Source organism: Mixophyes fleayi, chromosome 12 (genome assembly GCF_038048845.1).
Source record: "Mixophyes fleayi isolate aMixFle1 chromosome 12, aMixFle1.hap1, whole genome shotgun sequence".
Classification (NCBI taxonomy): domain Eukaryota; kingdom Metazoa; phylum Chordata; class Amphibia; order Anura; family Limnodynastidae; genus Mixophyes; species Mixophyes fleayi.
The window spans coordinates 3,688,769-3,977,126 of record NC_134413.1 but is presented as its reverse complement, the minus strand read 5'-3'; the positions used below and the strand labels follow the sequence as shown (position 1 = coordinate 3,977,126).

Sequence of the window (288,358 nt, the reverse complement as noted above, 5' to 3'; positions counted from 1 at the left end):
AATTCAAACACGCCCCACAATGGACCAGCTGATTTCTACTGATTTACTGTCAGCCCCTGGGTGATCTCACTGGCTGGGATCTCACCCCCTAATGTCCTCTACTAATTATAGCTGCAGAAAACATTAAAAAAAAAGGATCAAATCTATTTTTAAATTCTGTTTGTGAATTTGCAATGACCAATTATTAGTAAGGTGTTCTCTAGTAAATAATTATGCAGCTGTTTCCTAAGTACTGGTTCAACCCACAAACTGCCTCCACTCTATGACAAATGAAATGTAATAAATGTAAATATTCCCCCCAAATATCTCAACAAAGGAGCCTAATCATTGCAGATTATAATTACCGATTATATTCTCTCTGGATTAACCTGTTTGTAGGTTAATCCATTATACGTGAAATTGCTCCACGCTTACGGGACATACACCAGTGAACGCAATCGCATACAATATATAGTTGCACGCTAATGACAGTAGCGACTGCCTATGTAAGGGCGTGCCAAGAGAGAGCGTTCAATCATGCGGCCAATTCAAGTTCAGGGCATCTCTCTGGTGCGTGTTTTTAGCCGTATCAATTTCCCTAGCTACAAGTCAGGTGTAAGTGCCGACTGATAGTGGTGACTACACGTATGTATGACAGAACATGTGTGTGCAAGTAATAGACACTGTAAAAATGCATTTTATTTACAGTCTGTCTTAAGATGAAAATAAAAACAAAACATAATTTTTTTTTCAACTATATTTGTATTAATGATTATAGTATTAATAGTTTTACATTTTTTTTTCTACATTTTTATTTTGTTTTTACATACGTTGTGCTGGGACTTACACATATCCACCTGGGCGTCTGCTGTATTGTGTTGTGTCTACATACGGCGAGAACAGGAGTGTGGGCTGCCGATAGGAGGCGCAGTTATGGCTTAATCTGTGGTTGAACATGTCTTGTGGCTTCTTCTCCTTGAACATGGGACAACTGGGGAACACAAAAGGGATAGCAAGTATCTTAATCACAGTCCATTTAACGGGGCAAGTAAGGAGTTTTTCTTACGCTTTTGAGGTTTGTAAATGACCCTCAGTTAAAATTCAGTCTTCAGAAAACCGCTGTTTTGCTTGTACGCTGCCATTTATTAAGGTATCATTTTATAAGTCCTCCTTTAAACAAATGAAACACAATGACACACTCCTGCAAGAAATGTCTAACGTAATATATTGGTTGATATTCCTTAAACTCTGCTCAGTCCAAAAAACAGTCACCTCTTGCCAAATGTAGTAACACTGGGATGGGGACAAATTATATCTCTCCAGGTGAACAGAGAGCCGAAGTTCTAAGAAAAATAAGGATTCTGACCAAGAGGTTTTCAACGGCAAAAACCAGGATTGTTCTGGGGGAATTTGGGATATGCCCCTAAGTGAGAGACCTCCCTGACTACCAAGTACTACCACAAAAGAAAGTGCTGCCATGTTAATAATTAACAACGTGCTTTACACTGCAGCAACATTAATTATTTATCTTGTAACATTTTGTATATATATATATATATATATATATATATATATATATATATATATATATATATATATGTACACATCTCAACATTTTTGTTACATAGAAGTAAAATAACGTGTTCTGTACAAAATGGGTCATGACATAAGGTCTAAAAATCAGGGCACGGATGCAGGTAAACACCTCATGTAAGGCAGGCCCTCCAGAAATGAAGTGGAACAGACTACCCTGCAACACTATTAACGAGACAGAGCATGTCCCAATAATCGATATGAAATGGAAAATACTATATATTTAAAATTAGTCCTATTCATTTAACATTTACAATAAACTTATTTTAACAATGTGTATGTTACATGTACTGCAAGGTAACAACGTAGATGTTACATGTACCGCAAGGTAGCAACGTAGATGTTATATGTACTGCAAGGTAACAACGTAGATGTTACATGTACCGCAAGGTAGCAAAGTAGATGTTACATGCGCTGCAAGGTAACAACGTAGATGTTACATGTACCGCAAGGTAGCAACGTAGATGTTATATGTACTGCAAGGTAACAACGTAGATGTTATATGTACTGCAAGGTAACAATGTAGATGTTACATGTACTGCAAGGTAACAATGTAGATGTTATATGTACTGCAAGGTAACAACGTAGATGTTACATGTACTGCAAGGTAACAATGTAGATGTTACATGTACTGCAAGGTAACAATGTAGATGTTATATGTACTGCAAGGTAACAACGTAGATGTTACATGTACTGCAAGGTAACAATGTAGATGTTATATGTACTGCAAGGTAACAATGTAGATGTTACATGTACCGCAAGGTAGCAACGTAGATGTTATATGTACTGCAAGGTAACAATGTAGATGTTACATGTACTGCAAGATAACAATGTAGATGTTACATGTACTGCAAGGTAACAATGTAGATGTTACATGTACTGCAAGGTAACAACGTAGATGTTACATGTACTGCAAGGTAACAATGTAGATGTTACATGTACTGCAAGGTAACAATGTAGATGTTATATGTACTGCAAGGTAACAACGTAGATGTTATATGTACTGCAAGGTAACAATGTAGATGTTATATGTACTGCAAGGTAACAATGTGTATGTTATTGATACATGTACTGCAGGGTTTTGTCCAATGTAACTTCTCTATGACAGACCTATACGATTAACATTATGAGTTGCTAGTTAATTTAGAGACACAGAACAAAAGGCTTGAATTAGGCTTGAATGGACCATGCTCTGTCTTGTTAATAGTGTGACAGGATAGTCTCTTTCATTTACATGTTGGGATACGTGGCTTACAGTGGGTAATATCCTACATCTACTATGATTAATCAGGAGTCTCTCAATCAAATCAGTATAGCTCCTTTTTTTTTATCATTCTCCATCTCCTGTTTGTCCATATGCACCCAGATTTGAATTGGTCCTGGAACACAACAACCTGTAGCCCACCAGGTTATTCATTAGATAAGTCTGCTGATCTTGTAAGAACGAGTCTATGTAAGCCAGCCACCCCCCACCTGTGCACTTCAAATGTCAAAATGTTACACCAAAAATGTTTAACCCTTCAAAACCTACAGCTAATTATTCACATTTGTAGAAGTGGTTTCTGTACCCCTGTTCTAATGCCGCAAACCTTGCTGGTATGACTAAATACAAGAAGGTTTTTATGTACAGGACGCCCTAACCATCCTAGTGGCTCTACATTTTGAAATCAGCTATCCAACTTAATCTAATCATTGAAAATGAAGTTTAAAATAAGAATGTGGCGCACAAATATGAAAACAAGATAATAAGACCATTGAGGGCGTAATATAAAAAGCCCCTAATTCAAGTCATAAATACTCAGATTGTCAGGCACTTCACATAATTTACTCTCAGTAATGGAATTACATTTTATTTGTCAGAAAAGGTGGGAATCCTGCATACAAAATGTTTTCTACCTTATACAGACTCTATAGAGAAAGGTGTTTAACACATATTATTATATCTGTTATTTTAATGGTAAAACATATTTTCCACTCCAGGTAGAAGTTCCATCTGTGTATTTACTGTTGATATTCCTAATAAAAGGTCTAGTATGGCACTAGTGGAAGTTACCATGACTACAGACTACATTTCCCAGTAATGCAGTGCGGCACAGTGTCGCTCATCACAGCCGCGATGCTCGTTGGGAGATGTAGTCTCGGGGAAGACCTGTATGACGCGTTTTGTGCGCGACGCGACAGTTGACAGTGATACAAACATGGCTCTGTTTCCAGCCTTTGCAGAGACCACCAGTGCCAGCCCGACCCCTGGGCATACAGGTAATCACCAGAGACCCTGACATCTCTCTACCTTCACCCGGGCGCCCAAATTCATCCAGGAGTCCTCAACTCTCCTCCCCCCCTCTGTCAGAGACCTGCACATCCTTTCATCCCTGTTACTATACCTGCCAGAGACCTCCTAAATCTCTCTAGTTGTGGCAGAAACCCCTTACAGCTGCCATAGTCCCCCTGCGACTGCCATAGTCCCCCTGCGACTGCCAAAGATCCCCTATGCTTGTAAGAGTACCCCTACACCCCTCTACCTGTACCAGTGCATTCCAATGCCACTCTACTACTGCCAGCCTCCCCCTACACCTGCCAGAGACACCCTACATTCCTCGACCGTGCCAGAGACACCCTACATTCCTCGACCGTGCCAGAGACACCCTACATTCCTCGACCGTGCCAGAGAGTCCCGACAGCCCCCGACCGGTGCCAGAGAGTCCCGACAGCCCCCGACCGGTGCCAGAGAGACCCGACAGCCCCCGACCGGTGCCAGAGAGACCCGACAGCCCCCGACCGGTGCCAGAGAGACCCGACAGCCCCCGACCGGTGCCAGAGACCTCTACACATCTCTTTACTGTGCAAAAGACTCTTTACAACCCTCTTCTGATGCCAGAGACCTCCTTCACCCCTCTATACCTCTCAGTGACCTCTACACCTTCCAGGGCTCCTCTGCATGGCTGTGCGAGTGCCTCAGGTGGCCTACGTGGCTGTGCGGGTGCCTCAGGTGGCCTGCGTGGCTGTACGGGTGCCTCAGGTGGCCTGCGTGGCTGTACGGGTGCCTCAGGTGGCCTGCGTGGCTGTACGGGTGCCTCAGGTGGCCTACGTGGCTGTGCGGGTGCCTCAGGTGGCCTGCGTGGCTGTACGGGTGCCTCAGGTGGCCTACGTGGCTGTGCGGGTATTTCAGGTCTCCTTTGTGGCTCTTCTGTAGCCTGACATCTCCTACATATCACTACCTTGGTAATCCTCTCCACCTCGGCACTGTGATGCTGTGAATGTCATATTATGAATAGAAAATGGTTTTGGTTCATGGCAGCCTCATAGATCAGAAATGTCCCTCTTTTGTATCCCCCACCCTCCTTCTGTCCTGGCAATAGTTTGGCTCTTGAATTAAAAATAACATTGTCCACCCTGTGTATAGATTGTATTGTGGTGTTTGTAGCTTTGTGAGCTTGAGGTGTGAATGAACACACACAAGATATACATCTTGAGTGTCCCTCACTGACCGCTAGCTGTGTTTGGGGGTCCGGATACAACATGACACAAGTTGGATGGTGCAGACACATCTGGTGCTGCTTTGTCTTTCCTGTTATGTTCCAGGATTGACCTTTTGTAGGTCCAGGTGTAAAGTGATCTAAGGATCCATAAAAATGAATTTATAAGTGTTATTATTTCTGATGCAGTCACCGATCTTTAGGGCTGTATCACAAGGGAGCTTTTCATTATCCAGACATCATCGGTGTCCGCTAGCTAAAGATAGGAATCATTGATTGATTTTACAGCTGACGCATAGGCTTGGCACAGACTGTGCGTGACACTGCATAAAATGCTGCAGGGTCTATGATTCTGGCAGACAGATTCTATTTTATACTTTTATATTTTTCTTTTTTATTGTGATAGATGGTGCTAATAGATGTAGTTATGGTCTTTTAGGGCATGTGTGATAACATTTATAGCTCATAATATAATCATAGCACATGACTTTGTAATCTAGTCAAATAGCTGTCGCTGAACTGAATTTTCTGTCTAAATGGAACACAGATTTTTTTTTGAAAGAACTTCATGAAAAAAGTTACTTGGGTCAGATACTGAGTGTGTCTCATATTGGTTTAGGAGAAACTCTGCCTCCTGCAATCTCATGATCCTTCCATACATTGGAATTGTAATGTAATCTGCCATAGATTTATGTTCCAAGTCAGCAGCATTGCATCCATCCGCAGCAGTCTGCATGTATGATAAAAGCCTGCTTTGACGAGTGCTTTGCTGCAACGTAACAGACATTGAGGGGTACGGGGTCTGCAGAACCAAATTAAGGAATTTAGCCCAGTTTTGGGTTCAATTCGCCTTTAATAACCAATGAGGAAATTTCTCAGGGTTGTTACTATACATTGTATATTCTTTATCTCATATGACAGATTTACATGAATATTTTTGTGCCCATTATTCAATAAACATGACGGATCTTTGTAATTAGAAGTCACTGTCTGTATTCTTTAGCTGGTACATTATGCATTAGCACAGTGTATCCAATGCCTCTTGTGTTCAGTTGTCACAGTGGATCATAGTAATGCTTGAAAATGTAAATTATTGAAGACCTGTGACTCTGTTGGCAGTAAGAAAATAAAGCCATAATCATTACCAATTCTTAGAGAATTTGATGGAATCAGGAGCATAGTTACTGTGGGTCACAGTTATGCTGAAAGTTGTAGTCCTTTAAACACATAACTTCTATAAATCATATGTTGGATCACTGGTATACACTAATATTCACACTAGTAGACTATATTTCCGTTTGCTGTGGTATTAAGGATGAAACATTGATGGTAGATGCGGGTATTAGTCTGACAGTGATTTTGATTCACATACGGCTTCATTGACGTGAGTGGAGTGTATTACATGATACACGCGCGATACGAGGTGTCAAGCTGACTGTGACCGCAGGGATGACGTTTGGAGTATTGTCCCGGGTGTGATGATATTACAGTGATTTCTCCATTCTCTCTCCCACCTGCAGAGTTGGACTGGCTGAGCAATAAGAGTTTCCGTACGAAAGATGCCCTCTCTCTGCACCAGATGTCGCAGCCGGCTGCGCCGTCCCCGCACCCTGATTCTCCACTTTCCAGGTACTCGCATCTATCGGCAGACAGTCAGCCATTGCTTCATGCACTTGTGGGCAACCTGTGTCTCTCCTGCTGTTGTGCAACTGCATCTCCCAGCGTGCCCAAGGCTCAGGACATGCTAGAAATTGTAGTTCTACAGCATCCGGAGAGCCGCATGTTGCTTAAGAATGGGTTAAAAAAATGCTGGCTGTATATAAAGAAGGTTTATTTGCTATGTTATCAATTCAAAATTAGTTACAAATATATAATGAGGAAATGGAGGGTAGAAAACAAAGTAATTTGGAGAACCAGCCTTCTCTCTCGAGTTTAAAATTTAATTGCTAATACCATGGGGGCCATATTTGGCCACACACTCCGCTATATTGGGCAGTTGGCCCCATAACTCAGCACGTGTGGTCCCAAAATGACCCCCATGTCAGCTAAGTGTTATCAATAACAAACTTTATTATTACCGGACATGCGAACAGGCCGTAGTGACATCAGAAAAGATTCCTGCGCTAAGGCTAATGCCGAAAGGTTCGATCTTGTCCATTTGGCCACTTAAGAGCCAGTGTCCATCCCTAACAGTAGGGTATTGGTCTACACAGACAGTATAGTGGTCGATAGGTTAGAGGAGGGGTCACAGTACCTAGATTTTGCAGAATTGTCCTTAAATGTCAAACTGCGCGTCCGGCACAAAATGTTTTTGTTGAGTAATTGTTCCCAGGGGAATTTCGGTTATCTGACCTGTGTAACAGAGACCATCATAGCGTAGACCCAGTACTAAGGCTTGGATTACAGATCTACCTCCTGGCTAGAGGTGAGGCTGAGGCACACGTGATTATCAATATCTTACTGTATTTATATTGTGCCAACATATTTTATAGCGCTCTCCAATAGTTTTATTCTGCACGAAGATATAAATAAAACTATTTTTCTAGAAACATTTTTGAATCACATCCTGTTTAAAGCGCATCGGTTCCATCACTGACAGAAATCGTTATAATGATGTTTTCATGTAATCTCTAATTGTGTCTAATGACCCTCTGATCATTCATGATATCCGGTTATAGCATAAGTAGCTCTTTTAGGAGTAGCCCTATTAGTTTAATGATCCCTCGTCATACAGCCAGTTTGTGGCCAAAATTGTCACGGACAGTGTGAGATCACTGAATTAAAGGAAAATTCCACCTTTTATAGTGAAAAGTGATTCATGAGGAGGCTGCAAGCGGAGCTCCGCCTCCTACTCCGGTCATTGTGCCGTTTCATGACTGCCGGAGTAGTGGTTACAGAGTGATAGCGATTGGCGCTGGGACCTCTACCGCCAGCCTGTTTATCTTCTTACTGGGTTTTTTCAGTCAGGGCTTTATATCATCCAGCCAGTTGTTTATTGCTGCTGTCTGGATTATTTCCAACGGTTGGAGCAGTCCTGTGTTTTATCCAAAGCTAACGGAGATTAATACATTTACCTGGGTAATATAAAGGAAAAGAAAAGAAAGACGCTAAAAAGAAAAAGCAAATCTGTCATGTGTCTGCCCCCCCCCCCCCCCTCCCTTTTGACCCTCCCTTATCTCCCATCCTGATTTTATTGGAAAGAAAAAGCAATGTAATGGGTGAAGGTTGTAGGTGGACTGGTATAAACCATTAAATTAAAGGGCTCTGACGGCATAAAATCCCTTTAAGCGGTTGGAGCTGTCTGTAAGGAGCGACGTTGGTAGACAAAGCGCTGCTGGTTTTTTACCAGGAGACTTTTGGATCTGTGGCTTTAAAGAGCGTCGGATTAGAACATTCCCTGAATCACTATCCAGGCGCCTGAATTTCGGGTGCCCGGATAGTGTCAACTTCGGCCAGTCTCTAGCGTCTGTCTGCGTTGTTTTGGGCAACAATGTTCATATTACAATTGACTGGCAATAGTCAGATTTTTCTGTAACGGTAACACAATCAGGTATTCAAGGTAAAAAATAAAAATGCTTTTCTTTTAGAGGTTGATGACGTGACCCGGGCAACGTGAAATCATTTTATTAACGCTGAAATTTGGAAACGTTTGATGTGTACTTGTCAAAGCTGTGTAACCTGTAACCACGACAGAATAAGAGTATATCACTATACACTGCGTCTGAGCACGTGATGTCATCTTACGTCCTGTGTATTCTAATTGCTTTCTTAGAAGAAACCCCACATAAGATTGTACATAAGATTGTGCAGCCAGAAGTCCCTGAGCCTGTGGAAACCCAGATCTTGCACAGTTATTTTGTTTTTTATTATCCTGTGTTTATAGAGTGCCTGCATATTACGTAGCACTTTAAAGAAAATGTTTAATCGCTCACTCCGTGGATCTCACAGACTAAAGTATCAACAACAAACATGCTGCAGGGTCCATTTAGCCAGGGGCCAATTAACCTACCAGTATGTTTCTGGGAGGAAACCGGAGCACCTGCAGGTAACACACGCAAACACGGAGAGAACATACAAGCTCCACGTAGACAGATATACAGCCATGGTCCCAGCACTGCGAGGCTGCATTAGTAATCACTGTTCCCCTAAGATCACTAGATCTTGCAAGTTAATCCAGGCTTAGGTAACCTGTGGCTCTCACTGGTGTTGTGCAACTACAAATCCCAGCATGCTTCATCATCTGATAGCTGGCAGGGTATGCTGGGACTTGTAGTTTCACAACACCTGTATAGCCACAGGTTGTCCAGGCATAATCTAAGGGGATGAATTTGTTGATCCCCTCTGCCAGTCGACCAGCTCTTCTTCAACAGGAGATTTCTCCAGACCTCGTCCAGTTTCTGATTTATTTATCACTTGTTCCTGTCTCTCAAACCATCACCTGCAGTCCCTCCTCTACCAGTTTAACCTCTTTGCACCTTAAGTCTATGATCCTCTCTTTACCTGCAGAAATCTCATCTCTGTTAAACTTTCCACTTTTCTATAACAACTTCTCTCCCCAGTTCCTCCATTCTCCCACCCTGATCTGACAATAATGTATCTTATGGGGCTAACGGAATTCTGTGTGTATTCACACATAAGATGAGGTTTCACACATCAGATACTGACGTTGGAATTAAATTTGCTTCTTTATATTTGGAGAGAGTCGGAGACGTTTGGGGCCATTTGTCCCGGTCCAGAAACGCTGTTTAATAATATATGATTTGATTCACAGAAGTGATCTTTCTCCGGGACATCGTTCCACTAATAGCGAAGCTGACTCAGGGGCCGAAAGGAAAAAAAAGAAAGAAAAGAAGAAAAAGAAGGAAAAAAAGAAGAAGAAAAAGAGGAAGAAGAAAGACCATAAATACAGCGACTCTGACTCAGACGTCACAGAATCCAGGAAGCGTCAAGCGGAGAGCACAGCGAGGTACGCCGAGCGCTGCGTTAGATTACCAGCACATTTTAGTGGGTTTATAGCTGTGTGACCAGCAGAGCTTCCAAGAATAATAATAATCCTTTAAAATATTAATTGTCAGAGCTGCCTGCTGGTGGCCTGAGGGCCATAAACCCACCTAGGAGGCTCTTTGTGAAAAATGACGCTCATTATATAATTAAATATGAGATAATGCAATCAGCCAATTAAACAGGAAACATCTGAGTCTGGGTTCTTACAGAGACACAATGTATCACTGCAAGCTGGGATTGTAGATCAGTGATAAAAAACAAAAACTACAATAAGCCATTCTTTATATCTATATAACAAAAACTGTAGCTAAATATATATATATATATATATATATAAATTCCTGTAAATAATATGTGTATAAATGGTGAGTACTGATATCATTTTCAGTGTTTTATTAGGAAAATGTGTGTATTATAAAGTACAACTTGTCCCATGCTGTAAATCATGGCGGATATTAGAAGTCACCTTAGTGACCTGTATGTGCACACTGGGCTTATCTGTGTCTTTATAGCATCCTTAGAATTTACAACAGGGAGTACATTATTTCATATATAATGTATATTGCTTATTTGTTAATTGATCTTTAATCTCTGCTTGTAGTAAAACGTCTAGGGGCTGATTCATAAGTAAGTTCCTTTACGTGCCGTATATTGCGTGAAATAACTTTGCGCATGCTCCAAAATGGACCTTGTGCCAGTGGACGCAAATGTCACGGCTGCCTACATCTTCAATGGCGGAACGGGGTGGCGGGAGGGGCAGATGAACATGGGCGTTGTCTAGTTAGGGCGTTCTGTCACAGATGTGGCCGATTCAAGTTCTGGGTGTCTTATGTGTACACTTTTTCTTTTAGCCATATTGTTTGCATCACCTGCAGGCCTTGTACAAGAGCGACTGCACGGCATAGTCTTTGTATTATATAAACTACACCTATTTGTGCCACTATGCAAGTAATATCAATTGTAAAAACGCATTAAGAACATCCTCAGTTATGTAACACATTTTTATTAATGACTGTAGTATTATGAGTTGTTAATTTCTTTTATACATTTTTTTTTTTTTTTGGTGCATGCGTTCTGCGGTGACTTGATATTGTACATCTGCATGTGTGTATCCTACAAGTAATGTATAGTCACAGTGTGCTTATACCCAGATTCAAATGAAAACGTTTCTTGAGATCCACGTGTATTTGAATACGGGCGCACGTTCCTTGCTCGTTTTAAAAGCGTAACTTGCATTTGACGATGAATCCGGCCCTGTGTCTCTATAAGAACTCCAGTTTAGATGTTTTTAATTGTTTTTTTGTGCATATTATGGCCATAAAGATACATAGACAACAGTGTTCCTACTGCTACCAGCATGTCATGTCATAATCGCCTCTTGTTTGTGCACAAAGTAAAGTGGCCTTAATAATGAAGGTTTCAGGGAATTGAGAATTGCAGTAACACTGGATTCCAGAATTGTCAAGCTCCCGTCGCTGTAGAACCACAAGTCCCAGCATTCCCTGCCAGCCTATCTCCACAGCAGCAGGAGAGTCACAGGTTGTCCAAATTGATTCTAAATAAAGACATTTATCACAAACATTAAGCAATAAACAGAATATCTCTGATGAGCTTCCAGCAGAAAATGACACAAATGGGACCCAGTATTGTGCAATTGTTTTTATTTGTGTTTACATAGATACAAGGACCTGCCAGGTCGTTGCAGTATAATGGGAGCGCTACGGGCAGACGTATGCCAGGAGTAACCTCTAATCTCTGCACTTCTCTGTCTGCAGGGGGGGCACCCAGATGTCAGCCCCCGGTCGCGCTCTCTGGCTGGATGAAGCCCCAGCGGAGGAGACCTTCAGAATCGATAAGAAAGCCGACCTAACAAACTGGACATACAAGTCGCTGTACCGAAAAGACATTGCCAGGTAAAGGGGTCACTGGGGGGGCGCTGAAGCCTGAAGGTCTCTTCATTCTGGGTCACGAGGAAAGTTTCTTTGTCATTAGTTTTCTGTAAGGAAATTTCTATTCCATGGTTATTCATCTTGAATAAAACGATGGTAACACTGTGTCTGAGAGGGGCTCTGTCATAAGGTTATTTCTTACAGCTACACGTTGGTTTATACTTTATAACGACACAAAACATAGATGAAGCCAACTTGTAAATAGGATATTTAAAGAGTCTTTCTCCGTCTCTCTTTAAAGAATATCCTGGGTGAGTTCCGGTGCCCCCCACGCTCAGTGCCCCGCGCTCGGTGCCCCATTCAGACTTTCCTGCGGATTTGATTAACATTGGGCAGAGCTACGACACTGGTGGGAATTAACTTTACTTTTTCGTTAATCCATCTCACAGGCAACAACCCCTCTGCTCTTTCATCTTGTTCCTCTCACCATTAAACAGCTCACATGTAAAAGTGACAAAACACTAACTCATTTAATAAGACACATGGATGCCAGCAGCTGCGCTTTTGATCATGGTGGGCTGTAATTAATACGCAGATCTTCTTTGATGAATGATTTTATTAGGACCGTCCTGCTTCCTCTCTGGGTGATTGTGTCGTTAGTTTGCCAGTCTCTTAAAGGGCCAAACAATCTGAAGTACAGGTTATAGCGATATTCAAAGGTTCTTGTGGTGGTCACAAATACATCTGTGTAAATGTCTGTGTATTGCAGACATAGATATTTGCATGTGAACGTACAAGATGATATCTTATTTAATCAGGCATGAATTTACTGTATTATTTAGGCTGTATATTTTGGAATTTTAGCATCGATTTCTTATTGTGACCGTTTTTTTAGGCTGTAGGTGAGCGTCTCTCAGAATTTACGTTGTTCCATATTGTGTAAATAATTGGCGCAGACACTCAGTGAAATGAGAATTGCTTATTTTTTTATTCTTTATTTTCCACTAGACAACAATACATTGTTAATATTAAACAGAGTTACATTTCTCCAGTCTTTTCCTGCATAAAAGCACAGAATTTAGAGCTGTCTCGTAGTGACACACGAGAGCGCTATGAGTGAGTTACGTCTCTCCGAGGAGTCGGTACAGGAGCAGCTCAGTTAATGAAAGGTTTCAGAGCCCGGACCAGGTCACTAATGTTCTCTGTGACCCTATCCCTGCTGGAAAACACTAGATGGGTCAGTGTGGCCTGGATTTAGCTGTGGTTTTAAAGCTGAAAAACCGAAGTTGTATGTTCTATTTACTGAATGAAAATCCAGCATGTGATTTCATAGGCAGTGACGGCGCCGGTTAGTAAACCCCTCTCAATGTGTCTTATACACAGGTATAAGCGGAAGGGTCGTTCCTGCCTGGGGCTAGACCCTAAGAAGCAGCAGATCAGCTGGGAGGTCGCGCATGACAAGAAGCCGCCTAAGAAGAAACCTGAGCGTTATTTCTGTAAGAACGCGGCGCGGGCGCTCTGGAGTAAGGCCGACTCTGTGTCCCGCAGCAAGGACAATGCAGAATCTGGTGCAGCTGGCTTTATTCCAGTGATGGGCTGTGACCCAGGTGCCTCCTCCGTTCCCACCAGCTGGGTGAATCCTCTGGGGGTTTATGATGCCTCTACCGCCATGTGGCTGCAAGGGAAAGGAGGTCCCGAGAACAAGCCCCCGGTCATAGCGCCCAGAGACACCGACGTTCTGGGGAGAGTGGAGAATTATAACCGGAGGATCCGAGAGAACCCGGCGGACATCGCAACGTGGATGGAGTTCGTCTCGTTTCAGGTACTGTATTAACTTGTCCTCCGTTTTTTTATATATTGCGCTATTGTTCTGTAATCTGGGGCTAGAAGTTTTATGCACCCGAATTAAGTTACAGCAGATATCATGCATTCTCATCTGAAACCCAAAATAATATCGGTTGTATGACCCACGGTTCAGCTTTTGCTGAATAACGTACATCCTTCTAATTACCAAACTGTCAACAAATTATTGTTAGTTGATCTTGTAAAATTAACTTACAAATAGATCATGTTATAAGTCTAATGTAAAGAGCCGCTGTACCCAAAATAAGGGAACGCAGACGGTGAATGGCTTCAGGTGAGGTTGTTGCTGTCACCAGCTGCTACGGAGTTAAAGCTCTCCACATAGGTGGTTGTAGAACCACAAGTCTCAGCGTTACCCTGTGGGGAATCATGGTGGGAAATATATTTCAGTAATAGCTGGGTAGAGGGAGGTGGCTTCATTTGGGGAAAGTCTTTCCGGAGTTCTAGAAACCCAAACAGCTGACGAGTAATCCGTTTTGTTTCCTATATCGTGTATAAGATATGTGATATTTTAAATGAAGGAAGTTCTATGATCATATAAATGAACTATATAATATTGTTTCTAGTCCTAAATGGTGAAGTGATGATGTCGCAGCGAATGAAATAGAGGAAGATATCTGATTATAAGTGTATAATTTACAGTAGATAATCAAACTGTGAAAATGCCTCCTAGATCAGTGTTGGATAACCTGTGACACTCCAGGTGTTGTGAAACTACAAGTCCCAGCATACCCTTCCAGCAATAAGCTGCTATAGATTGGCAAAGCATGCTGGGACTTGTAGTTTCACAACACCTGGAGTGTCACAGGTTAGCCAACACTGTCCTAGATTATATTGGTATATAAGAGGAGATGGGCTTTGATGACCGGTCAGGTTTATTGTATCTCTGAAGGACGAGCTGACCAATCAGCCCAGCATGTATTCCACCAGCGAGGGGGAGGCTGACAGCCATCGCTGGGCGCTCAAGCTGGTCCTGGAGAAGAAGTTATCTATCCTGGAGAGAGCCATCGAGAGTAACCCGACCAGCACGGAGCTGAAGCTGGCCCGCCTGCAGCTGTGCGCGGAGTTCTGGGAGAGCGCCGCCCTGCTGAAGGAGTGGCAGAAGATGATCTTCTTACACCCCAATGACCCGCGGCTCTGGCAGAAATACCTGCAGTTCTCACAGGGCCAGTTCAGCACCTTCTCCGTGTCCAAAGTGAACGGCATCTACGGGAAGTGCCTCAGTACACTGTCGGCGGTACAGGATGGCAGTATGCTCTCCCATCCGGCTGTGCCGGGCACCGAGCGCTGCATGTATGGTGAGTGTCGCCTCTTTCACTGATAGATGAGATATATATATATATATATATATATATATATATATATATATATATATATATATATATATATATATATATATATATATATATATATATATATATATAATGATGGAACACTCGGGCGTAGGAGTATCTGCAACATACTTATTTGGGGTAGGAAATGGAATGTACTTGAATAAAGTGTTCCAGAAGCTGGACAAAAGTGTCTACAAATTTAAATTTGCTGACATAATAAATCCATTTTACTGCTATAATAGATTTGTCTCCAAAGATAGCCAGACACTGCCATCTGCAGTCACAATGGGGGAACTGCAGCCTATTTCTGTATATTAAATCACAATTCACATTTTATTTGGGTGAAAAGGTAGAATTCACTGTAATAAAACACAGCAACTCTGTGACCTGTGCCAGATTATTTTTCATTATTCTAATTTGGAGATTGTTCATTTCAGTGATCTGTCTTCTATATCTTCAACATTATGACTTTTGTTAATGTGTTATCTCATGGTCTTTAATAATTAAGACTTTTATAGTGCTAAATGTAAATATTTAATACAACTTGTTACATAACTGTTTTGATATTAATGAAAGGAGTTGTTTTAATGGAAGAAACTGTTTAAATAAGTGCACAGGTGTAATCATTACTGACTGATACAATGTAACAGATCCACAGGTGTAATCATTACTGACTGATACAATGTAACAGATCCACAGGTGTAATCATTACTGACTGATACAATGTAACAGATCCACAGGTGGTAGCATTATCTCACTGGTCACCTGGAGGGGCCCTGAGGACTGGAGAGAATGATGATAATTTGTGTTATTTATATGTAAATCTTTGATACCTCACAGTGTAATCATAGAACACAAATTACGTGTGTAGTAATATGGATGAATGACCTGATAAGATTTCTCACATCTGCTATTGTTGACATTATAGATATAACATCACATTAATTACATGTATTGTTTTATAAAGTGGTACAGTAGATATTTTGTAACTTTTTCTATAGTCGCACATTTCATAATGAAATATTTTACATGTCAAATATTCCTTTGTTCCTGAACCTTTTATGTATACAGTGTTTCTTAGGGTCTGTTTAATTGTATATTGTTCCTGATGATTCCTATTTGTAGCTGTTTCTTGGTCCGTTATTGGATTTCCTGCACTCGCTCTTCCTGAACTTTTCAATTGTATAACGATGCAGAGTACGCTGGCGCTATATAGATACATTTTAATAGGTGAATAGAGCTTTGCGGCTGCAGGTCACAGCTGGTCAGTGGGTAGCCTGGCGCGCCAAACCATACATATTATATGTTGTAAACCCCCAATAGACACAGTTAGGGATACACTGTAATACAGCCTGTACCACACTGGATCGCTGCAGGAAAACTGCCTGTTTGGAAGTTAACTTGGGTCACTTTGTGCCACTAATTTCAACGTGTGTGTAACGATGGTAGTTGCTAAAAGTAATGTCACCATTTGTGATGACTAATTTAGGTTGGTAAACTTATAGTTATGTCCACTTTGGGCTACCATAGTTGTATCATCTACTGTTTGAATACTAAGAACTAAAACCTGCAGAGAAGGTAACACAAAATAGACTCTGAGGTGGGTACCAGAAAACACTTGTTTGAATCCTGCGTTACTCTTTAAAATTGTTATATATAGGAGAGGGATACATTCTGGCTCTATCGCTAATTAGTAGGACGCTTGGATGTCCTGATGCATTATATGGACTCTTGGGATACTGGAACGTGCAACGTGTTGGTTGTGTGTAACATCAGTAACTGGGAATCTGGGATTAGCCAGTAGCCGGTGTATTTACACATAACAGTGGGCAGCACTTCTGCCTCCCAGCACTGGGGTCATGAGTTCAATTCCCGACCATGGCCTTATCTGTGTGGAGTTTGTATGTTCTCCCCGTGTTTGCGTGGGTTTCCTCCGGGTGCTCCGGTTTCCTCCCACACTCCAAAAACGTACTAGTAGGTTGATTGGCTGCTATTAAATGTGACCCTAATGTGTGTGTGTGTGTGTGTGTGTGTGTGTGTCTGTCTGTGTGTGTGTGTATATGTTAGGGAATTTAGACTGTAAGCCCCAATGGGGCAGGGACTGATGTGAGTGAGTTCTCTGTACAGCGCTGCGGAATTAGTGGCGCTATATAAATAACTGATGATAACAGCGCAGCCAATGAAAACCCATCTTCTTTCCCTCCAACAGACGTGTTCCTCCAGCAGTGTCACTTCCTGCGCCAGGCCGGACACTGCGAGAAATCCGTGTCCTTATTCCAGGCGCTGATGGACTTTACTTTCTACAAGCCGGACAGCGTCAAGGATCTGACCACCAGGGAGCAGGTAAGTTCACGCTGTAGCGAGCGCTGAATGATCACAATCACTGACCTCCCTCTTATTGACCTCATGTATTTATATCACATTTAACGTCACCAAGCTGGAGCAAAATAACGTTCCTTATGTACAGACCCCTACTGAGGCCGACATGAAGCCCCTGACATTGAGAGGTTTGCAGCGTTGGCAATAATCGTAGCGCACAACATTGTAACTTCTCCCTCGGTACCGCTAGTGAAGTGTTAATGAACCTGTTGCAGTTCCTGGCGGCACGAGCCGTTAAACTCCATCTCGGCTGGGACATAATTGACATCCAGAGATAATTGTCGATGTCGGCTTCAGCCCAGTTGTCCTTTCAATTAATGTTAATATTAAATAAAGGATCTAGCAGGATTTAGTGACAGCTTGGAAGGAGCAGTTTCTGCGGCCGACGACTCTCTTCAGCCATTTAATTAGAGATGTTACACTGAGAGCCGCGTCTCTGCCAGGACAGGCCCAGAGGGTTTGGAATTGGTAACTCTGTGCAGAGCTGAGTGACGCGGATCTATACTTTGTCTCGTATAGAATAGAATTTGTTTTGTATAATTATAATAATTAGCCTAATGTGGTGTTTGTGAGTATTGGTATCACTATACTCCTGTCCATGCTTTGGGGCAGTTGTTAGGATGAATTATAGACCAGCGAGCAGGGAGATATTCAGCATTAACCTCCCACCTTCGGTATAAGATGTTGATGGACGTTGCCCATACAAGCAGCTGGATAATGTCAGAGAATTATGTGATGATGATGTTGGTATTAGATTCCGCTGCATGTCTCACGCTGTGGGTCCGAGCGCCCCATGATTTTCATGTTCAGGTTACTGTATAGGAGAGAGGCTGTAACTCCGATCAGTTAGACATTTGCTTTTGTTTTGTAACCAGTACTCGAAAGATGACCGAGTCTGATTGGCTGCTCGAGGTTACAGCCTTCCCCAGTTACCTGTGCACCACTTTTCACAAAAGTTTCCTTTCTTTTCAGAATGTTCACCAGTGAACCGGGAAACAATTGTATCTTTTCAGTTATTTTATGGCGTTTTTGATTTTTACACTAAATATTATGCAAAGAGTCAAAATCAATTTAAGCTCGATATTGGTTATTTACATTGAGTCCAGCAGGGACTGTTTAGATGGAACTTTTTGTAAAATTATTCACTATAATGCCCCGTACTGGTCCTATGAATTCCCAGTCGTACAGGAGGAGTTCTCCCATCTCAGTGTCTTTAATAACCATTAACGTCGGCGTCTCTTATATTATTATTATACATAGCAGTAGAAGTGCAGTAACACAGCGAGACTGATATGAGATCACTTTACAATGTATAATATAAAGGATGTAAAAATAACTGTGTTTTATTGTAGGTGGAATTTTTCGAGCCGTTCTGGGACAGTGGGGAACCTCGATTCGGCGAGAAGGGGGCAAAGGGCTGGAGATCGTGGATGGTGCAGCAGGAGCGAGGAGGCTGGATCGTCATCAGTAACTTGGGTACTATAACTATAGTCCAGTAGTAGTAGGGATCAGAGGGGGTAATTATCTACGGGATGTTCTAGAGCATTCATCCGCACATCGCTGTACCCAGCTCTAGGCTGATTCCTCCACTCCAGGTTACAATATAAATACATTAACCTGATCTGCAAAGAGTGCAGGTCCTGTGATCCCGGTGTCTGTGTTAAGTCACTTGTGAGACCGTCCTAAAAGTCGATCGCACCCCAGCAATAAAATATTATAACAAAACTGCGTGTAGAAAACCCTCCAGTTCTCCGAGTGTAAACTTGTCCTCACTGCAGTGCAGACAGGTGGCTGATAACAGCGAGCATTAGCTGGCACTCGGTTGCATGACAAATGTAAATGCAATGGCAAATATCTCACTTAGGAACTCTGACATATATATTTGGTAACCTTACCACTAGCTCTTTTATATCAGTCTTCCTGTGTTTGCGGTTTAGTGGTCCTTTAAGTATCTCGCTGTAATTGTCTTCTCTCTCCTCTGATCTCCGTCTTGGTCAGCTAGTAAGTGCCGGATTCTGTGTTTACAGGGGAGGAGGAAGAAGATGAAGCAGACGAGGAGTTGGATATAAAGGACAGAACCTGTCCCAGGTATAAGATCTGGTTGGACTTGGAGTGTTCACGGGAGGCTAGACAATGGTTACCGTGGAGACCAGACCCTGCCAAAAAACAGACAGAGGACGACTGTGACGATACTGAGAGACAGGTAGGTGAACAGGGATGTGGGAACAGCATGGTTGTGTCCTGTCTAGGGCATCACTTGTAATTAAGAATATAAGGTTACCTCTGTCTACCGGCTCCTCACAACCACTTCCCGCTTCAGGTCCTGTTTGATGATCTCGGAGTTTCCATGTTCAAGATCTCCAGCCCCGAGTTGAAGTTCCAGCTCGTCCTGTCCTTCCTGCAGTTTCTGGGGGTCCCCTGCGGCCCTCGGCTCCTCCCCACCTATATGTACTCCTCCCTGGACGAGACCTCCATCTTTGAATACGTCCGACCCTACGAGAAGGTGCTGATGTCTTACGATCTTCCCGTGTCCGGGGTCAGTGCCGTCGGCCACCTCGATACAATGAGCAGAGGCAGAGAGCAGATAGGTCAATGTAAGGAGGGCGAGAGCTTCATCCAAAACGTCTTCCAGGCTGCCATGTCCTGCTTCCATGGAGAGGAGAAAAGGAAACTGTCTGTCTGTTGGCTTCAGTATGAAGTATCCAAGGTATCGGGGCTCGTTGTGATTATCAGACCTCGCTGGTCCTTTATTACAAACTCGCAGACTTGTAAAACTACAAAACATGTGTTAACTTGGGCTGCACGGTGGTTAGCACTTCTGCCTCACAACACTGGGGTCATGAGTTCTATTCCCGACCATGGCCTTATCTGTGTGGAGTTTGTATGTTCTCCCTGTGTTTGCGTGGGTTTCCTCCGGGTGCTCCGGTTTCCTCCCACACTCCAAAAACATACTGATAGGTTAATTGGCTGCTATCAAAATTGACCCTAGTCTGTGTCTGTCTGTCTGTCTCCCTTCTCTGTCTGTCTGTCTCCCTTCTCTGTCTGTCTGTCTGTCTCCCTTCTCTGTCTGTCTGTCTGTCTCCCTTCTCTGTCTGTCTGTCTGTCTCCCTTCTCTGTCTGTCTGTCTGTCTCCCTTCTCTGTCTGTCTGTCTGTCTCCCTTCTCTGTCTGTCTGTCTGTCTCCCTTCTCTGTCTGTCTGTCTGTCTCCCTTCTCTGTCTGTCTGTCTGTCTCCCTTCTCTGTCTGTCTGTCTGTCTCCCTTCTCTGTCTGTCTGTCTGTCTCCCTTCTCTGTCTGTCTGTCTGTCTCCCTTCTCTGTCTGTCTGTCTGTCTCCCTTCTCTGTCTGTCTGTCTGTCTCCCTTCTCTGTCTGTCTGTCTGTCTCCCTTCTCTGTCTGTCTGTCTGTCTCCCTTCTCTGTCTGTCTGTCTGTCTCCCTTCTCTGTCTGTCTGTCTGTCTCCCTTCTCTGTCTGTCTCTCTGTGTGTCTACATTAGGGAATTTAGACTGTAAGCTCCAACGGGGCAGGGACTGATGTGAATGAGTTCTCTGTACAGCGCTGCGGAATTAGTGGCGCTATATAAATAAATGATGATGATGATTGTGTCAAAATAGCTGACATGGCTCTAATCTGGTAGAAGGCGGGTGAGCGGCCTCTTCTGGTCATTAATTCAGTTTATTGCTACTTCTTGACAGTTGTTGAAAAAATGAAAGTTTTAAAGAAATAAGTCGTACTAGATAGATAACAAAAGTGCGGGAATTGTAGCTGGTGATATGTACGTTCTAGATATAAGGCCGCTTAGATCTCTGTTCTTACCCATCAAGTTTTGCCTGTAATTCAGATGATTGCTGTTTGACAAGTAGTAATTGTGCGTTGTTGATGTCTGATGACAGGTGGTTCGGTGCCTTCAAACCAGAAAGAAGCTGAAATCTCAGGGAAAGAGGAGCAAGCGGCTGGCCAAGGGTCTTCTGAAAGAGACGTTCAACAGGAACAGCCTGGCGCTCTGGAAGGAGTACGCCCTCCTCGAGTGGCTTCTGGGAAATACAGAGGAGGCCAGGAAAGTATTTGATGCCGCTATCGGCCTCGCAGGCGGCCGAGGGTTAAAGGACCTGGAATTGTGCAGCCTCTGCTTTCTGTACGCGGAGTTGGAAGCGGAGGTGCCGGAACGTGTACAGGGAGTTGCCGGGTCACGGTCAGTCCACATACTCGCCAGCCTTGCCGACAATTCTCCATACACAACCCACAAAGGACCAGTGGAAGCTATTAGTATTCTGAAAGCACGTAAATCATACCAGCGGGCACTGGAAGACTGTTTGAATCTCCCGCCATCCGCCGCGTTGGTCAGTTTAACCGGCTGCTTTGCACTTTTTCAGTATCTCACCGTAGGGGTGGAGGCTGCGATCGCTGTGTTTAGACAAGTTGTTAGCTCGCAGCCACCCCCTGCTGCATCATGCGAGGAATCGCAAGGCTCCTACAGTCCTCTGCAGGCTGTGACAGTGATGCACACAAACTTGCTTAGGTACCATATGAGGGCCGGTGTGTACCCCCGGGCCCCTCTCAGACACGCATTAATGGCTGCTCTGCGTTCGTATCCCTGTAACGTCGCTCTCTGGAAATCTTACCTCAAGTCTGAGAGCGGATACCACAACGCCAGCAACGCCAGGAGGTTCATAGACAGTGTCAGGAGGACGACGAACGCTCTGGAACCGTATCTGTTCGCCATCCGAGCGGAAGAAGACCGGAAAAAGCTGCTTGAGTCTGTGCAGAGGTAACGGGGTCACTCCGGGAAACGCAGGTTAGGTGTATGGAATTACTATGGGAGCCATGTTTATATAGCCCTTATTAATACTGCAGTACTATGTGAGCAGAGGAATGGGTAATAAAATAGAATCATTTCTGAAAACTGCTGCTCTGGAATTGGTGCTGTGACCCAAAGAAACCATTCAAATGTTTGTTATTGGTTTGGGTTACAGAACCTTTTCCCTTTGCACCGGTTCTGATGAATCCCCACCCAATAACTTTTACCATATGTCAGTCACATTTGAGATACACTGTGTAGAACAATGGCTTTGAGTAATGGGAGTACTTTGGTTTTATATTTAGTTGTAAAGTTAGCTACTCGTACGTCTTTACACCCTTCTCCTAGGATTTTTTTTTTTTTTTTTTTTCCGCTTTGATATAAATAAATTATAAGAAACCGCCCACATTAATTTGCAAAGCGTCTGCTCGGTAAGTGAAATGCATTGTGGGATTTTGCTGCCCATGTGACTGGTGCTGCTTCTCTTACAGGGCGGATATGAGGGCGATACACACGGTTATGCCTGAAACCGGCCTGTCCTACCGCATCAAGGCTCTGTTTGAGCGCGGCCTCGGCACAGAGCAGGGTTCCCGGTGTTTGCTGCTCTGGAGGATGTACCTGCGCTTCACGGTGAGTCGTGATGTCAGAGAATGGGACTCTTGTCTTAGGATAGTTTTGGACATTTTTCTAAGGATTCTTTTGTGGTCCAATACATTTCCAACACCGAACCACCTCCGAAGTGAGTGGTGACGTCGCACAGGAGGGAGGGACATTGCACAGGAGGGAGGGACATTGCACAGGAGGGAGGGACATTGCACAGGAGGGAGGGACATCGCACAGGAGGGAGGGACATCGCACAGGAGGGAGGGACATCGCACAGGAGGGAGGGACATCGCACAGGAGGGAGGGACATCGCACATGTGATCCCATAGACACGTTGTGTGTCCGGGTGTGCTGGGAGTGTGTTTTGTTTTTTTTTATTATTATTTTTCCAATTTTCTTGCACCGAAGTATTATTATTATTATTATTTTATGATAGATTTGTAATGCGCCACATTGCTCCGCAACACCGTACAATAGGGACATACATAAATCAGGGACATACAAGGCAGACAAAATAAATACAGACATGAAAACAAATGGAGGACCCTGCTCATTAGAGAACTTACATTCTAAGGGGAAGAGGGCACAGCTGAAACAAGAGGAGCGAGTGTGACTCAGAGGAGATTGGGATAGTTGTAAGGGGGTATTAGTGTGAATAGTGTTATCGGGGATAAGAGATGAGTTTTCAAAGAGCATCTAAAGATTTGAAGGCTGTGGGAAAGTCTGATTGGACGTGGTAGGGAATTCCATAAGTGGGGAGCAGCACGGGAGAAGTCTTGTAGGCGGGAGTGACAGGTGGTTACCAGAGACCAGAAGGAGCAGGTCAGAGGTAGATCTAAGGGCGGGAGGGAGAGTATTTTGATATGAGATTTGAGATGTATGAAGGGGTGGTGTTGAGGACTTTGTAGGTAAAGGTGAGTAAAACTATGAACAGTCAGTTAAAGGAATGACATCGGGACGTCTACTTTACTTTGTGAAATAACGTTGACAAACACGTATGGGGACAAATGTGGCAACATTTAGTTCATAGAGATCACACACAACTTCTAATGTCGCCTTATTGTTTTGTTGAATAAATAATAGTCAAATATGTTCTAGGTAATTATCACACATGGTTAGATTTACTGAGCTTAAGGATTTGTTGGGAACTAGATGATTGTTGATTAATTATCATTACTTATATTGTGTCCCTATATTACACAGCGCTGTACAGAGAATATGTAACCATTCACATCAGAGAGAGACACGCACACGCACACGCACACACACACACAAGCACACACGCACACACAAGCACACACGCACACACGCGCACACGCACACGCACACACACAAACAAGCACACACCTGTATATTATAAGAGTGATTGCGATATAAGGAACCAGGAGAGGACCATTCAGATTTCAGGCTGACCCCTTACTGTATTACAGGTATCTCTGGGACACCGCGATAGAAGTCGAGGACTTTTCTACAAAGCGATCCAGAACTGTCCGTGGGCCAAGGTGAGAATCTGTCCGGTCAATCCCTTATCATGTTGTGTTGTGTTAGTATGGAGAGGGGCGGGGGGCAGTTGTGTCTGGTCTGTTGTGTAACATCTCGGAGACAGTAGCAGCTCTACCTTCTGTAATGGTCTCTGTCACCCAAGATCAGTCCTTGTACGGTCTTACAAATACAAGAATAATACATTGGACTTGTAGCAATATTTCAGAATAAATTAGCTGCTTTGGATTGTTATGTGTAGTATTGAGCATGATGAACTTTATAGGTTTAAGCATATTGCTGTGTTTGGTGGACCATAAGACACAATATAAGACTTCTGGTTCATGTCATGCATTGGATACTTCTTGTCATGCATTGGATACTTCTTGTCATAAGAAATATAGTAATTGTGGTTACATTTAATTGTTGTATTAGTATAGCATGCAGATATAGTATAGAATACTTGCCGATTAGGTAACAGTAACTCTGCCTGGGATTTCACGGACTGATGAGTGACGCGTGATGCTGTGTGTTTAGGATTTGTAGGTCTCTGCCAGTTGTGATTCTTCATTAGTAGGTGCCTCCCTAGTTACACTCTGGTCCTCTTTGCCCCCCGGCAGGTTCTGTATTTGGATGCGGCTGAATATTTCCCCGACCAGCTTCAGGAGATCGTCGATTTGATGACGGAGAAGGAGCTGAGAGTCCGGGTCCCCCTGGAGGAGCTGGAGCTGTTGTTGGAGGATTAATCTATAATGTGTCTATCGTGCAATATCAGGAAGAACCGCTGTACATACGTTTTTATTTTTGTGGATAAACAAAGTAATTTTTTAGGAAAATACTGAATAAAATAAATACTTCTGGTTTGCTCGGACTCAGCGACTCGCGGAACTTGTAAATCTTTTCCATTATTTATTTATATGTTCCGGCCAAAGACTTTGTTATATGGTTAAATGTCTATACATTTATGGTTTTAAGAAAGGTTGAATTGTTAGAAAACGGCAAAAGAACTCTAATGTTTCTTAAAATAAAACTCCCAAAACAATATTATTTATCTTTATATTCCGTTACCGCTATTAGAGCCAATAAGACACGATGCCAAATTCAGTGTAAGCTGTATAAAACGTTTCTAAATGAGGTATTGAAATGAAGTGTTGCCACACGGGGGCGCCAGAGTCAGTGTGTGGTGAATGCAGCAATAACAGAACTGCGCATAGGGAGCATTAATCCCTACCCAACACTGGGCTCGTATGTAATCTAACTTTATAACCAAATGGTTGGTGGGTCATGGATGATTAAAGTAGTGCATGCTGGGTGTGTGGGTCAGCTCTCTGTAACACGCGTGTGCATTTAAGATCTGCTTATTATTATCTGTGATCCCTATGCTGGGTTACACGTGTGATTGTGCAGCTCTGAATGTGGGAGCCCTCTAAGTTTGGGTCACTTTTTTCCCTGACTGATTGAAACTAATGATTTATTAAGAACTGACCATTACTTATAAAAAGATATTTAAAGTGGCTCAGTCATCACAGATTAACTTATAAAGGTTACTGTTACATAATGTTTGTCAATGTTCCAGAAATACTGCCCCCCCCCCCCTCCCTCTCGGGTTCTTGGCAGCCCCTCCCTAATGCCGGCAAGGTTCTACGTAAATGAGAATGTGGAACTTTAATCTGAATTTTATTCACCTCATAATGGGAGATGATTGGTGCGACATAGGTATGTAGTGGGTTTCCCAGCTGGGATCCTGTATGGAGTTTGTATGTTTTGCCCATGGGTCTCCTTCCACAGTCCAAAGACGTATGTCAGTGTAATTAGATTGTAAGCTCTCTGTACACACTGTTGCTATTGTATAAATGTAATGGTATATAGGCATGAAGATATCCTGGTCTATTGTAACTTATAACATCTAATTATATATATATATATATATATATATATATATATATAATCCCTCCCTCTGTACACATTAATATGTGAGAATTCTAAGGACATCTGCGTGCGGGAGATCCAGTACTTTTCAGTTTGCTAAATTGTAACGTGGACATAAAAATATGATCAAACAGTTTTTCCTGAGATACTTGTCAGTGAATAAAATCTAAGTTTTCAAATATTCCCGATACAACCACAGCGGCATCTAAACCTTTAAATCCCCATGGAAATGGGGATTATCGATTAATTTATGCCCCCTAATTACTGCTTTCCTGACCTTTTCATCTGTAGGCTGTGATATAATATTCAGACGATGTGAACGTGTTCATGATTTCCTGTCCCAGATATTTCAATGTCATTAGTGCCCCCTCCTCGCTATAAGATATGTACCCTCACAGACTGTGCCTGGGGGGGAGTAATGCCTAAACCTGTCTCAATCCAAGCGGAACCCTCTCCGGGTCAGACCTTTCCAGGAGAGAGACAGACAGAGGACAACTTAGAGTTACTGTTTCTCCATTTCCTGGGATTTAAATCCATCCACATGGACACAAAGCATTTTCCAGGGATCTTCCTTCCTCTGCTGCTCCTGGGGTCTCTGTCGGGGGTCTCGCCTGTGCCAGGTACGTAGATTGTGGGCGCTGTGTGTGGTAGAGGGGACGACATCTGGAGGTGAGTTTATAGGACAGACACAAACGTCTAAAATAGTTTTATATATTTTCCAGAATGTTACAAATATTTGCAACTATGTAGTTTGAGAACTTTAATTTCATCAAGTCACACTCTGGGATGCCTTTGCTAAGGATAGATATCTTACTAACTCGTGTAACATACAACCGTTAGCAAAAATATATACCATCCACACTGTAAATAATTCCTAAATCCATAGTCTGTGTTTGAAAATTTCTAATTCAATTATGTGAAAAGTTTGTCACGGTGGAAATAATAACATATTTACAGAGAAGACCGGATGCCCATTCAATGCTTTCTAATCACATTTTCAATTTATTTCATATAACTCGCAATAAATGTAATATTTTGCTGGATTTAAAAAGGCTGTGGATGATTTTACAGATGCATAATAATATTTTTTTTTAGATAAGTAAAAATAAAGATAACATTATTGTTACTATACATCCTAAGGGGGTTTCGGACAATAATCATAGAGGGCAGTTTTTTCATGTTTGGGCAAACAGCCTTCAGAGACAAACACACTGAGGTGCAGGGAGAACTTCCTGACCATACGGCCTTGACACTATCATCATCATCATCACCATTTATTTATATAGCGCCACTAATTCCGCAGTGCTGTACAGAGAACTCATTCACATCAGTCTCTGCTCCATTGGAGCTTACAGTCTAAATTCCCTAATGTAGACACACACTCACACACAGAGAAGGGAGACAGACACTATCTGCAACAATGTATCGCATATGAAGGGGTAGCTGAGTACAAATGTGCGGTAACCCGTAGCAACTAATTAGTGATTAGCTTTCATTGTTCTACAATGGGATACATGATGAAACATTTGGTGAGATATTAAATGTTCCCACTCTGTCATTGGACACATATTCTGCACACAGATTAGTTGATATTGATACAGCTGAGCAGACAGTGTGAATATATCATCGCCCCCCTGCAGCTATGTTCATAGTGATCCCTTTATCCTGATGTCTGACTGTCCTGCTCCCGCTACAGATGACGAATGCCCGGACGCCCTTCCTGCTCACGAGAACTGCGACTACGACGAGGTCTGTGAGGATTCTTTGTGTCAGTACAATGAATTTGTCACCTGTCATCTGAACCGCTGCGGGACGTGTGAGGCCGTGTACAGCGGATATGACAACATGACTGTCAACTGCAACCAATGTGAGTACTGAATAAAATACAATTCCTGCCCTTCTCTGTCCAGATAGTCCTGTAATAAGGCCACCAAAATGAAACCTATCTGGTGAGAATAATCAGGTTCAGTTTGAAGGCTTAAATTCACCACTGCAACAAGTTTCTTTTCAAATGGACCTATTACCTGCACTCTCGGTGATGTCACTGGTTCCTAGTGACTGGATAGGCTGCACTCTCAGTGATGTCACTGGTTCCTAGTGACTGGATAGGCTGCACTCTCGGTGATGTCACTGGTTCCTAGTGACTGGATAGGCTGCACTCTCAGTGATGTCACTGGTTCCTAGTGACTGGATAGGCTGCACTCTCTGTGATGTCACTGGTTCCTAGTGACTGGATAGGCTGCACTCTCAGTGATGTCACTGGTTCCTAGTGACTGGATAGGCTGCATTCTCAGTGATGTCACTGGCTCCTAGTGACTGGATAGGCTGCATTCTCAGTGATGTCACTGGCTCCTAGTGACTGGATAGGCTGCACTCTCGGTGATGTCACTGGTTCCTAGTGACTGGATAGGCTGCACTCTCTGTGATGTCACTGGTTCCTAGTGACTGGATAGGAAGCATTCTCAGTGATGTTACTGGTTCCTACTGAATGGATAGGCTGCGTTCTCAGTGATGTTACTGGTTCCTAGTGAATGGATAGGCTGCATTCTCAGTGATGTTACTGGTTCCTAGTGACTGGATAGGCTTCATTCTCAGTGATGTTACTGGTTCCTAGTGACTGGATAGGCTGCATTCTCAGTGATGTCACTGGCTCCTAGTGACTGGATAGGCTGCATTCTCAGTGATGTTACTGGTTCCTAGTGACTGGATAGGCTGCATTCTCAGTGATGTTACTGGTTCCTAGTGACTGGATAGGCTGCACTCTCAGTGATGTCACTGGCTCCTAGTGACTGGATAGGCTACATTCTCAGTGATGTTACTGGTTACTAGTGACAGGATAGGCTGCACTCTCAGTGATGTCACTGGCTCCTAGTGACTGGATAGGCTGCGTTCTCAGTGATGTCACTGGTTCCTAGTGACTGGATAGGCCGCACTCTCAGTGATGTCACTGGTTCCTAGTGACTGGATAGGCTGCACTCTCAGTGATGTCACTGGTCCCTAGTGACTGGATAGGCTGCATTCTCAGTGATGTAACTGGTCCCTAGTGACTGGATAGGCTGCATTCTCAGTGATGTTACTGGTTCCTAGTGACTGGATAGGCTACATTCTCAGTGATGTTACTGGTTCCTAGTGACTGGATAGGCTGCACTCTCAGTGATGTTACTGGTTACTAGTGACAGGATAGGCTGCACTCTTAGTGATGTCACTGGCTCCTAGTGACTGGATAGGCTGCATTCTCAGTGATGTTACTGGTTCCTAGTGACTGGATAGGCTACATTCTCAGTGATGTTACTGGTTCCTAGTGACTGGATAGGCTGCACTCTCAGTGATGTTACTGGTTCCTAGTGACTGGATAGGCTACATTCTCAGTGATGTTACTGGTTCCTAGTGACTGGATAGGCTGCACTCTCAGTGATGTTACTGGTTACTAGTGACTGGATAGGCTGCACTCTCAGTGATGTTACTGGTTCCTAGTGACTGGATAGGCTACATTCTCAGTGATGTTACTGGTTCCTAGTGACTGGATAGGCTGCACTCTCAGTGATGTTACTGGTTCCTAGTGACTGGATAGGCTACATTCTCAGTGATGTTACTGGTTCCTAGTGACTGGATAGGCTGCACTCTCAGTGATGTTACTGGTTCCTAGTGACTGGATAGGCTACATTCTCAGTGATGTTACTGGTTCCTAGTGACTGGATAGGCTGCACTCTCAGTGATGTTACTGGTTCCTAGTGACTGGATAGGCTACATTCTCAGTGATGTTACTGGTTCCTAGTGACTGGATAGGCTGCACTCTTAGTGATGTCACTGGCTCCTAGTGACTGGATAGGCTGCATTCTCAGTGATGTTACTGGTTCCTAGTGACTGGATAGGCTACATTCTCAGTGATGTTACTGGTTCCTAGTGACTGGATAGGCTGCACTCTCAGTGATGTTACTGGTTCCTAGTGACTGCATAGGCTGCATTCTCAGTGATGTTACTGGTTCCTAGTGACTGGATAGGCTACATTCTCAGTGATGTTACTGGTTCCTAGTGACTGGATAGGCTGCACTCTCAGTGATGTTACTGGTTACTAGTGACAGGATAGGCTGCACTCTTAGTGATGTCACTGGCTCCTAGTGACTGGATAGGCTGCATTCTCAGTGATGTTACTGGTTCCTAGTGACTGGATAGGCTACATTCTCAGTGATGTTACTGGTTCCTAGTGACTGGATAGGCTGCACTCTCAGTGATGTTACTGGTTCCTAGTGACTGGATAGGCTGCACTCTCAGTGATGTCACTGGTTCCTAGTGACTGGATAGGCTGCGTTCTCAGTGATGTCACTGGTTCCTAGTGACTGGAGAAATCTCTACGGTGGGGGCACACCTGCACTTTCTGCGCTCAGTGTGTAATTGGCACAGGAACTGACTGTTCATTCTCTCTTTATACCAACACAGCACCAGCTGTGCAGCTTAAAATTGATGCCCAGAAATTTCCGATATCTATAAAAACTGCACTGACTGTTCCTATAAATGTCCCACACATGCTCCATGTGCTTCTCCTGCTCCAGGTCAGACTCGAGGTGACACAGAAGTTACCTGTATGAGAGAGTCCTGGACATTCGGGGTGTTTGTTATCCCCCAGCCGTCGTTACTGTTGTTTCTGTAGATGTCACATTTCCTCCCCTGTGAACTCACCGTGTGGTTATTTGTTTCCTCACTTTAGTGACGCCTAAGTGCCGTCTGATGCATCTCGAAATGTTGCACAAGAGTCGCAGAGGGCGGAGTCACCCAGGGCGGGGCAGGGTGGAGGTGGACAACGTGTACGATCCAGATTGCGAGGAGAACGGAGCTTTCAAGGCTAAGCAATGCGATGAGGACACCAACCTGTGCTGGTGCGTGGACAGTGCGGGGGCCAGAGTGACCGACAAGACCAGCGATGACCCCAAGTGTGACAGACTCGTCAGTGTGCAGTGAGTATTATCTCATTAAATATTGTCATGCTTTACCCTCGTATTGTAGACAGTGTCACACATCCCATTTCTTTGGGTCTTTGCTAAAGGGTGAAAGGCAGCCACTGTGTTTGTCAGGTCAGTCTGTCTATTCTTATGTACTCAATAAGCAAACCCTGCCCATAAGCTGTGTGACTCTGTATTGGAAAGACTGCAGTGCAAATGTTTTTAAATAAACATTACTGCTAGAATTATTCACACAATCTACAGTCAGTTGCAAATGTTTGTGCACCCTAATCACATGACGTGAATCCTCTGCATGGTGCAGACTTTTCTAGCTCAGAAATATTCTGCTCCAGAACCCCAATATATAATAAATCCACCCCTGGCTATATGTATATTATATCTCCTATATATATATTAATGTAAATTGTTGCAGTCTTCTCTGTACATTGTTCTGTATTTGTGCCTCATTCACTTTTACATGGATATCTCCCAATCTGCTTAATCCTACACATAACCGTTATCTACGATATCCCAGAACTTGGCCCCATGAAGAGTATTATGCAGACGATGTGGGAAACACCATCTGTTACATAACTTTTATTTATTTTCATATTTTTTGTATGAAACCAGACTTCTACATTCATAACAGATTCCTGTCACCAGCGTCTTCTGCATTTAATCCAATTTATAGTATTTATCTGTATGGTGTCAACCTATTCTGAAGGGCCACATGTAGTCTGTGGTCATTTGCTGCACAATCAGAGGAAGGTCGGTAATTAGAATCATGAGTCAGGACCTTTGTACAGCGAGATTTTTGCAATTTGTTTTGTTTGCAGAGCAGTCTCATCTACTTATATAAGTGTACTTATCATGGTGCAAATTAATTAATTAAGCCGACCAATATCTCATTTTAAAGTGCACATTCAATATTATCTGCATTACAGAATTTAGGACCCAAACCTTTGAGATTTCTAGCTACTTGTCAGTTGCCATCTTCATAATTTTTCAGAAGTTCTGTTTGATTACTTTATATCTACATCACAAGACTGACATTTCTGAAGAACTAACATATAAGTCAAATCTATGCTGTTATTTAGGTTTTAAATTTAATTGGGAATTATGATATAGTTAGTACACTTTTGATACTCTGAATTTTAGGAATCAAAGACCATTTGACTTTTGGATTATAAGTTTTTTTTAAAATTTTAGGATTAATACTGAAGTGTTACAATATGTTTAATAACAATGTTTTAAGAAAAGTTTTACTATATGTTTTTTTTTATGTCTCTAATGTGAAACTACTGTGTATAACCTTATTTATTTTAAAACATACTAGTAGGTTAATTGACTGCTATCAAAATGTACCCTAGTCTACCTGTCTGTCTCCCTCTCTGTCTGTCTGTATGAGTCTGTGTGTTAGTGTGTGTCTATATTAGGGAATTTAGACTGTAAGCTCCAATGGGGCAGGGACAGATGTGAATGAGTTCTCTGTACAGCACTGCGGAATCAGTGGCACTATATAAATAAAAAGATGATGATGATGATTGTTGGCCTCCTTTTCAGCTGCTTGTATACCGTATACACATATATCTATCATGTTGTGATATATATTTATATTTCATTCACACTTTTGTTGTGTAGTAATCTACTCATTTGAATTAGAAAACCATATCTTTCACTTTTCAGGTCTTTACATAATAACCCAACTCTCAGGAATAAAATATTTATTTTTATTAATAGGTGAATTTTGGTCTATGCAGAACATACATTGTTCCATTAAAAAAAACAACCTGTTTATTGCTGTGTTTCCTACTTATTACACAAGGGGGCGCCAGTAACAATTACAGTATTCCATAATATGTTGTAGTACCGCTTACAACCTGTAGGGGGTGCTGATGCTACACCAATCAATGGCTAAATGTTTGCATAGACGAGTTTACAGCTACAAATGACATTTCAACAAAGATTATCACGAGTGGAAGCTACTTCCATTGTCAGCAGCTGTTTTTTTGTGTTACGGATATGTTTATTACCCTGATATAAGTACCTGACAGGCAGGTGCATAAACCCAGGAATCCCAAACATTCTGCTACTCACATCCTCCAGCTCCACCTCTGTGTATAGACTATTGATTTACTGTCATTGTCTTTCAGTCTCATTCAGATTGATTTCATCTTCAGAACAGAGTTTGCGCTTGTGAAAGGCAGCGAGGAGGAATTGCGCAGGTCAGTGACCTATGTACATTGTTCCATATTTGTCCCTGTAGTCCAGCTATGTGCATGGAACCGCTGGTCTTAGGTAATATACTTTGTATCTATATTTACAGGAAACTGACCAGTAAAGTATCTCGATTTATTCTCAAAGCTCCGCAGATCCTACAGGTGACTGTGAGTATTACAGGGGAAGTCATTTTTTTAACGTTCAGTGCTTTTAAATTTAGGGTAATGTCCTATAATCAGCATTAATTATAAAGTCAATGTTTTTTCCTCTGTGTTTTATTCAGAATCACTGTGTATAATGCGTCTCTACAAGAGCCTTGCACAGCGGTCAGGTCCTGCCTGGTGATATCACTACTTGTATATGGGATTAGACAGCCTTGAAAGCTATTCACAAACCTTGAATCTGGTCTGATCAGGGCCTTCAAACATAATACCAGCAGTTTAAGCAGAAATCAGATGTGCTACAAGTCCTATGCCCTAGAAGCCATCTTTAATATCTTGCACTGATGAGATTCAAAAAGAGCCAAACAGCCTTCTGCAGTTGGCAATCTAACTGTATCTAGCTTCTAAAAGGACCCCGGGCTTGTTCCCAAAACCAATCACATTTTTCTAAGGATATTTACTCTCTCAGTAGCTCTTCCTATCAGTCCCTGAATCCTGGATCTGGCTGTAGCGCAGGAGGCGGAGTCTGTCCTGTAAGCTCCTATAGAGCTGCTGTATTCAGTTATGTACAGAGGATGGACCCCCAATAGGAATTCCCCTAAATCTATTCGGAAATAACATGGGGCGATCCTATGACCATTGTACTGACGGTTGTTTCATGCAGATACACGAACTGTTACACGGAGTTACCATGAAATTATTTTCCACCAATGGAACAAAGGATCCAGTGGACATTGCTACAGTGGCTTATTACATAGAGCGGGACGTAAGTCGTTACTAAGTTCCTCTTACTTTCTGTCTGCGGCTTTTTAGTAGATTATTCATATTGAACCTTTCAAGTCAAAAGTAAACTCTGTAAGCAGAGCCAGTGTGCCATCTGCAGGTCAGCAGGAGGTACTGCGCCCACTGGCAACAAAAGAAACAAAATTGTTCCAATCCTATACAACGCTAATTACTAAGGTATTCTTGTTACATATTATTTACTTCTCGTCTTTTCACAGCTAAAGCAAAGTAAATTCACTCTTCCTGTGGATGGACAGAACCTGGAGGTTGATCCGGATTCTATCCGTGTCTTGTTCTTTGACAACGAACCTCCGCGGATTAACATGAAGTCCATCTCTCCTGGGTTTTCAGCCATAATAATTATCATCGCCCTGGCTATTCTCACCGGTATCGCCGTGACTGTGAGTATATCGTGGCCGGACTTGCCACTCATGTTTGTGTGGGGGATGGGGGTAATACAGCGGTACAACTGCAATTAGTATTTATATAGCATCACCATATTACGCAGCCCTTATTTAATCATTCACATCCTGATAGCATGTATGTGGACTATGGGAGGAAATCCACGGGAACACAGAGAACATACAAACTACATAAGTAGTGCTGTGATTGGAATAGATACCCATAGCCCAACTGCTACTATTTTGATAGGGGGAAGCCTGCGCTGGAGAGAACCCCTTTCTTATCTTGGGGAAAAGCACCAACACGCCCTACGAGTGGTTCCACCGCTCTCGGAGCTCTATACCCTTTGCTATATCTGAGCCTTAGAAAAGTACAGAGCACAGGAACCTCTTAGTCACTTCAGGTTAGACAGAGTGTGGATTTGCATTTCTGTTTCATGTAAATATTACGCTCCAGCTTTTATGGATTTTGTATTTAATAATCTTTTCCAGGTGGTGGTACAGAGGCGAGCACAGCAGGAGCGTACTCAGTTTGAAGTAATTGAGGTGAGACATTAATACTGCGGTATGGGCAGGACGGTGACTTAGTGGTTAGCACTTCTGCCTCACAGCACTGGGGGTCACGACCATGGCCTTATCTGTGATAAGTTTGTCTGTTCTCTCCGTGTTTGCGTGGGTTTCCTCCGGGTGCTCCGGTTTCCTCCCACACTCCAAAAACATACTATTAGGTTAATTTTTTTCAATTTGAATATTCCTGATGCAGTGTTTAACTCCAGACCTCATGCACCTCCAACCGCTCGTGTTTTCAGGGTCTCTATAATCATGCACAGGTGACTTACTCTACGTGGTGGGGTCAGTAATTATCCCACAGACAGAAATCCTGAAAACATGATCTGACCCAGAATATTGCATCACTTATTAGCGAATCTGCAATTAGTTCTGGATATTAGGCTGTTACTGAACCTAAAGATTCGGAACTAATCTGCTCCCCCCGGCTATAGCTCCCATACAACACTTATTTCTCCACCACTATAAAAAACAGCAGGGCTGGTACATATCATGGAATGGCTACATTGTAACGGAGGGAACACTGTGATACACACTGCATTAGTATTGTATAAATGAATAGCCGTTAAACTGGTGAAACGTCTGAATATTCTGCGTTTGTTCTGCAGGGTCACGAGCTGGAAGATCACCACTTGGCGCAGAGGGATGGGCTGCGCTATTACGATTAAAAACTAGAAAAAGATATTGTGTGTTATGGTCTGAATTCAGCGGAGTCATAGTCACAGGATCCACACATTAAACTGCCGCAAGTTCTACTGACCTGTCGTACAGAATGTTGTACCCAGAAGCCCCTGATGAAGCCACTGCCGGAGACAGCTGTAGCTCCAGATAATTATATATACTGTGCTCAGTTCTATAATGTAAGGTCCGTGTCCTCCCCTGACTAGGACACATTTACCTAATCACAATAAAACACCATCAATCTGCCTTTTTTTTTTTTTTTCCTTTTTTTTCCCCCGTTTGGAGAAAAATGAAAATGACCATAGAAGGTTTGACCAGTGGGGAAATTCAGCCGGTTCGCCAGAAAGGATACCTAATTTTAGGCTCGGTTTGGCGAACCGGTGACTGCAGACTGAGTCCACCCCACCCTCTTCATTGGTGGGGGGAGCAGGCCCTTTAAAATAAATAAATAAAAATACTCACCTGTCTGCGGCAGCGGCACTCCTCCTCCTCCTCCTCCTCCTCCGTCCGCAGCCGACGTTCAGTGATGAGCAGAGAAGAGTCAGCACAAGTAAGAAGACGCCGATAGAAAAGGTAAGTGAAGGAACGGAAGCAAGGGAGAGCAAAGGCAGCATGGCAGAGAGTGATGAAGAGGAGCATTACTGTGGCATAACATGACTCATTACAATCATCTCAATATTAGCAGCATAAAAGAAATATTTTACACACACACCTGGGTTTGACTGGATAACTGCGTCTTAATATTGATATATTATTGTATACTTAAAAACGGTCCTTAGGGCAGAGAACCGGTTGTTAATTTATTTGAATCCCACCACTGTGTCTGACCCAGCAGTTATTACCAGGAGAGGTTCAGCTTATTCTATCCTATTTAAGGAATGCCCCTATAGAGATTGGGGTGTCACGTGGTGGGTGGGATAAATCCTGGTATGCGGAGGATGCCGTGGTATGTGTGGGGCAGTCAGGTCTTGCCGACCTCTTCCTTCTGCATTTGGGGCTTTTCGTGCCTGCGGTTGGGTAAGACTTATTTCTATGGGTGTTATGTACAGGGGCTGACTGCTCATGTTATGCTGGGAAAACATTCAGGTTGTTTAAGGTTCTCTGGAACTAAAAGAGGAATGAAAATATATATATTATGGTTCATGTTATGTATACAGCAGTGTTTGCATTATAGGTAGTGTACTGTGATAGGCAGCTGTCTTTTTAGCTGCTTTAGGCCATGGACACACATAGTAGAAATCAGGTAACACTTTAGGGGCTAGATTTACTAAACGGCGGGTTTGAAAAAGTGGAGATGTTGCCTATAGCAACCAATCAGATTCTAGCTCAATTTGTAGGATGCACTAAATGAATGAAAGCTGGAATCTGATTGGTTGCTATAGGCAACATCTCCACTTTTCCAAACCTGCCGTTTAGTAAATATACCCTTATACCCTTAAGTGACTGAATAATGCATGGGTGATAGAAGTGCCACAGACTGGGGGTTGTGATCGCCCTCAGCGTAGCCAGAGAAGATAAAGGAAGTCAAGACCCTGTTAAGGAATAATTACCAGAGGGACAGGTCTGAGGACAGCAGGATTACTGGGCCTGTGGAGATCCAGCTTCTGCCATCTAAGCTGGTCTGTGAATCCTGAGTCAACAACGTAGAGATACAGCGACTGAGCTGTTATTTCCTGGATAAGAGAAGCAGCTGAAAACATTTCAGAGAACTCCCAACAAGTTGTCCTCAAATAGAAGAATGAAATCTCAAACAAGTCTGGACCAGAGGTCCAGGATCACTCGCTACCTACTGACGTCTTACAAGATCTGTCTCTTTCTAACGCAGAGGAATATATGAAAGACGCACATCTTGCTGCATGTAGTAGAGCAGTAAGGAAAGGTCTAGAATTACCCAAGAAAAACAAAATTTCATTATCTCAAGTTGAAGGAAAATATAAAGGAAGCTTTTCCTTGGTTGGATATTAAAGAAACCTTTAACAAAAAGAGAGGGGGGAAAAAGAAACAGGTTTAAAATGTCAAAACTTTACCCCATATTGTGTGCAGAGGTTATTTAGCAGGATAATATTCCTGTTGTAGATGCACCTACTACCCCACTAGAAAGATAGACAATATCTCCACCTTCAAGGACCTCATAGATGGATTAACCAGACTAGAGGATGTATCTGTACCAGCTTCATAGTGATGGTCACTCGCAGTTGAACAATGAATGAACAGCACTGGATAAGATGTTTATACCTCCACGTAAGCTAAAATATATTGCAGATTTTGGAGCATGATCTTGTAGAATTATCTGAGATAATGATGGGGATGATTTTTGACAGTTACACTCTGAAGGGCATTGCAGTTAAGACCATGGTTGGAAGATCCATAATCCAAGCAAAACATTTGTAAAATGCACTTAAAATGTATGGTAAAAAAGGTGCAATTTCAAGAGTAACCTTGAAGATAACAGTCAGACATTCAAGAGAGTTAAAGAACCAGGATTTATAAATATCAAAAATAATATTTTTCAGACATAATGGATCAGCACTGAAAGAACTATTCCCATGAGCTGGAAGACAACAGGCTCCAGGAAAGGTCCTTCTTACAGTCTGACCATCCTGATGAGCAAGTTGGGGACAGAAGAGATTCAGGATAACCTGGGGGAGTTCAGTAGTTCTGTCTGTGTAACACATCATAAAGCTGATGATGCTCGGACTCTATGTGGTCTCATCCTTATTCAGAAGGAACCACAACAAGCAAATTATCCTTCAGAATTTCATCCCACTGCTAGAACAGAAGAAAGGTGTCTCCTTTGTCTTTCTAATGAGAAAACCTGCAGGAGGTTCAAGCCAGTGACAGAGGTAAAAACATTGTTCATACAGAAATTCTAATTGGGAGTCAATATCGAGAGTCAGGCCATGGGCTTTGACGTTGCCACTTGACAATTTTAAGATACGAGTATATCTACATGCCCCAGTGGCATCTTATCTGGGGTTTCTAAAATTTGCAGTACAGGGGCGACACGTGGTGGCAGAGGCTCAAACATCTTTTGGCAAAAGAAATTCTGAAGTTCCTTTCATAAAATAAAAACAACTGTATACAGACCCTCCTTTGTTATTGCGAGTTAGACCCTATCGGTACGGTCATGATTATGAAGACCTTAAAAACTGCTGACCATCATTTGCTTCTCCAGGAGTCTGTTCATCACAGCAATCTCTGCCCTTTAGACTAGAAATGCAGAATGAAGTTAGAATAAAACACAGCATTAACCTACTAACTGGAAGGTGTCTGTCCTGTTGTAGGAGGAGCTGTAATATATGAGGTACACAGCAGACAATTCTCCGTAATATATCACCACCGCCTGTGTGACCTAAACACCGATACATCAACACAAACTGCAATAATCTGAGATTTACTTGATTTTATTTAACGCAACCTCCAGCAGACACAATAGGCCAACTGTCTGTCGGGAAACGGACTTGAGATACAGGATGGTCAATCTATGAACGTCCCACAACAAGACGGCAGATTCATGGATGAACATTTGTGTTTGTAGCACAGAAACTCCATCATGTCTGGGGATGGTGGGAGTAACAGTCCAACTGTTGGAGGGTACAGACTAAGGGCAACTGTTCCCCTCTACACATACAATAATATTCTCCCCCATCCAGTGAAAAAATAACCAAAGAAAATGAAAATATATAGAGCAAAAGCTTAAAGATAGAGCCCCTCTGGGGTGCCTTCTTGCTTCTTGTACAGGACGTTCTCTTTTGATTTCTTAAAGTCTTCGTTGGTAACTTTCATCCTACGCTCCCGGAGAGCCATCAGCCCAGCCTCTGTGCATATAGCCTGCGGAGAGAAACAGTGATGAGAATCAGCCCAGCCTCTGTGCATATAGCCTGCGGAGAGAAACAGTGATGAGAATCAGCCCAGCCTCTGTGCATATAGCCTGCGGAGAGAAACAGGAATCAGAGCAGCCTCTGTGCATATAGCCTGCGGAGAGAAACAGTGATGAGAATCAGCCCAGCCTCTGTGCATATAGCCTGCGGAGAGAAACAGGAACGGGATTCCACTATCACCACATTTCTTGCAGGAACTGTAAATCTCACACAGGAGTCCGTTAACTAAACATAAAATATGCAGCTTTCTAATGAATTCAGCATAATAGTAATATCTGAAATATAACAAGTTTCATACTTTGATATCTGCTCCGGAGAGGTCGTCTTTAGACATGATTAAATCATCCAGCGTGACGTCGGTGGACAGAGTCATACGGCTCGTGTGGATCTGGAAGATTCGTCTCTTCGTCTTCTCATCCGGCAGAGGGAACTCAATCTTTCTGTCAATACGGCCTGGATGGAAAAAGGTGATAGTTACAGTCACAAATATAAAGTGTTTCAGCAGCCAGCAAATAATATACAACCATCTAGTGACAGCCTGATGCCACCACCTTTATTTCTTTTATATAAATACCACATTCATTACAGGTCACATAATATTCTTCCAAATAAACTCCCATCAACCTTAGTTTTTACGTAAGAGTTACTAAATACCTTGTACCCCTATGTCTAACTTTGTGGGTGTCTGATAAATATGTTTCAGCATTAGGGGCTACTTGCTAAGGACAGGGTGGGGGACCCTGTAGGAGTCCTGGGCATCTCATGTTATTACTGAACTACATCCTACATCAGCCGCTGTTTAACAAAAGTGGAAGAACCGTCCTTACTGTACATTTTTATGAAGGTGGTGCACACTTCTGCCACATGTAACACCCTCCTGGATCCACACCGTAACCAGACACACAGATAATTGAGGGATGGGGTGCAGGATAAAAGTGGACAACTCCTACCAGCTTATAGCAGTCTGCAGTATATACAGAGCGCTGGTATGATCAGTGTAGATAAACGGTGGGCGGTATTGGTGACAGCACCATTAATAAACACAGGATACGGTGATAGCTCAAGAGGTCACTGAATGGACAGGAACCAATTGAAGCCCTTAATATGTGTTGTGTTCAAAATGCTGAAGAGTCTGAGCATTCCCCTTCATTTTTGGGGTGATGTGTACATTGTATCCAGCTAGTGACAGCGCAGCGTGAGGGTAGCAAACTAACAGCGTCAGACCTTGTACAAAGTACGGATCTGGTGTCTCTATGCTCTGTGAATTAGGTCATTGCATCTTGGGATATATTTGGGGTAGCACAGTGTATATTACTGGACATCGCTCAGTCTCTGGGGACCATCAGGATTGTACCACTACGTACAAGGGAAGGAACGAGTTCATTCATACCTGGTCTAATTAATGCTGGGTCTAGTGTTTCTATCCTGTTTGTGGCCATTATGACTTTAACATCACCCCGAGAATCGAATCCATCCAGCTGGTTGAGCAGCTCCAACATTGTTCTCTGAATCTCTCTCTCCCCGCCGGAGTTGGAGTCATATCTGTGGGATGAACAGGAGACGTGTATAATGCTGGAACCTCAGCTGACGTCAGGATCATGTCATTAACATACACACGTTACGCTCCTGATACAAGGGCGATGACGGAGGATGCAAACAGAAAACATAACAATTGCTGAAGAATTCTACAGAAGTGTGCGTGTGTGAGAAGCCAGGAGATTGGCTGATACTGACACCAGGCAACCAATCATAAAGAAGAACCCAGACCCCATCTGTAGATTCACAAGAGATCACAGATGTGTCAAAGGGTCAGAAATTAAAAACTCTCCAGCCACAAAAGTTGCAGTTGATATATAAGGTGTCAGGCACGGTTTTACTCCAGGAGCCCAAATACTCCCAATATCATTATAACATTTATCAGCCAGATTCATTTCTCAATCTATTTCTTTTAAATTACCTTTCTGTGGTCTACAAATGTATAAAGTATATCAGAAAATAATATAACCAACAACTAGGAACATGTATAAAATATGGGTTATTAAGATTATTCGCTGGTGGTACACAATAGTTTTCAAAAAAAATGAGAATTATGAGGACACAGGGAACCACAGGGTAAGAGACTTAATTTAAAAGTAAAATATACTCTGTATACTTGTAGAGAAATATTAATACAACACGTGAGGAGATCCATAGTTATCTGCATACTTTATATGCTTTATATTTTTGTATGTCCGATTTTAAAAATCCAAAATACATATTAAAGACAGGGAACGGTTAGTGGTGGTTGTACCGGGGGGACAGAAGTCCAGCTCTTACCTCTTTGTGCCAATGGCGTCAATCTCATCAATAAATACTATAGACGGCGCGTGCTCCTCTGCCACTCTAAACAGCTCCCGCACCAGCTTGGGGCCATCACCCAGGTATTTCTGGATCAGCTCCGAGCCCACCACCCTCAGGAAGGTGGCTGAGGTCTGGTTGGCCACAGCTTTGGCCAAAAGAGTTTTACCTGAGAAGATAAACAGGTCAGCTGAGCAATACGGGGATCAATAGAAGAATAAACAGACGACCAACTCGGGCCATGATGACTGTACCTGTGCCCGGGGCCCCGTAGAGAATGACTCCTTTGGGTGGTTTAATACCCATCTCTTCGTAGTACTCTGGGTGGGTGAGAGGAAGCTCCACAGACTCCTATAGGACACAGATCACACACTCAGTGCGGCAGTAAGATAATAGGAGAGATTCGATTGGCTGCACAGTGTCGGCCATTATGCTAAGGAATCTCCGCTCGGGGTGTGAGGGAAAGTGAGCAGGGATTCCGTCCTCAACATCAGTCATCTCCATGGACTTTTCCAGAGATACATTGAATCTCCCCAAATATTTTTGTAGCAAATCAAAAACACATCTTACAGTAAATATTCTGTATTTCTAGTGATGATGATGTGTATTGTCTTATTTTTGAAACTCTCTGTTCTCTCCTAATATTTTCTATATTTTTTTATTTATTTTTTTAAACTCTTTATTTTTGCAAGAACATGAGCTCCAAACAGCAGACAGTGACAATATTGAAACAGAAAATCCATAACATGTCAGTAGTTATATTTTTTATTTTGATTGATATTTATGTTTATGAAGTGATGTCTTACACAAATGCAATGTCGATTTGCTTCAAGAGGAGAAAATAAAATAAATATTTTTTATATTGTACAATTGAAAATTGCAATTTACTTCATTAGATAAATATGGATAATGTTGATATTAAGTGTCTGCTACTCATGAACTTCACACCAATGTGTAAAAAAATAAATAAAATATATATATATAGTGATTATAGTTTGGCCTCTACACTTTGTATCAGTCTGATCAGGATGGAATCACTGATAGTAATCAGCAGATATTTACCGTTATAGTATATGGGAAAGACACAAACATTATCCTTCAGGTCATGAGGCGCTGACAGTGAATACTGGGGTACTGGGGGCTGCTGTATTATCTGTATTATCATAACTATGTTTATAGAATCCTTAGTACATTAGTGCCGGTATCGGTGGGGAACGGACAGAAATACCTTGATCTCCTGAATCTGATTATCCAGCCCCCCGATATCTGCATACGTTTCCTGAGGGGCTTTCTCCACCTTCATCACAGTCACCAAGGGATCCGTGTCATCCATGAGTACCCCGATCACAGCATGAACCTGTGTACAGAACATACGTAGAGATACGTGAGGTCTAATGATCACACACAGATATGTGACCGTCTCTGAAAAGGAAACGGCTCATCGTCATCATCACCAAGTCCAACAAATCAATACTCCGAATGTCCATGATAGATGGAAAATAAAACCCCCTGCTATTATTAGAGTAATAGACCCACGGTTACTGTAGATAAGAGGTAGGAGAACCATGCTCTCCAGTCCCTGCATGCTGGCTCCTGTAGTTCCACAAAAGCCACGTCTTGCCTAATGTAAAAGAGATAATAACTGAGCAGCCCCCACGGGATGACCCTGTTCTGCAATGTACAGTTACCCCCCCCCTTGAGAATAATGAAATGATGCAGATACTGTAAAAACTCCAGCTGTTATCTTGCACCGAATGTATCCCGCATCTGACTGGGCCTTACTGTACACACAGCGCATGGGAGCAGCTTATAGACCGGTCAGTGACAAATTCTCTCTCCCTTAGCATTCAGTACAGGAGCAATTTGTATTGTAAGAGGTTTTACAGCGCAGATATCTAATACATCTAGTAGAGAACAAACACACAATTTATATACTGGTGATTATGGAACCGAAACGAATTTGTGCCATAAAATGACATAGGAGGGGTCCAGATGATGTAATATTATTTAGTAATAATGATGTGTACTGTGAACTTAAGTCACAGAGAAACCAGGATTTGGTCCATTAGGTGAAACCGAGTGATTTGTCCAAACCAGAATATTGCTGAAAGGCGTTTAAGATTCATCTAAATCCAATTTCAGAAACGGTACATTAATAATCAGCATCTGACATGTCGGGAACACTCGACTAGCTCACTCCCAGCACCAGGCCACTGATCCATTGTGACACACTACCCACTCCCAGCACCAGCCCACTGATCCATCGTAACACTATACTAACTTACTCACTCCCAGCACCAGCCCACTGATCCATCGCAACACTCTACTCACTCCCAGCACCAGCCCACTGATCCATCGCAACACTCTACTCACTCCCAGCACCAGGCCACTGATCCATCGTAACACTATACTACTAACTTACTCACTCCCAGCACCAGCCCACTGATTCATCGTAACACTATACTAACTTACTCACTCCCAACACCAGCCCACTGATCCATCGTAACACTCTACTCACTCCCAGCACCAGGCCACTGATCCATCGTAACACTATACTACTAACTTACTCACTCCCAGCACCAGGCCACTGATCCATCGTAACACTATACTACTAACTTACTCACTCCCAGCACCAGCCCACTGATCCATCGTAACACTATACTACTAACTTACTCACTCCCAGCACCAGCCCACTGATCCATCGTAACACTCTACTCACTCCCAGCACCAGGCCACTGATCCATCGTAACACTATACTAACTTACTCACTCCCAGCACCAGGCCACTGATCCATCGTAACACTATACTAACTTACTCACTCCCAGCACCAGCCCACTGATCCATCGTAACACTCTACTCACTCCCAGCACCAGGCCACTGATCCATTGTGACACACTACCCACTCCCAGCACCAGCCCACTGATCCAGCGCAACACTCTACTCACTCCCAGCACCAGCCCACTGATCCATCGTAACACTCTACTCACTCCCAGCACCAGGCCACTGATCCATTGTGACACTATACTACTAACTTACTCACTCCCAGCACCAGTCCACTGATCCATTGTGACACACTACCCACTCCCAGCACCAGTCCACTGATCCGTTGTAACACTATACTACTAACTTACTCACTCCCAGCACCAGCCCACTGATCCAGCGCAACTCTACTCACTCCCAGCACCAGCCCACTGATCCATCGTCACACTGTACTAACTCACTCCCAGCACCAGCCCACTGATCCATAGTGACTCACTTTGTGGTTCAGCAAGACAGAGCAGCCTGGTTCCAGCAGGTCTTTGTCCACAAAGGAGAGGATACTGACGTAGTGCTCGGATCCCACTGATGTGGAGACAATTGCGTGGTTATCATCAATGATCTCCTCTAAGGTGCCAACTGACATTGGGGTTCCTCGGAGGTCATCCACCTTGGACCTTTCCTCCTACAAATATAAATGAAGAGAATTTATTTCCAATAAACACAGGTACAATACCATCACATTACAGCTATCAGGTCTCTCCTCTACTGTATATTGTCTATGACCACAACGAGCCATTGACATGAAACGACGAAAACACAACTCCTCTCCTTTACCTCCTGCTTCTCCTCCAGCGGCTTCATCTGCTCCTGATTCCTGATGAACTCTTCCTCCATCAGGAGATAGTCTTTGATCCTCTCCAGCTTCAACAGCTTCAGCCTACACTGGGTATGTGGAGTTACTGCAGGATGTACAAGGAACTGAAATTAATGGATGATGGATTTCATGCACCGTCACAAACTATCCATTAACTGGAGATACGGAATAGCGGACAGAGGCCAAACAATGGCCCAGCTGTTAAATATTCGTTCATATAAACTGAATAACATACAACACTCACTATCTTTTATCACGCTGCTTATTAAAAATTGTTATTTTTTTCACCTATCTCCCCAAAGTAATGCTCATAATTACACTGAGACACATTAACCAGAGAATCAAGTAGCGTAAAAAGACGAAACATTGTGTAACAGGAGGTTTTCCACAATGGGGAGATCCAGAAAAGTAAATCAATTTATACAACAGTAACGGAACAATTAATCCAGAATAAAAGTTGGCTTATATAACACATATAGAGAATATATATATAAATTGTTTTGTTGGGGAGGTGTAATGTGATACTTTATACTTATCTGCACCACAAATGTCAATATAATATGAAACAGCTCAAACTCGTACAAGGTACGAGAACTAGGAATATGATTTAGTGGCTTCTCTATGTAAGGAGACTTGTGTATTAGGTTTATTGACCCGCAGCCACGTCTGCCACACTGTGGGGTACTTGTGTGATGATGAATGATGAAGAAAAACTAATCATCTTCTGGTGAAAGGTTTATAGGCCACAGAACAATGTTATTATCTCCACAATAGGATAGAACATATCCATGGAGATAGACAGCACTTCTCACGGTATAACAAGATCACCATTACAGTTTTAATGGCAGGTAAGTGTAGCTGTATGTTTACAATTGTGTGTGGTGTAAATGTATCAGTATTGTAAGGCCAATTTACAGCTACTTTCTGCAATTCTTGGACAATTTTACTTTTACTTAGTAGCAGCAATAACTAGAAGTGAGACCTATACTGCAGGGTAGAAGCAGAGGACCAGAGACTGATATCTGGTATTTGTAATGTGTGGATGAAATAAATAGATAACGGACCCCAGGTCCTGACTTTATTTTCTGGGAGGATCCTGTCCCAGCGTGGCCCTGGGGGGGGGCAACGATGCATCTATCAATAAATGCCCCCTTGGCACAACCATTAAGATAATTTGGCCTATTGAGTTTTAAGCCTTAAGAAGCCCCCCCTCCCCCCCCCCCCCCCCGCTGTGTGACACTGAGGGATCGCTGTGATAAAGTATTATCAGATCACGATAAATCAGAGCTTACCGAGGGGAAGTTTACTGGCGGCATCCGGCCCCTTTGTCTTCTTCTTCTTCTTCCCGACCCTGGTGGGTACTGGCGGCTCGTACTTCTTCTTCTTATCCTTACATTATACATGTAAATAGCAGGGTTATTACTGGAGCAATATGCATGTGCAGAGACAATGAACCCACCCACCTATCACAACAGACGGGAGCAGTATTATTGTGAAATTATTATAATACGAGGAAAAGTTATTGTGTCTCCATCACTGTTGGAGGCATCTATGGTGATCGGACCTTTACATCTATCAACTGATAACAGAGGGAGCTTCTCTGCTACCTTATGGTTGGAGAATATTTAAAGCTGCGCTACAAGCCAGGAAATTATTTCTCTGGTGTCTCCGAGCCGCTGCCCTGGGAAGGAAACCGTGATAGAGAACAAGCAAATTAATTTTGTTAACCAACGTTAAAAGCAGCAGGGGGGGGGGGGTTACTATATTTGAAAACTCAATGCATACATGAAGGCCCATATCTCTACAAGAAGGTGAATGGCAAACAATGATGTACTTATTTTATGCTACTATAGTAAACTGCAAATGGCAATTGGAATATATGGTTATGTTGTCCCACTATAGAAAGCCTCTATGGAGTAGAGAGCACGTTTTCGCAGACCCCCTCTGTACTCACCTTGTCGTCCTTCTTTCCTCCCCCTGGTCCATGGCTCCCACTCTGACTCTGACCCTGGAATAACACAGAATTAAATGAGCAGTGAATGGGGCTTCACACAGGTGTGTACACAGGGTTCATCGTCAAAATTCTATATAACATTTCTATGTATAGTAACAATACAGGGAAATATACAATTGACCCGTGTGCAAGCTATTTACATCTTTACGCTAATCACAACTTATGCTATGTGGGAATCACAACTTATGCTATGTGGGTGACACTGGAAACACCACGTAATACAGCGTTGTGCCAACACACCAGTCCAGCCAATACGCGCCGTGGTATGGAGTCTTCCAATGTCTGTAATTGCGCATGTGGGATGAAGCAACATTTGTCTACAACAATAAGTCACTCAACTGACGCCTGTTTGACTGTTGTAGAAAACCTGATCTCTGTCGTTGTTCCAGAATATCCCACATGTGCTTGGTCGGGTCCAGATTGCGCAATTGAGAAAGCCGTGTCATATGGATGACATCAATGTCATGCTCATCAAACCACCGGGAGACCACACGTGCTCTATGGAGGTCATCCTAGAAGACACCCCTCCCAAAATGAAAGAAAAGCTGTATCATGGGGTGAAGATGGTCACTGAATACCTGTCACGAGTTGCCTCTGGCTGCAGTTCAGCATCTCCTCCCTAGATACTGTTGTGCCTTCATCTGTTCCTGCCAGCAAGGGGTTAGATCTCCATCATGTGTTCTGATCCTAATCACACGTTTCTGGCCTTTAACAGATGGCATCTCCCAGCAGTCGGGGCCAGTTCATCAATTTGCTGCTGGTTTCTTCATGTAACTCCTGTGATCTGATCCTGACCTGCTCCCTGGTATATGACGCCTGCCAAGTGATCATTTCTCTGCAAGTATCCCACGTTTCCAAAGTGCATATCTTTATGCAAATACCCTGCTCTAGTGGCTAAACCGGGGAATTCAGTCTCCTTGTTCCTGCATTTCAACAATTATGCCTGGACACCAGTATTTCCTGCTCCAGTGGCTAAACCAGGGTCCTTGAACCTGTACCCGCAGGCATAATGTTGTGCATGGTCTCCAGCTTCCTAGCTAAACCTGGCTATCCTGACAAACCAGTACCTTCAGTTAACCCATCATGCCCGATATCCAATATCTCCAGCTTCCTCAGCAAACCTGGTAATCCTGGAATCCTGTTTCAACGACTTCTATGGACTTGTACCAACAACCTTATCATTTCCTGCATTTCCTTTTTTACCCTTGTGACCTGTGTTAAAATAAAACCACTTTGTTTCACTCACGCTTCTCTAAGTAGTCTTCATATTTGGGAATCCTGACAATAATATTAAGCAGTATTGTCCTCTCCCTCTTAGGGAATGACCGTCCAAACCATGCCAGGAAAAGGTGCCCACAACATGACGGAACCACCAGAACCCGTCACTGCAGGAAACAAGCACAGGACTGTAGTGTTCTATAGGTTGGTGTCACAGATGCACTCGTCCGGTTATCTAGAACACGATGGAGGATGACTTATATGACCATATCGTCTTTTCCGTTGCTCGGCAGACCGCTAGCTGTGCTCTTTGTCCCGCTGAGCTCACATATGTGCATTGCCAGGTGTGATGAGCGGTTTATGTACTACAACCAGACTATGATACCCTGCTCTGTGGCACGCTTGTTTTTGAAGAAACTGACTGCTCGCTGGTTTCATCTCGCACACTGTTAAAATAATTCCTCCCAAGATGTCTCCATGTATACAATATAAATATCCAGTAATCAACATTTAGCAGTGTAGATTCTGTCTGTGTTGCCATATAGTTTAAAAATCTAAACTTCATAATTAACCATTCTTTCCCTCCACCCAATGAAATAATTATCACACATGCTGCTAGACTACCTATCTTCAACTAATGTTCCCTGTCAGAGTATTATCAGACTAAATAAATGCAAACCACTGATTTGGTCCCAACACTGCCCCCCACCATATTGTCTTCTCTCCTATACCACTCTGCCTAATGCTGCTGTATAGAAGTTGTCTTCACCTCCTAACACCCAGACACTAAGGAAGTGGATTCAATAAACCGCAAAGTGCTGCTAGTCTTGCACAATGTGATCCTGCACAGTTAAGACAATAGAGGAATCTCCCCTCATTATTGATCGCACCCCTGAGGTGGAAGCAAAATTGTGCGAATATTTCACACCAGACCTCGCCGCTTTCTCCTTGCACGTTGCTTCGGAAGATCTCTTAGAACTGAATCTGCCCCTATGGCTGCTACTACTTATCCTGTGCCAAAAACTTTCAGCTGGAATAACATTTGAGTGAATGAAGAAAGAGGATGGGAGCAGTGGGTGTTGGGGTATACAAGAAACAAGAGGAACATGGAAGGGAGTCATGGGTACAGGAGAGACCAGCAGCAGTGGGCGACAGTACATCGGTGGGGTCACCTCTGACACAGGAGGACTGGGCAGAGCCTGTGACTGGAGAAAGCAGGTGGTAGGGAAGTACGGTGGCTCAGTGGTTAGCACTTCAGCCTCACAGCACTGGAGTCATGAGTTCAATTCCCGACCATGGCCTTATCTGTAAGGAGTTTGTATGTTCTCCCCGTGTTTGCGTGGGTTTCCTCCGGGTGCTCCGGTTTCCTCCCACACTCCAAAAACATACTGGTAGCTTAATTGGCTGCTACCAAAATTGACCCAAGTCTGTCTCTCTCTGTCTGTCTGTGTGTTAGGGAATTTAGACTGTAAGCTCCAATGGGGCAGGGACTAATGTGAGTGAGCTCTCTGTACAGCGCTGCAGAATTAGTGGCGCTATATAAATAAATGCTGATGATCGTAGGGAGAAGGGCAGAAGGGAAAGAGTGAGGGGGGAGCTGAGCTAATCATGAGCTTTACAGCTGTAATATGCAGGACAACAGGAATTTACCCTCCATCATATATATATATATATATATATATAGCACACAGAGAATACATTTTTCCACAGTATAATGGACTCACTACCGTCATCTATTTGGATAACTAACAGTATGAGGGGGGAGGTAATTACACACTTTCCTAATTAACGCTGAAATGACGACATTATATAATCTCTTGTACATAATACACATATTACATATAGTCACCTGTGTATTATACAGAGATCTATCACTATGTACAGCGCACAGTACACCGGGGGCTCTGGCAGCGGTATACAGAGGTATAACTCTATAACCCTATATACGGGGGTACATACAGACAGCGGGGGCTGGTATAACACACGGAGATGGAGATATATATTATATAACGTGCAGCCCCCGGTACCGCCGGTTCCGGGAGGAAAAGATGCCCACTCACCATGTCTGCCGCTCTGTTCCCGGAAATACGTCACCGGACGGAGCATCAGAGGGGCCAAACCTGGCAGGAGGAGGGAACGCGAAGCGGAACTTGTCATCTGTTACCATGGCAACCAGGAGGTGTCATGGCGGCTGTGATGCCATATATATATATATATATATATATATATATATATATATATATATATATATATATATATATATATATATATATATATATATATATATATATATATATATTATACAGTGTATGTACATAATAATATATATCTCCAGTGTCTGTACATAATAATATATATCTCCAGTGTCTGCACATAATAATATATATATCTCCAGTGTCTGTACATAATAATATATATATATCCAGTGTCTGTACATAATAATATATATATCCAGTGTCTGTACATAATAATATATATCTCCAGTGTCTGCACATAATAATATATATATCTCCAGTGTCTGTACATAATAATATATATATATCCAGTGTCTGTACATAATAATATATATCTCCAGTGTCTGTACATAATAATATATATATATCCAGTGTCTGTACATAATAATATATATCTCCAGTGTCTGTACATAATAATATATATCTCCAGTGTCTGCACATAATAATATATATCTCCAGTGTCTGTACATAATAATATATATCTCCAGTGTCTGTACATAATAACATATATATCCAGTGTCTGTACATAATAATATATATCTCCAGTGTCTGCACATAATAATATATATCTCCAGTGTCTGTACATAATAATATATATCTCCAGTGTCTGTACATAATAACATATATCTCCAGTGTCTGCACATAATAATATATATATCTCCAGTGTCTGTACATAATAATATATATATATCCAGTGTCTGTACATAATAATATATATCTCCAGTGTCTGTACATAATAATATATATATATCCAGTGTCTGTACATAATAATATATATCTCCAGTGTCTGTACATAATAATATATATCTCCAGTGTCTGCACATAATAATATATATCTCCAGTGTCTGTACATAATAATATATATCTCCAGTGTCTGTACATAATAACATATATATCCAGTGTCTGTACATAATAATATATATCTCCAGTGTCTGTACATAATAATATATATATCCAGTGTCTGTACATAATAATATATATATCTCCAGTGTCTGTACATAATAATATATATCTCCAGTGTCTGTACATAATAATATATATCTCCAGTGTCTGTACAGGAGCAACCGTAAAAATACATTTTATTTTCAGTAGGCATTAATAACATTGTGATACATGTATTTAATGGGGGAAAAAAGAATAAAAAACTTTTTTTATATTGGGTTTCTTTTAATTAGTGACTATACTATTAACAAGTGACTGTAATTACATTTTGTTTGTGCATATATGCTGGGAATATATATTGCACATATGTATTGTACATATCCCGCAGTGTGTTGGGTCTGGCTCAATATGACAAGTGCCTTATAAGCACAGCATACCTACACCCGTATTAAACAAAAGAGATTTCTTCAGATCCGCTTTTAGCTGATAACGGATGTGCCTATACCCGAATTACGTTTTTAAAAAATAGCTCAATACGTTAGTTTTGCGCGTCTTACTGAATCAGGCCCTTCGTTTCTATTGTGAAATGATACAACAGTGCCCTCTGCAGGAATATACTTGCCAAGTGATCAAAATCAATTGCTGTCAGAATTAAGTTGACCTTTTCTCCTTTATAAATGTTAAAAGAATTGGTACCTACCATCATCATCATCACCATTTATTTATATAGCGCCACTAATTCCGCAGCGCTTTACAGAAAACTCACTCACATCAGTCCCTGCCCCATTGGGGCTTACAGTCTAAATTCCCTAACATACATACACAGCCAGACACACAGACTATGGTCAATTTGTAAGGAGCCAATTAACCTACCAGTATGCTTTTGGAGTGTGGGAGGAAACTGGAGCACCCGGAGGAAACCCATGCAAACACAGGGAGAACATACAAACTCCACACAGATAAGGCCATGGTTGGGAATTGAGCTCATGACCCCAGAGCTGTAAGGCAGAAGTGCTAACCACTGAGCCACCGTGCTGCCCCCAACCAGCCTGTCATTATGGGCACTTAGTACATCCAATTATTAATATTGATCACCTGCCAGCAACAATGTGTCGTCCTGATAGCAAGAGGAATTTATAATATAATTTATCCCTTGTATGGCACATTATGAGAGGATCCAGATGATGTGTCCCAAAGACATGTGGAGAGTGTCACTTCCATTGCATGGTTTTGTAAAATTTTAGTTCATTTTTTTTGGTACATCTTTGAAGTTAGACTACAACAAGATGGCACAACACAACCAGCAAAAAGGAGATAGCTTACCTCTAAATAACTCAAGAAGTTATTTGCTCATAGGCAATAAAATGAAGACACATGCAGGGTATTATGACACAGGGATCTTGTTGCAATACAATATTTCAGACAACACATTGTTATTTATCTATATTATTAGAAACGTTTAGATGTAGCTTTACCGACATCCTCAAGGAAGCAAAACTATTGCCGCTGTGGTTGGCTGAGATCTGCATTTATTTACATGATTTGATTTACATCATACTTGCCCTCTCTCCCAGATTGTCTAGGAGGAAAGCTTCCAGACTCCTGTCAGGGTAGCCCACCCTCCAGGATCTCCCTTCACTTTAGACTGATGTAGGCGGGTTCTTGATGTCATGATTCAATGTCAATCAAGTCATCGCACTTGTCCCTTGGACTTCCCGTCTGGGAGATCTAAGAAGGCAAGCATGATTCACATTATATTTTACCACCTTAATAAAGCATATTATATGTGGTCCCTCCAGAGAAGCATCACAGAGCAGTAAGTAGGTGGGGCTTGGTTAGAGGGGTCATATGTTTTTAAAACAAGATCCCCATTTGTGACATGAATTTTGATGAGCTTATAAAAGCTTTCTCTTTGGTGAAAAATGCTGTAAAATTGCAACATTATCTTTTTACTAGTCCTGCTAATCTATATGCACCAAGGGGCCTATTTATCAAAGCTATCCCCCCTGTTAAACCCCAGAAAACTGTTTTTTTTTGGGTATTTACCGCTAAATTACTATGTATCATTCTCAAATATCTGCATCTTTGAATGTATTATCGTTTTTCTGAGCACTCCCCATAACAGTCTATGGGGAGTGCTCATTACCGCTATGTATCAAAGTCTACCCTGTGAAATCTTTCTCTTTTTCTACAGAGCAGAGCTGGACAGCGCATGTGTGGAGGGATCATATGATCCCTCCCTGTCACATGACTCACCTTCTTGCCGTCCAGGATGTTAGTGCGCATGCCTGAGGTTTTCGGTTGGTGCATGCGCACTACCAAAAAAAAGAGAAGTTCAACGCAGCTTTCTTCGGATGAGAAGAGACTGCGATGAAGAGGTGAGTCACTTCTCAGGGACAGCAGGTTATCGCATACTTGCCTACTTTCGCAAAGTTATTTCCGGGAGAGGGGCGTGACTGGAGGGTGGGAGGGGGCGGGGCACGGCCACACGCATCATTTTGGCCCTGCCCCCGCAACATAATGTCGGTTTGTCGTGGGGGCGGGGCCAAAATGATGCGATTCACTGCGCCTCGCTGCATTTTTGGAAGCCAGTAGTGGGATGCGGGAGACTTGCCAGCTCTCCCTGGAGTCCGTGAGACGGACCAGAATTTCGGGAGTCTCCCAGACATTCCGGGGGAGTTGGCAAGTATGGGTTATCGGCACTGCTGTCCCTGAGATCTTTCTTGATACATTTCCGGAAACTTTCAATCCTTATCAAGGAGATAAAGATTGAAAAGTTTCAACAAACAAAACCGAAGGATGATAAATAGACCCCCAAATGTGTAGGACCTAGGCTAGACATGGTCAAGTCAGTATTAGGTTATAACAGCTTTTAGAGCACATATTTCTCTCTTTTCTACCATGTTAGGTATTATCAGCATCCATGCAGGAATAGAGCGGATGCTTGTTGTGTCTTCAGCAGATTGAGCAGATGACGTCACAGTTACACTGATGATGCATTGTGAGATCAGTGTGGATTGTGACATCACCTCGTGCAGGATGTAGGTCATGTGACAAGCCATGCAGTCACCTGACCTAACAGACTGTGTACTGTATAGTGCTGTCAGTTTAAATATTAGACAGTGCTATATAGTACACTCTCCTTCATTTAGGAATATCAGTCAAATCAGGGATGTAGAAGTTTTCTGGGTATGTAAGCAATTTCAAATTTAAGAAGTAACTTTTTCAAAACATCTTTTATAGGATATGAGATAAATGTATGTTTTTCTTTTTCAATATGGCAGCATGGTGGCTCAGTGGTTAGCACTTCTGCCTCACAGCACTAAGGTCATGAGTTCAATTCCCGACTATGGCCTTATCTGAGTGGAGTTTGTATGTTCTGCCCGTGTTTGCATGGGTTTCCTCTGGGTGCTCTGGTTTCCTCCCACACCCCAAAAACATACTGGTAGGTTAATTGGCTGCTATCAAAATTGACCCTAATCTGTCTCTGTGTGTGTGTATGTTAGGGAATTTAGACTGTAAGCTCCAATGGGACTGATGTGAGTGAGTTCTCTGTACAGCGCTGTGGAATCAGTGGTGCTATATAAATAAATGGTGATGATGATGATCAATATTCCTTATTTTCTTTCTGGAATCTGTATTACACACTCCTCACACACTTGCAAATTTGTGACTATCAAAATATCTCTAACTCCTTTCGAGGTGGCTGACATAGCAAAACAAGTCTGCCAGGGTGCCACCATAAATTCTCCAATGAAGAATGCATGGCTCGTTGATTTTCTACCATGACTATGTAAAATAAAATCTTGCAATAAAAGTTGCAGTATGAATTTGGAACACTAGGGGGCTCCTTAGTGATACTGTTACATATGTGTCAGGATTTTGCTGTGAAAATGAAAGAAAAACATATGTCCAGCCTCCTGCACAAATTGGTGAATCTCAAAAGCTATCTGAGAGTGAGATCTGACCCAAGACAAAGCCAGAGGTTCAGGAGCTTATACTGATAGCAGGATAAGCTGCATTTGCAGACAGCACAGCTAGTTTCCTGCAAGGTTTATTATAGAGGCCACAGGGACCGTGGTATCTGTAGAAACACACAACAGGGCATCATTAGTGGGAAAGTAATATGTGGAAAGGCAGCGCCTATTTGTCAGCAAGGTGCAAACACAGTTTTATGCCACCCACTCAGCCTTTAGAAGTGCCTCTGTGTAGACACTTAATTTACAGGATCATCATAACAATGTGGGGGCTGGCCAAAGAATCAAAAGCATCATTTATGTTTGAAAAAGTTAAAATAGAATTCCCGGTTAATCGTTACAATTCCACTGACTGCTCCTTCCTCCTAGTGGAGAACTGGGGAACTGCACGCTGAAACAAGTTTTCCCTGTTTCTGTAGTTCAGCAAAGGCAAAAGTTGCTCATTCAAAAATGGCCTCTGAGATGGGTGTGAGCAGGAGCGCCAGGAGGAAAGCGATAGGCTCTACATATTGGTCCACGCAGTCACACGTATGCGCAGCACTGGTTATGTTCTACAGGAACGGAGGAACTGCAGCAAAATCTATTTCAGCGTGCAGTCCCCAAGGCCCCAATGAACGGAGCAGCTCTGGGACAATGTAACAATTGTCCAGGAGTGCTGCATTAAGGGAACATCGGGATTATCTTTCATGTGTTACATGTCTACATTTTAATGTTTTCATTAAATTGGTTTGTTTGTAGATGTAGTTGCCAAAGGGTCCAAGTGAACGTGGCGTGACGACACGATTCGCGCAATCTAGTCCTCACCCTCTTTACAAGTAGGTTAGGCGGGATGAGGGAGGGTGGCCTAGTCTCCTGGGAGTCAAGGGCCAATCCCTGAAATTCCAGAGTCTCCCGGATGGTCCGGGAGAGTAGGCAAATATGCCCATTTTAAATAATGGCAAATCCCTGAGTATTGAGTCATTGTGTTTCCTCCCCTTGAAATTGAATATAATATCTTAAAAATGTCATTTCTTAATTTGGGTGCTGAATCAGATACACTACTAGCCCACATTCAGAAAATAAACCATAAAGCTAAAATTTTTCACCCCTTATAATCATCACCATCTTCAGGGCCTGAGATCTTACCGTAGACCTGAGCAAAAAAGGCAAATCTATGACAGAAGAAGGAACGGTGTTTGGGCTGCATTATGTAAATGCCTCACAGATTGTCCAGAATCATCTGTAACAACAGTCGTTTGATATGAATATTTCTCGCAGCAACAGTTTATCCTAGAACGCCGTCACCGCCACTGAAATACTAACAGGGCTTCCAAATGTCTTGGAGAAATATGCAAATCATATGACCTTCAATGTGGCATTAAACCTGAAAAACACATTCCATTGAATGTTAGGATAGTTCTGTTGAAAATAATTTAGTAGTTGCTCAATAATCACTGCCATATCTACGTTTGCATGCACCTCACATCATTGATTTCAATAGAATAAAACTGTTCGGTTAGCAGTATTGACTTTATTATTTGTTTCATTTGTTTATGTCACACAAAAAATCAGAGCAGATCGGTAAAAAACACAATTCTTTTCTCTTAGTATATGCTCTATGGCGGAGAGCGTTTATGTCAAATGAGTGTTTTCATGTGACTAGAGTCACGTCTTGTGATCATTCTTCATCTCCTGTGACCGTCAGAGGCTAGTAGGAAGACATTAAATAATAGATGTTTTTGGCAATAGTTCCAGTTACCATGACAGAGATTGTGGTGATTGGCACCAGCATGACTTCGCTGTCTATCCCACTGATAATGGTTTAATTATCTTTTTCAGCCAACTCCTGTTAAGTATAACTCCGGTATAATAACATTGCTACTGTGTATATACACAAATCAGACACAACATTAAAACCACTGACAAGTGAAGTGAGTAACATTGATTATCTGGTTACAATGACACCTGTCAAGGGGTGGGATATATTAGGCAGCAAGTGAGCAGTCAGTTCTTGAAGTTGATGAGATGGAAGCAGGAAAAATGGGCAAGCGTAACGATCTGAGCAACTTTGACAAGGGCCAAATTCTGACGGCTAGACGACTAGGTCAGAGCATCTCCAAAACGGCCGGTCTTGTGGGGTGTTCACGGTATGCAGTGGTTAGTACCTACCAAAAGTGGTACTCAGCACTCACCATTCCTATCTCTTCTCCACTCGCTATTCTTATAAGAAATTATTATCATTTACAACTTACAAATATATGACAATTTATATGTCACTTACCATTGTTCCTGGGCCTCCTCATATTTTCATTTCTGTTGCTCAATATTGTATACATGCCAGGGGCAAACGCAGGATTTGTAGAGGGGGGTTTCCACACCACGCCACCAGTGGGCGTGACCAGCATGCATGGGGGTGTGGCTATAATGTTAGACAGTGTTTGGCTGTTCTCCAACTCTTCCTATCCCCATAATATACATGGGCAATGCTGTGTGCACTACTGTTTCAAGCAGAGCTGTGTGAAGCGGGAGCAGGGTCCAGCCACCTCAATTATACAGTGCCACAGGCTTGGAGGGGGGTTTCCAGGCATTTGGAACCCCTCCCCCCCCTTGGTTTGCCTATAAATGCATATTTATCACAGTGCCTGTGTTTTCACAATTGAAGCATCGTTGAAGGATAGATTGTTCAGTATTACAGCTTCAGTTTAGTATTTATTTAACCCCTCAATCACAAACAGCTCTATTCACCTCCACAGTTTAGGACTCTACCTAGTGATGTAGATATAGCACAATAGTACAGCATATCATGTCCCCACCGATGGCAGAGATACTACTTGCAATGCCTTGTGTAGGAATACACCAATCTCCAGTCTGTACAGAGGATTTTTGTTACCCGGGAGACTGCAAGCCAATCACACAAGCTCTGGCTTTACACTGCTTCAGGTTTATTGTTTTATAATGCTGATATTTTATTTAGGGCTTTGGTTAACCATCGTGGGTGTTTTTAAGTTAAAACTGATTTTAGATTTAATTATGAATTAACCCTTCAAATGACAATATCAGAGGAGGTCATACTGCAACATTATGTAGGACAATCTGGAAAAGTAAAAATAGAGTTGCTTTAATAGAGTTCAAACTCACATTATACATCCAGTATTACACCTTTATCACTGCATGCTATCATGTAGTTCTACTTCACTTGCTTCAAGCTGAGCTCATTTGGCCAAAATTGTTTATTTTCAACAGTCAATAAAAACCTCAATAACTCAATCAAGTTGTTTCATTTGCAGTTAACATGGTCAATCACCCCTGCACAGCTAGTGATTGCACGCTGGAGCTTGTTTTCAATTTACGGAGTGTATTTTCATACAATAAAACCATCCCCCTGGGATCAGTGTAATCTGCAGTAAGCGGGTTGTCAGTGTACAGGAACTGACTCATTAGGGTGGATACTTTGCACGGAACAAAAGTAACCAATCCGAGATGAGCTTAGACAATGAAAAGAAATGTCTGATTGCTTGTATTAGTGCAAAGTTTGCACGTAGATGTAGTGAGAGAGATCTGGGTGGGGCCATCGCATTACCAATCCCCGCCCACTACCATACCCTGGTTGTTTAGTGGTGTGCGGGGGGTGTGACGATGAAGCTCACATTATGTGCCCGCCTGCTCGTCTTACGGCAGTGCTTCCAGAAGAGTTACCCCCCCTCCAATCTGTCCCTGCAAAAATGGCTTTCTTAAACAACCTGGAGACAAGATGAAAGTTTGAAAAAAGTGCCTCCCTCCCCCTACACATCGCTTGGCAATGAGAGTCCATCAGCTCCGGAGTCCCCTCCTCTGCCCCACTGTGCAGGAACTGCATGTTGTATTTTTCTCCCCAATTTTCAGTACTTGTTCACTCTCCCGGAATATCCTGGAGACTCACAAATTTCAGGGAGGCCTCCCAGACTCCCAGAAGACCAGGCACCCTGCTAGATCCCGCCCAGTTGCCCAGTGATGAGGCCGTTCGGGGCTTGGTGATGCAATGATTCATCACGGCTCCGCTCCCCATTACACAATGCCACAAATCACGCCATTGTGGAGCAGGGCCGCAATGACGCGGATCATGTGTCCAAGCCCCCAAACATCCCCAAAGTTGGCAAGAATGCTCTGGCAGCACTACTTCTTTGTGTTTCATGGGTGATGTTTCAGTTACAAAACTAAAAAAAATATACAGAGAATAAGTCTTTTGTTAGATTTCCATCATTAGGCCCTCTCTAGGCCCGCCCCCTCTGCTAGCCACACCTCTTTTACACCTCTAGGTTTGCTGGCCTCTCCCCTAAATACACTTGTGACTTACACCAATTAATGACCATTTCCGGGCCATTGGGACAGCTGGCAGGGATGTGGTAGCAGTATCCCCTCCTTGTCTCCCCACTTCTGCCCCCCTAGGCACAGGCCTACTGAGGCTAATGCTAGATCTGGCATTGCTGTCTGTGCAGAATGATTTTCCTCTATGACATTTATAACACAATACACTGTGCAACCTTCTCATAATGTTTGATGTGTTTTCATATGTATGAGTCATATCGGTGATGCTGTTTGATCCAGACACAGGTATGTGTTGCTCATGACATCTAATGATATTACCGTATTTATGAGGCTTGTTTGGAGCTGAGGACCACAGTGACCTGCGCCGGATAAAACGTTGTACATACTGTGCATCTTATTTTAATGGTTTCAGTTTTTGCATTGATAGTTCTGGGAATCTCATTATTATAGAAAGTTTGTTTCTAGACTTGTGGATTCATTTGCATTAATGTATCACGGAGAAGGCTGTGTCTGTGCGGGGACAGAATACAGTTCTAAGGGTTTTATATTCCATGTTTCCCATATTGGATGATGAATATGTATCAGAGGTAAAGGCCACGATGCGCTGACATAAACACTGGACTCCGTAAGCTCCCTACAGTGCTTAAGGCTGACAGCTATGATAAACTAATTGGAGGATATTCCATTTGAAGACAATCCACTGCTTATTAGTAAAGCTGAAAGACGGAGTCTGGTTTATGTCCCTAAGGAGGAAGAGAGGGGACAAAGTGCTGATGCCTGGAGAGTGCTCTAGAACCGGGATACAACAATTTACTCTAAGACCCCATAATCACATCAAGTCACCACGAGACGTCTAAGTATCGGAAAACAGCGACGGAGATGTCATTCTGTCGTGAATGCTCTGATAACTTTGACAGAAGTGTTGTATTAAACAGCTATTCCTGTGACAGTCTTATACACCCATGGTGACTAATCCTGTAATTATTTCTCCATGTGAAGATGCGGAGATCCATCAAACTATCTCTTCTCATCTGCGCACCGCAGAACGCCGGCACAAATACGACTGGATGTTCCGTCGGCGCACATCAAGGTGCAAACTTATTCCGCACTCTAGAGAGACGCCTCCGGGAAGTAGAAGTGCGCACAGGTGTACGCAGAGGCGCAAACGATTCCAGAGACGCATTGTGTAAAAAAGTGTAAACATCACAGCAACGTTCACCCTCCTACCACTTTAGCCTCATGTTTGTTTTAAATTAATCAAAAAAAATAGAGGGGACATCAAGGCTGCCTCGTGTATGTGGGTGAATTTTGCCCAGCTGTAAATTCTCTGAACTACAACATGAACACGTAAATTAAGTTGAAATAGAAGTGTAGGATGAGATCCAGAGACCACCATCTAGTGCCAACATCATGTCCTTGTGGAAATGGCTCTGCACCCCTCTGCATGGCATGAAACACCCTGAAAAATTTGACCCCTCCACCCGCCCCCACTTTATCTAATTTCATTCATTAAGTCCCAGCAAATGTTCTTCATCTTTATGCTTTCACCTTTGCACATTTGTCCCAAAAAACATATACCCATTTGTATACTTTGACCAATGTATTAGTACATGACTCAGCTTACAAAATACCTGTATCAACTGGAGGTAACTGACAAAGTGCAAAAAATCGCTGCTGCGCTGAACATATGTAGCTTTGGATGCCGTGCGAGTTAATATGCACAAGGGCACCTAGATATCCATTGGGTGCATAGATTTAGGAAGAGGAGGCAGGCGGGGTACACCAATGCAAACCAAAAGTCGCCGTACCGTGTGCCCGGCAGGGCTGGCGTAAGCCCAGGACGTACTCTAGGCGCCGACACCAATCCCTCTGCTTCTTACCTTGGCAGGCGGGAGTTGGGGGCAGCATCCTCGACTCCCCAGATCAGGAGTGTGGCGCGTGGCAGTGACATCATAACTAATTGCCACACTCCCTGTTGGCGCTTTGTGTGGTTGCACCAGGGGGCATTACAAGCACCGGATGAGTGACATTATCACAGAGAAGAAAAATTCAGCGGTGGATTTTTTATTTAGTAAAATGAAAGGATGAAAAAACGGAGAGAAATGCTCAGGGGGGTGTATACTTTGCAAGACACTGTATCTTCCACTGCGCTATTGACGGAGATAATAACATTTATTTGGAAATTTTTGTACCCGTCTATAGCGAAATTACCATGTTTGGTGGCTGTGAGATTTTCTGCTCCTCGCAGAGCCCATTACATGCTTGAATTTCATCTCCCTGTAGCACGGAACACTTCAGTTGTAAAAATTAAAGATAATCACCTCTTCACAGCACGGAAGCTCTCTTTACGTCAAAGCTCCGACACTTAATCAACAAGACAGCAAGTTTTGTGGCCTGGGTTACCCTGCTACAAACTCTACAGTATATATACCATACTTGCCAACTCTCCCGCATTGTCCGGGAGACTCCCGCATTTTGCGAGAGTCTCCCGGACGAGTGTGGCAATCTCCCTGATAGGAAGGGGGAAAAATTTAGTTTAAACGCCGCGATTCACCCGGAATCGCGGCGTTTAGCCCCGCCCCCACTGTAAAATGACGCGATTTGCGTCATTCCGTCACGGGGGCGGGGCCAAAATGACGCGATTTCGCAGCCCCGCCCCCTGCACGCCCACGTCCCAGCCGGCATCTCCCGGAAGAAAAAAAAAAAATGTTGGTAAGTATGATATATACCCAGTATCTACAAAATCAATAAGCTGCATCATGAAAGCGGGAGGGGGCGATGATAGAAATGCTAAGACTATTAACTGTGTACTATAGAAACACTTATTTTATCTGATTTTTGCCTTATTTCTGAGAATCTTAATCCACTTTGTGACACTATACATAACAATTATATACATCTATGATGTGCAAAGTCAATTATATTGATCCTACTGTCATATGAATAGTTTTCAAGTGTTCTGTCCTTATATGAAGTTCCCGAAACCTTTGTGCCAGCTTTGCAGTATGTTCTATGCATCTATGGGGTGGAACTGATGTCATCATGAAAGTGGGCGAGATGATTTAAGATAATAGAAGAAATTCGATAGATGGTTGGGTCAAGAGATTCAGACACTCCTAAAGTAACATAAAACAGCTCCCAGATATCCAGACAAAATGGGACTTACCTAACTCCGAAGTTTGGCGATACCTGCAAATAAAACGATAAATAAAAAAGTAAATTCTTGCGCTCCTCAGGGATGCGCGGACTGGTAACGAGAAAACTCACTTTGTTTGAATCTCTGTGCACTGCGAACCAATACCCCAGACATACACTGTCCTCAATATACAAAATTTTGATTGAACGCACCTTTACAGCTCTGCCAAATTTCACCAAATATTGGGAACGAGACGTAAGAACTGTCATTTGCGATCAAGAATTGACTGACATTTTCCAACATACACATGTCAGCTCCGTCAGTGTTCGGGTGATCGAAACTCAATAAGAGGTTCTGATCCGGTTGTACCGGTGTCCCGGCCTCTTGGCCAAAATGTACCCTGGTCTGCCAGACCTCTGTTGCAGATGCCAAACAGCATCTGGTACCCCACTACACATTTGGTGGGAATCGTCTGCTCTAATTCTGCAGTGCTGTACAGAGAACTCACTCACATCAGTCCCTGCCCCATTGGAGCTTACAGTCTAAATTCCCTAATATACACACACACAGACACACACACAGAGGGAGAGACTAGGGTCAATTTTTGATAGCAGCCAATTAACCTACTAGTATGTTTTTGGAGTGTGGGAGGAAACCAGAGCACCCAGAGGAAACCCACGCAAACACGGGGAGAACATACAAACTCCACACAGATAAGGCTATGGTCGGGAATTGAACTCATGACCCCAGCGCTGTGAGGCAGAAGTGCTAACTACTGAGCCACCGTGCTGTCTACTGTAGATCCCTTACACCGCCATCCATTGAAGAATGGTTTGAGCGATTGGACTTTTATACGTCCATAGATGACCTGATATTATCATCAGCGGACAAATTCCGTGAGTATTATATGTTGTGGTTCGAATGGCTACAATTCAAGGAAACTCCAAAGTGCGCCGTCTGGAACAGGTGAGATCTCCATGATCCCTCCACAGTGCTAAACCCACTTTCCCTTGCATCAAATGCTGAATTCATAATATCCATTTTTTCCCAGGCTACCCTCCAATCACCCTCCTTCCCCACTTTGCCGTTCCCCCTTTTTCCCCATTCCTCCCCTACCTATCCTTTATCTCAGCGAAAGTATCATATTGTGTCTAATCTGTACTAAAGTGCTTACAATAAGCCTCTTTCAAGTATTATTCATGACTTCATTTGTTAATCTGAAGGCATACCGTATTTCCGTGAACGTAAAATTAGTGATATCTTGTTATGTCATCTACATCCTATGCTTCTGTTCTATACTGTTCATAATGTCATTTGCATAAACTGTGCTCTTTTTTTACATCCAATAAAAATTGATTGTATAAAAAAAAAGAAAAAAACAACTTTTATCAGATTGTTTGAACTATTTATTAAAAAATAACTTTGATCCACATTGTAGGACACATTTGCTCTTTAGGGTAGTTGTTACAGTAACATGATAGTTATTATGTGACGGGGGGAATCACTTCTAAAACATGATTTCTGAATTATAACAATGTAACATTTAGTATTGCTGAAGTGTTGCCTAAAGCTCACAGATAGTGAAACGGGCGTAGAGTTATCAAACCTTCTGTCTCAGATACAGCAATCTGAACAGCTGGCCGAGACTGGCGTTACCTTAGTCACTTACCAATGAATACAAATTTTCTGCCACCATGAAGGATTTACTATGTAGTCCTTATGTTCACCAAAACCACTTATTAATGTTTCACACTTAAATCACACCTGTAGCATGAGCCTCAGTTGGCTTCGTAAATTCACAAAGAATCACGGAGAATATGCTAAAATAAACGTATTTGATTTGAAAAATGTTTCCAAGGCTTAGTTGCAAAACAGTTAATAACAAGAGATACAAAATAAGTTGCACAAATATGTTTCAGAAATAAAATAGTAAATAAAGCCAGAGTCACTAACTTACTAGTTTAAGACTTGGCGTGAGAGGAGTACACTTTGGGAAAGATGGCACATTCCAACCTAGATAGGTCTCCTCATAGAAATGAACAACATTACTGAGTAAGGCAGATGATTTAAATCTTCCTCACACTGTTTTCACCCCCACTTTTGGAAATTAATATTCCCAATGTCAGAGCAGACTGGTTGTTATGGAGCCTGAGTTTGGGGTAGACCTCGAAGCCCCTCTCTAGATAGACTTACCCCCCGAGAGGTGTTTAATGGTAGAGAGGTATTCACCAGGGATCCCTGGAAGGGAATATGGAATTAGCTGCTCTCTAGCCGCAGTTCGCGGTCCTCTAAGGGGGATTAGAGCAGGGTGAGATGGAACCGTGGAGTGGAGCAGGACTGCTGGATGATAAATGTAGAGGTTCAGGTGAACGGCAGTGAACCAAAGCGCTGAGGTCTTTGGCAAGTGAATAGCTGCGAACAGGACTGATTATGAGGCACGAGGTTCCTGCAACAATACCGCAGGTCTTGATCGTAGAACAGGTAACACAGGATACCAACTGAGAGGTGGTGAACTGCAAAGAACTGATGCACTGAGATCCCTTGATAGCGAATAGCTTGAGGACGGGACCAATGATGAGGCACAAGGTTCTTGCAATAATACCACAGGTCTTGATTGCAGATGTACAGACAGGAGCCACAGAGGAGAACAATGTCCTAACAGATAAGGAGACCTGAAGATCTGGCACCTTAGTAGAGAAGCAGGTGCTTTAAATAGACAGAGCTGACAGGCAATTAGCCAATCAACAGAATGCAGGAAGGTTTGAAAAAAAAAAAACAGGTTTGCACATGCTCAGTTCAGACCAGCAAGTGACTGCAGGGAGTGAGAACCAAGGGGGACAGGTAAGAACAGTGACCAGAATGAAAGGTATCTGGTGCAATGTGTGACACTGGTTCTCAGAATGACACAGGGCTTTCAAAATGAGTTATCTAATTCCTGAGATATTAGTCTGGTATGAGTAGTATCAGGCAGCCAGGAGTGGTCCTCAGTGGTTCAATCTGCCCCCCACCCCTCGCAACCAATTTCTTAAAAAACAATGGGGTTGGAATGTCTTTATAGCAATACCTCTCCTTTATGTTGATCAGCTCGGAAATAATGCATAAAATGCAAATGAATGTTTGTGCTACAAGACAGCAGGGATCACGATGACCGGACACATATATTAATGTCCTGCTGTGTGATAGAGGGTGAACAGCCCTCTCACCCGAAAGGAATCACAACCAGTCGGACATACTGAGATCTGTAAACCCACCCAGTATAGGACTGAGATATGTTGACTTCTCTACTACCTGGCTGCACAGAGGACTTATCAACCTGGTGGCAATGATAAGAAGTAAAAGAAAATCCAGTTTACTTCCCATTTAATCTCATCATTATAGAGAAGATAAAACCAATTCTTCACTTGATGTTATCTCTTCATAAAAGCTAATAAAAAAAAATATAAAAGCTTCAGCATTAACAGTTCTTGGCTATAAATACGACTTGAGCGTGGCATCAAATGACAGCAGACTCGTTAATGTATCCAGCTTCTCTCCTGTTGTTAAGACAAGAAAATGAAGCTGGGAATTTCACACATTCAGAAAGAACATCGTCCTTACATAATCCGTGATAATAATAATCACTTGCTTTAAAAGTCCCAAGATAACACACTAACATCTCATTAGAGAAATCACCCAAGGTTTACTCACAATCATTTGTGGCTCCGTGGGGCCACATGCAGTTAAATTTCCAGTGCATCCTCTAAATTCTAACTAAATGGGTAAGAAAATTGTGATATAAGTAGGTGGTGAATGATTGCTTATCAGCAATTTACGTCATTCAGATCAGCCAAGAGAGTAGTTGTATTTAATTATTTGCATCAAAATGTTTAATTGACATAAAGCAGCTGAGATTCTTCTCTTTCTGGATGGATGAAAGTTCCAGCAATCATTGGTGATTTGCCTGTTTGTTCAGTGTTACACTCTTGGTGGAGAACGGGCAGGCAGAGAACATTGCACTCAGGGGCCACAAAAGATGGATTTAAACAGACATTTTTTTTTCTGTTGTGATTTTGGGAATTACCAACTCTCCGTTCCTAAACTAATAAAAGTAATCATTAATTGTGTCTCTTGTGCAGTTACTAAGAAGTATGTGAGACCTCATTTCACCTACTGGAAAGTTCTCCGTAACCCAAATAAAAATTCTTCTTTTCCATTTACGCCTGGGTGGAGAAGACAGTCTGAGGCGCACTTTGTGCAATGTGATGGAATGCTTCACGCACACACAAACGTGTCTCATTTACTAATGGCAGTTCCGTCGTCCCTTCACTCTCATTATTATTATTATTGTTTTTTAAACTCTTTTATTACATTTTATTGTATATAATTTAAAGAGAAGAAACAGAAACAAAAAAATAACAATGAAACATACAGCAAGTATAACATACAGTCAGAGAAAATCCTCTAAAGCTGTACAAAGTATAAATTGATGGGGAACAGGAAGCGCAAACAAATTAAATGAAAGTAAATAAGTACGAAAAATAAACAGACAGAACAAACTTTAACAAACAATTATAGGTGATTAAAGTGTCCACAAGCTGTATATTTTCAGCATGCGTTATGAGAGCGACATAATCGTAAAGGAACAGAGGAGGGTGAGAGGGTGTAGAAAAGGAGAAGTGAATAAGTGGCTCCACTAACAAACAATAGAGTAACAAAAAGTATTAAGAGCAGGGTGCAGGGATAAGTGCTGCAGTATTAGGGCTCCCTGAGGACTGGATTTGAGTAACCCTGACTTAAAGTATTTTTGAGACTGATGGGATATGGGGACTGACTTTGTTTCTTTAAATTTTGTGTGTGTGAAGCTTTTTATTGCATTATTCGGAGCGCGCCTAAAAATGCTGATATAGTAGAAGAGCATCTCTGAGAGTGTAAACATTTTAAGTGCTTCTGTGGAATGTAAGTGGCCATGGGCAGCTCGGAGCACAATACATCCCTTTATCTCATTTCAATAATCTCTCTCCGCAAAAAAGAAAATCCTTTTCCGCGACTGCTCCACAAAACTAGGGGAACTTATGCGTCTGCTCTGCACTAAGGAAAGTCCCCGCTCTGCACTAAGGAAAGTCCCCACTCAGCAAAACTCCACCCTAATCTAGCTTTTGCTCCTCCCCATACGCCGCCATCTCGCTTTGACGGAAATGTAGGAGGACATGCACTAATAAAGCTTCTTAAATGAGGGGGTAGATTTATTAAACATTCTAAAAGGGAAAAGTGGAGGTGTTGCCCATAGCAACCAATCAGATTCTAGCTATCATTTATCGAGTACACTCTAGAACACGATAGCTAGAATCTGATTGGTTGATATGGGCAATACCTGCATTGTTCCTGTTTAGAAGCATTAATAAATCTATTCCTAGAAGTGTGAAGATTTCTTCAAATACTTTTAATTAAAAAAAATATATTTTCCACTGAACACCTACACAAAGATAGACATGTACTCTCTTATCCAGTGGAATCGCTTGAACACCACAAGCACATTAGCTAATGTCTCTCACTGTAGATTCCTTGCAAACATTTATCTAAACTCCAATTGAGCAAAAGTCAAATATTGTACAAATCAATTGGCGTGTAATGCTCAGCGGGATGTGGAGCTAAAACTGACGGGTCCGAGGACTCCAGCTCATTAGAGAGTCTGCTAAAAAAAAAAAAAAGATATTTCAATCTACAATGATTATAATATTTTATACCATATCTCTAATTCAAATGAGTTTTCTGGTCCTTGGAGAACTGGAGTCAGGGCTGTACTAATGTGTGCAAGATTTCTCTGCAGAACAAAATTCCCTAGGATAAAATTGGATCTGCAGATGTCTCCTTGATTAATAGGCTGTTGGAGTGTAAGATATAACCCCCACTTATGATGGTAAATGTTAACCATGTACCCCACAATGCATGTTTGCTCACTACTCCTTAATGTGTACACCTTTATACAAAGCACCCCCTAATCCTGATTAATTTGGATTTGTCTGTTGCTGACTTATTTGTGGTTCACAGTTAACGTTTTTAAAACAAGCGATAACATGTTTCCTATTCCAGTTTAAATGACTACATTTTACAGTATTTTTGGGGCATTTTTTTCATTGCCCAAGATCAAAGTTTGCATGCAATACCTTTCAAAATAATATATAATGCAGCCATTTAAGCGTGAACCTGTCTGCTTTTAGCTTGAAAGCTTGAATTTAAATTTGATTCACTTAACTGCTTTGGAGATGCACTTTATTTTTTTTTGAACTTTGTATTTATTGAAGAAACATGTGCATATATAATAAGAGTAATCATGTTTCAACAACAAACAATACTGTTTCTCTTTTGTTCTTTTGTATTAAACTGGAGGGGTGGGGGGGGGGGGGGTGGCGAGGGGAGAGATGATCCAGGTTCAGTAAGAGGCAGCATTTCAAAATTGTATCCTAACTCGAGAACCACTTTAAATCAAATTCAAGCATGTCTAATTTTCAGTTTTATTCTAATGAAGTTGGGGAAATACAAAATACAGAGTGAAGCTTGGTGCATATATGAAAACACTCGTGGTGAAAGGGTTTTCTAATAAAATTGTAAAGACAAAAAATTTCTGTAAGGAATATTATAGAATTATGAATGTTAGTGAGTAATCAGACGTGCAAAATATATTTACCCTGGAAGCACATGGCTAGAGCCCAGCGCCCATTCATTGGATAGACATTGTTATCAAAATTGTGTATAAATAATATTGATATGGAGCCCAAGAAAATGAGAAAGGAGGGGGGAGTAGGATAGTACTATTTATTCAAATTGATAAAGAATGGATTATAAAAATGAACATTAATTCATGGAAACAGTGACATATGTGAGTAGTTATTCTTTAAAGGGACGTAGGATGTCCCTTCATGCTTATAGACTTACCGGTAGTCTCTCGGTGAAACTTCGGGATTCAATGAGCAAGTAGGAAGCCAGACTGTAGCCAAGTCCAACGCGTTTCATCCTGAGTCAGACTTCATCAGGGGAATCAATAATGAATTAATAAAGGAATGATACATATTATTTAAACATTTAATCAGAAGGTTCTCTATAGACAAAACTTGGCACAGAATGCCCCATTTTTAGGATTTCTCACATTTCACTATATGGAAGACAACAGGTTGCTGTAATTATGAATGAAGTGTCAGGTTACATCCAAATGACCTTTTTTTTGGAATGTATCTGAAATGATTTGAAAACTCTCATTTTCCACACTCCAGGATGAAGCACGAGGGTTATAAAAGGCTCATGGGCTTTTTTTTTTTCTAAAAGAAAGAATCTCCGTGATAAAGACCATATAGTCGAAACGCGTTGGTGGCGGTATCTGTGGTGCAGGCAAGCTCTTATCAAGAAAATAATATAACACAAATGTTAGGCAATTAGGAGAGCTCCTGTAAGTCCCTGCCTAAAAAAACAGAATACAAGTTTCACCAAACTCAAACAAAGATATAGAAATAATTAGGAGTCCCGTGGAGGACTGTTATAGTTGTATTTTCATTACGTCTAGTTTTTGGCATAAGGAGCCTTTCACAAAGGGACCTCTCTGTGTGTAGGTATTTTATTGTTTTCACTTCCTCCCATGTTGGTTTATTACATTAATGTTATCATATTAAACTAAAACCTTCTCCACTAAACTGTGATTTTGTTTTGTTACAAATACATCTGGTACTCACCCCCTGAGGAACAAGTATATTTCCATCTATGGAGATTCCAGTATTAACAGAGACACATTTGTATATTTATTACGGATATTTTTGAACTTCATGATGATTATAATCTATAAACATTTGCTGTTATCCATATTATAAGGATCATTTATTTTGGTTGTTTTCAGCCAGCACTAGAAACGCAGAACATTCATTGATTTCCATAAGCTCTTATTAAGACACAAAGGGAACGTTAGTGTGGAAACAAAAATATTCATCCCGTGAATTCCATCTAACATTGTGTTTCAGGGTCTATATTCGGCTGTGTCGGGTAGGAGGACCTGTATCACCCCAGAGGTTTTTTTTATATATACATATGTTTTTTAATTTTAATATGAATTTTAATATTCAAAAAAACTAAATAATATGTAATAATATAATAGCTCCCAATCATCTTACTCACATGAGTGCAACCACAGAGGGCAAATGTCCGTCATCTGTTTTTCTATAAGGAGTTTTCATCGGTCGCTGGGTTGTGCAGTCTTAGACTGGCTCGGCAAAGCGGTAAAATAGCCATTACCACGAGGGCCGGTAGAGCACCGAAAGCTGAGTATCGCTGCGAGGTCTCTGCAAGATTTCACTGATAAGTTGTAGTAGGTCATTTTTATTCGCCATATATTAATATACTGACCTATATAGAAAAGAAACGATGGGAAGAATTGTGGAAAACTGTATTTTTGCGATCGTTGGCTTGTTTGCTGTTAAAAAAAAAAAGGCCAAAACATTTTTTTAATATGCTACCAAACAAATCTAGAGATGCTCATGCTCGGTTCCCCGAGAACCGAACATACCCGAACTTAGCAGATCCAAGTACCGAGCCAAGCCGTATCGGTACTTTCACGCGTCCTTGGATTTATATACGAGGAAAAACGTCATCGTTACCTCGTCGGATCTCGGATCTCCCGAGTTTTCGAATCCTTTTTAAGATCCAACATAATGGTGGGTGGGAGGGAGGGCGGTCCCATGGACAATCCGATCTTGCACCATCTTTCTGCCACTGCTGTGTGCCAATGTTTCCTAGATGTGCTAGGAACTGCCGTGTGTTTCAGTCATTGCTCTGTCGCTTAGCAACCAGCCAGGTCGCTGTAGTCTTTGTTTGAAAGTGTATCAAAATTGAAAGTGTAGGGGTCAAAATTGACTGCAAATGACTTGAAATTAGTGTTACTGAGGTTGATAATAATGTTGGAACAAAAAAATAGCAAAATTATGTGATTTTAGCATATTTTAGGATTTTTTCTAAAAAATACAAAACCAAAACACACGAGGGCGTTTTTGCCAAAATCAAAAGCAAAAGACAAAGCTAATCCAGATCCAAAACCAAAACCAGTTCATGGGGGTCAGTGAGCATCTCTAAACAAAACCCTTTATGTCTTGTAAAAACATATTACATTTTCGTAGGTAGATTAACAAATGAAAATGTTATTCCCGATGCAGGCCAAAACCGGATAAAAGTCTGTAAACCATCTGCGGACTTGAAGAGGTTAATTACATGTCTGATAACATTTTGCAATTACCTGGTTTCTTGAAAGAGATTAAGGGCTCGTCCCATCTATCTGCATTGAAAATATGATGGATGGTTTATTATGGATTTGTTCTCAACAAGGAATTCTAGCATTTTAACGCTGCATTCAAATTTTAGAGCACAACCTATTTCTTGTACGGTATCGCAATTTACCTGTACAGTAGACTGTATAGGTGAAAGTGCAATGCATGAAATACGCATTGAAAACACACAACTAGAATGTATGATGCAGGTGTTGGTTTTCATGCGTTTTGCCAAATGTCCCAGCATATATGTGTGAAGGAGCTCTGAGAGGTCCCAATCTCGGGATACATTGTAATATGGACTTATTGTAGCAATCATCACAGTTTGTAGCAAGTAAAACATTGACTGGAGTGAAGATTTATTGCTTACACGGCTCCCTGTGACTCCACCACTGCAGTTTAATACACATTAAAGATGGATGTTACAAGCTCTGTCTATGTGTAAAGTAGAGCATCGGTGAAATTGTACATGTGCTGATTTTAGCAGCTCCTGGTACAACTGGTGATACCCCGGAGCGTGTTCCTGTAACACGGAGATGTCTGACTAATGCTGACATGCCTTCCAACACGGGCTGCACTGTATTTATCTGTATGAATCACTGTCATTTCTAAATTGTCACCTCACTGTGTAATGCAAAACAGTGGTGATACCGTAATTTAATCCTGCAATTTGCATATAAAATCTACAAAACAAATCAAAATTTGACACCAAGCACAAACTGCAACATGTTCCGTTCCTGCAAAAAATAATTGCCCTATGTAACAAAAAACAGACTCTGTTATACTTTGCAGCAAGATGAGAAACATAGGTGTTAAAGATTTCATCTTTGCATAGAGCAACTGTGGGAAGTATCCACTTTTTTAGCTGAAGCCATATTTTTCAGGATGTAGCCAATCACCTCAAGAGGAGCCAGTGACATCATGAATGGATTTGGCTGCATTCTCATGAAAATTGGTTCAGCCTATGAAATGCGTTGCTGTATACATTGTGTATGAGCAATGAGAGCTCTTTATAGAGTTATAAACATCACCTAAATTTCGCTATGACCAGCCATCAATGCATCCTTCTTCCGCTAATTTAAAAAAAAAATTGTGTGTTTGTTATGCACGTTTTGTCGCTATCCAATAACAATTGTCGAATCCCGATTTGTGGTTCCAAAGCACAAAGTAATTTAATATCCAAAAGTAGCAGAATAACAATGCTAAATAATACAAGTACAGCCGTTACTTATCGCAGGCGCTCTGGAGCCAGTGAATAGTCATTCAGGTCTGAAGGCTGTGGTCAAAGAAGACTGGTCACTAGCTCCAGAGCCCCTGCCTATATGCAGTCAGTGAATACAGTAAAATAATGCAGATGATGTGACTTGCTTCTATTAGTCCAGGCTTCAGGAAGGTCCAGTGTACTGCAGGTCATAGGACAGTTCAAACCAAAATATCCAAAGGTGGGGGTCAACTCTCTGGGGATGTGCTCCAACTTTCCTGCCAAGAATCCAGTTTCAACTAGTCTATTTGCATTTTACAGTCTGTATCACTTTAAACATTTATTCCCTAACATCACTAACTAGAGTATGCAATGTGCGATTCCCTCGGCGAATGAACCGGACAACTGCTGATGAAAAGGGGATTAAAATGATACTAAACATGACACAGTTCCTGCAACCTGAATCTTTGATTTCACTAATATGCATATAACTTATAATACTAAACATAAATACTGCTATATTTTGACACAAATAACTATGTGTTGCAACTACAATTAATGTGTACTAATTACAAATGTATGTGTTCGTGTGAATGTATGTAAAAGTGTAAAACCTGTTATTGCCACGTGTTGCGGCTGGACACTTCCACGCCGTGGCGTGCTCTATGCATAATTTCAGACAAAGACAACCAAGTTTGCTCGATATGAATTGATATGACTTTATCCAATTTGCTGACTTCGACATGTTTTACCCCATGATAATACAATTAAACTTGATTGGATTATTATTGTACGTGCTAATAAATGCAATCAGTAGGTGGATGCCCTGTCCCCGATTCAATTAAAAAGTACCCACTTTTAGGAAAAACTCAAAATTCCGTATAAGCCACACCCATTTCCAGGCCTGCCATTTCGGACTGTCTCTCCAAAATCAAATAATTTAGGAGGTACTCAGCCAAACTGGGCAGCTATCCTGTCGCTTGGCTGCCCCCCCCCCCCTCCACACTCAGTATAGACCAGCTGAGTATACAGATGTAACATGCTTTCTAAACGTCCATTTTAAAGCTTTTATATATTTTGTAAAAGAGATGTAAGTTTTTTTTGGGCTTTTTTATTTGCGTTTCATTTATTTCATAATTTAAATCGAGCTCTGTGGATTAAATCAGCGGCTCATTTTCCCTAAAGCTTTCAGCATAAATTGAAATTAACCTTGAAAATCAATGAGTGAGTGATACACGCTGGAGTGAAGTGAGTCCGGCCACTTTCTAACATGCAGCCGTCTTACCACCGTAATTGGAAAAATTAGATCAAGGGGCCGCTATGGCGAGACACATCAAATCTTGTTTAGTCCTGATAAGAGCGGAACTGTCGGAGCCTAATCATGTCCTGAAATGCAAATTGCTGCAGGAGCCAGTGGTCTGGGAGGTTGTTTTCATCTCAGAACTCAAATGCACCCTGACAAAATATACAACAGTTATTATTATTATTTACATTTATTTATACATTTACAGATTATTTAACCCCTTAGTAATTGAAGATAATTTGCACCTTAAACACTAGTATAGCCAGCAAAAGACCTGCAATTTCTACTGTAGATAAAAATGCAAAAGTCTTAGTTGCACACATTTGTAAATGTATGTTAAGCCACCTGCCACTCCATGGTGGGTGGCTCCAACGCGGCAGCCAAACACTTCAAAAGCGCTAGGCATGCCCCCAGTAGTGTGGCCATACCCCAGATACACAAGGGTGGAAGACATACTTTCATCTGTGGTTGTATGGATCTATGGCTCCTACCTCTGACCTTGCAGAGGCTTCTGGGAAGCGGCGGGGAGGGGCGGGGGCATGCAGAAGGTTTAGCCCTTGGATGGCCCCAGAACACTGTTTTTTCTGAATTGAGTGGATTAATTGCATGCACCACAGGCTCGCAATTAAAAAAAATAGCTTTGTAAATGACTCTTGAATAATATACGATATAACCGCCTCAATTGAGTAATCTAAGTAATTGAGAAGTGTTGTACAGCAGGTCCCTCTAGTTGTGGGAGAGTTCCTGCCATTATAATGGTTTTTTTTGAGTAAAGCAAAGCTGATACAACCACTGCCATAATAATAACTTTCTTATGTTAGTGATTTGTGTGACTTCTGGGAGTAGGGTCTCAGCATTTCCTAATCATGTAGAATAATTGACAGCCCCCAGGTGCTCCGCAAACTGACATACCCTACAGGGGATTGGCTGACGTCACAGACCTTCATGTTGATAAAACATGCATTGTTAGCAGCCAGCCCCGGGGAGGAATATCTGTCCTATCCACACTCTGGGGCTTTGCCGTGCCACTTTAAATTTGCTAATTTGCATCAGTCCCCCAAATAAACATGCAACTCGCTGTTCCATGTCAAATGATGCATTCTTTTTATCTTGCATATACTCACTGTAGCTATCTCGTATCTCTTCATTTCTGCAGATTTATATCATTTATAGTTTATTCAACTAAAGTCGGAGCGATACTAAGGTGAGAACATTTAAATAAAGGAGTGCCATCAGATTTTTCTAAGTGCATCAGCTCTGCAAATTCCGGGCAGGATAAGTCTCCAGTTTGTACACCCACCCCCAACTAACTGTCTAAAATCTCTCCTCCAACTAAGCTTATTGGGTAAAGGACAAGCACATGAATCTAGGATCATCATGCAGAAGAGGAAAACAAAAACGAAATGGGTAACTGGTCAGAAATGGGTCAATACCAGAAGTCAATGAAGACTTAGACACAACAGAAGACTGAGACATGACCAACACAAGTATAGGAAATGAAAGGACTTAACACCCCAGTTGCTCCCTGACTTATACCAAAAAAGCAAATACAACCTAATTAAATCCAACACTCTAAGCCAAGCTATTCCCTTCATAAATGTGACCTAGCTGGCATATGTTTAAGAACTCAAATACAGAACATTATTAAATGGGATTTAATATGACAAAAGGGTCACAATTGCTTATTGAATTAAAATGGCGATAACAAATTGACATACATATCTATACATGCAAAACAGTTTCTTAAAATAAAACCAAAATAAGACACAAAAATGTCAGAATTAAATTCACATATTATCTATCTTCTGGGGACAAGCTAGAAGGCTTGTACAGTTTTGAGTGGGGTCTTCAACAACCCCCCCGTCCCCCTTGGTGATCACTAAAAGAAATGTTCTGGTACCCAAATGTTTATTGTCCGTGCATATACATATGAAGTAAGATTACATTATATGGATTCCTAGGAGAGATCGATTATTCCTATGTGTTCCTTACTGGGTCTGTATATATCATGGACACTGTGAGGAAACGACGTCTTACTCTGACCTTAACCAGCCTGCTCCTCGTTTCTCATAAAGCGTGGACTATAACAACCATATACTCTCTAGCCCTTTGATTGTCCATCATGTTTTTAGACCATATGTTTATTATGGTCATGTTTAAAATTGTATATTCTGTATTTTAAAGTTGTAACATGCTTGAAAGCGCATGGTTGGTTAGCTGCTATTCCATTGTCTGCATGTTTACCTGTGAAAAGGTAAGTACAGATAATGACCAACCGGACAGGTCCTGGATCACCTCAGGATGCTATCTCCAAACAGCAAGAGAGGCCATCACAACCCAATGACAGCTGAAGTCAGATTGGTGCTCATATTTTGGTTTCTGCCAGGTAATAGGGAAGGGACAACTGGTCGCTAGAACAATGCTTTTGTCTTGATCTCTCTCCAGGGGGCAAATGTATCAAGCTGAGAGTTTTCCAGCGGGTGTGAAAAGTGGAGATGTTGCCTATAGCAACCAATCAGATTCTAGCTGTCATTTTGTAGAATGTACTAAATAAATGATAGCTAGAATCTGATTGGTTTTTCAAACACGCCAGAGAACTCTCAGCTTGATACATTTACCCCCAGGTCTTGGGGAGCTGTAGTGATGGAGACTCGGGCTGTCTTGCTGATAGCCTCAAAGGAGAGAACATGTCCATCCAGGAGAAGTTTGGATAGACAGCACCCCTTAAGGGGGCTAGGATACTAGTGAGATGTTTTTGTTGTACCCTGTATAAAGTCTTTGTCAGACTGTAGTGTGATTTATTGGGGTTTATTATCGCTCTCTGATGCTACGTTTTTTTAAAAGAACCAATTTATCTTTAGTTCGGATATTTGCCTGCGTGATTTTGAACCATAGACGGGTACAGGGGAGGTCAGCTGTGCAGAACAGAGTGATACAATAAGCCCGGTACCATCACAGACTCGTTATGTTGTTACATTCAGTGTTTACATATTTGTACAGGTATCAGACCTGGATTATGGAAAGTATTACTTTCATCCATTATGTTTTCCACAAAGATTATTCAGAGAACTGGGAGTGACCCAAATAGACATTTTAGCCAATATTTTCCTTGGAACTCTTAACTAGGCAATAAAAAATATTGATTGCTCTTCAGTGATAACAGGACATCTCTAAGTAAATAATCAAGGTGAAGTGACAGAAAGCAGGCGCTGAATCATGTCTCCTTCCGCGATAGAAATACATTAACCCCTGGTGTGCTGACACACAGTGATTTGCAGGAAAATATTCTGACTAATGTCCATTCAGTTAGAGCTGGGGGCCATGACTTCAAGACGGACACTCGTTGCTGTCGACAAAGACCGACTTGTACCTGCACTGGCCCAGCTCCTGGTGGATGTATGATTGGGCTGAGTCAGGATGGTGGGGGGGCCTCTGAGAGGTCAAACTAGAGGTCGTGGAGCTGTGACGGACAGTGTGAACTCCCACTCCCTGTTCCTGCGATCCACTTCTCACTATAGCAGTTTTTCTTTTAATGCATTTTATTGCCCATTTTTCCAAACAATTTTTTATTTTAATGGGAGAGAAGGGGCACAGAATAAAGTGGTGAAGCTGAGGATTAGACAGAGGGTACACTTTTGTAATACAGTACAAAACATTTTTTTTTTTTCTCTCTTCCTTTTTTTAAAAAAAGCTTTTCAAACTGACACAGTTATTTATGTTATAGAATGAAATAACATTTATTATTGAATGTAAAACGTAATGCCACCCTTAGGCCTATATTGGCTTCATCGTCTCACTTATCTAGTGGTCCTGTATACATATACCTGCCAACTTTTATAACCTCAGAGCGTATCCAGAAATAGAATAAGAAGATAACGTGTGCAATTATGGCTTAAATACAGGTCTTAACACTTCCCCTGCAGGAAATTCCTTAAGGGAGGTCAGAGGGCCAGGTCAGGAATGGGCGTCGTCTTGGCTCTGCCCTCAGCTACCTAATGGCAAGATTCACGGCATCATTTAGCAGGGGGCGGGACCTGATAACAAAATTCGGCGGGTGCCTAATCTTCCGGTAGTCTGGAAGGATTCCCTGAAATTCACGAGCCTCCTGGAGATTCCGGGAGAATAGGCAAGTATGTCTAAAAGTTCTTAAAATTCTCCAAATAATACAGAGGAGAAGTTTTAATCAGTGGCATCCTAGTAGTTGAGCCAGTGGGACCATGTAGCGTGGAATTTGTCAGAGCGGATAGGGCCATATCCTGATAATCACTGCAGGTAAACCACGTGGGTCAGTTTGCTTCCAGTTAGCAGCAAATCACATTTTGTAGCATTAAGAATATGTCCCACCAAAGCTGCTAAAATACATTTAGTTTTCCCTACAACTAAACAGTAAGAGTCACACTCCCTGCCTGCCTCATTATACACAGAGTTAGAAGTTTGTAGTCTCAATCATCGCGGCATTAAATGCCCCCCAGATATTAAACTGTAGCGAGAGGTATCTATTGATGTATCGCTGCTCCAAAGCTCCAATATGTAGGTGTAGCTATTGTAACAGATGCCTTTCACTGCTACCTACACATATTGTGGGGGAAGCAAACTCATTTCAGAGTATAGAAACTCCAATAAAAAGTTCTGCAGGATCCCCGCCTCCCCATAGATTGAGTTCTGTAGCTGAGTTGCAGTATGAATATTGCTATTCCTCTATTACCTCTATAGCAGTTGCCAAGATAAAAGCCCATTTCTGTAATCAGCCGGCAGAATACATGGTAGAGGAGACCTCTTCTTTTCTCTATGACTCATCACTGTGATATTTATTTACGGGGTCTTCAATTAACAAACACTCAGGTGAAGGAAGAATCTCATCATTTAAGTTTCATGATACATAATAAAGAGCTTCATAAAGAATGAAGGGAAATATCCTTGGGCAGAGGCCATGTGATAAATACCTCTGTTTTTTTTTTGGGGGGGGGGGGGGGGGGGGTGGAGGGGAACAAGCATTAACTCCTTAAATACCTGTTCCTGTGGTGTCTCTCCTACAGACATCCACTGCACCTAACAGACTGCAATCCCTCAGTAAGTCAGTAATGTACCTGCTCTGGGGGGTTCTGTGACCATTTCTTGAGCAGTCATTGAGTAATTGGGTAGCTGGCCGTGTTATCTAATAGAGCAGAACATGTTTTCTAGGTACAGGCGAGGAGAGGACAACATTTCTCTTCAGTGTCATTATCCTGCGTACATGTCTGTGTTACATGTGATCACTCAAAAATGATTAACTATCGTGGATCACTACGAAAAGGAAAGAGAACTGCACAGGAGCCCACAGGATCATAGATCTGAGATATTTGGTTTGCAGTCTAAGTACCAGAAATGTGGTGCACTGATTGATGGATTCAAATTCAGGGACTGGCCACAATAAGTATGCAGGTAAATAACTGGCATGCTTTGATTTGATGTTTCAGCTTTTTTTTAGCCCATAACATTCTTTGGCTGTAGACAGTGGGCTATGTGTGTTTTGTGGATTTGCTTTGGTGATGGTAGGAAATTTTCTCAACTTTTCACTGCGGCTTCATATTTCGTAGTGCTAAAACTACAGCGGATTCTACCCTCGCGTGTCATATATATATATATATAAAAAAAATCACTGTAAGGGTTATGTTGTCCTCTTTAAATGTTGTCTGTTCCATTTATAATAGACTAACAAAACTTTGGTCGCAAACTGCTTTCACTTACTTTTAAATATTTAAAGGGGTCTAGCAGCAGCTTTTCAAAAACAAGAGGACAATATATAGAAATATGCCCATTGTGTCTTTATGAGTTTAACTCACGGTTTGACTTGTCTCAGGTCACTTTGCATTATAATGTATTATATACTATTATAATGAGCAGAACTTACCTCAAAACATTCCCAGCAATTGGCCCCCTTGGAGCTTACAGTCTAAATTTTGATAGCAGCCAATTAACCTACCAGTATGTTTTTGGAGTGTGGGAGGAAACCGGAGCACCCGGAGGAAACCCACACAAACACAAGGAGAACATACAAACTCTTCACAGATAAGACCATGGTCGGGAATTGAACTCATGACCCCAGTGCTGTAAGGCAGAAGTGCTAACCACTGAGCCACCGTGCATTCAAAGACTTGCAGTTCAACAAAAGCTGGAATGCCACAAGTTTCCTAAGCCTGGTTTATATAGAAGTGTGTTCAATAATCAAAGTATCTGCTGACAGCTGTGATACCCATCTTATTCATAATAGTTTTAGCTACTGGGATGGAAGAAGCTATTTTGTTGTCTGGATGGATAGTTTGTTCTGGAGAAAAATCCTCCAACACATCGCTATGAAGCTGTAAAAGAGCTGCTATCCTACTAAAAACGCAGAATTCTCAGTTACACATATTTGCAAATGTATGGTAAGCCACCCGCCCCGTCAAGGGGCTTCTGCTAATAGGGTGGTCGTAACTCTAAACAAGTCCATACATGTATTTTGCCTTTTTGGAAACACTCTAGAAGACACCTTTAAATAAACATCTATTAAGTACATATTTAACTCTACATCACTTGCTAAAGTAGTAACAGCCCGGAGGTGGCTGGCTGAACCTCCCATGGTACAACATTGAGTAAATTTTGATTAACGATACTTGAATCATGAGAGATTTGTGTATACTAGTAGGACAGCCAGCAAGGAGTATCATACAATATGGTGACATTGATATAATACTACATTTTCTAAACGCTATCTGGGCCAAATAGATAACTAAATGATATAGAGGAGGATTGTTCTGTCCAGCAGTGTTATATATTTGGTTTTCAGGCCTGCGCGGTGGAGTATTGAGCTCAGATAAAAGGCAGCTACTATGTAACAAGTAATATGTAAAATTTAATATTGAATTATACAATACAATTTAATTTGTAACATTTTTTTTTGCTGATTTTTTTTAGGAGTTATTTCCAGCTGTAATGTACAATTTTCTTTTTTTTTTAATCATCAATAAAGTTTTCATTGAGAAATTTTGCAAGGGTATGGGGTACAGAACATAAAAAAGGGGATTAAACAATGAAGAGGGGAAAGGGGAGGAGAGGTAGAGGGGAAACACACAGAGTCCTCCCACCAGGTGGGAGGGGAAATAGTGGCCAATAATAATAAACAATCGAAAAGAAGAAACATTGTTCAACTTGTGTAGTAAGAATAAACATAACATTGCCAAATGGAAAATTATAGACCTTCCGAGAAGAGAAAGTGTAAATATTAACCTACTAATCGACCTGGGGGGAATCGAGTAGAGCTTGTGCGAATGGATAGTAAAGGGGGAAGGGGGTCTACGAGGAGCTCCGGCTCCCCCTGTAACATATACGTGCCACTTCACGATGGGGGCCGAAGCAGAGGTAGAATTAAACATATCGATCGTCTCCATCTCGAAACTATGCTGGATTTTAGAGATGATTCTAGGTAGCGTAGGGGGAGTAGCAACCTTACAGGTTTGGGTTATCGCTGCTCTGGTCGCTATCAGGATATGACCCAGAAGATATCTGTCATGTTTAGGAACAGAGGTGGGATACAGATGGAGTAGTGCCAGGCTTGGATCCACGTCAATGGGGCCTTTAATAATGGAAGAGCAAAAATCAAAAACCTCTCGCCAGAGGGGACGTATGATGGGCATGACCAAAAGACATGAAATATATCAGCTGTTTGGTCGCATTGACGCCAGCATGATATCGTCTCGGAGGGTCACATAACGTGGAGCATGGCCGGGTGAGGTATAATTTGTTAACCAATTTAACGTGCATCTCTGTGTGGTTTGTGCACTTAGATATGTGGTGTGAAGTAGAGTAAATAGTTACCCACTGTTGGTGGCAAAGGTTCCCAATTGGTTTGGGATGGGGACTAAGTGGGGACTGTGAGAGACTGGAGTATTGATACCAAAAGGTTATTCCTCCCTTGTTAGGGCTTTTCGTCAGTCTGTCAACCATAGATGAGGGAGGTAGAGATAGAGAGTGAGGAGTCTTGGAGGTCGAGATTATCTGAATTTGAGCAGGGATATTAAAACACTCCTGGATAAGAGACAAAGGAAGGAAAAGGTCCTGAGCATAAAGATCTTTAAGAGAGATCACACCCCTAGAGCACCAGGTGGTGAGGTTAATACCCGGGATAAGTTTAGAGATGGCCTGAAGGGAAATATTGCGAGTTAGTAGTGATAGTTCAGGATGTTGGTTCATTAATCTATCCCAAATAAGCAGAGCATCCGAAATAGAGAGGAGACGACAGGGGGAAGAGAGGCGCAATGTACAATTTTCTGCTTAACCTAATTATGTTTTGTTATACTTAGTTTGTTGTTAATTGTGTTTTTGAGGGGATTAATAATAAAAATATACGATTAAACTTCTCTTTTTTTTTAAAAAAATAAGAAATCCCTCAGATTTTTGAATGTATTGTATTTTTTGCTAACCATAGAAAATCATTTTGATTTAATATAGAAATCAATAAATAAATAAAAATGAAAATTAACACCCGTTCCATACCAGTTACACCTTTTTAATTTTTTGCCACGTGTGGCTGCCGTGGCTCGCCCAATCAGCTGTAGCGATATTGCAAGTACAACATCTGCCTTTAACGATCTTCTCCAGGTTTGTATGCTGGGAAAAACAACCAATACCAGCATCAGCAACGGCAGGATCCCAAACTGCAGGAGTACTGAGCATCGGACCCCTGGATGTATTTGGGGGGATCATGCGTAATTATTTTCATTGTCTGGAGTTCACATTTAAATTGAAGTGTTTGACGCACGCCACCGGTCTGTGTGAGTGCGCCCAAGGCATCTACGTAATCCAGGTTGTGTACAGAGTGGTCTAATTCCTTGTCGGATGGTTTGTGCTGCACAGAGAACAGAACCTGCTCATATTTCCTGCACCTAAACAAGATTTACAGCTATAATAACAATGGGAATATAAAAGAAAAGCGGACAGAAATAAGTGCAGAAAGTCCTGGGGTCAGAATGCAAATTAGACCAACAATTTTATCTCTCAGATGACCGATCTATCAAAGTCTTCGTCCGGGGCCATCACAAATGGATTTCGGCGTCACTCTGAAGCCTGAACAAAATGTTCTGACCTCCAAGATCATTTCAGGAAGGCGAAGAATTGTCGCCAACAGAGTACAATTTCCAGGGTAATTTGTGGTAGCTGTATTGATGCACAGGAGTCCGTGCACTGTAGGTGAATAAAGGGCACTACTACCCCCAACGTGATATAATAACACCGCTCTATCGAATAGTATTTATTCTTCATCAACAGCATATAAAAAATAGGATACATACCAAGAATTTCATTTAGCCTTAAGAACAAAACATTATGGGGACATGTAAGATGGATTCAAGCCCATTTTTTTAGCACAAAATACGTGATTTCGTACTGCACAAAAATACGTATCCCTGCCTGATATTAATATTTTTGTGTGTCCCAGATTTGCGCCCCTTGCGTCTGGAGAGGCCGAACTGGCAGGAGGGAAGAGACGTGTAAGAGTAGACCAAACAAAGGCATGCTCATGTAATTCCTCTATAGCTGACGGTGGACACAGTTACAGATCTGTTTCAGGTTGCTCGACCCTGCAGTTAAGATCGTCGCTGACGATGAACATCGGCCTTTGCAGTGTTAATTTTTACGCCAATTGCTGGGTGAAGAACATCGTGGAATCTTACCCTGCAAAACCTACTGCTAGCGCCAGAACACTGTTCATCCACAATATAATGTAAGGAGGTGTCCTATACACAAGAGAGAATACTGACAGTAACAGTTGTTAACAAACAGGAAAGTTGTATTTTCTATATGACGTCTGTCATTTATCGCTTTATAAATCCAATGGGAATCGTCTTTCCTCTAGTAGTCCAAATGGAACTAAGAAATCCAAGTAGATGGACATAATGTGCCTGAGTCATTAAGGAGAACAAGGCAAAATAAGGAGTATATATTCTCCGGGACAAACCATGTTACAATGCAAAGGGTGCAAATTAGTTTATTATTTTGCACATAAGTTAAATACTGGCTGTTTTTTCATGTAGCACAGAAATGCTTGATAGCTTTAATTTTACACTGAAATTTAAAATTGATCTAGGACATGCCCTACCCTAACTATAAATATGTCCCCACATTTTAAATTTACCACCCCCTCTAATACAGCATGGTTTTGCCAAGGTGCAAAGTTACTTCTTTTTTTATGCTCTCCTTAATGACTCAGGCCTAATATATCTATATTGATAATACATGGAGGGCTATCAGCTGGAGGGGGCAATACGCAAACAGCCAATCCGCAGAGGCTAGATGGTGCTACTCATGTCGTCATCAGTACGTATGTCTACACCCGGCTATCGGTACAGACAGAAGATCCACCTCCTGGGAGACGTATCTGGGGATGTGCCCAAGTCCAATCAGCCTGCACCTCCGTGGGCAAGCTACACTTACAGGCCCGGCGCTCCCATTAGGCAAGGTTAGGCACTTGCCTAGAGCGCCGGGCTCTGGAGGGCGCCACAGAATGAACATTACTTTAAAACTGTGCGGCGACTGCTGACCATACCTGTCACGGCCGCCGCACAGCATTCAGATACATCCACAGGGAGGGGGGAAGAGGTTATTGCTCACCACTGCCGCCTCTTTGCTCTGTCTCCTCCCCTCCACTCACTGACTGTCGGGCCCTGACATCATCATCACAGCCCGACAGTGTCAGTGAGGGGAGGAGACAGAGCAGAGAGGCGGCGGTGGTGATTCAAGGTAAGGAAAGACGGGGTGAGGGGGGAGGAGGGCGCCGATTGCAGGGGTGGGGGGGGGGGGGCGCCGATTTTACAAAATTCCTAGGGGCGCCATGCACCCTAGCACTGGCACTGTACACTTACATTATTAAATGTACACACTCTGACTGTGCTCAACTTACGTTTGCCGACATTATTAAATGTACACACTCTGACTGTGCTCAACTTACGTTTGCCGGGCCCCATCCCAACTCCCAAGGCATAAGGGGCCACAAGTCTGGGCTCTAAATTAAGACAGGTTCTTGGATGCATGCCCAGTACGGGAATGTGTATTTTTATGTTTGAGAGGTAGACTATTGACCAACTCTATATGAAGCCCCCAATGTCCCCCCATACCTTGCCCATTTTGATGTGAGAACAGGTCGTGACTTTTACTGTCACTAAAAAAAAAGAGGACTCTCGCGAGAGTGGATTTGTGAACCAAGACGGTTGCGGGAGGTGCAAAAGTAAGCGCCAGTGAGAAGAGATGGGAAGATAGGAGGCGTTGCTGGTCAGGTATGGATAAGAAACATGAGTTTGCTTACTTCAGAACCCACAAGTGAACACAAGAATTTGTGGGGTGCGAATATTTAAATTAGGTAAAAAAAAAAAATACGGTTCATAAATGACTCTTGGGAGTAAATGTATCAAGCTGTGAGTTTCCTGTGGGTTTAAAAAGTAGATGTGTTGCCTATAGCAACCAATCAGATTCTAGCTGTCATTTTATAGAATGTACTAAATAAAAGATAACTAGAATCTGATTGGATGCTATAGGCAACACCTCTACTTTTTAAACCCACAGGAAACTCGCAGCTTGATACACTTACCCCTTAATGTCTTAATGCAAAGCTGTCATCAGCCCTTCTTTCGAGAACTAATGGCCCTAATTATAATAATATTATTCTATTAGAGGCATCTAATTACCTCTGAAATGTCTATCCTATGGGATAACGTAATCAAATGAGTGGTAAATAAAATAATTTGGAACCTTCTGTCCCCACAAACAATCAGACCGCCTAAGGATTTGCCTGACTTCTTGTGATGCCTGCCAAATCGTTTGTCACAGGCTATAAAGTATAATGTTCTCCAAAAACCCTCTAGGGTCTTTTCATTAATTCAGAATAATACATGTAGAGTACAGTACAGTCCGTGCGAGGAACAATAGTGCTTAGGAAAATCAGCAAAAATTGATATATTAATATCCTAGCAACAGTTGAAATGAACAATTAACTTTATTTTTATTATTAAATACATGATCCTCCTATTTAAACGGCAGAAAGTGAAATCTAGACTAATCAAATACAGTTAAATAGATATTAAATGATTGCATATACAATTTTATAATAATTGAAGCAGGATAATATTACAGTGCATTGGTATTATGTAAGGTATATTAGCATAAAATCTCAAAGTATCGGCTGTGGATAGTCCGTGAACTTGATGTCCATTAAGAATAAAGGTTTAATGTTACAGTTGGCCTTTTGAAGTCATTCTGTGAGGTTTTTCTATAGTAGGTTGTCTGTAGATATAACGTCTCCTCACAAGAATATACACAGACAAGTATTGTGTTGAGAAAACATTTTAATAGATTTAAATTAGTAACTTGCATCCGTTTTAAAAGGATTCGCTCAAAAGAGTCCCAGAATGCAGTAGAGTCAGTCTGGTCCTATTCAATATTGTGGGTCACGCTGGAATGCATTTGAGCTTTCTTGTATGGAAGCCTGAAAGTGTCAAAAGTACTGTGTGTTTTTCCCCAACGCATTTCATTGCTTGTTTTCTAAGGGAACCCCACTTCTATAGTGACAGAAAACTATATAGCGTCTTGGTGATCATGATTGTTAACAAATTTGTTACTTACATTAATTAAAAGTAGTCCACATATTATGAGCATACATCGTGTTAAAGTATTAAGCACATAAAGGTGTCAAAATCAATGAATAAAAATAGCACATAATTGAGAACCATCAATGTCAAAATACATTGTAAAGTCACATAAATAGTTGTTAATAAAACTTAAATAATCTATTAAAAACAGAATAATTTTTGAGCGCACAAAAAAAAATCTAATTGTATGGAAGAGATTTTTTTTTCTTAGCCTGCAAAATATCTAAGTTTTTTGTTTTTTTTATTTGCCGGGTGGGAAATCTCCCTACGTTGTAGAGCTGTGATTATCTGTTCTGCACTATACTCACCCACTTTTCACTGTATTAGCTATATTGGGCCTGATTCATTAAGGAAAGTTAAGTAAAAAAAAATTGAGTAAGTAGTCTCCTGGACAAAACCATGTTACAATGCAAGGGGTGCAATTTAGTATTCTGTTTTGCACATAAGTTAAATAGTGACTGTTTTTTCATGTAGCTCAAAAATACTTGATAGCTTATTTGTACACTGAAATTTAAAGTTGATATGTGTGTGTTACATGAAAAAACAGTCAGTATTTAACTTATGTGCAAAATAGAAAACTAATTTGCACCCCTTGCAGTGTAACATGGTTTTGTCCAGGAGACTGCTTACTCAATTTTTTTACTTAACTTTCCTTAATGAATCAGGCCCATTATTACCAATTAGCTGATATGGTTGGGCCTTATTCATCAAGGCGGGCATACTGAGCGCAACATGCGTTTGCTTTAAAATGCGCGTAAGTCTGCTTTACGTACTCCCGAATTCAACAAGGAAGGGATCTGAAGATAAATGCTCTGACGACTTCAGATGTAGGTCCGCTCTGCTCTGCTACACAAGATACTGCAGGATACGTCCAATACCGATGTGGATTCTACATTCGCACAACAGCGCACAGAAAAAAATATATAGGATTAATGTCACCTGTCAATCATGAAGGCATTAAATAAATACATTTATTAGTATGTTGTTAATGTCTACTGTACATAACATACATGTATACAGTTGCTCCTGATTGCAAACACATGTTATAGCATGTATACAAGACTGTCATCACTACTGATCAGGACTTAGACTAACCCTGTAGCTGGAGCTAGAGATACGGCATAGAAACAAGTAAATAGAATAGACAGCTGGTAACTTTAAAACTGACGCTCCTCAGACCCTCTTGTTCTTGTTCAATCGAGTTCCGCTGTCCCTCTTTCTTTCCGTACTGTCCCTCTTTTAGGTCTGATGTACAGATAATATTAATATTGTAATCCTATAATATTAATGTGTGGTTTGATACTTTTGTAGTTTGTACACAATAAGCTTTATAAACATTATCATCCAAGAGTGCACTGGATGTGTTCACCTTTCATTAACATCAAGAGAGACGTGTCCTCTGTATAACAGATCTTCAGTGTGATACCAAGAATGTATATAAAACATACATCTACTTTATTAAGGACTGAATAGAAAAACCTATGAAAGGACATTGAAATTTCTGAGTTATTACAGATCCACCAGCTGAATTGTGCCACAATTATATTACACTTCACTGTTAGTAATAGCTTGTTTCCTTGGTAACAAAACATTTGATCAATTTCTCCTCTGACAATATAAATTTATTTGTTCCATCTGTGCTCCCTGATATTTCTTCATAAAGCCTCTCTTGATTTGTCTAACAACTAATATATTATATAGCACAAATAACCACATATAATAATGCCATCCTTGCACAGCGTACATTACAGTATCCTGTATATTACACCCACCGTTGTCCAGCAAATCATATATTATTGTATATATTTTGCTTAGTAACAGTTCTATATTTATTACAGTACAACCACCAATGTCCAGCTTTCTGTATATTACAGCCACTGTCGTCCAGCTTAAGATATATCGTTGTCCAGTTGTATATTTATATTGAGCAGCATATGATATATGGAAAGCAATGTTTTCCAGCATTCTACAGATTACAGCAACTATTGTCCAGCATATGATATATTACAGCCACCACTGTCCAGCATCCTGTATGCTACAACCATTGGGCAACAAGCTATGTATTACATGGATTATTTTCTCTATAGAGCATTTATCACCTGTAATATCGTCGTTCTGCCTCAGGCTGCTGCTCGTTGTAACTAAGGACCGGAGTAGTTGAAGTTCAGGCTTTTCTGATTGACGCTCGTTGTCTATACGGCTCCTTCTCTTCCTGTGAACTCAGCCAATCAGACAACACATAAGGGAAATTACCTGTAGTGTATTAGCACACTGGTCTGACACTCAGCTGTACAACCAGTATTGGCTCAGTGGTCCCAGGGAACAGAAGGGAATAGAGGAATGACTAAGATGATGCAAAAACATTTGGTGGCTTCATAGGTTTATACAGGGGCAGGCTGGGCTGGGGGGCAGGGGGGCATCTGCACACAGTGGTAGCCATTGTGTGGCATGAACCAATATTCATTAAAAAAACGTTTATGAGTTGGCACGACTAGTTCCCAGTGGAATTTGTAATAGAACCAACTGAGAGAGATCAGGAAACTGTTTATTAAATTTTGGGGCCCCTCATGGTTAGAACCTTTTAAAGCAACAGATTTTTAAGGAACGATAATATTTGAATGCACAGCTGCAATTGTCCGCGTCACAATGGGGGCATAGATACACCCCTGGGAGAGAGCACTAGGCTGCCGTTTAACCTCCTCCCCTTACCACAAAATACCCTTTCATTGCCGCACACACCAGTGTCAGGTGCGCCGCACGCGTTCTCCGCTGCTCTGCTATGGATTTACCTCCCAATATTCTGCCCCTAGTGGGAAAATAGGGCATAGCCCACAAATAGAGACAAAGGATTTTTAAGGGGGGGTTTCCAAATAGTTGAATTCGGAACAAAGCAAAAATACAACTTAAAAAATAAAGCGCCACAATAAGATAATAGCATTGATAACACACATTAAAACTAACAATGAAACCGCACATCAAAATAGCATTCATAACACACTTTAAAACTAGCAATGATACTCCACATTAAGGGGCATATTCAATTGTTAGCGAGTTCGCTGAAATACTCGCGCTCCAAAAATATTACCGTTAATACGGTAATATTGCGCGTAAATACCGTTAATACGGTAATTTACTCGCTGGATTTCAGCTTGCAGCTCGGGGAGCCGCGAGCTGAAATTCAGCGAGATATTACCGTAATTCAGCAAGATATTACCGTATTAACTTTTTTAATCCTATAATACAATATTTATATACAATAACACAGCTCTGCATACCCTGCAGGCTGCCCAGAAATGGAGTATATGGTCTTTTAATAAATAAACTACATCAGAATAATTGTGGCCAGTATCTAAAGCGCTATTTTTATTTAATGTTTGCAGGGACACTTGCAAGAGCCCTACCGTGCCCCAGGGAAGCCAGCCAGTGATGCTGGGTATTCAAGGGAGGAGCTGCTGCGCTCGCGCCTGCGCTGCAGCTCCTTCTCGCCGAACAGGAGATATACAGCAGCCGCGGCGCTGTGACAGAAGCGTTGTGGCGTTGCTGTAAGTGAAAAACTATTTGGCTGCTTTTAAAAGATCCTTTTGCCCGACCGATCCGCGGAGGGGGGTTTCTGGAGACTCAGAAACCCCCCCTGCGTGCATCCCTGAGAGAGTATCCCGCTTAAATCGGGACAGCGGAGAGGTACGTCTAATCTAAATGTTCTTAATGAATCCTTATTTAAGTTAGATGTTTAAGATGCTTTTTCACCATTCGCTTCTGACAAGTTCCTTCAGCTCCCAGATTTCTGATCCCTTCTCTTCCTGTCTTTGTATCAACTTGTAACACTATTTAATAAATCTCACAATAAAAAACAAAACAACATATACCTTGTGGTTCAGTAGCTCAAAATTCTGCCTTTACTGTTTGTAGGTGCTGGGAACTTAAATTTTTCTACTTTATGTGTCTGTTATAGTGTGTAACACTTGTATAACATACCTGCTGATATGTTATTATAGATAGGGGGTCTCTATCTATGATTACCTGTATTGTTTGATCTTATTACTGAGATTAAACGTAATGTGCGGCTCTTCTGCAGGATAGAGGGCTGCAACATGTACCCCCTTAAGTGTATCAGCTACGTATCATGGTCCCACAATGTATACACCTCATAAAGTGTCTGTCCCTGGCAGTGGGACAGGGGGTGTGGTCAAGACACAATGGGTGTGTGGCCACAACGCACCAGGGGCGTAAACACTCCCCAAAGGGCTGCCTAGCGCTGTAAAGCCGCGGGACAAACCCTGGGCAGGACAGCAGGACAGAACCCTAAAATTGGGACTAAGTCACAAAAAACATGTCCATTTTGAATGAAGCCAAGCCCATTTTATTAATTGAAAATCAGGACAGCCCATAGAAAATTGGGACCGTTGGCAGGTATGGGTACAGGCGTGAATGATAATTAGAATTACTTACACTCCCACTTTTTGTTCAAGTCTAGGCAAACTTTGCACTTAAATTTATTTAAATGTTATTAATTTGTATCATATTGTATCTTTTCTCTTGATCCTCTCAAGTTTATTAATATCCTTTTAGAAGATGAGGTCTGAATTACCGCTAATTTGTAATACGTGGTACTCCAGAAACAATGCCATGAATACACACTGTACTATTAAAGTGTTTTGGAGTTGGCAGAAGTGTATATAGTTTTTTTTTTGTTTTTTTTTTACAGCTTATGAGAACTGAGTCTGAAATTGACTAAACCATTTGGATACAATGAGTCAGTTTCTTAAATTGAAGCTGGTGCATCAATAACTGGATTCGTACAGTAACGGCTGAGGAACTGTCTCATCCCATTGTTAAATTCATGTTCTCCCTTTTCTTCTATGGAGATGGAAACTCTCTATACAAGGTAAAAATCGGGAGGGAGGTTTATATATTGCTGTCAAGTACATCAACCTTTTAATTTCAGAACAGACAATTGCATTTCTGTATATTCCCATCAATATACATTTAGAGTACACACTTTACAATCATATATCAATTTCAGTGATTGCTCATAAAATTGCAAGTGATTACTTAACACATATTATTAATGTAGATTTGTAAGACGCCACAGTGCTCCGCAGGACCGTACAGTAGGGAAAACAGTACATAAAACAATGACAGACAAGGTAGATTAAATAATTGCAGACATGAAAACAAAGGGTAAGGAGGACCCTGCTCGTTACAGAGCTTATATACTAAGTGGAAGAGGGCACAGCTGAAACAAGAGGTGTGAGTGTGTCTCAGAGTGGAGATTGGGACAGGTGTGAGGGTGCATTAATTTGAGGCTGGACTGTGAAATGGTTTCTTTAGAATTGGTGAAATGAGCACATGTTTAAAATGGGTGGTATTGTGCCAGTGGAGAGAGACAGGCAGAAGAGGTGACACAGAGGTGGGCATTACAATTTTGATCTGACAGGCAAAAAGTATTTTGCTCCAGTAATTTAGTGCAAATGTCTAAGATGCAGGAGCTAAGTAAAATGAAATGTAGGACTGCTATAGAAATAAAAATAGCATAAAATGCAGACTACCAGATTTCTCCATAAACAGGGTATAAAATAAATAATAGATGTGCAGTCCTTTGATGTACTCTCATAATGTCTCATAAAGTTCCCCACCACACTGGACCACCACCACCATCACCACCAGCAATAAGCGCTTCAAAGCAAACAAAACAAGAGGGGAACCACATGTTAAAATGAACACTTATGGCACTTATTTTAACAAGCATAATAGCTAATCCACAATGAAAATCAATGCAATACTCTTCTCCTTATCGGCCTCCCCCTCTCTCATCTCGCTCCCCTTAGATCTGTACTTAACGCCGCTGCTAGGCTTATTTTCCTCTCTCGCCGTTCCACCTCTGTCTCCCCACTCTACCAAGCCCTTCACTGGCTCCCCTTCCCCTACAGAATCCTTTTCAAGCTCCTCACTCTGACTTACAAGGCCCTCGCCAACTCCACTGCTCCCTACATCTCTAACCTTATCTCTATTCATACTCCATCCCGCCCTCTGCGATCATCCAACGATCGTCGCCTCTCTTCCCCTCTGATTACCTCCTCTCACGCACGTATCCAAGACTTCTCCCGCGCCGCTCCCCTCCATTGGAACAAGCTCCCCCGCTCCATCAGAACTTCCCCTAATCTGTCCTCTTTCAAACGGATACTTTGTGGCGCCCTATAAATAAAAATTAATAATAATAATAATAATATTACTCACTGTAGACACCATTGGCAAGTACGCTGACATCATCTTGGAAAGCGGAAGTTCCTTGTGCGATCCACCTGCGCTCCAAGACTAGGCTAACGCGTTTCACATTGGAGCTTCCTCCATTGCATGTCCTGGATATGCTTCAGGAATCTTATATACCCAATCCAATTGAATTCTTCAATACATGAGGCACTGAGAGTTATATAAGTGTTACCTTATTCCTAAGGATGAGCATTGACAGCTCAGATAACACCATGCTCTTATTTTATGGTCTGCACACATACTTGTGTAGGGTGTGCTGATGATTGCATCTTCTGATGGGAGGAGGGGGACTTATTAAGGCAATCTTTGGTAGATGCGAAATGTAAATTCTAGGTGAGGTTATTGAAATGCGATTGAAGGGTTAGATATGGAGCATTTATGTGGTAGAGCAATTCTCTCTCACAGCAATTGGTCTAGTTTTTCACACTTCTTGGCAGAGCTGATGCCGTTTTTCAACTTCCGACCACACTTTACACGTGAGAGCATTTTCAGGAACTTATACCATAGTGACACATGTAATATAATCAAGATGTTCCCAAAAAGTAAAGTTTGTGCACCTATGTATGGGCAGCACGGTGGCTCAGTGGTTAGCACTTCTGCCTCACAGTACTGGGGTCATGAGTTTGATTCCCGACCATGGCTGTGTGGAGTTTGTATGTTCTCCCCGTGTTTGCGTGGGTTTCCTCTGGGTGCTCCAGTTTTCTCCCACACTCCAAAAACATACTGGTATGTTAATTGGCTGCTATCAAATTGACCCTAATCTGTGTGTGTGTGTGTTAGGGAATTTAGACTGTAAGCCCCAATGGGGCAGGCACTGATGTGAGCAAATTCTCTGTACAGGGCTGCAGAATTAGTGGCGCTATATAAGTAAATGATGATGATGTGTGTGAAAGGCAGATAAATTTGCGCAAAATGAAATTCACTGAGTGTAAAGCCATTGGTTGGAAGGTGACACGGGTTTTATCAAGATTCACGGTCACATTAGTCACAGGTCCAGTAAAAGAACAATCTGGCGACAGGATAACCACAAGCCGTGTGTAGCTCGCTCCTATTTGTTTCTAGGTAAACCTTAATGAAGCTTGATAAATACTGCCATAAATCTAATCTTTTTTCCCTACATGTATCCACTTAACTCGGGTTGTTACTTCTCATTACTTGTTGGTAACAATTGTTGCAGCTGATATATTCTGTTTTCTTTTTCTTTTCTTTTTTTTTTTTTTTAGCAGAAGTTTGAATTATTCATCTCGGCTTTCAAACATTTTACAATAAATCAGCACATTGGCTTAATCAGCATGAACAAAGTCACCATTAGCAGAAGACGTATGCAACTCATTTTCTACCGTTTAACTAAATCAAAGAGAGACCATTTATAGCCTTCCAAGTATTCCGCTGCCAGAGAATAAATGTGCTTCAGGCTGTAAACAAACTTCTCTAGTGCTGCTGTGTCTCTTATAACAGGAAAGCAGGGCTCCAGGTACTATTACAGGTCTCTGAATATGTACCATAGGGATTCAGTAATTTTGAGTTTTTTCAGGAAAGTTTCCTATGGATCTCAATCACCTGTATCCCTTCAGTGGTGGTCACTCACAGAGGGCTATTCAATCCCAGTTCATGTTGGCCTTTCCGCCTTATCATTGTGCTTTGTGGCCAGCAACTAAAGTTCAATTTTATGTTTGTGGGGTTGCAAGTGTAAAATTAGTCACAGCCCAGCACTGCCTAACTGTACGTTAATTTAAACAATTGCAGATTTCTCTCGATATATTGTCCTTATCACACAACAGAATCACTCCTATTAATGAAATATCATGATATCATTGGGAAATTAGAGGCCAATCAAGTTCAATCTGTTCTTAAAGTATAATTGTGTTGACCTGGATGAAGGTAAAACAAAGTTGCCCAGTATGACAGCTGCCAATTGTGTCACACAGAGGAAAGAGTAATTCCTTCCTGCCACAAAAATGGCAACTGGATAAGTTCCCTGGGTCAGTCGTCCCCATATTGGGCCTGATTCATTAAGGATCTTAACTTAAGATGGAAACTTAAGACATGAAAAAACAGTCAGTATTTAACTTATGTGCAAAACCGAAAACGAATTTGCACCCCTTGCATCGTAACATGGTTTTGTCCAGGAGACTGAAATAAGAAGTTTCTTAAGTTAAGATACTTAATGAATCAGGCCCATTGTTCTCTTTTGGTTGGTTCTGCCATGGTGCAACTTGAGGTGCCTGTAAGGGGAGAGAAGTGGGTATTGGGGAGGGGGAGAAGAAAAAGTGGGAATATACAGGAGCATCGGTACAGACAATATACTTGGTATGCTGGATTTCAGCAGATGATTATAGCTTTTTGCGTTTTTTAATGTTATAATGGCTATTTGGACTTACCCGGGATGATAAATGGTAGCTATAAATACCGGAGAGTGCAGGGGTGAATTATGAGGGGGTATATTGAGAAATTGGGCATAAGTGGGTTATGTGAGCGGGATACGGTAAAACCACAGAGCTGCAAATCAGAGCATAAAATCGGAGCTACAATTAAGGTGATTTATACAAACATCAGGAACAGAACACCGAGCTATAAATATTGAGCTATATACAAATAGTTTCCACCATCAATACACTCAATATACATTGCATTACAGCTATAAACAGATAAAGCAAAGGAGCTATAACATTGCGGTTTTTAATGATTTGCAGCTCTAAACAAACCTAGATTTTCTAACCTCTTTATAATTTACCCCTCTTCCCACTGTCTTAATGAGGTTACCTATCTCTTAGCCCTTTCATGTTCCCCTATGTCTTTCGTACAGTGAGGTGCCCCAAAATGTACCCCAAATTCAAGGTGGGATGTAGCTAGTGACTTATACGATAGTAATTCTATGCGCATCACAGACATTGTTCCTTGTGTTTAGACCTCCCAGGATTATTTTCACCTTTGCAGCCACTGACGGACGCTGGGCTGTTACTCTGATTTCTTAAATTGATATTAATAGTCTGTGACCGCTGCTGCCGGTGGTGCGCCCGTTCGATTTTGCTTTACTTAATTTTTTTTTTTCTTTTGCACAGTTTAAGTGCTAGTCATCCTCATCAGGTTGATAATTGGCACATCTACTATGCAGGTCTAAACATGGGCATGCCCAGCAGAAGCTCCGTTATGCTCTTCTGAGAACAAATCGGGGTGACAGGAGGGTGGATCAGCATCAATGGCACATTCATCATATTTTGATATTTCTGAAGACGTTGTCTTGTTAACAGGGTAAAACAAGTCTGAGGACCTGATTCATTAAGGAAAGTAAGTAAAAAAATGAGTTTTCTCCTGGACAAAACCATGTTATTATTATTGTCCTTTATTTGTTAGGCGCCACAAGAGTTCCGCAGCGCTGTACACAGCACAAACAGTAGACCATACAGGTTGACACATTACAAACGGTAAACAAAAACTTCAGAAACTCCAGGCAGGATAATGCAGTAAAGACGGAGCAGAAGAACAAGTAGGGAGACAGGAGGGAAGAGGGCCCTGCTCAAATGAGCTTACATCCTAAGGGAGGGCAGAACAAAGGGAGCGGGTGAAGTATGGAGGCGAGAACAGGGGGCCGGGGGGGGGGGGGAGAGGGGAGAACAGGCAGAGGAGATGAAGGGGTTAGGTTGGTAGGCTTTGAGGAACAGGTGAGTTTTAAGTGCCCGCTTGAAGGAGCACAGATTGGGAGAATGACGGATGGAGCGAGGAAGGTCATTCCAGAGAAGGGGGGCCGCACGGGAGAAGTCTTGGATTCTGGAGTGGGAAGAGGTGACCAGAGTGGAGAAGAGGCGACGGTCATTGGCCGAGCGCAGGGAGCAGGCAGGAGTGTGAATGGAGAGGAGGTTAGAGATATAAAGGGCAGTAGACTGGCTTTGTAAGCGGTGGTCAGGAGTTTGAAAAGGATTCTGTAATGGATGGGGAGCCAGTGTAGGGGTGCATATTAGTTTATTATTTTGCACATAAGGAAATTAATGGATGTTTTTTCATGTAGCGCACAAATACTTGATATCTTTATGTTTACACTGAAATTTAAAGCTGATTTAGGACATGCCCTACCCCAACTATAAATCTGTCCCCACATTTTAAATTTATATCCCCCTCCAGTGAAACATGGTTTTGCAAAGTTACTCATTTCATTGGCTATACTTTCCTTAATGAATCAAGCCCTGACTTTGCCTACTCAATTGCATTAAGTTACCACACAGGAAAAATTACTTTTAAATCAATTAAAGTGTACTTCACATGCAGGCAGTTATTTTGAGCAGTCTATGACTTCACTAAGATTTAGTGACATCACTATATAGGCGGAGGCTGAATTTTGAGAACATTCCACACAAGGGGACTGATTGAGAGGACTTTGTTCTACTGAGAGAACACATCTGTTCTTTATGTCTAAGACTATATGACATTGGATTATCGATTATATACAGATATATGTGTACTACCCTATTACCTCTTTGAATGGGGATTTACACTTTTCAATAACCCAGCATTACGATAGAAGTTTATGTTTGCGATTTAATATGGTCTACCTCAGTGGCGCAAGCAGGGGGGGTTTCTGAGTCTCCAGAAACCCCCCCTCCGCTAACTATGTGCCAACCATAGCGGCTGTATAGTACAGTGCTTGCTGCCGAAACGGAGTTGCCGAATCGCAGGGGTTTTTTTTTTTGGCCCCCTGAGAATCCTGCGTGCGCCCCTGTACCTATTGCTTCTTTGTTGCTGTACACAAAGTATTTACAGGTTGTAGTCCTTGCTATAATCATTATCACCATTTATTTATATAGCACCACTAATTCCGCAGCGCTGTACAGAGAACTCACTAACATCAGTCCCTGCCCCATTGGAGCTTACAATCTAAATCCCCTAACATACACACACACACAGAGAAGAAGGTCAATTTAATAGCAGCCAATTATTCTACCAGTATGTTTTTGGAGTGTGGGAGGAAACCGGAGCACCTGGAGGTAACCCACTCAAACACGGGGCGAACATACAAACTCCACACAGATAAGGCCATGGTCGGGAATTGAACTCATGACCCCAGTGCTGTGAGGCAGAAGTGCTAACCACTGAGCCACTATGCTGCCCATAAATCTGGTTTATTTATGAATGCATGCATTAAGTTGCAAATGGTTATCATCCATTTGTACAGTACTGTACCCTCCATTTGAATACAGTACCACAGCTGCTATTAACAGACCTATTCATTAACTGCACTTCCTTGCACCCAGGGGAAATTACCTCTCTTTATACTTCTTAAGGCCTGAAACTTACCTTTTCTACCCACTTCCCCAGAGGCAGCAAATTTGTTATTCACTACCCAAATAGGGAGCGCTGATCCCCGCCCCCAGTTTCGGGAGGCTGAATATTGGCTCAGCCCACAAAGTGGCTGCTTCTACTGTGTATTGGTGACGGACAGGTGCAATCTAACACTGATAGAACTGTTTTTGTTTGCTACAGTTTAACGGTATTCCAGTAATGATGATGAAAACAATGAAAGACATCTTATCCTCCCCAAGATATATATTGATTTATTTGTGTGATCAATGCTAAGTGGAATATCTGAATTTACAAATTGTCCAAATGAGAGAAATATATGCTCTGGCAGGGAAATGATATCCCTTGAATAAGCATATACTGTAGATATAATGATGTATTAGAACAACAATTTCCATAAGAAGAGGTTGTGTGTGGACAGGAATACCAATGAGTAATTTTATAAGACTGGGAATTACTTGATATTTTAAAGTCTTCTTTTGTAATTATTGAAGTCGCCCTGCTCGGCCAGATTCACAGAGATCTTTTGTGTCCTTTTCTCATCCTGGGCTTCGTCGCTGGAAAAATATTCGAAATGACCACTTGAGTGAGATGAGATAGCCAAGGATTGTTCTGAAGAGGCGCCTCTCTTGCAGAGGCTCTGCATTAAATTGCAAGTTGGACGGATAGTCCTGGCATACCGTTGAGTGCATATTAACCAGTTTGGAGGTTATGTACAGAATGAAATGTAGACTGTCTAACTGTGTGCATTCTGCAAATGCAGGACTACAGATTGTCAATGCATGTACCCCCTGTTGACTGAAATCAACCTGTTGAGGATCCTCATCCCTTGAAAAATAAACTCAAAACAAGAGGGCCATGCCCAAATCAAGTACCTCCTGATGTTACATCCAAATGGTTAACAAAGGGGTTAATGCCTCACCAGAAGGAGAGCTCCTCAGTACTGTCACAGATCTAGGACTTAAGGATCTTCCCCAATACTTATTTGACACAGTTCCTATTATGACTTGTTGACATTATGTAATTAAAGACTCCACCACAGCCATATTGTCAGAGCACAAGAAGAATGTTATGCAAATTCAGAAATTCACTGCTCCGCTGCAACTAATACGGCGAACAGCTCCAAAAACCAAACCGGAACTGACCCAGGCTGTCCCTTATACACCACCAGGTCCCAGAGAAAAACACATTGACACCTACACTCCCTGCATCTGGAAAATGCTGCTGTTCAGGATGACAAACAGGATCTTTGAGCCAGTATTTTTGGACAATGTTTATCTCCAGACAATGTAACCATACCCAAACCACCCTTGAGATGTCTACCCTATGCAAACAACTAGAAGTCCCATGCGTCTGCCTCCCAGACTTCCCAAACATAGCAAATTGCAGCAGCAGGACCTAGGGCAAGGTTCCCCTCTGTACCCATGTCCTTCCCATTCTCACAGGTTGTATTTGGACCTAGTCTATTTTAGCCAAAACTCACCCCATTCAGAGCAGCACCCCCTGAACAATAACTACATAAAGCAGTGATGGGAAATAAAATGGCCACAGTCTTTAATCGGAAACATTGTAAGGGGTGGGTGGTGTACCAGGTAAATCCTTGGATGATTTGCCCAAAAACTACCCATCATCAAGCCCATAGGTCAACAGAGGCTTAACACTCTACCCTAAGAGGAATCCAACACCAGGTCCTAGTGGTCAACAGAGGGTTAATACCCCACCATACGAGGAACCCATCACCAAGTCCCAGTGGTCAACAGAGGCTTAATACTCTACCATAAGAGAAACCCATCCCCAAGTCCCATAGGTCAACAGAGGGTTAATACCCTACCATACGAGGAACCCATCACCAAGTCCCAGTGGTCAACAGAGGGTTAATACTCTACCATAAGAGAAACCCATCACCAAGTCCCATAGGTCAACAGGGTTAATACCCTACCATAAGAGAAACCCATCACCAAGTCCCATAGGTCAACAGAGGGTTAATACCCTACCATAAGAGGAATCCATCACCAGATCCCAGTAGTCAAAAGAGGGTTAAAACTCCACCATAAGAGGAACCCTTCACAAAGTCCCATAGGTCAACAGAAGGTTAATACCATACCAGAAGAAGAGCCCATCATCAAGTCCCAATGGGCAACAGAGGGTAAATACCTCACAAGAAGAAGAACAACCCTTAAGGGCCATCCTCTGGTCAGCTTCCTGAGATCTCCACCAATCATTACTTGGCACAGTCCCCATGGTCAGTTGCTGACCTCCTGTATGCAAATTACGACCATCAAACCCCCTCCCCTAAACTGCCATCCAAAGAAGATGTTTCACACCTCTTCTCCGTAACAAAACAAGACCCTCTCCACTACCTCTGCTAGATGCATGTTTAATATATCAACAGCTATTTTCGACAGTTCCGCCCTGATATAAACCAGAGGTGAGATTCATGTGCCTGAGATATTCCACAACTCTTCTTAACCTTCCTTAGTCTCCTGTCGATAGCCCTAGAGTTATAGCGTATGGGTTTTATATGGAAATATTTAGAAGTCCCTCACGAGCTTTGCTTAATCTTCCTAGAGTGAACTTCAGCCAATCAGAATTTACTATGGGTTCCTCTGAGCTCTTATTCGTTGAAGTCCACTATAGGTAGCTGAGACACAATGCTGTGACCAATCACAGTCCTCGGGTGTCTTTCTGCGAAGCCTGAGAGTGCAGGAGCAGTACTGGAGTGAGGATAGGTCTGTACGGGAGGGTATGGTGGTATGATGGTGCTATTGGTGCAAGGTGGGATGTATTATAGTGTTATGGAGCTGTAATGTATGTGTTGGGCACTGACTGACACAAGTCGCACAGCCTGGCACAGAATTGCACAGTAAAAAAAAAAAATTTCTTTGGGTCACCGGAAACAAAAATTAGTAACAGGAGCGACTCTGGAACTTTTGGTGTTTTGATGACTGCATAAGTTCTATTTTATACTGAATTTTGTTCACTAGAAAGGACAGTGTTTAGCACAGTGATAGACTGCAGCTGAACATCTAATAATACATTGCAAAATATGTTATTTATTTTTTTTCAATGGAGTTAAAAAAGTGTTGACACCTTTAAATTTGCTTAAAAGAAAATGTGTAACATATCTGTTAGTCAGTGAATGGACTGAGCCCTCACTTACTTTACCACGGACCATAGCCCCCCCCCCCCACCCCCCAAGCCCGCTGTTATAACTTATACTTCCGGAAAAGAGAAGCAATATTCCTCAATGTCCTTGACGTTGCCAAGAGCCAAGAGCTCGGTCTGTCATCACGGACCCTCTGGCCGATAACCCCTCATCTCATGACTTACAGCAATCAGGGACCAGAGAGACCTGTAATAATCTCCGTTTCAATCAACCACTTTCATCTTCACACGCGCCAAGAGCCCAAATGAGCCCTTTCCGCTTTTCATCATTGTTTAAAGGCGTCCTGGATGCAGCCGGCTCCATCTATACTCATAGAGAATCTGCTACGCTGAAGGTTTAATGAGAGTTCAATCCATGGACATTTATCACCTTCCTGAGATCGTTTGCAGCGGATCGTCGCTAATAACCACTGAACTCAACCATCTTTATCATCAGCAATGAGCAGGTCTCACTCGTCACCACTCATGTGCAGATGTGATTACAGATTGCTCAACGGCGCCAATCATCCACTGGACATGTCATCGTGAAAGAGAAATACAAAGAGAACAATATGGAAAATTTAGAGCCAGAAACACTATCTATGTGTCGTCTTAAAGTCCACCGGTTGCCTACTGTGGGCTGAGCCAGTTTTCAGCCTGTCTATTCAGTAGGAACTGGTACTGAGGCATGAGGCATGAGGCACTATGAAAGAACATAAGATATTTTACAGTGTACTCATTACCTAAACAATGGTGGGGAGGGCGCAGCTGTTTTGTGAGCTGGACTAATATTCATGAGAATACCTCCTATCTATTCACTGCAGGGATTTGTAGAGGGGGGTTTCCACACCAGTGGGCGTGACCATCATGCATGGGGGCGTGGCTATAATTTTAGACAGTGCTTGGCTGCTCTCCAACTCTTCCTATCCCCATAATATAATACATGGGCAATGCTGCGTTCACTACTGTTAGGTGCACCCTTTTCAAGCAGAGCCATGTGAAGCAGGAGCAGGGTCCAGCCACCTCAATTATATAGTGCAGCATGCTTGGAGGGGGGTTTCTATTCACTAGGAAACTCCCTCGGTTTGCCTATGCACTGGGGACTAGTAACATCAGTGTGCCTCTTGCCTTACTGGTTTTGTTGGTTCTAGTGAATTGATCTGCACATGAACAATCGTTCAGGGATTAGCTGCTTCCTCAGTGACTAGTCAACAGATACAATGTATCCTGATGGGCACAAGCTATTGTAACTATAAAATAACACATTATGGGGCATATTCAATTGACAGCGGGATCGCCGAAAATCCAGCGAGTAAATTACCGTATTAACGGTTTTCCCGTGCAGGATTACCGTAATAACGGTAATATTTTTGGAGCGCGGGATTTTCGGCGATCCCGCCGTCAATTGAATATACCCCTAAGTGTTCAGTGGTTCCCTGTACTGATCTGGAACAGTTTTTCATTGGAAATATTTGGTTATATAATACAATCCCAATGTATTCCGAATCTTAAATACCCAGTTCTGAAAAGTTCCTAAAATTGTTGCCTAAAAGAGAAATTTGCAATAGAACCATCATAAAATAATATCATTCCTATTTACAGAGCTGGATTAGCATAGGGTCTGATAATAAAAGGTCTTTTTTGTTCCCAAATATTAATCATGGTAGAATTTTGCAGTGTCTTCCTGTATGCAGAACCATGGAATCTGAAATATAATTAGTACTACAACAACAGGACCAAATAAGCTTAGACCCAAATACATGCAAGTCATACACATACAATGGGGGGGGGGGGGGGGGGGAGAGTGAGGTACTCATACAAAACTGTGGAGGTAGAGAAGCAAACACAAACATTATCGATTCCTGACAATATTATGCTGGGCAGTGAAGCTTACCATTATTCAAGGACAGAACCTTCAATTGCTGAGACCATTTAACCTAGCATAGCGTTGTTAAGACAAGTTCCTTAGTACTAAATGCATATTCACTTTTTTTTTTTTTGCAGTCATTCATATTTATTTAGTTTTATCAACCGTAGTGGTAAAAATCCACCTTATGCTTCTACTGTAGAAGCAATTACCTTGTTTTTGCTTTCTTTGTTCAGGATCCAATATGGTTCTTATAGTCTTAGTTACTTAAATAATGATAATAGTGCCCGTATGCTACACTAGACGGGAAGATTGCACAATGATTGTGTGCAGGTGAAAGGCTATCATTGGTGGGCCTAGTCGCACCCAGGTACAGCTATCAAGTCTGGGCTTCCAGGCCCATTGAGCAAGCATCAACCCTGGCTTACAAAGAGGTAAGTTCTGCCCTTAGACACTTAGCTGCTCTGGTGAAATTATAACGGTTAATTGTCACAAGAGAAGATTTGCTATCACTGCAATGAGTCGCCATAGAAGATGTTTGATATTGCTGGGTAATGATACATAGACCTCATAATCACCAAAACCTTCTCCCGTTGACAGATCCTCTAGCCTGTAACACTAGTAGACTGGTACACAGATCATTCCCAGCTGTGCCGCCTGAACTCATCCAATACAGGCAAACCCTGGCTCTCTGCCCGTCTGTTCGGTAGCTATACTGGAGAAGGTACACCACGATGGATTAGGAGAAGTAATATCTGCCAGAGGATCACTGAACGTCATTCTATACACTTATCCTTTTACATTTTATTCATGGGAATGGGAGTTTGGATTCAAAGTTTACTACACTTAGGTACAATCATTTTCTTTTGTGTGCTGATAGAAATGCTCTAGGACTTCCAGTCTGAAGACGCCTGTACACTCATCTGATCTAGTTTCTAAAGTTGTCATTGAGTGGTGAACAGAATGAGCATTTTCAGGATTTCCAAACCCTCATCCCCTCTTTGCTGGGTGCATCTGCAAGCTAAGAGCACAGCAACTGGATCAGAGGGCCACAGGACTCCAGAAGAACCCAAAGAGACACCAGTAGCTCGTTCACATAAGACCGATTGCATTATAAGAATATTAGCCCTTACAGTGGGTGGAGCCAGAGGAGGAACTAGCAAGTTGTGGGCCCCGGTGCAGGGAAACGGGGAGAAGGGAATCGGGGCCCAAAGCTCGCTTGTTCTGACTCAATGCATCTGCTGTGCAGCGGGCCCCGTTATCTCCATGGGCCCCATTGTACTGTACCTGCAACACCAATGGTATTTCCACCCATGTCTTTCCATTGATAGATCAGTCATGAATCTGATAAATACTATTATATGCTCTTTCCAATGACTAGATTTGGCATTTTGGTAAATGAATATATTTAACAATGACCTAGTGCAGCAAAGGTGCAATTCCCTTATGAATACCTTGCAATATCTTTCAAATTCTGTACTGTACCTTTGAATACGAAAAACATTAACAGCAAATGTAGTTTCGGTGACTCATGATTATTGGTTAAGTGTCTCAGTGATGTCATTAGCACCTGGCCTGCTGGTATGTAGGTGGCAGATTGATTTTAATTAGTTTTGTCAATGCATCATAGTGCTGTAGAGAACCTAGCTTGGGAATATGCGGCTTTTTAACATAGCCGACGGACATGTAACACACTGTTCCAAAGCATTGTGTGGCAGCAAATCATGATTTCTGTGTTGTCATGAGGTTAAAAACAACCCACATAATGCACTTACTTTTTTTTTTTTTTATAACAGTCTTTTAATGTATAGAAAAATAGCATTGATATCTTTCATTTTTTTGTTTCATTTACAAATCATATGCAGTGGTGAAAATGGACAGGATGCAGCCCGACAATCTCACTGACGTGCTCCTGACGACCAGACAACAAGCGGAAGGATGTCTCACAATCACTCGCTCGCACCTGCACCTCACCGATCAATCACTGATACTTTTGATTATTCATGAACTGCTGGAGGGCCAGTGCCAAGACAGCGCCAGTTCTATAAAGTGATCAAATGCTACAGGCGTATTTTGGACACTGGTTGCCATGGCAATGTGAGAGGCTCATGAAGATGACACTTAACCAGATGCCAACTTCTGGCAACAAACTCATTTGCTTCGTAACATTGTAAAGTTACCCCAGGTGCACTAATATAGTTTTATCACAACATGGGGGTGTTTGGGGGATATTGCCTGAGAGCTTAAAGGGCAAAAAAAAATTCTATTGGTTTCCAATCAGTTTATGGGTAAAAATTCAGTTGTAATTCAATAGAGTAAAGGGGGTAAATTTATCAAGCTGCGGGTTTGAAAAAGTGGAGATGATGCCTATAGCAACCAATCAGATTCTAGCTGTCATTTTGTATCATGCATTAAATAAATAACTAGAATCTGATTGGTTGCTATGGGCAACACCTCCACTTTTTCAAACCCGCAGTTTAGTAAATATACTCCAAGGTTTTTTCTTTGCATCTATTAGAGAACGTGACTATATCACGTTATCTGAGATATCAGCGTCAGTGGAATCCTCTTAATGGTGGCACAATTTTGGCACGTAAATTGAAAGTTGGCAAAATGTTCCCCACCCATGCTTGTGGTCCTCACCACTATTCCCAGTATTACTCTTCAGACATGGTACCCTAAAGGCTAACCTCCAAAGTAATCCCACATATTATAGCAGAACAGTGTCCTTCCCCACACAAATCTCATTCCTGTGGCTAGTGTACAAAACAGAACCCATTCTTTGGTAGCTAGTGTACATAACAGAGCCCATTGCTTGGTGGCTACTATAAGATGCAGACCCCATTCTCGGGTAGCTAATGAACAATACAGAACCCATTCTCTGGTAGCTTAATGTACAGTAGACAGCCAACTGCCTGGTGGCTAGTGTATAATACAGAGTCAGTCTACAATACAAAGGCCAGTCAGTGGTGGGTGGTGTGTAATATAGAGCCCATTCAGTGGTGAATAATGCAGAGTCAATATGGTAGGGACTGACGTGAATGATCGAATATTCTCTGTGAAGATCTGTGTATTGTGTAGGTGCTATATAAATAAAGGATAATAAATTAAATAATAATATATTATAAAGTACCTGATGGCCAGTGCCCATTAGAGATGCCAGTCCCTGGTAGCAAGTACCTAGTATGGGCCTAGACATCCTGTGTCTCTTCAGGTGTTGTGAAACTACAAGCCCCAGCATGCTTTGCCAGCCGATAGCTGGAGAGCTACAGGTTGTCCGTGCCTGACTTAGCAGATAGCTCAGTCTCTGGTGAACAACACCTAGTATAGAGCCCTGGTGGAATACCTTCCTGGTCCTACTTCACCAGCTCATTTCTCAGTTATCAGCCTTTGAGATTATTGGGCAATAGTAGCTCCAGCAGCATTCAGTGGTTGACTGGAACACTAATTTTCATTGGAAATGAGACCCAGCTGTGCTTGTGTGTGTGGCTTCCAGTCTCCTGAGTAGTGTAATATACCCTTTGGGTTGATTGGGAGTGAGCAGGGAGGGGTAAAAATGATTTCTGTGATTTAGTGCTAACCCCACTTTCCCAAGTTTAACTGAGTGTGTGTGAGTGTCTAAGGCAGTTGTTGGAGAAACTGAAATGGAGAAATTGGCCTAATATCAAAATATATGTGGCCTGAGAATGACCTGCATGCCCAATAATAATCAAATTGCTCATTGTCTGGTATGTTGGTAAACGCTGACGATGACCGCAGATGACGGCTATTGGCCTATGGGGCATCGATCATCTTCTGACCAAATTAAATGACCGGGTTGAGCTAAATGATCGGGCTGATTGGCCGGTTCTTGTCCTAGTTGACCAAATACATGTGTGGCCATGTTGGCCTTTGGTTTTGCTCTCAGCAGCAGGATTGGCCTGTGTGTGATTGCATTAGGAAGAAACACAAGTAGCTGCAGGACCCCATCGCTGTGCCCTGGTAACCACGGTAGTTCCGCCACTGGGCCTAGCGGTCAACAGCTCCATAAATATAGAAATATCAATCACTAACAGATTTGTGGTTTGGTTTTGCATCTGAACAGAACACCACCCTTTATAGGAATATATTGACCATTATTATCTGAACACTTTCCAGGTAAAAACCCCATTGTGCCTACGTGCTAGTGATATATTTTCTATTAAACTAAGAATCTTTTTTTCAATGCTGTGTAATCATACCGTTCAACAGCAATGGGTTCCTTATGGATATCACAAAGATCAATGGCGCTCCCTGATATTAAAGACAAAGGGCTAGAGTTACTAAACGGCAGGTTTGAAAAAGTGGAGATGTTGCCTATAGCAACCAATCAGATTCTAGTTATTATTTTGTAGAATGTTCTGTATAAAGGACAGCTAGAATCTGATTGGTTGCTATAGGCAACATCTCCACTTTTTCAAACCCGCAGTTTAGTAAATCTAGCCCAAAGTGTAAATGGCAGGTAACGTGATGATATCTGAATTAGGAGACCTCACTTTGGGGTGGATGTCCTTGAGGCTGTCGGGGGCATACCCATCTAGCAGCAGAGTGTACTGCAAGACCACCCCGCAACTAAAGGGGCTTTAACCTTCAGATAACCCAAATTAATTATTTTATACATTCCCTCCTGCAACTTTTGGGAAAGAAATTGTTTTGTTTTGTTTTTTGCTTACTTCTGTGTTTTTCATTAAAGCTTTTATAACATCTAGGCAGAGTTGTTTGTTTTTACTGCCCTTGGATACAAAGCAACACTGCTTTGTGGATACACTTTTAGCCACCATCAGATCAATGCAAAGGTAAAAGTGAAGGATAAACTATATTATCTCATTAGCAAACCGAATAAATATATATATATATATACATATACATATATACATATACATATATATACATATACACACATATACATATACACATACATATACACACACACACACACATATACACACACCGGTGTGTGTGTGTGTATATATATATATATATATATATATATATATATATATATATATATATATATATATTTTCTCTTAAATGTTGGTTTGTTGATCTGAGTGCAATCTAACAAAAATTCATCACATTCAGAAACAACATGGACACAATGTATCACACGCACCCGCAACAAATGAATGACGGAACATTCTTAGATGATGGCAAAAAAAAATACCCAAAATGTTCATTCTCTCCACCTAGAACATTCACCTGTCCACACTAGTCTCTGCAAGTCTGTTATTCATAATCGCTAATGCCCCCACACCGCCTGAGAAGCCATTGTGCCTGGAACTGGTGCCAATTTGCCTCGGGCAACCGTTGGCCGTTTCCGAGAGCTGCTTCTGCATGATGGCCAATGAAACCTTGTTAGAGGCCAAGAAGTCTTTCATAGAGATCATCTCTCCGGACATCCTCCTCCCGTCCGTCTCGCTCTCATAAACCCCGTCGGTTTCAATAGAGATGTTTCGTCTAGTTCGAACATTTCCCGGCATAACCACATTCCTCTTGGGCCGAAATATTTTTCTTTGGCATCTGTAACATCTAGGGCAGTCTAATTTCTTTAATATCCAGTTCACGCATTGTTTAATGACTATAGAAATGACATTGAATAAAGAATAAATACAACATACCCCCATAAATATAAAGATAAAATTTCCGCATCTGTAAAGTCCTTGGTTTTCATATTTGGCTTTTTGACTACTGACCATATCTCCAAAACCTATCGTGCTGAAGGCAACGAAGCAGAAGTATAGGGAATCAAAATATCCCCATCCTTCGATGGGCGAGTACATGGCCGAGGCACAGCAAGATATAATTATGGACGCCACACACAAGATGAACATCACGTGATATACAGACGGCTTCCAGCCGGCTAGACTGTCCGCTTCCGAGTTACCAGACCCACGACGCGTTTCAGGGGGCAGGCCGTCTTTCCTCCTTAGCTGTCTCTCATGGCAGGATTTCATAATGTAAGCAATAACGGTAATCAGGCGTTCCAGGAACAGATTAAAAAACAATATGGTGGCTGCACATCCAATAAGACCGTAGAAAATTAGGAAAATCTTTCCGGCGATGGTGGCGGGAGTCGTCATTCCAAACCCTGCAAGACAAACACAAGACGTCACTCAATAATAATCCCGGTAATAATACAACACACAGAATTATTTCATTTGTTAACGTAAGATAAAAAGAACTTGCTAAAACTCCGAACAGGCGCCGATGACCTTCAAACAATAATCGTGTCAATATTTTATTCAGATACGTTCCTCCCCAATCAAAATGTCTAATCAATTCATTTGTAACTATTAATTAGAGAGTCATTCAGCGTCTGCTAATTATACCTCCGTGATGGTTTTATAATCGGACTCTGAACGTTAGGACAGTTGGAAAATAAGAGCTGTTAAATGTCATTTTCTGCAACATTTAAAAAAGTCACAACATACAATGAGGAAACAAGCTGCTAATAGCAGAATTTCACTTCCCCTTCTGAATGGCTGTGAAAACACAAATCAGTTTCAGTCTGACATAATGTACATGGCTTTCCTGATCCCATATACAGCATTATCCACACCAGAAAGAGATAATATGTGACACATGTTCAGGGCTCGATTTACAACACAGAAGCCTGTAGACAGACTCATTTAGAGGTGGAAGTATGGCTTTATTTTGGATAAGATAGGGGTGGACAGACGTAAGCCGAGTTCCGTAACGGTTTGGTCATGAAAGTGCGACACAATAAGAGTTCGCACCTCTTGCTGGTGATGAAGGCTGGTTTAATGGTTACAATTTACACAATAATGTTGGTGATTATCAGCAGGGCTAGCTAGCCGCTTCTGATTGGATGATTGCGTATTGTCCCTTTCAGTTGATGGTACTTCAATGATTAGCATCACAGCTACATTGTATCAAGTCACATTGCTCCCATTACTTAATTGACATATCCATATGGGCAGCACGCTGGCTCAGTGGTTAACATTTCTGCCTCACAGCAATGGGGTCATGAGTTCGATTCCCAACCATGACCTTATCTGTGTGGAGTTTGTATGTTCTCCCCGTGTTTGCATGGGTTTCCTCCAGGTGCTCTGGTTCTCACACTCCTAAAACAGGTTAATTAGCTGCTATTAAAATGTCCTTAGTCTCTTTCGGTGTGTATATATATATGTATATATATATATATATATATATATATATATATATATATATATATATATATATATATATATATATATATATATATATATATATATATATATATATATGTGTGTGTGTGTGTGTTAGGGAATTTAGACTGTAAGCTCCAATGGGGCAGGGACTAATGTTAGTGAGTTATCTGTACAGCGCTGCGGAATTAGTGGCGCTATATAAATAAATGGTGATTATAACTACTGCATTATTAATAACTGTCCAGACAATATTCTCTCGAGCATATAACATTGCATTATTACATTGTGTACAAATGTCGTCGGACATAAGCATACACACTTGTCTGCCTGACGTAGTCTAGCCCAGATCCTGCGGCTATTGAGATATGCATAAATACGCTTTATTTTTGCATGTGTCCCTTTTCTTACATACGTTCAGGATGCAAATATGTCCACTTCTTAATCATCCCCATCTGACACCCCAACATCTGCCCCATCCGCTGCTGCCTTACACAGACCATACTTATGAAGAAGACTAATGACCCTACTGCCAAATTTATCCTGTACTAGGAAAAAATAACGTTACTGATAAATCCTTACAGCCTGCAGGACGTATCCAACTAACCATCAGTTTGTTTTTATTTTCTAATCAAAGGATTTAACAAATGAGAAAGATCACTTGTCAGCCCCATCTGCCCAGAGCCACAGACCGACGTCCTCTAATAATGAGTCCGATCGTTATGTCAATTGTTATTTAACGAGAGGTCATCTATGGGTCAGAGCTCACTGCTCCACATAATCATATTAGATGTATTTCCTTTATATTACCAACAAGACCCTCACCACAGCCCCCAAATATTACAGATAAATGTGGAAAAATTTGTAAGAAAAATAAAAAAGCACAATTAGTTCACTATTAAAACTGAATCTGAAATACTTGGTAAAATCTATATTAAAGTTTTCTGATCATTGCGACCGAACTTCTGCGACGTTCCACCAGTTATTGTTGAGTTTTAACTGGTGGAAGACACATAAAAGGCCAAGTTTATCATTTCACAGCTTTCAATAACCGTTTTACAGGGGGCAGCAGCTAAGTCACTTTTGCTGTTTTCTTAATAAAACCGGATTCAGAGTTGCGGAGGATAAATCAGCTGATTTACTGTGAACATGACCTGCGGAGATTGGCAATCCCACCATTCAGCTGGCGTTAGCCTCATGTGCTACTGCTTAATATAGATCTAATCGTAGCTGGGAAATTCTGACATGACCGTGAGCTCTGAGATTCCCAGAGCTCTGCACTTTACAGTAACTTCAGGGCAAGTTCATCATGGTACACTCACCGATTGGTGGATTAATTCTCCACGTGTGTCCACTCGTGGCCTTTGGCCCCAACAATCGGGTAACCCGGGGTATTTATAGATCAGCTAGTGTACCACATAATACACTGGATACATGGAGAGAAGGGCAGCTGCTGTTTGCCATAAGCTATGAACAGATTTATATTCTGTATTTACTAGTGCAACCCTCACAAGACTTCACCGACTGAATGCAGATTGCCCTGAACCCAAATTACCTTAACTAGTACATTTTATTTCTATAGTGACCATATGTTCCATAGCATCATACAATCAGGGAGAAATTAAATCTTAGTATCTAACAAAACATAAGGGAGATTTCTTGCAAGAGCTTACAAAGATGGATCGATTCTTATTTCTGTATATTACATTTGTGCACATCGAAGAAAAAGAAAATATTATAAGATCCCTTTTTAAAAAAATAAATAAATGCTTGTTAAAAAGGAATGGCGTTTCATTCGTGCTGACTATAATGGAATTTTACTTGTTAATCTTAATCAAATTGATTTGCACAAAATGATTTGCAGAACACAAAGTTGCTCCCTGCAGACCAATAAACAAAATATATGTAATAGTAGATATAACTGAGTTTTCATGCTATTCTGAGATACAATTTGTCTGTGCTATTTAATAAATAGGCAAAATTAGCAAAATATATTTTCTTCATAAAATAGCTTAGGTTTGTACAAAATAATATTGTGTGTTTTACTGGACATATAGAAAAATAACATGTTGACCTATATTGTTGCTGGGGGTTCTTGCCAAACGTCCACCTCAGGACAGTGATTCCAAACCCAGCCCATAGGGATCAACAGTGCCAGTGTTCCAGGTTACAGGTGAGATAATTCTACCACCTGTGGATCTGTTACAATGTATCAGTCAGTAATGACTGCACCTGTGCTCCAGGAAGAATATATGTAAAACATGCAGTGTTAGGGGTACCTGAGGACTGGGCTTAGGAAACACAGCCCCAAGTTATCACAACAATGAGTTGGATGTAAGTTCCAACATTTTAAAAATAATTTGCAGCATAGAAGCTCTTCCAACAAACCCATTAAGTGGCTGCCCAGTGTTGTTTTTATATTAAATGTTATCCAAATCCTTCCAGTGGAAAGCTCAGAACAGGCTCCCAGAGTTAAAGTTCTGCCCAGCGTACACCAATGGGAGGTCTGACCTGGACCCGAAACCTCCTAAAACCTGGCCAGGATCAAACTGGACCACCTTGCATTGGTTTCAACCAAATCAGAACAGGGGTGTCCGAATGCATAACCGGACAGACAAACAAACCAAAACCATCCAGTGGAAGGCCCAGAACAGGCTCCCCACGTCACAATTTTGGCCAGTGTACACTAATGGGAGGTCTGAATGGAACCTCAACCCCCTCGTATGTCTTCTGGGATCCAATGTTACCAGTCTGTGCAGTTTTCGTCCAAATCCATCCAGTAGAAGGCTCAGAACAGGCTGCCCGAGTCAAAGTTCTGCCCAGCGTACACCAACGGGAGGTCTGACAGGGACCCTAACCCCCTTAAAACCTGTCCAGGATCCAACTGGACCACCTCACATTGGTTTCATCACAATCGGTGCAGGGGTGTCCGAATGCAAATAAACCAAATCCATCCAGTGCAGGGCCCAGAACAGACTCCCCAGGTCAAAGTTATGGCCAGCGTACACTAACGGGAGGTCCGGCTGAGACCTACACCCCCTAATATGTCTTCTGGGATCTAATGTTAAAAGTCTTTTGAAATTTTCGCCCAAATCCATCCAGTGAAAAGCTCAGAACAGACTCTGTGGGTCAAATTGCCAGTGTACACCAACGGAAGGTCCGACTGGGTCCCTAAACCCCTTAATATCTGCCCGGGATCCAAATGGACCATCTCGCATTTGTTTCATCCATTTCATGCAGAGGTGTGGAAGACGTTCGCCTACAAGCAAACAGACAGATAAACTTCTTCATAATATAATTATATATATATATATATATATATATATATATATATATATATATATATATAAAAAATTTTTGGCACTGATAGGCATTTCCTTTGGGAATTTAAAATTATTTATATATGGCCCTTTTTGGCTGGTTTTCATGGGCAGTTGGACTAGTCAGTGAAAGCAATGCCAGGCAACGTATCGGGGGTGACTCTAACCATTTGTATCTACATAGACTCTCTAGAAACTTATACCTGCTTAATTAAGCTTACTATTTTTTTTTAAATTCATTATCATCTTAAATTATTTTTATGGCGCCACAGAATCCACAGACAAATATTTTAACAGATTAGACAAATATATTGTTTGCAGAGTGAATAACGAACTTATTTAAAGAAGTAAATTGCAACACCGATCCAATTCCCACTTAATGAGGTGGATTTAATTTAAATGACATACACTTCAACTATGCAAAACTCTCCCCAGATAATTTACTAACCACGACTCTAACATTTATACATTGAGGGCCCCTTATAGACCCCATTAAATACTGTACTCTTATTCCCAAAAGACACATCCAGGCTCCAGGACGCCACAGATGAGCAGCTACCGCTGGCGTAATTAGGAGCAGGACGCATTTCACTTTCTGCCTGTTGAGCTGAAGGCTGCTGGATTAAAGCACAAAATTTTCCTGACATAATTAAGCATCGCCCTGGTCCCCAGTGACTCCAGCACATTAAGACACGCGCATAGAGCCCACGGACATCTTGCCTTTTATACGATGCCGCCGGGAGCCAGGAAGATGCCAACAGCTGTTTATACGGGGTATTCCTACAGGACTACTGACAGATGTAGCCTCTAGTAAACATATTGTCAGCAGAGAACGTCAGACAGTTTTGTTCCGTGTCACTCAGAGGCTGTGGCTGCAATTAAATCATAATACAAATCACTGGCAAGAAAATGGTTTATATCATGGCAAGGCATGGATGTATAGATACAGCAGCAAGAAAAAGTATGTGAACCCTTTTGTAATTACCTGGATGTCTGCATAAAATTGGTCATTAAATGTGATCTGTTCTCCATCACAAGAATAGCTTAAACTAATAACACACAAATTACTTTCCTTGTCCATATTGGATACATCGTTTTAACATTGAAAGTATGGGTTGGAAAAAGTATGTGAATCCCGTAAGCTAATGACTTCTAAAAAGCTAATTGGTGTCAGGAGTTAGATAAACTGGAGTCCAATCAATGAGACAAGATTGGAGGTATTGGTTAGAGTTGAACATCCAAAACCACTCACAAATTTGGAGTTTGCTATTCACAATAAGCATTGCCTGATGTGACTTGTGCCTCCAATCTCAGGAGATTTAAGATTAACAATGGTTGACTTGCTGGAAAGGGTTACAAATGTATCTCTAAAAGCTTTCATATTCCAATGGTCTATAAATGGAGAAAGTTCACCATTGTTGCCTCTCTCTCTAGAAGTGACCGTCCTGGAAAGATGACTGCAAGAGCACAGCGCAGAATGCTGAAAGACGTTAAGAATAGTCCTAGCGTGTTAGCTAAAAACTTACAGCAATCTCTGCAACTTGCTAACGTATCTGTTCACGAGTCTACAATAGGTAAAACGCAGAACAAGAATGGTGTTCATTGGAGGACTCCACGGAAGAAGCCACTGCTGTCCAAAATAAATATAAATATTTATTTATGGGCTAGATTTATTAAGAATCGAGTTTGGTGGCGGTTTGAAACCGCCACCCGTCGCTGGTGGTTCAGTGGTCCAAACCGACGCATTTACTATAGGGCGGCTTGAGGCTTCAATTTAAAATGACTGGTGATGTATGGTGGATTGAAAAAGCTAAACCACCGGCGGTTTGGACAAAACCGCTGGCGGTTAGGATGAAACCGCCATCAAAACCGCCATCCAAAAAACAGGACAGGACAGTTTTAATACCTGCTTCAGAATGGCTGGATAGCTTAAATATGCTGTTTGAACTATTTTGCCATTCAGAACATAGGTTGGCAATCATTATTTATTGATTAAGGGGCAATATTAAATAATAATTTACGAGGGGAAAAAAAAAATCTGTATATTAAGTAAAAAAATATAAAAATAAATAAATTCCCCCATAAGTTATTAAATTAATTTTGTCCCTTTATCAATAAATAATGATTTTCCAAATATTTTAAATGTCAATGGTGCTTTCTTTTATGTTCTGAATGACAAAATAGATCAAACAGCAGCAGTTTGAGCAGAGCACTCTCGCCATTCACAACCACCTCTTTTATTTTGGCCGTCTGGATGGCTGTTTTGTGGCGGTTTTGAAAACCCAGCTTAGTAAATCCGGCTGTTTGTATGTTCATCATTGTTAAAATTGGGATGGTGGTTTGTAAGGTGATGGGTTTGAAAATTGTCATTTCTGGCCATTTTGACGGCGGTTTGGGCTTTAGTAAATCAGGAGGTTTCAAAACCGCCGGAAAAATAGCTGAAAAGCTACCGCCTCTTTAGTAAATCTAGCCCTATGTGTGGAGAAAAATAGGCACAACACACCAACATCAAAAGCTCATCCCAACTGGAGAATGTAAGGCTAGCTGTCCATCATTTGAAGCTCAACAGAAGTTGGCTGAACAGGACAATGACCCAAAACACAGAAGAAAATCAACAACTGAATGGCTTCCAGAGATCAAAATTAGTCTCCTGCAGTGGTCCAGTCAGATTATTGTACTCAACCCGACTGAGATGTGGTTTGCACGACAATCGGGAAAGCGGCTCACATCAGACATCCAAAACTATTACTGATCTGAAACAGTTTTTTTAAGGAGGAATGGTCCACAATTCCGCCTGTCCGTTGTGCAGTTCTGATCTGCAGCTACAGGAAAATTTTGTTTGAGGCTATTGCTGCCAAAGGAGGGTCAACCAGTTATTAAATCCAAGGGTTCTCATATGTTTTGCATCCTGCACTGTGAATTAAGACGTACAATTGTTTGTGTGTTCTTAGGTTAAGCAGGCTGTTCTTGTCTATTCTTGTGAAGATCAGATCACATTGTACAACCAATTTATGCAGAAATCCAGGTAAATCCAAGTATTCACCTACTTTTTCTTGCAACATTACAGACAGAGGTGGTGGTACCGTAACTGGTGTAGCGGAAGGGGTCCTAGAACGTACCCCTGTTGTTCTGCAAGTGGGGGACAAGTAACTTTACTCTATAATTCGGTCTTCCATACCCTGGACCTGCACTATGCAGTAGTATTCTTGCACAGTATGTTAACTCTTTGTCCCTGGCATTGAAGAGGTTAACAAGGAAAGACTTAATGCGTTATGTCTTTATGTCTTGATCTGGTGGCTGCTGATTGATATCACATACCTGGAAGAGAATGTGCATATTGTACAGCAAAGCATTATTTTCCGAGGGGAACACAATTCTGAATATCACAAAGAATGAAAAGAATAGGAACATTATCAAGAAGGATAATTTTCTTCTGATCACTTACAGCGTGGAACAAAGATTAAGGGAAGATCTGATAATAGAGCTGCAATTTGGGCTGAGATGAGCAATCAGGACGATTTCCCTTGATAGCGCTTTAAACATCTGAAAAACGTACTGACACTTAGAGGAAGAGGAATAACTTTAAATGTCCTGAATATATGAATATATAAACTGCACACTTGGACTTTGCCTTAAACAGAGGAGCAGGATATGTGGATTGTCAGGGATACGGGGATATAGTATTGCAGTATTTCTAATCCGAGTACTCAGATGCCTCAGGGAAGCAGAATACAGTCTTAATACACGGCATTTCTCTCTGAAAAAATACTTCCCCTTTCATTATCATCTTACAGAGAAACCAATGGAGGACTAAACCAGAGATAGGAGCGTGTGGCTTTCAGCCAGAAGATTGATCCACAACTCTAAAATTCCAATTCAAGCCTAGACGAGGTGACATAGACATAGACAGTTTTCCATTCCTTGAGGAGTTTGACTGAAGTGCCTTCAAAGAGAGGTGAAATTGCAATCCACCGACCCCTACTCACTTATAACTCCAAACTTTACAGATAACAGACTATACCTGTGTCTGACTAAGGGTGCAGCACTCCCGAGACCAATTATACCCAGACACAAATCCACTTGGGATATAAATCCTTTGCTTAAACATCTTGGCACCCTAAGGCCCCTGGTATTTCTAGCTTCTGCAGCCAGGGGATCGGATTTGTTGCTGTCGGTAACACCTGAGGGATTGTACATTATTCTTAAAAGGTAGAACTAAGATGTTCTCTCTAAATAAATTAGTCATGGGGGTAAATTTATCAAGCTACAGGTCTGAAAAAGGGGCGATGTTGCCTATAGCAGCCAATCAGATTCTAGATATAACTTATTTAGTACATTCTACAAAATGACAGCTGCCTTGTAAAGGTAAACTTCCCTTTACAAGGCAGCACCGGTTTAAATTTAAGCGCCGAAGACGCCGAACTCGCGGGAGTTGAAGAAACCGGAGGTTAATACATTTACCCCCTAGAATCTGATTGGTTGCTATAGGCAACATCTCCACTTTTACAAACCTGCAGCTTGGTAAATTTAACCCATGGTCAAAGATGCTCAGGATGCATAGTCATGCCTAGTCTTCTATCTTTTCTCTGTGTTTCATCCAGGTAGTAATCAACGTAACAAGTCTCTCTGGCCATTTATCTCAGTCCCCAATGACTCTCTCTGTAAGAGATACAAGAATGAGCTTTACTCATAATCCAGGTGTTTAGAGTTAGACTGCTGGAATCTGTGCGTCCTCCTATCGCTTGGTCCTGCTCCTCTCGGCATTCATCGAGTTTCAGAGCCTCTCTCTCGGGAACACACATGTACTAGCCTGGCAATGCTGTACAGCCGTGGCTGGTTTGTCCACTCTATTGCAATTAAGAGGTTCCGGAGATACCTCTTGGTAAGTTAGCTCCAAATGTAAAAACACATGAATGTATGACCCAATATAGGGACTCTCATTGTCCAGAGTTGGGATCACACTAGAAGCACCTTGACGGGGCATGAGGCTTATCATATATTTGCACGTGTGTAACTGAGACTCCTGCATTTTATGCAAGTAGAATTTTATGACATTTACTCCCATCAGTACTGCAACTGGCAACTACTGGGAGATGTAGTTTTCCCAGCAGCCAATCACTGACCTGACCGTTTATTCCTGTTGCTGATGGTACTCAGTAGACAGTGGGGGTTACAATAATAATGACTGTAGTTTGAATAGTCAATGGGAGTGTGAGTGCTGAAAAGAGGTATGTTTTAAAGATTTGGGTTATCGTGTGGGTGTGGCAATCACAACAAGCCCCACCCAGTTCCATAAATGCTCACATAATTGTGAATATAAATACTGTAGTGATGTCCCAGTGCATTTTGTTGGAGTTATCCAACTTCCTCAAGGATTTACATTAATGTTAATGTGTGTGGTAGTTATACGTATAGGTTGGTATAATTGATAATTAGCATACACAAGTGTTTTATATAATTTCAAATATTACATTATAATTCAGAACTATGATAACAGTTGGGTGACTAAGTTCATTGGACAGAAGTGTTTTTATCAAAACACAGAAAAATCACACAAACAATAAACAATTACAGCCTAAATGACAGAACAGCTAATGTGTAATCAGCTGAAAATAATTAGCAGGATCGAGTGAATGCAAAGCAATATGATATACACCAATCAGCATTAAACATAAAATCCACCTGCCTAATATTGTGTATGTTCCTCTCATGCTGCCAAAACAGCTCTGACCCATGGAGGTATGGACTCCACAAGACCTCTGTAGGTGTCCTGTGGTATCTGGCACCAAGACGTTAGCAGCAGATCCTTTAAATCCTGTAAGTTGCGATGTGGGGCCTCCATGGCTCGGACTTGTTTTTCCAGCACATCCCACAGATGATCGATCAGATTGAGATGTGTGGAATTTAGAGACCAAGTCAATACCTTGAACTCTTGTTCCTAGACTTCAATCCCCATGCGCATCAATGAACCTTGGGCGAGTGACCCTGTCACTGGGTCACAGGTTGTCCTTCCTTGGAACACCCACAAGACCTTTTTTGACGCTTTAGAGATGCTCTGACCCAGTCGTCCAGCCATCACAATTTGGCCCTTGTCAAAGTCGCTCAGATCCTTACGCTCGCCCATTTTTCCTGCTTCCAAAACTTCAACTTCAAGAACTGACGGTTCACTTGCTGCCTAATATATCCCTCCACCTTACAGGTGCCATTGTAACCAGATAATCAATGTCATTGCCTTCACTTGTCAGTGGATTTAACTTTGTGGTTGAACGGTATATATCTGACATTGTAATCAAAGAGTGAGCAGGAATGTGTTATTTTTTACATATAATTAAGAAATTTAACCAGTAAAATATTAACAATAAACATTAGCAGTTTATAACTATCCATTTCATTTATTTTGCAAACTAGAAATGTCATTTAATGAGTGCAATATAGACATAATGGGGGGAAAACTAGAATTGTCATTTAGTGAGTGCAATATAGAAATAGGTAATTGATACATTAAAGCAGCAGGGAAGATTGTTATATATTATGTGTCTGGCATATATTAAGGGGGGATTGTTAGATATGGGTATGAACAGGAGTGTTTGCTGCGGGATGTGTTAGTCTATGTAGAGGTCTCTTATGGTTTTTGCTCATAGAAGAGCTTGTCAGAGGTATCAGCTCTCAAAACAAATCCGCCAGGCAGACCGATTTTATGAGGTGTTGGAAATTGGAACGTATTAAATTTTTCACCGAGCTTTATTTCACAGAGGCATAGTATAACCGGCAATTCAATCAGCATGAAGTCATCATAGTTGGTTGATGAAAATAACAGTAATCATAACAGTTTCTACTAATGTCTTATACTTAAAGACACAAAATTTGACTTGTGAGAAAGTAATTTATTGGTAGGGTAGCGCTTAGAGTCCAAATCCATATAAATGAATAATTCATTAAATATATATATTCAATATATTGCTAAAGTTACTTTAATAAAACTGCGCACAATAAATAGCTACTAAGTTTGTATTATTCTCTGTAGAAGTAAAGTGAATGTATGTGATTTCCTCTGGGAAATTATTTAACAGAATATCTGTAGGAGCTGCAATGTCCAATTTACTCAATCAATACATTTAGAAATAACAATAAGTACTCGAAAAGGAGGGGTTATCTTGAAAAGAAAAACACAGAATTCCCCTTCCCCTTCGCACGCTGCTTTAGTAAAAAGAAATAATAATTAAAAAGGCCTCCTACTTATAAATAAAATGCCGAAGTCTTAGTTTCGCACATTTGCAATATATGATAAGACACCCGCCGTGACGTAAGAAAGGTGGACAGACTGACTGATGATTAGTACAGAATAGCAAACTAGGAAGGTTATTTATGAAGTGGATAGCGGCACTCACATACAGAGTTTTGGACCGTTTGGGCCCTTTGCTTTATGCGCTTAGATTTCTGTCAGGTTTGCAAAGTTTTTCATCGCCGGGATGGAAATGCAACCCCCCTTCCTTACAGAGACCTCAGCTCTGCGCTGACCTGCTTGTAGCTAGTTTTCATTATGGCGAGGAGCGCTCGCTATCCCAAATTACAAGCTTCACATTCTGGGAAACGTAGCTCCCATTTGTCCCAATTATGGCCATCTAAAAGCTGTAAGGTAAGTTTGCCTCTGCCTGGTGCAAATTGCTCCTCTAAAAATGTGGCCATTTCTCTCCGCACACCTATGCACTACACAGGACTTCTGCGCAGCTTTGTGCAAATTGGGGAACGCAGTTGGTCCAAACCTGTATTTCCTTTGCGGTGGGATAGTTTTGCTCTTCATAAAAGACTTCCAGAGTCAGTAATAAAAATACTGAATTCCACATAACAGGCTCCTGGTACATTAGTTTATATTAAGTTAGAGTCTAGGAATATTATTTCTTCACCGCAGGGAAATAAAAGCAATAGAAATAAAAAAAATTCTCATTACTATAATCACGTCTGAGCACACGGATACAGCATCAGACAAATACTCTTTTGTTACAGAACAAACCTGCTCTATATAATAACGGAAGAGTACAGGGGCGCATGCAGGACGTAACCATCACATGACCAGCCTCAATCAAACACTGAAACAATGGGGATAGCTAGCGAATGATGAAAGGACTGGGACACAATAAACGCACTTCATGTACAAGAATTGCTTAGTAACATTGCAGTAAATAGAATACATTTACATTTAAAAACAAACAAACAAACGTTTAATTGTGTAAGGAGCGTTTTCTATCCCTGTCCAGTTTCTGCGTATTATGATGATCCAAAGGCGGCGCGGCCTATTGGAGTGAACCGCGAGAGTGGTATTAAGGTGTTTAATTAAAATGCATTACAATGAACTCTGAAGAGGCGTCGCTGATTTCAATACTTTGGAAGGTCTTCCTTTATAAATCAGTTTGATTGCTGTCATGTACTACATAGCAGTTGTCGGACAGAATAAACATAGTGGGGATAATGTTGGGCTTAAGTCACACTTAAAAAAAAGCAGCCCATGCAAATATCGCATTTTTTGGCCTCAGCGCAAGACGCCGCCGGCTCCGCACCTGTAACATATGCGCCAGGATTACGTCAAACATACAAACACTGACATACACACTACAAGCTCAGAAGCACAAGAAATATTTGCTTTGATAGCAAAATACACATTAGTTATTAAGTTTGATCTAATACAGCAGATATATTTCTTCTTGTGTTCGAAAGAAAGTAGCAAAAAAAATATTTTTAAAATAGAGCCCCAAAGTCCTATAATTTATGCACGATCAAAGCAGAAATCACCAATCAGCTTTAGAGGTGAATTCGCAATTAGCCAATCAGAAATGGCTAGCTAGCAGTGTCGGACTGGCCTGGCAAGGTCCCGGAGAAATACTCAGCAGGCCCCACTGTCCGATGGCCCCGCCCCTTTTGCTAGGGGTGGGCGGGGCCAGAATGTGATCACCAGGACCCCCACAGAGAGGTAAGCATAGTTGCCAATTCCGCTTATAACAAGCGGAATTGGGCTTGTTTTTTTTCAGAGTTGCAGGGTTTTTCTGGTGGTCGCGGGTTGCGTGTTTTTGGGCTTCACATTTTTTATTTTTTTTTCAAAAAAACTTTATTGCCTTGTGTATAATAACGCTTTAGTCGGTGTAAGGACGCTGCTGGTCTCTTACGTGGGCGTGATCTCAGGTGCTGGTAGGTAAACTTCAGCGTTGGCTCCTCTTGGGGAGCCGGTCTGTGTTGTATGCAGTAGATATGGAGAGTATATATGCGACCAGACAGAACATGATGTGTGTAATTATAGTGTAAAGCTGGGGATATATTGTAATGTACAGAGAAAACAAACCCCTAAAGTGCAGCTATAACTCCCGAGTCTTCATCTTTAGTTACTGTAACTGCAGAAACTGCTGCAGATCCCATTACTATTAACATTATCTTGATATTTGTATCATAAATAAAAAATAATACATTTTTGGCTTTTTTTGGGCTCTTTTTAGGATTGTTTGGGCTTGTTTTTCATTTCAGAGTTGGCAACCCTGGAGGTCAGTGTAAGAGCAGCCTGTGGTGCTGGTAAAGCAGAGGAGATTCCTGCTCAGGCAGGAACTCCTCACTGTCTCCCAGCACCCCCTCTGCTATGTTCTGATTGGCTGACACAGTCACTCAGCCAATCAGAGCAGACACGCCCCCTACCCACACTGCCATGGAGGAAGCAAAGCAGGAAAGGTGTGTGTGTGTGTGTGTGTGTGTGTGTGTGTGTGTGTGTGTGTGTGTGTGTGTGTGTGTGTGTGTGTGTGTGTGTGTGTGTGTGTGTGTGTGTGTGTGTGTGTGTGTGTGTTAGAGAATGTGTGTCAGTGTGTGTGTGTGTGTTTAATGTATTAGTGTGTGTGTGTGTGTGTGTAATGTATTAGTGTGTGTGTGTAATGTATTAGTGTGTGTGTGTGTGTGTGTGATAGAGAATGTGTCAGTGTGTGAGATAAATGTATTAGTGTGTGTGTAATGTATTAGTGTGTGTAATGTATTAGTGTGTGTGTGTAATGTATTAGTGTGTGTGTAATGTATTAGTGTGTGTGTGTGTGTAATGTATTAGTGAGTGTGTGTGTGTGTGTAATGTATTAGTGAGTGTGTGTGTAATGTATTAGTGAGTGTGTGTGTGTAATGTATTAGTGTGTGTGTAATGTATTAGTGTGTGTGTGTGTGTGTGTGTGTGTAATGTATTAGTGTGTGTGTTAAATGTACTAGTGTGTGTGTGTAATGTATTAGTGTGTGTGACAGAGAATGTGTGTCAGTGTGTGTGATAAATGTATTAGTGTGTGAGAGAATGTGTGTCAGTGTGTATGATAAATGTATTAGTGTGTGTATGTGAGAGAGAATGTGTGTCAGTGTGTATGATAAATGAATGTGTGTATGTGTGTGTGTGTGTGTGTGTGTGTGTTATGGTAATGTGTGTAATGTGTGTGTGTGTTATGGTAATGTGTGTAATGTGTGTGTGGGCAATGTGGCTTGTAGCAATGTAATGGGGGTGAGGGCAGGGAGGTCTTGTTAGAAGTGAAATGGGGTGAGGACAGTTAGGGCTTGTTATAAGTGAAATTGTGGGTGAGGGCAGGGGGGCTTGTGGTAATATAGTGTGGGTGTGAGGTAGGCGGTGGATAATGTGTGCAATTTTCTTTGTGGGGTGATGGGCCAATTTAATTTAATAGTGGGGCCTATTCATTTAAGAGGACCTATAAGGCTGGGGTGGTTTTGGGCTATTATTTGAATATGGGTTTAAGTTTGGGCAGGAGGGCTATTTATTAAATGTGAATGTGAATTATTTAATGCCAGGGATGGTTGTGGAAAATGGTTATATTTATTAAACTTATATGCTATTTATTGCTAGGCCTGTTTGGAGGTAGGGAAATAGAATTATTTTTTAAATGCGGATACTATTAATTAAATGTCAGGGCTGGTTGGAGGCCTAATTATTAAACGTGTGTACAATTGATTTAACGCCGGGGCTGGTTGGAGTGTTCTATATGTCATGTACCCATTTTTTTCCCACATAGGATTCCCAACATTGCAGGATCCAGACAAGCAGCAACTAAGCTAAAGGCACCAGCAGCCACAGGTCAGGAAAGCTACAAGAAAGGACACACATACTTAGGTACAAACAGTAGGCGCACACACATACTGGGCCCCACCTAACATTTATTTGGCCCCGTCTACATGATGTCACTTTAAGTTCCCAATCTGCCCCTGCCCTTTTCTATGTAGGTGGGGCCCACCCAAGTCCAAAATTTGCAAAGTGCAAGTCACCTGCACCTTTAAGAGTTGCACACGTCATGACGTTGCGATGCTGGTAGCATACAGGAGCTACGAGGACCCTGCCCAGCCGACCACAGAGGAGATGAAGCAGAGGTAAGTCATATTTACTTTATTTATTGTAAAAAAAAATTTGGCTTATTTTTTCAAACTTGACAATGTTTTGCTTTTTATCTGGGGGGGGTTAGTCTGTTCTTGGCATAATATGAATTGGGGCACTACTCTGTGGCATAATATTGTTTGGGGGCACTACTCTGTGGCATAATATTGTTTGGGGGCACTACTCTGTGGCATAATATTGTTGGGAGACATTATTATGTGGCATAATATGATTTGTGGCATAAGTTAAATTGGGGCACTACTGTATGGCATAATATGATTTGGGGGCATTACTGTGTGGCGTAATAGGATTTGTGGCATAAATTGAACAATGTGGCATAAATTGAACTGGGGCACTACTGTCTGGCATAATATGAATGTTTATTTGTTGGTTCCATTATTAATATATATATATATATATATATATATATATATATATATATATATATATATATATATATATATATATATAATATAAAATCTCTCTATCTAAATGCACAATTGGCACACCTGGGCTTGACTAGATTTTAGCCAACCCCTGATCTGCAGCAAAGGTAATTCCCATGGAACCAAGGTTGGGGGGTGGCACTGTATACTCTCACTAATGGTAGTAATAATATGTGGATACACAGGTTAATTGTAACTATTCTGAGACAAGGTGCCCCTCTGCTTGTATATGTGTTTTGTGTGTGTTTTCAATTTTTGTCTTTCTTTGAAACATTATTTTTACATATTTGTCTGTTTCATTATAACATCTACATACCTTCCACTACGTATGTAGTGTTTTTAGGGCACTGTCCCTGAAACTCAGGACTTCTGTTCTGCCTGCCGTGGGATATGTCACACTTCTTTGAGCAAGCAGTGTACACTTATGTCGATGGTGTACGCAACAATGCAAGTGTTTTGCTGTAGAGGAGTGGCCTAGTGCTTTTCACACTAACACGCACCCTTTAAACGTGAGAGCTATTGATTTAACATTGTGACTGGTTGGGGAAGGAGGCTAGAGTGTTCCCTCATCGCTAGGCTTTCCATATTTAAATGTACATATCCCTTTTTCAAAACAGGACCCCAACATTCCAGGGTCCAGACAGCAACTGAGCTTAAGGCATCAGCAGCAGCAGGTAGTGAACGCTGCACAAACCAGTAGGAGAGAGCAGGACAGTCTGACAACTGTTCTGATTCTAGTGGGGCAAGACTTTGCCCCACTAGACTCCACCCCATTCTTAAAGATGTAGTATTTGATGTACTGGTATAACTAAATCTCCATATGCCAATTGATTTATATTTTTTACTTTATTGTACAGTAAGTCAATGATGTATCAACCGTCTGGCTTAAAAGGATTACAGTAGCCCCTTAAATTTCCAGGCTTGGCTTCAGACAGTCTAGGGTGAGTCACAAAACGTCTCACGTAGAACACACAATATCAGCAAAATCACATCTTGCTTGAGAAGGAATTAAAAGGGGGGGAGGGAGGGCAGGTCAATCAATGCTCCGAGATCTTAAAGTTTCCGGCACCTGAGGTGCGAAACTCATTTAGACTTAGAAGGATCACGTGGAGAGAGAACTGGCCTTGGCTGTAGTTAGATATTTTTATTGATGTAGATAATAATTGTGTTTGATATCTGCAGAATGTTTAAGTGTAAAGCACACCATCTAGACCCATCTAACGCAGTGTCCTTCAGCCTTGGGCTCCAACTATATGTTCTCTCTGGGAAAAGTCAATTTGCAATCTGTACTGAAAGAGATGGAATGAGGGAGTGAGTGAGGGAGACCTTGGTAAGATAGTAAATTCCAGATGACCTGTGAAATATGTCAAAAGAAAAAAATCCTAAAATTGCACAGAGTGAGAATCACATCAGAGTGTAACGTCTCAACTCTCTGCTCAAGTGTTTGCAGCAAGTGAAGATTTCTGGATTGACCTATTTGAGCATATTAAGGATAACTACAGACTTTATAAGCAAAGAAAAGATTGTCGGTTACTGACATTGTAGGGTCCCTCACCCAAAGACCACTCCCCAAGACCGGGTGTTAAAGTAAGCCCATCCGTTCACAGTAGCATTAATGAAAACATATATCAGTGAATAGACAGCAGACTTACTTCTTGGAACCAGGTAGGGAAATGCAACATACAATAAAGAATTTTGGAACATGCTGTCTCCTGAAGGCGCATGAGAAACAGCACAACAAATATTTCACAAATGAAACCAAGAGGATCCATAGTATTTGAGCAGTTGTTCCCGATAATCTTATTATTATGCATTGCCTCCAGGACCACGTCCAGGGCCGTTGCTGGGTTCTAACCCTGCCTGGGCTCGTTGCATGTGATTTCTGGGAGAGATGCTTCAGAACAGAGCGGTAGAAATGGCTGACAATCTAGAGGTCGAGACAGAACTTCAGAGGGGATAAGCTGGAGCAGGCCTGGATAACCTGTGGCTCTACGTGTGTTGTGAAACTACAAGACCCAGAATACCTTCGCAGTTATTGGCTGGCTATCTGCTGGCAAAGCATGCTGGGCCTTGTAGTTTCACAACACCTGGAGAGCCACAGTTTGGCCAGGGCTGAGCTGGGGCGAGAGGTCGGAGCAGGATGCCACTACCCCGATCTCTCCTGATTTCTTTACTCCATCAGAAGATGGCCTGGCACACATTTATATAATCCCTAGTAACTGTACACCGCTACAGCATCTACACTACATCTACTTCACTGCTAAACCTGCACGTGCAATTATTTGAAACATTTAACCCACAGGACTCTGTTCCTCTGTCCCTTTCTCTCTCTGTCTCTCTCTCTCTGTCTCGGTTTCTCTGCCCCTTTCTCTCCCTTCCTGTCTCTCTTTCTCTCTGTCTCTGTATCTCTGTCTGTCTGTCTCTCTGTCCCTCTCTCTCTTCCTTCAGGATATTTGGTGGATTCTCACATTCCCGTTTCCTCCATTAATCACTACGAACAGATGACATTACTGAGGCACGAGGCACCAAGTGGATAGGCTGCATGCTCATGAACATTGCTTTAGCCTGAAAAAAAATGCCTCTACTGTGTACATTTGCCAGGGTCACATTCATTTTATTTGCAAACTCTATATAAATAGTACGGTAACACAAGTAGAATTCAGAAAACCACAGCATGGAAATAACATGTTTCGTGTAGTCCACAGGATGTTCAGCTGGAGCAGAGAGGATTTGCATTGATTTGCATAGAATTTACATCCCATTATACCTATATCACAATTAGCTATACTACACCTTCCTGCATTTAGAATTTTTGAAAATCATTCCCATCATTGTCAATGTAAAGATCCAGCAACAATATCACAGGTGTGATGATGTCACGGTGTGATGATGTCATGGTGATGTCAGCAGCGACGTACATACATTATTATTTATAGGAAGGGAATAGACCTGGATATTTACATCACATATAACAGAACTGTAACTTCTGGTTATAAAAAGCTCAGTGATTTTCTTTGTACTAACGTAAGGAGGATGCAAAACCTTCATTTTCGCCATTCATCTCAAGCCTTTACAATTAGCAAGGGCATATAATTGAGCAAGGAAGAGACAAAGCCACGGCTCTGATTAACAGCAACAAACTGCTCTGCTGATGTAATTTTCTCTAAATGCTTCCAGCTCGGAGCTGATCTTGGCAGGTTAACCCTCGCTCTGCTGGGTCGGCCTCGCTCCTCCGTGAGCTATAAACCGGTTGCTGGGTTTAGCTATAAACATTTTTTACTTTGACAGTGGTCCAGGGCCAGGCAATGAGCGACGATACACTGTATCTGTCTGTGATAGTTGCTTTAGAGCAATAAGAAAATCGCATTGCCTGGATCTCTTCTAAAACATTGTTACTCATGTATCCACCATGGGCGCAGGGCATGCAGTGCATACGGGCCATGGGGTAGCCCTGTCCGGGCCCCTTGACTTATGGGTCCACCCTACAGCATGGTGGGAGGAGGGCTCAGGTCTATAGGAGGCTAGACCCGGCATTGGGATCCTTTCTGGGACTGGCCCCACCCCGGGAACCAATGTCCTCTTTACAGTAGGGATCAGCCTGACTGGCACAGCTCCCTGTCCGTCAGCCTAGGACTGCTGATCAGGGATCAGAACCAGCCAATCAGGGCCGGGGTGGATCAGCTCCTCCTTCCTGGGGGTCCAACAGGCTCCTCTCATGCTCCTCCCCCCCACTTCTGTTCCTCACTTTCCCTCTCTCCCTCTACTCCCCTAAGCTCCACCCACCTGCCCTCTCTGTGGTCCAGCCCCCGACTCCACTAATTATATATACATATATATATATATATATATATATATATATATATATATATATATATATATATATATATATATATATATATATAGTTTTTAATTTGTGTGGAGTTCTTTTATATCATTCTGTTCGATCTAATTACCAAACTGCAGGGTTTGTTTTCAATAGAGCTTATTAAGGCTTTTCACGCACATACACATACATGACAAATGTGGATTTAACCTAAATCCGCGTTTCATAAATATGCGTGATGTAAGTGTGAATTAGGATGTATGAGCTTTTTTTTAAAATCTGTAATGAAAAGTATAATATTTACGAGAGTGCTCCTGGAAACAACAACGTTGTAATGTGTAATTACAGATGCGCATACAAAACTGAATGTTTACCTGTCGTAACGTATGCGCATGTTTTATAAGGCGCATATTTAAATAAATACATGTTTTATGCAGGGGTGACAGAGCTCTAAGTGGCAGGGCTGTGTTTCCCACTGACTATATCTGAATATGGAAATTATCAAAAGCAAATGGGCTGAACTGGAGTTTGTCATTTGAACCTGTGGTGCAGCAGTCTGTATGTAACGCTGGAAATAAGAGATGTCACTTTATAATTGCCCCCTCGGTTGTTGAACACGCTGCGGGTTTAAGCCCACAGGCGACGTCATACAGTAAAGTGACAGAGAATATTCCCCCCGCAGAATCACTCTACAAATATAACATTTTGTCATGTTCCCAAATTCATTTTGAAATCGTTTTAGAAATGTTTCTTAAGGTATCAGTTTGATTCTGGCTGTCTCTGGTCTGTCATGTACCAGATTATTCACCAGTACATTAGTTTCACACGTCCTTGTCTTGTCCTTCGTCTGACTCCTTTCATATTAAAATATCAAAAGTCAAATATGAGATAAGGGAAATGTTTCATAAAACCTTACAGAACAAGTTCAAAAAGCAAATATTAAACTTTAATGTCTTTGAATATATTTACAGAGGTCACATGTTACCGGTGAATGCCAATTTCATTGGACGTGTCACTCTTGGATCCCTATGGGGCTGTAAAGCTGTCGTTTACCAGGGTTAAAGGGGGTTATTGAGCACAGCCATTTTAGTGGTTGGTGTATGTTATCCGTATATGATCAGAGCAGAGAGAGTCTCAATGTTATACAGAATTGGTTCATTGAACTAGCAGACTTACTGGTACCATCGCAGACACTAGGTCAGTGTTGGGCGACCTGTTATACTTCAAGGGCCGTATGTACGGCCCTCTAACCTTCAAAAGGGGCGAACATTAGCTTTAATATCAAGAATTAAAAAGCAGCCCTACATCTCTTATCCCAAAACAAGTTGCCCCTCACTTGCTCCAAAATTCCACCACATGCCCTCAGTTCCCACATGTACTCCAACCCTGTCCACATGCCATACAGACCTCTCCCTTGCCCCACATGTCACTTAGATCTTCCCACATGCCACGGAGACCTCCATACATGTGCCTCAGAACCCCCCCTCAAATGCCACTGGCTAATCTGGTAAACTTTAGTACAAAGACCTTTAGATCGAAGCCTACAGAGGAAGATGGGAGAGCTGGTGGTGCAGAAAACACCGCGCTAACCCCCCCCCTCCTCTGATTGGATGTGCTGCATGACTTCCCTACCGCGCGCTGAGGAGGTCACGTGATGCAGAAGCCGTCAGCTCTCGTCCAGTCTTATCCTCTGCAGAATAAGTCAGATCAGGAGCGAAGTCTCTCCCTGCTGAAAGCTACTGAACTAGGTCCTATAAGAGGAATATTCTTAGTCATTCATCCCCAACATTTACGTTAGGCATATATAATTCAAAAAGATAAATGTATAGACTTATATTCTATTTAAGATGTGTGACACCCCAAACCTTCAATTAGGATAAGGCCAGAGGGGATCTCTCAACCTGATTTGGAGAGCAAGACCATACTCTATTTTTGGATCCACACTCCCAGGGCCTGGTTAGGGATCAGTCCCCCCCTAGGCTAATACACTTGTAGCACCCTCTTCACCTTCCATGCCAAGGTAATAACTCGTAGGCAAAGTCATATTGTGGAAAATCTCATATGACTCCTGTCATTGCTGACATTTAAACCGATGCAGAGAAAGTAGCCAGACAATATGACCAGTTTATTTTATCATTATTTTACTGTCTTTGTGGCCATTCCTGTGTGTGCTTGTCACCTTCTACGTGGTGCGCCTCTCCGCTCTCTGTATTAATACAGCACTGACAGCTCAGCTTTATAGATTATTTTTTTATCAAAAATATAATTTATTTAGAACATCCGTAATTACGCTTGAGGTATAATTACTATAATAGTCAAATTATCTGGTACCTTTTATGATGGCTTCAAATGTTTTACAGGTGAATTTCTACCCTACCTCTTTAGGAGTATAATTCCTGTATATCTACCAGCAAGGGATGGAAATGTGCATTCAGCATATTTAGCAATGCTTCGTTCTCCTTAGTCTTGATAGAAATAATTTTTTGGGGCATATCGGGCAAATAGCAAAAGCCAGACCTCTCCAGTCCTAATTGCTGAGATCCATGTATTGAGACTAGGGGGTATATTTACTAAACTGCCGGTTTGAAAAAGTGGAGATGTTGCCTCTAGCAACCAATCAGATTTTAGTTATTTATTTTGTACATTCTACAAAATGACAGCTAGAAACTGATTGGTTGCTATAGGCAACACCTCCACTTTTTCAAACCCATAGTTTAGTAAATATACAGCTGGGATTCATTGACAGAGGAAAGTCAAGTTGCCACTGTGGAGATGGCAGACTTTATTTTTATATAATTTGTCATCAGTGACATTACCGGTTTAGGTGTAGAAAATGCAAAAGAAATTCACTCTGATATTAAAGTGTGGTTGTTAAAAAACAAAACAAAACGTAAAACAGGAACAATTCGTGCAGCGTCTGAAAGGGAGCCAGCGCTTCTGCATTGACGAGAATCACTGACACAATCCAGTTAGTCAAAACGCGTCACAGAAATGATACATCAGTGGGTTCACAACAACCCCATGTAATAATGGCATTTACAAACCATCACCAAGAATCCCTCTCACCGAAAGGGAAACTCTATTAATGATCCCAAAACAAAAATCTATCAATGTTGGGAATTCTATAAATAAAATAAATCACAATCACTTGATGTTTCTAGCAGATCTGTTATAAGTAATAGATATAAAAATTCAACTCACAACTAAATTGCATTGATTAAACAACCCCAGACGCGTTTCTCCAACACGGGGTTATTTCCTCAGAAGAGCGTCACGCAGAGAAACGCGTCAGGTCGTAATTATTGTGACATACAGGTATCTTTATGGTGTCTGATATTTATCTTTCCTGAGCGTTAGAAGCACAGACACAGGTACAATTTGTTACTCTGGAGAATCCCATGTTCAAATCAATAAATTCTGTGATATTATTTCCATCTGATTGAATGCTGTTTGCTGTGGAATACAGATATTGTATACAACTTAGAAACTTCTTTCTATCTCTAGGAATATATGGGCAAATTTCTTTCTAATTGCGAGTCTCAGGGATTACAAGCGATATATTCATTCATTTCTTCATTTGCTGGCAGACTATGATACAAATGTGATTATACTAGATGATTTATATACCTTAAAGACTTAGAGCTCAAATGAATTGGTTCTATCTTTCTTGTAACTCTGTTTAATATAATTTCTTGCGAGATGATGAGTTTTATATCTGATCCGTACAGGCCTGTTAGAAACATATGGTGATTTAGCTTGAGTTATTTACATAAAAGTTTGTGCATTTGGGACTTGCAATCCTTTCCGGAGCAAAATCACCTTTTCCTCTAACAGCTCTCAGGCATCGGTCGGGGTATTTTGTGAGTGGTTGTTGTGAGTTATGCAGAAAATTTTTGAAAAGAGGAAGAAAATGTCTCCAATTCTGCAACGTTTGTGCGGAAAATAGTGGAAAGATTCATGAGTTAATGGTTATCCGGTGGAATATTGGTAGAAGCAGCGTTATCAGTGGGCAGAATGATCAAAATAGGCCCCACGGTCCATGTCCTAGTGTGTTGTCTGGAATTGTACTCTAAAATCAGTCCGTTATATCCCCAAATATGTGGAAGCGAATCAACAATGGATAACTCCTAAATGTATATGTCCTTGACCCTGGTACTCTATTGTACCATATAAGGTGGGGCAATGTATTGATTTGAAATAAAGAAATATTCAGAGACAATGGAAACAAGATTCCATAAGATGTAAAACTGAAAATGTAAATGTTTTGCTGTAATTGATATAAACTGATATACTGAGTCACAAACCATGGTGGTGAAATTTGTGAAAGGTGTCCTAAATCAGCTGAATCAGCACAAACAGTAATTCTAGGGCTGCCTCAGTTAGTGAATTGATATCTGTTATCCTTGTACACATTGCACACCTCCCAACTGCCCCGATTGTGGCGGGACAGCCCAGATTTGCGAGCTTCAAAAAGGGGTGGAGCTGATATTGAAGAAGGCGGAGCTGCATCAATAGTGGGTGTGGTTGATTGGATAGAGGGCGGGGCCGGTGCCAGCCTCTGCTGTGTGCAGTTTGCATCTCTGTGATGCCAATAATGTTGCCAGGCTGAATTCTCGTGAAAATTGTTTCACCCAACACAATGTACCTAATCTCCAGGGACAGTTACAGTTTTTCGAAATTTGTCCCTGAAAATGTCCCAGTTTTTTCAGTATTGTCCAACTGCACAATACAATTCTCCTAATTCTGCAATTCTGGCCTTGTCTTCTTATCATCTGGGTGTTAGACTCCAATTGTCCTATTGCACTATTATCAGAATAATGACATTATGGAAATTCTCATGAATTCTCAGAGTGGAACTGAAATCCCGAAGACCCCTCCCGAGCTGTATGTATATAGGCATCACCACCCCCTCCTACATTTTTACTATGGGGCCTGATCGGTAGGACACCCCTGTTCCCTGCCACTATATACTGTTATCAAGAATCCTACAGAAGCTGAGGTGGACCATGAGCTACAGCTGTAATAATTAGCCACTCAGCTGGTATTGACATAGAGGTAATTAAGTATTGCAGAATAGGATGCCGGCAGCATCTTGATTGCAAGCAGCCTTCACTCGTATGATTATTAATTGCTGCTAATGGCTGATTCTCCGTTGCAGAAAACTGATAAAATAAGGCGAGTTATCAGAGCATCCTGTCTATAAACCCCAGCTCCAGCTTTATCCTAACAAATGCTAAGGCCTATTAGTATTTACAGACAGAGAGCAGGCAGTGACGTTTCTAATTTAAATGCCGTCTCCCTAACACCTTCATGCAGCCTGAGCTTGTTTCAGCGGGGAATGTAACACATTGTATTCCAGAATGTACGTAAATCAAGGGGTGTAAAACTTGTATCATAGCAAAAGAAACAATGATTTTATTATTAACTTCTGCTGCAAAATCAGGCTCAGCGGTGAGGCTGGCAGGAGGAACAACTTCAATAATAAACGTACAATCACTCATTTTAAATTCAATATATGTCGAGCAATACATCCAGATGTCTGGATGTTCTGCCTCCATATGCCAGCTCAGGTTGCCATCTGTATATGAAGGCCTTCGAGGGAGAGTGGTGGATGCCCCCATTAGATTGGCAGATAGAGTAGAACACGATGATAAGCTTGATGACAGCCGGCTAAAAGGGGCCTTCATTGTCCAACAGTTGGCATCACCCACGAGGTACTTTGCCGACACACCTTGCTAGTCAATACGAGCCATTCCCAGCTGGCAAGCCGATGAGGATTGAAGGGGAAGTGTTTTACCAAACCGCTCCCATGGTCCTGATTTTGAGGATAAGTTCCACTGTGTCAACTACTTGGTTCTTTTCTTAAGGAGAAGGAATGATCATGGGCCCAGACACTGCGCTCTCACATGGAGTATAGGTGAGGCCATGCAATCATTCCTTTCATAAAGGTTACACCGATGTAACAAGACGAAGAAGAACCAACAGTTTGTTCAGCTGTCCCCGGGTTCTTATTCCTTATGCATGGACAAATGCATAGTACCACTTCTCTTCTTCTCTAGATTAGGACAACTGGGTAGCATGTTACACAGTGGTTAGCATTGCTGCCTCACACGTAGGTGGGAACATAGGTGCGATTCCAACCAGTGCACGGTGTGAAGCTTGTATCGGTTTCCTCCAACAGTCCTAAAGCAAACATTAATTGGCTGCTCACAAAATGGAGTGTGTGTGTGTGTGAGGTAGAGAACTTAGATTGTGAGCTTACATGGTATTCTCCGCAAAGCGCTGTATAATATCTTGTTGCTATATTAACATTGACAAGAACTGCAAAGCAACACTTTTGCTGTTCTGTATGTTGGGATATTGTGACAACATGTTGAATAATGTTCTTTAAATTATTAACATCTTCTAAATTGTATTATACTAGACACAGTTAAACCACACCCACTAATTTGCATAACCATTCATAGTAGATTTTTGCAATTGTGTTTCCTGCGCAGTGCGCTCACCATAATAACTGCTTGGTTATCTTGATAGGATGATGAAAACATGGATGAAAGAAGGTTCTTCATACAGAATCACTTATGGTCACTATGTGGATAGAAAAAAAAAGTGAAAATAATCTGGACTTATGTCTAAGTTTCTTTAAATAAACCCTGCAAATACAAAAGGTAAATTAGGTTTAAATAGCTAAAAATGTATGACCCGGGGTCCTACAGACCAATATCCCTGCTTAACATTGACTATAAAATTCTAACTAAAATTCTAGCAGAGAGACTAAAATTTATTTTACCCTCCATTATACACACGGACCAATCAGGTTTTATTTGGGGTCCCAACTCTGTCACAGACATATGCAGAATTGTGACGGTCTTATCACACATACAGCATATCCAAACCCCAGAGGTTAGTCTCCTCTTTTCGCTGGATGCGGAAAAAGCTTTTGACTTAGTGACATGGGACCACTTGTATGAATCTTGGAGAAGATTTGGTTTTCCAGAATCTTTTATACTGACCATACAAACATTATACCATGAACCCCAGACAGAAATAATCACAAATGGTCACATATCACCTCTATTTAAAATTCAAGGAGGCACGTGCCAGGGGTGTCCTCTGTCCCCACTACTCTTTGCAATAGCGTTGGAACCATTGGCTATAACCCTCAGTGAAAACCCTAATTACTCAGGCATACGAGTCCGTTCAGAATCATGCAAATTAGCGCTGTTCGCTGATGATATGCTATTAATGGTTACACACCCTGAAAAATCTATCCCCACAATTGTTGAGATAATGGAGAACTATGGCTCCTTTGCAGGCTATGAAATTAACTTTCAAAAATCTGAGATCCTCCCTATTTCGAATGCTATAATAGACACAATCCAAGTTAAAGTTATTTTCAAACTTCCGCTTAGTAACACAAAAATTAAAATACTTAGGTATATACATTCCCTCTTCTCTAAGTAATCTCTATAAATTCAATTATTTACCCATCATAAGAAAAATGGAATTTATGCTTCCTCTATGGTTACTTGGTAGAAATTCTGTGATTAAGTCTGTCGTTTTTCTCAAGCTTACGTATCCGATGCAGATGCTCCTTCTCTGTCTTATTAGAACTGATGTATATAGGTGCACCAAACTCTTCACATCCTTCCTATGGAGAGGTAAACGTCCAAGGATTCACAATGCTAAACTTAGACAAAGCGGTGGAATTGGTTTCCCGGATGTAATGGCATTTATGCTCTTCGCTCTTTTCTGTTACGCTGTGGGCTGGCTGTTAAGGCAAGAATACTTTATGAATTTGTCTTTAGAAACCAAACTAGTGCACCAATATTCATTGGCAGCACTCCTTCACCTTCCCAAAAAATTGATCCCAGAAAAAATAATGCAAAACATCTTATTTTCAGACACCTATAAGGCCTGGAATATTATAACGAAACGCTTAAAACATCCTCGTTCTACTACACACTATATCACTATTTGGGGTAATCCTCCATTTCCCCCGGGTATAGACAATACGGGATTCTCCACCTGAAGAACCAAAGGTATTGCTTCACTAAAAGATGTGTTTGACCCTGGAAGCACCCTGCTCACTTTTCAACAACTTAAAAGAAAAATTTAACCTACATAATGCCCATTTCTTTATGTATTTACAGGTACATCATTACATCATGGCGCACGCGAATAATAAACTATTTCTCCCCACAACTAGTACCTTAGATGACCATTTATATTTCTCTAAGAGACAGAAACTCAGAATAGATTTCTTTATCAAGATTTACTCCCATCTGATATACCTAAAATTTGGGCTAATACATGTAGATCCTGGTTGGGGGATTCTCCTAAACTTAGCCTTGATATAGATTTGCTTAAATATAGCGAAAACATTTTAAAAATGGCTTCATTCTACAAGACTACAAGAGACTCATAAAATTTCTTAACCGTCCCTGTGTATCACAATATCAAAGGAGACGTTATGTTTCGGAAGAATTGGGGCTTTGCCCCAAATGTAAACAAACATACTTATGCATCTTTCTATCATTAACATCTGGTAAAGTAGAAAACTCCAGAAATTCTGGAATAAAATACTAAACTTCTTATCTTCTGTCTGGGGTACTCCTCTTTCAAGTGATCATTTTCTTATGCCATTTTGACAATTGGACCCATCTTATCCCACTCAGAGAATCCCAGCATGTTAAACCGTTCATTACCGTTACCATCACAATAGCTAAATTAGTTATTTTCCGACATTGGATTAAAACATCTCCCCCATCTTTATCAGAAGTGAAACGTGAACTTTCCAATACACTACATTTTGATAGAGGAGCCACTAGACCAGATATTGAGAAGGGGGTTGAAAGATTATACAAGAAATGGGGCCGTTTTATTGATTCCCTTTCACCTTATACTCAAGAAGAAATTGTAAAGATGTTTGAGAACACGACATGGTCTCCACACCGCGCTCTGGAGAGAAAAAGGTTATGGGAATAGTGTGTCTAATATTGATTATGTGGGTTTTGTGTGGAGGTGCTGCCTTCTGACACCCCCCCCCCCTCTCTTTCTCGTACCCCCCCCCCCCCCTCCTCATTTACACTTGATTTTTGACTCCATATCGTGTGGAGGGGACTGGGTACCACTGACCGCTGTATTATACTCTCAGATGATGTCCGCGGTCGACCTGCCTGTTGTTGTTATTGGTGATTTTATTTTGTATTATATGTTTTATTTTAACTAATTGAATGCTTCCAATTTTCTTTTGCAAAATGTCAATCTACTTCTATCACTCCTAGAGTCACTCTTACATGCTGATTAAATAAAGGTTACAACTTATAACTTTCTATGATGATCTTCACTAATCTTATGACATTAAGATCTAAAAGATATAAAGTGAGTAAACATTGTTCACCATAGGATTGTAAACAAGATACCGTTCAATCATCTGTAACACATTCGTGCCATGTGACGTATCTTGATTGGATGTTGTTTTTCCGATGTTACTGTGTAATTGGAAAATTTTCTGATAAAAAAAAAAAAATTAGCTATAAATGTTTTCAGTTTTCCAGTATATATCATAAAACAGCTTCAGTAAGCGATGGTTAATGCTGACCGCACAGACTTGTCACTAATGAGAATCTCATCACTCCTCATTCTCTGTGAGGTCAGGAAAGGTTAAACCCTTCAAGGCACGAAAACTCAGCGCTACAAATTGTTATCATGGGAAATCCGCACATTTCGTTTCTAATTTACCAGAAACACGCCAGCGTCAATTCTGGATATATATTATTTTAAAGGGCGTATGATCCTTACACAGTGCAGGCAGACAATATTCAAAATAATGCAGCCTATACATTTACGAGGAACTGTTGAGAGATGCTCACGTAGTCCAGATTGTCAGTGGAGAAGGCACCATATAGATTTTGTAAATCAATTCAGCAAGCCCCTTATGATACCAGCTCTGTTCAAATTGTTTATGATCATTCCTCAAGGTCTAGTCCACACCACAGCACTGAAGAGTAATATAGATGAATACAGGGCCAATCTAAGGTTTGTGGGGGCCTCAGAGCAACTAGCTTGTGTGTCAGGGGCAAACACAGGATTTGTAGAGGGGGGTTTCCACACCACGCTGCCAGTGGACGTGGTTATAATATTAGACAGTGCTTGGCTGCTCTCCAACTCTTCCTATCCCCATAATATACATGGGCAATGCTGCGTGCACTACTGTTAGGTGCACGCAGCTCTCTTTTCGAGCAGAGCCGTGTGAAGCGGGGGCAGGGTCCAGCCACCTTAATTATACAGTGCCCCAGGTTTGGAGGGGGTTTCCAGGCACTAGGAAACTCCCCTCTGTTTGCCTATGTGTGTGGGGGGACCTCAATTAAATTTCCTGCAGTTATATCAGAGACACCCACCGTGTCCTGCCAGCTGGTTACAGTGATTGTCAGCAGGTGGGTGACCGACGAGCTGACTCTAGCAGTGCTGAAGTGCGCGGCCACTTGTAAATTTGCATTCCTTCTATCAATGCAGTACAGGGGATCCATTACTTTCAAGCCTTTAACAGGGGATTATGCCTGAACTGTAGAACCAGAAGGAGGGCAGTGCTGGAACCATCTCTTAATGTATTGCGTGCCACGCTGCACCAGATCAGATGGGGCAGTGGTGGGCAACCGACCAACGCATGTGCGGTTCTCCAACCTTCCAAAAGAGCTGCACATGTGGACCTCCCCATGCCCACGTTAGATCATGCCACATGCCCATCCGACCTCCGCAAATGCCCATCAGACCTCCCCCTCGTGCCTCTCACACCGCCTCCACTTTTACTTACCATCACAGCTATTTAGGAAGGAGGGAGATTACACAGCACTCCCTCCCTCCTACACCACTGGTGCGCTGTGTGCCCTCGCTGCGTTATGCCACGGCTGGTCAGTCTTATTCTCTGCTTTATAACAAAGCCCCAGTTGAAGGGGATGGGAGAAGAGGGCAGCGGTGGTGAAAGTTTTTGAGGCTCCTTGATGTGTTGTGCCCCAGGTTAAATTCGCCACCAGGTATGCACCAAATGGATACAAGAGTATGGGTCTGTAGATGGATGTTGTTTAAAGCATTCCCTTTTCTGCCGCACAATGGAAGAATTCAATTTTGTTTTGGGAACCAATGTTTGCAAGAATGTATCCATTCAGTAGGAACTGGTGATATGTTTTAGTGATGTTACCAGTGGGCTTGATATTGGTTCAGACTCGAGAATGTCTGTGCACATTAATGATCAGGGAAAGAGAGAGTAGGTGTTACAGAAGGGTGCACAGAGTATGCTCACGAGGAGATATACTGCCCCTCAAAACCATAGCTCTATCTTCACCATGAGGTCCTCAGTAAATCATTTAATGTGCACTGGGGCGTTTAGATTTGCTGAAATCACTCACCAGGTGTTCTGCCAGGAAATCGATGCGAGTTCACCCTTGAGATAGCAGCACACATTACACTTCCATCTCATTTCACACTCAATATCTCATTAGCACCACAAGCGCGGTGATCTTCCTATAATCCAGCTCATGAACGGTTATGGAATGGCCACATGGACCAACGGCGGTAAAATCTCAGAAGCGGTTCGGTGCGCTGCGTAGTGTGCGCACTTCTCATTTTATTCTTACAATTTTTTTAGACGTTATAAAAATTAAACCATGGTCTCAACTAATTATTGCCATGTATTGATTTTATACAACTGGTATTCAGCAGGGTATGGTGGTATATTGGGGGGCTGACAGAATGTTATGGGGCAACACAGAGGTAACAAAAAAATATTAATCCGCTCGGATTCAGAGTTTAAATTAATTCCAAATCTAGTAAAACATAAATAAATAACTTAATACACCTCAAAACTTGTTGTTACTAAACTAAAATAATACAATCATGTCACCAGGTACACAATAGGGTGCAGAATCTATATGGCACAATACCTCTATAGAAGCACTAATGCACATATATTTGCTGTTCTATAGACACTGTACAAAGTCATGTCCCATCTGCGCTTTTTTTAAAGTGAAAAGCGTACATTAAAAAACACAGGTTACCATCACATCTTCCCCCTATCATTAGTAGAAACGTAGACATTTATCTTCAATTACACTGCTTGCGTCATCCTAATTTAGCCATAAAAATAACCGTACAGTCCACAAATGTACTGTTACAGCATAAAGATGGTGCTTCAGCAATCTTACACTACGTCTTCAGTCTACACAAAATATTCCAAATGTTCTGCTCTCTTTTTCTAATCTTCCTATTGTGATAACCGAAGCTACATTTATTAAAGGGGATGTAGATTTTAGTACATCATGTTATTGCAAATATGTCCCATGTTCAGGGCCGGATTAACCATAGCGCTAACTGGGCTGCAGCCCAGGGGCCTATGGCATCCAGGGGGCTCTTGAAAGAGCTCAGCAGTAGTATTGATTGGTCGGGGGCGGGGGTGCCCCCGGCACGATCAGTGCTGCTGAGCACTTTCACTGCAGTACTTCCCCGGTGCGCTGTAGTCTCCTTACTGAGGAGGTCTCGCAAGTCTCACTCTCACGAGATCTCCTCAGTAAAGAGCATACAGCGCGCCGGGGAAGGAGGTAAGTGCTGGGGGGGGGCCCTCATGGGGGAATGGAGGCCCCCTTAGCCCAGAGGCCTCCATTCCCTTAATCCGGCTCTGCCCATGTTCAGCAGATGAGGACAGTTAGACTCATCTAAGCGCAGAATATTAACTGCACAGTTTATTCATATCTTACAATTCTGTAAATGACTATAGTGCAACCAAAATGAGAAGAAAAAAATCATTTAAAAATGTAATTTATAAAAGATGTAAAATGGAGTTTACAGTGTAAGAAATGTTTTCTTAATTATAATTAACATTCCTGTTTATATCAGTTGATCCGGATTACATAATTGAGATCACAATCTCTGCAGGTTGCTCAGAAAACAAGCTTATTATCACATAATTTGTGCTGCATGCTCAACTAAAGGAGAACTTAATAAATAAGTTGGATGTAGGAGCGTATATTCAGAATGTTCTTATGCTCTGATTGGATACAAGTTAGCCTAACCCTGTGACTAATCTGATTGGATACAGTTTAGCCTAACCATGTAGCTGTTCGAATGTTCTGATTGGATACAGATTAATCTAACCCCTTTTATTTACTTGATTGGCTAGAGCAGAAAATAACTTATGCAACAGCTTCTCTTACAACATTTCATACAGATAAAGAGACGTATAAAGCTAGTATAAAGCTAGTATAAAGCTGACTGCAAGCAGTGTCGTTGAGCAGTTAAGGCAATTGCCAAACAGATAGATCACTGTCAAATTTGGCCACACACACACCGTGGCCCATTACCGAGAACACAGCCACAGAGGACACACATGTAACAATCAGGGTTGGCAAAACTATTAGTTGAACCTCAATGATTTGCTTTGGCAGTCAATGGTTAGTGGGCACCTAAAACACTGAGTGACATATGTCAATCATCTAGTATATTTTATGTTTTATTTTATCTAAGGTCGAACAACAATTGTAAAACAATTACAATACAAAAAACGGAATCAAACATAAACTGAAGAAAATAGTGGAGAGCATTAAAAAAAAAAAAAAAACACACTGAAAAAGAAAATTAAGATCAATTATGGAAATGTCAACCAATATTTTCATAGTTTACATGGGAGAAAAGTTAGGGAGAGGAGGGGCGGAAAGGGTGGTTTGTAGGCCAAGGGGTAAAAAATAAAGAGCCTGGAAATTGCTGAAAGAAGGGGTCAAAGGCAAGTTTGTCCAGTGTTTCCAATGCCCCCAGGGCATCTACATAAAGAGCGCTGGCTGGTGACTCAGAGAAACATTAGGCAGCTTCTTACCTGTGAAAGAACAATTAAAACTAGTGGAATTTAATAGTTTTTGTCAATAGTTGGTAATTGGTAGAAACCGAAACAAGAATCAATTATCAGGTCATACATAAGTCACCATAAACTAACACACTTTGGATCACTGATACATTTGCAGATAATTATTGACATTTATTTATGTAGCGCCAACATACTCTGTTGCGCTTTACGATTGGGGACAAACACAGTAGTAAAACAAGACTGGGTTACAAAGCGGTATGAGGGCGCTGCTCGCCAGCTTACAGTCTGTAGAATAAAGAATGTTTCAGATTCCTCTGCTTCTGCTGTCCGGTGTGAATAGACATTATATAGCCCAGGGTGCTGTGATCCTTATCCATGTATGATATTCATGTTGTACATTCTACTGCATGAAACACATCTGAATTGAACAAAGCAATACTCCTGTGTGAATAGACTGGAAGATGCATCTATCTATCTATACAAGTGGAAGTAATTACACTTAATCTCAGCTTTTACTGATTGAGAGGCGATGATATTTTCTCTCAGAGTTACCAGTATTGTGCTCTGGTTACTGTGCAAAGAAACATCAGTCAGGAGTGGACTTGGGGGAAGAGGGGGGGGGGGGCAGAACTTAGACAGCTCCAACAACTAGAGGAATGGTTTCATGCTGAGGAATACCCCCTCTGCCCCCGACATCCTATGTCACATGGGGCGCACACCACATGACAGGCGCCCTCCCCACTGTGCAGGAAATGAGAGGCAGACGGCAGAGTCTGTCTCTCCAACACTGCGCTGGTGGCTGAAGGTAAGTGTGAGAGGGGGAGGGGCGGCTGTTGCTGTAATACAGGTGGACGCTGGGCTATTTATTTAATGGTGTGGGTGGCTGCTAATCATAGCGGTTAGGATATATTAATTTATTAGTAGGGACAAGTTATTTGAATGCGGGGGCTATTTAATTTAATGGTGGGGTCATGGTAATGCCTATTTATTTATGGTGGGGTGACTTTATTTAATGCAGTTTTTGGGTATTAATTGAATCCTGTGGCTCTGACCATAGACCAGCGATGGGCAACCCGATATCACTAAGATCCGTGCATGTGGCCTTCCAACCTTTAAGAGGGATGTAAATTACCCTTGATTTCAGTAACAAAAGAAAAGCCCCACACCCGCATCACTCATCCCAAAATGCCCCCACATGCCCACAGACCCCCACATGTACTCCAAAACTCCCCCACTCACTGAGGTTCCCATGACCACCCACTCCTAATCTAGTAACTTAACTGACACTCATTAAACAATTAATTTAAATTCATTTTATTAATACCAGTTTAAGAATTTGTTACCTTCAGCCTGGAGTCCACAGAAGAAGGCGGGAGACCATTCAGTGCAGAGTACACTATACTCCCTCCTCCGATTGGCTGTGCTGTGTGACCTCACTGCAGAATTGGTCACATTAAACAGAAGCCGGCTGCTCCCGTTCAGTCTAACAGAGAATAAGTGAAACTGGGGGCATAGAGGTGGGGGCCGCTTGCCTGGCCGCCTGTCGGTCATCAGTGCCACAGACAGATTTTATGTAATAAGAAAACATTTGTTGCTTGTGAGTCACAGCATATAAGCCAGTCTGCAAATGTGAGTCACATTCCTTTACTTGATACATTTCCAATTTAATCAAAAAATTTTCTTTCATCTCCAAATATCCACAAGGTTGTTGTGTGGGAAGGACATGTAGTTTAGCCTTTAAGTGATAAAATAAAGCATGCATGAAAAAGCTTAAACCAGTTTAAAGCATAATTGATGGAAGTCTGATCAAACATTATAAGTTACTATAACAAACACACACACACACACACACATATATATTTTGTTGATTATTTTTTTTTTGAGGCAAAGGGAGTTGTTTGCCACATGCTTCTGAGAGAGGAGTTAGGTATTTAGCTGGAAGTCTGCAGAGAAAGGCTGCAGTGTTACACATGTGTACAGTAGTTCACCTAAGTTAAAGAGATATAGGTGGAAGACATATGTGTTACACAATAATAGTAAAGAGCCTGATTTAAAGTGCATATTTTGAAGTGCTTTAAAGGCATCTCTTTCCACAGCTAGCAGCAGGCTGCGTCTACAATCAAACAGAGCACCTGCAAAGAACTCCCTTTTAAAGGCAAGGTGTGAGTTTCATCTGTCCTTCAAGTTAGGGCTGTGGGAGGAGTGTAAACTTTTTAAACCTGTCCCTTTCTTTCATGCAAGGTGACCGATGCCGGACAGGGGCCGGTGTCTAGGGAGCTGGTTCCTGTTACTTTAGCGTTAGGGTTACAAGAAAAGTGTGAGCAGATTGAGCTCCCTCTGAACAGGCGGGAGGGAAGGGGTTAAGCCCGTATAGTAACATGTATGGAATAGTTCTAATTAATGCCACAGGTGGCCGTGCCACGTTTATGCAGCGGTTCCAGCAGAGTTTTTGGAATGGGGTTGTTAAGATCTCCAAGCTTTGTGAGCCTGACAGTTAAACCCACTCATCCTGAAGAAATAATCAGCATCGCATTACCCTGAAAGTGCTTCTCACAGCTCGTAGTGATTTCTCTTTCTCTTTAATTTAGAACATTTTCATTTGCAACTGTTTATTCAGATTTCCCGATGACAGAAACATTAACCCAGTCAGCGCCAGGGAGGCAGGCGGTTCTCTGCACGGTAATACATTGCTTGGTAAACAGTATAGCGGCAATCTATCCGCATTCTCCTCCTGGGCTTCCTCAGCCATGTAACCCTTTCTTGCCAGGGATCTGTGCCAAAGCTGCAAATAAGGATGCCGCACCATTTCTTACATTTTCATATCAGGTTGGTTCTCCAGAAACAACTTATTTCGGTAACAGTTCTGCTGCCCATCGGTGTATACGCACTTCAGTATTTGTCTGCCATCGTTCCATCGTTTATAGTCATTTTTAGGTTTCAAATGAAACGATTCGATGTGCCGTGGAACGCTAAAACGTGATTGTGGGAGCCAGGGGCAAACGCAGGATTTGTAGAGGGGGGTTTCCACACCACGCCGCCAGTGGGCGTGACCAGCATGCATGGGGGTGTGGCTATAATTTTAGACAGTGCTTGGCTGCTCTCCAACTCTTCCTATCCCCATAACATACATGGACAATGCTGCGTGCACTACTGTTAGGTGCACGCAGCTCTCCCTTTTTAAGCAGAGCCGTGCGAAGCAGGGGGCAGGGTCCAGGCACCTCAGGCTTAGATGGGGGGGGGTTCCAGGCACTAGGAAAGCCCCCCTCGGTTTGCCTATGGGAGCGCACACACTAATGGAATATAAGACCAATGGTCATTTGTCGTGTGATTGACCGAATAATCAGGTGAAAACCTGTAGTGTGTACCCCGGCTTTCTTCAGCCAAGTTAATTGATTGAATGGAATAAGACTCCAGGTGAGACCTGGGTACCGTACAAGACTCTTCTGGAGGCACAAGTAGGTACATTATTAACGGTGTCCTTAGGTGTAAGCCAGAATACAATAAGCTGTTTTATCTCAGGCTGAGACATTCCCAGAAACAAGACGTAAATGTGGGACAGACGCACAGCGACGGCACAAATCTATCACTGGCCGATCATTTCCTACAGGGATTGAAGAGCTGATATTACAGCAGAAGACAAAGAGGCTGCGACATTTCTGTGTATTCTCTGTAAGTGCCGCTATTATGTCCTTGTGCTCTTATGATGTCAGCAGATAAACACTTGTTTCCGGGGATGAACGAGGAGTAGAGACCGTAGTGAATGTTACTTTGCAGTTCATTCACATAGTCATAAATAGAGGTTTCCATCAAAGAAGCTTCTAATGTACCTCACTGATTCCATGTCAATACCACAGGGTAAGCCTTACATGACATGTAAATATAGAGTAATGTCCAGTAATCCATGAAGGGAGATATGTTCTTCACTGCGGACACTTTGGAGGTTTCCAGAGCCTTGTTTCATGTGTTCCCGGTACAAACTCTGCCTCCCAGATTCTGCCTTTAGTAGATTTGATTATAGATTTTACAAAAAGGTATCTTATTGCCACCCGATAAAGGAATACTGGGGGAAATGTTAGTGCCCCCCCTCTGTCCTATGCGCCACTAGGAAAATGTATTAACTAAATGAAAATCAGAACGGGTGCAAAGTATTTATTTTACTGGTGAATTGATTTAGTGCTAAAAAGTGTAAAAATAAAACTTTGCAAATTTTTCTGAAAACGCGAATCACTATATTTAGAAATAGCGACTAACCATCATCATTACCATTTATTTATATTCTGCAACGCTGTAGAGAGAATTCATTCACATCAGTCCCTGCCCCATTGGAGCTTACATAGCACACACACACACAGACAGACTAGGGTCCATTTGATAGCAGCCAATTAACCTACCAGTATATTTTTGGAGTGTGGGAGGAAACTGGAGCACCCGGAGGAAACCCACGCAAACACGGGGAGAACATACAAACTCCACACAGATAACACCATGGTCGGGAATTGAACTCATGACCCCAGCGCTGTGAGGCAGAAGTGCTAACCACTGAGCCACCGTGCTGCCCAATCGACAATTTAAATATATGCACTAAAATAGGCTTGGCCAACCTGTGGCTCACCAGGTGTTCTGAAACTACAAGTCCCAGCATGCCCTGCCAGCTATTAGCTGGCTATCTACTGGCAAAGCATGCTGGGGCTTGTAGTTTTACAACACCTGGTGGAGAGATTGGCCAGGCCTGCACTAAAAACTGGTGCAACATAAAAACGGTGGTGTTGTCCATAGCAACCTATACGATTCTATCATTTTTCTACAGCAGTTGAGCAAACGAAAGCCTTTATCTGGCTGTTAGTAACACCACCTTTTTCACAATGTGCTCCAGTAAATCAGCTGATATATAGGATATAATTACAGGATGTTACAACATCACAATGAATTTTCAGGTAGTGTAAAATGCAGGAAAGAAATGTTGGAATTTTCCCTCCTCAGAGTTACAACCACAACACGACTATTACGCACAGATGCCGGCTGCAGCCGATGTATAGAGTATGAGCTCTTGGGAACGGCTGCACATTCCTATGGTATTTGAATTACATTGAACAGAAGGGTCCCAGCCGCCCTGGATACCAAAGAACTTGTCTTTAATGGTCAACTCCTTATCCTGGTTACATTTGTCATATATATAATATTTTAGTATGATCTACTAAGGAGCTGTTTCCTTTCATTTTAATATGTGGTTAATAAACAAAAGAGAGACTAGGTTTTTAGAGGGGCTCCCCAGACCAACAGGCTTTTTTGTTTCGTACTAGGATTAAAACGTAAACTTTACTGATGTAGATTATAACAGATCTCCAATATGAGTGTTCAAAAAGTTTAAAATAACAGCAAAATAAAATGAAGATAGTGCTGGAAATCGAGACGAAAAGTCCATCAACATTAGCTGCGTAACAGATAATATCACATGTATCAGATCTCCGCGATATAATGTATGGGGTCAGCACATTGTACAAAGACGCTAGAGATGTATAGTTCTTTTATGGGATACAAATTTGTGCACTTTAGCTCATTCTATAGTTAGTTGTTTCTTATTTCTTTTCCATTAGTGTCTTTTATACTGTGGAATCGTTTCCATTAGGCACATAAAATTACTGTCAGTTCAATTCACACTCATTGTTGCAGGCTCAATTGTAGTAAATAGTGATGTTTGCCCAGAGTAGCAGATAATTCTGTTACATTGTATCTGTATAGAGCTTTGTCACAATGATCTGTGGTTTGGACCCTCTGTAATCAGATGCCCCTATAATGTGATAAAGTAGATTCAACTGAGAGATCTATTATTGCCTTATTATAATGTAATGAATATCTGAACTTGCTTATATGCCCAATTAATTTATCATATACACTGTCACAGCACTGGATACATATATATATATATACACACACACACACACACACACACACATTTTTGTATATATGTACTTGGCATCTTTACCTGTTTTAGCAACACATTACACATTACAATTATTCAACAAGGTGGTTTCTCCTCTTCTGTCTTATCGCAGTAATTCCGCTAATGGCGCAGAGTGATACCAGAGAATATAAATGTTACTGAGCTCAACTGTTTGTTTTTTTTTTAACATGGGCCAAAATGTTGAACAAGAAATATCTTTATAAAATGATTCTCTACAATCGGTTACTATGACGACATATAGTTATATGCATGTTCAGGGTAAACAATGGATGAAGTGTTTTCAGGCTTATTGGCCAGTTTTCCAACTCAGAATTCCATATTGATACAACAGACTAAATAAGAAACACAGACAATATTCTGTGTTTTCCTCTAGAAAGATGTTTTGCTGTATTTTAGCTGAATATAAACTTAAAAATATATCTGGATAAGAAGAGGAGGATAAACTGTGCTCATTTGCCTTTCCTTAAATGTTAAAAAAATTTTGCTTACTTAGAAGCAAATTCAAAGTTGCCAACTGGATGTTGCCATATCTCTGTGAATGCTTATTCCACATCCCAAGTTACCGACTTTAATCAATAAATAAACTGCCTCAGAATATTGCTATAGCAATGATGCAGCTGCTGCTCCCTTATTTTGATTTGCTGGCAAGATTGGGAGACGCGGGGTAACAATCACCCCTCCGCATCGTCCCAAACACTTATCCCAGCAGTGCATGGAAATACAATCATCTTAAATCTTCAATCTGCCATCAGCATTAATGTTCAGGAGCGATGTCACCTCATCTCCCAAATCACAGTGGAAGAGGGGGAGGGAGCATACAACACGGGAGAGAGCAAATAAATGGAGTAATTGAAAAGGAGAAAAAAAGAACACCCAGGAGGAGAAAACAGTGGGGGCAGCACAAACAGGGGTATGTGGGGAGATATGGCAGTGTGCGCACAGATTTATTATATATCATTGGGGACGGGCAACATTTTCAAAACTGTTCCTCTGAATATTTGTCTCACTCTGCAGTTGGCATAACGACAGATCCGCTATGAGTCTAGTAGGCCCACACGGAGGTCCGCCGTCCGCACCTGAACCACACACTCATCCTCTACTCACCCGAACTCTGCAGCATGTGACCTGCGCCCATTGTATCATCTGTGACAGATCTACAAACAACACTCATTAACATCACCAAAATATCACATTTCTGGTCTCACACTGACTTCCTGCATTTGTTGTTCCAATCGGTTATTAAACTCCAATTATAAAATCATCTCAGGATTCATATAATCTGATGCAGAGAGAGGGACTGCCTCCCACAAGCAGGGGACATAGTTTGACTAATCAATGTGGGAAATCAGGACCACACATGCTGGGAGCTGGCAGAGTCAGTCTATCCCACCTGCTGCTCACCGCACACTGCCAGAAATACCGGCTAAAACACACAAACAATTCAGACACAGAGCAAGGAGCTAACAGGAGGTTTCTGTGTATTTAAATCTAAAGTCAGCTTTATTGTCTAAATAATACATCCAATTGTGATTGAGACATTGTCTATAAAATCAGCAGCAGTATCTTAGTAATTACAGTATAATAGCAGCCTGAAGGCAGATTATATACAATGTTTCACTACTATCCATCAAATTACAAGGTTTAAGCGTGAAACGCGCTAACACTGCACTATGCAGTGTGGGGGCGAGGGCAATAGATTTGGGTATTGCAGAGTGGGGCAGTATAGGATGCAGTGTTAGGGTGACAGTTTAAGTATATTGTAAGGCGTTAATATAATATAAAGTGTCAGTACAGTGCGAGGTGTATAATGTGTGGGGTGTCTGTATTTTGTGGGGTGTTGATATAATGTGTGTGGGGTATCTGTATTGAGTGGGGTGTGGATGTGTGTGGGGTGTGGATATAATGTGTGTGGGGTATCTGTATTGAGTGGGGTGTGGATGTGTGTGGGGTGTGGATATAATGTGTGTGGGGTGTGGATATAATGTGTGTGGGGTGTCTGTGTATTGAGTGGTAATGGTCCCAAACTTTAAAGCTTGTGGACAGAAGTAGAACTTCTTACCCTGCATGTTATGTCAGTCAATGTTCCACCAAGTCCCACATACATCCTCCTCTCCCTTCTGATGACTGATGTGCCCCAACATCATGCCAAATTAATTAGAAATGTTTACAGAGCAGCCTCCTGCCAAGTTCCCTTCTACAATCTCCCCTCTCTGCCAATCTCTCCATGTCTGTCCTTACTCACACCCCCACCCTTGATACATTTAGGTATCGGCACAATATCATCTATTAGTTACCTTGTCAGACTTGTTTTAGATCTGCGAAGGCCATGTAGAATTTATTACAATGTGTACCCTGCCTTCTGGAATGATGTTACCTATATACAGTACATTTCTCACTTCAATCAACCGTCTTTCAAAGAAAGCAATACCTTACTTGACAGATTTCACAGATATTGTGCTGCTACTAACAGCATTCACAGACACTGTATATATGTAACCGTTCCTGGATCTGATCTGAATATAGATATTTGTGCTACAGTTGTGAGTGTTTGGCAAGTTTTATACTTAGCAATAAGAGGGCGCTGCTTTTACTGGTATAAAATAGAATGATGATTATGTCCAAATAACTATCCCATATCCTGATACCTAAAAACAAAATATTCACAATGCCTATTGATAGGTTATTAAACAATATTCTCCATTTAGTGGCATTATGTAATGAGGGTTTTATTTAGGGTAAGGACAACAAAGCATTGGACTGAGGAGGGAACATTTGGCAGGGTGGCAAACGACTAAGGAACATCCCCTCTAAGAGGATGGTAAATATGATTATTGAACAAAACTAGCAAAGAATTCAACTAAGGGCAACATTGTGTCTCCACTGTCCCCAATACATCTGTGACCACAGATGTGTTTCCTTCCCAACACTGGTCTGAGATGCTACCCATCACTGGCCACTCTGGTGTGTGGGAACACAATTCACAGAAAACGACAAAGTTGCAGGGATTTTAGTTTTGTTCTCCTACTGCATTATGTCTAACATGAAGAAAGGACCTCCGGCACACAACACAGACATATGACAAACAGCTCTTTGTGTCTAAGTTGAAGTATGACTCAACTCCGATAGGAAGAGACTGAACGTGTGGACATTACATCGAGTTCCGATGCAAATTATTAAGACCATAACTTCTGAAATTCCAATTTAAACAATAACTTCAGCAGCTACAAATTTTTAATACATCTAACAAAGTATTTCGGGAAACAATATAATTCTATGATGAACTTATTCATGTCAAAGGGAGCGATGGTCAGATCTTGTGGACCTTTATAGGAATATTTGCTACACAATTCATTCTTTATCTCCTGGGAGCCTAAGATTCATGAAGAGAACGATCAGAAGAGAAAACTGGACATTTATTAATAACTGTATTCTCATAGTGTCATCGTGAACCCAGTAATTTACTACAAGTTTCACAGTCACAGGTGGAAGAACAAAGCAGAACTGAGAATTTCTTCCCATAGACCTCGTCGAGAACATTTTGTTTTACATGACTGGAAGCAGATGTTCTACTCTACACATTACTCAGCACGGACTTGTCAAGTGTCACTCACAGTCAGATGCCTCCGAGACCAGCTCAGTCTTAGCCATTAAGCACAATAAACTCATGCAATGAAGGAAGCAGAATTCTCTTCTGAAATGAGGCTTTGGGTGAGCATGAAGTAAAAGATAAAATGAAGCAGCTTTAAAGTGAGATTTCTCCTTTATTGTAAATGCTTCATTGGGTAAGAAGACTAATTTCTGTATCTAGATTGTGATAAAAGCCTGATCTTGATCACACATTTCTAAAAGACGGACAGAGACTGACTAGAACACCACAAATATCATGGGATGCACCCTGCAAAAAGCTACTCTCCACTCTTTAGAGACACCCCCGCAAGTGCGCCTACCTGTGCAGAGAGGGGGAAAAATCAAGGCTCACTTGCAAAGGTGTAAACCTCACATCAAACTTCAACTTTAGAACCTCTCGTTTTATTAAATCATCAGCAATTTATATAGAGCCACTAATTCCGCAGCGCTGTACAGAGAACTCACATCAGTCCCTGCCCCATTGGAGCTTACTCTAAATTCCCTAACACACACACACACACACACAGACCGAAAAAGACCAAGGTCAATGTAATAGCAGCCAATTAACCTACCAGTATGTTTTTGGAGTGTGGGAGGAAACCGGAGCACCCAGAGGAAACCCACACAAACATGGGGAGAACATACAAACTCCACACAGAGAAGGCCATGGTAGGGATTCAAGTTCATGACCCCAGTACTGTGAGGCAGAAGTCCTAACCATTAAGCCCCCATGCTGCCCACATTAAATTAAACTTTAATTGTTCAGAGTAGATGTGCAACATTAAAAGTGTAGGAGAAGAGCTGAAGACCACGAACTCTGGTACAAAACATTGGCCTTGATCTCCTAGCAAAGAAGATCCTTAAAAATGTTCTCTCCCCACCACTTTCTCTCATTCCAGTAATCATTCTCTGCCAACTAAAATGAGGTTTTGCACTGTTCTGTATAACTGGCTGCACTGGACCCACCTCCTCCCCTCCACCTGTATAAGCCTCTGCTTCTCCGCAAATGCTGAATATGCAGTAATATGCAGTGTGATCTAGGTACACAGCGGGAACAAACCTGATTTGGTGCTATGCCAAGGCTATTTTGGGCTTCATAAATGTTAAACACCCAACAGTTGCACAAAGGGACTTAGATATCAGGTATCCAAGAACTGTTTAAACACTTCTAGTCTTAATTCACCCCAAGCATTAAATTTCAGATATTAATTCATTGGTTGTTTCCCGTGATATTGTAACTAACAGCCAATCAGAGACCAGAAAGTCAGAAATGGAATCTGATAATTTGACACCTGTTTTCAAGGCCCAAACTTTTACCTCTATGGTAATCATATGTATACATGTTTCAAATCTCCTTTGAGGTATGTCTCATGGTCAGATAGCAAGAATGGGCATGTCAAGAAAATGATTACTTACCAATTGTTGAGACTACAGTTCCAACAAAGTAGAACGCCCCAGTAAAATCCCACCTGGGTCTAATGGTATCCACCCTAATTCCAGCCACATTGGCTTCCTCATAGTCCCGGAGGAAGTTGCGTAGGTCACTTTTGCTGAGGTTGTATTTCTGGGTGAAGTTGTCAAACTTATTTTGCCACCTTTCCTTGGCTTCTCTCTCTTTGGGATGCTCAATGGCTGAGAATACAGCGGCCCCACACAGCAAGTAAAGGATGATCAGTATTGCCAGCAATAGGAACCGACCGTTGTCTTCGTTCAGGTGACCAAAACCACAGCAACAGCCACCTCGACAAGCCATTCTCTGCCCCTGGGCAGCAATGACCAGGATGCCGATCTCAAGGGGTTTCAGCTCGTTACATTGCCAGTATGTTCATTTAGGCGCCACTGGACCAAGAATCAACTTTTGCTTCAGATACAGACCAATGTGCATGGTGGATCTAGGAAACATTCTTAACCTTGCACTTAGCTAGAAGGTTTACCTGAAGACGTGTCTTGATTTGCTGGACATTCTAAAATGATCTATAAAGTTTATAAAATGGCAGCCCATTGTTAGTCAACCAGCTGTGCCCATCTGTGCCAGGCATGGCAAAAAAAGGAGATGCCTGGATGGAAATAATTCCATGGACTTGTGTTTGGTGGAATCAAGAGCAGAAGCAGAACATTAGCCCAGCTCCATGTTCATGATGAGTCTATAACCATATCTCATCATATAAATTATGAATAGTTGTCTGGTTAAATCTCAGGTACCCCCAGTAGATATTAACGATGATTGTGCCCTGGTGACCATCAGCTGGGACAGTTTTCTAGCTAACCTTCTCATTTCTTGATGGTTAATGATCGCCTTTTGCATAGACTGTGACTTTATACAGAACATTGAGCTGTTTTATTGAGATGGCATTTCTCACTTATATATTTTCAAGCTCCTTAACACCCTTTGTGCGTTGTTGTACATCCAGTGTAATCCAATGTACTCCCGGTGTGATCCAGGGCAATCTTTTACATATATAGCGCCTGAGCAGTGTAAGACTCTGGACTGACCATGTTTCACGCTGTCTGTGGAATATTAATCACAGATCTACAGAACAAATGATGATACATATGGACGTGTAACTTTCAGAGAGCACATTGTACTTATCTGTGTCGGCTCAGAAGCTCCATGCAGGTCCATTGTGTGAGCCTCTTATTACTGAGCTCAGGACATCATTGTGTCTGGCCACGAGGCGAGTTTAGGTGTGGAGGTGCCCAGTGCCGGGTTAGTAATTGGCTGTAAGTAACATGCCCTCTCCATGCTGACAAATGGCTAATAATGCCATAAATACGCAATTCATATAATCTGATGCGCAAAATGCAACTTTGACTCTACAAACTTCCTGGAGGTGCCAATTATTCCATCCTGAGATTTGCAGTTGGACTTTCACCTCGGGGCTGGGTGCAATATTCCACAGAGTGTTTTTTTTTTTTTTACCTGGAACCACTTGCTAGAAACAAAGGCAATTTCAAGAAGGGGGTAATTATCCTACTCCAGCTCTGATCCTTGCGGGGTGCAGCTGCAATGCCGGCTCCTGGGCAATGATCGCTCCTCTGTGGAGATGCAGCTTCAGCCTGTACAATGCCCGAGTCCCGATCTCTGCTCTCTCCCCCGGGCTCCCCTTTCCGCTGCCTACCAGATGCTCCTCTCTCTATAAAGTCCTTCTGGATTCTGAGCGTAATTCCAGGGCACGTGCAGCGCCTCCTGCGGCTGATGGTGGATGTGCAGCCTGGCAGCGTTCTCTGATACTTGTGTTCCCAGCACTGTGCACCGACCACACTGTGACATGACACAAACTGCAGACCTGCCCGTCTTATATAGACCCAGATACCGGGATTACACAGTTCTTCAACTTCAGTCTGTCTGGCGGAGTTCAGAGTAGACCGTGAAACGCAGAGTAAGAACATAAAATCTCAGATTGATTGGAGTGATCCGAGGGCTGTAAGGGGTTAAATGTCACATTTTACTTTGTGTTTGGAAGTCGCTGCTGTTAATGGGTTTTATTTATAGCCCCAGAGACTTCAAAAGGACCGAGCTGGTTTGATGTGTTCTGTTCCTACAGCCAGAAAGACCAAGAAGTGTGAGACGGAGCTGGGAGCTGTCCGAGGTGCTGAAACCAATCATCTCTCTGTCCGAGGTGCTGAACCACCCAGCAGCCCCCACCGTCCAGAGTGCTGAACCACCCAGCAGCCCCCACCGTCCAGGGTGCTGCTGAACCCCAGCAGCCCCCACCGTCCAGGGTGCTGCTGAACCCCAGCAGCCCCCACCGTCCAGGGTGCTGAACCACCCAGCAGCCCCCACCGTCCCGGGTGCTGAACCACCCAGCAGCCCCCACCGTCCGGGGTGCTGAACCCCAGCAGCCCCCACTGTCCGGGGTGCTGAATCCCAGCAGCCCCCCACTGTACGGGGTGCTGAACCCCAGCATTGCTTTGAATACCCAGTGTGGGTCTGTATCCAATTAATGTATTAATCCAAATCTATCCCAATGCTGAATCCCAGCACCGTGCCTGTCCCGGTTGCTAATCCCAGCACCGTGCCTGTCCTTATATTGAATACCACAATAAAATGACATTTTAATTTCAATGGAAATTGGAAGGCCTTTATTAACATGATGCAGAGATACAAGCATGATGTAAGCCATAGCAACCAATCTGCCACAAGGTTTTATTGGTCCTGGACAAGTTAGACTAATGGAAACAAAAGTCTGGTTGCTAAGGGATATGACACGTGTGCAACATATTAGTAAACCAGCTGCACTGAGTGCAGATTCATCACTTCCTGAAGCTGCAAATCACTAAACTTTGCAATTAGATCTGAGAAGTAATCTCAGTATGAAAGACCTGTGAATCTCCAGTTACTGCTAAAAGCCTTTAGGATACTGAGTTGCTAAGGTGGCCGCACTAGTATTAGCAGCTTTTTAAAAGAGCCTTGAGGCTATATTTGGAGGCTATCTATAATGCATGGCGCATACCTCTCACTAATGCATAAAGCACAATATAAATGTATTAAATCCAAGGAAAATAATTCAATTGTAAAGTGCAGCCAGTCTATATGTGTTTAAAACAACTGTAAACTTGACACACGTAAATTATACAGCAGATCACGGAGTGACATTGATTTGTATGTGTGCAAATGTGATTACACGTATTATAAGCCACCACTAAAAACTAAATCCTTTAACACAAGTATGGATACAACAAACGCAACCAGAACTTGTACAAGACTAAAAATTACAAATGTCTCATTAGTGAGTTATATTTTATTGTGCCACTAATTTTTACATCAGATATTAAAGCAGATTTAGCTAAGCATCGATTCCAGTTGTTGTGAAACTACAAGTCCCAGCATGTTCTGTTCGCCTCATACCTATTTATGTCATTATGTGGATTTCATTTCTCTTGTGTCCTCAGCCAATAGCATTGCTCGCAGGTCTGCTTAGGTAAAAGAAGCCTATTGCACACACCGCACCCCTCTGCCTGTGGAAAATACACCGGAAGCTACTAAGGTTTAAGGCCATGCTTGGACCAGTAGTTCTACAGCAGTTAGAGTGCTACAAGTTATCCGTCTCTGCTCAGGGCAATGATCCATTATCTCTGTTGTCATGGATTCACATCATTACAACATCTACTGATGTCTACTAGGGTCTCCTACTGTGCTGTCCTTTATCAGCAGAGGTAGTAGGTGAACATATGAAGAGATGAAGTACTTGGGGTGAATGTAAAAGGATTTTTGGTTTCAGAATTGGGTTTATATCTTGCAGTACATTGAGTGCTCATACAATGTTTGACTGCAATAACTTTTCTTGGAATTAAAGAAACAAGATCCATTTCATGATTTCAAAATCGCAAGGACAACAGTAGGAGCTTTACTCTAAGCCTGCCTCAATTTTCAGGATTCACAACACTTTATAAATGACTGAACTTGTAGTATTAACCCACCCCCCTCCCTCCATTACAGGCAGCTGAAACCCCTCCGCCATCATTAAAATAGTTTTTTATTCGAATCTCGTACTTGGCAATATCCAGAGAATGCAGTCATTTAAGCTGCAGTGACATCACTGGCCCTGCCCCTAGATGCAAATCCACACAGTGAATTTTTTGCAAAGTAAGTCTGTCAGTCACCCTCTGTCTGATAACATGGCAACCTGCTGCAGAAGTATACAACAGCCTGGCTGACATTTTTAGTTAAGTATAAACAATCTTCTTAATTAGTGTATAGTATTCAGCTAGTAGTGCCCATTCTGTCATGTATATTAATGTAAAATAGTCAATTTACTCACTTGTTAATGACATAGTGCAATGTAATCCTTCATCTCATAGCAACCAATCACATATCAGCTTTCAGAAATCAGAGCAATGAAAGAGGATCTCTTATTGGTTGCTAATGGTCACAGCATATCATTGATCTCTGGAGTGTTTATAAATTAATTCCTTTATGTACAGTATATAGATTCCACATAGATCTCTAATAAGACCCAGTTATCCATGAAAATCTATTTTTTTATAAATCAATGCATTCAATATTTTTATGCCCCAGACTTGTGATCCAAGTATACAAAAATATTAGCATAGTTATTTTATAAAGGGGTGTCTTGGTTTTGGGTTTTCAAAGTCTGTTCTCATTCTGCAGATTGTTAAAGAGGAGAGGCTGGCTGCATCCTGTGGTAAGTGATTTACCTCCTCTATTTGCAGAGCGGAGAAGGAAAGAAGCCTTTATATAACTTCATAACTATTCAGGCGTATTTCATTCAGGAAAGCTGAGAAGTGGAGGTGACATGTTCTGCCTGGATAAGTGCTATGTACAGAAATGGCCCCGAGCAGGAGGGGAGAATGGATCTCACAGTTCTGATCTCATTGTCTGTTCATTGGCTTATTAGTGGGTGAATGTGTAATGTGGCTGCAGTTAGAGCCACCAGACCCGAATACCGTGGCTGGAATCCCATTAAGTGAAAGGAAATTGACATTTGATAATAGGTGCAGAGTTTTCAAAACAAAACAAATCCTCAATACATAAAAATAATCTTTGTTTTTAAATAAATTAAGAAATAAAGACGTCACCCGCCGAACCCACATTCTCTATACTGCTCACACATCCCATGTGATAAAGACAATGGAGGTTGGGATTAGCAACTTCCAATTTACTGAGTGATATTTTAAATGAGGCGATTGGCAAATGATCACATGGAAATAACCTTATCCCCACATCAACTCTATATCTAAATAATCTGTTACATACACCTAAAGAACATTTCCAGAATACGCACATATCTGACACAAGACACCGCAAAAACATTAATTCATGCACTCATCATCTCCCGCATCGACTATTGCAATACCCTCCTTACTGGTCTTCCCAAAGTCAGACTTGAACCCCTACAATCTATTTTGCACGCAGCGGCTAGACTGATATTCCTTACAAACAGTTATTCCTCTGCTGAGCCACTCTGTCAGTCTCTACATTGGCTGCCTGTAGTTCAACAAATCCAATATAAAATTCTTCTACTAACATACAAGGCCATCAACAAAATTGCACCGACATACATTTCCTCACTTGTCTCGAAATATCTCCCTACTCAACACCTCCGTTCTGCACAAGATCTACGTCTCTCCTCCGCTCTCATCACATTCTCCCATTCTCGGTTACAGGATTTTTTCCGGGCTGCACCTACTTTGTGGAATTCCCTCCCTCGCACAGTAAGACTTTCCTCTAGTCTTCAAACCTTCAAGCATTCACTGAAAACCCACCTCTTCAGACAAGGTTATGATATTCCTCAACCATCATCTTAATTTCCCTAGATTACCCTATTACCATCCTCTACACTGCTAACGCAAGACAACAACCTTCTGACCAACATTGCAACACACATAGCCCACTCAGTACTTTTACCTTTGCAGTCTGGCTGGTCCATTGTGCAATATGATGTAGCACATGCCCTTGTGTTTCTAACTCCCATTGTCCTATAGATTGTAAGCTTTCGAGCAGGGTTCTCTTACCTCTCTGTCTGTATGTATTACCCAGTATTGTCTTATTAATGTTTGTTCCCAATTGTAAAGCGCTACGGAATTTGCTGGCGCTATATAAATAAATGTTGATGATAGTAGACAAGTGACATAAATAGAAATAATATATCAAGTTGATAGTTGTAAAAAAAATACTCTTGGATGTGAGGATCATCTAACACAAGAACTTGCTTTGTTGCAAATGGAAACTTGGGTATGAGAAACATTGTATCCCTAATGTAACATAGAAAGGATATTAGAAGTCACCTCCTGGTTCTGTCACCTGTATATGCTATTATGTAGCCATGGAACTTCACAGCGGCTGCTAACATCATTATATTTTACAGAAGGTAGCGTAGTATTCCCATTATCATTGATAAGGTCTGATCTAATTGGAAATATAAACTGTCATCATTGCAGAAAAACACTTTGCATGACAGGATCTGGCCAAACATACTGTATTTAAATTGGAGAATGTTTTTACCATGTGACATTGTCTCTTTTATACTCACAGCAATAAATTACTTTAGTTTGGAGTGAGTATACTCTGTGTGACAGTGCTCTAGTTACCTGTAGTGATACAGAGGGGAAGAAGACACAGTTACATTGTATCACAGCTGTTCTCTCTATCTGAACATGCGATATCCATCATCAAGTTTTGATACAGAAAAGAAACAGATGGTTCTGCTGATAAAACAATGTCAGACAATTAGAAATCTTGTATGCGCATCAAAAGGGCTTCCATGTAAATCTAATTGGGAATTAGATCTGGCAGAGAAAGCAGAACATCTCCCAACCCACTGTAGTAACGTGGGAGACTCTCTTCTCTTTGCATCACACGTTCCCGGAGGCAGGAATCCTGTAATCGTGTTATCTGCTTTATCTTACAGACTCATTGTTACAGATTACCTAAAATAAAGTGTTAGAAATTGGGGCGGCTGAAAGAAATTTGTCCTATTGCAGAAATTGCACAGTTATTTTCTCATGGTGTGATCTTTAATACTGAGATAAAATTCACTGGCGGGAGCCAGACTTTGTGAGGTCTCTGTAAAATGTAACACGAGTAACTCATGCTGAATAGAGGGAGCTGCTGTTAGTCTTCATATATTGCAACAGTATCTTTATTAGCCTTAATAGCAAAAATGTATCAAGAATGAAATGTGTTAGAAGGTCAGCAGGAGGCCAATCTAGCTTCCTGCCTGCAGCGACAACTGCTCTGAGGTTCCTTCACGCCTCCAGTTGACCGGCTAACGTTTTTATTCTTGATACTTTATTGCTAATGACACTAAGAAAGATACTGTTTCACTAGATGAAGATTAGCAGAGGCTTCCTATGAACAGTGTGAGCATAGTCACTTCCTCTGTACATTTACTTACCTTTGGGCGTCCTGCAGCACAAACTAAAGGATCAGTAAGCAGGTGGAGCTGAGGATTATATTTCTATTACAGAGACACATGAAGATATATATATATATATAAAATTTCCAGAGGTCTGGTGCTTCCCTACGTTCAAAAGTTGTGTCAGGTCTCTGCAAATATTCCAGAGGCTGTGACTGATGTACTCTTCCGAACAGCCAGACAGGTCAAATGATGCCTCTGGTGTATTAGAGGGGAAATGCAGCTGACATAAACTTTAGGTGTAGGGGATATAAAGGGTTTGGAAAAGGGATGGTCAATTGACAAAAAAAAAATATAATTTAACAAGAGCCCTGGACAAGTTGTAGCTCTCCAGGTGTTGTGAAACTACAAGCCCCAGCATGCTTTGCCAACTGATAGCTGGCAGGGTATGCTGGAACTTGTAGTTTCACAACACCAGGCTGTGGACTTAGATAAACATTCAATGTCCTGGATTTCTAGCTATATCGCGCTGTGATGTTATGTTGAGCAACCTCACTGTCAGAAACATTCTGCAAACATAAAACCAGAATCTTCACATTTACTTTTCTGCACAAACACAAATAAAGAGAGAATATTTTTGAGGTCAGTGCCCCTTAAATTAGGTTCCAAAAACAAATCGAGTAGCAAAGTAAAATACAGATATGTATAATAGCAAATTAGAATCTACTCACATTGTTGTGGCACTGATTAATCCAGGAGGAACTACATAGACGTCTGTGGTGTAATTGCTTCAAACTTCATGCTGAGCTGTTAGGCAGCATCTATCATTGTATCCAAACACCGGCACCTGTGTGTGCTCAATTCTGGGCTTAACGAGGTGGGATATCCTAATCAGGGCTAATAAGCACCTGTCAATCAAGTATGGCAGGAGAGAGAGGGCCGTTGTCTTGGGAAGTGTGTTTGTGAATGTGCAAATTCATACTGACATTTGGCAAAACAAGGCAGAAAAGAAAACACATAGAAGCAATTTTACTTATATTATTACATTATATTATTTGAGTTGCAATGGAGGTTTTTAAGCGGTACAAATGCAATTGTTATGTGCATGCAGAGAAAATGGTGCCTGTTTTTGAATGTTAAAAACAATTACTGGCCAGATTTATTTTATGCGGTTCAGCCCCCTCCCAACTCAAATTTGTCTGCACCTATTATAAGCGTGCCTCTCCCCTGTCAGTGTTTTGGTTGTGCCAAGGTGCAAAGTTACACCATCTTTCTGGATTTACTTCTATCTCTAATTTAGGCCTTATATGTACTGTGCTGGTGTCGGATACTATTCACAATTACAGTCCTAATATCTCTCACTAGGGGCAATTCACATTTTCCTAATACCCCCTGGGTTCATTCTCATCTGTCCCTACCCTGGAGTGTACATATTGCCACCTAAGGCAGATATAAGTGGCTGGTAAAGGTGTAATTCACTGATATCAGTGTCTATGGTGTAAACCAGGGGTAGGCAACCTGCGGCTCTCCAGGTGTTGTGAAACTACAAGTCCCAGTATGCTTTGCCAATAGATAACCAGCAGATAGGTGGCAAGGTATGCTGGGATTTGTAATTTCACAACACCTGGAGAGCCGCAGGTTGCCTACCCCTGGTGTAAACATTACAAGGAATCATTCCAGCAGCTGCCGTTAGTGTTTGACTTACTGATCACAGCTTCTTTATAGGGATGCTAAAGCTTAAATAATGTAACAAAATCAAGCTGTCTGTATGAACTATGCTTCATATATGAGGTGAGTTTGATACAACAATCATTCCCCATCGGGTTTAGAGGAACATTACATAGCTGCTCGGTGCTGTTGGGAGACCCTGCTACTTGTACCTACTCTCAGACTGTGGCTTCCCAGTTACCAACCTCCTCACCTAATGAAACTGCCTCTGTCACCTGCAACCCCATCCTCATGTACATAATCACATTAAAAAGATTAGACACTGCCTCCCATAATATAATTCCACTAATTTCCTGACATAATCTGTGCTTCTGTGACAATTCTGATGAACGGATTGGCTGAAAAACTGGGGGCTAAGCGTGAGATGACATTAATCCTTTCCCCTATGATTCATAGCCCTTACATTTCGGAAATACATTCTCCTGATAGTCTACTTCCTGCTTCTCTGTATAGTTGAATATTGTGATTGCATTCTGGAGGACACAGGGAGCCAGTGTAGGGATTTACAAAGTGGTGCAGCAGATGTGGAGCGGTGAGAGAGGAAGATCAGTCTTGCAGCAGCATTTAGGATGGATTGAAGTGTGGATATATGGCTACTGGGAGTGCCAGATAGCAGGAGGTTGCAGTAGTCAAGACGGGAGATGATGAGAAAATGGATAAGGAGTTTTGGTAGCATGTTGAGTAAGAAAAGGGCTTATTGTGGCAAAGTTTGTAAGGTGGATGCGCCAGGACTGTGAGAGAGTCTGGATGTGAGGAAAAACGCAGGGGGCGGAGTCAGGTGTGACACTTAGGTAGCTGGTTTGGGAAACTGAGGAAATTGTGGTGTTATTAACAGTGAGGGAGATTTGAGGGCAGGTGGTGACTCTGGACAGGAGGGAAGATAATAAGCTCTGTTTTGGACATGTTGCGTATTAGGTAGCGTTGGGACATCCATGTGGAGATAGCAGAAAGACAGTTGGCTACACGAGATATTACAGGAGGGGAGAGGTCAGGGGAAGATATATAGATTTGGGTGTCATCAACGTAGCGGTGGTCTTGAAGGCCGAAAGAGCAAATTAGTGCCCCAAGAGAAGAGGTGTACAATGAAAAAAGTAAAAGGGAACAGACCCTTGTGGGACCCCAACAGTTAGTGGAAGTGGAGGAGAGGGAGCGGAGAAGTTGGGAGGTAATAGGGTCAATGGGACAAGTTGTAGGGTGAGATGAGATGAGTGCAGAGACTTTGTCTTCAGTTACTGGAGAGAATGAATTAAGGGTGGATTGGGGAGTGTAGGTGAAGGTGAGTAGAGTGTGGGGAGTGTGTGGAATTTGGCATGAGGAAATATCTTGTCGAATGGTGGGCAGAGAAATGAGTTGAAGTTAGGAAAGAGGTGACGTGGGTTATAAGACTGGGTGGATATTAGGAGATTTCAAGAATGTTTGTTTGGTAAGGACAGTGCTGTAAGATGAAAGGATGAATTTATAGTGGAGGAAACTGGGATAGGAATGAGATTTCCTCCAGTGCTGGAGCTCTTGTGCAGGTAGTTGGTCTGTTTGGGGTGCCTTGGTTGGGGGTTGGATCATCAGAGACTGTATGTGGTAGCTGGAGCTACATTGTCTAGTAGGCAGGTCAAAGGATAGGAAATAAGTGAGCCAGGCCACACAGCGGCCACGGAATTGGGAAACTGCACCTAGGGGGGGGGGGGGGGGCAATAAATGACAGCAACATGAAGGTGGAGAGGATAAAATAGACAGATAGTGTGGAGTTCAAATGAAGAGAATGAGAGTTAGGGTTCAGAAACAGAGAAAGAGGAGCTTTATGGAAATGTGCCCACAGACCATATATTTCAATGACTCTAACACACAGCTTCACTGTGAGACCACAATCACTTATTTGTCCATCTGATGAAAACGAGAGGATGAAAATTGTTTTACTTTATCTACATCCTGTGACTGAGCTTCTGTACGATGAGCCAGGTGAAACGCGCAGGGTGACACAAAACGTCATTCATTACCATTATGACAGATGGCTTTTATTTACTGTAATAAACGATTTGGCTTATCACTGGTTTACATCCTTCTGTCTTTATCGCTACTCCAACATTGATTTAATTGGATTTATTGAATGCCAAAGCAGAGAGCCTAACTACAGAAATACAGGATGTTATCAGAGGCACGGATAAATAGAGTCACAGATACGATCTGTAAATATGGTGAAACATAACGCTGTACAGCAGACGCAGGTAGCAAACTGCAAAATGTATCTGGATTTCCTATCACAAATTAGTATTGGATGTTAAAGGACCTTTAGAACTACAAGTTTCCTTATACAATAGAACTACAGATACCATTCACAAATATATATGTAATTGTCTTATAGAACTAGAGATATTTGAGATAGTCTAGTTGGAGAGGAGATTGTTCCTGGGCTCCTTAAAACCATTAAAGGTCACTTACAATGTGCAAACTTGCACCTTCTGGCGGTGGATGGGCAGATTTTTGCTCAAATGCTCCCACATGCATGTGACGGTAGAGACATGTTCAGATGGTGCAAAATTTTGTATCCCATGATGGGAGGTGCTGGGCGGACCACAGAATTTTGCGCCGATTGCCGGTTGGGATCATGAATACGTTTAGTTGTCTGTCCACATGCAAAAATGAGATGGTTGCAGGATGTGATTATTTATATCAGGTTGGAGGGCTGAAACAGGTGTAGGGGGGGTGGGGGGGTCATTGCACAAAAATAATTAAATTTTACACATCTTGGAAGCGTTGACAAACACTTAAGTTGTGGCACCTATTGAACCTCCCAGGGGCACTTTATACTGGAGAATGAATTAATGAATTTCTAGGCTTGGATTAATGTAATAAGCTCAGACAGATCACACAGTGACACTTACAATACGGTTTGCCCTGATGTCTTCATGTGCAATGAAAGGGTGTTTTAGGGGAAGATTGGGGTGCTCCTCATGTTTATGTCTTTATACTGCCATGCGGCTCTTCTGAGAACGCAGCTGACTCCAAACCAAGGCCATGCTTCCTTTTTACTTGGTGATCAATCTGTATAGCATTAGTCTGATCACTGCCTTGTGTAGCAGTGCTCCTCACAGTGACTGTAGAAGACATTGGGTCATCATGTGTATGACATTCCCCTTGTCATGACATTAAGCAGCAATGCTCCACACAGTGATTGTTGAAGACATTAGGTAATCACGCCTGTGTGTATTATATTCCTCACATTGTCTTGTGTACTAATGACTGTAGAAGCCTCTAAGTGATCATGTCTGCATGTATATTCCTGTCAGCTTGTACAGCAGTGCTCCTCACAGTGACCGTTGAAAACACTTGGTAATGTCTGTGTGTATGATATTGCTCTCATTACCGTGTGCAGCAGTGCTTCTCACAGTGCCTGTAGGATAATGCATTCTCCTCATGATTTTCATAAGTTTCTGGATTGGGGGTTTCATGATAAAAAATCCCAAATCTGTATCTTCTTAATAAGAGCGTTATTTAGCACATTTTGTTACATGCCAATTTAAAGAAAACCCTGCAGAATTCATTATGTCACTTTATACCGTATTATAAGGAAAGCGCAGGCTGCACCCGAACATTTCCACAATATTTAGAGATTAATCGAATTATTTTTCAGGTCACTACCTTCTCACGAGTCCGTCAAGGGCACAATACACATTACCCTGGGTGACTTGGTTTCCATTATCAGAAAACAAACTTTATAATATTAAAAGATAGATGTCATTCTAGATTCATATCAATGAAGGTTTTACGTGAGTAAACTTCCACTAATGACTTAAGTGACCGGAGATCCGGATTAAATCTCTCCCTGTAAGAGAGGGTGAGAACAGGAGGATGGTACCTGAAGTAGCACTGGCAGCTGGGCAGAGGGTAGTTACTTTATTAACAGGTGTTACGGTAGTATTATCTTGCAGTATCATTTTTCGGATCCTTCCTATAGCAGTAGAACAGAACTTAACTGAAGCCGCGTGGGTAGGTGTCCGTACCCGCTGGTATGGGATCATCTGCACAAGATTGGCGAAGTCAGGTTTGTAGAATACTTGAGATATCGGATATTGTCTTTACATCTGATGTGTAGCCAAGTGTAAGCCATTGTTCTCTGGTATCATCCATTTACTGGAAAAGGCCACTTACTAGAACATCCCTGATAAGTAAGGTTATACATTATAAAGTGACCGCTCCATTTTTATTTACAAATGTATAGTGTCAGGGCCATTGCTTATTTTAAATGCTGTAATGGTGAATATATTTCTTACATAGATGCTGCTGGAATTATGGCGGTAAGGAGAGGAGATAGACAAGGTATCTGAATAAACATTGAACATTTCCAGTATGATATAGGAAGTGCAGACTATTGATTGCTGCTGCCGGACTTATTGTTATTGGTTTATTACACCATGCACAGGAAAGAACATTTCTATCGATGCAGAATGTAAGTCTGAAATAAATATAAACAGAAAGGTTCCCAAGGAGCCTGCAGGGCAGGAAAGCCACGCCCCTTAGCAATAGCTCCACCCATAAACATATCTTTTGCGTTTAATAATATTACCAACTCCAACCCAGGTGGGCACTAACATCACATTGCCAGGGGAAAGGGGCGATACCAACAGGCCATCTGTTCTGTATGGACTCACTGAATGATTGTGTCCTACAGGATAATCTAGGCAACGTTATGGCATACGTTCCAACCGTTCAGATTTCAGCGGGATTGTCCCGATTTTAGGGATCTGTCCCACCTGGGGACGTTCGTCTCACAGGTGGGAATGTTGGGGGAAGGGAATTAGCTAATGGGTATCCTAGCTTTACAGCGCTAGGCAGGCCTCTTGGGGTGTGGCCACACCCCCATTTACACGTGGCCACGCCCCCTGTCCCACTGCCAGGGACTTGCATGTAGGGAGGCATGTTATGGGTTTCTAGTGAGGTAAACAATATGATGCTCTTACCAATGTTGAGCGCTTAGTACATACCTTCCAACATTTACAGGGCCAAGATTGGGACAAATAAGTCCTGCACAATGCCCACCCGATTACACCACTTCTGGCCATTCACACCCACTTGTGTGAAGCCACACCCACTTTCTAATAAATCCCACCCCTTTTATGGCCTGTGAATCTGGACTGTTCCAATGAAACAGACAGGTGGGACAGCTCCTGATTGGACAGGATGCCATCCACTTACTAGCCAGCTGTCATTACATAGCTAAAGGCCTATCTGATGTAGCATTTAGTACAGCCGGCTCCAGTATGCTTTGACAGCCAATGGCTAGCAGCATATGCTGGGACTTGTAGTTTCACAACACCTGGAGAGCCACCGGTTGCTCAGGCCTGATTTATCAGAGGTCTTCACTAGTAAGTAGGTGACCAGACCACACTCTGGGGATTACTCGTTATACAATCCTTCTCCCCCACCCCAACAGTCTAGTAAAGAAAAGTCAGCATGATTTTTGAATGGGACAGGACTCCTTAATACTTTTCTATTATTACTACAGAGAGACTGACACAAAGCACCGTTCCTTATAATAATGAAAGTCATCATAGAAATAATGATACATTTTATTCAAGTTTCTTTCACTTGTACATAAAAAAACCTATTTTACAGACAAGATGATTTGAAAGACAATCAGGGTTTTGAGAGAGGCTCCGTTCAGTCCTCATCTACGGGGCGATCCTACGACGGACACCAGATATTCCCGTGAGAGTCCGGAGCGTTGACGTAGGGAATGTTCCAAACCCAGGGTCTGTCTGAAAGGAAGCACAAGACTTAGTCAGAGTGTGCAGACGGTATCACTGGCGGCTGGTTGCCGGGTGAACACAAGATGATGAAGATAAAAAGAGCTTAGATGGTGAGGGGGTGGGTGGGAAGTAAACACAAAAGCAAGATGTATGTTTGAATAAATCTGAAGATGAGCTGAGCTCTGTATAGGAGACTGTCTCCAATGTACTGAAGACAAACTGGCAATAAAATTCTGAGTTTAACATCATTTTTTATTGCAAGTTAAACAGACATATGTGGATGGGATAATAAGAATCTTACTAACAGACCTTAAATGAGCATTTTTACATGTGTATAAGTTATTGTGAATGTGTCTGACGCACATTAACGCAGCGCAATACATACATTTATCTCACTATGAATATGCATTCACACAGGCTTCTGGCTTCAACACGATGACAAACTCCTGAGAAGCTCTCGATACAGAGACGCAGATAGGAGAGAACAAGATGAAATTTAAAAAAATTGACACATTGGATGCGGCAAGTTCTCTTTATTATGCAAAGCAGGATTTGGTAGTGTATTACAATTTCTCACATATTGTACATGTGATGTGTTTAATTACACCTGAGAAATCAGTGTATGTGCTATTCATCTCTCTCTACGATTTATATACTATAAAATATATATTAAAGAGAAAAAAATGATATATATATATACACACACACAAACATATATACAAACTCGCATAATATATATATTTGTTAGATAAAGTGTTGTTTATAAAGTGGTTTTCACAGGCAATTAAATCCACAATGCAGATTCCCACTCACCCCGCACTGTGTTGTAAATTATTTAAGACACAATTATATCAATTGATTTAACAAAGGACATCTGCGGAGGATGAATTAAGTATTGCATGTGAAATAGACAGATAGTGCTGATTGTTGATCCATCTACTTCAACCATCTCCTAATGTCCAATCTTTCGGACAATAAAATAAAACCTGAAGCAACACAAGTCATACTACTGCTCTGCTCAAAAGCATCAATGGTCTGAAAACCCAGCTAAAAAGTCATATTGAAAAGCAAAATGTTGCAATATCACCAAAGACCATTGACGAGTCAGGGTTATGTTGTACAAGTCTTATAAAATATGTATGTGATATAGCCCCTGGTCATTAATGGAGCTGGAAACATTATGAATTAACATCATCGTTTGAACGTGTCATCTTCCACCAACATTTCCAATGTACAATAGCAGAGTCACGCACCTACAAACCTTCCTCATGGACCCTGTGTTAATCACACAACATGTACCACCTGTGACTATATGTCACACCAGTACCCCCCATTTCTCTCACTCTGTCAATGTAAGCCCCCCTTAGGTGAACAGCCCAGGGGGCATTCCAATGATGAGCAATAAGACCCCTACTCTCCAAGTTATCACCATTAACTAACAAGTGCATCTACATTTTCTTTAATGCTTCCACAGGTTTTCAAATTTTGCCCTTTTTTATGTTACACGTTTTTGGCAAACAAAGTTGTTGGTGAAAATAATGACAAGACAAACCTGACAGTATACACTGCATACTGTTAAACGTTTACATATTGTGAAATGTTCATTTGTTAGGAGTTAATTTTTAAAGAGGACCCCTGACCAGGTCTCCTATATTTTCTCGCTACATAAATTCCTTGTGCGCTATGTAGTAAGAATAAAGAGGACGCCGGAACCACCATTTGTACATGATGGAACGTTTATTCTGTGCCCTATCCCCGAGGTGGACACACAAAACATGTTACTTTAGAGAACTTGAGACATCTGCCGGCCACCGTAGCCGTCCATTAACCATAACACTGAGTCTCCTTCCTCTTCTGGGCGTAGAGAAGGCTGCCGCTTTCGCGGCGCGCTCTTGTGGTTATCCCCCAGCTCGGAGTAGCTGTGCAGCCTGGCCACTCATTAGCATCATGTTCACTGCTGGAAACGCAGTCAGGACACTTGTTCTACGTATTCATTGGCTACTGCCACCACCAAGGATTCTGTTTCCGGTGTAACAAAATTGTTTGCAAACATTTCGTGTTCTTCCATTCACAGATTTCTACACTGAGAGTCAGCCCAGTGGACAAGGTGAATCTCACTGGGCACACAGTCCTCTATAATCCCATTCCACAAGGCACTCGCTGGGGTCGATAACTGAATGGTCAACGACGTACATCAAGTCCACTTTTAGGACATGAGCTCAATAAATTTCTTAGTAGAGCAAAATCCTTGTGGTCTTTAAATACATAAGGGAAAGGATGTGGATTGGTTCCTAGCAGTGGCTCTGTTGGTGGCACAATTAATTTTCATTACAATGGAGAATGTCTGGAAAACACTGAAAATCAGCAGCAATAGGTTCCTATATCTACAGCTTTGATGGATAATTGCAATCTACAATAACCACCAAAACTTTTTACGGTTGTAGAATTTGGAGCCACTATTAGGGGTCCTTTGAACCACTAGAAAAGTACACTGTTCAGCGTTACCCTGACATTGCCCTACAGCTCTGTTATAACATTTTCTCCATCACAGATAGCTGAAGCTCCTCCATCTTTAAGATCTGATACAAGCAAAAAATGTGTGACATCACTGGCTCCACACCTGTGTATAAATCAACCAATCCACACAGAGAATTTCAGCAAAGCAAATCTCCCTAACTGTCATTCACTCTACCAACTCATAGAATACAGTGACTTTACATGTGTCAGTTAGTCAGACTATGAAGTCAGATGTTACTAATTAAACACTCCGGTTATTTCATATGTATTATTGTAATGAATTTCAATGATCAAACTCCTTTTATTTACTTAGCATGCAGTATATGTTGAACAGGCAATGTTACTACACCCGTTTCTCTATGTCACTGTATGGCTTATGTCCTATACCCGTCCTTCATACAGAAATAATCTCATATTATTGGCTTCTGCACCGATAAACTGAGCTACAACTGCAGAAGATCTCGTACAGAAATTAAGTTATATCCGGGGTCGCTCTATATGGAGACTATGTGCTACCTCGGATGTCACAGAAACACGGCTGTCATTTGCATTCCTCGGATTACCGCTCTGCTTGTGATGAGAGCACAGCCCAGCGATGTATAGGTAAATGTCTATTTAATGTCTCTCTGCTTCCGCACAGTAAATGTATACTGTAAATGTAATCTAATAAGCAGCAATAGTTCTCTGCATATATTCCATTCTTCTACTCTGCCTGGGGGGTGCAGTGCGGGTATTACTGTGTATCGTGTTCCATGAGCGACACCTATTAGCATTTTTACAGGTTGTTACAGTTTTAAGACTCATTATTATCACTAGGTAAGCAGCGATCTGTGCTGGGAAGAGCTACTTATAACTCCGCTATTAGATGCTGGGATGAGACACAGGGATACACAGCTTTGTCCTTACTATACTCATGATTACATGTAAGATGGACATAGATTTGATTTTCATGCACCCATGACCCTGTGATCCTGCACATTGCCGCCACTTTTGCTGTCACTGGGGATAAACATCCCGCCGAACGCCTGTCAAACTCTAGTGAATCGAGCAGTGATCGGACCTCCTTTCACATCGATTCACAGCATTTGCATTGCGAGTTTTGCTCCCACGGTTCCAAATTACTCTCCCTTCACTGGTGAGCGAAAATTTAACCACATGGGTGCTGAAGAGTCACAATCCTCTTAAAGGGTTAGATAAACCCTTTTTAAAAATATAAATAAATATATATAATAATCCTATTAGGAAATGTTTATTCCCATGGCTGAGATGCTTATTTTAAAAGTGAATGTGTGGGGAAGCCACGATCAAGAGGTTTTGGACCAATTGTATCAGAGATTGCTGCAGTCTACCTACAGTAACAATTTTGTATCGTTTTAAACCCATATTGTCACAATAATATGAAATTGTCATTGGAAGTTCTTGTATAACGTGTTAGTTAGAAGCCCTCCCTTTGTTTACATATGAAAAGCGGGTTCTTGCTTAAAGTGCGTCGCGTTGCCCGACAGATCCTCCATGTTGTTATAATCCTACAGTAACATTGTCTTTTATAGTCCATCTAGGACCTGTCTGCTTCAAACCTCAAGTTTATAGTTTTTATCATGTATTACTGTAATTATATTCATGGACAACTAGTCGCTGACCACCAGGATCTATTTTTTTTTTTTTTAAGACAATTGAATGCAATCTCTTTTCCCAAAACAGAGCACCCTTATAATTCTGTAGGCAGATGATAGACTTTATATCAGAAAACGTCAGTCACAAGGTACGATCCTAAAGTAATTAGACAGCCGGGCGTTGGTTTTATGCCGCCTGCTCTTATAAAAGAGTAGAGTAGCTTGTGAAAAGCGTATATCTTGCCTCGTCTTACTACAGGCCATAGTATGTGGGAAGATTTCTCAGCTGGAAATTAACAAATCAAACTAAAGGGTAAAAAAATCCACTTTGTGATTGTACTCAGAACCAGGAAAAACAACTGAAGAGGAACCACAACCAAACGAATATCTTGGAATTGTTAAACCTACTTTATCCATCAAATAAGCATTAGTCTAAATAGCGGTTATAAAACAGAAGTGAACTTTTGCCAATTAAGTTGTTCTCCACAAACACACAGTGGAAGAGGCCATCTTTATGTGTACACTGGTAGAACTCCCGTTTATTTGCATAGAAGGTCACTGGCATTAGAGCGCTAGGAAAGGCAATGGAAGAGACAGGAGTAAAATCTGTAACGGATCCGGTATCGGAGATGGAATCCAGTTCCAATAGTGGAAGGAATCGGGAACAAGCCGAGGTCAGGGTAGGCAGAGGTGGAGGGAACTTCCGTACATGAGTAGTCAAGCAGTAATGTCGTCTAGGACAAGCCAGTTCAGTACAATAAGTAGCAAAACGTGTGGTGAAACTATTCCTCGTCTCTCCATTCATCTCCCAGAAAGTCTGTAATCAATACTTAATATATGATCCAAAGTATTTGAAGTTTCAGGAACTCAAGCAACTTCGTCTTTTGTTTGTTCCACGAAACCTCAATGAAAATGATGTGGCACATGCCAAGTAGGGTCAGCAGCCCATCTGTGGCATTCGGCAGAGTACTGTACATCCTCCGTGGCAATAAGAGAGGACATAAGTTTGTGAAATCACATTTTTTCCAGAACTCAGAAAATAACAATTTATATTTTTTCCTGGCGAGTACAAAATGATGGAAATCTTATTTTCGCCTACATGGAAGCAAAATGAGATGTAATGAATTGTGCGACAGAATAACACAAAGCTGGCACATAATGAATTCTCAATGAGACATGCAGCCAATTTCCTGCAGACTCGCTCAAAATTGGTGCTGAGCATAATGTGCTTTTATGTCGCTGCTTTTAGAGAATTTATTACGTGTCATCTGGCCAGAGAGGTTGTAAAGACCCCAAACTGAGAGGTACACTTGTCTGTGCCAAACGCTGCTCCTGTTTTTTATATAAGTAAAGCAAGACTGAAAACACATCTACAATTATAGGTCTGAACACATAATATTCCTGAGTTTAACCTGTTCCTTTCCAAAAGGGCACATATTGCAGGATGTACGCTAGCAACACAGCCATAGCTCCTTTCCCCCATCTATATGAAATAAGAGGGGGGATACAGCCCTTGCCAGAAACCCACTGTTACATGAATCAGAGCTCCAGCTGGTACTGCAGGACCTCAGTTATCTATAGCACTTGTCAGCAACCACTTGTTCTGCTACTAACACTGACTGACTGCAAGTATCAGCCGCCCACCAACATGGTAGTCCGGGTTGTACAATGCTCATCGCCGCCACCACAAGGCCTCTTAGGGGAAGTGTAACTGCTGGCAGTCACTGGGTCATGAGGAGGCCTATCCGCTTGGTCAGGGGGGAGGCTGACAGGTGCTGGGTCGGGGGAGAAATTTAAGCTCTGGCAGGTGCAAGTTTCAGTGAAGAGGAGATCTTAGAGAATACATTTTCTGTCTCCATTTCCCCCTATAAACAGAATAGAAAACTCCTTCTGTTCTAGGTTGGATCATTCATTGTCGTCTAACATTTGATTCTTGGATGATAGGAGTAACTGAACCACCAATAAACCACGCTGCTCAATCCTTCTAAAAGTCTTCCAGAGACATGTCACAATGTTATATACCCACTGTACATCTGGAATGAAGAGAGGGTGTCACTGGGATTAGGTTATGGGGAGACCTTGGGTCACGCACCTTTCCCCGCGTAGTGTTCCGGCGGTAAGTCGTAAGGCACAGGAAAGGTTCCTTTCAAGTCGTCATTTTTTGCATAGATATTCTCCTTTACATGGAACACCCCGTTGTCATAGCCCTGCGGAGACATAATAAACCATTATAGCGACAACCGACATGTCCACAGATACAGCAGGGGGTAGAGGGTGCAGCCAAACTATTGGTAGAAGATAAAAGTTTTACTAAATCCCCAACAGTAGACATATGTAAAGTGTGAAATACTGGGCATGGTGGGGACCAGAATGAAATTAAATACATATTTAGAGTGTAAAACCCCTTTAATCATCACAAAATCAATGAGCCGCTTTTGGAGATGTCATTTCAAACAATCCAACACTCTCCCACTACAAAATACAGGTGTAAGGCCAATATATGCATAATTTAACAACTGCTTCCCTAGAACTACAATTCCCAGCAGACACTACTGCCAACACCAATATAATTCAAAACCACTCAACTCTGAATCTCAATATACCATGTGGAGGTCAGTAGTTAATTTGAGTTTATAGAGGTGTAAAACATTACCAAATCCCGTCGCTGTGTTCCAAAGTATATATAATAATGTATACATAAGGGCTTGTACACAAGAGCATACAATCTACATTCAACCCGAATGAAAACAATAATTGAAAAAAATGCTATATAGACTGCACTGTAGATATGCTGCACTGCAGTTTAAAAATACCTTTTATGTGTATATTTGTGTGTCTTATATATAAAAAAAAAAAAAAAGTATGTAAAAACGTTTTTGTTAACAGACCTCTAATCTACAGCCTGTGGCAGTTTTGTAATGTACGTCAATCTACAGTTTCCTCCTTTTCTATATGACCCAGTGTCAGATCTGACAAGTAAATATCTATAGGCAGATGAAGCACCGGAGACGGAGGAGTATTCAGCAGAGTCGCTTTGAGGAACCTTACAGCTATAGAGACTTGAGAATGGATTTGTCAGTGGAGTTTCAGATATTCCTACTGAACTCTGCGGGAGACGAGATTCTTACACAATAAGAATGCAAACACTGAATGTAAAGTGGAATAGCTGCGTCTCTATCTATTGCACACGACACACAATGTCTGACAGATGTGGTATCATAATGCATTGTGCAGGTGCTGTCTGCAAGTGGATGAGAGTTTAAAGCACTAATCCTCACCTGAAGGCCCTCCGACCACATGAGGCCCAAGTGCAGACATACCAGCCCCTCCTGTGCTCGCCCTGCGGAAAGAGAGCATCCAGCAGCCGCAGTATTTTATTTAAATATTTTTGTTGTTTTGATTATTATTGTCTCCTTCCACTAAAATACGTTTTTTGTAAATTTTTCATGATTTTGCTCATAGGTTGGGGAGGAAGGGGCAGCAGGGAGGGGGGTGTCGCATCACCCTGTTGATGATGCATAAAACGTCGCTTTTGGTGCCATTGTTGAAGAAATTAGCATGAGGAACCAGAGTAAAATACTACAGCAGAAAGAGGAGGCTAGTTTTATGCTTATCTGGTTACTGTTGGATAATGGTCCTTACTATAGCTGGTAGCTTGGAAACCGGTCTAGACATCGCTAAGGGCGCAGCCTATCCAGTCTCTAGGAACCAGTGACATCACTGAGAGTGCAGCCTATCCAGTCACTAGGAACCAGTGACATCACTGAGAGTGCAGCCTATCCAGTCACTAGGAACCAGTGACATCACTGAGAGTGCAGCCTATCCAGTCACTAGGAACCAGTGACATCACTGAGAGTGCAGCCTATCCAGTCACTAGGAACCAGTGACATCACTGAGAGTGCAGCCTATCCAGTCACTAGGAAGCAGTGACATCACTAAGAGTGCAGCCTATCCAGTCACTAGGAACCAGTGACATCACTGAGAGTGCAGCCTATCCAGTCACTAGGAACCAGTGACATCACTGAGAGTGCAGCCTATCCAGTCACTAAGGCATACAAGCATTGCAGAATTGTGTCTATGTATGATTCAGATTATAGAAGCTAGAATGTGAAACTGGATTTTGTGGCGTTTCTATAGTTTATTGAATGGAAGATAGTTTGGTGGCTGCAGTTTATGTTAGAGTACGGTTAAGATTAGAGAATTTGGTACTAGATGCTATTAGGTTGTGTACTTTGTATTACTTTAGATTCCATGAGATAATGCAATGTTCCAAATGAGAATTGCCGCTCAGATAAGGAAGCTTTCATATTAGTAGCCAGGTGATACAGGGGCTATTTTATCAGCATTATAGGGGCAGGGTATTGAGAATGGCTGTGCATGGGGAAGGGGAGGGAGGTAGAGAGGCGTGGTTTTCAACAACAGAGAGGTTGATGGGAATGATCACATTGCCTGATTGACAGCTAAGCAAAAAGGAAGATAAATGGAGACAAGAGAAGCAAATGAAAGGGTACACTGTCAGAAAACAGTTTGAGTAAATGCTAGCGGCCTTTTATAATAAAAAGCAGTAATAAGATTTATATAGAAATATGTAAAAGTTTCATAACTTTCGTACATCTTACAATACTTATATAAAGTTTGTGAGTGTAGTGGAGTATTCTCTACACAGCAGATTTCCTGTCTACAGTCGCCTCTTTCTGGCAGAAAAATATTGATAACAGAAAACAGTAGCTTGCACTCAACTACTCAACAAATGTAAATGTCAAGTTCTGCCAATGTATGGAAACTTTTACCTAAATATTTGTGAATGTTAACAGTAGGTATATAATGTAAGACAACTTGTATTTTAGGTTAAGTGATTCTATAAAACTATCTTGATAACACAATATTTAACAAATGTTGTGAAAAGTGAGGGAAGAGTTAAATAAATAGAGAGAATATTTTCCATGTTACTGTTTACTTCTGTTAGTGTCCTTGGAGCACATTACGGTGCATTTACTGGGTATATCGGTGGTGAGGATTACCAATGAATGGACTAATCCTCACACCTCCTGCTGGAGTGACCGGAGATTGCACGCAGCGCCTCTGGCACTTAGTGCTAGAACAAACCAGGCCGTCTGCAGGAAATTGTCCCTGTTCTTAATTCCATTCACAGGAGAGTATTCAACAACCCATTAACAAGGCCGCAGTCCTGCTAGACGGCTCTATGTATTCATACAGCACTAGTCACAAACACAAGTCAATGTGGAATTACTGGGTATTAAGATATAACATAGTACAATTTTCTTAGTATGAGGCCATAATTCCCCAGCATACAAGGACTCAGCGCATAATACGATACAGGCTCTAAGTAAAGGCTCTTAGGCATTTAATGAGGGCTGGGGCGGTTACACAGTTAATGGCAGTTAATGATATCCGCCAGCTGGTAAGCCATTGTGATATCAAAGGTAAACATATACGAAGACAGAATTTTTAAAATAGAGAGCAAGTTTATACACGCATTAACATCACGTGTATTATAATTGAGCATCCTCCCACTACAGACACTATTACGGAACCCATAAGCTCACAATCTGAGGAGGGGAAAAGTGCAAGAGAAACGCACATATTCTAACTGCAAATCTACCAAACAGAAAACACATTCCTGTTACCCAGAAGACTGTGAGCCAATCACTTAGCACCTCCAGTGTTGTATCTGTCAGTCCCCTGTGATATCTTAACAGGAAATGAACATGCTGGATAGATTTACTTAAGTCGAATATCTTCAGCTATTTCTGGTATATTATTTAGCTAGGTTGTACAGATGCTATGCTGTATATTAATGTCCAATAGTGCAGAGTTGCTCCTGTACTACCAACAGGTCATGATTTCAGGATTTCTATCATCATGCACAGATGAGTTAATCTTTTTCTGGGTCAGTAATTATCCCACCTATTTGTACAGGTAGAAATCCTGAAAACATGGTCGTACTTGAGGACTGCAGTAGAGCAGTGAATCTGAATCACTCGAACCACGTGACCTATGGAATACAGATGTAGGTGAAACAATGGAGTCCCAGCTATAGACTTACAAAGGCAGATGGCAGGAATAAGACCCCCAGCTCATAGGAGCGGATAAACAGCTGCGTTCCGTTCTTCTCCAGCGACCCCCAGGCCGCTTTTGATAGGTTAGCACTAAAAAAATAAAAAACAGGTGATATCCTGAGACACGGCATCAATACTGTGATCACAAATGTATCTTCTGCTGATCTCCTGCAATGTTACATAGATCTAGACTATAAAATGTTTCATTGTAGCGCTATTTGTGCAGACTCTGAGCAATCACCAGTACAAAACCTATTAGATCCGCATTTATTCATAGAAACATTGTATTGCAAGAAAACATCTAATAAGGTCAGCACAAAGCCTGAAATTCAGTCCAATCCCCCCCCCCCCCCTCATCCCCGGGGCGAGTGTTTCTCCATCTCTTGCACCCAACTCTGTATCTGACACAAACCTCTGAACAATGCAGCAGGTTGGACTCCAGTTGAAGTCAAATAACTGTAAAAGTCAAGTAGGACTTCATGGCGATAAAACGCATTACAGCAGCCCTCCCCGCTGTGCCGACTCGGGCTTAGAAAATCGCCATTAGGCACCGAAAAACATAAGCCAAGCGGAAGAGAATGATTACGTCTTTATATCATGTTATAGGAGTACAATGTCGGAGGAGTACAAAGAGACACTTAGACCTATTTATACCTTTTATTTGTTTTATTTTAGTTGTACACCTCTGTGTGTCCCTGTGTCTAGAAGTGACTGCTGCAGTGTGACCTCCAGGATGGCGGCGAGTGTGAACCTCTAACAGATTGCGCCTTGTGATGAGACGAGCTGGCGGGTCAGGGTGCTGCAGTGTACAGGGTAGGGGTGGGAGTGTGCAGGGCAGGGGTGGGAGTGTGAAGGGCAGGGGTGGCAGTGTGCAGGGCAGGGGTGGGAGTGTGCAGGGCAGGGGTGGGAGTGTGAAGGGCAGGGGTGGCAGTGTGCAGGGCAGGGGTGGCAGTGTGCAGGGTAGGGGTGGCAGTGTGCAGGGTAGGGGTGGCAGTGTACAGGGTAGGGGTGGGAGTGTGCAGGGCAGGGGTGGGAGTGTGAAGGGCAGGGGTGGCAGTGTGCAGGGCAGGGGTGGCAGTGTGCAGGGTAGGGGTGGCAGTGTGCAGGGTAGGGGTGGCAGTGTGCAGGGTAGGGGTGGCAGTGTGCAGGGCAGGGGTGGCAGTGTGCAGGGCAGGGGTGGCAGTGTGCAGGGCAGGGGTGGCAGTGTGCAGGGCAGGGGTGGGAGTGTACAGGGCAGGAGTGGCAGTGTGCAGGGTAGGGGTGGCAGTGTGCAGGGTAGGGGTGGTAGTGTACAGGGTAGGGGTGGCAGTGTACAGGGTAGGGTAGGGGTGGGAGTGTGCAGGGCAGGGGTGGCAGTGTACAGGGTAGGGGTGGCAGTGTACAGGGTAGGGGTGGCAGTGTACAGTGTAGGGGTGGCAGTGTACAGGGTAGGGTAGGGGTGGCATTGTGCAGGGTAGGGGTGGCAGTGTGCAGGGTAGGGGTGGCAGTGTGCAGGGCAGGGGTGGGAGTGTACAGGGCAGGGGTGGCAGTGTGCAGGGTAGGGGTGGCAGTGTACAGGGTAGGGGTGGCAGTGTACAGGGTAGGGGTGGCAGTGTACAGGGTAGGGTAGGGGTGGGAGTGTGCAGGGGTGGGAGTGTACAGGGTAGGGGTGGCAGTGTACAGGGTAGGGTAGGGGTGGCAGTGTGCAGGGTAGGGGTGGCAGTGTGCAGGGTAGGGGTGGCAGTGTGCAGGGTAGGAGTGGCAGTGTGCAGGGTAGGGGTGGCAGTGTGCAGGGCAGGGGTGGCAGTGTGCAGGGTAGGGGTGGGAGTGTGCAGGGCAGGGGTGGGAGTGTGCAGGGCAGGGGTGGGAGTGTACAGGGCAGGAGTGGCAGTGTACAGGGTAGGGGTGGCAGTGTGCAGGGTAGGGGTGGCAGTGTACAGGGTAGGGGTGGCAGTGTACAGGGTAGGGTAGGGGTGGGAGTGTGCAGGGGTGGGAGTGTACAGGGTAGGGGTGGCAGTGTACAGGGTAGGGTAGGGGTGGCAGTGTGCAGGGTAGGGGTGGCAGTGTGCAGGGTAGGAGTGGCAGTGTGCAGGGTAGGGGTGGCAGTGTGCAGGGCAGGGGTGGGAGTGTGCAGGGCAGGGGTGGGAGTGTGCAGGGCAGGGGTGGGAGTGTGCAGGGCAGGAGTGGCAGTGTACAGGGTAGGAGTGGCAGTGTACAGGGTAGGGATGGCAGTGTGCAGGGCAGGGGTGGGAGTGTGCAGGGCAGGGGTGGGAGTGTGCAGGGCAGGGGTGGGAGTGTGCAGGGCAGGGGTGGGAGTGTACAGGGCAGGAGTGGCAGTGTACAGGGTAGGAGTGGCAGTGTGCAGGGTAGGGATGGCAGTGTACAGAGTAGGGTAGGGGTGGGAGTGTGCATCGCAGGGGTGGGAGTGTGCAGGGCAGGGGTGGGAGCGGTCCTCAAATACCAATGTATTAGCGGTAACACATGAACTACACACAGCCCTCACAATCCCTCACTCCCATCAGTTATTAAAAACATAATTTTATTAATGTGTTAAAAAATGCAAAATAAGCAGAAGGGGCCTCAAATAGACACAGGATAAGATACAATGTGGGAACTGGAGGCAACATAAAGGTTACATTATATACACATTATACCAAATTATGATCCAGATTATTGAAAAACCCTACACCGAAGCAATCTGGGTAAATAACAGCCCGTACTTATTACGTGTGTTTACTGAGCCCATGTAAGACAGCAATATACACACACAGCGGACAGGGACTGATCACGTCTGTCAGAAGCATCAGTCACTGTCACGTTACTGCATCATCATCCTTGTGGCACCGGATACTGAACACACCACATCACACGACGCACACACCTGTCACAGGACAAGTCTCTGGGCCACAGGAGCATCTGGCAGAACGGGAGATGGATCTTTGTTTCCTGGGCAGTGAGGGCAGGTGAGGGATCTGCATAATCAGTGAAACATAATAACCAAGGATTGTATCTGTTTGTAGCAGCACAAAGGTAGAAATTAAAGGGTGTGAGTGGGGGGGCTCTGGGGTAGATCCAGATATGATAAAGGGAGCACAGAGAAATGACGGTGGTGGGAGCCCCCTGAGTACGGAGAATGTACAGAAGGAACTGTGCAGGTAGGGTCAGATCCTGGGTGGGATGAGGAAGAGGATACACTGAGTGACATGGAGACTTAGTTGTAGAGAAGAGTATAAATAGATTTAGCATATTCCATGCACTAATATTTTCCTAATCATCATATAACAGGCACGGATAAAGGTACTTTACACATAACACTGTATATGGAATAGTGTACTATACTATGACTCTAAAAAAGGTTGCGATGACAAATACAAATCACTAATATTACGGTGAGGAACCCATCGCTATGTGAGAGGAAATTGGATTTTCTGTTGACATTGGATAGGTGGGAAATATTCACTCAATGGTCCACGACAGACCATAACTTTGCAGCATTGTCATTATAATTCGCACCATGGTAGAAAGCTTGAAGCTTTGCATGACACCCTGACTTCTGTCCGTCAATTACGGAAGCTGGCAGCTTCGCAGACGTCGCTGTAAGGCAAACACACACATGCCGGGGGAAAAAAAAAAAAAGACCTCAACCATTCAAAACAAATATGCTGAGAAAATGAAAAAAACAATTCAATTGTTTTGAAATCTTAGAGAGCAAACTTGAACTTATATTGCACTCTTCGGTTTCTGGTAAGCAAGGAAAAGATCTCGGGAAGCAGAATATGATAATGAAACATTGTTAATCTGATGGATGATCATCGAATACTGATGACTTCTGCCTAAGGACTTTAGGACATGAATATTTTAAATCAAACAATTTGATGTTTCCATGACAACAAAACAGAGAACAATTAAGACATATGTTTCGTCAAGAGATTGAGCAGAAAAGGAAACTGCTTAGAGAGAGCGAATTGGGCTATGGAGCTTGGCTCATTGATGGGAGGAAACCCCACTTAGCGCTTCTTGTTATTTCTAGAACTATTGGAATCGCCCAGTCTGTACAGAGGATGGGGTGGACATTCGGGTAGCGATAACGTGTGGTAATGTAATATCCTTACTGCTGTGTGTAACGTGAAGAATTTTCAGGAAGAATAGGTGGAACAATAACATAAAAAGTGAAATCTTAGCAATAAATTGTAATTGTAACCCTGATAATTCTAACTGTCATGTTAAGTAGTAAGATGGTTGTATGAACTTCATTCCATACAAAGGTCTGTTGGACATCACAATCTTGCCCCATCAGTTTTACAGTACTCTGTGCTGCTGGGGACCCTGCTCCTTACACTATATAACTCTCAGTCTGTGGCTTCCTTCTTCCACATGTTTATTCTGCTCATGACATGCAGAGCTGCCCTTACTGACTCCATCACACAAGTGCCTCCAGGCTCATTTTGCTGAAATACTCTGTGCTGCTGTGAACATTTGAATGATGATTGGCTGCAGATTGTTCTATTTCTCCCCACTTTAAAAGTGGGGACATTTGGATGAGCAGAACATAAACACAGATCTCGAAAAGCTGCTCTGAATCTAGTCAACCCCATTCCATAGACTCGGACATCAAACTGTACAAAACAGTCACAACCCAAATGTAAAAACTATCAGCGGGGAAAAATTGGGGCTCAATCTCATTGGCCACTGAAGAACCACACCTATTAGAGCAGTCAGAACTTTACACATGTGCGTTCAGAGCATGTTCTCAAAGCTCCACACTGCACTCTAATGAAAATGATGCGTGTTTAACGGCTACTAATAGCGCAAAGTCTGACAGGTACATAAATACAGCGGCCTCTGTTTCTGGCTGATAAACTATAGCGGAATCTGGCAGCGATCACGCTGGGCAGCACACACATCGATTGGCACATTAGTACGAGTTTCTTACCGTCCCAGAGCACCAAATGGGTTATATAATGAGTATATTTCTATTTTACCTTTTAGAAGGTTTGATAAATCTACAGCTCAATGAATAGTAACCAGTTAGTTTGGCGTATGAACATGAAGGAATCTGTGGGGAAGGGGGGGGGGGTTCATGTTAACGAGGTATGTAAAAGGAGCTTCAATCAGCAGTTTGTGTATTCAGGAAAGGAAGGGGGGGTGCCCACGAACCTCCCCACCTTCCACATAATGACCTTATTTTTGTACACTCTCAAAAGTAGCCGATAATCTGGTAACCCGGTTCTGTCCGATGCTGTTAAAGGACAAAATGCGAAACGTCATACAGAAATCCACATTTATAGATGCTGAACTATCCATGCAGTAAAAACATTGCAAAGTACAATCATGAAGACATTACACATATGGCCCTCAAAGTGTACACCCACTTCCAAATGGGTTTAAATTGGCGCATTTGGCCGTTGCACGTCAGCATATTTTGTGGCTCGTAAATAACATTTAGCGGTGGCAGACATTTTTTGGGATGGACGATTAGCGACATGAAAGTTCCTCTCGCCATAGTGACGCCTCTGGAACCTAGTGAGATGTCGCATTGTCATGAACATTTGTTCCGATCACAAAACTGCTGCTGCAGCAATAAATTCACATTACCAAATCTTCATTAATTTCTTGGTAAACAGAGCCAAATTGCCGTATATATCTATATCACTGGAATTATTAATCTGAGGTACAGAAATTGGGCCATTTGCCGGCTGTACAGACAATTCATTACTTTCACTTACTGTGTTGAAATGATCTCTCCTGAAATATCTCTCACAAAATGCTTTTAAAAGCCGCTTGTGTGTCAGATAAAAGGCAGCGATAGAATACAGTACTGTACAGAGACCCCAATCTAATGGCTCTAATTCCCCTCTCCTGCCTTATCCATCTACCTAGGACGACAAAAAAGGGATTTTTGTACTTATGTAAAATCCGTTTCTCTTAGTCCATTTGGGGACACCGGGGTATAGAGTAGGGACAGGGCGAACTGGCCCTTTAAACTTCTGCTTAACTAAGCCCTAGGTCCTCCCCCTCTATACCCCACTTCCTGTCTAGCCCCAGTTTATGTTTATCCAAGGCCACAGAAAGCGGGGATAGAGAGAAAAAATGAAAAGAGAATAAAAAAAGAAACAACAACATTCTCTTATCAACAAAACAACATGTCAAACAGTAGGAGAAACTAGAGCATTAAGGGCAGCACCCGGTGTCCCCCAATGGACTAAGAGAAACTGATTTTACGCAAGTACAAAAATCCTATTTTCTCTATCCTCCTTTGGGGGACACCGGGGACATTCCAAAACTGCCTCAAGGTTTTAAACTTGCAAAACCTAGTGAATGTATGTACAGAAGACCACGTGGCTGCCCTACACAGCTGTTCACTGGAGGCACCATGGCGGGCCGCCCAAGAAGCACTTACAGACCTTGTAGAGTGCGCCCGCAGATTATCTGGGACAGGCTCCCCAGCCCCAACTTAAAGCCTGACGGATAACAGCTGTAATCCACCTAGCAATAGTCACCTTAGAAGCTGGCCAGCCTCTCGTGAGCATCATAGAGAATCAAAAGATCCTCAGTCTTGCGCACATTCGGACACCTTCGCAGATAAATGCGCAAGGCTCCGCCCACATCGAGATAACAAATAGAATCATCGTTTTCCGAAGACCTAGAATTGGTTAGGGCAGGAATGACAATGTCTTGACTTAAATGAAATCTTGACACAACCTTAGGAAGGAAGGAGGACTTGGTTCGAAGAACTGCCCTGTCTTCATGAAAAACAAGAAGAGAAGGAGACTTGCAAGATAAAGCAGCAAGCTCTGAAACTCTTCTTGCTGTAGATATGGCCAAAAGAAACACCGTCTTCCATGTCAGAAATTTGAATTCCAATGTATTCAAGGGTTCAAAAGACGGATGCTGTAAAGCATTCAAAAATGCCTTGAAAATCGATACCATCTTGCCCAGAACTCTCATGCTGAAATGCACAGAGGGCTGTTTAGCCACCAACAGAGATTTCACCATCTTCTGCAAGGGTAGAATTTAGTCCTGAGGTAAGAACTTCCGTCGTTGTCGGGTGTCTAATAAAAAAGAACCAAAAAGATCATCCACTGGGATGGGATTAACTTTGACTTTTTGAAATTGAGAATCCAACCGTGAGATTCTAGAGTCTGGATCACTACTTGGACATGCGACTGAAGTACCTCTGGAGATTCTGCCTTTAAAAGAAGATCGTCCAGGTAAGAAATGATTGTAATCCCCTTGGACCTTAGCAGAGCAGCCATGACCGTCATGATCTTGGTTAAGATACGCGGGGCCGTGACCAGACAAAAGGGAAGAGCCTGAAACTGGAAGTGCTCTGACCGAACCACAAACCTCAAGAGAGACTGATGACCCTCCAAGATAGGAACATGGAGATAGGCATCCTTGATGTCTAGAGCCACCATGAACGCTCCCTGTTCCATGCCGTGAATGGCCGTGCGCAAAGACTCCATCTTGAACTTGGGCAGTCAGACCTGAGTGTTCAATGATTTTAGATTCAGAATGGCTCTGAATGAGCCATCTGGTTTTGGCACAAAAAAAGGTTGGAATAAAAACCCAAACCATTTTGAGAATCTAGCACCGAAATAATCACTCCCGGAAGAGAGGAGGGATTGGATCACTCCTCACAAAGCCAATCGCTTTCGTGAACAAGTGGGAAGGCCTATGGCAAAGAACCGTCTGGGAGGAAGACTGAGCAAATCGATCTTGTATCCCGGTCCACCACTCCCCGTACCCAGACATTGGTGGTAGACTGAAACCACCGATCTCTGAACAAGAGTAGACGGGCTCCCACCACTGGCGACAGCGGAGTAGCAAAATGCACGCCATGCGGACTGCTTGTCTGCAGGCTTCGCTGCTGGACGTCGAGCAGACCAGACCGGACGCCCACGCTGCAAACCACCCCTGGGGGCGGATGACTGGCCCCTGGAAGACTGACCTGAGGAATATTGACCCCGAAACCTGCCTGAGGAAAGCACTGAAGCCTGGACATTCTTTGTTTGGGAGCATTACCAGGAAGAAAAGTGCTCTTTGGGGTAGTTGCTTGATATATACATTTATACCCATTAGTGGGTAATTTGAATATATGGACACAGGGGGTACTTGGGATGAACAAACATTACAGAGTACTTGGTAAATAAAAAGAGGGGGTGCAACAACAAAGGTTGGAACCCTGATCTAGACCAGTTAAAAGGTGGCGTCTCCATAGCAACAGATCAAATGTTGCTTAATTTTCTAAACTACACGAAGGAAAAAAAAAAGAAAGACAGGATCTGATTGGTTGCTATGAGCCAGTTTTGTATGCACCACCTTTCCTAAATATTAGTGTTTCTCATGGCTCATTAACAGTACACTGCTATAAACTAATATTACAGATTTGGAATTCGGGACATTTTAGCTCAACTGAAATCACTATACCCCATCCATTTTCAGCAGTTGAAATTAGCAATATTGGGTGGAACAATGGACATTGTATACTAATTAGTATCAGATTTGTTCTACTAGAGATTCACCTGTGATACTAATCATTTCACCTGTGATTGCTCTCTGCTTATATGGAAACACAGAACCAGCAGCTGGAATCATTCTCTGTGTGATCCCTAAAACAACATAGTAATCCAAGTGCCCCATCCAGGAACACTACAACAAGACAGGATATACTGAGTCTTCTGTGTGAGGTGACACAAAGGATGCCCTTGACATGCATTGTATGACGAAAAAATAAGTAACTTATAATTGTTTAGAACTACTGATACTAAAGTTAGTAAAGAAATGTACAGAGAGCAATGTTTGCACATTATTAGAGGAAAGGAATAAACATCGGCCAACAAATACACAGACACACGCTGATACGCACAACATGTAATATGTAGTTATTGCATATTTTGTGACCCAGCTTTCAGCTCAGAATCAATGTACATGTATATATGCTTCCACGGTGGCCACCGAGTTATTACATCTTCCACCCACCGGAGGTCGGCGGTCACGCCGGAGCACAGATATAAGGCTGGTTATAGATCAGCTGGATGGTTGCTAAGAAACCCTCACAGAATTCCATGTGTCACTAATTATGCTTTGTGTTTCTCTGCTCAAATACAGACCCTTTAAACAGCTATAAGCACAAGAGCTTGGGGGCTTCTTCCCTGCACTTGTATGCTCATATAAAACATGACGCTGCTGCTAAACTCTGCTCTTTTTACTCGTTACCCATAAACACAATATAACAGTGTGAAGGGATGTAATCCATATAGGTCACCAGATATGAACCCAACACAGTATTTATGGTTTATTCTGGAACAACGCACAATATTTGGTGTTCCCCAATCAGTGACTTTTATGTACATTGATTCTACATCCTTCCTGCTCAATTCCAGAACAGGGAAATAGAAACATAATATTTTGTGGCTGATAAGAACCACATGGCCCCTCTTGTCTAGTTTATTCCCAAAAACCTCAGACTCTACTAGATCTTTAGTTTTTTCAGATTTAAGATAAGGTTATCTCCATCCCAAGCATGTTTAACTCTGTTACTACATATCAGACTCTAGAGGCTATTCCACCTATCGATATTCTTTCAGTAAAGTAATTCATCCGCACATTTCCCCTAGTTATAGAGCATGTCCCCTTGTTCTAATACATTCAAAAAGTCTCTTCCTCTGTACAATGCTTCCCTCCGGTATCTTTTTAACACCCTTGATATAATGAAAGCTTCTATTATATCCCCAATCTCATTTCCCTGCTCCAAGCTATATATCTATCAATCTATCGAAGTCCTACAGTCTTCCTTGGTAGGTTTTGTGATGCAGACCTTGCACCGTTTGTCTTTGCAAAACCTCTTATTTACGTCCTTCTGTAGCTACGGCTTCCAGAAGTGAGCTCAGGACTCTAGGTGTGGTCTTACTAATGACCTGTATATATTGGCATCACCACCTCTCTCTGCTATCAAGTCCTTCTTGTGCGACCTAGAACCCAACAGGCCCCACATTGCTTTGCTACATTTTCGGCCTACATTTAAGTCTCCTGAAATCATCATCATCGACATTTATTTATAAAGCGCCAGCAAATTCCGTAGCACTTTACAATTGGGAATAGATTCATAATCCCTTTCCTCCGCCATTCTTTTCCAGTTAATACTATAGTCGGCCCTGGGGTGTTTGAGACCCATATGCGTGCTTTTTCATTTTTTTGGCATCTAACGTTATTTGCCACGCTCCTGAGTATTCCTTTAATCTACCCAGACTCCTGGTGTGTGTACCCCGTTACATCACTTTGTACCATCTGCAATTAGGTGTAACTCTCCTACAATACCAATAACAATGTCACCAATACAGATATTAAAGAGGACAGGTTCATGTACAGACCTTGGGGTAGTCTTACTACAACTACATCTCTGTCGCCTCCCTTAAAACAAATATCACGTCCACTCCACCATTTATTAATCCAATACAAACAATTCTATTGTATTTACATTTAATTACATCTCATACAATCTGCTTGAGGAAAAGACAATGACTTCAATGCTATCATAAGGTGACCTCAGTCACAGATTCCTAGCAACACTCCAGTTCACTGAGCGGCCGCACGCGCAGACTACCGCACAACCATATTCATTTATTCACTTAACTCATCCGACAGAAATAAGAAGGTAGAGATAATAAAGGGTTTTTTATGTAGAAGTCTCCCTGCTGCTGCCATGGAAACTTGTGATGAGAGGAATGTTGGCTGCTTCTAAGTCTTCACATTCATGAGGACCACCGAACGGCTCTCCATCGTCAGAGGGATGAAGCCTCAATCACGAGACATCTATAGGACTGGGTGCCATGTGTATTAAAGAGACACAGCCCCCCAAAATGTTCTGTACTTGTGTGACGATACGCATCCGCCGGACGGGGGCCGGTATGCATCCGCCGGACGGGGGCCGGTACGCATGGGCATAATTTTAATTTTCCTTCTTAGCAAGGTATGTGCTCACTCACGCGGTTGTTTCTGCCACCGCTTTGCCAGTTCTAGGTCATATTTTCAGACCTTTCCAGACAGAGTGCGCCCCGGTGACATCATACCCCACCCTCTATGATGTCACACATGTCCACTACCATAAGGCCACTCCCTCAAGTTATTGCAATGAGAGAGGATTTTTACATATTAGAACGACAGGAGATCTCTAGGTGAAGAGAAAGGGATTCTGGGAAGGAGACAGCAAAACAATGCACCGTACTGGATTGTGAGCAAACTTTATAGCACTACTATAGAATGGAAAATTTCTATACCAAGAACATATATAGTTTATTCATATTAACATTACACAAATGGGAATTAACAGGTTTAAATTCCTCCCAAAGACATAAATAAATAGTGGCGTCTAGACAAAAACACATCCTTCCCCCCCCATCTCTGCACAATGGATGTAGCCTGACCAATTACTGATGGGCAGATTAAGTTGTATGGTCTATAACAAAAGCACAGTGGGATAACTAGAAGTAATCTGCTAGTGAAAGGAAATTATGGGTTATCTTCAATTGCCCATCTGGGTTTTATGGGGCTGTATTGTATTTCTTCTGTTTATTTGTTATAGAAAACAAGCAAATAAATCAATTGCCGTCTACCAGTAAACAGACGTTGTCACTTCAGCCTCACAGACTTTGTATGGAGAGTCAGCATATAGATTTTGTGGTGGTGATTATAAATCTGTTTTACCTCTGGACATTATAACTGGACGTACTGATGGCTGTTTCTATATATTAAATGTATCTGTGACCACAAATATTTATTGCAAAATGAAACCGGCTAGTTCTGTAGAGAATAGAGATACAAAATAATTGCTGTGTGCAGGATCTCACATCGCTGTAGGACCCAGGGGCAGAGATCTGCATTATACTTTTATTTATTTATTATAATACCCTCATCCTGTGTGTTCACCCTACATAGGTACAGTATAATCATGTGCACGAATGATTAAGGTGGAAATCAACTGGGATAGGGCGAGGGGGCAGGTATTGGGGTGCCGGTACCATTTAGAATATTCGGGGGGAGTCCTTCAGCATGTGTGATATTTGCGCCGTATATCTGCATGAGTGCCTGACGCAATGAATCACGTGATCTTATCTACCTGGGGACTATAAGAATTAAAAGCAAAAAACAGTCCCTTCATAGCAATGAGAAGGGCCTAACAGACCGTGTACAATAAACACTATTGAATTGGGCAGTATCTGGGCTGAAGTTTATGTGTGTTCTGCAAAATAATCTGATTTCATTGCTATAGTGCAAGTTAGACAATGAAATTTGTAAACTCCTTAGTGTTTTATCTGCTTTCTTTCCTATGTAATGTAATTATTACAAAAACACACATGAAAAAGTGAATGTATAACGATGAGCTTTTCACTCATTCAGGCATAGAATTTATAGAGGTATATTCTCCCTGTATCACCTGTTTTTACCAACTTTTATGATGCTCTCAGAGTGGACAGTTCCTGCTGTAACAAAGATGATTCTACAATAATGGAACAACTGCCCCTAAAGGTAATTTAAGGAAGTACAACAGTACAGCATGAATTCCATTTTATAACATCACAGGTCTGTTGCATCCGTGTGGATCTGTGGACACGGGTGCAAAATTTCGCCCCTTCTGATGAGAGGAACAGGGGTGTAAAAAAAACACAAATGTAGCTGAAAATATATGTATCTTATTAACATATTAGTGAAATAAAAAGGATTATATATGCACATGAAACGACAATCACATATTGTAGCTCTTTTAATCTCCGATAGGATTGTGCAGTATAAGGTCATCGATTTGCATCTTATGAACATCTAAGTTGTATTCTCACTTCATGAAATGCATCATCATCAGTTATCTATGTAACAGCACTAATTCCGCAGTGCTGTAGAGAACTCACTCACATCAGTCCTTGCCCCATTGGAGTTGGAGGAAACCCAGGCAAACACGGGAGAACATACAAACTCCACACAGATAAGGCCATGGTCTGGAATCGAACTCATGACCCCAGTGCTGTGAGGCAGAAGTGCTAACCACCGAGCCACTGTGCTGTGCTATGTTTTGGAATAAAAAGAGTTGAGGCTATGACTTGGCGAAGCTGGTCAGATGCGCCTTAGGCTGGGTACACACTACAGTATTTTCAGCAGATTATGGGGCCAATCAGACAATAAACGACCGTTTGGGCCGATATCACAGTAGTGTGTACCCTGGAACAATGAATGATTATCGTTCCAAAGCTCATCATATCGTTGAACAAGATTGTTAAACTAAACTAAAAATCTCATTAAACGATGAAAGGATCTCGTTCCCATTCTGCAGTTTGTATGCACTCTGCAGAATTGGAACGACAATTTAGCTAAATTAACACCTACCAGGATATAGGAGCTGGTGTCTGGGGGTCAGTCTGTATCCTCTTCCTGATATTCTGAATGGGTCTTGACCTTACAATATTACATTCTGGGTGTAAGGCTGGGCGGGGTTTATGTGCAGTCTCATATTCGTACACATGGTGATCGAGACATTTTTTTTTCTGTTGCTGGTAAAATTGCACCGTTATTCTGATGTAGTGTGTACCTAGCTTTACATTGGGAGGTGTCCCAGATGTCTAACATGTTTGGCAAGCCAACTAGTGGAGCAATAATGTATACACCATCGGATATTGGGATAGTTGTCACCCAACTTTTGGCTGGTACACAATTCCTTAAAAAATTCCAAGAGTTTTAATCTCGGAAGACTTTTGATCCATGTATAAAGCCTCCTAAAATCAAAAAGGTCACAAGACAACCATTGATAGGAGATTTTCATTTAATCCAGTCTGTATACAAGGAGCTTGGCAGCAGGAAATTAGGTTTTAAAAAGAACAGGGGAGCACTTCGGAAGAGTGATCCAAGCACAGCCACTTTTGGGAGGAGAATCTGACAGACAATCTTTCATTTTAAGGTCATGAGAATTTTACTTTATTGTCTTAAAAGTGTATATTAAAGCACAGAGTGGGTAAAGCAGCAGGCTGATGGAAAGAAGCATGAAACCACTTTGTAGGCAGTCAGTTGTGAGGAGTTGAGTGAATTAGTCTGACTGCACCGAGTGGTTTATCGATCAATGCAAACACATTGAAAGTCAGACCTTTGGTATAAATTCTGCTAAGACCGCTACAATATATAAATGGAAGATTACTTGCAGTACTAAAAAAGAGCAAAGAAATGTACAGAATTAGCCAGAAGTGCAAAATCTAAAGATGAAAAACATTCTCCGTTGGAAGAACAGGAAAATAACATTGTAAACCATGATTCAGCCATAGTGCAACATTCATATTTTAGTGTACAAAAATATTCTGATCCGTGTTCTTGCGATTGTCACAGGCATAGAACAGGATATGCCATATAGAAAAGTCTCAAAAAACAGGATAAACTGTAAACGGTCCCTCTTCCCACTGACTGAAGCAATAATGCCCTACAACCGTAGCTGTTGGGAGGGGACCGCCAGCTGAGGCATGCATGGTCCGCGGGGATTGGAGGGGTCCGCCAGCTGAGCCACGCATGGTCCGCGGGGATTGGAGGGGACCGCCAGCTGAGGCATGCATGGTCCGCGGGGATTGGAGGGGACCGCCAGCTGAGGCACGCATGGTCCGCGGGGATTGGAGGGGACCGCCAGCTGAGGCATGCATGGTCCGCGGGGATTGGAGGGGACCGCCAGCTGAGCCACGCATGGTCCGCGGGGATTGGAGGGGACCGCCAGCTGAGCCACGCATGGTCCGCGGGGATTGGAGGGGACCGCCAGCTGAGCCACGCATGGTCCGCGGGGATTGGAGGGGACCGCCAGCTGAGGCATGCATGGGCCCGCGGGGATTGGGGGGGACCGCCAGCTGAGGCATGCATGGTCCGCGGGGATTGGAGGGGACCGCCAGCTGAGGCATGCATGGGCCCGCGGGGATTGGAGGGGACCGCCAGCTGAGGCACGCATGGTCCGCGGGGATTGGAGGGGACCGCCAGCTGAGCCACGCATGGGCCCGCGGGGATTGGAGGGGACCGCCAGCTGAGGCATGCATGGGCCCGCGGGGATTGGGGGGGACCGCCAGCTGAGGCATGCATGGTCCGCGGGGATTGGAGGGGACCGCCAGCTGAGGCATGCATGGTCCGCGGGGATTGGAGGGGACCGCCAGCTGAGGCATGCATGGGCCCGCGGGGATTGGAGGGGACCGCCAGCTGAGGCACGCATGGTCCGCGGGGATTGGAGGGGACCGCCAGCTGAGCCACGCATGGGCCCGCGGGGATTGGAGGGGACCGCCAGCTGAGGCATGCATGGTCCGCGGGGATTGGAGGGGACCGCCAGCTGAGCCACGCATGGCCCGCGGGGATTGGAGGGGACCGCCAGCTGAGCCACGCATGGTCGGAGGGGGTTGGAGGGGACCGCCAGCTGAGCCACGCATGGTCCGCGGGGATTGGAGGGGACCGCCAGCTGAGGCATGCATGGGCCCGCGGGGATTGGAGGGGACCGCCAGCTGAGCCACGCATGGGCCCGCGGGGATTGGAGGGGACCGCCAGCTGAGGCATGCATGGGCCCGCGGGGATTGGAGGGGACCGCCAGCTAAGGCATGCATGGGCCCGCGGGGATTAGAGGGGACCGCCAGCTGAGGCATGCATGGGCCCGCGGGGATTGGAGGGGACCGCCAGCTGAGGCATGCATGGGCCCATGCGGATCTACTCACACCGCTGACAAGCTCCTTTCTCGCTCAACTTCTGAAGAGCCGGTTTATTAAACATCTCTCCCTCACGTCCTTTACCAGTTTACATTTACTCACTAATAGAATCTGCATAGGAGCCACTCCCGGATTCCTGAGAGTCGGTAATTCTCCTGGAGGAGCTTACCTGCAGCAATGTAGCGGTGTCAAGCACGCCCTCCCCCTTTTAGCCACAGAGTGGTGGGGCACCATCCCATTTATTGAGGTGGGTGGGGCTTGGTGATGCAAAGCACAATAGTAAGCCCTGCCCACTTATGATTTTCCTACCTTGCTTTTGGGAGATGCAGAAAAACAGGAAAGTAAGCAAGGGACAGGCTTCAGACCGGCTCAGGACAGCGAATACCACTTATACCACCCCTGGCGAACTATGAAAGTCAACGTACGTTACCAACATGTGAGCATCCAACAAGCAAAGCTTGTTCTTTTAATATCTATACACGCTACAGAACACAACACTAGAACAATATTGTCTATGATGAAACGTGAGGAGACCGGGGGACATATATTCAGGTCTCACTCCTTTCTTCCTCCAGCAGCATACCTGGCAGTAGCCCCTGCTTCGGTGGGACTGTTCCACTCTGTGGTCCCACAAACAGGAGGGACTTCCCAGAAAAGAGCAAGTGTGGATGTGGTGTGGTGGATCGGGGCAGAGTATGGACAGAGCTTAGCATCAGCACAGGGTCACTTTTGGGTGGCGTCACATGACAGCTTTTTACGCAGCAGAAAACAACTAGAGAAAGAATTGAGCATTTTTCCTGCTAAACTGCTTACTGAGTTTATCAAACTTAATCCCACCAAAGGAAATCCTAAAAACATGGCCTGCTGTTGGCGACTGGTGGGAGAAACGCAGCTGCGGATCACATAACCACCTGATTTTTAATCACATAAATGTCGTACCTGGTCACCATAAACCACGCCAGCTTCCGGCAGTCAGGAGATACCCGCATGTAGGTCTTGATGTGCGGCATGGCTCGGCTACGGCCTGATGTTTCCGCTTTCCACCTGCTATAAAGCAGAGAAATAGGGACAGTCAGTCTTTCCACCCCCTTCCCAGCTCCAGTTCCCCACTGCCCGATAGTAGTGATCCAGCCCAGAATGTGATCTATCCACTCACCACACACTCACACCACACACACATACACCGCACACACACAGTGCATCACCCAACCCGTATAAAAACTAGATTAAAAATGACAATATCCTGATTTTCATACTAGTATTAATCAGCTGTCCACATATTAGTACTGATAATGCATCCATGTCTATGTCTTATTCTAGGAGCGATTAGAAGCCATATTTAAAACCTTAGGGTAGTGCCGGATAAGCACTTTGGTTACCTGCTAAAAATAGTGTTAGCAGTCAGAGGCTGAAATGACATCCGGGGCAACGCGTGGGGAATATCTGATCTAAATCAGTCAGATCACCTGTACGCTCAGTTTACCAGTTTATGAGCTCATCAGCCGGAGAGAATAAGAGACACTGCAACTTCTGAGAGTTCAATATACTCTGACTTATTGTTTACAAGTTCACATACATATAGCACTCTGATTATACAAAATCACGTACTTCAGCAAACTACGCCCCTAACTATCTTAACCAATTATTGTGCACCATTCCTTTGCATAACCTTGTTACATTCTCACAGGAATTTTCCCCAGGGGGCTGGTGGTTTATCTCCTGTCTGCCATATAGAATTTAATGGGCGCAGCTTCTTGCAAACAACAAGATAATAATGAATAACTTCTACAAACTAGCTGTATTTAAGCTGTCTTCAGGCTGTACAAAGACAAAATGGCAACAAGATGGTGTCAGCTAAGCAAAATCCCATTTCTCTGGAACAATTACGCTAAACGGTGTATGCAGCAACTTCACAGCTTAATTGTTCCCGTACAATGGGCCCACTCCCACCAGACAGTACTCTTGTTGTTCAGGAACCAGATTTAGGGCCCGATTCATTAAGGAACTTAAATTAAGAAGATTCTTATTTAAGTCTCCTGGACAAAACCATGTTACAATGCAAGGGGTGCAAATTAGTTTTCTGTTTTGCACATAAGTTAAATACTGACTGTTTTTTCATGTAGCACACAAATATCAACTTTAAATGTCAGTGTAGAAATATGCTATCAAGTATTTATGTGTTACATGATAAAACAGTCAGAGACTGGTGAAAGTGCTGTAACCCACGGCAACCAGATTCTGCTGCGCCACATAAATCCGGTAAACCGGGGCCCGTTATATATCACACATGTAGATAAGCCCCATGATGATGACAGATTGTTACCTACTGGAAATAGGAGTGAAGCCAGGGCTGTTTCTGAGCGGTCTGGATACTGTACGGCAAAGAGCCGCCGGCTGCAAAACACAAAGATGATATTAAGATCTCTACAGCGAGAAGCTGAAATACAAAGTATAGAAACTAGGAAAACACAAGTGAGAGATAAATGGGTATTTTTACTGCCTTAAATCGGTTCTGCAATCTTGTGGGAGCTGCTATAATAATGTGTCACCGATAGCAGCAATATATATACTACAAGCCCAGGAATACACCGTTGTCACCGTCCAGCCTTCATACAGTGTGACAAGTAAACACAGGAAGTAACAACTCTGCTGCAGCATAAACTGATCATAAGAAGACAGCGTATTGATGAGTGAAGAACTGAGTCAGACTTTCGTAGACATATGGCAGCATCTGACCCTATACATGTTTTTCTTAGAGAGTAAATATTACCAGTTAAATGAATGACTCCCCGCCCTCACCGGCTTATTACCACCCCTCCCCTTTAATGGTCATTATAATCTATATTTCTGCTGAACTATCGGTGGTGAGGGGGGTCATAAAGTGGGTGGGAACATTATTACTGGAATTGAGAACCTCTTTGACGGAATAACAAGTAGAATTCTACCTCTGATACAGTAAAGCAGAAACTTTATTTCTGTACATACCGGGATATCCTTCCAAACTGGTCCTAACATTATCCACCGATGGGTAGATCTGAAAAAGAGACAGAAAGATTTATAGGATAGTCCCTGAGAGCAGCGCCAGGAGTGAGGGTAGATCAATACACGGTCGGATTGTAAGATTCACTATAGTCACAGGCCAGGAATCGCTCTCCCCCCACTGTGTGCCCCCATTCTTCTGTATAATTGTAGAGGGACATTATATAGCTAGGCAGTCAAAGCGGTCAACCATTCAAATGCTCCAAAATATATATTATATAATATACACACACATAAGATAACCCAACACACCAGCAGCACAGACTTTAAACAATTTCAGAGAAATCCGAATGTATTAAGTCAATAATAAACATGAGTATTAAAAAAAAAGTCATTATGACTTAAAACACATTTATAATACACTACCTGTAATAACAGTGTCTCTATAGTGTCAGTAAATATAACTTATGAATATAAATCTTGGACAGATGATGAAACACCCCCTGGACTTTTTGCATTTTTGCATTTTCCACTAATCTAGGTTGGAGGTGATCAGCCAGAACTGCCCCATGTGACGGGGTAAGTACAGGCAGTAACGCTCTGGGATTACCAGCTGCAGGGGATTTTCTGTGTTCGGCAGAGTCTTCACCCCCTTCCCCAGGGTCTTCAGGCTCTCGCTGAATTCAGAATGCAGCCACTTGGTTTTGTCGGTCCCCATTGAGCCTATACTCGAAAACTGACCAAGCACAGGCCAAGATTCAACACCAGCAATGGGGCTGGCCCTCTCCCTTAAGATCTGCAGAATGATAACACAGAATGGGTTAATGAGTTAGAGGATGAGATGCTCACTGCAATGTTCCTCAGGTGAATTCCTACAGCCAGAAATAGGATCAGTGCCAACAAGAGGGGTCTGAGAGCAGACGTAACAATATCATGGTGCACAATTAGCCAAAATGTACCGTGTCTGGATGTATAATGCTGGCAACACATAGGGGGAAATTCAATTCCCCCTGAAGTACCTCCACATAAAAACTATTACCGTTATTACGGTAATATTAAGCCGGCATTAAAACTACCATAATAACGGTACTTATGCGCACTATTACCATAATAATAACGCAGCAAATTGAATTCCCCCCCATATTGCGGTATCAGGCTACAAAAACAAAAAACCACCTCCATACCAGATAATAGTAAACATAATATCCTCATCATCAATTTATATAGCGCCGCTAATTCTGCAGCGCTGTACAGAGAACTCATTCACACCAGTCCCTGCCCCATAGGAGCTTACAATTTAAATCCCCTAACATACACATACACACACACACACACACACACACAGACCGAGAGAGACTAAGGGCAATTTAACAACGGCCAATTAACCTACCAGTATGTTTTTGGAGCGTGAGAGGAAACCCACGCAAACACGGGGAGAACATACAAACTCCACACAAATAAGGCCATTGTCGGGAATTAAACTCATGACCCCAATACTGTGAGGCAGGAGTGCTAACCACTGAGCCACAGTGCTGCAACAAAACTGGACTCTTATCCCGTCACTCAGCTCTTGCTCCGAGCGGCAGTATCAGCATAAAACAAAATGTATAAACAGGTAGTAACATAGCTCACATACCTTTCTTAATCGAAAATGGCCCCATTTTTCCTTGTCATGTCCCTGGAACCTCCCAGGTGTTGATCCGACTAGATACACCCTGCAATGTATAACGATCAATACGCGAGTTTAATTACTGAATTTAAAATGCATTTATCAAACACCGAGAGGCATTTACAAATAATGACACCAGTAGCAAGTTGCTCCAAACAAGGGCAATAAACTCAACTCTAACATGTGACCACTTAATACGGAGAGGGGTAATTTTGTACAGGATTACCCGGCTTGGGGTCCTAATAGTACAGGTCACCTGGGACCCCTCAATCCCACAGAGCTTCAGACCTACGTTACAGGTAAATAATGACAATACAGTGAAATCCTGCATAATAACAGAGACGTAATAACAGACAGCATGTTGGGTAATGAGATCGGTCACTATATAATATTAGTATTCAGTAGCCAGGGTCCCAGTGTGTTGTTTTATCAGAGCTAATCCCGGATACATAAAACCAGTTGTTTGCGGTACAGATAAAACGACTGTGTGACTTCTCTCCAGCGTTATCAGCGTCTCCTCTATAACAAAGCCTGGTTACTCAATAACTGTAATTCTATTATGTCTTCTGCTGGGAATAAGAACAGAGCACAGCGGAGAGATACAGACCTGGTCTCAGATAGATCATGCTGTTTAATTACATCCATCCATTCTCTGAGGCTCGGGGAGCTGTAGGCATTCAGATAGGCCATCAAGTCTGACCTGAAGTTGGTGACAGACTCCCCAGCTAATGAGGACGACCCTTCTGGCAGTCTGGGATACAGCGGGCTCAGCCAGATCCTACAAAAGCAACATGAAGAAGTGGAATTATAACATGGAATGTCTGTATATTCCGAAAACTGAACGGCAGATGATAACAGGACAGGTTTTAATGATAACCCTATCGGAGCCCACATCAGCTGTTTTGAAGGGAACGTCCGTGTCCGTTTAACCTCCATCACCATAAGTGTATAATACCCATGTGAGATACACCCTGCGCTTTACTGTGGCAGCTTCCAGATACTCTTCTCTGCAAACAGTGGTACTCCCTGGTGCGTGCGATGAGGGAGGTCTATGCGGGTGTAGACACCCACTCCAGCTCTTACTCAGAGATGTAATGAGAAGTGAGGCGGGAGGTGACTGGGATATGGTAGGATGGGGGAACTATTAATAAATGGTGAGTGAAGCTGTTTAACCTCTTTGAAAGAAAACATTTGATATATCAGTGAATACAGATGGTAAATGTAACACATCACAACCCTGTGACTTAATTCCCCGGTTTGTGGACATTTCAGTCATGTACAAGCACTTTTATGGTGTTGCAGTAACTTTTAGCAGTTAAGTAAAGATGGATATTGTGATATTAAGAGTCGGGATCGGAGCGGTCACCTATCAATGTGTCTTTTTCATTCTTGTTTCTTTGCATTTTACCAAATTAACACTTCAGTTCCAGGACAGATTTCAGACATCTCTCAGTACAAATATTATTATTAATCTTTATTTATACGGCGCTACGTGTGGTCCGCAGCTCTGTACAGAGCGCAAACAAGACGACAGCACAGATAGAAACGACGGCCTCATGCAGGTTAGGACTAAATCCAGCTAGTTAAGCCCCTTGGGAAAATCAGGTTGTTCCACTGAAGAGGGGGCACGTTTAATATGTGCGGACAGATTTAATATTGGAATGGGGATGTGTCCCAGCTGAACTCTAACTCTCAGCATTAAATTACAGCTGTCCAGTATTTGTGAGCTACATGCAAAAGCCACCAGTATTCTCCCTGTATGCAAAATAAAATAACATTATATTTGCCCCCTTGCACTGCAGTATGGTTTATACTGGTGCAAATTCACCCGGTTTACCTGGATTTGCTCCTAAGACTAGAATAGGCCCTATGCAGTCTGCAGCCTGGTACATGCACCTTATATAGACAAAGCATCAGTATTAGATCAGTACTTGTACTCAGTACGGTACTTGTAGGATTTCATCTCTACAGAACCCTCACATAACCGCCTACTATATTATTAGATTGTTGCAACACTTGGTTATCTCATCTCTCCAAATAAAATGACAATTAGAGCAGAGAAGATAAATACAGCTGCAGATGGGAAAACAACTAGAGAGGAATTAAGACTCAATTATTTAAAAGGGAAAAGTGCCCCCTTATAAAGAAGTTATTTTGCCTAAAATAACAAATATAATTCATGTCTCACTACACTTAGAATTGCTACAGATGATTTTCTCTGATTATTACAGCACCTGTTCTCTACACTGTGACCAATGACATACGGCCCCTGGGACCCCTCTATCACTGGCAGATTCAGCAACTAGATTAATTACCGATAGGTAAGAAGAATACACTGCAAACCAGCACAGTAACCGACAGTATGCTGGGTAATATAATCAGTCACAGTGTATGATATTTCTGTTCAATAGTTGGGGTCATTTATCAGAGCTAGTCCCGGGTACATAAAAGCAGCTGTTTGCATTACAGAAACATAACTCCAAAGATAGCAGCGTCTCCTCTGGGAATACAGCCTATCCAGTCACTAGGAACCAGTGACATCACTGAGAGTGCAGCCTATGCAGTCACTAGGAGCCAGTGACATCACTGAGAGTGCAGCCTATCCAGTCACTAGGAGCCAGTGACATCACTGAGAGTGCAGCCTATCCAGTCACTAGGAGCCAGTGACATCAATGAGAATGCAGCCTATCCAGTCACTAGGAGCCAGTGACATCACTGAGAGTGCAGCCTATCCAGTCACTAGGAACCAGTGACATCACTGAGAGTGCAGCCTATCCAGTCACTAGGAACCAGTGACATCACTGAGAATGCAACATAACCTGCACTCTCCCACAAACTTGCTGCCTCCAGGTGATGGGTGCACTATAAATATTAATGTTCTTACATAACCTGTGCATAAAGCTATATATATGCATTTCCTTCTAGTTAAGGCTTGTGCAGTGTGAATAGAACATAGTGCTTCTTCTGGCTATTCTTACTCAATATAATACATTCCCTGTGCGGGGAAAGAACTTTCCTCTGCCCTCTGTAATTGCAGAGCCTGGCGATAGAGCAATTTCTTTTGATGTTAAGACACATGTTCACCTTTTCAATGTAATCACAATGAGGCAGCTCTTTCCACACAATACATTACCTATATCTGTTTTCACTACACAGTTCCGCTGAGAAAGGATTGCAGCCTGCAGTTCACGTGCTACGTACACAGAACGTTCATCTAGTACAGCTGCTTTTCAACAAGACATAATAAAAAGGACAACAATTGGGTATCACAAAGGTTGAGAGATATAAGATGCATCAGACACAGATCCAAACATAATGTGCTTTATGATGGCGCTGAGCAGCTCAGGTTTCAGACAATGGAGGAAAAAGCTTTTAGCTGTGTGACAAAAGGTGGCAGTAGGGAAAATGGCGGCAGTGAGGACAGGGGTAACGGAGGGACGTCTCTTAGTCAGAATTCTCAGCTGCGACGACTTTACAGGAAACTTGTAGAGGAGAAGAGATTGCTCAGCCGGACAGGATTCATGGAGGTATATAACGGCCAGACGCCCATCTGATATACCAGTCACTGAGACTCTCCTATAAACAAAGGGGGCAGTGCACAGGTAACTGAACAGAAAGGTGCCTTAGTATAAAGATGATGTCTTTTTAGTTGCCATGGGTTACAGCATTTTCTGTGCACCAGTTTCCATGAATATCAGTGTTTGTGTGTGTGTGTATATACACATACATATATACACATACATATATACACATACATATATACACATACATATATACACATACATATATACACATACATATATACACATACATACACATGCATACATACACATATATACACATGCATACATACATACACATACATACACACACGCACACATTACATGATTCTTTCTGCAATTACTTTAACCCAATCACTGTAAGCCCAAAACATAACCTCAAGATCTAATCGCCATTTAAGTGAGCTCCCGCTATGCGCCAGAGATGACCAGTGGGATCCAGATGTTGCTGTTAGTCAGATTAATCCTAACGGCGTACTACCATGGAGATATTTTTTAGGTGATCTTTATGTCAGATATAGGGGAGTGTCCTATAATCAATATTGTAAAAAAACACTGAATCAATGTCTCTCTGATCGATGTGTTATTGCTTTGTCACTGTGTCACTAGAGGAACCGGGCACATCAGTCAGGTCTCACATGTTCATCTATCTTCTATTAAATGAAGTAACGCACCGAGACGCTTTGAGACAGCAGATATTCATTGTCTATGAGTGTAGAAGTACTTGTCAGCGGTAGTTTAAAAGTGCAACATTGTATCCAGTCTGATATTTCAGTTTGCACAAGAGACCCTTCATTGAGGTTTAACATCATGAGCGGAAACCCATTTAAATACCCCAATGTAAGTAAAATGCGGCCAGACAGCAGTCACATGGTGGCAACAAGTCACGTCAGCTATGCGTGTACAATGTGAAATAGACAAGGCTCAAATTCAAAGTGTGTCCGGTGCAACCAGTGATGGACATAACATGTGAATAGACAAAGATTATGCTGATCTGAAGTCACAGGACCAATCACACCAGTAGTGAACAGTGCAAGTTTAAGACAAAAATATTATCATTGATTGTGGGGGTGTCAAATACAACAAATAGGACAATTAACTCTTCAAAACTGGAACACATTTTGTAGGTTTGTTTGTGTGTTGCTTTGGTTTAGCAGAGATAACTTTTTATTTCAAGGTGTAAGTAAGCAAATGTATAGTTATATTTTCCAGAAAAGATTGGACCTTTCATTTGTAAGCATATTTTTATTTTATGGGCATTCAATAGAGAAAGAAATATGGGGGGAGGAAGTCACTAATTATGAACCATTCCTGAATTCCTACTGTAGTTATGTTTATGGAATTAGCGTAACTGCAAAAAATAACCCAAGTATAATAATCCCAAATAAGCGTATTTATTTTTTTTCAAAAAAAAAAAAAGAAGATTTAGGGTAGTTTTAGGGCAATTGGTATGATTTTTATTCTTTATTTTGTTCTCAATTTTCTCCCAGAGTCATTTGAGATGCCCTTTATTTTCAGCACTGAAAGATCCAATCCAAAGTGGATGTAATAGTTATTAGATCACCTGACTCTGTGAACCAGAGGCTTGGTACAGGTCTACCATGCATCTTTCCTTGAGATGTTAAGTGATGACATCACAGGGCTTCCCGTTAGAAATGCGTACATCGCAATTTGAATGAGGCGTGTAATGATTGTGGGGCCACTCTAGATAGTTCCATATTCCACCAGCTAACGCTCCAACGGCCATTCACGGCCAGGACTACGGGCGCTTGCAGCAAGACATTTAATATATATAAAAAAAACAAAAAACGGAACATAAGTACATCTGGGGGTAAATGTATCAAGCTGAGTTTTCCGGCGAGTTTGAAAAGTGGAGATGTTGCCTGTAGCAACCAATCAGATAATTGCTATCATACTGTAGAATATACTAAATAAATGTTAGCCAGAATCTGATTGGTTTTTCAAACCCACCGGAAAACTCTCAGCTTGATACGTTTACCCTTGGGGGTAAAGTTATGAAAGATCGGTTTTACGACCGGCCTGGCTGCGAGTGCAGTCACCCTAGACCAGTACTCCTAGCACAAAATACTCCTAGCAAATTACTGTCTAGCCGGATGAGGACAGTAATCCCTGTCTAAGGACAAAGTGGGCACAGGAAGCCACAGGTAGGTCTGCACATCACACACCACCTCCAGCAGTGAAGGATGGCTCACTAGTTTCTTGTTTTTTTGGGTTTTCACATCAACCTTGGGTGGGAACAAGGGAATTGTATGTAGGATGCTCTGTATGTATGTAGCTCAGAGACCCACACTATTACACTGCTGGTAGGCAGTATTATTATTTTTATCTTATTTATTCTTAAATATTAATATATCTTAATTATTATTTTATTTCATTGTTATGTCGCACAGATACATTGTGTCTTATTACTAGGACATCACCTGCTAAAAACCAGTCTATGCCCCCGTCTGTGTCCTACGTCTCTATCAATACTGAATCTGTGCGATCTGAAGGTCACACTACTAAGGCAGCAATATGGAATTATGTACAGAGTTATGAGGAAGACATTATCCCAGTCCATATATTTTATACACAATCTTGGTCCGAGTCCATTAGTAGGTGAGAAGATATCGGTCACGTGACTCCAGCCTCACTTTCATGTCACAATGTCTTATGCTGGTAAAGGTTTTCTTGTGTGGACTGAAAGGCCCAATAGGATGACATCTGCACTTTCACTCTACAGTCCCCATTATGTACATGATCCCATAGGGATTTTTTTAAATTAGTAATAAATTGCTTAATGAAATATACAAAAGCAATACAATCTGTGTACTTCATTTTCCAATGTATTTTAGCAATGAATAATCAATTTATATATATTAATATGTGACAATCATTTGAAAAAAATTTAAATTTAGCACTGCAGATATTTGTTTTTTTAGTTTCCTTTGAGAGCTGTCTCCCGTCTCTATACGTATTTCTCCAACAACCTGCAGAGCAGAGTTTGTTTACTGGAGAGAAACAGCTGGAAAGCTGTTGGAGGGTTTAATGCTCCTAACTGACACCAGGGCAGAGACGGTCCTGTGAATCCCAGGCTGTTCTCTGAGAACTAATGTGAGGTTTGTGAGCGTTTATTCAGGAAACGAGATTCCTATTTCAAAAGTGACCATATAAACACATTCTGATTAATAAAACTTTTTTGTTTGTGGCCTTTAAAGTGTTTTTCACACAACTAAAGCGAAACTGCATTTCGCTGAGAGCAGTAACATTGTTCTCATAAGCTGCTTCTTGGGATGCCCGGGGTAATATCTACTACACCCTCTGCTGTCAGTGATCCAAGTTCAAGAACAACTCAGCTGCTCGGGTTGCAGATCAGACTTCATCTCAGGACATTTGTTTTCAAACAGTTGTGAGAGTATTTATTAATGTATAATTATTATTAATTTTTATTTATAGGGCGCCACTAGGTGTCCGTAGCGCCGTACAGGGACAAACGAGATTACAATACGAGGTGAGACAGCACAGTACAGTAAACAATAATCACAGTAACTCAGTGAGCTCAAAGCACCGCTAGAGGGGCGGAGGAGGGGAGAGGGGAAGGTCCGCCAACGACGGAGTCCAAGAGGGAAGGCACGGATGACAGGGAGACCCCTAGAGGGGAGAGGAGGGAGCGAGAGGGGAGGCGGGAAAGAGGGTCCTCAAGGAGGAGGGCTAAGTAGCTGGAGAGCAGAGTTAACAGTGGTGAAGACAGTAGGAGAGAATACCTTGCTCAAAGGAGCGTACAATCTAGGGGGTGGGGTAGACAGACAGAGAGACACTGGGGAGAGATGGAGGAACGGAGGATAAGGATAAGGGGGGAGGAAGAGGAAGAGGCAGAAGAAAAGGTAGGAAGTTAAGTGGGAGACTGGAAGGCTTTAAGAAAAAGGTGGGTTTTTAAAGCCTGTTTGAAACTGGACAGATTAGGGGAAGTTCTGATGGAGGGAGGGAGCTTGTATAATGATAATCGCCGGTCTAGAGGGCTGTTGGGAGCGACTCAATAATACCGGTGTACACCACGGGAATGTATCTCTAGGTACAAGGTGTTCTGGGTATTTGGGGTGTACCTACCCCTGAGTCTTCTGGTGCCAGTCGTCACGGATGAGATTACTGGTGTGGATCACTACTCGCAGACCCTCCTGGTACAACAGCAGCATCATCTTCCTATAGGGAACACAGATATATTAGTTGTTTCAGAGAATATCCCCATAGGTACATGTTATATATAAAGAGGAATTAGCACTACACTTTCTATTAGATACATAAACTGTAGGGGAACTGGCGTAAAGAAACGAAATGCTCGTACCCGAAATATGGGGCCTATGACTCATGAATCATTTTTATTTTTGCATTCACAACTGGAGTTTTTAAAATTCAAGGATCACATCCCGTGCACAAACTGTGATACCCTGAACCAATTAGGAAAAAAACTTTAAAAAAAAAAAAAAAAAAAAAAAAAGATAGATGTGAACGAGCATTATAGAACATTTAAAAGAGAAAGAAAAGACAAGATTGCAGGTTATCTTAGATCAAAGCCTGTTTCACGGACAAGAAATAACCGATATGATTACATCTAAGTAATTCCATCATCTGGTCTGTTCCGTCCTTGTGGAAAGTTTACTTTCAAACAGCCGCTGCGTTGTGCAATGGTTTCCTGTTGTACCGCTCTGGTTTAGAGGAAAGCGGCAGCTAATGAGTCTGACTTGCAGTCTCCTAGGTAAACATGAATGTTCTGTACAGACGGATTATCAGACTCACACAGAGACCGGGCTTGTGATGTTATATGTTATACTTCATCCTTGTAGCTCTAAGGGTCCAGCAGATGGCTACAACAGCTTGTGATGGAGAGTAATTAAACAGTACTAGTTTTTTTTATAAAACCACAAGAGAAATTCAGGGAAAAACTGAATAATGCATTTTATCTTTGTAATTTATGCATGAAAATTTAAGCTATCCAAGTGTATAATAGATACACAGATAAAAGAACTAGGACTCTCCCTGTTGATTAAAATAATATATTACATTTACATCTCAGTGACTGAAGCACATATATCTAATCAATGACATGAACCCAAGAAAAATAATCAAAAATAAGTCATTCATTCCCTCCACAGATTGACAAGGGATTGAGGCATGTTTAAGACAGAGAAGGAAGAGGGGTACATAACCGCACCTCTAAAACTGCTGATCCCCTACGCTCATTAGCCACAGATACCCGATGGGAGTAATAGTTCAACACCAGTCTCTAACCTAAGCTGGCATTAATGTATAATCATAGTGACAATTATAGGTTACTACTCTATTACCCTCCTCATTACAAGTATAGCAGTGCTCCTCGTGGTGACTGTAGGTGGATGAGCTCTAATCATGCGTGTTTGTATGATTTCCCTCTTTATTGCTTTGTGTAACAGTGCTCCTCACAGTGACTAAGGAGACAACCTGTAATCGTCTTGGGGGTGTAGAACATTCCCCTCCTCTTTACCCTGTGTGGCAGTGCTCCTCACAGTGACTGTAGTAACCATGTATGTATGACACTATCCCCAAGCAGAATTTACTCACATTTTGCTTTCTGGTATTAGGAAACTTCTGGATAAAGGGTTTCTATGTAATAAATCCCAAATCAGTGCAGGATTGTTTGCAATTATTTTTGTAGAAATATAAGCGATCAACAAGCTACAAGATCCCGGCTCCCTAAGAAACAAAATTCGATGTACGAGGGGCCACTAGACTATATACATATATAGGGGGCTGCTACGATAAGGAATGGACAGCCAGTATTGTACTTACGTGTGGTGCGTTCCAAACGCATTATCCAGCCGGGCCTGTGGAGAAAACAAAGTACTTATTCATTTGGCACATTCAGGGGAAATGTACTCAGTATCCACAAAACACATTTCTCACGCTGGTAGTTTACCATAAATGCTTATTCTGGTTTATTTTTACAAATAGTCTTAAGTGGAAATCTCTGAAAACTAGTTCAATACCGGTATCATATCCGGCCGAGCTATCACCGTGAGCGTTACAGCGGTTTCCTCTCCGGTTGGGCAGCGGCACATGGCGGCAATGTGAGATATCCCTAAATAACACGACGTGTCCAACGAGTGGCCCGTTAATTGCTAACAAGTAAATTCAAACATGTTTTTGAATGTGATTTTTTTTATATATACACATTTGAAAAAGAACAAATAAAAGCCGCAATCCCTCTAAAAATAAGGGGTGAAGGTTTTTTTTGTTTTGATTTTTTTTTATCCTTGGGGTTTGGATTCAAACGGCTGTTAATGATTTAGAACTAAATGTGATACGATTACCATGGTAACCACAGTCCCATAGCATATGATACTATCCCCAAGCGATACTTTCTCCCAGCATATATGTATCTCTTAGAACATTCCAAGAGAATACTCCACTCCCAGCACATCGAGCAGACCGTGTGACCTATCTGGAGGACACTAGGTTCCGTTCCCGAGAATAGCAGCGCCGACAAAACACCATAAGTGACTCGGGCTCCATGAACGCTGAACGCACTTCCGGACTGACAGCCAGAGATCCAGGGCCGGTGCTAGCCTCCATGGCGCCCTAGGCATTTTTACAAAATCGGCGCCCCAGCACCCCCCCCTCCTGCAACAATCGGCGCCCCAGACCCCCCCCCCCCCCCCGCAACAATCGGTGCCCTCCTCACCCCGTCTTTCCTTACCTCATCACCACCACCTCTCTGCTCCGTCTCCTCCCCTCCACTCACTGACACTAGTGAGTGGAGGGGAGGAGACGGAGCAGAGAGGTGGTGGTGGTGAGCAATAGCCTCTTCCCCCCTCCCCCGTGCATCCGAATGCTGTGCGGCGGACGTGACAATTATGGTCAGCGGTCGCCGCACAGTTTTAAAGTAATTTTCATTCTGGAGGGCGCCCTCCAGAGCCCGGCGCCCTAGGCAAGTGCCTAACCTTGCCTAATGGGAGCGCCGGGCCTGCAGAGATCGGGGGACACAGGGACTGCACACAATATCATTTTTGTCCTTCTGCTTTATGGAAATATATTTTTATTTTAACAAAACACTGGTAGAAATTCACTATATACACATCCTGGTTTCTTCATATAGGATGCTGCACGACCCCACGGAGGCACCAGAGAAGCCACAACAGCACTGAACACAGCACTGAACACAGCACTGAACACAGCACTGAACACAGCACTGAACACAGCACTGAACACAGCATAACACTCTCCCACACATGGAAAGCGGCTCAGTCTACATTCAGCAGCATATTATGCACACAAGGGTTATAGATGGAGGTAATCTGATGAGTCTGATTACTGAACTAAGACTGTAAATGCACTGGATGTGATGTGAACTAGGATTTCTACAGAGCCAGTACAGGAACTGTTAGTGAGATACAAATGTCTCGGTGATTTTCTAAGATACATATAGTACAGCTGGATATTAAGTAAAAGGATATAGCTATGGATACTGTTGAAGTTTCATATTACAGATTGTAGCTACATTGTTAGTTTACAGTACAGAGTATTGAGCGGGTTTTGTACACCTCTGTCTGCATTAAGGACTATATGTATAGGGGGGATTTAGAATCTGCGTCTGCGATTCATGTATCATGATGTGAACACAGATTACACATCGTTTTTAAACTCTTTTTAACATTTTAACGGTTTCCACCCCTGCACAACACGAACATCTGCTTCACTGCACAAATTAAGAGTCAAAGAAAACGTTCACTAGTAAACAACGCTTTATGTTACCACGGAAGGTAGATCCGGTGTGTAACACAGTTGCTATTTTGTAACCAGGAAGAACAAATGATCTCATTTAGTAAATGGCTTTAGTAGAGTTATTTATCTTTCTATTTGGGATAAACCTTTTGAGGGTTAACGTGAACAGCTGAAGAATTACAATTCTAATGGCTGTGTGATAACAGGTGGAAGCTTTAACGGCTGTTCTGTGTTTCTGGTCATGTAACAGAGAGAGGTACAGAAGACATAGGTAGGACTCCCGCTGTAGGTACCTGGCACAGCCGGATGTTCTCATAGGGGTGGGCGTCCTCGTGCAGCTGTGCTTTAGATTGTTGTTTCTCCCCGTGGACGATCAGTAACGGTTTCTTCCTTTCACCAAGAAGAGACAGCAGTTTAGGATACATATGACAACCGCTCTTCGATGAGACACAGGATTTAATGCCAAGAGTCTCGAATCTAATCTACTTCACAGACATATTACATTGCTGAACGGACAGCTTCCTCCCCACTCTCCAGTAAACCTTCACAAACACTTTTTTTTTACTGACTCAATAAATACATCGATGTCTCCTCAAACCTGCTTCAGCTCCCTAGGGTAACATTGTTACCCCACAGAAACAGCCGGCTCCTCTTGTAAGTTCACTCCAGGCTCACCAGGGGGCAGTAAGGTTCTCCGACAAAGCCCTGCACGGTGTTACAAAAGCCCCACGCCAGACACTGCATTTATAGAGCGGCTGTTAGTACACGCTCTAGAGCATGCCTGGCCAACCTGTGGTTCTCCAGGTGTTGTGAAACTACAAGTCCCAGCATGCCCTGCCAGCTTGTAGTTTCACAACAACTGGAGAGCCACAGGTTGGCCAGGCTTGCTGTAGAGGAATCCTGTGATGTATAGATTGCAATCCCACGAAACGTCTATATGGTGTAAAGCTGTTAGATGGGAGGGCATGCTATGCTGGTCAGCTGTGTGGGCATTGGCACTTTTGAATTTTAGAACTTTATTTATGTCAACAGAAAACAGATGATACCAGCCAGTGATCCAAGTGATACAAGTAGACAGGTTACACAATTAACAGAAACCAGATGGTTGATTTGCTCCTTGTGAAGCGGTGCCCAGTGTAGGATAGGGCCCACTGTCGTTGTCAGGTAACACCGAAGAACTACACAGCAGTGGTAAAGAAGGCAGAGGTGTATTTATGGAGACAGGGGATAAGTGGAATTTAACTAGTGACAAGCAGACAAAAACTGTAAAATTTCAACATGCAATTATTATTGTTGCATATTCAGTAGCGCTTTACAATTGGATAATATTATTAACAGACAGACAGTAAAGTAATGAGGCCAGGAACTGCCGACAAAGATGACAAAATTCTCCCTCTATTAAAGCATTTTTAAAAGCAGACATTGACAGACAGCAGCGTTAGTGCTGGGACCTGTGAACTAAACGAGGTTTGTAATCTGGAGATTTTCATTTTAGAATAAATGACTTGTTAAAGCGTAGCATGGTGTATCCTGAGAGGAGGGGTCTAGCGGTCTTATAATCTGTACCTAAAACATATGATCCCTTCATTCTACCGGACCACAAAATGAAACTCACCGGAATTCCTCCGGATACTGTGCTACCAGCCAGGCCACGTCTATGCAATAGTTGAACTTTGAAAACAAAGCAGGCGGTAAGTACAACCCAAACCCATCTGATTATAGCAATATGATTCACTGATAGACTGGTAAAGAGCTCTGTAGTACTGCACATATCAGAGAGTGAGTCTAAGAAGGAAACAAGCAGCAAATCTCAGCAGTGAGAACAATTATACACAATTCAAAGTTTATTTGGCGTTTACCGTCTTTATAAAGGAAATGTTCATTTTCAGACCTGTCATTCTGCAGTGCCAGCCTTTTACCTATACAGTCCCGGAGCTAATCACTACCATACCGGGACTTATATATTGAAGTAGCACAGCAAAATGTAGGGGCGGAGGTCACGCCCAACACGGATATGGCGAATGTGAACTTCAGGCCCCACTTGCGGAATAGTTCCCCCGACACTGAAGGAGGGGCTACCAGAGGATGGACCCCAGGGAAGAAGGATAGCAGGGAGCTGGCAACACATTTTTAAAGCGACACCTGAAATTGGACACTTCCTTAAAAACCTGTAGATGTTGGTTTCATTCTCCACAAAAAGTTAACAATCAATAAGGCAATAACCACACATATAAAAAATACTATTTAAAACATTTAAGTGGAACAAAATATCAAAACAATCTCTAATTACAAGTGATATGTTGTAAGGTTTTAATAATGCAATATGCTATAAAATTAAATGTGAAATACCACAAATAAAACATATTTTCATTATGTCACTCTACAAAGTAGACCTGTCACCCCACTATAATTGCAGATCCCCCATCTGTTACAATGTTGCTGGATCTGTCTCTCATTTTCATACTCTGCCAGAGTCTAATTACTAAAACAGAAATCATTTATAAAGTTTGTGATGCAATATCGGAAATGGTTCAGAGAGAAAATGTTGACTTTTGGTGACAGATTCACTTTTTTTTCTTTTTTAGAACAGTTATTAAACTCATTAAAAAAAGTATTATCCCTCCAAACAATCCCAAAATTGTCAGCTGTCACATTTAGCTGAGTGAGGAGCTGTGTGTACTTAGCTGCTGGACACAGAGGGTACATACCTGAACTGACGACACCAACGTCCCAAAGAGTGGAGACAGAATATCTGTCAATAGAGATGCTTTCTGTTATTATCACGCAGTTTTCCGTCACTATCGGTTGACCAACCATAAGGTTATCTATCTGGCAACGTACCTTTAATGTGAAGGGCTCCGGTGTTGTACTTGGGTTTAATGCCCGTAACTTTAGTCAGGTAGAAGCCAAAAAGCTCCCCAGCCTTCATCACATCCCAGGGGTCCTGAGAATCACTGGGGGTCTTGTATTTTTCACGGGTATCTGGGCTGGGTTGGCGTTTCTTATTGGTGTTTGGCACCTCCAGTTTACGGGATGTCTCGTCTCGCTCTGCCTTCACCTTTAGAGTCTGTCTTGGCTTCGACTCCTCGTCGCTGCTTGACAAACGCCAACCTGACTTCTCTTTGTCAGTTTTCAGTTTTTTGGCTGGCGAGGGCTCTTTCCCTGGTCTCTCTTCAAACCTCAATGGATCAGACTTCCTCTTGAGAGATTCCTTCCTGGCATCGGAGCAGGGGTACTGAGGAACGGGGTCAACGCGGTCTCTGCTCATCGATGAGGAGGTGGAAGGTCTCCCCCGGTCCTCCGATTCATCGTCGCTACTAGACAATGTCCACTTTCCATAATTACTCTGCTGGGAGCCAGCACTCCTATCAGACAGGAGACATTATTACTCACTTGTTTTCTGTGTTGCGTGAACCCACTGATATATCTATAGTATGATGCCATCATTCTGTTATCAGCTTTATTTTTACCTGAAATCCTTTCTAGGTTTACATGTTTTCTAAGAGCTTGTTCACATCTATCCAATATTAATGGTTAAATAAAGAAAAGCATTCTAAAAGGAGGTTGAATCATTTCTTATGGGCTCTTTCTCTTTCTATAATTTGTATGTGCATTTAGAGTTTTAGGATGGGAACAACCTATTTTTCATACATTACCAGCTGGTACAATGGTATCGGTGAAAGCGCAATGCATGAAAAAGTAACAAAAGTGCACACAATGCATTTTACCCATTTTCCTAGCACAGATGCGCAAAAGAGCCCTAAATATTTTTCTATAACTGTGGTTGATTGGCAATTATTTTACTAGTATCAAAAATATTCATCGATCAGCCACAACATTAACACAACTGACAAGTTAAGGGAATAATAATAATTATCTAGTTACAATGGCATTTGTTAAGGGGTGGGATATATTAGGCAATGAGTAAACAGTCAGTTTTTGAAGTTGATGTGTTGAAAGCAGGAAAAATGGGCACCACAAGTATCTCGGTGACAGACAAAGACGACTAGATGGCTAGACGACTGGGTTCAGAACATCTCCAAAACGGAAGGTCTTGTGAGATGATCATGGTATGCAATGGTCAGTGCCGGATTAAGGGAATGGAGGCCCGCCCCCCCCCCTAAGGGAATGGAGGCCTGGCCCCCCCCCCCCCCGACACTTACCTCCTTCCCCGGGGTGCTGTACGCTCTTTACTGAGGGGATCTCGTGAGAGTGAGACTCGCGAGACCTCCTCAGTAAGGAGACTACAGCGCACCGGGGAAGTACTGCAGGGAAAGTGCTCAGCAGCATTGATCGCGCCGGGGGCGCCTCCGCCCAATCAATACTGCTGCTGAGCATTTTCAAGGGCCCCCTGGATGCCATAGGCCCCTGGGCTGTAGCCCAGTTAGCGCTATGGTTAATCCGGCCCTGGCAATGGTTAGTACCTATCAAAAGTAGTCCAAAGAAGGACAACAGGTAAACCAGCGACGGGGTCATGGGCACCCCTGTTCATCGCCGAGAGCGCCTACAATGGGTGGATTTAATGTTGTGGCTGATTGGTGTATTGTGCAAGATATAAAATATAAGTATCCACATGGTCCTGATGGCTACCTGCTAATGATGCCGTGATGAGTGAATGAGATGCTCAGCAGAGGAGCGTGTTGGGAGACACACAGAGCTCATCTTCTGTTTGTTATATGTGATTTTATGTTATGTGAATAAACAGTCCTCTCACTAAAGTGTTGTTCTATTTTAGCAACTGGATCTCGATCATGAGCGCCCTATTTTGAATTAGTGGACATTTTCCATGGTCGAGTGCTCACTACATGAACAGAAAGAAACAGGGAGGTCTGGCAGACTGAGAACTTTCTTAGTAAATGTAAATGACAACAACCAGATTACAAGCAGCAAACATTCCACCTAAACCAAGGAAGCTAGAAAGAGAAGTGTAGGTTCAGAAGATCCTCTCCATCTTTGTTACAATGTATCACAGCCTCTCTCTTTCCCCCACCTCCTTGCACCAGCCTCTCAATCTTTGTTACAATTTATCATTCAGCCTCTCCCTTCCTCTCACCCCCTGCCCCTCTCTCTGTCACACTGCATCACTGAGCCTCTCTCTCCACATTTGTTACAATGTATCACTCAGCCTCCTCGCTGTCACCTGTGCATTCTGCAATTCGGCTCCACATGTAACGTTGTTTGTTAACGTCACCAACTGGCGCAGACAATAGACGTCACAGGTCGGCATATCAGGGGGGGCAGCCTGTCCATTACCGGTCCCATAATACCGCTGTATGGAGTCACACCGCCCCCTACCGGCTGCCAGCTGTCACTAGTGTGAGACGTACGGAAAATGCTGCTGTGGAACTACAAATCCCAGCATGCCTGGCGCTTTTATATTCTATCAGAGGCTGGCCGGGCATGCTGGGAGTTGTAGTTCCTTAAACAAAAAGAGAATTACACGTGACAGCTCTATGACCGGCACCAAATGAAAGACCTTCCCAGTGACAGCCAATAGGGTGGGCTTTCACGATGACGTCTTCAGGCAACAACCAATAAAGAGACAGCATCTATTTGCGCGCCTGCTTTGGATTCTCTGTTGTCATGGTGACGCGGCCTTGTTAGGTCTCATCCCCGGGCTGAGGGGCAGGTCTCATCCCCGGACTTGGGTACAGCACAGAGCGATGTTTGCAGCCGGCTCGCTGTCCGTGCGGGATGCGGGTGACCGGAGGAAGTTCCTCAGAGTGAGTGTTCCTCCCTTTGGGGTGACAGCTGCGCATGTACTGCCCATCAGTGCGCTGGAACTACAAGTCCCAGCATGCCCTGCCCATAGAACTCACTGTTCATCCTTATCTGTGAGCCCCCCACGTTATCACAATCACTGTGCCACTCTCCTGTTAGATTGTAAGCTCTTGTGAGAGGGATCCTCATGCTGTTATTCCTCTCCACCTGGTGACTGTTATATCCCTGCAGGAGGTATCAGGGCTTTACTTATCTATACTAACCTGTATAATCACAATATCACATCGCTGGTAACTGTTATAATATCCCAGCCCAAGGCAGTGATGTTTTATTTAGCTATAGTAATAAATATAATTTCAATACCACATCACATAAAATTGTTATAATGGGAGCATCTTAATCAACATTTATTTATATAGCTCCAGCAGATTCCATAGTGCTTTACAATTGACATCAGTGCTTTACTTAACAATACTAAGAAAATTACATACTATGTTTATGAGTTAGAAACTATTCATACTTTCTCTATACTAGGTGTTGCCTCTCGATTTAACTAGGGTCCGGACTTAATATAAATTTGAAGAAAACAATCTATTTTCTTGGTTGCACCATTGATAGGAAGGTTGTTTTCATGGGCGCCTATAATAATCAATGGACTGGGAATATATATTCTCTGGGATCAATATATACAAATATTGGTGGCAAATATCTTTTAACGATGTGAATACTTTACATGCAGTTTCTATTCCTGCAGGTGTTTGAGGCGTGTGATGAAGGCAAGAAAGGTTTTCTCACAAGGGAAGACTTTAAGGTGGCCGTAGTGTCACTGTTCGGGTATAAACCTTCTAAGGTAATTTGCATTGCCTTTTATGTAGTAGACATAATTGTTTAACTACATATCTATTTATTGGTGCATATTTAAATAATAAAAAACAATCAAACATGTAAGGAAATAAAGTAAGTTTTAGTTTGATATCTCTTGTATTTCCATACTTTAAACACAAGATGTCACTAGCGTGCTCTTAGTTGTTGACATACTTCAAGTTAAAGCCCTTAAATGGAAGCAATATTCCTTGTATACTAGTAGTTTCATGTTACTCCGATAACATTCATAACACACATTTCAATTAAGTTTATATAGAGCATGCATGGCCTCTTTCCATATTTATATACACTTAGCTTTATTTGGAAATAACTGTAGCTGTGGCTCAGTTGGGCTAAAGAAACGCACTGACAACAAAACTTGTATTAAACATTAGAAACAATGTAGAGCTGATCATTATATTTTTAATTACCTTTACTCTCTACTATAATACTAAAAATACTACAAAGTCTTTTTATATTTTTCAGATTGAAGTGGATTCCATGTTGCCCTCCTTGTCAAAGTCTGGGGGTAAGTTTGAAATATCCTCGTTATTTGATAATTGCAGCATTCAATTTGGGCTTTTAAAATGGACCTGTCACCTACATAGAGTTGAAGCAGCTTCTGTTTGTCACTCTGGTTACTAGTGAAATGAAAGGCTGTGTTCTAATGAATATCCGCTCTGTCCACAATACAGTGCGTCTAACTTTCATTGGATTCTGACCGATATTAAATGTGTGACTAGGTATACAGGGGACATATCACCCTGGTACACGATGAGAAGGTCAATAATTCATTGCTTGTAAATGTAACACATTTAACAGAATGTTACTTCGTACTTCCCCATACACCCTCATTTAAAAAAAAAAAAAAAAATTGATCTTTCAATCCTTTGTGAAAAGGGAGCTATTGCAATGCCTTGGTAAATTTGGTGCCATATGGTTCCTTCTTGTCCGCAGATGGTCTTTAGCAAAAATTACAGTTGAAAAAACCTGTTTGCCTACAATCCAGGTACCTCTGTGTAAAAAACAATTATAATAGTAATAAAAGAAATGTAGTAACAGTAATGGAAAGAGAGTATTTTAACCATTTTGGTAAAAAAAATCCCCACAGGGTTAGGGTCCAGTGAAACCCCCATGGGCCTATATGCCCTCACTTCAGTGGATCAAGAGGTCCATACACTATCTTTGCATCCAACCCCTGAAGCACATGGCCACTCTCTAGAAACTGAATCCCGGTAAGGTCACCACCAATCTGCAAAAGGAATTAGCGGGCTGGGAACATCTCATTCTCTCCTACTTGGGTAGGGGGAACCTCTTGAAGATGGTATCCTTTCCGAGGTTATACCCTCTACAAACACTGCCCTTATTGACAAAACTGGATGCGCAACCTCTAACTCCTGCGCTACTTGAGATTGGCTGATGAATCTACACTAATTTGGAGGTGGAAAAGCATTTATGTCCCACACTTAAAGATTAGGGCCTTTCTGCACCTTCATGACCAAGAGCTCCCTTCCCATGTACTGGAGAACCCACTTTTATTTTCAGGAAATTTTGACATCTAAGGCACTAACTACATGTTAATCCCTACAAATCCATCCACCTCTCCCTTGTCACTAACCCTGACTTCCAAAATGGCATGGCGGCTCCTTCCTTCAATACATGGGAGTTGGGGGGGCTTGCGCTCCGTTGCCTAATTCCTAGACAAGTCCTGCAAGAAACCACTTCGATATTCCCAAGCGATAGAATTATTCCCCTTTATAGGCCCATGCAGCCATGCCTTCATCCAAGCCCATCATATGCTAGTAATGTAATCTGTGTTCCCTGACAATGATTGGGATAATCCTTTTGTTATCCTCCTGTTGTCAACCCCACTTCAAAGAGAGCAATATCTATACACTATACTTTCCTGAGAAATATTATAGACCACGCTGCTACTCTAACTGGCCTGAGCCAGTGGTTACAATATTTCCCTCACTAGAGAGAAGCCATTTAACTGAAGACTTTAGACCCCTCTAGTAAACGCCTCCCTGCTGCTACGTACGTAGATATTGTTCTCAGTATTTTCATAGCGGGTACCTTTCACATCATCGTAGAAATGTTATAGGCATCTGTCTCCGCTCGCCCCAAGTGTGTTGAACCCCAGTCAGACCTGTTACACTGTTTCTGAGTGTGTCCAGTTATCCGAGGCTTTTGGAGCTGCGTGTGGAGATTTGCAGTGACAGAACTGGTAAATGACCTGCCGTTTACACCTGAATGGGCAATTCTGGGTATCTTGTCTCGACACACCAGACCCTCCAAGGGGAGTAAAAAACTGTTATTGGCGATTTCAGCGGCAAAGTGTATTCTGCACGTGTTTGTTCCATATTATGAACTTCTTCAATAAAAAAATAAATAAAAATCCCCACGTGACACGTGATTTGTCTTGGTGGATTTTATGGCCTCCAACTAGAAATTAGTGATTTCAGGTGTCCCATCCCAGGATACATTTCCCCATATTGGGCTATAGAAGTTCCATCTTTGATTTCTGTCTGAACATACGTCAGTGGTAATTACAGGTAGTGGACAGAACGATGGAAACGCCAATAGAAGGTCACGTAGGGCGTTGGGTGACATGTAGACAGTCAGTCTATATGCTCTGTGCTACCGAGACTGCAAATGTATGGAGTTGTGCAAGAGGGGATTCAGCATCTTCCACAACGACACGACTCAACCGACACCGGGCTGCTGGTTGTGGAAAGCGCTATGTAGGGCGTTCAAGAAAATCCCATAAATGATGTATTGGTTCAGATCTGCTGATTGAGATAACATGTCTGTGTCGTACTGATGAAACCATTGGGCAACCACACATAATCTGTGGATGGTGTCAACCCTCCCATGCGATATACTGCAACATGGCGTGAAGATGATCACTTCGCACCAGTAAGTAGCAATTAGCGTTGACCGTATCTTCTAAGAGAATTACTGCCCCACAAAATTACAGATACTCCAGAATCCTTCACTGCAGTAAATAAGAACTTGGGGACATAGAGGGCACCACATTTTCGCTCGTCCATTTGTGGAGAACAGGGTGAGGGATGATTCCTCCGAAATCCTCACCTTCTACCACTGCTCAGTACTCTATTGCCTGTGCTTTGTGCCCATTGAACTTGCAATAATGCCTTCCCCGGTGTGAGGACCGTATTCTGCTCTATGGCGGTCCCATTGGACCGGATCTGATACTGGCTGCAGAAGCCTCCGGTTGATTCATGCAGTCCACAGATCTGCAGGTCTCCTTTGCCTTGTGCAATGAATTCATCCATTGGTTAATTTGATTCTGGTGTATGCGCTTCCACCCACTGTTGTCCTTTGATGATGATATTTTTCCCTCTGAGTTCCACGCTGACAGTTTTAGACACACTGTGATGTTTGTAGGGATTCTGGGGGAAAAAATACTGTCTGAATGAAATTCTCCTTTTAAAATTATTTAAATGCATTCTGTGATCGGGAACCGTACAATGAATGAAAGGGAATTTGTTCTGTGTTTTAGTAGCATAACTATAAACCTTATATTACACAGCAGCATCTTTAGAGGGGCTTCAGAATTCCACAGATTTGCAGTAATCCAGGACTCCTCGCTCAGAGGATCAGGAATGATTGGTTCCCGGGGAATCATACTGCTCAGTAAAGCATTGGAGGTTCCTGGCCTGGTGTACCGGCCATACAATCATTCTGTATGTTCCCCCATAGGTGTCAGACCCGATGAATTTGTGAAATTGATGTCTATGAAGAAAAGCGCCCACTTAAGCTTCGGAGACCAGAGACAGATATTTTCCGTATTGGACTCTCACTGTAAGTATTAATAACTGGTCCCTGCTTGGCACAATCATTAGACATCTGTGTATAAAGAAATGGCCAGCTGTATATAAACAGACGTGTGCTTGTGAGACACCCAGTTTCTCTTATACACAGATGTATCTGGATATCTGGCTTGTTATATAACATAAGTGTTTGAATAAATGTCTTTAGCCACTAATCCTTCCCTTAATTTACTCCTTGCAAGTTTAATTATGCAAATAATGCAAATTCTCTAATTATAGAACATTTAAGGAGAACTCCAACTTTGATCTCTATTTTCCAAGTATCCTCCCTGCCCCCAACTAAGAGAACCGCAGTGTTCCCATGTCCAGCTCCCACATGGCTCACAAGCTGCGTCCGTAATAGGGGATATGATTGGTGAGAGGCTTGGCGCTAACCGCAGCCATTGGATGGTCATCAGTGGAGTTGATTGGATGGCTGTCGTGGCTTGTCCAGTCACATTCACTGACAGATGTCCAATGAATGCAGCTTCCCATGGCTGTTAACCAATGAGAAGTGACCAGTACAGGTGGTAACATTCAGATGGGTTCTGTGAATAGGACCCTCAAGTCTTAACTAGAAGTGGGGCAGAGATGGATTATTAGGAAAATATATGTAGTGTAGTTCTGCTTTAAACAATTACAATTTCCACCCCAACAGTGTCTTTTTAATTATACTTGTCCATTTGTAAGGAATGTCTAGAGCAAGTAAAGCCACTTTTTGTTATTAATCGATATGAAAGGCGATGTATTAGTAATTTGATCTACACGGAATGACATCAGTTATGTCCACCGTGCCGTCTGACTGTCCTCTGCAGCAGGTTAGGAGGTGACTGCTGTGCAGAGGGAATGTGCGTGAACGCACTGTTCTGATTGGTTGGTTCATACACAGGGGCAGGGCCAGTAACCCAAATGCCTGCAGCCCTGTATCTGATCCCATCAGGACACTGTCCTAAAGATGCGAGAGGGGGTTCAGCTGTCTGTAATAAGGTGGAGCGGGAGATCATACTTTCCACTGCAACTAAAAAGTAATGTCAGGGTAACGCCGAACAGCATATCTGAAAATGTCACTGTTGGGATTTATTGCTTCATATCAGACACTTTGTAAATCTAAATATCTGTTCCTTCTGTGTGATATTTACAGGTCGGGGATTTTTAAACGTGGACGATTTTAAGCGTGGGTTTAGAAGCGTGGCCCCACACTTGTCTGAACACACGGTGCTGGAGGCTTTCAGGTGAGATCCGGATATATCCAAGATCATAACTATTTATCTCCATCTGATTCCTTTCCTGTTAATGTACCCTGGTACTCAGCAGTATTATGTAGCGTCTACTCGCTCATGATGTCTCCAAAGGAAGACTCTTAATCTACAATGTAACATTTCTACAATATACAGTTTACATGTCGCATCCCGAGCAGATAAACCTGTTTGAGTCCTTACAATGTGTACACAAGCATTCTGCTGCTTAGTGACTTGTACTGCGTATACAGAGCGGTAAGGGGCCCTATATCTATAGGACATTGACGTTTGATACATGTTGCATACTGGTCCAGCCAGATTACAGGCAGAGAGCAATGACTGTTGTTGTTGACCAAATTGGGATGTGCTAAACAGGTAAAGAAAAAAGTTCGCCAACACTATATAATTATTGATCTAAGTCGATGATTGGATTGTGGGGCAGGCTATCTCAGAAATATGGCAGTTCACAGTGTGCAACTTCTGAATGTCTGCGTGAAAAGTAGCTGTTCTGACACCCCATGAGGCAAGAAGTCACAGTCCATCATACTCTACTCAAAATTAGCTGGAGAGCAGTTTAGTTCTGAGTCAATAAAGGAAGCCAGATCTAAGGAACACCTGTCATCTACACTCAAATGGGCATATTCAATTGTCGTCGTTTTCCGCGGTGTTAAAACTACTACCGTTATTACGGTAATGGTTAGCTGGATTTCAGCTCGCGGCTCAGGGAGCTGCGAGCTGAAATCCAGCGAGAAAACTACCGTAATAACTGTTTTTACACATACTATTACCGTAACAATGGTAATAGTGCGCGGAGCGCAAGATTTTCGGCGACAACTGAATATGCCCCATACTGTCCTCTATTGTATGGGCCGGATTCAATTTGGCTGGCGGTGCAGCTGGACATTGCCTTGGTGTTCACCTGTCCCTCTTTCCAGCCATTAGAGTAGGAATCTCTGCTCCTTTTCCTGTGCACATCGGCGCACTGTGGCTCCATGGACGCTCCGGAGATGCCTCATGTCGAATTGAATCTCTCTCTTTGAGCCTAACCAATACCCATGATAACTGAGCCTGTTGATTCACTGGGAACCAAACAAAGGGACTTCATTGAGACATACGGAAGTTTGTGCCTCATCTCTGAGTGTTGTAATTGGGTCTAATTGATTTAATAAACACAGTATTGCTGCTTCCGCTATGTGGGGTAACAAGTGCTCTTTAATATTCCTGTCTGTCCTGTCCAGTTTCTTCCTAATAACCAACCGTTGAACCTGCAGCCAGCTGCCACCAGTTGTAGCGGAAGCTCTGATAACATCGTATGTTGTAAAGAGTTTACTATCCAATTCTGCAGCATTGCGAACGTCCAGCATTGTAACAAAACTGTAAAACAATTACCAAATGAGCATCTGAGCCTCAGAAGCGGCCACATAAAATTAGCGCGGACATGTCCAATCCAGCGATATAATACGATGCAGAACACAATAAACGTTACTCACTAAACTGGAAATCACATTTTTATAGTGCATTCATTAGCATGCTCAGAAGGCATCCTACTCCGTTTTATTACACAATTATGGGCTTCTATTATCTCTTCTCGGTCCAGCCCAACGGCTCCTGCACAGCGCAAGATAAACAGAGAGGTCAGAAGCCAGGTGCCTCTCCAATTATTTTACTTCATTGTGCACTAATAATGACCTCATTGTATTGTGCAGCTTCTCCGTAATTAGAAGCAGAAGCAAATGATCTGTGGGTACGCTGGAACAGCGCAGATATTGTGCTCTCTCTGCAAGTTAGATTTATGAACCTGTACTACAGAGCGGAATGAATCTCCAGCATTCATCTTCCCAACGCCAGTTACCATGGGAACCTCATACACAGAGCCGCGTCGTTTCACCTCTCCCGATTCCTGCAGATGATTTTCAGTCCCTTTTATTCTCCGCTTCTCCTCCTTAAGCAACTGTCTCCCCATCTTTCATCACCAGGCAATTAATCATTTCCACTACCTCTTACCATTCATCTTCCTCATATTGCATTTATAAATGGCTCTTCTGCACTACAAAAAAAATAATAAAAAATGAAAATAAGGGCAACTTAGGGGGAAATAAACTAAGAGTAAGTAAGTAACAGCTTCCGTTTAAAGTGTATCTGTGCCTCTAGTTTATGTAAGCACTGTTACTGCGCATTACGTGACCGTTATAGGCGTACATTACATGGCCTGATAGTGACAGCTGGCGAAGTGTTGGGGGCGAGTCATTAAATATATTGAGCCTCATTCATTAAGCAGCATAACTGGTGACTTGAGTATAATGCACACAGTTATTCTGTGTATGCCCAGAACCGGTCCGTAAGCCACAGAACGCAGCAGCGTTCAGCTCCTCTGAGCTCGTGGGACCCTTACTACAGCCTATGATTTCAGGGGGTGTATGCACATAGTCTATGTACAGTAAATGTGTGCCAGGTTAGCACGCAGCAGCGTCTGATTCAAGCTCTGGCCACCTCTAAGTATTTTTCTATCGTATCACCTGCTGCAGGTTTAGTTTAACTAATGATGATGGCTGATCCGCTCCTTGTTGAATACAGACAGGCGTATGCTTGTTTTGAGTTTGAATTGGACCTGTTTACTGTAGTCTTTTTTGGTATCTGAAACATTTTGAGCTTAAACATCTGACAGTACATTGGAGCCACAAGTGGCTTCATATGGGGACGGGGGGGGAGGCACAACACCATTTAAGTACAGTGCACACAGATAGAAAGGACCATGCATCATGGTAGTCTTTAGGGAACGTAGAAATCTCACTGTTTCTGATATTGGCCCTGGGAGAGGGGTTGGCGCTAGACGCACATCAGTTTAAGAGATGAGGGTGTGATTGACTTTGCTGGATGACGCAGGGTTTTTCAGAATGAGCCTGAAAAATGCGCCACCAAAAAGATCCTTTTGTAAAAGAGACTGTAGCAGTAGAAGTGGGAGAATCTCACCCTTCGTTCAGTGGAGGACTTCCAAATTCTTGCCAGATGTGCACTACAGTAAGCGCAGAGGACAGGTAGGCTGTAAGCCAGTCAGGAAAAGAAAATTCCCTAGGGAAGTTGCCTCTAAGCCGGGAGCTCACGGACACTGCTGCCAGCTCGGATGGCGTCCAAACCACGCCCCCCGAAGTGGGAGAATCTCACGGTGGCCGCTGCTTCCTTCGCTCTTTCTGATCCCGTCGTTGTACAGACACAACTGTCAGTGAGGTAGCAGAAATAATCTATAATCTATAAGCTGAACAAAAATCTGCCTATAACCACTTAACACAGAATTTAGTTTTTTGTGGAATTAAATATATAAAGGTCTGAAAGGCTACTCGGACTTTCTGTCCCAGAGCTGTATTGTCACACACTTCCTGCCTTACACATTTTGGACATTCATCTCTAAAGCTGACACGGACCCCCTGCTTCTAAGCACCCTCCTGGGGCTGCAGTGCATGAGCTCGGAGGAGACATGGACCACCCACCACTTATATACCAGTGAGAAACGCTTTGAGCGCGCAGTTCCCTGGGGACCCTGTAGGGGAACCGACGTCCATAACACCAAACGCTCTGATGTCAAACGCTTCACTAGGTCCTGGGTGGTGACTGACCCCAGCACGCTGAGGTGGGAGGCAGACGTGGGTACAGTGGATGGAGACAATTGGGAATATGTGTTGGTGGTACCCAGACAGGTCTCCCAATAGCTCCATGGTCATCCAATTACATTATATAATATATTGGGCTAATTTTTGTCCCCTTGGACTAGTTGAATTTCCCCAGAACTTTTCTAGCTCTCACCCATGTTGCCTGAACGCTCAGATTCCACCATCTAACATGGGATCGTAATGTAACAAGTGGGTTCTGGCTACAAGTAATATCAATGGGCGTCTCCATCTCCTTGGACCCCATACTGTGCTTGTTGGGTAGCAAAGTCCCTCTGATCATAACCTTACGTCTCAGTAACACTAGTTCTCAAGATTATATCCCACTGTCACGAGCCGCGGCGGTACTCACAGCCGCCGCGGCTCGCTTCCTGCCTGCCCCAGCGTCCCGGCCGTCACCATGACGACCGGGGCGTCACTTCCCTTCAACTCCGGACCGTTGCCGAGGCAACGGCCGGACGCCCAGCAGTGTAGCGCCGCGTCCCGTCCCGTCAACATGGGACAGCCGGGCGCGTGCGCAGAAGGACCTAATAGCCTGCTGGCTATTAGGCTGTAATTATTTTATTAGTCAGCTCCTGGGAGTAGTTGCAGATCTAGGCTCTGATTGGCTCACCTGTACATTTAAGGCAATGAGGTCTGCTACCTCATTGCCGGTTATAGCTTCTGCACTCCAGTCTGCTGACCTGCTTGTTCCCGTTCCTGTCTTCAGACCCTCTACTGTATTCCCGTGTATGACCCTTGGCTTTGAATTGGACTTCGCTTGTGTATCCTGTGACCCTGATCTCTGGCCTGTTTACTGTTTCTGCTATCCGCTTGTGACCCCTGACCTCAGCTTGTTTACTGGTTCCGTTGTCTGCTGCCGGCCCTTGACCTCTGCGTGGACCTCACTCCGCTTGCCTGGGTTCTCCTCAGCCGGTACACACTTCACGACCCTCTGTCAGTCTGCGGCCCAGTCTGTCCCCACCATCAGGGGCTCCAGTGAACACCTGATTGGCAGAGTAGATTCCGGGTTGTGTTGTGCCGGCTGGAGGGGTTCCTAACATTATAACTGGCCCACACACTGAGACGAGGTTGCGATGGATGGAAGCGGATCCACACCGTCTCCGGCACAAGCCTTAGCAGCCCATGTTGAGTCCTTGTATCAGATGATCCAGGGATTGGCTGAGCGTCTGTCTGTTCAAGAAGAAGCCGCAAAAACTTCTCAACCCACTCCAAGTTCCTCCTGTGAACCTACAAAGATCTTTATTGTCTTTTTGTTCGATAACATCCCCGTCAGATCAACTAACTTTAAAATACCTTTTCTCGCTTTTCATATCCACCACATTCTCTAATTTCTATAGTAATCTAAAAATTTAGTTTTAAGTTTCAGTTTAGTCCGTATTTCCATCCTCCAATTCCTTTCCATTGTGGCACTGCCAGCCATACACATCAAAAGGAACCTAGTTATGATAGATGCTTTAACCCATCTGGTGCCAGCTGGGTACGAAGGAGCTGACCCCTCTGTCCAGATGGATTAATAAACTGCTATTTAGAGAGGATGAGTCCTTACACAGCACACGTATGACTGGAGTCTTGTGACCCTCTTTGATGATCAGCCCCTGATGTACGGAGCAGTGCCAGTCCACGGGCATGTCCCAGAACAAAGCCTGTGCTATTAGAAATATATGCTAATGACCTCTGTTCTCGTGGGTCTTACGTCGCCATTAGTCACCTTCTGCTTTTCCCCAGTTATTAGACCTGTTATTGATTTAGAGATTAGATGTCGTGTAACTTCTCAAGATGCTCTGTAGCCGCTTTCATGGAATACAATTTGCTTTTTCTTTGTTAAATATACTTTGAAAACCTCCTCCGTGGCGTAGCCTTCAGTTCCGTGCTGTTTGCTGGACGTCTCAATGGATTGTCAGCTGGAGAGGGGCTGATAAATGTACTACAGGGACTGTTGTCAGAGACCTCTACAGGCTGGTAAACATCCTCTTTATCAACACACTGTTTATTGGATTCTCCTTAGACAAATATTTAACTGGACAGAAGAAAAAAAAAATACTTCTAGACGTGTTGTACACAGACGTCTCTTGGGCTGTGAGAGAGACTTCATTCAAAGGTTGCACTTCCAGCCTTAAGTTTCACCACTACATGGTTGTAGTATTAATAATAATATTATGATATCTGAGCCATTCAATGATTCCATCATCATTGAATCATCCACTTTATTATTTATTTATAAGGAGTTACAAGCGTTTTAGAACGTACAACAAAATAAAGTGACATTATATAAATGCAAATTATAAATTTACATAATTATACTAGGAAACTAAACACTAGGAGAGGGTCCTGCCCCTGAGAGCTTACACTCTAGATGGGCCGACACAGTGGGTGAAGCTGATTCGGGAAGCAGAGGTAGTGAGGTGTCAACTTCTCCTATTATAGCCTATCACAAGCCTTCACCACCAGTCCCCTGAAAGGAGCAGGTGCCTCCTCTTTATACTACTAAACTAATTAGTCTGATACTACATCTCCAACTTAGTCTATACCCACACTGCCTCCTGCCCCCTCCCCTCTGCCAGCGACTGATTACCTCGTCCCACTCCCGTCTCCGGACTCTGGAATGGTCTCCCACGCCCCATCCAGTTGGCCTCTACTTTCCAAGGCTACAACCGTGCACTTAAAACTCAATTCTTTATTGAACCCTAACTCCCTTGTCTCGGCTATCGCCTCCATTCCCCCAGTTGGTACCACCCTATTTTTGTCTTCCCCTTTAGAGTGTAAGCTCTCAGGTGCAGGTCCCCCTTTCTTTGTGTTCTCCTTCTACTCTTCCATCACCCTCTGTACCTCTAGGCTGCTTCACCCACCCTGTCTCCCTGAGCTCAGTCCTACGTCACGCTGGTCACCAACATCACTCTCAAACACTGTCCCATAATTAACTGGATCTGCGTTACCAAGTTATCTGTGTCTGGTCTTGTGTTATGGATCACTGCGTTCTGTATATGTCATGTACGACGCAGCAGACCTTTGTTGGCTGCTTATAAATAAAAAGATAATAGTGTGAATGTATCCCCCGAGGGTGGGTACAGAAAGTAATCAGTGTACATGTATAAAACATTGGGATTTATAAGTGTAAACGGCTGTAATTCAGATTTGCTCATATTGTCTGTTTCCTACAACTGGTGATTGCTCCGTCTGTTTCTCTTCCCTCTGTGCCGCATGTCATCTCCTTTACACATTTCAAGAAACAGCCCCGTTAGCGACCATTGAATCATCCACTGATAATGTGTGAAGCAATAAATGGTAACACCTCATATTCTCAGTTTTCTGACAACCAGACAAAATATGATTCTATATAAAAAGAAAGGAAGTGATCCCAGCCATATGGTGCGAGGAATGTGTCAGCGAGCGGACCGCGCAGCACCTCCGGGGCAGAGTCTACTGCGTGCTCACTGTGTATCCGCCAAAATTTGCATTTTGATGAGAAGATTTTACAGAGTTTGTTTGTTTACAGCAGGGGGAAGAGGTTTTCAAGTTTTATTTTCAGTCTGAAATCCGAGATAATGTCGCCAAGATGGGGCGTGAGGCGTCCATATACACTTAGGGTCTGATTCATGTCCGATCGTAACTTGTCTGCTCTTAAACACAGAACTTGCTTGCAACTTGAGTGTAGTTCCGCCCGTATTCAAATCCAAGCGGATCTCAATATGTTTTTGGACCTGGGTGAGAGTGCTCTCTGCCTAAACAGTACTTGCCATACGTAGACGCACAGGGTTGGCACGATTATCTGGCCGTCAGTATCTTGATAGTTATATGTATTTTTAATTCTGCAAATTATGATCCATTGCTGCCATACGGTACCATTAGAATGTTAAATGACCACCCAGGAAGTAAAGTAGCAACATGAGTTTAATTGATTATTCATTAGGTTGCATTTAACCCCCTGCTCTGCCAGAAGCACAGTCCTCTGTCCTTTCCAGCAGTGAATAAGTTACGTTCTGCTTGATTAAGAGCCATTTTCCCTCCTGATTTATAATTGGTCCCTGTGAGGGAAGTCAATTACTTAATGTGTGTGTGGCTTCTAAAGGCTGCATTGTTGAGCGGTCTTATCCATACGAGATACAGCTCTTCCTTTATTCACTAACAGAGAAACAAACAAAATGAGCTGTGTAATTAATCTGACTTGCTGAGCACCAGGAAACAATGCGGTGAAGGAGAGCGATAGATGGCAGGAGATTCCCACAGGAGCCAGCGCAACCAGTGTACGGAACCAACGGCCACACGTACATCTGAGCACATCAGGACGGCACACAAGGCTGCTGTACAAGGCCGGGAGTGTTAGATAATCACATTTTTGTTTTGGGCTCAAACTTTTATCTAGACTGAGTTGGCTGCATTTTACTTTTTGTTTCGGTGCATTATAAGGGAAAGTTCAAATGATGTAATAAGAGCTTGCAGCTAGCCCTTTGGGACGTTCCTCTAATTAGGGCGGCCTATTTATTGCTAAATATTCATATTAATGAGTTTGATACCAGCTCTGATCAGGTAGAGAAAGACTGTCGGCTTGGCTGAATAAATCACATTATAGTAGCGGGAGGTCTGTGCATACACAAATACTGTGAGATAACCCACTAGTGTTTTATACCAACAACTGTTTGTTCTTTTATTTTTCTGTATTACGCTATACAGTTGGCAAACGTATGTCCCGAGATCGTGGATTTCATAGTGTAAGGGGGGTATTGTAGACCCAGATGTTTGGGACAATACACAGAGCTGTAGACAGAGGGCTGCATTTAATTACCCGTAAAGATGCGCTTTTTGGGTAACAACAATGTGTCTGCACACTTGTGTTTTTACGGCCGTAGTTTGAGCTGCTCCTAAAATAGATGCGGCTGGAGATACAGCGGTCATCATTATCAATTCGCTTACGTACCTGCAAAGATTGTAAAACTGCCATCCAGAGATTGTAACCTAACAGATCGCTATAAACTAATAATACTAATGCTGACTGATGGTGATAATAAACATATAAACTAAATGTTTCTTGGGGGGGGGGGGGGGGGAAGTCAGTATGAAGTTAAGATGCTGTCATCCCCTCCACCTAAGCTGTGCCTCTTCTCAGCAGCGTCTGAGTACTCTGCCTCGTAAAACCCAGCAACAAGTGTGCGGAAATGGATGGAGCAGTCAAGTGATCATATTAAAGAAGAGAATTATTCCTGAATATAGGTCCTTGTGGCTTCTAGCTCCACTCTGCAGATTTCATTGCAATTTAAGTATCACATTTATTATTATGTTCCTATCTGTCTCCGCGGTCTCATTAGAGGAGTAACACGAGGAGGTGACATAAAGGGAAGTTGTAGAGAAACAAAGTAAAGTAGTGAAAGTATCGCTGCCCCTGTGTTATGGAGAATAACTTGGTGGCTCTGAGCGTAGATCTCCCAGTTCTACCAGTATCACTGTCACCTTCATGTTGTTAGATGATAGAACAGGTACAGCCGGTGTTCTCACACATGTTATGTAGCTGAATGATGTACAAGAACTACGTCTGCCAGGCTCGTTCACCCCTCCGCCGCCGGCTGCTACGTTAGGAGCAACACAAAAGAACAGTATGAAATCACTAACATTTAGTAACACTGATAAAAAAATACATGGAAATTAAGAAGTGTACATTAAGCAAGTTGAGTGATTAAAACCTTATGTACAATGTTGATACTCTTAATATATAGATTGGGACATAGATGGCTGATTCCATTTCAGATGTAAGTCCCTGTTGGGGGCAGATTCTTGCATGAAATAGCTCTGTGCGCTCAGAAACTGACATTACACCAATGAGAGCAATTGCATCCAATTCATGTCCAAAAGCAAATTACATTTCCTACTACATAGGCCTTGAAGGAGCGGAACGGGGGATGGAAGAGGCAGTCAGTGGACAGTAAGGTTGTGCCCAGGTCGAGCGCATGCACCTCTGTCACATTCAAGCTTTGGGCATCTCTCAGTTACGTGATTTTTAACCGTATCACTTGCACCAGTTACAGGATGAGTGTTAGTACCGACTGATAGTGATGACTGACACATATACATGCCAGAACATATACATTACATTTTATTCATAGTATGCATTAAGAATATTACAGTTTATGTATTTCATTTAAAAATAAATAAATTGTGTGTGTGTGTGTATATATATATATATATATATTTTTAATAATGATTATTGTATGAAAAGATGTTTATTTAATAGAATTCTTTTGGCATGTGTTCTTTATATTGCACATCCTGCAGTCTGTTGTCTCTCTACATACGGCAAGTACCGTATAGCCACAGTCTACTTATACCAAGATTGAAATGGACACGTGAATGTGAAAACAAGAGAGTGCAGTTCTCTAAAGCAGACAATATATAAATCACTGTGTGTCTGCACATAAGTAGGAGTCTGTGCACATTATCGCTATATTGGGGTAATCTTATCTGCCTAAAGTTACAGCATCTCCTGTAGGTCAGACCTCCACTGTGTAACAAGTGTACTCAGGATGTCACTATTAAAACCTTCCTGTGTCTCCATTTTGAAAGGTATGCAGCACCTATGAGGGAGGGGTCTGACTCCCAAATCAAATTAGAAATAGATTGTTAATTGGCTGCTGACAAAAGTGGACCCAAGTGTGTGTGCTGGTATGGTGGAGAGTTTAGACTGTAAGCTCCAATGGGGCAGGGACTGAATGAAGACATCGTTTCTGTACAGCGCTGCATAACATGTGGGTGCTATATAAAGGTGGAAGAGTTAATATAAGCACAGCTATAACATTCTTGCTAATGGGGCAAGTAATATTATAGATGCACGTAATCTAGTGGTTTGGGATGCCGCATTCATAAGATTCACCAAACTGAATTCAAATCCTGATTTATGTATTTATTTGGTGAGGACACGATCCCTTTTTAGAAGATAAAATTCTAGATATTAATTTTCTAATGTAAGCGCCTCCCTCCGTTTTATATACAATGATTCAGATTCTGTTAGTCTTTGGGCAGCCATAACATGTTGGTTTGGTCCTAAGTCAGTGACTTGTTTATAATTGGGGCAGCATCCAAAGTCACAGAGGTTAGAGGAAAAATAAATGTAAATTCCTTCATAAATAGAGTTGCTGTGAAAAATAAATGTTACCATCTCGCCACATATCTGACATTGTTGCTACTTTGGCAAAATTATGAAAAACAATGATTTTACTCCAATACTAGAATTAATAAAATAAACTCCCTTATAACCCATAATCATACATGTGGAATCTATCTTAGTGGGTTTCCATACAGCATTTATAGAAATCTCAAAACATAATTCCCTTTTTTTGAGAGGTCTGTGGTCATTCCTTATGAAACACAATGCTTCCTAATAGTTAAATCCCAGGCCAGACAATTACAGTGGCTCATTTGTTGTCAATGAAGATATGTGGGTGGTTCTGTTCTTGTATTTGTTTTAGATCTTTAGTATTTCGTATTATTGAGTCTTTCTGAGAACATTCTGCAACTTTGTATCACTTGTACGTACAATTCTGTAGCGCCCTCTGCTGGTGGGTGCTGTCATGTCTGGTAGATGAGGTTTTCTCAGAGCTGCTTTATCATTAATTACAAGCAATCGAAGCGGTATGGTAAATAGAGTAATGTATAACAAATGTCCTGACAGAGCCGTCGCTGTAGCTGACAGATCGCCCTGACCCCCTCACACAGGATGACTCTGAACTTCATCTCTCTTTCACTCCATCTGTCCCCCTCGACATTTGCTGGTGTTATTTTATACTCGCACAGATGGCCCAGATGGGATACAGTGACAGCACCCAGATCAATGGACCCCGTCCTGACATTCTGTGCTACAGTCCCGCACTCCGATCCCCATGAATGTAGTTCAGCTCTTTTCAATTAACAGAAATCTCCTGAGAGTCTGGGGATTATTTTCCTTTGCTCTTTAACACTATGAATAGTACTTGTACATATCTGCGTGTCATTCGCTCCCACTTCCAGGACTTGCACAATAATTGTCCCTGTGCTAAGTGTGAGATTAGCAGAGTTGGGGATTGCTCTTAAGACAGAAGTAAATTGCACATTTGACATTAATATATGTTCACTGGCTGTGTCTTAAATGAAATAAGTGGGGTATTTATAATAGATAAGCCCCTCGTGCTCTCTTTGTATCTGCAGGTCGTCATGTTAGCGGGGGATGCTCTAGCACAGCAGACACAGAACCGCGCTGTGCAGATTGATGGATGCATAAACAGAGACAGCGCGTTTTGCCTTCACGGCTCAAGTCCGCGGTTTAGTGGTCCTTTAAACCTTTCTGTTTACTGGTTTATTGTCTACACAGCAGCTCTGCAGAACACATCACTTAACAGGCAGCCGTTGGTTCCTATCGATGTATAATAGACGGTAATGGTGAGACTTTAGAATCCAGTGCATCCTGTGCTGGCAGATTGTGATGTGTGTTGTCTCCCTCAGATATCTTATACTGCGTTTGTCACTGCAGCCAAAACACTTTCAGTTATTACAAATACTTTTCTATATTCTTGTATGTATAGTGCAGATGTGGACAACCAGTGGCTGTAGGAATGTTGTAGAACTACAAGTCCCAGCACGCCTACCTCTGCATTAGTGTATAAAGAAGGCTAGTAGCCCTCTCATTGGTCAAATTAAAAGCTGATTCCTAACAGCATCGTTGTTCACAAAGATGCCAGCAACCAGCAGGAGAGGTCTATACAAGGGATGGAGAGGACCTGTCAGGTGTGGGACCAGTTTTTTTTTTTATATAGGTATGTCTTGCCTCCCTCTGCCAATGAGGAGGATCTGTATGCCAATGCCACGTGCCAGCATCATTGGCTGCTGGGTGACATTCTCCTACTGCCCCTCTGTACTCTGACATGGAAAAGCCACCCAGGGGCGAGGATATATCACTGAGATGGTATTTGCAGATAGCGATCGCCAATACTTTGCGCTTTCTAACGGACGGAGGCAGCTTAAGGGGAACGGGGAATTTAACATAGTACAGAAGGTTGTGGCTGTGTAGAGAGTCCGTACACCCCTGAGCCTGTGGATGTCTCAGCACTCTGCACACTTTACACATCATAATCATTTATTTTATATTTTAATAACTTATTAAATACATAAATAACTATGTAGCAGAATCTGACAGGGGTTGGGTGTGGGTATAGGGTGGCAGAAGAAGTACCCGGGTGTATAAACGCCCTTCTGCTTGCTGGCAGTAACTGTTTGGTCTCTCCTGTTGTTGAGGAGTTTTGTGTTCCTTTCTCCCGCTCGGTGTCAGGCTCATCGGCAGCGATCTCCAGGATCGCACTTCTGAGAGGATTAAATGATTAGCCTCTCTGCCCTATTATCTCCAGCATATAATCAGTTTAAGATGCTTCCAGATACTTACCTGCTAAAGTGGTTAGAAATGATTTGATCCTCGCTTACAGCTCAGCGCAGTGTTATTTGTATGGTCTCTGCGCAGGGGGTTTGTGTGGCCCGAGGGATACTTGAGTGTAAGAGGTTCATACCTCACACTGGGCTATTGGGGGGAAGCAGCGTTTAGCGCTGTCGTCAGGTGGGTCTGTAAATCTTATTTTCAAGTGAGTATCAAGCACTGGATCCAGGCTGCAGTATGACAACACTTTATATTCCAGTAATGAAAGGTGCTGGTTATAACTTACATTCATGTGATTGTGTAGCACATATACCATGGTGCTGTGCAAAGGAATTACCTTGTGTCTCTCTGTATAAAAACACATGGTACAGTGATAAAAACTTAACTTGTATTCCTTGTTGTTGTTGTTATTATTAATTTTTATTTATAGGGCGCCACAAAGTGTCCGTAGCGGTGTACAGGAATGAACAATAGGGCAGTACAAGGCCATGCTCAAAGGAGCTTACAATCTAAAAGGTGGGGCAAACAAACTAAAGACGCAAGGGTGATACAGAGATAGTCACACAGAACGAGAGAGAAAGGGATGAGAGGGAGAGGAAGCCGACAAGGTGGATAGTTAAGTGGATGACTGAATGGCTTTTATGAAAAGGTGGGTTTTAGTGCCCATTTGAAACTGCACAGATTGGGGGATGATCTGATAGAGCAAGAGAGAGCGTTCCACTGGAGGGGGGCTGCGCGGGAGTTTTCGTTCAGCTGGAGTTTGTGTGTTTTTTGTTTTCTTTCTCCTGATAAGCCAACCATGCTGTATCTCGCCACTATGGCTGGGTACACACTACAGGTTTTTCACTCGATTATCGGACCAATCACACAAAAAAAGACCTTTCGGGCTGATATCACATTAGGGTGCACGTTCCAATGAGGAATGATTATTGTTCCGAAGCCCATTGTATCGTTGATTTTATAAACGGACTAAAAATCTCATTCAACGATTGAACAATGTCGTTCCAATCCTGCAGTGTGTAAGCACGCAGGACCGGCAGTGTCCATAGATCTCTATGGAGTGAGCAGAGTCAGGATCTTTTCAGCCGATGGTTATGATAGATGAAGAGCACAGATCTGAAGGTAAATCAGCTCCAAACTTTAAAAGGTACTTCCCCCCTTCTCCTCAGGTCCTGTTGATCTTGTTACCTGCCTGATTATGGACTTACTGTCTTGCTCCCTGTGTGTTCCATTTGGTCTTCACGCTCCACCCGTCTGTGCCGCTGGCTAAGAGCTTACACTCCACCTGTCTCCACTGTGCCGCTGTCCCTGGTGAAAACCGTCCGTTCGTTAGACTCCGCCCCTTGCTAGGAGTAGCGTCAAGTTGGGCAGATCAAAGAGTCCATTCTACCAAAACCTGACAGTCCCGGTTTGCAACACTCGCTACCAAATTCTAAACCGCTTTTGGAAGAACTGTTGGTCGGGAGCTTCTTGGATTGGATTCCCACGACCGAGCTGCTGCACACAAGCCCTCACCATGCGCAATCACAAACGTCGACTGGCGTTGTGTAAAGCAGAGTGTTAAATCACACCCCACTGTTAAAGCAGCAATGGGGGGATCTGCTTCATATTAATGCCCGTGGTTTTGGAATGAGATTTTCAACAAGCACATACGGATGTGATATTTGATTATTCACTTTCTTTTAACCATGTAGTGTCTATATATCAGTTACCCTTTCACAGCTCTTTGTATTAAAGAATGAAACTAATGCAATAAACTCTTGAGAATGAATTCACGGACTGGTAGGAACGGGTCTCGCTAGCTCAAAGATCTGTGATATTTACAGATGCATTTGGCAAAATAATTTCACTGTGAAAAATGGACATTTAGCAGGGTAGATGGATCACAGGGAAAACCGCGCTCGCGTTTCTTAATCTGTTTTAGTTCATTTAAAAATCGCTGTGAAAAAAACAGTAAACTCTCGTCTTCTGATCCTTCCTGAAAAAGCAGATTAATTTTTAATCCGTCTCAAGGGAATCGATCCTAACAAAATACATTACACTGATAGTTTTTGTACTTAAACGAGCGGCCGGCATACTGAGTGTCCTAATTATAAGCTGTTTGCGGTGGACCTGTGCGCTTTCATCGGAGAGCTTTCCAGGCAGTTAATAAACCTCGCTGATATGTACCCTGCAAAGAGATTTGTTTGGGAGTCGCCATTTAATGACAAAGTTCAGTCAAGCAAAGCGAGTTCTTGCAGTCTTCCATAATGCAAGGAACCAGCGAGCTTTTATTAATGGCCAGTAACGGGAAACATGATAACTGGCATTGTGATAAATTTACACTGTGCGCGGATTTAGTAAATAATCAAAAGTAATTACTGCAGCCGTCTTGATAATACCCAGATTGAATGGATTTCCTGCGGCATTAAACACTTTCAGTTTTTAGTGATGTAAAATGCGACAAGACATTTATTCCGAGTGATTCTCAACCTTCCCCTCAATTAATCATGGTTAAAAGGAACTCAGTAATAAGATAGGTTAAGCAGATATTATACTGAAAATTGTTTGTTTTAGACTCTGCTTTTTCAATGGTGTTCCCATTGTCCGAATAATACTTTGCTTACAAGTTATTAGGAAAAACCAAACAAGTGTGGAGCATTTACATGTTTAATATGGCCACTGGTGGTATTAAAGTACCCTGATCTCGGTTAAATACTAAAGTGTAAAATTTCTTTAAAATAGGCTAATAAAATGTTAACCTCAGATATATGAATTACATTTTTTGGTCCAGTTCATTGAACCTTCCAAAACATATTTGTGTTACTAACAGCATATAATACACAGTGGAAGCGGGTATATCGGCACAGTGGACAGGCATGACCAGTAATACGTTATAGGACTATACAAGCTGGCTTGTCATGTGACCTCTTCTAGGGCTAAATGCATCAGGCTGAGAGTTTGGGGCTGGTTTGCAAAGTAGAGATGTTGTCTATAGCAACCAATCAGGTTCTAAATCTTTTATTTAGTACATTCTACAAAATGATAACTAGAATCTGATTGGTTGCTATAGGCAACATCTCCACTTTGCAAACCCGCTGAAAATTTTGAGCTTGATAAATTTACCTCCTACTGTCCTAGCAGTGTCATGTGACTGCGTGTATCCACAGTCACATGACACCAGGAATGTCATCCCTCCACACAGAGATTGCCGGAGTCGTCGTCCTTGGGTTCTGTTTGTCACTGATGGAGCTGCTGCTTAATGGCAGCCTCGTATGTACTTTCAGGAATCTCGCACAGACTCCAAAAGTGCCCACAGCAAACACAAAACATAGGTAAGAAATACAAAGTAAATGTCAAGTCAGGATAACAGAAGTCATGTCTGACCCGCGTGTTTCTACTAATTGCATTGTGAAGCCGTGAGTGATGTCGTTTTCTATTTCATTTCTCCTAAAGCATCTGTGCAAAGCTTCCTCCTCTCTATGTACAATGATCTCTTCACAGTTATCATAAACCACACAATACATGTTATTTTAATTTCTGTTGTCACCAATAACGATTGTCCAATGCGATCAGCTTGGTTCCAAAACACAGAGATTTAATAACAAAATAAATATATAATACAGTATAACCAATACACTGCTCACTGAATCCAGTAACAGCTCATCAGTCCTGTAGTCTGAGGCTGTTACTGTGCCAGTTTATATACAGTTTGGTTTAAAAAGAACAGTGATAATGCCATAAGGTAACACTAAGAAAGTTCTTCATTGGTTCAGGGTTTATGATGTGCCAGTACAGTGCAGGTCATAGGTCAGTTTAAACGATTCTTCTCCAAAGGTGGGGGCAGCTCACTCCAACAGCTGCTTAAGTGGCTTGCCTCAGGGAACCGCCAAAAATCTAGTTTAAACTAACCCATTAACAGAGTACTTATGAAAATGTAATCTTATGCGAATCTGAGCTAGCGACCGCTATGTGGGATTGCTTCTCCGATGATATCTGATTCCTGCTGGTAAAATGTGGATTAATAGAAGACTTAACACCATACATTTCTATAGTACTATATAGTTTCTATAGTAACCATAAATACCTTTGATGTAGGTTTACCTTTGTGTAAATAATCTCTAATTCTTAATAATAAAAGAATGTGATTTGGAACTTTATTAAATGTGAACTATTTACAAATGGACACATGTATTTGCTCTGTTTACCCGTGCGGTTGCGTAATTAACCCTGACATGACATAGCGTACTAATCGCAATTGCACGTAAAAACCTGTTACAATCAATATTTATTCATTTAGAACGACTTCATCCAATTATTCGACTTTGACAATGTAGAACCAGTATTTTATACTGTGTTCACCCGCAAAGCTTTGCCTTAGCGGGTGCAGAACATTTGTCCGATATGATGATAGGGAGATATTAGTACTGTTTAGAGGCTGCCGCTCTCAGTGCTATCTCAGGTTGTAGCCCCTCCAGGCTTCCCAGCCTTTCATCTGTTCTTACATCCATCTCCTGGTCCTGAAGACCAAGCGTTACTTACTGTGTAGTCACCGGCTCTCCCCGCGTGGTGTAGAAGTTCTCCCTGCGGATATGCTAACTTTATCCAAAGAACATCTAAACATATTACAGTTTAGTTGACCTTTTTATGCGTCTATATGACTAGTGATCGGATCTTTTAGACAAAACGTGAGCACATCCCAGTTACAGATAGACCAGCTCAGCATCTAAGAATATTTCTGTGATATCATCAAACTGTACGGTGTAATCTCACAGTTCCTGATTGGCTCATATTCATCACATGATATTTTTGCACTGTTCTATTTCCGCATGTGCATGTTTAAGAATCACATATTATTCAGCCCCCACAGACAGCTAATATACCTTTTACTAAAGTCAAAGTAGCAGGATCAGCCAGACAGAGATGAAGAGGGGCGGCTTCTCTGGAATGCTATGTACATATTTCTATGTATACATTGCAGATAGGCCTCACTGTTGAGTTTTCAGACTTGCATGACAGCTCCACCTTAACACTCCCTCTACATCTCTCCTCCAGGGAAGTGGATCGTGACTCTGATGGGCTTGTGTGCTACAAAGACTTTGAATTTGCCATGAACTACGGTGAGGAAGAAGATTAGACTAAATCTGTTTAAACAATACTGTGCACGGCAGATAATGATAGAACATTACACTTTTTACAACAATATAATTCCTGACTCCTAGCAGAACCTGGAGCGCACTGTACGGGAAAAGGGGTTTGTGAGCTTGTTCCCAGTAACATAACTCTCGTGGATGGAGATGACGCGGACTTTATATGGTCAGGAAGCCAAGCCTGATGTGACTGGAGAGCTGGTAATTGTGTGGACTTGGTTTAAGAGCTGGTCGTTACGCCCGTGTGACTGCTGCTTGGCATGTCACAAACTGACAAGAACACGGAGTACAGCGAGCGAGGGGGTCACCCGTGCAATCCCAGGAACATTGCTTGCACTGCAGTTGTGGAACCCGAGCTGAACCTTTGCAGAAAGAAGGAAATTCAAGAAGGTTTAGTGAGCGTTGCTTAGCAATGCAGCATATACATCGCTGACCTTGTTACTGTAACCAGGCAAAATCTCTGGAGCCCCGTGCAGGAAAACTGGCTGAAAGTGGAGCAGGTGCAGAAATGTCATCTGAGGGCACAAGAGCCGGGGGTGTCATCTGGGTCAAACACATAAGAGTATTCTCAAACAACAGATTATCCAAAATCTGCTCTGTGCGAAGTGTCGTTTCACCGTCTGGGCAGAAAGATGTTATAATCGGGATAAAAGGACAAGCGTCACATTTACAGACTGAAACTGTGGTCTTGTTTATTGCAATGACTTCCCTGGTAGAGAAAATTGAACATAAACATTATTTAAAGGACAATAGAAATTCCAATAAATTGAACATTTCAGATATGATTCATGACAATAAAATACACTGTTCACTGTAACCCTGAAACTCCCATAATGCAGTTTGTTATAAAATATCACCTCTGCCCTTCCTCTTGGAGAAAGCTGAAACTCCGCCCACATCTTTAGGACAAGGGATCTAAAACGTCAAAAAGATGAGACTGAGTTTCTGTGACATCATTGGCTCCACCCCTGTGTATGAATTATCCAATCCACATTGTGAAGTTCAAGTCTATTTGGATGTCAGTCACTGTCTGCCTGTTGAGAGAGGCTCCTCCCCCTAACATGGCAGCCTTCGGCAGAGCAGTGACAGAGAGCCTGAAATAAAAACACTTATTTCCCACCCTTGTCTATGTGTTAATGTCAGATAGCGACTTTACTTGTTCTTTAAGTTACTGTAATAAAGAGCCGCACATTGGATAAGATTTGAAAAATTTATGATACAATGACATTTACAATTGTAAAATTATATAATAATATTGATTCTAAGGGTTTAAAATTATTTCCCAATATCTATATATTTACAGGTTCATTATTTGAATCCTTTACAGAAACACTTATTGAACAACAAGCATATATAATTAAACACATGATCATAAGTAGTAGTTCTGTATTATAAGAATATAGATATACACATAATGTATATATTTTAAAATCTATATATCTAGATTACAGATGGAGACATTGTTTTAATTGACGTAACATCCCACATATCATTCGTAATTGAAAAATAAAAGGTTGCTTTTCAATTAAAAGTATATAAGATGTTCAAATAGAATACCAAAATAATCACATTTTTATTCTAAGAATTCCACATGGTTCTTTTGTTTTAAAATACGTTTTTATTTTTACTTTTTTTTTGGGGGGGGGGGGGGTGGGGTTGTAATATATTCAATGTTGGGTTGTTGAAATAACTAATATCACAAAAACAGAAACATTTGGATATTCTATGAGCTATAGCGATTTCTACGACATGTAATAAACTTTAATAAATCTGACATTCATAATGTATCATATTATCCAGTCTTCCGATGAGATTTTCCATGATTTACTGAAGACATAAACCTCATGTCTGCTTTACCAACTAACACAAAATAAATCCAAACGCATAAGGAATCTAATATCTTAACTCGGACCCTGATGTTGAGGTAGAACAGGGCAAAGATCACATTATTTCATGATAAGGTAGCATTATTTTATGTCTTGAAAACCTGTTTATAATAATTACTATGCTCAACAACTGATGGTATCTAGGAAGTGTTAGAAGTAATATCTAGGACCAGGTCATCGGGTACCAGCGTCCAGTTACTGGAGTAGACAACACCCAATATGAAACACAAAACATTTACTTTTGGCCTATGATACTTTTAAGTATCAATTTGTTTTTAATGTTGATAACGTGTATCACTTTCTAATCTGTTTTAAGGGAATTTATCACTTTTTCACATGCAGTAACCTTACAGGTTTTAATAATTGAATCAGTCTTTTTGCGGACTCCCGTTATTGGGAAAATGAATTGTCACAATGTTTGCTCTGATAATAAAGTTATGTATTGAATGGAGCGATGTAACAAATGTTTGCGCTTTTGTGAGTAAATCAGCAGCCACTGCAAATACATCCCCTAAATTGATCACTTGCTAATTTGTCACATTTTCTCTTCCTGCTCCCAGTTCACGCTTAGTACTGACTGTGACTGGCATTATTGGTGCATCCGCTTTATGTCTTAAATATGTCACAAATGTGCAGTATTATCAAATCTAGGGATAAATGTATCAAGCTGAGAGTTTTCCGGCGGGTTTGAAAAGTGGAGATGTTGCCTATAACAACCAATCAGATTCTAGCTGTCATTTTGTAGAATGTACTAAATAAATGATAGCTAGAATCTGATTGGTTTTTCAAACCTGGCGGAAAAATCTCAGCTTGATACATTTACCCCCTAGTGTGGTTCTCAATGATAAGCCCCTTTGAAATCAGAAGCTGGGAAACGATAGTAGGAGTCACGAAAGGGTTAAGGGCTTTTGAAATGATGTGAGACACAACCAGAGGTTTATTTATTAATAAAAACCTAAGTTTAACCATCTTCATCTCGGCCCTACGCAACTGCCCCAATTCAGCGACAACATGTCTAGATGACGTGTGAGATCACTGTACCCTCAACACTTTATATCTTATTAGTAAATAACACCAACTTAAACATTTTCACTGTTACCTGTTTACTATTTTACCACTTTTTGCCAGAATACTAAATTGACAAAGCCTATTTTTAGCAACTGAAGACATTTCAGTGCTCGTTACAATCTATAATCCAGAACAAAAGGATCCCTTGCTCGCTGATTGCTGGTTACCCAGCCTTGTTACAGATCTCCTCCATATACTGGTAGGTAGTTTCATACAAGCCACACACTGTGTATTAATTAGACATAAAAACTTAAATAAATCACCTTCAAGTGTTAGATTTTATTAAAACATTTTGATTTAGGACAATTTTGTTACAGTTAAACAAGAATGTGTGTAGAATTAGTACCCGCTCCCCGTCGGCAGACAATGCGAGACCCTCTCATAATGTGACTCAGCTAATGGAAAATTACTTAGAAGACATTGTAGCCGGAATAATCAGGGCCATAAATCAGACATGACAGTTATAAAGAACGGATCGGCAGCTTTATGTATCTGCAACCTCCGAGAGATACATCCAGACAATCTTTCTTGAATGCAGAATGACAACTTGCACTCTAATCAGTTTGTCTATGGCAGCCTGAGACAGAACTAATAGTCTCAGCATAACTAACCAGCCAGAGCCCGGCCCTGGACTCTTGTACTTCTACCATAGTTGGTGAACCATAAATTGCCATAAAAGTAACTCTTTGTAGTGTGACGTAACACATTTATAGAGATGGTGCTGACTGAGCAACCGGCAGGAATAGTGCAGTGGTTTCTACACTGTTATATGTATATTATCATGTCCATGTGTTCTCCATAACTAGGTTTGCGCTGGAGTTTAGTTAGTGAAGTTATCGGTGAGTGTGGTGAGACTGCTTTAGTTATACTAATGAAATATTGTTAGAGGGCAGCAAAACACTGCTAGTTCTGCCTGCTGGAACTAGTATGCAACATTTATCTTAATAATTCTGATTTGTAGTAATGATGCAAACAAATAGCTAGTTATTCGCCTATGTGGCAATGAGATCAATGCAGGAATACTAAACCACATTCATTGCACAATGTCCCCCTCTATCACCACAATACAAACCACTAAACGTAACGCTTTATATTAAGCTCACCATTGTCTACAATTACACAAACAGTAATTACTTTATACTACGTCCCTGCCTTTACACTATGTCCCTGCTTTCTACACTAATCTCAAAACGCCACTAAAGAACACACATTACAGTATGGCTTCTCTGGCACCAGTACACATATCACTGAATCCCATACATTTCATTATGTCCTTCTGTTGTCTACACTAACAGACTTGGGCTGGGTGCACACTGCAGAAACTTTCTCCTGGTGTGATATCGTTAACGATTTTACCAACGACTGGGAACAATTATCGTTCCAAAGTTCATTGTATCGTTTGATTTGATTTTTAAACCGGACTAAAAATTTTGTTCAATGATGGAACGATGTCGTTCCAATTCTGCAGTGTGTACGCACTTACACCGGCAGTGTCCATAGAGAGTGTTAACATTGTACATATCTTTAAATTACTTCAGAGCAACAAAGCTGCTTTAAAGAAACCAAAAGAGCTCGGTATTACTACCTACAGATAGTCACAATAACATTCTGGCGAGCCAGCCAGGATCTGAGCAGCAAGTGCAGGAAAAAATGTTCCTTTCGGGGAGCAGAAAGTGACCTTGTATAACTTACAAAGAACATAACGAATGACCTGAACCTACAGAATTTTCAATGGACTCAGAGGCAACTTCCGTGAACATTATCCAGTAGAAAATCCTCCTATGAAAAAGGCAACGGAGTACCAGTCACCAGTAGTTTCAGTACAGCCACACCTGGAAAAGAACCTTAGTGCTCACAGGGGAATTCTGCTTTTAGGATGTGTTTAATTATGTTTTAACTTAATCAAGGGAGCGGAAAAAAGTATACAGCATCAAACTGAAAACTTAATGTGTTTAACTGTATTATATGTTTGGTGTTGTGATCACTGTTATTGATAGGAACTCTTTAGTATGATTAGAGAGCCTAGCAGATACATTATTTCTCTGATAGTTATGTCAGAAACATAGAAATAGACATTGTTTACATTGCATTAAACTATATTTATACTATAGCAACACCTTTTTGTGTTCAGAGAAAGAAAATCATTTATATCCTTAGTTAGATGATTCTTGTTTGTAAAAATGAAAGTATTATTTCCCGATGTATCTGGCCGTGATGACCAGCGTGACCCAATTTATAAGTCCATGATTATAGACAGCTTTGGAAACAATAGTGTTATATATATTGAAGGGCTACAAATCACAATTAGTTCTTAATATATTCTTAATATACCCTGACAATTTATGCAGTGTAATTCTCCTGGCAAATCATTGGAGTATTTCAGTCTGGATTACATTCAGCACAGAATGTGACATTGAAAAGTTGAGCTTTTATTATATTAACTTTTCATTCATTTAACGAGTTTGTTTCCTTTTGGCAAAATGTGTTAAAGTATAAAGTGACAAGTATCTTGGGAACCATTTCTGCTAAGTACGTGACATAGATTCTACGTTGATTTGTTTTCACCAAGTGGCTTTAGATTTGCAGAGGTATTATCATCATCAGCTATTTATATAGCGCCACTAATTCCGCAGCGCTGTACAGAGAACTCACTCACATGAGTCTGCAGAATAACAAAGGCCGGTGTTAGATAGGACCCATATTGTTCATTTGAGTTCTCTACAGAGAGCAAAGCAAAAGGGTATTTTCTGTACATTTTGGGTAAACCCTTAATTAGGCATGGGAATAATTGGTGCTCTAGGACCCATGCATGTCATTGTGGACCTCTTCATTCTGGGCCTTTGGTGAGACTGAAGACACTCTCCTGTGTCAGATCATCAGTGTGCTTGGCGTCTACCTGCTTCTGATCCCCGAGTTTTCTCTGTGCACCTTTTCTTGTGGAATCTGGCTGATCTCCTGTGTAGCGACCCGGCTTCTCTGATTAACCCTGCACCTGCTGAATCCCTGGCAACACGTGCTGGCTGATCATCTGTGTACCGACCTGGCTGCCGTTCCTCACTACTTCTGTGCTTGCCTCCTCGTGCTTCCTAACTGGACAGCAAGGTATGTCTGGCTTCCACCTCTATTCTGATAATCCGCTATTGCCTAGCTAGACGTAGCTTTTTACTGTGTTCTCGGAGCCATTCATTCTCCAGCTACTCCTCTACCACGTCGGTGGACTAACCTAGGGGCCGCAACCTACGGACTTCCGGCAGCTACAACCATCCCGCCTTGCGGCGGTTCTTGGAAGAGACCGGGGGGTCCGTTAGACTCCGTGCCCTGGGAAGGCCAGTGCCAATACCGGCTGGTAGTAGTCACCAGTGAAACCTAACACTATATTATTATCAGGTGACATTAATTTAATTTTTTTTCTGTGCATTGTTTTGTGACTTCATGTTCCACATATGTATTGGACGTATCCTACAGAGCAGAGCAGAACCTAGACCCATATCACCACACTTATCTTCAGATCCGCTCCATGTTGAATGTGAGCGCATGTATACCTAATTTACTTGCGTTTAAACAAGTGCACATTGCGCTCAGTATGCGTGCCTTAATGAATTAGGCCCATTGTTTATTGTCACCAGGACTTAACAAAAGGTTTAGAACCTCTGGGATACAGCGATAAAACACTGCAGTATGTGGATGATATTCTGATACCATCTGAACTAACAACGTGAGGAATGTTGCTCAATGTTTCTCTCACTTTGCAGGATGCGTCTTTATAAATGAACATTAATAAGGTTCACTTAATGAAGTCACAGGTCTCAGTGGATGTAAGGAACCCGAATAGAAGTGCACCCATCCCCCCCTAGCCATACAGACCTCTCAGGTCAATCAGACATATGTCTGGTTACAATGTAGCAAACACAGTTACATGCAGCCAAAGCACGTTGAGCACTGCAAGTTATCATAACCCGAGTTGTCTACAAAGAACTGATACTGCTCTTTGGTTATTTCAATGTATAATGAATAGGTTGGTAAGCTGACTTGTGATGGGCTTTAGATATTTTCTGAACATTAATGAGCAGTTTTGTGTTAAAGACTCAGAAACCTCATACACTAAATTCATCTGGACTTTGTTCACCTTCTGGTCTACTCCCTTTGGGATGGACATTGCTACATGCTCCATATTCCCATGGTAGAGAGAGAAAAACCTCACTTAACTTATTATAACTTTCTTCACCCATTTCAACTTTAACATTTCATCATCATCATCACCATTTATTTATATAGCGCCACTAATTCTGCAGCGCTGTACAGAGAACTCACTCACATCAGTCCCTGCCCCATTGGGGCTTACAGTCTAAATTCCCTAACACAATTTGTTAGCAGCTGATTAACCTACCAGTATGTTTTTGGAGTGTGGGAGGAAACCGGAGCACCCGGAGGAAACCCACGCAAACACGAGGAGAACATACAGACATTTGTCTCCTGAATCACTCCCCGTAGTCTTATTTATATCTAACATGCATCATAAGACTGAGTGAACATCTGGACTGTATCCCGTATAACTGTGATTATCAAATGTTCCTAATTTGTTGGGAGAAAGAAGGAACAGCCCCCCCATAAATGCATTTCCCCCACACACTAGAACATAATTTAAATACCTTTACGCACAAATCGTTACGGGGCTATATTTGCACATTCATAGTTGACCCTTTGTGTGTTTATTAGATATTGAGTCAGTAACGCAGCTTTCTATGGTACAGGGCATTGTTATCTATGCTGCTTTCTCTATGGGGTCTCACTTTCTGTTACACATCTATAAACTAGAGCTGAGATAAATTGCACCACAGAAGTAAATTGTATTGGAATGGCAAATCCTATTGGCTTATGTGATTTAGTAACAGTGCATTCAATTTAGGTAAAGAGAAAATCTGAATGGAAATGACTCCACAATGCCAATACAGATAAAATGCAATTACACGTGCTGGAATCAGTTTCTGCTACAGTATAACTGGGAGCGCGGCGTCCACTGTCCCCGACACCGACAGGAGCCAGAGGGGACAATCCGAGTAATAATAATACACTTTGTATTGACATGTTGTGTGCAGCTGAAAATGGATATGTCTGTATCACTCGCTGGTCTCTGCTATGCAGCGATCTGAGATCGTTCTTATTAGTGGCCCTGTTAGGATGGATAAATATGTGTCTGACAGCGGTGCAGAGGATAACATGCTGAGCACGGGCTACATACGTGTTGTATTACAGAACCTGGGGAACTCTTGGTAGCTCGGTTATATAGCTCAATTTGGATTTGACATTTAGAGGTATATTTACTAAACTGCAGGTTTGAAAAAGTGGAGATGTTGCCTATAGCAACCAATCAGATTCTAGCTGTCATTTTGTAGAATGCACTAAATAAATGACAGCTAGAATCTGATTGGTTGCTATAGGCAACATCTCCACTTTTCCAAACTCGCAGTTTAGTAAATCTAGCCCTTAGTGGTCATTTCGAAAGAAGGGCATTCACACAGGTGTGTACAATGTAGCTAAAATCCTATATGCTTAGGATCTTGCCTCCCAACATTTAGAATCATGAAATCAGGACAAAATAAGTCCCACCTCCGTTCCACCAAACTCAGCCCACAAATGCTCGATTTTGTGTAAAACTCCAGTATCTGCTGGTTAGGTGCCCACCCCTATTGCAGCCTGTGAATCGTGATGTCTCGCTAAAATACAGGACAGTTGGGAGTTATGTTGTATGTGGTTTTCTTTATGGGAACTGAACTGAATATACCAGCTTATAAACTACAAGGGCAAGTGTTAGGGTACTAGGCTTCCTAGGTGAAGCTTCAGCCCTCCAAACCTGATTTCCTAGTCCGCATGTAATACCCCCTGTGTAAATAATTAAATTGTTAATATTAACATGTCTGTGTAATAATATGCATCTATGAATATTGACAGGTAGCAATCTAGAGGCTCGTGGAGTGTTACGCTCCATGCTGGGCCAATCGGAGCGAGGCATGTGAGGTTGGAGCTGCATGGGACAGGGGCAGTAGCATGATGTGAGGAGGGGAATGGAGGCGGCAGGAAGACACAGACTGAGAGTCATATAGTGGAAGGAGCAGAGTCCCCATCAGCACAGAGTATATCAGGAGATGAGTGATGTGTTAGTGAGGACATGGCTGCATGTGACAGGGGCAGTGACATGATGTGAGGAGGGGAATGGAAGCAGCAGAAAGCCACAGACTGAGAGTTATATAGTGGAAGGAGCAGGGTCCACAGCAGCATAGATTAGTGATATGAGGCTGCTGTCACACTGCTACAGGAAGCCACAGACTGAGAGTTATATAGTGGAAGGAGCAGGGTCCACAGCAGCATAGATTAGTGATATGAGGCTGCTGTCACACTGATACAGGAAGCCACAGACTGAGAGTTATATAGTGGAAGGAGCAGGGTCCCCAGCGGTACAGAGTAGTAATGTGAGGCTCCTGTTACTGATGCAGGAAGATTGTGGCGTCATATACGGCTCTGTATGTAACACAGATCATACATTCAACTAGTTCTATAATATTGACCATTTTAAGCAGCAACATCCATATATTGTAACAGCATTGTTTCCTGGTGCTCACCAGTTAGTTTTAGTTCATGGGAAGTGGGAGATATAGTAAGCATCTAGAGGAGAATTCATATCAGCGAGGTACAGTAGGAGCCGCGTTGATACGGTGCGGTAGAGAAGTCTCCATCCATAGAGCTGACATTTCGACCTGAACATTACAGCGGATTGTCATCGCTCCTACAGGACCTCGTGCTGAATTGTCTCCCCCCCCTAATGGTGGAACATAGATCTCCAGTAAGTTAGAGCTCACAGCTCCTCCTGTACCTGGGGGACAGTATGGACGGGGTTACGCTGCCCAGTTCAGCATCTTTGCACACAGCCCCTGCGCGGGAGCATCAAAGACCGTCATCATTTTGTTTTAGTGCCAAGCTGTGGATTGGGAAGAGCCCTGACACTTGCCCCTGCTCGCTGGGTTTACCTCCCTGGGAAAGTGACAGGACAAGCTATTACCACGGAAATCAGGGAAGCCTGAAATTGCTTTATCTCCACCAGCGCGTATCACGCAGAGGAAGAGCAGTTACACACTGAGGTTTCATTCATTGTTCCGTGCGCTGGAAACGTGATGGTTTTATGTGTTACAGGCAGCTGGGAAACATGTAATCCAGAAAGCCTTGGGGGTGATACTTAGCTTAGTGCTCTTATTTAAAATAGGGAATAGAGGCCCACCTGTGACAGCCCTGTAAAGTGTACCGGTAGTGTGCGCAGTGGAGGCAGCCATTATTCAGGAGAATGCAGGTAGTTGTTCAGGGATATGTGGTGTCGCTAGTACCTGGCGCATTGATAGGCTGATTGTTGGATCAACCTACAATATGGCGGCCTCCAGTGCATAAAGATAACTGGTCCACTTTAAAGTCACCCATACTTACCAACTTGTTACTCTTTCTTCAGAGGGGAGGTGAAATGTGAGGACGGAAGGGGGGCAGGGTGCGGTAAATCACGTTATTGTAGCCCCAAAATTTACTTGATTCGTTGTGAATAAAATGGAAGCTCCTATCCTGCCCACTTCAGGATGCAGGAGGGTTGCCTGTTCGCCCGGGAGACCTACCTAGAATTCGGGAGTTTCCCGGACATTCTGAGAGAGTGGGCGAGTATGAACACCCATATGTAGTCCTCTGTCTGTACGTGGGGTGGTACCTACCTCTGTAGATCCTCCTAATCACCACCCACGTCAGCTCAGTCCTCTTCTCCTAGGATACAGACAGGATTAGTAACAAGTATAAGTTATGTATGGCGCTGACACAGGGCACGATCGTACAGTGACATTACAGGGGACATGTAAGTGAGTAGTTGACAGCACCTGGCTTGGCTGTATCTCCACAAACTTACCGCCAGTTCCCCTCGGCCTCTTTCTGGATTCCAGAGTCACCCTCTCGGAACTCTGACATTATTACTGGCGCTCAAATACATCACTCACTAGGGTTAAGTCCTGGATCCTCCCTTGCAGAACTCAGAATACTCGGCTGCTGGTTCTGCGGATCACCCTCACTAGTGTCTGACAGAACCTCCAATCTTGTGGATAGTGTAAGGTAATTCTACATGGAGGAGAAATAAGACTTTATTAACAAAATAATTGAATATCTGATTTACATCTCAATATATTGAAAAGTTCTTGCAATAGGAACACTTGTGAACGTCTCTGTTGCTGATGCCCAGAACCTGGAGATCCGCCAGTTTTACATGTAAGAAGCCGCTTATACTTCACGTCAGTGGCCATTGATCCTTGTGGGGGCGCCGCAGGGGCTTTAAAATCACTGGATGAGTGACACTTGGATTCGTTCAATGGCTGTGCCGGCCCTGGCCGCAGTCCTATCGCTTTCTGAAGAGGCCCAAATTATTTTGGAAGCAGCGGGAGCCATTGAGAAAGGACTTTGCGGAGCACGTATTCCAATCTAAACCAGATTAGGAACCCGGCAGGAACTGGTGTCACTGCCTGTAATACTGTAGCCCTGAGATTAGTTAAATGATCAAAATGGACTTTATCCCCCAGAGAAATTTAAGCATAATTGGAGTTAGGATACTAGAGCGTCTGTCTGTCCTGCGGGAAGGAATTATCTACTTTCATGTGAGAGAACATAGCGATAGACTGCGCTAAAGATATCAGCGTGTGGTAAAGTGCAGTGCTCCTCCGGTAAGGGACCCGGCCGGCTCTCTCTCATAGATCTAGGTAGTTACACCCCGAGATGGTGGGACGGTAAAAGTACATTAATAATATTGTTGTCTTAGCTGTATCGCCGGGGACGTAAGCCTTTATGTTTTTTTCTTTAGAACCACATTTGGGGGTATAGTTACAAAACTGGGGGGTTTCAAAAAGTGGAGATGTTGCCTATAGCAACCAATCATATTCTAGCTGTCATTTTATAGAATGTACTAAATAAATGACAGCTAGAATCTGAATGGTTGCTATAGGCAACATCTCCACTTTTTCAAACCCGCAATTTAGTAAATATACCCCATGGTTTCCCCTGATCTACCCTGGGGGCAAGCCTTTACCTTCTGACGCCATAGAACGTAAGAACATAACTGTGGCTTTTTTGGGAGCCTGCGTCTTGTGTAAAGAGCACCTGTCATATTTTAGAAAAAGATTGTTTTACTTAGAGGTTTGTTCAATAGGTATGACCCAAAATTAACTTAGTTCCCCATTGCTCCCTCCGCCTAGGAGATACATGACATATCTCCGTGCTTTATGTGCAAATACCGAATGTCGGCTGCAGAGAAAGACTCGTGCTCACCCATGGTTAATTACAGACATATAAATGTAAACCAAAACGTTTTTGTAGGAGAAAAACTGAAATGTTTAATTGACAGAAGAAAATGACCCTAAAGCGACTGATCCTTAGTGATTTGGGATGTGGGGTTTAGACAGTAATACGGCAGTGTGAAGTGAGCAACTTCTTAGTTATTTTAGGAACAAATTAAGTTTTTGTGACAATTAATAAAAGACAGTGCAGTCAGATAGAATGTTTTGTTAAAGGGGTGCATTTTGTCTTTAAGCAATAGCCGGTTATAGGTGGTTTTATGGAAGTCAGGCGTTCCTAATACACAAAGGAGGTGAGTCCTGTCTTCCTTTCCCCAGCATAGAATACATTGGCTCTGAATGGACAAAATGCTTCTGTGATTTGCATAACATCACAATCTTTTTGTATTCGTTAGACTGGATCGTCACATCACTGCTCTGCGTCGTTATCATTAAGATCCTGGGATTGGCTACACGCCGGCCTAACCCCTTAAAAATCATTCTCACCTACACACAGACGCCCAGGAGTTGGCTGCGCTGAAATACTCTGTGTTGCTGTTACTGTGTGTAATACAGGTTACAGTTGATTCCAGCACCACACACTGGTTACACGCACACATGCAGCGCCTGAAGAAGTGATAAAGTAGGTGATCTGACCCTATTCAAATAAACCTAAAAACCACCACTTACATCGGAACATGACCACGCCCAAGCCAAAAGGGTAACATTAGGGGCTGGTTGTAATGGTTCTGAAGATTTAGGCTGCACCCGTAAAACTCTTCAGTTGCTGCTGGCTCCAGAGCATATCTTCTGCTTTTGTTATCTTTCCTCCGGGGAGGATGTGACAACGTGAATTGCACCATCATGGCCCGCCAACTGCACGATTTAATGTGAGAGGGTGCCCTGCTCTTCCGGGAGGCCTCTGCGAAGTCTCCCGGACATTCTGGTAGGGTATGCACCAGAAGTGCTCACCATTGGTGAACGGAACAAACGTGCCAACTCAGGACAGCAGCACAATCCCCACAAATAGGGACTGTCCTACAGAAATCAGGACAGTTGTGAGGTGTGCACATACCTTGCACCGCTGCTACACAGAGAATCTCTATACTGCTGCGGAGAATCGGACCATAGTATTGTTTACACCGGCTGTTTCCCTCTGCTCACAGTTAATACTTAACGCCATGAGCCTGAGAAACGTCTACTGTATGTGAACACGGCTGTATACGTTGCTCCTTTGCGGTCGCTGCTTTGGTTGTGTTTTGTATTTATGCAGTGTTTGTGCAACACAGAAGGATCCCAGCCAGCTGCCAGATCTCTGCACAGACTCTTCTCTGACTTCCAGCTCTGATCCGCTGCAAGACGAGTTATAATTACCAGCTGAGCTTAGAAATCGTGGCAGCCAAACTGCACCAATCATAACAGTCTGACTACAGACAAAACATTTCAATCTGATCATTACTTCTCGTGTACAACACAAATGGTATCATTTGCTACATTACTTGGGGACGAGAGCTGACGCCATAACTGTACAGTAGCTGACGCCAGTCCTGGCCAATCTACTAACCATGAGTGTGACATTATACAGGATTGTACAAAGTGTCACCATGTCCCAGGAATATGGTTATTAGAATAATGTCTCTTAAACATCTAGCAAGGAGTTGCTTAAATGTAAAAGAAAGAAAAATATTTTAAATATGTTTTTTCCTGTCCTCAAAGGCTCATTGGCTGTGACTTCTTACAGTGACAGCACTATTCTTACTATTCTATTCTTCGCTCTCATTTACATATAATGCCTGCGGCAACTGAGAGATTAAATACTAATGAGTGGACTTACTAAAACTTCTAAAAAGGAAAAGTGGAGGTGTTGCCCATAGCAACCAATCAGAGTCTACCTATCATTTATCTAGTACATTCTAGATAACCATAATTAGAATCTGATTGGTAAAGCCACCTTATGTAAAGGACTCATAGCTGGATATTTATAGCTTATAATAATAATTTCTTCATAGCACTTCTAAAATTTTTGAAGGGTTTATCGATTTTCATAAAACTCATTTAATGGTTTCTACATCCCACAAGTTTTACCGATTATATTGCTTTATTCAAGACCTCTATAGCTAGCAGACTCTTGTTTATTTACATTACCCTTAGATATAACACAGTTCTGCTCTGTGCATTGGATACTTACGTGTCCACAGAGCAGTTTTGTGTCGTATCCAAATGCAACTAAAATAAAAACCTCTAGAAGCTTTGTTAGAGAACACAAATGGACCCAGTAATGTATTCAGTACAGCATGCAGGGACAGATCAGAGGATTGTGCCTGCCTCAGTCTGCAGTGTGCGCAGACTAAGGCGGGTAAAACATTTCCTTGTCATGGTAGTGTGCATCTGAGAATGCGTTACCAATCATTGGTCAAATCATCATCATCACCATTTATTTATACAGCGCCACTAATTCCGCAGCGCTGTACAGAGAACTCACTCACATCAGTCCCTGCCCCATTGAAGCTTACAGTCTAAATTCCCTAACATACACAGACACACACAGACTAGGGTCAATTTGTTAGCAACCAATTAACCTACCAGTATGTTTTTGGAGTGTGGGAGGAAACCGGAGCACACAGAGAAAACTCACGCAAACACAGGGAGAACATACAGACTCCTCACAGATAAGGCCATGAGTGGGAATTGAACTCATGACCTCAGTGCTGTAAGGCAAAAGTACTAACCACTGAGCCACCATGCTGCCCATAAATCTGGTTTATCTAACAATTGTTTGCAGTAATATATAATATATAGCCAAAATGACCAGGTAATTTTATACTGCAGAGCCCAGCTTGTGCCAGCCCCACTGTATATTCCACCAGCCTCTGCCCCTGGAAGTATACGCAGGCGAACATTGCGGTGATGTTTGGCTGCACATGGTGCAGAATTTAATTGTTCCCTTTGTGTAGAATTGGGATGGGGAAGGGTGATTGGTTCTGCTGTGTGGTGAGGTTGTGGTAGGGTTGGGAACGCAGACAGCCAAATTCCACCGGTGAAGAGTTTTACATTCCGCAGAACAGTTTTGACTATTTGTTTATCTCTGGCAGATGGGTTTGTCTGGCATCGAGCAGGTTACCCTGAAACGACAGGTTACCCTGATACGACAGGTTACCCTGATATGGCAGGTTACCCTGATACGGCAGGTTACCCTGATACAGCAGGGCATGAAACACGTTCTGCGTTTTCAATTCTGATTTTATTACATTGGTATAATTTGTACATCGATCCTGCTTAGAGGCAAATCTCTTTATCTGGAGCATTACATTATAAATTGGCTCCTAGAGCAGTATATTAGCCTATCTTTTGCTGAATTTCCCACACAATGACTGTTAAAATAATCACTTTCCTGTTGCTCAATCTTTTGACTCCAAACAATGGTGGAAGTAACTTATTTCCATAGAGACGAAGCGATGAATGGCAAGACACGATTTTCTGTCGCTTTAATTTGTTATTTTCCAAAGCGGAGCTATCTCAGCAAGTGGAGAAAAATCACTGAGAGCCGCGGACGAGCTAAACAAATTGTCGGTGAAAGAAACTACGGCGAGACTGATTCCCACCAGTCTTTGTACACCGATGATTAGTGTAACGCAGAGTGCCGGACTTAACTCCTTCCCCGCCGGCGTGTACCTACCATGTTAGCCATTGATAGAATGAAAAAGTGAAATCATTGGCTAACCAGATAGATTTGAGCTGTGTAATACGTTGGCACTACATTAATAAAGGATAATAATCTCTTTGCCAGGCACGGAATACGATAGTTTTTATATACGTCCCAAAAAGAAAACTTTACAGCTAAAATCAGTTCTGCCAATAAAAAGTATAAAGTAAGGTTTAACTTTACAAGAGGTTTCCACACATACTGAATAATTAGTGGTAATCCCCATTTCTCCCCACTAGCAGAAATAGCGGGGAACTCACTCACATCCGTCCCTGCCCCATTGGGGCTTACAGTCTAAATTCCCTAATATAGACACAGACTCACACACAGATAGATAGAGAGAGACTAGGGTCAATTTTGATAGCAGCCAATTAACCTACCAGTATGTTTTTGGAGTGTGGGAGGAAACCGGAGCACCCGGAGGAAACCCACGCAAACACGGGGAGAACATACAAACTCCACACAGATACGGTCATGGTCGGGAATCGAACTCATGACTCCAGTGCTGTGAGGCAGAAGTGCTAACCACTGAGCCACCATGTCCTTACAGATGAACACAGAAAAGGAGGTCAACTCTTCATGTAGAAGACAGAATCTCCGCTTATCTGTCCTACTCAGCATCAGTTAACCAACGAAAAACTAAATTAGAAGATTCTTTCTAATTATTGTGACTTACCTTTGGGTCTATTTGTGTTTTTTTGTAGGGGGGTGGGGGGCAGGAAGAGCCGCAAGACACTTGGTTAACTTGATGCAAATACTTTTTGAAAAATCTTGAGCAAAACAATGTTTTATTTTAAAAATTATCATTATCTTTAAATATAATACAAGCAGTGGATAGAAAAAGTCTCCACATCATTATTGAAATCGCTATAGTTTATGCAAGCAGCAAAATTATAACAAATAATTTTCCCTCTGTATTCACTTTATTAGGTAAGAATGTTAGTGACATATTCACAGGCCGTCCGGATTATCCCTGAACTCACTTGGTCACTTTATGTCACTCCGCGTGTGCTGAGAGCTGTACATTTTATTTATGTAAATGTATGAAAGATGGTAATACGATGAACTGGATTAGACCCGCGGTTTATGGATGCGCCATCTAATTGGTGTGTAAACAAAATCAATCATATATTGACATCTTTATTAGGTTACTATTAAAATACAGCGCTAGACGTTAATATATGTACGAGTAACAGGCAGCTACAGCGGGATGAGGATCTTTATATCCAGATTTATGGATGAAAGTTCTAATTTAGAATTCAGTGATTACACCCACGATGCTGTACGTTTCCATAAGGATAAGTTTGTCCAGAGAGTCTCGTAAAATTGTAGGAAATACCATTGTTGTAGAAATAGGGAAAGAGATAAAATAAGTTGCATAATGTAAGATGTGTAACAAATATCACAAGTAAAACCCAGTACCAAGAGACTATCTGGGGTGCAGCAATCATGCGCTGTGGATAGGCCCCCCCAACGTCTTGCGTGCAACTGTCCTGCGAGATCCTGGACAACACACTACCTGATGATGAATACTGGATCGGTGGGAGCGAGGACAATGTGGCTGACATTATAGGACAGAGAGAGTGTTGTCCACTGACAACCGAGCAGAAGAGCGCAGGAGCAACTGAGAGGCGCACAAAAGACATGTGGACCTACCAGATCATTGTCACGTGGTCACGCCCTATCCCGCTGCCGCAAGTTGGGAGATATGGGGTGGTTTTATCTGGAGTGTTGTTTTTATACTAAAGAATCTTATCATTCAAGGTGTGTTTTTGATTATTATACCATTGTGGCTAATTTTCAAAACAATTCCCAAATTTCCAGGAGACAGCTAATTGGCAACAACACAGTCTGTCTACTTTGTTACTGTTATTTTATTGATACTTTTAAAGTACTACGGTGATGCGTACACCTATCAATCCAATTTTACTTGTGCGTTAGGTCCTCCTACTGCAACAGGCGCCCCCTTGCGTCGCTGTGACTCCGGCAATCATAGCATTTTGCCTAAGCCTCCACCGCTGTGGCCAGGTGTGACAGCGTACTCACCCCGCCTACTTTTGTGTCAGCCCCACCTACATTTGTTTTCACCACCGTGAGGCCACTTTCAGAATTATTTCTAGGATTACTTTAATTTCCCACTCCGCCCCTGCCCGCTTCTTCAGTCTGAGAAATGACATCAATATTCCCACATCTGCCTTGTACATTGTTTCCTTCCTTTATTATCTGGAAGAATCGTTGTGTAACTCATTGTTTCCTATGTGCTCTGTTATACAAGTGATTTTCAATTGCTTTGCAGATCGATGATCCCCTTCAATCGCCCAATGCTACAATGTAATCACCTCGCCTGAACTTCAGTCCATTGATCTCCATAGAGTTTAGCGGGATAGAGGATCTTAGATGACTTCAGGCAGGAAATGCTGATTGATACATAGAACACAGGATCTTTTTATCCATAAAATCCAGTAAAGTTGCATTGTCTTTCCTTAAGTAATTAATTCATAAGATTTAATTGCAGAGACAGAAAACCACCCGTGTAACCTCGGCCGTAGACTCGTACACCCGTGTAACCCCCAGCTCTAGACACGCACACCCTTGTATCCCCGGCCGTAGACACGTACACCCGTGTAATCCCGGCTCTAGACACGCACACCCGTGTAACCCCCAGCTCTAGACACGCACACCCATGTAACCCCAGCTGTAGACACACACACCCGTGTAATCCCGGCTCTAGACACGTACACCTGTGTAATCCCGGCTCTAGACACGCACACCCTTGTATCCCCGGCCGTAGACACGCACACCCATGTAACCCCAGCTGTAGACACACACACCCATGTAATCCCGGCTCTAGACACACACACCCTTGTATCCCCGGCCGTAGACACGCACACCCATGTAACCCCAGCTGTAGACACACACACCCATGTAATCCCGGCTCTAGACACGCACACCCTTGTATCCCCGGCCGTAGACACGCACACCCATGTAATCCCGGCTCTAGACACACACACCCGTGTAACCCCAGCTGTAGACACGCACGCCCGTGTAATCCCGGCTCTAGACACGCACACCCTTGTATCCCCGGCCGTAGACACGCACACCCATGTAACCCCAGCTGTAGACACACACACCCGTGTAACCCCAGCTGTAGACACGCACGCCCGTGTAATCCCGGCTCTAGACACGCACACCCATGTATCCCCGGCCGTAGACACGCACACCCATGTAACCCCAGCTGTAGACACGCACACCCATGTAATCCCGGCTCTAGACACGCACACCCTTGTATCCCCGGCCGTAGACACGCACACCCATGTAACCCCAGCTGTAGACACACACACCCATGTAATCCCGGCTCTAGACACACACACCCTTGTATCCCCGGCCGTAGACACGCACACCCATGTAACCCCAGCTGTAGACACGCACACCCTTGTATCCCCGGCCGTAGACACACACACCCTTGTATCCCCTGCCGTAGACACGCACACCCTTGTATCCCCGGCCGTAGACACGTACACCTGTGTAACCCCCGGCTGTAGACACACACACCCATGTAATCCCGGCTCTAGACACACACACCCTTGTATCCCCGGCCGTAGACACGCACACCCATGTAACCCCAGCTGTAGACACGCACACCCTTGTATCCCCGGCCGTAGACACGCACACCCATGTAACCCCAGCTGTAGACACGCACACCCTTGTATCCCCGGCTCTAGACACGCACACCCATGTAACCCCCGGCTGTAGACACACACACCCGTGTAACCCTAGCTGTAGACACACACACCCGTGTAATCCCGGCTCTAGACACGCACACCCATGTAACCCCCGGCTGTAGACACACACACCCGTGTAATCCCGGCTCTAGACACGCACACCCTTGTATCCCCGGCTCTAGACACGCACACCCTTGTAACCCCGGCCGTAGAAACGCACACGTGTGGAAGGTGCACAGAGAACCTATTCACAACTATGTGTAATATATGGCAGTGTGTAATACTTTTCACAAATACTGTTTTTTTTTTCTTACTGACGGCATAAATGTTTAACTGGTTTTACCGTCAGAAAAACAACCAATGGTTGGGAACCGTGGACACAGACCCATGTGGTCTTTCCAAATATCTATATATACATATATATCTGGTAATAATGCACAGTTATGGGGAATGCAGAGTTACCTTCTAATATTACCAAGGTAAGAGACTGCTCCTGATTGGTTAATAGCCTGACAGCCCCACCTAATTCAGTTTGCGTTGGGTACTCCTCAGGAGTAATGCATCCGACCCATCAATTTTTGGGGGGGATTACATTGGATCATCACTGGGTGCAGATGTCAGGTTAGTAATTATTATCAATATGGGGGAAATACCTATTTTGATTATAGTAATGGGGGCATTACTGGATGTAATTCTCCCAAACATACCCTATATGCAGTATATATGGAGGTTTGGAGGATGACATAATCAATATCTGATGTACTGCAAAGGAACATTCTGCATAAAGGCCAGTTCTGCATTAGTTGTCCCCTGGCTCTCAGAGACCCTCCCACAAATCATACTACCTGGACCTCAGGGATCTTCAGAAAACCTTAAATTCAATTATTCCTAAGCAATTTACTGCACCCATGCATTTCTCTAAATATAGAACTCACTGCTCATGGTTGGAGCTCTGCGTCTGATGCATCTCTCTGACATACATCGTTGTTCTCAGATTCATTATGACAAGGTCAGGATTCATGGAAACACATTTTTTTCACGTTCTTTAAGCCAAAGAGACATAAGTGTGCGGAGTACGTCAGCGTTTGTTTGTAACAATGTAATTTGCTGCAATAAAATTACTTAAGATTTGATTTGTTTTTGCTCACATTATCCATTCCCTCCCTTGCAGGAGTTTTAGAGATTTGGGGGAGGCGGTGTGAGGGTGGGATTACTGCTTTTTCTCAATATTTTTTTGTAGTAAATGGTCGTATTGATGATTTAATAGCACAAACAATTTACAAAGATATTTGAGCATTAATAGAACTATGTACTAAGGATAAGATGGAGGAAAAGGGCGATGCGTATCTGCACGCTCAGGCGCTTTGTGAGAGGTGGGGGTGTGGCAGTAGGAGGAGTTCAGGTGGAGCTAGGATGCACATGCATGGTAATTAGATTAATCATCACCAGGTGGTGTATGCTCCTCTCTCCCCTCCTCTGTGCGTCATATCCCACCTTCACCTCGGACTATCTCAGTTTTTTACTAATGTTATGGATTGCAGGTCGCAGGCCTGGACACATGGTGAAATTAGCAGGATTAGCTGATTGGAACTATATCGCCTGCACACGTCATATAGCGACTTGGGGGTAGATTAATCAAACTTTCTAAAAAGGAAACGTGGAAGTGTGGGCCATAGCAACCAATCAGATTCTAGCTATCATATACCTAGAACAGAGGTTCCCAACTGTGCGCTATGGCTCCCTGGGCTTGTTGCAGCGATGTCACAGGGGTGCAGCAGCCCCGGGCCGGAGGCAAGCACGTCAGGGAACTACTTGGTAATTGTTTTGTCTTAGGGATGCCTTGAAAAAATTATGGAGTCCCTAAGGGTGCTTTGAACTGAGAAAGTTTGGGATCCACTGGTCTAGAACTTGATAGCTGGAATCTGATTTGTTGCTTTGGGCAACACCTCCACCTTTCCTCTGTACAAGGTTAGATAAAGCTACCCCATGTGCTGGCCCAATATCACAGTGTGTGGATCCAATACAAACAAGATGCTCAATCATAACATAAAATCGATCAAATCTTTATCAGATGTTGGTAAATCTGGTCAGAAGACGAAAACTATCGATCTTTGTGTTACACCAGAAGCGACAAGATTGGCCCATGTGTGGTCGCCATAAGACTGACATTGTTGAGGCTGGTTGAACCCACCTCTTCAGACAAGCTTATAATATTCCTCAACCACCCTCTTAACCTCACTACATTACCCAATTACCACCCGTTACACAATTTCACACAAGACAACTACCCCCTGACCAACATTGTTGTGTGACAGGATCATTTAGCTTATGAATTACTTTTACATTTGCAGCCTGGCTGGGCCTAAATGCAAAATGTAGACTTAACCTCATGTATCAAACTGTCCCATAGATTGTAAGCTTGCGAGCAGCCTTCTCACCTCTTTGTCTGTTTTACCCAGTTTGTTTATTAGTTTACTGTGTTTGTATCCAATTGTAAAGTGCTACGGAATATGTTGGCGCTATATAAATAAATGATGATGATGATGATGATGAAGTAAGAGGTTCGGGGTAGAGCAGCCTCAACATATGTACAAAACGTCTGAAAACCCCAACATGGGAGAACATATATGTTGGTCTTACTCACTGCACCATTTTGGCATTTTCACGCTCCTACAACAGCCAACAGTGTTTGTTTGGGGTCAGAGTAGAGAGGGGAGATAACAATGCATTCAAGGGGGAGGGTTGTTACCAACCCAAATAAAATAAAAAACCTTTGGAGAAAATAAGAGAGAAAGAAAATGCTGAAAATATAAATAGAGATCAGACAGTAACTTGGGGTGAATGCTCCACAGAGCCCAGGTACAGCTTGCAGTGTACTTTGATGTCTACGCTCTCCTGAACCGCTCTCCTGAACCTTTGCCAAATAGGGATCAATTATATTTTTATAATGTTATGTTTCGGCTCTATTCTTCTCTGTTCAATGTTAGGTGAACGTGACCCAGCTCAAGCAGGTAGTGGGGGCTGCACACACCTGTGTATACCCCACATCTGGTGCTCCTACAGCTTCTCACCTCAACACAACCTGATGCATCTAGAACAATTCTTCCTAATTAGTCAATAACAAAACAATTACACACGGAGAGACGCTGGTGGAACAGTTGTGTTTTGCCTCACACCTGAGTTTCTAATACTCGGGGGTGACCACAACGCTCCATAGTGATTAGAGTTAATGCAATGACATAACACAATTAAATACTCCTTAAAGACTATGCACGGATTACGTGTCTTGTGTTATCACACTGCGTCCTAATCAGACATTTCATTCTATTACAACTTTGGTATATAATTCATTTGCGGGGATTGATCTCTGGACAGGTGCTTCACTCAATTTCATCTCCTAAATTCACATTATTGCAGCGATTCATAGTAACTGCTACAAAAATGCACTTATTACATTTTCCTTGATGTCCACAGTACGACAATGCAGCTATGGCAGTTGGTGCGATTTGTATTATATTATTAATTTATCCTTGTAGTGAGTGACCTGCAACATCTGTCCGGTCCTTCTATTTAAGAACAGCTCTCTTCATGCTCAGAGTAAGCAACGAGAATGGTTATTAAGCAATGGCGTTGAAGGCACAGGTGATTTAGAAGCAACCTTAGTCTTTGCTAGAATAAATAGGTTTAAGATCAAATATTTATATGCTGACTTAATTGATGTTGTACCTGATAAGGTGTGGGCCAAAACATGGGAGTCTTGGAAGCAAGACCTCCCGAATATACGACCCCCAGGAGAGATGTTATGTTATATGAAACATACAATGAAAGCTCTCAGTTCGGCCAGACTCCAGGAGGTCCATATCAAAACTATGAATAGGGCATATATATCACAATCGCAGAGGCGATTTATGGTTGTAACATAATCAGGTATATGCCCGAAATGTCAGAAAGCTCAGGCCTCTCTGATACACAACATGTGGTCATGTCCAAAGATTGCTAAATTTTGGAATAAACTGGTAACATATATAAACTTTACCTTTAAAATACAAGTATCGGCTCACTATGAAGTACTATTGTTCGCAGTCTTTGATTCTTGGAAGGAACAGATAGAAGGTTTGCGGATTATACCGCTACTCACAATCATGGTCACCTTAGCTAAAAAAGCAATCTTGGGCAATTGGACATCCAAAAGGACCCCATCGATACTGGAGGTTACATCGGAGTTGATGGAAACACTATTTTTTGATAGACGAGCAACCTTCCATGATTTAGAAAAAGGGGTGGAGTGCTTCCATAATAAATGGGGTGCATATATAGACACCTTGGAAGAATCATCTCGCCTCCATATCATGCGGGTCTTTGAGGATACTAGGTGGTCCTTACTGAGGAATCTGTGAGGAAGGTAGATGGAGGTTGACTCGGATAAATATTAGCCTGAATGAGAGGGATTGGCAAATAGCCAATTAACTGGTGTTAATAGGATGCCGTAGAATGTATCATAAGACACACTAGGAGGCTACATTATCCAGTGACTTGGTCAGTCTCCCCCCCCCCCCGTTTCCATTCATGCTCTCTTTTATTTTTATTTTTTCTTATTTATGTTACATTTATGTCTAAAAAAGGAAAAATGTTATTTGTACATAGAGAAAATGTGTTGTAATTATCTGATGTGATGTAAATCTGTTTATCTCTCTGTACAATAAAAAAGAATTTTCAAAGAACAGCTCTCTTCACTCAGAAAATCGTTCCCCACATCTCTAATCACTGACGTTTAACCTCTCCACTGCCAGATGGATTTCCCTCCTTCATGACAAGACCAGTTTTCGCGTTTTTGGTGAAGTGCCGCATTACACAGGGAATAACTTTATGTCTCACACTGCGAGGTAATTTCATTGTTTTTCTGTTAACGGCCAGAGCTTCTTTTTGGGCCTATTATCATTGAAAAAAATCCCCTTTTCCTTGAATTTTCCACTAATTTCTTTTACGCAATTATCACTACCATAAATTTTTATCTCAAAATATAATGAGCGAGTTCCTGTGAATAAAGATAACAGATATATGTATATAATACAAGATCTGACATCATTATAAGGTCCAGGGTCAAAGCTCTGCGTATGATTAGTATGTTTTATAACCCTCATGCTGTGACACACCTTTAAAGGAGTATGTTGGGATAAAGGCAGGTTTGGGAGGACAAATGTTGGGGTGCTGGTACTATTTGGGAAATTTTGGTGTAGCCTTCCAGGGGCAAACGCAGGATTTGTAGAGGGGGGTTTCCACACCAGGCTGCCAGTGGGCGTGACCAGCATGCATGGGGGCGTTGCTATAATTTTAGACAGTGCTTGGCTGCTCTCCAACTCTTTCTATCCCCATAACATACATGGGCAATGCTGCGTGCACTACTGTTAGGTCAATACAGCTCTCCCTTTTCAAGCAGAGCTGTGTGAAGCGGGAACAGGGAAGAGACACCTCAATTATACATTGCCCCAGGCTTGAAGGGGGTTTCCAGGCACTAGGAACTCCCCTTCCTTGGTTTGCCTATGCCTTCATTTTCTGTGTAACATTCACTAATGTTTACATGTTTGAATGTCAGATATGATGACTGAGGCAGTTCTATGGTGCGGGGGAGGGGTAAGGAAAAAAATGGTTTGTTTTATTAGTTTTTTAAATCAACTTTTTCTTTCTTTTTGCTCATTATTTATTGTATCATTCTATTTATTTAATTAATTTTGGGATTTTGGACATCCTTTATAGTAAAGGGAAGTTACAATGGATCTCCCGTACACTATTATATCTGGAGTTATCCGGATCTCACAGCAGTTCACATGTATGATTTAATAGTCTTAGGGATATATTTACTAAACAGCGAGTTTGAAAAAGTGGAGATGTTGCCTATAGCAACCAATCAGATTCTAGCTGTCATTTTGTAGAATGTTCTAAACAAATGATAACTAGTGTCTGATTGGTTGCTATAGGCAACATCTCCACTATTTTAAACCCGCAGTTTAGTAAATATACCCCTTAGTGTAGACTGTTCTGGGCCTCTCCTGTACTATGAAAGAATTTTCCACACCCAATGCAGACACCTGACATCCTGGGCCTGTTTGATCTTCGGATGCAACTTCCAAGCAACTTGACCAGATCTCGAGATGCGTTTCCATTTGAATGCAAGTACGCTCTGTCTAAACGTTACTCGCTGTATGATAACAGCCAGAATACACACAGTACATATGTACAATACAAGGTCACATCAGAACACATGCAAAAAAAATAAATATATATATATATATTAGCAAATAAATGAATAACACATAATACTATAATCAGTAATACAAACATGTGCTTTAAAATTGTTTAGATAAGGGGGATATAAATGTAAATATTTCTGTTTTATGTTACTGGCCCTTTAATTTGTAGTGTGTACTGCCGTGGTAACGCCAGCAGGGGGCATAGACACCCATCCCAGGAACATTGAACATAAACTTGACCTACAAGCAAGTTACTATCAGATAAAATGTAAATAGTACTTTAAACTCAATATGACAAATAAAAAGAATCCGTTTAAATTCCACTTGTTAAATGTTATGCTTATTGAGGTCTATTTAATTGTCCGTCATATCCTTATATAGAGTCATAAAATATAAGATTAATATGAAACTAGATTCAGTGATGGTAACAGAATAACTGTGTATTCTAGGGTTATCTCAAATATTTTGCTAATATTCAATTCTCATCTGAAATAGACGGGTGACAGAAGACTTCATATAACGTCATATTATGGTAAATGTTATTAAGCTAAAATCACTTTTCATGTATTTATACTGTTGGAATACAGTGCTTAAAATTAACCTTAATTGCATTTTAAAGAGAAAATACTTGTTTTAATATTGATTAATGTTATGATTCTTTCCCTCTTTTTATAATCTGTCACGAATGCTACCACTGTGCATAAAGCGGGCGAGACTGAGACTAGACACTATCCGCAGATAGTAGCAAGGACGAGAAACATCATCATTATCATCATCATTCATTTATTTATATAGCGCCACTAATTCCGCAGCGTTGTACAGAGAACGTTTTCACATTAGGGCAAAACATTAATGCCTCCTACCTACTGGCGTTTTACCTGCGTTTTACACATTTCCATATACTGAAACGCACCGAAATGGGTCATGTAGCATTCTACAAGATTCTGCTGCAAAACACCAGTGGATCTGGTGATTCTAGTAACAATGGTTCTAATGTCAGATCCCTTTACAATTGTTAAAAACACATTTAATAAACGCAAGTGGGTTTGAGGCCTTAAGAGGGGGCACATAGGATCAAAACGCTAAATATAACTAGAAATAACCATGTTTTTCCAGTGAAATAAATTACAAAGTTTAATAACATTTTAAAAATATTGTGGGATATTTATGAAACCCTAAAGGGAACATTCTGTGTTGCCCATAGCAACCAATCAGATGATTGCTTTCATTTTCTAAACAGTAACAAGAAAAATGACAGGTAACATCTGATTGGTCACCGCTTAATTGACAACATTTAAAAATAATTTTCGATGGACCTTAGAGCACTACAAGTCCCATCATGTTGTTTTTCCTGAGTTCCTTTTTAAAGTATTCTGTGCATTTTAAATACTCTTCTTTAATTGATATTAACTAATTAATTAAACTAAGGATTAAGAATACTTTATCAGAATTACATCTAACATGCAGAAAAAATAGATAAATTATTGTTCAGTTCAACTGAGTTAGGGACTATACCTGGAAAGTAGGGACAGTTGTCAACACCCCCTTTTCCTCTGAACCTGTATTCACCCATGTCCCCAATATATCATCATATGGGTGACCTAAACTTGCAATAAATTCAATGCTTGGGGTTTTATATTACATGGTATTTATTTAATGCAAAGCTATGAATAAACATAGAGCTGATTACTATACTAATAAACAGTCGTGTTGGTTGTATTGCTTAGAGAAGCCACGCACGATGTTTTTGCATAGGGTATAAGAATCCCAGTGATGAGAGATACACGGTTGAGTATTAGGACCCGGGAGGCTGCGCTGTAGTTGGGTTTGAGGAACACTGACACCCAGGAGCTGCCTCAGTGAGTACGGGCTGGTTATGGCTTCATCCTGTCTGCAGAGATCTTTCCCCATAAACAGCAGCAGGATGGTGTAGGTGCTGGGATATAACCTGACCTCTGTACAAGCAGCTGCTGTGGACAGGAGACCCCACAGCTGAAGGATTACAAGGTAAGTGACGTGGCTTTTCCACAGACATTCCCTTACTGGGCTGAGTGGGCTGTAACCTCTGCCAGCTCAGTTACTTATCCCACTAATTACAATGTATCTATCTGACATTGCAACATTGTATCCTCTCAGCCCCGCAGAGTAAGCATATAGCGTCCCTATCATGAATGTAGCCTAGTATGTATGACACAGCCATGATACAACAGGACACGTACTTTCCCTCAAGCTGTACAGTGTGGAACATATAAGGCATTCTTGTATGTACACAAAATCAAATCAGATGACTTTAAATTAGATTTAGCCAAATAGATGTTGTCTCTGAATACAGACGTTTTAACTGAATCATCCTATATATGTCCTTGCAGACAGTTTTGCATCTTGAGTTTATATTATTTATATTTTTACTTATAAATGTTTTATAAATGTTATATATTATGATGCAGATAAAGTTTAAAATCTAAGTTTGTTTTTTTTTGTTTTTTTTTTAGTAAGTGAAAATAAAATGGCATCCTGGCTCTGTTCATACATGTCATAAGCGTGTCTGCTTCCTGTTGACAGTCACTTTTAGCATTTCGAACAGCAACAAGCTGCATAGGATGTTGTGTTTGGCTGACTCTGCATTTGGCAGACCGCTTGAAGGGTTAAGCTGTATTGCTGGCAGTAATTTAACCCAGTGTGGTGTGTTTATTTTCACTGGATAAAGTCTGGTTATGTTACAGATTTAAAGTATAAACTTCCTCACAAAGCACATTCTGAAAACAAAAACACAAAAAAAAAATGGAAGACAAACCGGTTTTTGCTGCACAATCTGTGAAAATGTTCTCAGAGATGTTTGTTGTGGCGTTAAGCTAGGAGCTTGTGTTTACTGCTGAGCTTTTATGATTTTAATAGCCAGAAAGGCACATTCTGCAAATCCTTGTTTGGGTCTGCTGTAAATAGCTGATCTATTAATCAATAATCATGATGCACATAAAGGAGAGAGCCTGCGGGCTTGAGGTGTCTTGGGACTGTCCTGCAGAGGATTCTGTTAGTGAGATGTAGTGGTGTAAGACGATGCCATTGTGTCAGACATTGGAGATTCGTAAGGACAAAATATATTGTTCAAAATTAGAATATATTCAAATTCTGATCTTTTTTAGTATAGCTGGTGTTATTTTAAGAGCTAATGACGTAGGTTGGAGCTTAGAATGCTCAGAATATCACAGAGCCACCTGAAGACAACACTCCAACAAGTTGCTATAAAAATGGCTGATGTAAACACGCTCTGAGGTCTAAATTAGGAACAGGTACTTTTGTTGAAGCGTATTTAGGGGGGAAGTTGTGAGTCATTTCAATCCACCAGGTCTTCATACTTTTCCCTTTAATCATCTTGTAATATTGCTTCTACTTTATTTTATATGGCCTATATTAGAGAAAGAGAGATTAAATACAAATAGGAAGGTAAATGCTCAACCAATTGTAAATGTTTGTTCTGTAAAATATATTCCAGTGAGATCCGTGGAATTGTGATATTCGAACGATACTTCCTGATGTATTTTCTGGTTGTGCTGCGGTAAGCGATATTTGTAAAGAAGACATCCAAGCGATTTAAGTTCCTTTACGCTGCTTGAACAGATTTTTGGTTCCTTTAATGTTGAATTAAAATATTATCCATCTTCTGCAAAGTGATTGATGCCGTTAGTATGATGTATATAGGCCTATGAGAAACTTCTGAGAAAGTTTGATTGACCCTGATAAAGGAGTCACATGACATAGATAAGACAATTACCCATTTCAGGTCTAGTTAAGTTGACAGTTATTTTTATAATCCATAGACCGGTGTTTAGATTGTAAGCTTCACTGGGTCAGGGACTGATGTGACTGGGTCTATAGAATACAGACTGAAAGTGCCCAGGATGTCAACCTCATCCTCTGCAACAATGTAAAGTGCTTTGGGGCAGAGTCAATTAGTCACAAGGGCATCGCCTTGATGTCCGGCCGGGTACCTTGCGGCTAATACGGTACAGAATTCTCAAGTTATTTCCCCCCATCTCTATGAGACATGAGGGGAAATTAGTGCAGATTTCTGTAAAAACTGTGACACAACGTGTCTCCGCGGACTGTTCCGTAGACACATCGCGTCCCCTCGCACCGAATTGAATCTGCCTTTTCAGTCCAATTAGGAGAAAGTAGCTATATAAATAAAGAAGTATTATTAATTATTTAATTCCATATTAAACAGTAAGCACATTAAATTATACTGATGTCACATGTTATGCTATTGAGGAATTTTAATAACAACAGTAATAATTATGGTCATGGTTTTAGAAATGTGAACAAAGCACTATGGTTAAAATTTTGTTAAAATTTAAAGGGATTGTCGACTTTGTGTAGCAATTAGGGGACCCTCAGATAGCTGAGAGTCAGCTCGCGTTGCGGATCTTGACGTTGATGGACTCAGTCCATGAGTATCTCTTAGTGTGGAAGCTGTTCAGTATAGGTCTATTGTCGACCTATGGCCAATGAGCAATATTCGCCATTGTCCACCTCCTCAGGTTTAATTAACGAGGGAGAATCCTGGCTGAGAGGTTTCCTTTTTTATTGAGATGGGGATATTCTTAACTATTTTACAGGCCAAAAAATTAGTCGTGTTATTAATAGGTATAAATGTCAAATGTTAAAGCTATTATATAAGAAATATGTCTGTTACACAATTAGTGGCCAAATGCATACGTGTATGGATGGGCTGCACTCTCAGTGATGTCACTGGTTCCTAGTGACTGGGTAGGCTGCACTCTCAGTGATGTCACTGGTTCCTAGTGACTGAATAGGCTGCACTCAGTGATGTCACTGGTTCCTAGTGACTGAATAGGCTGCACTCTCAGTGATGTCACTGGTTCCTAGTGACTGGATTGGCTACACTCTCAGTGATGTCACTGGATAGGCTGAATATTTGTTTCAACTACTATGTGTAGTGATAGGTTTAGAGCCCAAATAACAGGAGACAACTATGCAGATTTTTTTTATATATACAAACATTTTCACAGACTGTGTTCAGTCTTTAAGCCCAACCTACCTATGTATTTATTTTGTATATGTATATATTCAATTATTATTGATCACTTTTAAATATAAACAAACCATCAAACCCCTAAATCACAGACATTTTATTGTATTGCATATAATTTATCTATAAACGTTGGACTTCTGTGTAATCTTATAATAGTAACCTGTGTCAGATACCAGGAAATCCAAAAAGCAAATTTTTCAAGTGTTAGATAAGCAAAACTAAAGACTTATTTGGCGAAAGTTATACGATCCGCCACTGGATTTCTCCGATAATCACTCTGATCCTAAGTATGTTATGCCTTAATAAACTAAAGTTCCTAATGAATACTGGAGTGATGACATCACATCTCAACCATTATATTATTATTACTGTAGATTTGTAAGGCTCCGCAGCGCCGTACAGTAGGGAAACGGGACATACATAAAATGACTTGCATAAAACAGGGACATACAAGGCAGACAAAGTAAATGCAGACACGAAAACAAAGAGTATGGAGGACCCTGCTCATTACAGAGCTTACATTCTAAGTGGAAGAGGACACAGCTGAAACAAGAGGAGCAAGTGTGACTTAGAGGAGATTGGGATAGTTTTGAGGGTCCATTAGTGTGAATAGTGTTATCAGGGATAAGGTCACCTCTAATAAAGAGATGGGTTTTCAGAGTGTCTAAAGATTTGAAATCTGTGGGAAAGTCTGATTGGACGTGGTAGGGAACTCCATAAGTGGGGAGCAGCACGGGAGAAGTCTTGTAGGCGGGAGTGAGAGGTGGTTACCAGAGACCAGAAGGCGCAGGTCAGAGGCAGATCTAAGAGGGCGGAAGCAGAAAGTATTTTGATATGAGATGTATGAAAGTGGGGTGTTGAGGACTTTGTAGGTAAGGGTACCCTTTTAATTCAGTTAATATGTACTACAGTTTGTACATCATGTCACTTGCAAATACTATAAGACACAATTGTATCTCGCACACTGTCGTGCACACAATTCAGTTAGATTTATTGACATTTGTGTACGATAGACACATTTGAACATATGATGTTTTGTAGGATTACACGAGCAGCTGTGAGAATAACATGGGGAATCTGGAATGACACACTGGGCGCCCGTCATATTTTCACAAGCCTTCTGCCTGGTATCAGTAAACACTTCGCTCATTGGCTGCAAATTTTAGACACAGGAAGTGGCTGCTTTCTAAACCTGAGAAGTAGGGACTTGTTGTCATGGGAACAGAGAGCTGGGCTGTCAGGGCTTCCCGTCCCTTTAACCCTTCCACCGCCACATGCCTGCTTCTCATCCCCTGAGGGCCCCTGCGCTTGGAAAAGGGCCACACCTGGCAGCAGTCCCTCAGTCTGTTTACATTACGTCCTAGTGGGACCCTGAGCCTAGATCAACCAGCAGATTAAATGAAGAGAAAAAAAAAAAATATATATATATATTTATATAATTTTTTTATTGACAATATATATGATGCAAAGGAAACAGCCAAGAAAGAGAAATGATCATTGTTTCGAAGAGCTGACTCTCTAATGCACACACTAACGAGGACCTTGGGTGACGGTGTTACAATTTCCATGTGACCTTGAACAACTATTAGATTGCAAGCTCCGCAGGACATGATTGCCATTTTTGTTTACCTCAGTGTATATCGTCAGCACAGTCGGAATTGGTTGCCAATTTTAAAATTCAGTTTCCACAGCAGCCAGGTAGAATACACAGGGCAGTGTAGACTGATACATGATACCTTTAAATGTCATGAAGATTGTTATAATCTATAATTGCCAACTGATTTCTAGAGGCAGTCACAGGTTTTATAGATGTGTCCCTGAAATTGTCCCTACTTTTCAGTATTAACCAATATTTATTGTAAATCAATATTTCAGATGTAAAAAAGGGCATCCACAGTATCGCATGTGAGCTGCGTCCATATTTTGACAGTTTTAATAATCTAATATTATGATATTTTAAATAGTGACAGTCATTAAATGCCAGCCCCATACAGCACCCACAGTCACAGCGCATGGTAAGAATTGCGCACATAGAGCCTGATTCATTAAGGAGAGTATGGAGTAAGTTTGCTCCGGGACAAACCATGTTACAATATAAGGGATGCAAATTAGTTTATTATTTTGCACATAAGTTAAATACTGGCTGTTTTATCGTGTAGCACACAAATACTTGATAGTTTTATTTTTACACTGACATTAAAAGTTGATCTAGGACATGCCCTACCCCAACTATAAATCTGTCCCCACATTTTAGATGTACCTCCCCCTCCAATAATACATGGTTTTGCCCAGGTGCAAAGTTACTCCTTTTTTCTGCCTTGGGGCTATATTTACTAAGCTGCGGGTTTGAAAAACTGGGGATGTTGCCTATAGCAACCAATCAGATTCTAGCTTTCATTTATATAGTACCTTCTACAAAATGACAGCTAGAATTTGATTGGTTGCTATAGGCAACATCCACACTTTTTCAAACCCGCAGTTTAGTAAATCTAGCCCCTGGTCTCCTAATGAATCAGGCCCATAAACTTTACAGGGTGATTGCCAGTACAAAACTTCCATTTACTTTAATATATATATATATATATATATATATATATATATATATATAATTTATATATTTATGCAAATGTTCTTAGGAATGCAGCTTATCAGTTAACTAAGAACCAGTGAGGCACAAAGTGAAATGACACCGATGTAACTTTGTTCAGCTGTTAAATACACACAGTTAGTGTCTCCTTGGCGTAATATTTCACGCCCCAACACCCCTGCTCTCATTTGTTTAAGTAAATTTTATTTTTCTGCTAAGAATGACGCAAAGTAGGTGACTGGGGGTTATCAGCTGAGATTATCAGTGTTTATAGTCCTATAGTGTCGCTACATAGCCACCTCTATGTGGATGTAATCTAATCTTCCTCACTAAGGTGTGTAGGCACGTCCGAAAATATAAAATAAGGGGATATTACATTATTTTATATTATATGTCCATATTCACTTTATTCTATCATATTGTTATTATATTAAAGATGTTTTTAACCTATCTGCTTGTGAACTGGATATTTCACTAGACGTGTATCAAGTAAGTTTGAAAAGATAATAGTCTGAGCTCACACAACTCTGTATTATCCGCAGTGCAGCTGGGACACATCCAGGAATACTGCTGTTAGATTTGTACTTAGTTGTAACAACATTGTATCTCTCTGCAAAACCATTAACCCTTAGTACTGCGCAGAAGATGATGGGCCTGAGGACTCCTTCCCATGTATGCATTTGTTTTCCATGTGTTCCTCTGTCATGCCTACTCTTCCTGAATGTCTGGGAGTCTCCCGAATTTCGGGACTTCCGGAAGTGCAGGCACTATCCTGGATACCAGGTGGAGGAGAGGCTTAATGAAGCAATTTAATAGTTAAACCCCACCCCTAGCGCACAATGTTTTGAATCGTGACAGGGAGCTGGGGTCCAGCTGACCTCCAGAGACCCTGGAGGGTAGCAAAACTTATGGTGTAACCTGTCCGTGCTCTTTTTATAAGGGAAGTAATTTGCTGTGATGTCAGCCACGCACTGTATATCAGCTGCGGTTCATGTGTAACCAGCAGTAGTATGCTACCATAGGGATCAATGATCCCTGTACCGTCATTATGTGCTGAGACGGCTTCTTGTATTTTGTTCTGGAAGCAGTTTCGGTGATGTGGTGTCTGTAGACCAGAACCAGGTTATACTGATATCACCAAACCACAGCTATCTGCCTTCAATACTGAATCACCCCAGCTTCCTCCGCATTATATGTAAGGGTGTGGACAGGGGCTTCCATCTTATGGCATTAGACAAAGTATTCGTACCCTATGTGTATACTTTACACATCCAATATGCAGTATTAACATTACAAATAGCAAACATTAAATATTTGTCCTAATCAGATGTGGTCGTTTTCCAGCCATAAAGATCAACAGATAATTATTGGGTTTGACAGTCTCTTCTTGAACCCATGCACACTGCAATTTGCACCCTTCTGGAGGCCATATCTCCAGAACGATATAAATACATTACAGACTGTACAAAGAAGGACAACTAAAATGGTGCATGGTCTACAGCACAAAACTTACCCGGAAAGGCTAAAATAACTTAATATGTATAGTTTGGAGCAGAGAAGGAAACGGGACATTATAGACACTTTCATATATATCAAGGGTTACAACAAGGTGCAGGAGGGAAACATTCTACAAAGGAAGAGAAGTATTAGAACACGAGGACATGTACTGACACTGGGGGGAAGAGAAGTATTAGAACACGAGGACATGTACTGACACTGGGGGGAAGAGAAGTATTAGAACACGAGGACATGCACTGACACTGGGGGGAAGAGAAGTATTAGAACACGAGGACATGTACTGACACTGGGGGGAAGAGAAGTATTAGAACACGAGGACATGTACTGACACTGGGGGGAAGAGAAGTATTAGAACACGAGGACATGTACTGACACTGGGGGGAAGAGAAGTATTAGAACACGAGGACATGTACTGACACTGGGGGGGAAGAGAAGTATTAGAACACGAGGACACGTACTTGCACTGGGGGGAAGAAAAGTATTAGAACACGAGGACATGTACTGACACTGGGGGGAAGAGAGGTATTCGAACACGAGGACATGTACTTGCACTGGGGGGAAGAGAAGTATTAGAACACGAGGACATGTACTTGCACTGGGGGGAAGAAAAGTATTAGAACACGAGGACATGTACTGACACTGGGGGGAAGAGAGGTATTAGAACACAAGGACATGTACTGACAATGGAGGGAAGAGAAGTATTAGAACACGAGGACATGCACTGACACTGGGGGGAAGAGAAGTATTAGAACACAAGGACATGTACTGACAATGGAGGGAAGAGAAGTATTAGAACACGAGGACATGTACTGACACTGGGGGGAAGAGAAGTATTAGAACACGAGGACATGTACTGACACTGATGGGAAGAGAAGTATTAGAACACGAGGACATGCACTGACACTGGAGGGAAGAGAAGTATTAGAACACGAGGACATGTACTGACACTGGGGGGGAAGAGAAGTATTAGAACACGAGGACATGTACTGACACTGGGGGGAAGAGAGGTATTAGAACACAAGGACATGTACTGACAATGGAGGGAAGAGAAGTATTAGAACACGAGGACATGCACTGACACTGGGGGGAAGAGAAGTATTAGAACACAAGGACATGTACTGACAATGGAGGGAAGAGAAGTATTAGAACACGAGGACATGTACTGACACTGGGGGGGAAGAGAAGTATTAGAACACGAGGACATGTACTGACACTGATGGGAAGAGAAGTATTAGAACACGAGGACATGCACTGACACTGGAGGGAAGAGAAGTATTAGAACACAAGGACATGTACTGACACTGGGGGGGAAGAGAAGTATTAGAACACGAGGACATGTACTGACACTGGGGGGGAAGAGAAGTATTAGAACACGAGGACATGTACTGACACTGGGGGGGAAGAGAAGTATTAGAACACGAGGACATGTACTGACACTGGGGGGAAGGAGGTTCAGAGGAAATATGAGGAAAAACTACTTCACAGAAAGGGTAGTGGATAAGTGGAATAGCTCCCATCAGAGGTGGTAGAGGATAATACAGTAGAGCAATATAAACATGCTTGGGATAGACATAGTGATATCATTACAAAGAACTAAGGATCACATAGGGTTTGAGGTTACCACAGGTTATAAAATGGGCAGACTAGATGGGCCAAGCGGTTCTATGAAATCTTAAAACTGAATTGCCTGGTAAAATTGCAGCATATATGGGCATCTACATCTTATACTATACGAGATATATACAGATACTATATCATACACTCTAGGCGGCATATCCCTCCCCTTTTGCTCCTCCCCCCCCCACCGCCGTTGCGTACCTTTGCAGACGTGACGTGGGGCAGCATCCTCTCGTCCTGGGACCAGGGGTGTTGCTCCTAGTTGTGACGCCTCACTCGCAACATAACATTGACATCAAGGAGCAGCAGCCGAAAACAGTGAAAAGATTCTGTGTTTTCGGCGCCCCATGAACATTGACGCCCTATGCACCTGCCTACTGGTAGCGCCGGTCCTGTACAGCCAGTACACGTATTACAGCTGTGTTACAGGCGCCATACTGCAGCTTTCCTCAAAGTTTGCACCGTATTCCTGGCTCAGAGTGAGATCCCAGCCACATTAAATTTCTCCCGTATTTCTCTGTGTGTTCCTGGGGAAAAGTCTGGTAAACGACAATGCCAGCTTCCCACTAATCCACACCGAGCACTGCCAGCTGCTTATAATTATGTGTCATATTTATGAATATTTGAATATTGGGTTATTCCAACCCCCGCAGACACTTACGCTGTAGGGTTAATAAGTCTGACAGTCCCACTCTGCTGCAGGGACAATCTTGGCAGTGTATTCGCTATACTAAAGCATCTGCCGAAACATGTCAAATCAAGGTCATTTCACCCAGAAAAACCATTAACCGCTCACGCCTTTAACCCTTTGCTTTCGTATGTTGCTAATGTACGCGATGCCTCTCGTCGTATTGAGAAAAGATGGAATAAGGAAGCAAAATAGGATGGAGATATGTTACTGTATCCGTTCCCAGCTGGTTGTGACCTTGGGAGAGTTGCAGTATCTCTGGCTTCTGCGTGCTGGTAAAACTTCAGGAGATGTCTGTTTTGAAGACTGAAGGAAATAGTATTAACCCCTTTGATACAGTCTCGAAAATACTGGATATAAGTGTTACAGATATGTGTAAAAATTGTTTGCGCTTACCATCCCTATAAGCATGGTGGCCATCTTCCTGCCACGCCCTCCACCAGAATATACCGCAAGTGCATCATTGTGTCGCTGAGGCAGGGCCAAAAAAAAATTGTGTGATCGTGGTGGATTGAATACTAATATATGGTAAATACGTGAATACGTCTGTAATATTACTTATTTATACACATTCATTCTTTTTCTGGTAACCAATATTATAGCTCCCAGCCGTCCTGATTTAGACAGGACAATCTTGATTTGAGTGCTCCGTCCCGCCATCCCGATTGGGAAAGCTTTGTCCTGCAAGGTACAAAAATCTATATATACTATTACTAGTCTGTGTATGTCATACTTGCCTAATCTCCTGGAATTTCCGTAAGATTTCTGAATTTCGTGGAGTCCTCCCAGGCTTCCGGAAGAATAGGCATCCTCTGGGAAATTTGTGGAGGCAGGGCTTAATTGTGTGATCAAGCCCCGCCCCCACTATAATGCTGTGATCTTCAGCAATTCCTAGCAGGGGGAGGGGCCATGGAGCCTCCTGCACTTGTCACATGACCTTCCCACCGGGAACTCCTTGAGAGTTGGTTTTCAAGGTGGGCAATTATGTTGTATGTAATGATGAGAAGAACTGAAACCTGTAATGATTTTGGTACAGAACTGTGAGACAAAGGTACAAAAACACAGTGATAACAGCGGGGGTTTGTGGTGTCTGCTGGGCTTATTATGAGCTTCCTGTGGATGATGGGAGTTGTCAGACATTACATTTGCCAGACTAGTTCATGCACTGGTGTAATCGTTGGCTCACACACCATGAAGTTGTGAAGCCGTTTACTCCATATTTCCTTTTCTCCTGAACACAGAACAGAGGCCGAGAGCTCTGTGCTCAGTCAGGATTTCCTGTCAGGTGCCTTTTCCGAGAGACTCACAGCCCGGAAATTGTCCGTTGCTTGTTTCAATTGTGAAAGGAAGTAGACGGATTGGTAAAGATTCTTCTCTGACTGTTCCTTTCTCTCTCTCTCGAGTTTTGCACCTTTTTTTTCGGTTTGGAACAGGTTTTTTTTTTCTCAGAGGAAGGTGAATATCCAAGGACAAATTAAGCCGAGTGTTCTATTATAAGCAAATAAACAGCCCTGTTCTAAAACGCTTGTAACCCATGGTTATTTCAGTTACTGTCACTCTCCTGTCAGCTTGTACCAGTCTGTCCATTCTCCTCTGACCTCCCTCATTAACAAGGCATTTTGGCTACAGAACTGACGCTCACTGGTTGTTTTGGGCACCTTTATCTGTTATCTCTATTGTGCGTGAAAATCCCTGGAGATCAGCCCGTCTGGCACCAACAATCATTCCACGGTCAAAGTCACTTGGATCACATTTTTCCCCATTTTGTCTGAACAACAACTGAACCTCTTGACCATGTCTGTGTGCTTTTATATGCCACAAATTGGCTGATTAGATATCTGCATTAACCAGCAGGTGTATCTAATAAAGTAAATCTTATCTATCTATCTTTATATCTATCGTTATATCTATGTTTATATCTATCTTTATATCTATCGTTATATCTATGTTTATATCCATCTATCTTTATATCTATCTCACATCTATCTATCTATCTCACATCTATCTATCTATCTATCTATCTCACATCTATCTATCTCACATCTATCTATCTCTCTATCTATCTATCTATCTATCTATCTCACATCTATCTATCTCACATCTATCTATCTATCTATCTTGTGTGCAGCCCTTTGTGGAAACTGACTGCTATCACAGCGACTTTACAACTAAACCTGAATGTAGCTCTATATGGATCACACAACGTTTGTTTTCTTAGTTTGCTGTTCGCTGAACTTGTTCTCTGGTTTATGCTGTGGCTGCATCTTGTGGAAACAACAAATCACTGGATGTTTTATGGGTACAGAAAGTCTTCTTAAGAAACGGATGTCTCACGTAGAAGGAAAGAGCTGGAGGCCACATCTCCAGATGAAGAAATCTCCCTCTGTAGAATTGCAGAAGATGACTTGAGTGCAATTCAGAAGGCGCTGTGTGACCTGCGTTAATCAAGTGTCCTCTTACACAAGGATCTCCTGAGCTGGGGTCATGTTGGAGAGACACTTATAACGGGCGTGTTTAGGAATTAATAGTGCCATGCCGCTGTACTGGAGCTATGAATTCAGTATTTAGTGGAATGCCATGTAGTGATGGACGCAAATGTGAAAATAAATATCGACCTTTTGTCGGTGGAAACATAAAATTCAAAAGAAGGAAACATTGTCTGTTCCTTTCCATTACAGTAAACCTGTCAGCTGTAAACAGAGGTCGCAGCAAATTTGTAGACTGAACAAATACTCACTAGAAACTACAACCTCACTGAGGCATGAGGCACAAAGGAGCGGGAGGTAGGCATTATACCTTGAAAGGACAACTAGGCGCAGATGGTTAAATAAAGAAGCAGCCTGGGGCAGCAGATTTCTGTATTCTTATTATTTGAATAAACCATTGCTGAAACTGGGCAGGAGAGAAAATACTCCAGCACACTTTACGTTTAACAAAGCTCGAGTGGAAAGTCGGGGTAACGCGGAACAGGGAATATGTGCTTCATGTAGCTTTGCCAAAATTACTGACATTCAAAAACACTGCCCGTAAAAGAGAGGCTTTATAAAGAGACATCCTCTTGTTGCTACAATCTTACACACAGAGGTGTAAAAGAAATAACTCTGAGATTTCGTGGAGCTGTGAACCATTGATTTAAGACGCTTGAGGTTTGTTGCTTCTGCTTTCAATTCTGGACAAACTTTGAAACAGTATTCTATTGTGTCAGTAAAAATGCCATCTTTCAGTAAATTGTTATAAAAACATATTGCTAAAGGCTAGCAAACCTGCGTCATGTATGGAAATGTTGCTCTGCAGTAGTGGTGTTGCAAAGCATTGGGAGGTAAGGAATGACTGGTGTCTGCAGAGAAACATTGTCTCTAGGACTATAGGCTGCAGTTTCTGGGGTCATACATTTTTTTGTTTTGGGTGAAGTGTCCATTACACTAAACTGACCAACGCAGAGTACGATCCTCAGAGTTCAATTTAACCACACACTTAGGTGGACAAGATGATCTGGTTGTTTGGTGTTGGGGCCAGCGGTGGGATGTCTGGCATCTCTGGAGCCTGTTAGAGCGATTGAAAGATGGCCGGACACAGGCCGATCGCGACCAACAACGGTCACCTTTTGACCACATTTAATTTTGATTGGATTGTTATTAGGCATGGGGTAGTTTTGGGACACCCCACTGTTCTGTTGTGGGTGTCCTCTGATTATTACTTTCTTTCTCTCAGATCTGTGTACACACAATTTACAGAGTGTAAATGAGAAAGTTATAATGTTTGTGGTCAGGTGTGAACAGCGCATTGGCAGAATTTGGGTAAGGGTTTGGCGATGACATTCTAGTCTCCTGGACCCCCCTCCGCCTTTGGGCCCTGTATCGGTCGTACTCCGAGCATGGCGGTAGTTCTGTCACTATTTTTGGTTATCACTTCATCTTGTTTGAAGCCATAATGTCATCGTCATCCTGTCAGCTCTCTAATCTCTAGCAGAGCAGACTTATTATCAGTACTGTGACAGCCCACACGTCTCTAGTAAACCTATATGAAATCGTCATACCACAGAGGTACAGTCCAACCTCCCCGAACTCTGCCTGTTTCAGTTCTTCCTCACCAACGTTATGCAGCGCTTGCACTCCTGTGTTTAATAGGGGAGCTGATTAAGCTACTTCAATGCCAATTGTGTAGTGTGACAAAGAAAATAGACGCACAGCTCTTTGTTGTGTTGTTGTGATGTTTAACTTCTAGGCTGCCACATACCAGCTTCGTGCCTGGAATCCTTCTCAGCTGTAGATCTGACTGCAAGCCGTGATATGAACGTACGTCATCATAGATACTAACAGTTCCAGGGACCCAGGTTTAAAGATTTCTGTTATATATTTATCACAGACATATAAATATATGCTTCCTAATGTTACAAAAGCCATTGAAAGAGCACCTGTAAAAATCAAGTCCATTTTCGGTGGAAAATTTGTGTCGCGATAACACCCAGCTACAGGGGCACACACGGAGGAGGGGGGGGGTCTAGTGCCTGGAAACCCCCCTCCAAGCCTGGGGCACTGTATGCTTGAGGTGGCTTGCCCAGTGTATGTGATGGGGATAGAAGAGTTGGAGAGCAGCCCAGCACTGTCTAAAATTATAGACACACCCAGATGCAAGCCGATCATGCCCATTGGCAGCATGGCTTGGAAACCCCTCTCAAGAAATCCTTCATTTGCCCCTAAACTAATATTCAGCTAAGAACACCCCAATCCACCCTGCGCCACCCGTCGGAAGGTGCAATCATTTGCACACCCTGTAGATGCCGCCATATTGACATTTGCACTTGGGTAAAAATAGTACTGCATGTAAATTACTGTTAATATCTTACACATAGGGTGGTCCTGGGTGTCGGTGACCCCAATATTATGATAAATATTCTTCTACCCAAAAAATTGTCATAGGGAAGTCAACTCTGCAAACTGAGGTCATTCAGCTGCTGTACATGAGCTGGTGTAGTTGTCTCTGCTATCACCTTAGTAATCCATCCCAAATTAATTAGAGCTCATTTATTTTTTGTGTGTTGGCATTATTAAGAGGGTGGTGATATACGACTATTGACCTGTCCATTGGTAAATACTCACAGAAGCTTTAGAGCCTGTTGCTCAGATCTACGTGAATGCGTACAGCGTACATCAGATTAGCACTCAATAGATCGGTGACGAACGATGTTTCTATACTCTGTACAAATGCTGGACGGGCTGCGAACAGAACTTATTACGTTCCTGGTCCGTCTGATGATTGTTGAAACTGCCGAGAGTATAGAAAAATCATTTGTCACTGTTTTCTATTGATCTCTATTTTGGCAACCGCTCAAGGCATTAAGAACAGTCTGATGTTTATCTTCCTGTGTGTACTTATTCATTGGATTAATATGATTAGACGGCAGGAGACCTGACATTGGGGGGAGGGATAAAATGGGACCACAATTTCGCACTATATGTGGCCACTATCCTTGTGGATGAGGATTTGGCTGCACAAACACTAATGGAAGGAAGTTACAATGAAGAATTGATACAAGAGAATAATCTATATAATCCTCAATCGCCTATCTTAATCCACAGAGGAACATATTATTTATATATATCTAAAATATATATATATATATAAGCCTAGCGGCGTGTGTTAGTCTGTGTGATGGGAAAAAAAAAAAGCTGCAGCGGCGTGTGTGTGTGTGTGTGTGTGTGTGTGTAAAAAATTATTTTCTCAGAAAGGACTCATTCAGTTGACCTGAAATTTGGTATACTGACATTATTTGACAAAAAAATTAGAATAGTGAAGTCCGTTAACTTCCATCATCCCCCCCTCCCCCCGTGGGAGGGGTAGTAAAGGCTAAATTTACGAGTTGAGGGCTCAAACTCATTTTCGTGAGGTAATTTTACCTCATGAGCACACATTAAAAAGGGCGCTTGCGTCGGGAAGTAACGCTCTTCCCCTGAGGAGGCCTGGGCTAGGCCCAAATGCATGACAAGAACCTTTTTAAGACCTTAAGTAGCTTGATTTGACTAGAATGCATGAGTATCATGCACGGGTTAACTTGTGTGTGTGTGTGTGTATATATATATATATATATATATATATATATATATATATATATATATATATATATATATATATATATATATATATATATATATATATATATATATATATATATATATATATATATATATTAGTCTACCGGCTCTCTCCTAGTCTTCAGATGCTGTAACTGCCTGAGAGCTAGAGGATACTTGTCTATTCTCCAGAATGTCCAGGGGGTTTCCGAATTCTGGGGATTCCTCCAGGAAAAACAGGCTCCCAACGGGATGCCGTGTGGAGGTGGAGCTTAAGATGCAATTCGCCTCATTCAGCCCCACCCCTGCAACACAAAGCCGCAAATCGCATCGGGGTCAGGCTTACAGTGACACAATTACGTTGTCTCGCCCCCTCCTTCGCCCTCAGGGGAGCAACAAAAAGTTGGCAAGTATGAGAGAGATTCCCCTGTACTGTAACACTGTATACTACACGTCTGCTGTGTATGAGGCCATACCCTCCAACAGTCTATTTTGTTGGTACTGTCCTGACTTGCTGTGACCCTGAAAGGGGTGTGGCTTAACAATCATGTGGGTGTGGCTTGCTCAACTCTGAGCCTGGTTTTGGCACATGGCAGGGGATTATTTATGTCTTAATTTTGCTTTTTGAAATACTCAGAGGTATATTAGGGAGTTTAGCTAGGAAAGCACAGATCCCTGGAACTCGTTCCATCATAATCAATGAGCGACTGACCTTCTGCAGTTGTCACAATCTATCCACCATCATCATCATCATCATCATTAATTTATATAGCGCCACTGATTCTGCAGCGCTGTACAGAGAACTTATTCACATCAGTCCCTGCCCCATTGGAGCTTGCAATCTAAATTCCCTAACATGCACACACACACACACACACACACACACACAGACTATGGTCAATTTTTTTTGACAACAGCCAATTAACCTACCAGTATGTTTTTGGAGTGTGGGAGGAAACCTGAGCACCCGGAGGAAACCCACGCAAACACGGGGAGAACATACAAACTCCACACAGATAAGGCCATGGTCGGGAATTGAACTCGTGACCCCAGTGCTGTGAGGCAGAAGTGCTAACCACTGAGCCACCTTGCTGCCCACACCCACCAAGTACACAATCTGTGTACTTGGCGGATACACCCGCAAACACAAGCGCGTCACCGGAAGAGAAGGAAGGCTCCATAAAATAGGAAGTGTCCGCAACAAAATTAGATTAAAGTAACGGTGGCTCAGTGGTTAGCACTTCTGCCTCACAGCGCTGGGGTCATGAGTTTGATTCCCGATCATGGCCTTATCTGTGTGGAGTTTGTATGTTCTCCCAGTGTTTGTGTGGGTTTCCTCCGGGTGCTCCGGTTTCCTCCCACACTCCAAAAATATACTGGTAGGTTAATTGGCTGCTAACGAATTGACCTTAGTCTGCAGAATTAGTGGCGCTATATATATAAATAAGTGGTGATGATGAACAAACACAGAATATAGTCATTGATGGTCATTGCAGCAAATCTCTAATAAGAGGGTTAATCCCGCTGATCCCTGTACAGTCTCCGCTATTACACGTATGCAGACCCCAGATCACACATTCCCATGTCAGCTGCAGCGCCGCATTCATGCAGATTTGTAAGTGACCCTGTATTATAAGAGTCACCAGGTCTTGGAGAATGTTATTCTGCTGCAGGATAAGGAGTAATGTCTGTTACTGAGTATTCTGACACATGGAAGTACCTTTTGTTTTACTCAGTTTGTCAGAATATAAAATAGTTTCCTGATAATGTCAATTTCAAGATCTAAATATCTCAGTGCAGCAGATATAAGCGACAGCCTGTGTTGTGGAACTACAAGTCCTAGCATGCTGGTCTGGCAGAACTGCTGGAATACAGGGTTTCGTTCCTGTGCTGGATTCGGTAGGCTGAGAATTGGAGAGGGGCAGCAAGTAATCCATGTGGGGGTGATTGTACAGCTATGGGCGAGTGGTAGATCTGACGTGCTGACATCATAGTCCCCGGGTGATGTCATGGGTACATCTTGGCCATCAGTCAGATCAGTAGAAATATACACTTCCACGTTCCGCTGGTGGAATTTTCCTAGTTGGACTTAGGCTTAGGAGTAAAAGGTCTATAATGCTGCAAAACAAGGGGGCAATTGCATTTTTTGGGCATATACCGAGAATCCTGGCAGCCCGTGCATGTAACACACAAACACTGAGCAGCTTCACTCCAATTGATCAGAGAGTGAGAAAACCGCTTTGAATAGTAACGACTAGACCCCATGTGCGATCTAGTCTGATTGAACTACACTGATACAATATTCAGTCTTCTAAGGACTTCTGAAGTGAATATGAAGTGGTTTATTCACATCAGAGGGTAAATGTATCAAGCTGAAAGTTTTCCAGCGGGTTTGAAAAACCAGCCAGATTCTAGCTACATTAGTACATTCTACAAAATGATAGCTAGAATCTGATTGGTTGCTATAGGCAACATCTCCACTTTTCAAACCCGCCGGAAAACTCTCCACTTGATACAATTACCCCCAGATGTGGACACTTCTCAGGCGGAGAGAAATGTGTCCTTTATACGACAAGTACAATCTTATATACCGTCTACAACACACATATTACAAAGCTTAGTGACCT

The 288,358-nt window shown here is 42.2% G+C and overlaps 7 protein-coding genes and 1 long non-coding RNA gene across 22 annotated transcripts in view; 4 read left to right on the top strand and 4 right to left on the bottom strand.

Moving 5' to 3' along the window:
* The first annotated feature begins 3,713 nt into the window (after window positions 1-3,713).
* Window positions 3,714-25,435, top strand: NRDE2 (NRDE-2, necessary for RNA interference, domain containing). 2 transcript variants are annotated; one of them, XM_075193045.1, is made up of 14 exons: window positions 3,714-3,831; window positions 6,569-6,677; window positions 9,823-10,014; window positions 11,828-11,965; window positions 13,325-13,763; window positions 14,697-15,102; window positions 17,348-17,481; window positions 18,870-18,993; window positions 19,545-19,720; window positions 19,838-20,224; window positions 21,407-22,281; window positions 22,803-22,941; window positions 24,345-24,416; window positions 25,014-25,435. In XM_075193045.1, exons 1-14 carry the CDS (start codon window positions 3,726-3,728, stop codon window positions 25,137-25,139), a joined length of 3,423 nt encoding a protein of 1,140 aa, XP_075049146.1. In that variant the 5' UTR covers window positions 3,714-3,725; the 3' UTR covers window positions 25,140-25,435. The 2 variants fall into 2 exon arrangements, with proteins under 2 accessions (XP_075049146.1, XP_075049145.1); XM_075193044.1 differs by having other exon boundaries at window positions 3,715-3,831; window positions 9,820-10,014.
* Window positions 25,436-27,732: 2,297 nt separating this feature from the next.
* On the top strand, window positions 27,733-36,318 carry LOC142109038 (epithelial cell adhesion molecule-like). 2 transcript variants are annotated; one of them, XM_075193047.1, is made up of 8 exons: window positions 27,733-28,189; window positions 31,028-31,274; window positions 33,413-33,484; window positions 33,586-33,646; window positions 34,305-34,406; window positions 34,642-34,824; window positions 35,317-35,370; window positions 36,000-36,318. In XM_075193047.1, exons 1-8 carry the CDS (start codon window positions 27,991-27,993, stop codon window positions 36,057-36,059), a joined length of 978 nt encoding a protein of 325 aa, XP_075049148.1. In that variant the 5' UTR covers window positions 27,733-27,990; the 3' UTR covers window positions 36,060-36,318. The 2 variants fall into 2 exon arrangements, with proteins under 2 accessions (XP_075049148.1, XP_075049149.1); XM_075193048.1 differs by lacking the exon at window positions 35,317-35,370.
* Window positions 36,319-39,460: 3,142 nt separating this feature from the next.
* Window positions 39,461-51,269, bottom strand: PSMC1 (proteasome 26S subunit, ATPase 1). Of its 2 annotated transcripts, none has more exons than XM_075192832.1 (11): window positions 51,217-51,269; window positions 47,879-47,932; window positions 47,217-47,313; window positions 45,885-46,009; window positions 45,547-45,732; window positions 43,519-43,647; window positions 42,545-42,641; window positions 42,270-42,459; window positions 41,344-41,495; window positions 40,252-40,406; window positions 39,461-39,903 (listed from the first exon to the last, which is right to left on the bottom strand). In XM_075192832.1, the coding sequence occupies exons 1-11, from the start codon at window positions 51,217-51,219 to the stop codon at window positions 39,769-39,771; spliced, it is 1,323 nt and encodes a 440-aa protein (XP_075048933.1). In that variant the 5' UTR covers window positions 51,220-51,269; the 3' UTR covers window positions 39,461-39,768. The 2 variants fall into 2 exon arrangements, with proteins under 2 accessions (XP_075048933.1, XP_075048935.1); XM_075192834.1 differs by lacking the exon at window positions 39,461-39,903 and adding an exon at window positions 39,910-40,097.
* A 2,512-nt stretch (window positions 51,270-53,781) lies between these two features.
* Window positions 53,782-55,270, bottom strand: LOC142108253 (uncharacterized). Its single transcript, XR_012680132.1, has 2 exons — window positions 55,173-55,270; window positions 53,782-54,000 (listed from the first exon to the last, which is right to left on the bottom strand). It is a non-coding gene; the product is annotated as an uncharacterized LOC142108253 (long non-coding RNA).
* A 54,424-nt stretch (window positions 55,271-109,694) lies between these two features.
* Window positions 109,695-157,782, bottom strand: KCNK13 (potassium two pore domain channel subfamily K member 13). The gene is made up of 2 exons (XM_075193211.1): window positions 155,673-157,782; window positions 109,695-110,783 (listed from the first exon to the last, which is right to left on the bottom strand). The coding sequence occupies exons 1-2, from the start codon at window positions 156,007-156,009 to the stop codon at window positions 109,891-109,893; spliced, it is 1,230 nt and encodes a 409-aa protein (XP_075049312.1). The 5' UTR covers window positions 156,010-157,782; the 3' UTR covers window positions 109,695-109,890.
* Window positions 157,783-170,346: 12,564 nt separating this feature from the next.
* TDP1 (tyrosyl-DNA phosphodiesterase 1) lies at window positions 170,347-217,718 on the bottom strand. 3 transcript variants are annotated; one of them, XR_012680221.1, is made up of 17 exons: window positions 217,538-217,718; window positions 215,239-215,762; window positions 215,106-215,149; window positions 214,013-214,068; window positions 212,691-212,787; window positions 210,466-210,500; window positions 208,750-208,842; window positions 201,690-201,860; window positions 201,050-201,128; window positions 200,024-200,209; window positions 199,420-199,468; window positions 198,762-198,828; window positions 197,374-197,481; window positions 180,742-180,844; window positions 177,953-178,014; window positions 176,767-176,881; window positions 170,347-170,553 (listed from the first exon to the last, which is right to left on the bottom strand). XR_012680221.1 is itself a non-coding variant. In XM_075192611.1 (16 exons), exons 1-16 carry the CDS (start codon window positions 217,543-217,545, stop codon window positions 170,480-170,482), a joined length of 1,806 nt encoding a protein of 601 aa, XP_075048712.1. In that variant the 5' UTR covers window positions 217,546-217,716; the 3' UTR covers window positions 170,347-170,479. The 3 variants fall into 3 exon arrangements, 2 of the variants coding, with proteins under 2 accessions (XP_075048712.1, XP_075048711.1); XM_075192611.1 differs by lacking the exon at window positions 177,953-178,014 and having other exon boundaries at window positions 197,374-197,478; window positions 217,538-217,716; XM_075192610.1 differs by lacking the exon at window positions 177,953-178,014 and having other exon boundaries at window positions 217,538-217,713.
* Window positions 217,696-243,049, top strand: EFCAB11 (EF-hand calcium binding domain 11). 2 transcript variants are annotated; one of them, XM_075192613.1, is made up of 7 exons: window positions 217,696-218,120; window positions 218,873-218,968; window positions 219,469-219,511; window positions 222,709-222,810; window positions 223,960-224,050; window positions 242,138-242,202; window positions 242,308-243,049. In XM_075192613.1, exons 1-7 carry the CDS (start codon window positions 218,061-218,063, stop codon window positions 242,415-242,417), a joined length of 567 nt encoding a protein of 188 aa, XP_075048714.1. In that variant the 5' UTR covers window positions 217,696-218,060; the 3' UTR covers window positions 242,418-243,049. The 2 variants fall into 2 exon arrangements, with proteins under 2 accessions (XP_075048714.1, XP_075048713.1); XM_075192612.1 differs by having other exon boundaries at window positions 242,305-243,049.
* A 26,973-nt stretch (window positions 243,050-270,022) lies between these two features.
* The window catches only part of FOXN3 (forkhead box N3), a 148,862-nt gene continuing 130,526 nt past the window's right edge, over window positions 270,023-288,358 (top strand). For all 9 annotated transcript variants that reach the window (XR_012680218.1, XR_012680217.1, XR_012680216.1 and 6 more), the window contains exon 1: window positions 270,023-270,204. The gene's annotated coding sequence lies outside the window, so the exon portion shown is untranslated. The remainder of the gene's footprint in view (window positions 270,205-288,358) is intronic.

Bases quoted from the DNA above. Each gene is read 5' to 3' on its own strand.
- LOC142109038 (XM_075193047.1), top strand. From the start codon at position 27,991: ATGTCTGACTGTCCTGCTCCCGCTACAGATGACGAATGCCCGGACGCC. The intron at 33,647-34,304 runs GTGAGTATTACA...TGTTTCATGCAG, and splicing joins CGCAGATCCTACAGGTGACT to ATACACGAACTGTTACACGG. The intron at 34,407-34,641 runs GTAAGTCGTTAC...GTCTTTTCACAG, and splicing joins CTTATTACATAGAGCGGGAC to CTAAAGCAAAGTAAATTCAC.
- EFCAB11 (XM_075192612.1), top strand. From the start codon at position 218,061: ATGTTTGCAGCCGGCTCGCTGTCCGTGCGGGATGCGGGTGACCGGAGG. The intron at 222,811-223,959 runs GTAAGTATTAAT...TGATATTTACAG, and splicing joins TTCCGTATTGGACTCTCACT to GTCGGGGATTTTTAAACGTG. The intron at 242,203-242,304 runs GTGAGGAAGAAG...CCTGACTCCTAG, and splicing joins TGAATTTGCCATGAACTACG to CAGAACCTGGAGCGCACTGT.
- TDP1 (XM_075192610.1), bottom strand. The intron at 201,861-208,749 runs GTAGGTACACCC...TTGCTTTTGTAG, and splicing joins TGGCACCAGAAGACTCAGGG to GATCTGGCTGAGCCCGCTGT. The intron at 200,210-201,049 runs GTATGTGAGCTA...ATCATTCTGCAG, and splicing joins GCCATTTTCGATTAAGAAAG to ATCTTAAGGGAGAGGGCCAG.
- NRDE2 (XM_075193044.1), top strand. From the start codon at position 3,726: ATGACGCGTTTTGTGCGCGACGCGACAGTTGACAGTGATACAAACATG. The intron at 10,015-11,827 runs GTACGCCGAGCG...CTCTGTCTGCAG, and splicing joins CAAGCGGAGAGCACAGCGAG to GGGGGGCACCCAGATGTCAG. The intron at 20,225-21,406 runs GTATCGGGGCTC...GTCTGATGACAG, and splicing joins TTCAGTATGAAGTATCCAAG to GTGGTTCGGTGCCTTCAAAC.
- PSMC1 (XM_075192832.1), bottom strand. The intron at 46,010-47,216 runs GTAAGCTCTGAT...TACATCCTGCAG, and splicing joins CGCCAGTAAACTTCCCCTCG to TAACTCCACATACCCAGTGT. The intron at 42,460-42,544 runs GTACAGTCATCA...TTATCTTCTCAG, and splicing joins CTACGGGGCCCCGGGCACAG to GTAAAACTCTTTTGGCCAAA.
- KCNK13 (XM_075193211.1), bottom strand. From the start codon at position 156,009: ATGGCTTGTCGAGGTGGCTGTTGCTGTGGTTTTGGTCACCTGAACGAA. The intron at 110,784-155,672 runs GTAAGTAATCAT...TTTGTCTTGCAG, and splicing joins AACTGTAGTCTCAACAATTG to GGTTTGGAATGACGACTCCC.